This window comes from Anabrus simplex, chromosome 2, assembly GCF_040414725.1.
Source record: "Anabrus simplex isolate iqAnaSimp1 chromosome 2, ASM4041472v1, whole genome shotgun sequence".
Lineage (NCBI taxonomy): Eukaryota > Metazoa > Arthropoda > Insecta > Orthoptera > Tettigoniidae > Anabrus > Anabrus simplex.
Genome location: NC_090266.1, coordinates 1,050,796,617 through 1,051,084,974, shown reverse-complemented (window position 1 = coordinate 1,051,084,974; position 288,358 = coordinate 1,050,796,617). Strand labels below are relative to the sequence as shown.

General features: G+C 40.3%; 1 protein-coding gene and 1 pseudogene across 1 annotated transcript; both read right to left on the bottom strand.

The window, feature by feature from the left end:
• The window catches only part of LOC136863272 (B-cell receptor-associated protein 31 pseudogene), a 1,424-nt pseudogene extending 265 nt beyond the window's left edge, over window positions 1–1,159 (bottom strand).
• A 92,161-nt stretch (window positions 1,160–93,320) lies between these two features.
• On the bottom strand, window positions 93,321–215,490 carry Past1 (putative achaete scute target 1). Its single transcript, XM_067141976.2, has 6 exons — window positions 214,562–215,490; window positions 214,362–214,470; window positions 191,877–192,041; window positions 176,953–177,106; window positions 138,872–139,042; window positions 93,321–98,237 (listed from the first exon to the last, which is right to left on the bottom strand). The coding sequence occupies exons 1-6, from the start codon at window positions 215,362–215,364 to the stop codon at window positions 98,032–98,034; spliced, it is 1,608 nt and encodes a 535-aa protein (XP_066998077.1). The 5' UTR covers window positions 215,365–215,490; the 3' UTR covers window positions 93,321–98,031.
• Window positions 215,491–288,358: the final 72,868 nt, after the last annotated feature.

Here is a 288,358-nt window from a genome sequence, read left to right as displayed (position 1 = left end):
AAAATAAATATATACCATGCCATCATTACCTTAGCGTAATATAGTAGACAATCTGGAGATGGTTTAAAGGGGTTTAAAATGGTTAATATTAGTTCCAATGGAAATGTCATGAGCTTGATGTGCTCTCCATGTATAAAGATTCAAAGTCTCTAATAGCCCCCCCACATAAAACTAAGGATACACAGGAGTTGAAGCCTACTTCAAGCATCCTTCTTCACATCACTTGAAGCAGCAGCTTCCTTCTTCACAAACTCACTAGCAAGCCTGTCATATTCCTTGGCAACAGATTCAGCTTGAGTCTTCATTGCAATGCGATCTTTCATCTCTCGCTCAAGAGCTTTTTCCAACTTAGCCACTTCCTCTTTAAGACGTGTAATTTCTCTGTCATGAGCTTCATTTGTATCATTCTGAGCTGCACTAGTCTGATTTTGAGCCATCAAACTACGGGCAGTAGTAGATGCCGACTGAGCTTGCTTCAGAGCAGCTTCACTTTGAGCTAGAAGTGTGGCTTGTGATGATATCAAAGTAACAAGACGACGGATTACAAGAGACAGAAATAAAGCAAATCCTGATATGTAAAAGTTTCTTTGTGCTCTGAATAGCCTCATATTACCTTGCATTTCGGCATCCAAATGCTGATGAGCACCCTCTTCTGGATGAGAGTACTTCTTCATCTCCCTTATAGCGTCCAGGAAAAAGAGCACGAGAACAGCTAAAAGAACTATAAAATAAATGGACGCCTGGTTCCTCAAACTATTCAAAAAACGCGATTTAAAAATCGACTGCCATCTCTGGGGTGACGCAACAGGTAAGACAAGCAGAAGAACTAATACAATTTCCGCATACAGGAACGTAGCAATTATGGTCCACTGAAGACTCATTTTGAATATCTGAAAGTAAGCAGAAAAGAAGAAATAAACGGTCACTTCGGCTACGGTGTATTAAAACTGCCAAAACGTTAAGTCATTCAACCCGTAAAAGGTTTTAATATTACTTAACGTCTTATTTTCACTTACTTGATACAGTTAACACAACCACAACTTCCACAATATATTTTCGAATGTACGTCCACACCTTTAACACACAAGTACTAATAAAATATTACTGATTCACCACGATCAACAAAGTGCAATCCGGTTCACTCCCCACTCCTACACAAAGATCATGCCAAAGAGAATCGAACCAGCAAGAAAAAAAAAAAAGGAATAAAAGAATAAGAAAGATATGCACAACCGGCTCGTAACGATTCCAGCGCTAAATTCATCTTTACGTCATGTAACGATTCCAGCGCTAAATTCATCTTTACGTCATTGGACACTGCGAAAGTCCTATTTCACCAGAAAATATTCTTCATAACAGAATAGGGTACAATAACTTAATTTTAATTAATAACAAGCTAATATAACTGATTCGATATGTATATGTAAACAATTGAATGTCTGACTGCCAGGGATGACATACGGATGGATTGCCACAGAAATATCCTATCTTTCAGGGTTACGATTTCTATCCAGCCGGATTTTCGAAAAAAGGAGATAAAGTTTTGTTTCTTATCCCATCCAGTTAATTATCACTAATATCAAGGACTAATGATCATTTAACTTGAATAAATTGCTTTAAATTTCATCTACATTGACTATAACGCCCATGCGCTCCGTATGTTTTCGAAGGTCCAATTCCTTATGGCTAGTCCGCACCAAAGTGAACAATGTTAAAAAAACAAAGTTAATAAACAACGTTCGTGAAAACATTCCTCAACATAGTTAATAGAATTTGTTAACGAACTTCTTCAATATTATGTCCGCACCAAAATATGTTTGTGAGGTTACAATGCTTAGGGTCAGGAAAATACTGACCGGTATAGCTGCCAGCTTTCATTATTTTAGTGAGCAGAAGCAAAGTGTAGAAAATAAAAAGGCGTTTAGAAGAGGGATGTATTGAAACATACTGATAGATGCCTACGAGAGGTAGACGTTAACGAGCTAGAATATAATACATAGAGTAGATAAAGCAGCTCGATTAGCGCCCATGGGGGAGGCATGCAACATTACGGCCGCCATGATATACAAAGCCAGCTAACGACAACAGCTGTCTGGAGCTATTTGAGTAATCTTGACGTTCATCGTCGCTCCTCATATTCAAATATTGCATTGTTGGCTACAGTCGTAAACAAAGGGTGTAGTGTAGTCAAGTAAATATAAATAAAAATCAGCTGACCTTGTATTCCATTCATTTGTACTTCTGAGTAGGTAGTTAGTATCCGTAATTTATATTTCGCTCCCTCGATCTTTCAGTATTTATGAGCGGTTAGCTAATAATAATAAAGTTCATATATCCCAGTAATTGCAGTTCAAGTCCCTGGAGTAATAGTAGTAGTAGTTTTGATAGAAATATTTGAGAAATTATTGTAGACAACCTCGTATTTTTCAGTAGGCCTAATTTAGGACATTTTTTTCTCCGTCCCGTGGAGTAGGGAAAATAATAGTAATCCACCAGCTGTAATAATCACATAACCACATTTCAGTAGAATTGTAGTGAAGATAAGGTATAATATATTAGATAGTATCTTGCCAGTTATATTCGTGTTTTTTCTTCGTGTACGGCAATCCTTTTGATACTTAAGCTTTTAACCAAACGCAGTGTAGTGTAGTGTAGATACATTGTAGTATAGATACAGTACATTTAGATAGTGCCGTATCTTGCGTGCTATATTCGTGTGTTATCTTTCGTGTATATCTATTAGACCGTAATACTAATAATAATTTGTCTAACCATTTAGCTTCGTTGGTAATCTTTGAGTACAGTAGTTCTTGCAAATTTCATTTCTGTTGTGCTTAGTAGTGACATACGGTACGGTACCGGTATCGTAATTACGATACGTCTGAAAGTAGTTTAAAAATTACTGTAGTGTACTGTACAGTAGTATACGAGTAATATCCTATTAGAATTTAGTGTGCTTATTTTATTATTGTAAAATATTTGTGTAGTACTGGTGTGGTAGAGGTATCCGTAGAAACTCTTACTAAAATATTGTTGAAATTAGGATAGGCTTAATTGCAGTTTGGAATTGTGTAGTTCTTGTGTATTACTTTCGATATTCAGTAATTAACAGCAGCTTTTATCCTGTTAGGGGTTGTAGGATAAAAAAAATAAAAAATAAAAAAATAATAGAGCACGACTAAGTAGTATTGTAGTGTAGTCGTATATTAATTACCTTATTGTTGTGTACTATCCCAGACAATATATCCCTCTGTTCATTTACTTTTTGCAAATAAGTTATTTTATTTTTTTAATTTAAAATTTTCCCCCCCGTAAAGAATGGCTAAGGAGCGCGAGTGTACTTATTGTGGGTGTGGTGAGGCATTGAGGGGTATGAGGGAGGAGTTGGAAAGTTTGAGGGAGATAATTAGGATTCTCACAGAAGACGGGAAGGAAGATAGGACTCCCTCAAACAATGTACAGGTTACAGTAGGTGTACAAGAGGGAGGGGAAGGAGAGGGAGGAGTTGTAGAAGACAGGTGGTCTAATGTTCTAAGGGGAAGGAGATTGCAGGCCAAGGGGTCTATTCAGGATCAGAATTCAGGACAGGTGTCAGTGCGATATCGGTACGAGTCACTCCAGGTAGAACAACAGAGGGAAGATGAGGGACAGGGAACTGTTGCTGAGATGCGTGGAAGTAGGAGGAAGGGAAAAGGTAGGAAAGGGAAATGTAGAGTAGATGATAGGAAAAGACAGGTGGAACAGGGTCATGGGAAGGAGAAAAGGGAGGAGGAAGTAGCTTCTGCAGCTATCAGGAAAGATAGGGCTGACCAGGAGGGGAGGGGATCAAATGAGGTGGGTAGGGTTGAGGCTCTGGTCATGGGGGATTCCATCGTTAGACACGTGGGGAAAGTGTGTGGAGGAAAGGGAACCAGGGTAGAATGTTATCCAGGAATTAGGTTGAGGCAGATGTTGAGGAAAGTAGAAGAGAGGGAGGAGGGGAAGGAGAAGGTGGTACTGTTTCACGTTGGTACCAACAACGTAAGGCAAGCTGATATAAGTACCAACATAGTTGGAGATGTGTGGGATCTGGTAAATGCAGCACGGGTGAAGTTTAAGAAAGCGGAGATTGTTATTAGTGGAATACTGTGTAGGAGGGATACTGACTGGAGGGTGATTGGGGATTTAAATGAGACTATGGAGTGGGTATGTGGGAAACTGGGAGTGAAATTTCTAGATCCTAATGGGTGGGTAGGAGAAAGGGATCTGCGCTCGGATGGCCTTCATTTAAACCGCAGTGGTACGTATAAGTTAGGAAATTTGTTTGGAAGGGTAATAGGGAGGTACATTCAGGGAAACGGGATGGCCTAGGGAGCGGTGATAAGGGAACAGGGAACTGGAAATCAAGTAGGGATGACATAAAATTGTTAGTGTTGAACTGTAGAAGTATTGTAAAGAAAGGAATAGAATTAAGTAATTTAATAGATATATATTTACCAGATATTGTAATAGGAGTTGAATCATGGCTGATAAATGATATAATGGATGCAGAAATTTTCTCACGGCACTGGAGTGTGTATCGTAGAGATAGGATAGGAAAGGTGGGAGGGGGAGTTTTCATTCTGGTGAAAGAAGAATTTGTAAGCTACGAAAAAGTTAAAGATGAGACACATGAAATTCTAGGTGTAAGGCTCATTTCTAAAGATAATAGGCAACTTGATATATTTGGAGTGTACAGATCGGGAAAGGGTAGCACTGATGCGGATTCGGAATTATTTGATAGGATAGTCAGCTATGTGGGAAACGACATGGAAAGAAATGTGATTGTAGCGGGAGATCTGAATTTGCCAGATGTCAATTGGGAAGGAAATGCGAACGACAGGAAGCATGACCAACAAATGGCAAATAAGTTAATATGGGAAGGACAGCTGATTCAGAAAGTGATGGAACCAACCAGAGGGAAAAATATTTTGGATGTGGTGCTGATAAAACCAGATGAGCTCTATAGGGAAACTGAAGTAATAGATGGTATTAGTGATCATGAAGCTGTTTTTGTGGTAGTTAAAAATAAATGTGATAGAAAGGAAGGTCTTAAAAGTAGGACTGTTAGGCAGTACCATATGGCTGATAAAGCAGGTATGAGGCAGTTTCTAAAAAGTAACTATGATCGGTGGAAAACGGTAAATAAAAATGTAAACAGACTCTGGGATGGGTTTAAAGAAATTGTTGAGGAATGCGAAAACAGGTTTGTACCTTTAAGGGTGGTAAGGAATGGTAAAGACCCACCTTATTATAATAGAGAAATAAAGAGACTAAGAAGGAGGTGCAGACTGGAAAGAAATAGAGTTAGAAATAGCTGTGGAAGTAAGGAGAAATTGAAGGAACTTACTAGAAAATTGAATCTAGCAAAGAAGGCAGCTAAGGATAACATGATGGCAAGCATAATTGGCAGTCATACAAATTTTAGTGAAAAATGGAAGGGTATGTATAGGTATTTTAAGGCAGAAACAGGTTCCAAGAAGGACATTCCAGGAATAATTAATGAACAAGGGGAGTGTGTATGTGAGGATCTTCAAAAGGCAGAAGTATTCAGTCAGCAGTATGTAAAGATTGTTGGTTACAAGGATAATGTCGAGATAGAGGAAGAGACTAAGGCCAAAGAAGTAATAAAATTTACGTATGATAACAATGCCATTTACAATAAGATACAAAAGTTGAAAACTAGAAAAGCGGCTGGAATTGATCAGATTTCTGGGGATATACTAAAGACAATGGGTTGGGATATAGTACCATATCTGAAGTACTTATTTGATTATTGTTTGGCCGAAGGAGCTATACCAGATGAATGGAGAGTTGCTATAGTAGCCCCTGTGTATAAAGGAAAGGGTGATAGACATAAAGCTGAAAATTACAGGCCAGTAAGTTTGACATGCATTGTATGTAAGCTTTGGGAAGGCATTCTTTCTGATTATATTAGAGATGTTTGTGAAATTAATAACTGGTTCGATAGAAGGCAATTCGGTTTTAGGAAAAGTTATTCCACTGAAGCTCAACTTGTAGGATTCCAGCAAGATATAGCAGATATCTTGGATTCTGGAGGTCAAATGGACTGTATCGCGATTGACATGTCTAAAGCATTTGATAGGGTGGATCATGGGAGACTACTGGCAAAAATGAGTGCAATTGGACTAGACAAAACAGTGACTGAATGGGTTGTTATATTTCTAGAAAATAGATCTCAGAGAGTTAGAGTAGGTGAAGCTTTGTCTGACCCTGTAATAGTTGAGAGGGGAGTTCCTCAGGGCAGTGTTATCGGACCTTTATGTTTTCTTATATATATAAATGATATGAGTAAAGGAGTGGAATCGGAGCTAAGGCTTTTTGCGGTTGATGTTATTCTCTATAGAGTGATAAATAAGTTACAAGATTGTGAGCAACTGCAACGTGACCTCGAAAATATTGTGAGATGGACAGCAGGCAATGGTATGTTGATAAATGGGGCTAAAAGTCAGGTTGTGAGTTTTACAAATAGGAAAAGTCCTCTCAGTTTTAATTACTGCGTTGATGGGGTGAAAGTTCCTTTTGGGGATCATTGTAAGTATCTAGGTGTTAATATAAGGAAAGATCTTCACTGGGGTAATCACATAAATGGGATTGTAAATAAAGGGTACCGATCTCTGCACGTGGTTATGAGGGTGTTTAGGGGTTGTAGTAAGGGTGTAAAGGAGAGTGCATATAAGTCTCTGGTAAGACCCCAACTAGAGTATGGTTCCAGTGTATGGGACCCTCACCAGGATTACCTGATTCAAGAACTGGAAAAAATCCAAAGAAAAGCAGCTCGATTTGTTCTGGGTGATTTCCGACAAAAGAGTAGCGTTACAAAAATGTTGCAATGTTTGGGTTGGGAAGAATTGAGAGAAAGAAGAAGAGCTGCTCGACTAAGTGGTATGTTCCGAGCTGTCAGCGGAGAGATGGCGTGGAATGACATTAGTAGACGAATAGGTTTGAATGGCGTCTATATAAGTAGGAAAGATCACAATATGAAGATAAAGTTGGAATTCAAGAGGACAAACTGGGGCAAATATTCATTTATAGGAAGGGGAGTTAGGGATTGGAATAACTTACCAAGGGAGATGTTCAATAAATTTCCAATTTCTTTGAAATCATTTCGGAAAAGGCTAGGAAAGCAACAGATAGGGAATCTGCCACCTGGGCGACTGCCCTAAATGCAGATCAGTATTGATTGATTGATTGAAATTATTTTGAAGTTTGGTTTTATTAATTGTAGCGTGAAAATGCCTACATTCTGTCTCCCATGCTTTGTTCGAGCAAAATAAACAATGTATCTTATGTCAAGTCATTTCTTTTCTTAAGGCCGGTCTCCACTGATTAACATTTAACACCAATATGTTAAATTTAACATGTTACAATTGCAATGTATATTGTGATTGTCTATTCCAATTGACTTTGCATGTTAACTCAGAATGTTGGGGTTAACACTTTTAACATGTTGGCGTGTTTTCCGCTCCATGTGGAAAACATGTCAAGTCAATTCGTTGTTCACGAATTTTTTTTCCTTCTTTCTTCTTGTATGTTAATGGGCTTTGTTTAACTCCGTACCCAGAAACCACACCGTTGTGTAATGCATATGTTTGCGTTGATTTAATATCCGTAGGTTGGCTATGTTGGGAAGTGAAAGTCTTGGAATTTGGGTTTTCGTGGGTAAGGATGAATCAGAGGAGTATGCTTGTGCTGGTAAAGGATGATTAAAGTATTAATTTAACCCTATATGAGGTTGTAATAAAAAGTTCATTTTCACCTATATGGGATATCAATGATAGATATGAAAGTTCTTCTATAATCGGTGAGCTGAGGTTAGTACTGTTGTTAATCATGTACAGGTTAAAAGAATAGCCTTGTTCAAGAGATGTTGGCACAGCTTCGGCAACTTCTTCTCCTTGAATGGTGTGGTTGGACACGTTTGTTATCGTCCAGACACGAAACCAGATTAACAGCACTGACACATATATCACTCGTAGCAAACGTTAAAAGGGACATTTTTATCATCTATCACAACCTGTCATTCCTCCTAAACCGTGGTTTTATTATGGCACGTACTCTCGGCGCCACATCACATCTATTATTCGTCTACGTTTTAATCATGCTCTTGGGTACTCCCCAATATAAAAATCCTTTTCACCTTTCTCCTCCAACTTCCTGTATTTGTGGCTTGCCTGATACCGACAGTAATCAGTAATCACCTTCTGTTACAGCTTTTCCTATCCTCTTTGCTCAACATGGACATCACCTTCCCCACAAGTATTTCGTGTTTACTATCCTCTCTAACTCCTACTCTTGTTAACAGCATAAATCAGTTTCTTGATGGTACACATATTGTATTATAATCCTTCAACAGCCTCTTTGCTCTCACTCTTCCATTGGAAAATGTTTGTCATAATTATGGTGGGATATAAATCACCTTAATCTGTGTCTTATATGAGGTCATCATGTTATGTGTGAGTCCTATGGTGTTTTATTTCTTATCAACTATACTTTTTAACGTTCACTTCGGCAACTTCCTTGCCGTTTCCATGTCAACAGATAGCCGAACGACGCAAACGACGTGCCTCTCGTGAAGTAGGATTATAGTTACAACACTCATTCTCTTTGTTATAAGCTACAAATACAGTACCGGTACGCGAAAGCGTGTTGGTCTCTCTGCACTACACTAAAATTTATAGTCAGAAGTGGAGTGGAGCAAGATTAATTTCGACTTAATTAATGACAGTATAGAAAGGCCTTGTTTGTGGGATGTCTCATTAAAGGAATACAGAGATAAAGCGAAGAAAGCCGACAGTTTCCAGGAACTCTAAATTATCTATAATTATTTATAATTATTTCCGCGATTGCATCGAAAGAAAAACTAACGTCCCTCCGCTCACAGTAGAGTCGAATATTGCAAAAAAAAAAAAAAATCAGAAAAGTCGGAAGTCGGGGGGCGGAAGAGGAGGAAGTTTATACTTCAAAGATGTTTGCTTTTGAAGCAATGAGTAGGATAAGGGGAGGATATGTGTCTAATAACACTGCATTTCTAAATCATAACAAGAAGCAACAGTGGCAATAAAAAAGGTAAAAATCCTGTTCATCTGAATCCATTGTCCTTTTTTGAAAATACCAGACACCACCAAAATGTATTACCGCAAACTGATATGATGAACTACCTATATATAAACAAAGAAAGTCAAATTTAACATGTTTATTAAGCGTGGACACAATGTTAAATGAAACATTATACAACATCTAACATTTAACATGTTGATGGTGTCACCAGTTAACATTTAACTTTTTTAACATTTAACATGATTTTGCTAAATGTTAATCAGTGGAGACCGGCCTTAAAGGACAGTACGTATATTGAAATATCACCTCAATTTTTGCCACTGTAAAGCACAAATTCTCGTACTTAGCAGGACAGTGCGTGACCACATGTTGCTGCTCGAACACGTGCCTTCTTGTTGTCACAGGATGTCAGACGGTTGCCTTGGCCCGCCCGATCACCGGACTTGTAGCCAATAGAAAATGTGTGGGATATGGCGAAACGACGGGTGCGGCGCTGTGACCCAATGCCAACCACCAAAGATGAACTGTGGAACTAGATGAATGCATCATGTATGGCTATACCCCGGGACGCCAGTTGCATCTTATACGCGTCGATGGCATCACGAATGGAACAAGTTATCTGTACCCATGGAGGACCTAGTGGCTCTAAGGCAACAGGACACATGCTGAACCTAGGTGACTGAAATGTTAATAGTTTCTGCAGAACATACTAGTGAACATGTCCTGTGAATATGAACTTCCTATCTCTAGTCTTTCAAGGTGTTCTCTTCTTTATGAACATGAGTAATTTTTGAGTAGCTTGTATTCAATATTTGGCACCTTCCTCTCTCTAAGGAGCTTGAGCATTATAAAGCGGCCAATTCTTTCATTTTGGTATGTCTTATTTGTTCCTTCCATCTCTCATTCGGCGTTATTATAATTCCTAAATATTCTAATTTATTGACAATTTCTAATTCTACACCTTCTAACCACCAGTGCCTCTTATTTTTCTTTATTTCATTTCATCTTTTATATACCATTACTTTTGTTTTCTTGATATGATTTGAAATTCCATGTTCTGCAATATTCAGCAGTTTTCTTAAGACGGTTTTGCACACCAAATATTATTAGTGAGAGGATATCGTCTGCTAGGAATGTCTTTGTTTTTTAAGCAGTGTCTTGTCCTATCCTCCTTCCTTCGGCAGTCCATTACATCATTAATAAAAATGATAAACATTGGTGATAATTTCAATATTCGAATCAGTCCTGTCTACCACTGAATCTTCCCTTATTTTAATCAAGCATATCACATCTGCACGTAGTTCTTCTAAGGATTTTCTAATTTTATTTGACATCCCTATCCTAGCCAGCTTCGAAACAACAGCCTGCCTGCTCACGGAATTGAAAGCTTTTTGAATATTTTTGCTGCAACATATAATCCAACTTCTTTTCGCTTTATATTTTTATTTATAATTGTTTTAAATATAACTAAATGAACTGTGGTTCTCAATCCTTTCCAAAACCCTGACTGGTACTCTGCGAGTCTAGAGAAATCTTCTGTGTGTTACAATTCAGAATATATTTCATCGGTGTTCACAATGTGTTAAAAACAAACCTTTAACTTGCACCATGAGCACTGAATGAAAAATGACGCGCCACAGTAGTAACAAATGTTAGCGCCAGGAAGATCAAAGGCGAAAGCCTTGGGAGTTATAAATCTTTCAGGATGATTAGGTAGGTACCCAATCTTCCAGAATGCATCGATAATAATCACATTCATATAACGTGGTGCAACAAAATTGTTACGTTTACGATCTTATCGGACTCATTCAGTCCATAACATACTGCCTACAGATTTCAATGCAAGAATACGATTTTGCAATTGGCTAATAAATAGTGTCCACGACGATATTGTGGATCCGAACTTTCTTTTTATGAGCGACGTAGCCTGGTTTCATTTGAGTGGATATGTAAATTCACAGAACAATAGAATCTGGGATACAGACAACCCGCACATTTTACAGCCGAGACCTCTGCACGATGTGAAGGTGGGTGTGTGGTGCGCTATCGGTCCGATATTTTTTCAGGACACGATTACTTCTGACCTTATATTCACAACAGTCTGGAACCATTTTTTGCTGAACTGACTGAAGAAGAGAAAAGGTACGGCTATTTCCAGCTGGATAGTGCAGCGGTCCATACGGCGCGTAGCTCTATTCGACGGTTACGGGAAATGTTCGATGATGATCAGATCATCAGTAAAGGCCCCCTCGTTCGCCTGATTTAAGCACATGTGATTTTTATCTGTGGAGAAATCTTAAAGGAAAAGTTTACAGGAATAATCCTCGAACTGCAGAAGAATTAAAAACTGAAATTAGGAACATTGTGCGTTCTATCGCTGTGCATGAACTACAAACTGTGTTTCGAAATCTCATTACAAGATGTGAGGCTTGCATCTTAGCTGAAGGAGATCACTTTCAGCATCGTCTGTAAATACTGGTGAGTTCAGTTTAATTTCCTAGTTGATTTATTTATTTGTTTATTCATTCACTTATTTGTCCAGAGCATTTATGTAGACGGCGAGTTCAGTTTCGTTTAGTTTCTATAGGCGTAATCATGCCGCTTCTTTGAGCCAACTATGCCTGCTTGCCATGGCGCGCACTGCGCTCGCTGTCTTCGCTTCCCAGCGCGCCTAATCCTCGGCACTCCGCTCTGTACTTTCAAATTAATCACCCTGTATTATGTAATGAGGATAATTTAAGTAGTTTTACTGTTACACCGACGGCTGAACTGATGATATGGGGCAGGAAAGTTAAGATTTTGTTGGACTCTGGAAGTGAGAAGTCATGCGTAAATTCCAAGCTGTATGAGGAAGTTTTGAGAGAGAAGCATGAGGTAGCGGAGATTCCAGTGAGGAATACGTTCATCGTAACAGCTGTTGGAAACAAGTCTCAAAGGGTGAATGAACAAATTGCTGTCCCCATTATCATAAGTGGAGGATGTATTTTCCAACCATGTTTAGTTGTACCCAATTTAGTTTATGCCGTTATTTTAGGTACCGACTAGTTAACATGTTACAAGGCTAAATTAAATTTTGATCTGTGTAATGTCAGTCTGATTTGGCGAAATATTAGCAGGGAAGTCAGGTTACCATATGATGATGTGTCAGAAATTAGTGCGAACAAAGTGTGTTCTAGTAACGAAGGGTCTAATGAAGTTCCTAATATGAGGAAAAATATTGATGTCTGCCAAGTGTCTATACAGAGAGATTCTAGAGATGAATTGTATGAGACAGTGGAGAAATGTAAATTAGCGGAAAGTCAGAAGGACGAATTGTGTGAATTGTTGATATCACATCATGACGTTTTTAGTGACCGGCCCGGTAGAACACATCTTTACGAACACAAATTTAATCTTCATGATAACTCAACTTTTGTAGGACCGAAATATCCCATTCCGTGGAAATACGCTAGCGTTGTTGAAGAGCAGATTGACATTATGCTAGATTATAATATAATTGAACCATCATGTAGTCCTAATTTAAATCCACTTGTAATTATACCAAAGAAAGGTAACACGGTAAGACTTTGCATTGATGCCAGATTAATGAATATGCGAATTGAAGCTGATCAGCAAAGGGCGGAGACGGTAGAGGATCTTATTCAACGTTTTGAAGGTAGAAAATGGTTTTCTACATTTGATTTGTCGTCATCTTTCTGGCAGATTCCACTTAGAGAAAGCGACCATCCACTTCCTGCTTTTGCGTACAAGAATTGCTTGTATCAGTTCGCCAGGGTGCCTTTTGGGACCCGTACTTCATCCTCAGCGTTAATTAGGGCCATGACTAAAGTATTAGGGAGGGACAGGGATAGTTTTGTGACCATGTTCATAGACGACATTGTAATTGCATCCCACGCGTTTGAGGAACAAATGAAACACTTAAAGATCTTTCTACATAAAATCAGGGAAGGGGGATTTACATTAAAACTGGGTAAATCAGCATTGTGTTCACAACAGATCACATTTTTTGGACACACCGTATCAGAACAGGGGGTAAAACCGGAACAGACGAGATTAGACAAGATAATCAACTCTCCTACTCCACGTAATGTAAAACAATTGAAATATTTTCTGGGCATGTGTAATTACTTTCGACGTTTTGTGGGTAAATATTCTGCGCTGTTAGAGCCGTTTCGTGAGCTATTGAAAGGAGGTGTGAAGTGGAAGTGGAGGAAAGAACATGATGAGGCTTTCCAGAAGTTGAAGGACCGATTTAATGAAGGAGTTATGTTGAGATATCCAGTGCCAGATCGTGAATTTATTCTCATGACTGATGGTTCAGAGAAGGGAGTTGCTGGATATTTATGTCAGAGAGATGATAACGGCAATTTAGGCATCGTTTCCTTGGCAAGTCGTGGGCTCAGTATGGCAGAAAAGAGATATACGATTACTGAGACTGGATTTCTTGCAATCATGTGTTCATTAAGTAAGTTTAGAATATATGTTTTAGGTAATAAATTCGAGATATTGACTGACCGTCAGGCCTTGGTGTCCTTAAATACTTGCAAACTAACTAGTAATCGTATGACTCGTTGGATTTTAGTCATAAGTAAATATGATTTTAAGATACGTCATATTAAAGGGAAATATAATGTTATGGCTGACTTTCACAGCAGGCATCTCCCTAAAGAGGAAAATGCTGTCTGTTTAGAGGTGAAAGAAGGTATTTTGATTTGTGTTGGCTCGGTGACTGATAATACAGCAGAAAGAGATAGACTTCGTTATCGTCTGGCCGAGCAGGAAAGAGAAGAAGAGTTGCCGGGACTGTTGACCTCGCTTAGAAATAAAGGAACCAGGTACTGTTCTAGAGAACGGAAAACTTACGTATACATTATGTAATGGTTTTGTCACTAGGAAATGTTATTCCGGGCAGTTTAAAGTCTGTGTACCCAAAGCCCTGCAGGAGGACATGATTTGGTTTTATCGTAAGGAGCTGGGTCATTTTGGAGAAAATAAGGTCTTATATGCTATTTAGGGTAACTTTGTGTGGAGAAATATGGGAAGGCACGTGAGGAAAATACTCGCTACGTGTGATCTCTGCCAACGCTCTAAGCACCTGACTAGACTTCTAGAGGGGCCTAGGCAGGCTGTTATTGCTGACAGACCCGGGAAGCTTGTTAGTGGTGATATGTTCGGAACTTTAGTTAAATCCAGATATGGTTACCAATTTGTATTTGTCTTGATTGATGCCTTCAGCAAATATGTCAAGATGTACACATTGAGGAAAGCTACAGGGAGGGATTGTCTCAAACAGGTCGTGGACAGATATATTCCTGAGTTCGGATGTCCCCTCAGAATATTATCTGATCATGGCAGCCAGTTTATTTCGAAGATCTGGAATCCCAAACTAAATGAATTGGGGATCAAAGCTATATTTTCATCGGTACGTTGCCCGCAAAGCAATATGGTTGAAAGAACGATGCGTGAAATAGGATGTATATTTAGAGCATATGTGCATGCATGACAAACACAACTCTTGGTTTTCACAGTTGAGTAATGTCGAACGTTGCACGAGTCCACTGGATTTACGCCCTATGAAATTCATCACGGCAGGAAACTTACTGATTAAATTGCGAGTATGTTAGGCTTTGACTTGGGACAAGAGAAAATTAAGGATTTTTATATCCAGCTAGCCATGTAGAATTTAAAGAAAGCAGGAGATAAACGAATTCGCCAGCAGAAGAAGACTATATTGGATGAATTTGAGCTTGGTGACAAGGTTTTATTCAGAGTGCGACTCCCGTCATCAGCAGAAGCTGGTCAATTTTCTAAGTTTTTCTTGTTATATCAGGGATACTTCACCGTAGTGAAACGGATTGGAAAATGTGCTTATTCATCAAAAGACAAAGAAGGAAAGATCGTAGGCACGTACAATATAAGAAATCTTAAGAAATATATCATGTGAGTTTGTTGATTATTTCTCATTACTATGTTAATTCACCATGTTTTATGAAGCTGGCATTGCGAAAAGGACTTCAGTGAAATTAGCGTGTGTTGTGTTATTAAGTGAAGCACGGTAGTGCAATAAACTCCAGTGTTAGGAGAAAGTGTGTATAATGTAATGTAATGTAATATTTTTGGACACTAAATGAACGTTTGGAACGACCGAAGTGAAAAAGGAATGTAATCTCTATATGTAAATAATATTGTATAATCAAAGTGAAAATGATATTTGGTCTATGTTTTATATGTGTAAAACTGAACATCCATATGGATGATACTATGTATCCAATTTGTAAAGGGCATTTTGATACACGTATCCATAGTGTACCCGATTTCAGGTGATAATGTTAATATTTGATTAATCAATCGAATCATTTAATCGATTATTTCATGAGGGAGGCGTTCTGTAAACGTACAACAGGGTTACAGATTTCATTCAGTATTTATTATTATTATTATTATTATTAATTAAGCCGATTCATTAGATTTTATATTCTGTTTTTCATCATTTAGACTGTAATAATTAGGTATCACGCATATTATATTATTTAATCATAGGTTAAGTGAATTTTGTTTGTAATTATTCTGTATATTAATAAGTGAAATTTGTTGGTCTCAAATAGTCATGCTGTGGCTTGTAACTCTGGCCAGATGAGCTGGCATATTATTTTGCAATCGAGGCTATGTTTAACCGAGACTGTATTGAGCAAGTAGATTTTCCGCTGACACATGCAGGGTTGTCATCGGTAGTCCGCGTGGGCAAGCTTATAAGACACATGACTGATGACATCAGTGCGTGGGCCAAGTGTCTGTATTCGCCAGCTTCCGTATGTTGAGGTGGAAGGGATGACCAGAGAGTAGGGAGATGAGTGGTCATCACGAGGTTATAAAACTCGATGCAACAGTGGTGAGAAGATGGAAGAGTATTGGTCAGTGATCTAAGAGTGGTGGTGAGAGCTAAGAAGTGAAGGAAGAAGTGCTAAGAGGTGTTTTCACGAGGTCGTAGAATCGTCGAAGATGTCTACGAGTGGTGGTTGGATCTGAGTATGACTGGTACTGTACTGATAGTGAAGCATCATCTACTTGTGAGGACGGACTTCACAATGTGTTTCAAAAATATTTTCCAATTTCTTACAATCTATTGAGTGGACGTAACCACATTGAAAGTCACTACACTCGGGAAGGAAATGTAGATCAACTCCAGGTTACATAATGAGGTAATATTACAGCAGACTACTTCTGACTTCAACTCAGTGGTTCTTCCAGGAATTTCTAGTTCAACAGTGGTGTGTGCATCCATCAGGTAATTACGGCATCCGACATGTAACGCTTTAATAACATTAAGAAGAATGTAATCAGCGGCGATATCATGTTTTACTTCAAGTTCATACCAATAGTTTTTTTTAATTTAGATTAAATTTTCTGCTTCTGTAACAGCAAATCTCATAAAGTATATATTTTTAATGTTAAATTAAAGTACGGCACTGCTAGTTCATTGTAACGTAAATTATAGTCATAAACTCAGTTTTATTTTAATTATAATAAGTGATTCTATTTCCAAGTACAATCCTCAATTGTGGAAATGCAACCGTAATATACCATTGTCCTGATCCATATTCCTGTATATTGCCAGATGAGTGAGTTTATCACCTCGCGCCTTGAGATAATTGAGATAAGAGGCAAGCTCTCAGAATTTTGTTGTATCTTGCAACAAATGGCGCTCAACAAATGTAATGCATATTGTGTGAAGGAGATTAAGGTGTTAGAGTAGTGGTAGGAGTAGTCACAATATTCTGACTCCAACTGAATATATATATGTCTCAAGGCAATTCTTTTATTCGTGTGCTCAATGAATATTTTTTTGTTCGCGTCTGCAAAGTGTGATTGTCACAGTTCTTTCTGAAGCGATCAATAATTTGTTTCAAATGCAGAAAGCATTGCATGATGTATTTGCTTTGTGCTAGGGATATATTTATTCACTTAAATAATGGCCTGCAATGATGAAACCTGTTACGTCTCGATATAATTCTCATATCTCATTTCTGTACTCGTAATATAATGTCAAGATTTGTTTTATAGCAATCCCAGAGGCCAATAGCTTAAGAGATGACTGATTACAAATATACAAAATTTGCTATTCTAACAGATTCATAACTACATCTATTGAATATTTAAGGGAAAACAAACAGAACTCAGAGGTTTCCCTATTTTGAGAGTGGTAATTCCATCATAAATTTCATCTATATGGACACCTAAAATTTAGTGGTCAGCGTCTTTTCAGTTGCATTAGCGTTTCGTGTAAGGTTGTAATTTTTTTCAGTCTTGTCGTGGTAGTTTGAAGGCTTGAATTCCATGTGTTGGGTCTTTTCGCAATTCAATGTTAATCTGTTTTAATGAACCATGACTCTAATTTGAACAGGACTGTATATGCTGTAATTTATGAAGACGTATGATCAGGATTATTAACAATTATGTTTGTGTCTTCAACATACAGAACTGTAGTTTCTACTTGGATATTGTGAAGAAGTTCAATCACATAGATTAAGAAAAGAATAGGTCCCAAAGACCACCCTGCGGATTACCTAAGGCTATGTTTTTTCATCTTAGGTTTGATAAATTTCGTTATGTCCTTTACTGTTACAATGAGAAATTTCAAAAATTGGGATCGTTTATCCAGGTATGATATGAACCAGTCATTAACAATTCCTATAACCCCAATCCGATAAATTTGTGCAATAACATTTCGTAATCAAGAGAATTAAATATTTTTGTAAGGTCTAGAAATGGACCCAACACTGTTTCATCTTTATCAAGAACATTTACAACTTACTGAGTAAAATGTGATAAAGCAGATAAAGTACTTCTGCCAGTTCTGAACCCCTGCTGTGCATTACTTAGAAAATTGTATTTGATTAAAAATTTAGTAAGCCGATCTTCCAAGGTACATTCAAATACATTTGAAATAACAGTAATATTGATATTGGTCTGTAATTATGTAAATGATATACGTTTCCACTTTTAAAGACTAGGATATCTTTATATATTTTTAAGAAATTATGGAACTTACTACTAAAAATGATTCACTGATAAGATAAACTAATGACAGAATCAAATAAGGAGGAATTTTAAATGGATTTCATAAGAATTTCATCTACAGCCATGGAAGATTTAGTTTACAAAGCTTGTATGATTTTAATAATTTCCAATTCGGTTACTGGAGTTAATTGCCTTGAATTATGGATAAGGTTTGGAAGTTTTGGTAATATACCTGACCTATATGCATTTTAATTTTGTATGGTAACGATATAAAGCAATAATTTATATAATTGTCCAAGTGATGCGGGCCAATCTTTTGCATTCCCTGATCATTTTTATGCTAACAGCTTTATTTCTAATTGAATATCTGTTGGTTTCTTCCTTGATTACATTTCACATGGTTCGTGATTTGTTGTACGATTTTTTAATTTTCTAGTTACTGTGCATTATCATAGCGGCTCTAAGGACTCTTCAATAGACTGGTTTGTAATTTTTAACATACTCGCAACATTCTTGCTCACAACTCTTCTCCGCTAAACTAATAACATTTTTGGCTTGAAATCTTTGTAAACTTCCTGATCCATGGCTTTTTGGTGTTTTCATTAATTACTGTAAGTTTTTGGAAAATGTAATTCGAAATGGGTTAAAAATACTTTAAAATATTCTTATTGTTAATATTATGACAAAATATTAATGCAGCCCAGGTCTGATATTTAAAACTTTCAATGAAGCTGCTGCATGCAGCTGCGGAGAAAATACTGTGAATATCGTCAGCTTAATTTTGGTTGGATGCTTGGCAGCATAAACACTTGTGCTTTTCTAATAAAGCTCCATTCCACTTCAATATTTACTCTAAAAGGCTATTTTCTTAAGCTCTAAAAGAAAACAAGTGGACATTGTTATTAATGGGACCACAATAAAAAATCTGTGATATGCAGATGATACTGTTCTGCTTGTAACAAGTACTGAAGATCTGCAGACACTACTAAACTGTGTGGTTGAACACAGTGCTGCAGAAGGTCTGAGTCTAAACACAGAAAAGACCAAAGTAGTAGTCATAAGCAAACATGTCATTCAACATGTTACCTTGAGAGTAGCTGGCACATCACTGGAGCAAGTCCAACGTTCTAACTATCTCGGCAGCGTACTTCATCACAGCTGGAACAATGCTGTTGAAATTAGGTCCCGTTTTGAACAGGCAAAGACTGCATTCAAGTGAATGAGCCATCTTCTCTCTACCAGGGATTTTAAGATCAATTTCCGTTTCCGTTTACTTCGATATCATATATTTTTTGTCTTATTTTTTGGTGCAGAGACTTGGACCGTAACAGGGAACACCAACAAAAAACTTCAACCTTTTGAGATGTGGTGTTACCGACGCCTGTTCAGAATATCGTGGGTTGACAGAATACGTAACCAAAAAACTTCAACCTTTTGAGATGTGGTGTTACCGACGCCTGTTCAGAATATCATGGGTTGACAGAATACGTAACACTGAAGTACTCCAACGCCTGAAGGAAGAGCTAAAAGTTATGAAAACCATCATTAAGAAGAAACTCGAGTACTTTGGCCATGCCATTCGAAATGACAAATACCAGTATAGACTCCTTCAGCTTATCTTACAAGGTAAAACTGAAGGAAGGAGAGGTAGGGGATGAATGAGAACATCTTGGCTACGGAATCTATACCCCCACACTTTTCCGAGTGGCTGAGAACAAGAACTAGATCTCCCTGATGACAGCCGGCATCCATTGAGGGTATGGTAGGAGAAGAAGAAGAAGAAGAAGAAGAAGAAGAAGAAGATGATGATGATGATGATGATGATGATGATGATGATGATGATGATGATGATGATGATGATGATGATGATGATGATACTTGTTTACGTTCAAGTTCTAGTTGCAGAATTTGTGCATGATCTGATGATCCCAAATTTATATTGAACGCTTGCATTTTAGAACAATAGAAATGAATGTAGTTGTTGTCTCTCGTTGTTGCTGAGTTAGCAGTTACCCGAGTAGGTATAAAAATTAAGTGTTGACGGGTTTTCTTTAACGGAGACTATGTTGAAATCACAGCAAAATATTAAGGTACTCCTGTGCTGCTATTCCAACTGAAAATGATAGTAAGAACTTTATCTAATTTTCCTGAGGAAGCCACAACATCAGAATCCGGTGAATTATACATTGTTAGCAGAATTATAGTTTATTACCACAACGAAGCTTAAATTCTAAAGATGGTAGTTCAAATTATAGTTCAGAGTTATGCATTGCAAACCGCTTCGTTTCTTCGCAATCAATTCCTGACCTAGAGAAGGAACAAGCACCTCCATGCTCTGTACAAACTAAATTACTGTTATCTAACATGGAGACCTTCCAGCTTCAAATTCCCTTACATTAATACACAAATGAAATAATAATAATAATAATAATAATAATAATAATAATAATAATAATAATAATAATAATAATAATAATAAGTTGTAATTTATACTATGTGAGGTTCTGATATGTTCCATTACAATACACCCCCTTGTTAAATCAATAACTTCAGATGTCATGATTCAACAAAATACATATCTACACTAATAAGCCTAACACAACCTGACTAAACACGTCAGGTGCGTGTCGGTGCGACGTAAAGCAACATCTAAAAAAATATTTTAAATTACTGTGTGATAAAGATATATACATTGCGATTACTGCATTGTATTCACACACGTGCATACAATTCGTCCACATAATAATAATAATAATAATAATAATAATAATAATAATAATAATAATAATAATAATAATAATAATAATAATTGTTACCGTGGTTTAGTGGATCGGCAGAGGTGAAATAAGGTACGGGGGTGAATGGGTCTAACTACTTTGTCAAGAAAGAATTTAAACAGAAATGGAAGGTTATATTTTTTTGAAAAGCAACAAGTTAACAAACTTTCACTTCGTAAGATAACAATTACATAGCAAATTTAAAACAAGATTCAGAAAAGAGGAAAAAAATTAAGATATTAAATCTTTAACACATTTCGGTTACCAGCCCTTAGTTTTACATTTTTTTGTGTGCTAGCTCAAAAACCCAGATTTGTTCAAAGGGGCAGAAAACCCCTACCGCATGGAGCACTTGCTCCCAACTTTTAACCTCAAGTCTCCCAGAGGACTTCTTACAACTCTAGAAAAGAGCTGACACGCTCTCAGTTTTTCAAGCCTCTTTAAGGCCATACCATACTTTGCAATCACTTGCCATCAAGGCACAAATTACACCACTGACACGGGGGTATCTTGTACCCAATCTACTGAGCCTTAGCAGAAAAAGAACAGTTTAAGTGAATGACCCGCAGTACCGAAGGAATGGAGGCGACTACTTGCACTCCTAAATACACATTCTAAAACCTAAAAGGCACTAGGCCGAAGAAACAGGGGCTATTCCCAAACTATGGAGGCGACTCGTATACTGAATAAATTTAACAAATTAATGAAGAGTAGAAAATCGGTTACGAAAACGTAGTCACCTCAAATCAAAATGAAGGGGAGCTCGAGAGGGTAAAGCACTCTCTATCCCCGATTTACAGCTAAAGATGTATGAAGTTTTTCATAAACTGGAAGATCTTGGATTCTGGAGGTCAAATGGACTGTATCGCGATTGACCTGTCTAAAGCATTTGATAGGGTGGATCATGGGAGACTACTGGCAAAAATGAGTGCAATTGGACTAGACAAAAGAGTGACTGAATGGGTTGCTATATTTCTAGAAAATAGATCTCAGAGAATTAGAGTAGGTGAAGCTTTATCTGACCCTGTAATAATTAAGAGGGGAATTCCTCAAGGCAGTATTATCGGACCTTTATGTTTTCTTATATATATAAATGATATGAGTAAAGGAGTGGAATCGGAGCTAAGGCTTTTTGCGGATGATGTTATTCTCTATAGAGTGATAAATAAGTTACAAGATTGTGAGCAACTGCAACGTGACCTCGAAAATATTGTGAGATGGACAGCAGGCAATGGTATGTTGATAAACGGGGTTAAAAGTCAGGTTGTGAGTTTTACAAGTAGGAAAAGTCCTCTCAGTTTTAATTACTGCGTTGGTGGGGTGAAAGTTCCTTTTGGGGATCATTGTAAGTATCTAGGTGTTAATATAAGGAAAGATCTTCATTGGGGTAATCACATAAATGGGATTGTAAATAAAGGGTACAGATCTCTGCACATGGTTATGAGAGTGTTTAGGGGTTGTAGTAAGGATGTAAAGGAGAGGGCATATAAGTCTCTGGTAAGATCCCAACTAGAGTATGGTTCCAGTGTATGGGACCCTCACCAGGATTACCTGATTCAAGAACTGGAAGAAATCCAAAGAAAAGCAGCTCGATTTGTTCTGGGTGATTTCCGACAAAAGAGTAGCGTTACAAAAATGTTGCAATGTTTGGGTTGGGAAGAATTGAGAGAAAGAAGAAGAGCTGCTCGACTAAGTGGTATGTTCCGGGCTGTCAGCGGAGAGATGGCGTGGAATGACATTAGTAGACGAATAAGTTTGAATGGCGTTTATAAAAGTAGGAAAGATCACAATATGAAGATAAAGTTGGAATTCAAGAGGACAAACTGGGGCAAATATTCATTTATAGGAAGGGGAGTTAGGGATTGGAATAACTTACCAAGAGAGATGTTCAATAAATTTCCAATTTCTTTGAAATCATTTAGGAAAAGGCTAGGAAAACAACAAATAGGGAATCTGCCACCTGGGCGACTGCCCTAAATGCAGATCAGTATTGATTGATTGATTGATTGATTGATTGAACTTTACATGTTTATAGAGATATGTTACATGGTAAAGGTTTCGGACCTTCCCTGCGGGTTAAACCGCTGAGCTAGCAAGAAATAAAGATGTTAAGCGGCCATTACCTTACTGAAGAACTGCTGCCTGAAGAAAGAGGCGCTTCCCGCCTCCTGCTATACGTCCATACACTAAGTTAGATGTTGATTAATTGGCCGAGAGACAAGAAAATCAGCAGTTTTAATTCCCTCGGGGAAGATTCGAGACCTTTCATGAATAATTAAGACACACCAACAGGCTTTTATTGGTTACAGTACACAGTTACACACAAAATCGAAGAAGAAACCTGTGATTGGTGGGAAATTAATTACAGAAAATAATTGATTGGATAACTTCCAAACTGGCGGAAAGAAAAGTTTAATATTGCCAACCCACCAATGAAAGAACGAAATTTAGTAATAAGAAAACTTATGAGTACCAAATATCTTCAAGAAAGTTCCCTCACTTCGCACCAGGGTGCGTGATCGTAGTTTTTTAGTAGAGACATCCATGAGAGAATGTCCAAACTTCTTGATAAATAAAAAACAAAAACAATCGAAATTCACACAGTGACATCTTCAGAGCTAAAGTTTAAGTAGATCCAGTTTAAAGTTCACGGTTTCTCCTGTAGAGGAGTACTTAAAGTTGGAAAATTCAAATGTGCGGCGTAGAGGTGTACCAGCCGGTACAATAATAATAACAAAATCTCAACTAATGCGATCAACTCGGTTCGTTTCAGGCTCAGTTCATCATGATCCCTTCTTACAACTCAATAAAAATACTAGCACAAAAATGATAATATTGACATCCAAGGTGCAGATCCTATCCCTATTTCTGCGAAGACTATAGATATTATAATTCCCAAGCATCTTGTCGTCAGAAGTTAGAAGCCCATAAGCACACTTGCCAATTCTACCTTCCACAGTATAGGGACCCTCTGACTTTAAATTCTGAAGCATTTAAACTTTATTATACCATCTAAGGTATGCTTATTAAGTTTCAACAAATCTTTTACCAAGAGATACAAATCAAGTGTGCTATTTACGACAAATGATATTTTAAGATTTTATAAGCAAAACTGGTATTTTCCAAGAACATCAACAACAGAAGTATGGACAATTTAACTGTTTTATCTGTCTTATGACTTACAATTTTAACACAATTTCGAAGATCTTATTTTAAATGTCAAAAATATTAAGGTGTCTTTCCAATTTTAATATTTATTTCTGATATATTAATGTTTATTTATTATTAGCTGATGATGTCCCTTAGGGGACGAAACATGTCCTAGATCTAATACATTATATATTGTATTGGATAGGCGGACCGCTTAATTATAATATTTAAGTTTATCTTGAATATTCATTGATTGTGTTCACGTTCTATAAATAGCGAAATCTCACTGGTTCGGCTGGAGCATTGTGGACTGAAAAATTATTATTATTATTATTATTATTATTATTATTATTATTATTATTATTATTATTATTATTATTATTATTATTATTTTGCGGTAGTAAACATCACTCTATCCTTTAATGTGCATCTCGTTTCTCTCTCTACGAAACTATGTCGCTGTCTATGTGCGGAGTTCACGTTCCCACGGGAACGAGATAGAGAAATTCTACTTGCCGGCGACCGAGCATTACACCGTAAGTTGTATTATTTTACGACAACAACAACTCGTGTCTTTAAGCGAGTTCAAGGTATCAGCATAATCCAAGGGGTGGTATCAGCTCTCCAAGTAGAAATGTACATCCGAGAATTCATTTTTTTTTTTTTTTTTTGCTATTTGCTTTACGTCGCACCGACACAGATAGGTCTTATGGCGACGATGGTACAGGAAAGGTCTAGGAATGGGAAGGAAGCGGCCGTGGCCTTAATTAAGGTACAGCCCCGGCATTTGCCTGGTGTGAAAATGGGAAACCACGGAAAACCATCTTCAGGGCTGCCGACAGTGCGGCTCGAACCCACTATCTCCCGATTACTGGATACTGGCCGCACTTAAGCGACTCCGAGAATTCATACTACACAATGAATTCATATATGAATGTCATAAAATTTATTATTTTACCCTATGCTAATCGCCATATGGGTACATTGTTCACCATTGTCATTTCTTTACATTTGATCTAGCGGTCTTGGATCCGTACACCCCCTCTCCCGTTCCCCGCTTATTACTTCGCTTATTAGAGTGTCTGTCTCCCTTTCAGTAATTACCACACTAATTCCCTTGCCTAGAGTGATTAAAGCTCTGATTATACACCTCCGCCAATCAACCCGTAGATGCTATTGAGAACATTGATAACTCGCCAGATTCAAGTGATGACGAAAGCACTACAAGTGGAGTAAAATATTGGTGGGGTGATTTCTGACAAAAGAGTAGCGTTACAAAATGTTGCAACGTTTCGATTGGAAAGAGCTTTTAGAAAGGAGACGAGTTACTCGACTAACAAGGAACCCTCACGAGTGCAATGTCGCAGGTGCGATGTCTAGTAAGGAGCATTTGAAACTCCTGTATAGAGCGTTCCAACCTTAAATTGCAGTACAGCAGTAATGGGATAATTCCGTCTCTTTCCTTCTCCCATGTTTTGCGGGTAGCGCTGTCCTACTCTAAGGCAGCGGGTTTGCCAAATATCCGTGAATCAGAATGTTATCGGTTAAAATGGGTGAATATCGTGTTATGTACAGAATTTCAAGGCGCATTAGATGCCGTTAACAAAAAAATGTAAAAAAAATAATGTAGTGTAAAAATGGTAATATAATGGAAAGTTTCGCCAAATGCAAAATCTTCATTGCATAGAACTTATCATGCCATAACTCCTATTTTATATTAATTATTTTCCTAATTTTTTCACTGCTGGTAAATAAACATTTCAGCTCGATGTAAATAAGTTTATTTTTAAATTTAAATGATAACAAAATGCAGTATATGCGTTTATTTTCAGTCATGTTCAGGGAATTTTATGTGTAGGCACGAAAAAGTCAGTCGCTGGCCAGCGTCTTTCCTATTAAATTTGCATGGGGGGTCAAAGCGAGGCAAATGGTCTTCAGATATGGAAGTTATTTTTAAAACAATCCCGAAGTTCCTATATTGCTTAGTTATTAATTTGTGACAGGAAGAATATCTCCTTGAATTTTGCTTTCGCGCGTGACTCGGCTGGCTGTCTGTCTGGCTGGCTGAAGTACCGATAGTGATCTCCCAAACATGCGCTTTTAACATTTCCAGACAGTCGCATGCAGTGCAGTGCTCATTTCGTCAGTAGTATTTATAATAGTGATTAAATACATATCAGTGACGTATGTACAATTCTTGAGGGAAAGTGTATTTCGTTTGTGTGGTTGGTGAGTTCGCGCTCGTGCGTGGGGATCTAATTTCGAAGGAAATGTGCAGAAGGATCATGGCGTGGTTAAAGCAAAGCAAACGTTCTTCGAATATGGAAGTTACTTTTAAATCATACCTCGAGTCCCTATCTCGTTATCTCTAATTTATGGCAGGGAGAACGTCTCGTTTGTTTACGTTTCACGAGTGACTCGGCTGGCTGAGCTTTTCAATATACTGACAGCCGTGTGCAGTGGTGTTCATTTAATCAGTATTATAAGATTGATTAAATAAAGATCAGTGATATACAGTATATAATATTTAATGGCCTGTGGCCTCCGAAGAGGCCGAGTGCAGGTCTTTCCAGTGTTGACGCCGCATAGGCGACCTGCGCGTCTATAAGTATGGGGCCCTACCTTGTGATGAATAATAATGCTGAAGACGGCACACACACACACCCAGCCTCCGAGCCATTGGAATTAACCAATGAAGGTCAAAATCCCCCACCCGGCCGGGAATCAAACCCGGGGCCCTCTGGACCAAAGGCCAGCCCGCTAACCATTTAGCCATGGAGCCGGACAAGATCAGTGATAAATGTATAGTTCTTGAGGACAAGTGGACTGTGTTTGTTGTGTTTGTGTAGTCTGTGTAGTTGTCAGTTCGTGCTCGTGCTCGTGCGGGGGGGTTCTTAGTTCGAAGAAAAAGTGCAGAAGGATGTATAATGGATCGTCAAATTAAAAAGATACGTTCCGTAGGTAAACTCAGGGGAAAAGAACGCAATATTATAATGAGTGTCCTCGATTATTTTTTAAAGACTATGAATATGAGCAGCGCAGTCAGTGAAACAGCTAAAGCTGCAGGTTGTTCCGAAAGAACAATCTATGCTATAAAGGAAGGAACACACACATGGTCCTTTGCGAACTCTCGCAAAAAATAAAAAATAAAAATAAAAAAAAGAGAAGGACGACAGAAAAATTAAATATGATGAAATTGTTAGAAGTGGAGTGCGTCGGGTAGTTCACTCTCTTTTATTTGCTAAATACCACCGACATTGAACGTGATTTTGAGTCGCGTAAATGGAGAAGATTCTTTGCCACGATTTTCCAAAGCTACGTTGTATCGCTTCTTACATAATATAGGCTTCCGTTATTTAAGACGGGGTAATAAAGCAGCTTTCAATGAAACCGATGAAATTATTAATTGGAGACACAAATATCTCAGGGAGATAAAACGTTTGAGGGCACAAAATAAAGCTATAATTTACACAGATGAATCGTGGGTAAATATTGGGCAGACAGTGACAAAAGAATGGAAGGATACGACAGTGAAAAGTGCACGGCAGACCGCCATTGAAGGGGTGAATTCGGGACTTAGGCCACCGAAAAGCCGAGGACCGTGATATGCCTTAGTCCACGCGGGTAATGAACATGGTTTTGTTCCAAATGCTGAACTAAAATTTTTATGCCATAAAAACATAAGACAATTGGGGAAATTACGTGAACGAAGTAAAGAAAAATGAAAGAGTTTTGTGGAAAGCAGACGAATTACAGGACGATGTCGACGATGACAAGTTTTTAATACGACTTTCTTCATCGTCCGGATCATCCTCAAGTTCATCTCCCGAACCTGTTTCATCCAAAGCGGGAACATCAGGCCTTGCAGATATGTTAGAATGTGTACGTCCAATGTCTGAGAGCAACGTCAGTGATAAAGGTATGTTGTATTTATTTTACCATCCTACAAATATTAATTTATGAATGAATGAACGAACTTAAAATTACAAAATTACAAACGAAAAATGTGGAACTGTGACGCCCTGTTTGAGTCACACTCGAGCGTGATCTTCATGAGTCGATTTCGCAACAGCGCGCTCCATCTACGCTGTACTGCAATTTAAGGTTGGAACGCTCTATAGTCGCTCGCATAAATATTCTTCCATCTGTCCTTTTCATATATCGAACACCAAAAATTCATTGCAAGGCTTCGGGTACGTTCAGAAACAAATACGCAGTGAATATGCAATATATACGTACAATAATACCGGAGAATATAACTCTTGCACGTCAATATTGTTTAATAAAAGATAATGAGTGTGGTTGGGCTAGGAAATGGCAACGTAAAAATATTTGTCCACCTTGTTCACAGGCTTGTTTAACGAACACAGCATTGAGGAAGTCAGACACATCACCAAGCTTAGTCCATCAGTGATACGGACAGTGTCCATGAGTCAACATCTTGTGCATGCCTTGAGTATAATGGGTAAAATAAGGGAACGAACTGTTGTTGAACGCCAAGGAATTATCCAACTCCACCAAACTGGTAATTCGCAACGAGTAATTACTGAGAAAACCGGAATACCGCGAACTACAGTCGCAAGTATCATTCAGCGATATAAGACCAGTGCAGCTGTACTCAACAGAGCAAGAATTGGGCGGCCAACGAAGCTAATAGCACGCGAAGAGCGAAGCATTATACGCATCGTCCAGAATAATCCCTATGTGTCTGGACCTGTGCTTCGAACGGAAGTATAAACCTCCACTGGGAAGAACAACAGTACCGACACCGTACGACGTGTGTTACACAGAGCCTGTTTGCAGGGGCGTACAAGTCGGGAGAAGACCTGGATAAGTGAGGTGAACCGTAAGAAGAGGCTAGTGTTTGCCAAACAGTACGTTATGAAGCCACCAGCATTTTCGAAACGCGTGTTAGTTACGGACGAGAGCAAATTCTGTTTATTTAATTGCTCTGGAAAGCGACGTGTATGGAGAAAGAAGAACGCCGAGCTCCAAAATCAAAATCTGCAACCAACCGTAAAATATGGAGGAGGTTCCATAATGGTATGGGGGTGTATGACGGCGGCTGGGGAAGGCAACTGCTATATAATACCTGAACGGATGGATAAGATGATGTATTTGAATATATTAAAGCAACGCTTAACACCCAGCGTAGCAAAATTAGGTCTTGGTAGTGGGGACTTCTTCCAGCAAGTTAATGACCCTAAGCACACTGCTCGGGTTGTTAGGGAATGGCTACTCTACAATACACCTCATGTGCTGCAGACACCACCCCAGTCCCCAGACTCAAACCCCATAGAGCATTTATGGGCGGAATTAAAGTGTAAACTGAGCAGGCAGCGTATTCCCAATAAAGAAGCTCTGAAGCAATACTTCATGGAAGAATGGCACAAAATGGGCCCGGAAGTGACAGAAAAACTTGTGACATCCGTGTCGAAACGCCTACAAGCCGTGATTGATTCCAAAGAACGTTCGACGCGGTACTGATACTTAGGAAATGACTGAACATTCCTTGAGTTCTTATAGTGGACGAATACTTTTGCAACGTGACTTTCCTGCAAGCAGTGCGATTGTGATTTATTTGTTCCAAATGCCAGTGCTTAGGGTGCTATAAATGATGTCTTCAGCTGCTCAGATGGCAAATAAAACATACTATTACTTGTTTACATTTAACTTCTTTATTGTATTGGTGCTGTTTGGTATTGTTCTCACATGACGAGCGCGGACGAATATTTTCGCGAGAGGCTGTATTTGTCACCGGGCTGTGCACTGGTAACTATATTTTCGAAAACTTTCTTCAGCTTTTCCCGGTCATCCACAATATTACACTCAATAATTTTGAGTTCGAGCTCCAGCGGACAGGAGTCACGATTGGAATGCGTGTCCCCGATACAGCAGAAATGGCGTAAGTTCTCTTCGCCGGGTGATGGAAAAAGGATGGTATTCCAGAAATTGATGAAAATATATACGACACTTTCGTATTGTTTTACAACTCTGTTGTAAGACCAAATTTAATCGGTGCGCCAAACAGTGTACAAATACTGCAAGAGGAGCGTTCTCGTTCATCTTTCTTTGGAGTCCAGTTAAATAGCCAGACATCACGCTTGCACCATCGTAACACTGTCCTACTAATTTGCGCTCGTAATCGAATGGTCCCAAAATTTTGTCCAGTAAAGCAAACAAAGCATCTGAGGATCTGCCAACACTTACATCATGGAAACCTAAGAAACGTTCCACTATAGCCCCGTCAGCATTAACTTCTTCTTCTTCTTTTCCTGCCGCTTTTCCCACACCTGTGGGGTCGCGGGTGCGAACTGTGTCGCATATGTGGATTTGGCCCTGTTTTACGGCCGGATGCCCTTCCTGACGCCAACCCTCTATGGAGGGATGTAAGCACTATTGCGTGTTTCTGTGGTGGTTGGTTAGTGTAGTGTGTTGTCTGAATATGATGAGGAGAGTGTTGGGACGGACATATACACCCAGTCCCCGAGCCAGAAGAATTAATCAGAAGCGATTAAAATCCCCGGCCCGGCCGGGAATCGAACCCTGGACCCTCTGAACCGCAGGCCAGTACGCTGACCATTCAGCCAACGAGTCGGACCCCCGTCAGCATTAACAAACCTCATAATTACAGAACACTGAGACACCTGTCGTATCGTCCACCTGAACAGGAAAAAATCAGCACTCGTCAATTCTGTTTTTACGAAATCATCGATGTATTCTGAAATGCAGTAGCGGCGATTGGGAATTGAAAGTGTGGGGGGGGGGGGCGAAACAAAAAGTACCCGGGTTATTGGGATATAGCGGGCGACGGGGAACGTGTAAACTGGAAGAAAAGCTACAACGTGGTACACTCTCTGGGCGAATTTCCACAGAGAGGTGAAGGTTTTACCAATTTAAGTGCGGTATTAACAGTTTTTGAGATGTTGATTCAATACTAGACGACAGAATAAAACTTTCACCAAAGGAATACTATGCATATGCATTACAACTAAATAGAAGTGCGGCGTGGTTATACAATTAAAAATCATTTAGTATTTGACTACACACAAAGAAATTAACAGACAAAAAAGAGACTGCCTGCCGGGCTGAGTGGCTCAGACGGTTGAGGCGCTGGCCTTCTGACCCCAATTTGGCAGGTTCGATCCTGGCTCAGTCTGGTGGTATTTAAAGGTGCTCAATTACGTCAGCCTCGTGTCGGTAGATATACTGGCACCTAAAAGAAGTCCTGCGGGGCAAAATTCCGGCACCTCGGCGTCTCCGGAAACCGTCAAAGTAGTTAGTGGGACGTAAAGCAAATAACATTATTATTATTATTATAAGAGACTGCCAGCGGGATGTTTGCGCGCGACAATCGGTGAATCATACCTCAGTGTTCTTGATCTCTGAAAAAAGACATACCCCTGCTACCCCCTTTCATAGCACACTACATAATGATGCGCTATGTAAATCGGTTAGCAGCGACGAACGACATTTTGTACGTATTCCCGCTAATAATTAAAGAAAATAAACTAAAGAGCTAGCTGGTAAGATAACGGGGCTCGTACAATTTTTTTAACAATTCCAATAATTCCTAGTTCAGCCGGCTAAAACGGAATAAAAATGTAATTTTTTCTCCACTCTTTAATTCGCCACAAAACACACTTTTTATCTTAGAATACTGGTTTTGTATTTCTGCAGGACTCCTTGATAACAGTAATGTTAACTATTCCTTAAATTTACCACAATTCACTGAATTTAATGTTTCGTCATGACCACGAAGAGCTAGTTCTTGCTTACTTAAATAGAGCACTGCATCAATTACCAACTGAAGGAAAAGCCTATTTAAACGTACATTTTCATTGAACTGTACAATATACAGTAGAGTCTAGCATTTTCCTTCAGTGTATCAGGGATCGTATTTTGGTTTCCTTCCAAAGACTTCAAATCTAGCTGGCATTTTATATGTTCTGCAGAGTCTGAGTGCTTATGTAAAGAACGTGTTATGTTCAAAAGGGCTGAAAATCCTTCTTTATTCCAAACGTTATTTGTATTGCTAAAAAGCAAGCAGGGCTAACAAAACATCTTCTGTAGAGCTGGAGCGGGCACAACCATGGGAATTCCTTAAACAACGATCGTTTGAAACTAAGATTGTAAAATTTACCCGAATGTTTCACTTCTTTTGTAGCACAAATTTGCAGTGATTCAGTAGGGCGACCAAAACGTAGGACTTCATTCCGATCTTCGTGTCTCCAACGTAAAAATGGTGTTTCTAATAAAATACACACTGTCATAAACAGGATACATGTTTAAATAAAACAGCAGAACACTACAAATGAAACACGAGGCGTAAGTACTCGTACTTCACACAGGATGACCCAGGGAAGACGAAACATTCCGATCTTCCTGCAACTTCACTCGCACATTCCGCTATGTGGAAATTACGCGGGTGACGTCACGGTTGTCATGGCAACCGCCAAGGCCAAGCGGTACGAGGAAGCACTTGGGAGGGAGAGGCAGCTGCGGAATCTCTCGTCTTCACTCAAAATCAATCTCACGCGCCGTACTGTGGGCGACAGCCGGCGCTTTCGTGAGTTCCCCTGGTTCTCATCAAGTGATGCGAGCTCTTGGTGCTCTAAACGCCGTACAAAAATACATTTTCTTTCCGAAAAAATAACAAATGTCATAAGAAAAATAAATTTTAAAATGTCATTTTCTGGTAAAAATAAATGGTGAAGTAGCACTTCACCCTCTTCACCTGAAAAGCCGCCCCTGTTGCACTGCGAGAAGTTGGAAGTTAACTGCCTCCAGCGATTCTGTCGCATGTCAGAGACCTAGCCAGGGCAGTAAGGTGTGTTTACGTCATAGCTTTTGGCCCATAGCTGTTGCTTGACTCCTGGTCTGAATATAAAAATTATACTCTGTTAAAAAAATCCATCCTGGAAAGTGCGTGACATTGCTATTCATACCACCTGGAACCACAGGGACAAATTCAACCCTTGGATGTCTGATTTCTTCGTGTCTACAAAACATACTAACACACCATCTGCAACTACGCCATAAAGGATAGTACGTTTCACAATAAACTGCATGTTAGACTGGCTCGCATTCGGTTGCAAGCATAACTTTCCATCAGTTCTCGTCACCACATTTTATCAGTATGATTATCCATGCGTTATGTAAGAGTGGGTACCTAGCTTACCGTTCTGAACGATTTATAACTCCCAAGGCGTTCGCCTTTGATCTGCCTTGCACTAACTTTTTGATCACTGTGGTGCGTCATTTTTCATTCGGTGCTCATGGCGCAAGACGAAAAGTTTGTTTTCAACATTTTGTGGACGTCGATGAAATCCATTTTTTGAAGTGTAACACATACATTCCATAGAAGGTTGATCTCTTCACCGCCCGGAGACTTATTTGCTGTCGCCCCTTATTCACATGGTGCGTCATTAGCAGCTAATATTGTTCCCTGTCTCAATTGTTACTATAGAGCGTTCCAACCTTAAATTGCAGTACAGCGTAGATGGAGCGCGCTGTTGCGAAATCGACTCATGAAGATCACGCTCGAGTGTGACTCAAACAGGGCGTCACAGTTCCACATTTTTCGTTTGTAATTTTGTAATTTTAAGTTCGTTCATTCATTCATAAATTAATATTTGTAGGATGGTAAAATAAATACAACATACCTTTATCACTGACGTTGCTCTCAGACATTGGACGTACACATTCTAACATATCTGCAAGGCCTGATGTTCCCGCTTTGGATGAAACAGGTTCGGGAGATGAACTTGAGGATGATCCGGACGATGAAGAAAGTCGTATTAAAAACTTGTCATCGTCGACATCGTCCTGTAATTCGTCTGCTTTCCACAAAACTCTTTCATTTTTCTTTACTTCGTTCACGTAATTTCCCCAATTGTCTTATGTTTTTATGGCATAAAAATTTTAGTTCAGCATTTGGAACAAAACCATGTTCATTACCCGCGTGGACTAAGGCATATCACGGTCCTCGGCTTTTCGGTGGCCTAAGTCCCGAATTCACCCCTTCAATGGCGGTCTGCCGTGCACTTTTCACTGTCGTATCCTTCCATTCTTTTGTCACTGTCTGCCCAATATTTACCCACGATTCATCTGTGTAAATTATAGCTTTATTTTGTGCCCTCAAACGTTTTATCTCCTTGAGATATTTGTGCCTCCAATTAATAATTTCATCGGTTTCATTGAAAGCTGCTTTATTACCCCGTCTTAAATAACGGAAGCCTATATTATGTAAGAAGCGATACAACGTAGCTTTGGAAAATCGTGGCAAAGAATCTTCTCCATTTACGCGACTCAAAATCACGTTCAATGTCGGTGGTATTTAGCAAATAAAAGAGAGTGAACTACCCGACGCACTCCACTTCTAACAATTTCATCATATTTAATTTTTCTGTCGTCCTTCTCTTTTTTTTTTTTTTTTTTTTTTTTTTTGCGAGAGTTCGCAAAGGACCATGTGTGTGTTCCTTCCTTTATAGCATAGATTGTTCTTTCGGAACAACCTGCAGCTTTAGCTGTTTCACTGACTGCGCTGCTCATATTCATAGTCTTTAAAAAATAATCGAGGACACTCATTATAATATTGCGTTCTTTTCCCCTGAGTTTACCTACGGAACGTATCTTTTTAATTTGACGATCCATTATACATCCTTCTGCACTTTTTCTTCGAACTAAGAACCCCCCCGCACGAGCACGAGCACGAACTGACAACTACACAGACTACACAAACACAACAAACACAGTCCACTTGTCCTCAAGAACTATACATTTATCACTGACCTTGTCCGGCTCCATGGCTAAATGGTTAGCGGGCTGGCCTTTGGTCCAGAGGGCCCCGGGTTTGATTCCCGGCCGGGTGTGGGATTTTGACCTTCATTGGTTAATTCCAATGGCTCGGAGGCTGGGTGTGTGTGTGTGCCGTCTTCAGCATTATTATTCATCACAAGGTAGGGCCCCATACTTATAGACGCGCAGGTCGCCTATGCGGCGTCAACACTGGAAAGACCTGCACTCGGCCTCTTCGGAGGCCACAGGCCATTAAATATTATATACTGTATATCACTGATCTTTATTTAATCAATCTTATAATACTGATTAAATGAACACCACTGCACACGGCTGTCAGTATATTGAAAAGCACAGCCAGCCGAGTCACTCGTGAAACGTAAACAAACGAGACGTTCTCCCTGCCATAAATTAGAGATAACGAGATAGGGACTCGAGGTATGATTTAAAAGTAACTTCCATATTCGAAGAGCGTTTGCTTTGCTTTAACCACGCCATGATCCTTCTGCACATTTCCTTCGAAATTAGATCCCCACGCACGAGCGCGAACTCACCAACCACACAAACGAAATACACTTTCCCTCAAGAATTGTACATACGTCACTGATATGTATTTAATCACTATTATAAATACTACTGACGAAATGAGCACTGCACTGCATGCGACTGTCTGGAAATGTTAAAAGCGCATGTTTGGGAGATCACTATCGGTACTTCAGCCAGCCAGACAGACAGCCAGCCGAGTCACGCGCGAAAGCAAAATTCAAGGAGATATTCTTCCTGTCACAAATTAATAACTAAGCAATATAGGAACTTCGGGATTGTTTTAAAAATAACTTCCATATCTGAAGACCATTCGCCTCGCTTTGACCCCCCATGCAAATTTAATAGGAAAGACGCTGGCCAGCGACTGACTTTTTCGTGCCTACACATAAAATTCCCTGAACATGACTGAAAATAAACGCATATACTGCATTTTGTTATCATTTAAATTTAAAAATAAACTTATTTACATCGAGCTGAAATGTTTATTTACCAGCAGTGAAAAAATTAGGAAAATAATTAATATAAAATAGGAGTTATGGCATGATAAGTTCTATGCAATGAAGATTTTGCATTTGGCGAAACTTTCCATTATATTACCATTTTTACACTACATTATTTTTTTTACATTTTTTTTGTTAACGGCATCTAATGCGCCTTGAAATTCTGTACATAACACGATATTCACCCATTTTAACCGATAACATTCTGATTCACGGATATTTGGCAAACCCGCTGCCTTAGAGTAGGACAGCGCTACCCGCAAAACATGGGAGAAGGAAAGAGACGGAATTATCCCATTACTGCTGTACTGCAATTTAAGGTTGGAACGCTCTATATATACCGTATTCTACTTGCCAGAGACTTTCTTCACGACATGAACAGTTTTGAATACACTTTTCTGGCAGCAGGGTTTCATGACATTTTTTGTTTTACTGATATTCTTTATGATATTTTGCAAAAGAAGTCATTGGATGTGAACTATTGTATATAAAAAATAAGAACAACATGTGATCTTCTAAGAAACAAGAAGACCGATGAGTATTTTCTAATTATATTTGAAGAGGCCAGCAAAATGACGGATGTGCGCCAAACCCGAGAGTATAGCACCCTTACTCAGGACGAATGTGTTCGGATGTATCGAGTTTTACATTTTGGAATTGTGGATTACATTTTGATTGAAACTGATGAGAGATTTCGCGACTATGAAAAAATTAGATTTATTTGCTTAGCCGATAACACAAATGTTGAAGAATACAACAGGTGATTTCCTTCTAGCGCTCTTGAAAACGTGCAAAATTTCTTTGGATCTGTGTTTCCCAAGATGCGAACTCTCTATTTTGTACGCCGATGAAAAGAACAGACATGTTTCTACTGAAAAGATGATCCAAATGCTTCACGAAGATAAAGGCATTTTTACGGACGCTTATAAATTGTTCTCCCTTATTCTGTCCATCTCATCTACTACTGCGCCAGTGGAAAGAAGCTTTCCTTGCCTAAAACGTATAAAAACATACCGTAGAAATGCAATTTCAGAAGGGAGACTTTCTTATTTGGGAATATTACTATTCAGAAAGAATGGAAAATTCTAAAATCCCATGGAGGGAACAAGATATTTTTCACCAATAGAGCATGTCAAAAACATATCAGATGTAATGCTTTTCAGGCGTTTGCTCTATTAACCAGCGTTTCGTCTTAGGTCTGACACTAGACTCGTCAGAGTAGGATGTATCAGACCCTACCCACTGACGCTGGGTGTATGCAGGTGAACTTATCAGAAGCCTATTTAAGAGGCACAGTCTGATAACTGCATACTGAAGATAAATCTCCACAATGGAATTATTGCCCGCCTAGCAATTCCGAATGGAAAATTCTAAATTCCCATGGAGGGAACTAGATACTTTTCACCTAAGACGAAACGCTGGTTAATAGAGCAAACGCCGGAAAACCCTTACTTCTGATATGTTTTTGACATGCTCTATTGGTGAAAAATATCTAGTTCCCTCCATGGGAATTTAGAATTTTCCATTCGGAATTGTTAGGCGGGCAATAATTCCATTGTGGAGATTCATCTCCCGTATGCAGTTATCAGACTGTGCCTCTTATATAGGCTTCTGATAAGTTCACCTGCATACACCCAGCGTCAGTGAGTAGGGTCTGACACATCCCACTCTGACGAGTCTAGTGTCAGACCTAAGACGAAATGCTGGTTAATAGAGCAAACGCCTGAAAAGCCTTACATCTGATATGTTTTTGACATGTTCTATTGGTGAAAAATATCTAGTTCCCTCCATGGGAATTTAGAATTTTCCATTCGGAATTACTAGGCGGGCAATAATTCCATTGTGGAGATTATCTCCCGTTATGCAGTTATCAGACTGTGCCTCTTATATAGGAGTCTGATAAGTTCACCTGCGAAGAAGCTCAGCAGAGGGAAAACGCATAACACACGCCCGAACTTTTTCGGCTGGGTGGCCATCACCTTTAATCGCCCACTCAGTCGGCCCAATATAAACACAAACGGGCAGACGCCTAGTTGGCAGTCGCCTACCCTCATCATGACCTACTGCCTCATCCCTGGCGTGGAACTCAACATTCCCGAAGACCATATATATGAAGACCTCCAAGCAGACAACGTTCCAGTTCTCAACGCCTTCAGACTACAGGACGGCCAGACCGCAGCAGCATCTACTCACGTTTTAGTCCAACTAGAAGGAGAAGAAGCCCAATGCCGCCTGTTCACCACCGGAGCAAACATCCATAATAAAACCTACGCAGTGGTGCCAACCCCCCATACATCCTGAACCAAATAAAAGCCGCCCCTTACCACATCCCCATCATCCAGGTGCCCCCATCGCCGCTACCAACCTTACCCACAACAACAACAACAACAACAACAACAACAACTACCTTCACAACCATAACTCCGTCAACTTGTACCCCCTCCCCAGACATATTCACCACCGTCACAACTTCCCACCCATCCCCAGTAATGTCATCATCCTGCCTGATATCATCATCCCAGCAGACCCCAGCCACCCCTCCACTGCAATTTCCGCCGGACGCCGCAGTCTCACCACCCGCAAACCAACAACAGACGCCCCCACCAGCCGTCTTCAGCTGCGTACTACGTGGGATATCTCCAGAAGTCACCGAGCATGACTTAATACAAGAACTGCGGAAAACTGGAGTCAATGTACTTAGAGCCATAAGAATTCACAACAGCCATGGACCTACATTCATGATGCGCCTCCAGATGCCCAGTAAAGAAGACGCCCAGCACCTCATCAGTACCGGCGCACAAGTCTATGGTCGCCGCCATCGAGTAGAGCCCTCCCAATCCCCACACCTACCCCCACGAAACCGCCTACCATCGAACAATTCGCACCACCGCCCCCAGCCAATCCTCCCCTGTGTTCCCCCATATCCACAACAAACTCCAATCCCTCTCTCAACTGGACCCATCCCTCTACCTCTCCAAACATATGACCTTCTTCGCCTCCTCATTCTGTCTCTCCATAACATCACCACCACCCTCCAGTTCCTAACCTCCCATAGCTACCCCGGACCCTACGTCCGACCGACTTAGGCACATCATACTCATCCTTAAGAATTGTATCACCTCATCCATCAGTCTGAATTGTAAAACTCACTAAAATATCAATAAAGTCTTATATACAAGCATTTAGACAAGACGCAAATCCTCTCCCATCTCCTACTTCTTCAAGTCCTTATCCACCTCCTTCTTCCCTCACATCTACCCAACCCGCCTGCATCTCTTGGCCAGAGAGAGGGCGACACCCTCTAGGTGGCCCGCCCCACCCCTTCAGGGTGGGGAATGAAAGCATTTGATAGATAGATAGATATAGTTCACCTGCATCACATCATCCTTCGCCGTCCGACTGTTTGCAACACCGAAAGCAGCCACGGAGGTTTATTGCTTCTTAAAAATTGTGGACTAGCCAGGTGGACGAACGCAAACCAGTGAGGTCTCACCTCAGGACGTGCCCATCGGTAGCACTGCACAATAGGAGAATCGTCAGCAGCTTAGCCCTGATCCGAGTCTACCAAGGCTGTATTTACGCCGCTCCGGGGTCTGAAGCAAATCACAACCATGTACCCCTACAAGCCATATTCTCCTGCTAATACCACAGCTGCCACCTGCACCACCACCTCCAGCTTCCGACCACTCTCCGTAGACACCGCCGCCGTAGCCTTCCACACGACTCTTCTGTCCAGTTATGCAACTCCGAATCACGCCGCACGCTTTCTGCCAGCAAATCCAACTACGCATCCGGACAACCCGCGGACTCAGTACCAGAGGATGACGCATCAATCGGCCCCCAAGGGAGCGCGTGCTCCGCATTACCTGACGGTAGACTCGGCACCTGCCCCACGGACTTCTACAGCAGCCGCTACATCTCTTCCAATGGACATCACCATACCGCATATATATCCCCATCTACTACCATCACTACACCCACCTCTTCTCGACTCGAATATTCCCCCACGTCTGGCACTAGACGACCCATCAACCATCTCCGATTTCTCCAGCAAACCCCTTCCGGCACACATGCATTTCTCCTCCTTAACCCTTCTCCAGAATTTCGGACACCTCAAGCCATCTTCTGCACGCTTCTTCGCTACAACATGTGCCGAGAGGACATCGCTGATATCAGGAAGACTTCAAAAGGAATCATCATTCAAATCAACGGGGAAGTAGCAGCACATCAACTCGCCACCACAATAGGATCAACTCCGTTCGGATCAACTATCCCTCTTCAACTCCTCTCACCACTACCCACTCGACCACCACCTCCACCATCACGTTATAATCTACTAAGTTGCGTCAATGTGGTGTGGATCTTTCACTTACAGAAGAGACGATTCTTACCGAGCTCAGTGCGGAGGGAGTGCCTGCTCGGAAGGCCTTTCGCATCCGGAATGCGGAGGATCCAACATTCCTGGTGCGGATTCTTCTGCCAACACCAGCTGATGTGGACAGACTGCTTGCCAGTGGTGTATCGATACATCGACACCATCACAAAATCGAACCTTCTCGTGCTCCACCTCCACAGTCAATCAGATGTGAAAGATGCCTCCTCTATAACAATCACACAACGGCTCAGTGCAAAGCAAATCATCCAATCTGTGGTCATTGCACTCAGCATCATGTCACTACCAAGTGCCCCAACACCCTACACCCCACCCGCTGTAACACTTGCGGGGGGCAGCCATCCAGTCTATTCTCGCCGCTGTCGAGGACGTCCGACAACTCCCTCAAATCACCCAGAATTCATAGCCCCGATTCGCACTATTGACCCACCAACCACGCCCACCCGTTCACTTTTTCCCCATCCTACAATTGAAGATTTTGTCAGATTTGTTACACTTTCATTGTTAAATATCCATCCATACAATAGACCCCTGGTTCTCGCACACCTTCAGGCTGCAGCTAATCAGACCCTCAATCTCCATTTTCTCACTACCCATTCAGGCTTAAATACTCATTTTAACTTCACACCCTTAGAAACTCTCGTATAAATCCCCTCAACCTCTTCTCAGCATCAAGAAACGCACAGTAGCATCATATCTTAATGACGCATTGTAATGCACAAGATCCAGAATCACTTCAGAACGGCATGCTATTAGAACCACCGAATTCTTGTATTGCAAACGTCCTTCTTCTTAGATGTATTTATAGCATAATATTTTGTATAGCATCAGGCGAAGGATGAAAAAAGAAAAAAACACCCCTTAAACCCTTTAAAATTATCTAATAATGAAAAATATTGTTTATGTTTATAAATTCTTCTCTGTAACTTTTGGAAAATCACATTCAATAAAGCTCAATAAAGAGGCCCAACCCACTATCATCCCCTCTATTTCTCACATCCTCCTACCCACCTCCCTCATCCATCAAACCTCCCCAACCTGCCCGCAACTCTTGGCCAGAGCGAGGGCGTCACCCTCTAGGTGGCCCGCCCCACCCCTTCAGGGTGGGGAATGAAAACGAGTAAAGTAAGTAAGTTCACCTGCAGCCCTCAACACACCTGCTCTGGTTGGAGAGGGGAAAACGCATTACACACGCCCGACATTTTTCGGATGGGTGGCCACCACCTTTAATCGCCCGCTCAGTCGGCCCAATTTAAACACAAACAGGCAGACGCCTAGTTGGCAGTCGCCTACCCTCATCATGACCTACTGCCTCATCCCTGGCGTGGAACTCAACATTCCCGAAGACCACATATATGAAGACCTCCAAGCAGCCACTATTCCAGTTCTTAACGCATTCAGACTACCGGACGGCCAGACCACAGCACCATTTACTCACGTTTTAGTCCACCTAGAAGGAGAAGAAGCCCAGCGCCGCCTGTTCACCACCGGAGCAAACATCCATAATAAAACCTACGCAGTGGTGCCAACCCCCCATACATCCTGAACCAAATAAAAGCCGACCCTTATCACATCCCTATCATCCAGGTGCCCCCATCGCCCCTACCAACCTTACCCACCTTCGCAACAACAACAACAACAACAACTACAACTACCCTCACAACCATAACTCCGTCAACATGTACCCCCTCCCCAGACATAGTCACCACCGTCACAACTTACCACCTATCCCCAGTAATGTCATCATCCTGCCTGATATCATCATCCCAGCAGACCCCAGCCACCCCACCACCGCTACTTCCGCCGGACGCCGCAGTCTCACCACCAGCAAACCAACAACAGACGCCCTCACCAGCCGTCTTCAGCTGCGTACTACGTGGGATATCTCCAGAAGTCACCGAGCAAGACATAATCGAAGAACTACGGAAAACTGGAGTCAATGTACTTAGAGCCATAAGAATTCACAACAGCCATGGACCTACAATCATGATGCGCCTCCAGATGCCCAGCAAAGAAGACGCCCAGCACCTCATCAACACCGGCGTACAAGTCTATGGTCACCGCCATCGAGTAGAGCCTTCCCACTCCCCACCCCTATCCCCACCCAACCGCTAACTATCAAACAATTCACATCGCCGCCCCCAGCCAACCCTCCCCTGTGTTCCCCCATATCCACAACAAACTCCGTTCCCTCTCCCAACTGGACCCATCCCCCTACCTCTCCAAACATACGATCTTCTTCGCCCCCTCATTCTATCTCTCCATAACATCACCACCACCCTCCAGTTCCTAACCTCCCACAGCTACCCCGGACCCTACTTCCGACCGACTTAGGCAAATCATACTCATCATTAAGAATTGTATCACCGCATCCATCACTCTGAATTGTAAAATTCACTAAAATCTCAATAAAGTCTTATAATATACAAAGCACTTAGGCAAGACGCAAATCCTCTCCCATCTCCTACTTCTTCACATCCTTATCCACCTCCTTCTTCCCTCACATCTCCCCAACCCGCCCGCATCACTTGGCCAGAGAGAGGGCGACATCCTCTAGGTGGCCCGCCCCACGCCTTCAGGTTGGGGAATGAAAGCATTTGATAGATAGATAGTTCACATGCATACACCCAGCGTCAGTGGGTAGAGTCTGACACATCCCACTCTGACGAGTCTAGTGTCAGACCTAAGACGAAACGCTGGTTAATAGAGCAAACGCCTGAAAAACCTTACATCTGATATGTTTTTGACATGCTCTATTGGTGAAAAATATCTAGTTCCCTCCATGGGAATTTAGAATTTTCCATTCGGAATTGTTAGGCGGGCAATAATTTTATTGTTGAGATTTATCTCCCGTATGCAGTTATCAGACTGTGCCTCATATAGGCTTCTGATACGTTCACCTGCATGGGGGGAAAAACGCTCGTCTTTCGCCAGCATCTCTATATAGGAGGACTTAATTTCCACGATATACCCTATTTTTGATCGGCCGGGGTGACGCTACAACTATAACTCCGCACCTCGCCGAGCCAATTCAGCATAACGGCTGGCACCAAGTTGGAAGCCGGCCCCCCGAACAATAACGTATACCTGCCTTATTCCCGGTGTGGATCCCGCCCTTTCTGAAGAAGACATTCTCACCGATCTTCGCACAGCCGGCGTCCCAGCACATGATGTTTTCAGGCTCTTGGATGACTCTACTTCCTTACCGTCAACGCAGATTCTGGTCTATCTACGCAGCGCGGACGAAATGCTAAGCCTCCAAGCCGTCGGCGCGACTCTTCACCACAGATTCTACGACGTGGTGCATACTCCTTCGTACATCCTCGATCAGCTCTTCGCACACCCATCTTCTCTTCCAACCGTCAACGAATCTAAGCCGCCATCGCCTTCCCTCTCCACTTACCTCACAACTACTTTGACCACCACCACGGCCATTACCACGTCCGCCTATACCTCATCCCGTATTCCCGTCACTACTACCAAAACTTGCCACCCTTCGTCCATCATGTCATTATCACTCATAATTTCCTCGATTTACGCACAACTTAGTCCCCAACAACTCCCTACCACCCCCTTGGATTCGACCACCGCAGCATCGCCATCACCATCTTCACAAGAAGACACCGTAGTAGCCGCCGCCACACATTCATCGCCCCCAGCAGCCTCCACCGTCATTCCATGCCATGCCATGCCATGCCATGTCAAGTTGTGTTCTCCGTGGCATCGAACCTGCCATCTCCGAAAGGGACATCATACGCGAACTTCAAGCAGCAGGCGTCCCCACCCGTCGCGCGTTTCGAATTCACAACGCCCACGGACCTACGTGTATGGTGCGGCTACACCTTCCTACTGAAGAAGATGTCCAACACTTGATTAGCACCGGCGCTCGTATCTACAGTCATCACTACAGAGTGGAGCCTTCTCGTTCTCCACCCCCAACTATTCGCTCTCAACGCAACAGTTCCTACCGTCGCCCCCGGCCAAACCCTCCACCTGTTCCACCCCCTCAACCCGTTCGTCCACCCCCTCCGCAAACTAGCTTCTTCCTCCCACCACTTCTGTCATTAGACCTCCTTCGCTTTCTCACCAGTTCCCTACCTAACATCACAGCTACACTTCATCTCCTCACATTGCATCTCCACCCTGGAACTTTCTTCTAACCTACACACCTCGCACACATCATTCCTTTAATCCCATCTACGTAGCCACGAGGCCCCATCCGTTATCATTCCACACTCCTTCTTTTACCCATCTTTCTCCTTCATCACACCTCTCTCTCTGTGCACATCTCACGGCCCGAGAGAGTGCGTAACTCTCTAGGGGGCTCGCCCCGCCCTATGGACGGGGAATGAAAACTTTCTCAGACAGACAGACGGTCACCTGCATATACCCAGCGTCAGTGGGTATGGTCTGACACATCCCACTCTGACGAGTCTAGTGTCAGACCTAAGACGAAACGCTGGTTAATAGAGCAAACGCCTGAAAAGCCTTACATCTGATATGTTTTTGACATGCTCTATTGGTGAAAAATATCTAGTTCCCTCCATGGGAATTTAGAATTTTCCATTCGGAATTGTTTGGCGGGCAATAATTCCATTGTGGAGATTTATCTCCCGTATGCAGTTATCAGACTGTGCCTCATATAGGCTTCTGATGAGTTCACCTGCATCATAACAGCTCTGGTTTCATCCCAGATTAACCCTTCAAAACGACCGTGTGGAAGGTTAGGTGTGGAAGGAGGACGCCGAAGAGCTACTTTGGCAGGAACACCTCATCACAATATCTACTCCCAGAATTTTTTCGGCCGGGCAGCCTTCACCTTTAATCGCAGCTCAGCCGACCGCAACAAAGCATAAACAGGCAGACGCCTCGTTGGCTGTCGCCTCCCCCATCCACCATGCCCTACGTATTCATCCCAGGAATAGACCTTACAATCTCAGAAAGTGACATTTACCAAGAGCTCAATGCAGCAGACCCTCAGGTGGTTAATGTATTCAGACCAGACGATTACCGCACCAGGATGCCTACAGCGCACATCATAATACAAACCAGCGGAGAAGAAGCAGAGCGCCGCCTGTTCACCTCCGGAGCAACATTCCGAGGCAAGAACTATTCTGTGATACCACCTCCCCAATCAATACTGAACCAGCTACAGAACGATCCTGGCCTCGTACCCCTTCTCCATGAGCCCCCACCCCCGATAACAACAACCACTACCACCACCACAATTACTACCTCTCCCTGCAATCTGGCATCAACCGTGATCACTACCAGCGTAACCTGCCACCCCTCCCCAGTCATGTCATCATCTCTCCCGAATCCCACGTCACGCTCACCCCTGCAATCCCCCATCACTACGCAGGAACTACCTCCGCCATCGCCGTCAGTCAACACTTCGAACATTCCAACATCGATCCAACAGTCACCATCGCCCCAGCCCAGGCCCAGCTGCGTGCTACGTGGAATCTCTCCGAATATCGCCGAGCCGGAAATACTCCACGAACTCCGAACTGCAGGCATCCCCGCACAACGGGCCATAAGGATACGCAACAACCACGGACCCACTTACATGGTCCGACTACAGCTGCCATCCGAACTACACGTCCAGCAACTCATCAGCTCAGGAGCTCAAGTATTTGGCCAACATCATAGAGTGGAACCTTCCTATTCCCCGCCCAACCACCGTACCCGACCACCTCCCACTCCAATCCCAGCATATCCAACAGTCTACCTCACCCCTCCCAACATAGCATACATCACCCCGCGACCTCCCACACCTGACCTTCGCATCCTCATCACCTCTCTCCAACAATGCACAACTACTCTCCACCTCCTAACCTCATACCTAATTCCAGGCATATCAACCCATCTATGCTAGAGTCACTGCACCTACCCTTCCCCGCTCCATTTCACCAACATATAACCCTCCTAATCCATATGAATGTACAATAGCTTTAAGATAACATCAATGTAAACACTCAAACTATGATATAATAAAGCACCTCGCACTCTCCTACACATTCACATCCTTTACCCACCTCCTTCTTCCGTCACATCTCCCCAACCTGCCCGCATCTCTTGGCCAGAGAGAGGGCGACACCCTCTAGGTGGCCCGCCCCACCCCTTCAGGGTGGGGAATGAAAGCATTTGAACAACAACAACACCTGCATCATCCACCAATACTACGTCCCGCCTCACTATTTTTGCGGCTGGGTGGCCCTCTTCTCGTCGCTGTCTCAGCCGGCCCAAACAATAATAATCAGGCAGACGCCTAGTTGGCTGTCGCCTTCCCACCCCACCCCAACATGTTTACCTGTATGATTGAGGGCGTGGACCTCGCCTATAGTGACCCATACCTTGCAGCGGCTCTCTCCAGCTATGGAATCTTCAAGTTTATCCGCCTTCAGACCTCGACCCCATGATCCACCCGCCAAGCAGGTTTTGGTCTTCCTTCCAGATGCTCAATCTACAGCTGGCTTCATCAATCACGGCCTGGCCATCGACGGTAAACTGCACAAAGTGGTTCCTACTCCGAAAAGTCTCCTCGAATCGTCACTCATGGATCCTAACCCTGTTACTGTTTATCCATCTCGTAAATCCCGTCTCTCCGCACCTACAACTACTATCCCTGTATCCCCTACTACTAATGCCCTCTCTATTACTTATCCTACCCCTCCTACTACTTCCACTACTACTTCCACCTTTACTTCTTCTCTCACCAGTTCTCCGTCTACCATGGCCTTATCTACCACGGTTAGCCACCCCTCCACCATTATGTCCACAACTCCAGTTTCATCTGCACCCTCCCCCTCTCTGGCTTCCTGCACGGCTAATACCAGCTCTGTTCAGTCATCCTCCACTGGCCGAACATCGGTACGGACGACCCAACAGCAATCTCCGACTCTTAGTTGTGTGGTACGTGGCATTGACCCGGCCGTCCCAGAACAGACTATCCTTCAAGAACTTCAACTGGCTGGTGTCCCGGCCCAGAGAGCCATCCGTATCTTCAATGACTACGGCCCAACGTTTATGATACGTCTCCAACTCCAGCCTCATGCCGACGTAGACCAGCTCATTACCACAGGCATCCGTTTTCGCAGCAGAACTCATCGAGTGGAACACTCTCGTTCACCGCCCCGTCCTGTTCGCTCTTCTACCACCACTCTTCCCTCTAACCCACCTCTCGCCCCGCCACCCACCCCACCCCCGCCATCAACTCCTATCTCTGTTTCACATCCAATTTTTACCTTACGGCCTTTCCCGATATTGGATCTCCTACGTTTAATTGCCACATCCGTTACCAACTTGTCTACAACTCTTTACTACTTCCTCTTACAATACTATCCCGCTTCTTCCTCCTATGTTTCCATGCACTCGTCTCTTCCTACGGCTCAATATCTGTAATATACTTTTGTAATATTATGTACCATCTTATTCATATACGCGCCCGGGATAATTTCAAATAAATACCTTCCTTGTGTCATTCTCTTTGGTGTTCGCGGGGATTTTCTTAGTGCGGGGTGCTTTGCGGGTCTCCCCTGGGTCCTGCCTTGTCGTCCCGGTTCCCTTGCGCCACTTCTATCATAATCTCATCTTCGGTATGTACAATACATACTTTCTTTAATGACGTCTTTCTCTACTTCCTTTCTTTTCCCACTGGCCAAAGAGCCCCTTAGTTGAGCTGGTGGCCCGCCCCCTCCTCTATCGAGGAGAGGGAATGAACCAACTTTCTGATGAGGATGATGATCACCTGCGTCATCACATTCCAGCTACTTGTGTACTGTATAGCAACAACTACGAACGGCAACACCTGTATAGCAGCAGCAGATCAACAGAGAGCATCATTCGTCGAAGATTTACCACCTGCGGGTAAAGCAACATTCATGGCGTCCGGAAGTACTACACCACCACCACGATGACAACAAACCGTGATGGACGAAGAAACAATAAAACAAGCAAGGAGTCTTGAATCCAACGATTCTCCGAGTCCCACTCATCGTAAGAAGATCGCCATTGCTCCTGAGGATGACAGGCAGTACTTATACAACACTGTCAGCCAATCCCGAAGCGTCTCCAAGCGGCATATCACTTCTCAACATCAAAGAGAGCGATATTATAGCACCGTTCCATTTACCACCTGGGAACCAGTCTCTGGAATTTATGCCATCAAATATTAGAAGCTATGCAGAGGCAGCAAAAAATCCTGCACTGCCCTACCAAGTACGACAGCGCTGTGGCACAGCAAAAAAACACCGGTCTACCTGCCCCATTCTACATTGTGAAGTTGAGGCATCTGAACCCGGACATCAACCATCCAAAAGCAATCTACCATATTATCACCAAGTTTCTGCCCAACGCCATACATGAATATAATCTAGAAATTCAATTGAGCAAAGACGGCTACAATATCAAAACTTCTAGACCATTCTACCCAGTCCTAGTCAACTCTATATGACTGGCGCACTTTGGAACGCACGCTGCAGCACAGAACCTGGCTCAACAACCACGGCGAAACCAGCCACCTTCGCGTCCAGCCCCCACCTTGTCAGTGGTGGCATACGGGGTCGATCGCAGTTATATTGGGGACGAGGTCGCTGCCCAACTTCAGCAGCAGGGACATCAAATCTTCCGGGTCATTCGTATCCGGAATGCCAACGGATCGACCTCGCTGATGCGTATCCTGTCCCGGGATACTGCAACATTGGACCAGCTACTGAGGGATGGTGTGCTGATCTACGCGAAGCGACATCGTGTGGAGGCCTCCCGCTCATCTCCACCACAGCGCAGGCGCTGCGATCGCTGTCAATCCTACGATCATCCCACTAGTGCACCGTGCTTTCTCGATCAGGTATGTGCGATTTGTAGTGGTCAACACGCCTCACATGCTTGCATGAATAAGGGATCACCCAAATGCAGCACCTGCGGCGAAGCTCATCCAACATTTTCAGTTAAATGCAAGGGTAAACCTCAACCTTCCCCCACTCAACCAGAAACCGTGCTACCTATCACTCCCATTGACCTTCCTACCCCGCCTTCCTCTTCCACTCTTCCCCCTCCCTCCACTGAGAACATTCTGCGATTCATCACTATGGTGCTCCAGAATGTTCTCCCCTTCCAACGTCCTGATATTCTGTATCAGGTCCAGTTAGCGGCACGATTGATCTTTCAGACTCACTTGGACGCAACGTTCTCTGGGACAAGAATGCACTGTGCATTCTTTCCCCTTGATCCTAGTCCACTATTGTAGTAAATGAAAATTTATTACGATAATGTATGTTCTCTGAGAGCCAAGCGCCCGCTGCTGGATCTGCAGATAGATCAACACAAACCGGATATCATAATTTTTAATGAAACATTTTTAACAAGGAAACAAAGTCCAAAATTTAAAAATCATACTTTCTACCACTCCGATCGCCCCACTAGAGGCCACGGAGGGGTAGCTATTAGTATTCATCAATCCATTCCCTCCCAACAACATTATCATTATCTAAATGAATATCCATCTGAAAACTTAATTATAGAAACCACGATTGGAAATCAAATAATAGCTCTAGCAACAATTTATATACCTCCAAGCTCTTCCCCACCAACCAAATTTGTGGAATACATCGATCGTAAATACAGTACGTACATTATCATCGCAGATTTTAACATTACGTCATATACGCAACAACAACACACCATCTAGACCAACTATTACATGATATTCGGGGTGTTGACTTACCCTTCCCCTCCCCCACCCGCCCTATATCACAAACAACCCCTGACATTGTAATCCTCACCCCTAACCTTGCAACGAACTGTGACATCACTATGCTACCTTCAATCGGCAGTGACCATGCCCCTGCCCTATTAACCGTAACCAATGTACTAACCAGTCCATATCAACATACCCAACGTCCTCCACCAGTCAGACAGTATAATCGAACCGACTGGGTAGCATACAGGCAAACAATAACAGACAAAATACGCAATACCGACCCACCTACATCACAGCATGAATTACATGACGTAATTAAGACATTAGAATTCGCACTAATTACTGCCGACAGACTGCATATTCCTCGCCATACCTCCCATCTCTCCAAACCTCCCCTCCCACCTAAAGCACTCCAGCTATTAAAATATTCCCACGACCTTTACAAGGCATACCTCCGCACCCGTGACCCAAATACCCTCCGCGAACATAGAACTACCCTTAGACATGCTCGTTCATTCATCAAGGCTATGAAACGAAAAGCCTGGGCAAATACTTGTACTGAATTATCCAACACGACTGATACTCGCAAATATTGGACCAAATTAAAACAACTGACACACATAAAGAAATCCTACCCCCATTATCCAATAATACATAACAAATCCGCACCCAGTGATCCTAAAGTAAAGGCCGACATTTTCGCAGATCATTGTAGAGTAATTTTCTCGCCGCCTTCCGACCCCCATTTCTACCATCCTGACCACGCTGTAATAACCGAATATGCGGATATCACTCAACCTCCTCTTCGACCTAGTTTTGAACCTCCTTTCGCCCCTGATTCCCAACATCCCTTAAATGCTCCTATTACCGTACAAGATATAAAAGACGTACTCAGGACCAAAAAAAACACAGCCCCTGGTCTAGATCAGATTACTTACCGACACATCAAAGAAGCTCCACATCCCTTCCTACACCTCCTAAGTGCAGTATATACTATCATTCTCCATACTGGATTCTTTCCTGCCCATTGGGGACATGCTACTATTTTGTAATTTTAAAAATCTGAAAAACTACCATCCCTCCTAAATTCATATCGTCTTATTAGCCTTCTAACAGTGTATTCTAAAATCTTCGAAACCATCCTCGCACGCCTTATATATTCCTATCTCAATTCCCTACATCTCATACCACAATCGCAAGCCGCTTTCCGCCCTCAGCACTCCACACATGACCACCTCTTTCATATCTCTGCATCCCTCACAAAATATTTACCTCCCAAAAACCGCGCAGCCCTTATCAGTCTAGACGTTGAGAAAGCCTTTGACAAGGTATGGATCGACGGACTGATATTTAAACTTCGTCACCTCCCGCTACCTATGACGATCATCCGTTTCCTCGCCAACTTTCTTAAATCCCACACAGCCCAAATCAATATTCATAATACATTTTCCTACCCCTTTCCTATTAAAGCAGGAGTCCAACAAGGTAGTCCATTGTCACCGCTTTTGTATTCTTGTTTTGTATCGATATTCCCCAACCTCTTCCTCCACTCAGATTATATCAATTCGCTGATGACAGCAATACTGGCTCTAGGAACTAATAACCGATCCCTGCAATCCCGATTACAAACCTACTTAAATGAGCTCGAACAATGGCTGAATCGTTGGCACATCAAAATCAATGTAAGTAAAACACAATTTATAATTTTCTGCAATTGTAAACGTAGATGCCGTCCTACTAACCAAATTTACCTATCCTTACATGATCAACCCCTTACCGAAACCACCACTCTTACCTACCTAGGCATCACTTTTCAAAATAATTTGAAATGGAATATACATTTGGACCAGATTTACAAAAAGGCATCCCGCAGGTTTCACCACCTCCGCTGGTTGTTAGGTCAAACCTGGGGATTAAAAGCAACACAGATTATTAATACGTACAAAGCTTTTGTTCGGCCTGTTATCACGTACGCCTCCGATACCTCGACATATTAAAACTAGACCGTCACGCTATTCGACTGGCTTATCGCCTCAGACCAGATACAAGACTTGAAGTAGTAAATAACCTTTATACATTCCCAACAATTCTTTCCCATATCCATTCTATTCGTCTTCGTTATTTACAGAATGCTGTTTCCCGCAGCTCACCTGAACCTTTAGAAGCAATTAACCTTTCTCCTCTCGCCACCGCCATCCTTACCAACCAATCAACACCTTTAATCAAACACCTCTTTCCACCATCGACCTCAGCCCACAATTAAAGCTAAACGCACATAAAGTTATGGACCACTACAGATCGCACAATTCTGACTGAGGTTCTTATTCCGGTTATTTTTCCATTGCCACCTTACACATTTAGTGGAATTAAAGGCGATACCACCGCCATCTCCGGTTACATTTGTGTTCAGTGTATGTGTGACCTCTCAGAACTTATGACGACTTGGCTTTTTCACTTGGACAAGAATTGGTTAATAATTTTATGTCATTGCTTGCACATATACATTCCGATCTTGTTTATCATTTCATTCCATATACTTTCTCTTCAAGAAAACAATGTTTACTGTTCTTATGTTAAGTTTGTAGTGATTCGTACTTCAAGAAACAGACTTTTATTTTTGTTGATGTGTTCTACAAAGGAAGATTTTTTTAACTTTCGTAAAACGTGTGTTATCAGCACACACTCATATAACACATTTTACAACACATTCTTGTACATGTAATCGGCCAAAGAGTCCCTTTGTTGGACTGGTAGCCCGCTCCCCTCACGGGGAGAATGAAACAACTATTTGAATAAAAAAGAATAAAAATCACCTGCATGCACCCAGCGTCAGTGACACATTCCACTCTGACGAGTCTAGTGTCAGACCTAAGACGAAACGCTGGTTAATAGAGCAAACGCCTGAAAACCCTTACATCTGATATGTTTTTGACATGCTCTATTGGTGAAAAATATCTAGTTCCCTCCATGGGAATTTAGAATTTTCCATTCGGAATTGCTAGGCGGGCAATAATTCCATTGTGGAAATTTATCTCCCGTATGCAGTTATCAGACTGTGTCTCTTATATAGGATTCTGATAAGTTCACCTGCGGGGGGATATATACACATCTCAGGATACGAGCCACACAAGGTTTTATCTCCGTCTGTACAGTGGACTGTGTACTCTTTACCTCATCCCAAATTATTTTTGATTCGGCCGGGTGACGTCGCAACTCTAACATCGCACACAGCCGACCCAATAAAGCATATCGGCCAGACACCAAGTGGGAAGTCGGCCTCCCCAACATCATGGATAACTGTGTGATCCGTGACGTTGACCCTGCTCTCCAAGACCACGCCATCCTAACACAACTCCAACGGAAAGGCATCGCAGCTGACAGCGTCTCCCGAATACTACAAGACAACGTTCCCACACGTCGAGTTTTTGTTCAACTCTACAGGCCAGGCCACCTTCAACACATCCTCGCCAACGGCCAGCACCACCGAGTGGAACCAATTCTTTCGGATGTTGACGACGCAACAACCACACCACAGCAATCACAACAACCGTTACTGTTCCCGTTCTCCCCTCCTCCCATCACCGCCACCACCACCATCACCACTGCCGTTACTACGACCACCACAATATCCACCCATTTTTCTTCCTCTGTTCCAATTACAACTGTTGCCACCTCCCATCCTTCCCCACTCATGAGTTCTTCCCTCTATCTCTCCCCCATTTCTGAACAACCCCTGCATCAATACCTACCAGCTGAATCATCAGGGTCTACAACAGCAGCACCGCCTTTATTATCTCCACCTGCCGATGAACTAGCAGCCTCCGCACCACCATCGCTGACGCAACCTCATTTAACTCGTCACACTATGTCCAGCTGTGTGATCCACGGTGTGGATCCTGCCCTCTCAGAATGAGCCATTCTCTGTCACCTCCAAGCTGAAGGCGTCCCAGTCCGTCGCGTCTTCCGAATTAAGAACGCATCTGGCCCAACCTATATGGTTCGTCTACACGTCCCGAGCACCGCCGATATCCAGCACCTAATTAACAATGGAGTTTACATCTATCGCCATCGCCATAAAGTGGAACCCTCCATCTCTCCACCCCAACCTGTTCGCCATCCCAACAACAATTCTCATCGTCGCACCCGGCCAGCCACTTCTTTTCGACCTCACCAATTCGTCAGTCCACACCTTCCCCCACCTAGTTACATCCGCTATGCACCTTCGATGCTTGAAATCCTACGATCCTTAACATCTTCCATCCTCAATATCACACCGTCGCTGCATCTCTTAACCCTCCATTTTCATCCTGGTACCCCGCTCTAAAACTTCACTCCCAAGCAAACCCTCTCCTCTTCCTGTCACTGCAGTCATTCCCCCCTCATTCAATCTGTCAAATCGATTACCCACCTTCTTCATTTACCACATCACTCAGTTATCTTCACCTCTCTTGGCCCGAGAGATCGTGTAACGATCTAGGGGGCCCACCCCGCCCTTCGGGTGGGGAATGAAAACATTTTCGTCGTCGTCGTTCACCTGCATACACCCAGCGTCAGTGGGTAGGGTCTGACACATCCTACTCTGACGAGTCTAGTGTCAGACCTAAGCCGAAATGCAGGTTAATAGAGCAAACGCCTGAAAACCCTTACATCTGATATGTTTTTGACATGCTCTATTGGTGAAAAATATCTAGTTCCCTCCATGGGAATTTAGAATTTTCCATTCGGAATTGCTAGGCGGGCAATAATTCCATTGTGGAGATTTATCTTCGGTATGCAGTTATCAGACTGTGCCTCTTATATAGGCTTCTGATGAGTTCACCTGCATACACCCAGCGTCAGTGGGTCACATCCTACATCCCACTCTGACGAGTCTAGTGTCAGACCTAAGACGAAACGCTGGTTAATAGAGCAAACGCCTGAAAAGCCTTACATCTGATATATTCAGAAAGAGCTACTTCTGCAGTTAATGAACTACCAACCATTCTATGAAGACATTACTGACAAGTTTTCAGCTTTAAAGGACCGGAGGATCGACTTGATGTTAAAAAAATAAGCGAGTTCAATTATTAAGAAAACAATTAATGTAAGTATATATATTTTCTTTACTACTATAACATTTTCGGTTCCTAGCGTTCGTAATCAGCTGTGCGTCGTAAATGAAAACACGACAATATGTCCAGCTCTTCCTGAGGGTGCCGCGCTTCCATAATTGTTAGTCTCCCGGTCAGATCTTATATCTACTTTGCATTGTAGAGGAAAGGCAGCCACATGGTTGCCGCGCTGTGACGTTACACAGCGTTCCGGTCTGTATACATTTTTGGTCACGTGCTGGACCCTCCGCCAGTCACTGGTACGAGGTACGAGTACAAAACAACCAAAAACAACACGTAGTTTCTAAATCTGTCACTCGAAACCGAACGGGTTATAACTCATCACCATACTTTACAGCCACGAGCCGCCACTGCAGCACAATAAATAACTTCCCAGCCAATGTGCCATCCAGACTAACAGTAGGCATAATTGTATACGAATACGTTAGGGCATTGATATTCATTGCTCGTGCTATAATTCTCTTGGTAGCTCTAACTGCCAGGGTGCCTTTTGTATGCATTTCTTCGTCAAATCCCGATTGGCCGGTGTTGAAAACGAATTCTGCACTAAACGATGGCATAAGGTTGTTTGCCTCATCTAAAAATGCTCGAGCCCATTCTGCAGTTTGCTGTGCATCGTCAAGTTGTAGCTTTTATTAGCATCTCTATATTTTGTTCCATCCAATGCTGTAGCTCCGTTTGAAGTTGTGTAACCATCCACTACAAACCTTTAAGTCACTGTAACCTATGTCCTGCACAATTTGATGCCCATAACGGCACAACAGTAGGTCACTATCATGCACATCATGCAAGCGTCCTTGATTCGCACAAGCAACAATCTTCTTAAGAGGTTCACTCAGTTGATGTACCATAGTTTTTCTTATCCACCACACGGTCATATTGCTTCGGACTTATTCGAAATCGATTAGTAATTATGTTTTGCTATAATGTGGATGGTCATTCATGTACGTAATTATGTCTGGTATCCGCTTGCTCGACAACGATTGTTCTTTACTAGCTTCACTATTTATTTATTTATTTATTTATTTATTTATTTATTTATTTATTTATTTATTTATTTATTTATCACACTCCAGGACTTATTGTCCCAATTACAGTGACTACTACATTGTATGGACAAAACCAGTAAACAAATAAAATGAACAAGCATTTTTAAAGAGGTAGAGTATACCCTAAATAATACTAAGTATTTGGCATTTGCGATTAGTCGCAAGACTGCTCACAACATAACGAAATTTAGAAATAATAAGAGTAATAGCTCCCGCCAGTGGTGTTAACTGCTGGCGTGAGGAGATCCACTATACTTAGGGACAAAATGGAATAACTAATATGCTAAAAGTGGAAATCATTAATCAGGAGGCTACTCCCTATTCTGAAAGAGTGAGCAAACTAAAGGTGGAATAAGTAGCACAGCATTATGCAGACTTATGACTGTTGCTTGCTCATCTGTTTAGTGCGCGGTGCCAACCGACATAGTATTGTGATGTACCACTGTCGCTTGGCTCCGATAGCACGTCACCTTGTGCTGAGTGCACAAGCCCCTTTTTTTCTTTTTGCTGACTCTGCTCTACCTCCTAACCATTTAAACACCGATTTGTTTGTTCACTTGCATCATCACTATTTACAACTACGCAATATTCTCAATACACTTTCTTTTCACACAGATATCTCACGGCACTTAGATATTTTTTTCAAATAGTTTTCACTATTCCACTCCTTAATTAACCAAGCAGTAACTCGTGGAATATCCTTTTGCTTGCACAACACTATTTGTTTCTCATTTAAGACTTCTTTCTCAAAACCTCCGTTTTATCACATTCCCAAATCAGATTTAGATCGTCCATCTTCTTTTCACACAGAATATATACTGAAGTGTCTTTTCTCTTGATCCTACCCTTATTCTTATGCAGGCCCATTATCCACCGAATCAACCCCACTTTCCGCCTATTATTTCCAAATTTTATACTATTCCTAGAGACTTGGAGTACTTTGTAAAATAAACTCACAGAAGGTCTCTTGCCTCATTCCTCTAACAATCCTTGCGTTTTGAAGTCCTTAATCCTGGCTATCATTGCTCTCTGCCCCTGCTCCCTTTACCCTTCCATGTCTCCGTCCAGATATAACCTAACTCTATCCTCTCCACATAGGTTTTAATTAACATCAACCATCAACCAACTCTCTGTGTACATACACTTTTCCTGCTGCTTAAAGGCTTCCTGGACCACTGCGCCACCCTGTCCTCTCCTCAGTCTCATCAGATAGTTGAGAACCCTCCGAGCGCAATCTACTTCCATGTATTCTCCACATAACAATGCCACCTCCACGTTCGCGGTGCATTGAGATAACCTCATACATATTTTACTAAACTTATATGTGACTTGGCCCGTAGGCCTCAGGTTCGATTCCCGGCCAGGTCAGGTATTTTTCTCTCGACCTGAAGGCTGGTTCGAGGTCCACTCAGCCTACGTGATTAGAATTGAGGAGCTATCTGACGGTGAGATGGCGGCCCCGGTCTCGAAAGCCCAGAATAACGGACGAGTGGATGCCTCGTGCTGACCACACGACCCCTCGTAATCTGAAGGCCTTCGGGCTGAGCAGCGGTCGCTGGGCAGGCCAAAGCCCTTTCAAGGGCGTTAAGTGCAATGGGGGAGATATGTGACTTGGTTTAGCAAATCCCTTTTATTCCAACCCCCAAATTTCTGCCCCATACAATACTCTACACATCACTATCGTCTTGTACACGAGTCTCAATATCCTATAGCTTATCCCCGGGAATTTTGAAATTCAGATTTTGACCATAGAAAATGCTGCCAGCCCTGTCCACCTTTCCTTTTTGATATGATCATCCCCCCTTCTGTTTAGTATCACACCTAAGTATCCTATCTTGTCTACTTCTTCTATGTATTCTCCCGTAGCTTCCATTTCCTTTTCACATTTCGCCTCTTGACTTTACTTATAGTTAATACCTTAGATTGGTTGCAGTTAACTCTTAATGCCCCACTTCTTTGCGTATTCCGACAGCTCGTCCAAACTCCTTTGGAGACCGCCCCATGTCAAAGCCATTAATATGACATCTGCAAAAATCAAGCGCGGTATCTCTAGATTGTTCATGACCGGCACTGCCAATTTTTCTCTACCATGCCCTTCCAAAATGTCATTAATGAACAGTAAGAATAGCAGCGACGAAAGTTTACAGCCTTGTTTCAGCCCCTTCTTACAGTCTATGGGCTGACTGATTAAATTCTCTTTTACCTTGACGCAGCAATGGACTTTCCTATATAACGCTTCTATCGCTCGTATCATTTTCCTTCAGACCCCTAACCAGCCTATTTTTCTACCAGTGCTCTTCTGCTAACCGTATCGAAGGCTTTTTCAAAGTGAATGGCCGCTAGGTACACGTGTCCTCTTTCTCTACTTAAATATTTATCCAGTATCATCCTGACTGTCATAATATTGTCTACGGTTGTCTTCTTTTTCGGATTCTTCCTTGGAATATTGATATTATTGATTGGATTTCTACCCAGCTCGATAAGTCAAAAGCACTATTCTTGAGATTACGTGGAGTGACTCAGAATGGAGATGTTAAATTTTATGGATAGTTAGGGGAAGTTAGAACAGTTTAATATATCATGGATATCGGGATATGGTAGCAGTCGGTAGCAGTCGTCGTGAAGTTTGAATAATATTTAGTATACCTGATCGGAAGGTTGTATATGTGGAAGATACCTCATTAGGTAAGAACACGTGTTCGATTCCCACAAGCGGCATAATAAGGAAATTTGGGGTATGGCAACTAATTGGTTGGCGCCCGGGATAGTCATGACAGACAGTGTTTGCGAGAATAATTCAGATGATAGTATGAAATGGCAACAGGAGGAACTTATGTAAATTAGTGGAATAGCTGTCAGCTTTGCAGGACCTAGCGTTGAAAGGTTGTTTGGCATTAGAATAATTGATAGTGAAGATATAAATTTCATATTGCAAAATTTAAATAAGCTGAACAGGAAAGTGCACGAACATAAGCCATATTTGATCACTTAAATAATATAATCGAGGAGGTCATCGAACCGAAAGTGTAAGGTAAATCCAGTTTTTATTAAATAAAATGGCAACATTGGAAGAGATCAGGAAGTTAATAGGACAATTTCAGGATCAGATTAAGTTGCAAATAGACAAAGTAACGAGTGTATGCGACGAAGGTAGGAAGGACGTAAAGGAACAGATCGATAAATGTCGCGAGGAAATGCGCATAGAACGAAGTGAAACGCGAGCTGATGTTAAGAAAATGAGCGACAGTATAGGAACTTTGCGTGTCAAATTCAGTAAAGGATGAGGTTGACAATCTTAAGAAAGAGGTACAGGATTCACGCACGGCAATAATGAATGAGGTGACGGAGCATATTAGTCACGTAAAGTCGGAATTTACAGAGAACTTGGAGAGAGCTCAGAGTGAAAACACCGAACAGAGGGAGAAAATAAAGGCGGATTTACACCCCGAACTGATAAAACGGGACGAGGTCAGACAGAAGAATAGACTAGAAATCTGCGAAATCATCACGGAAGAGGTAAAGGTAGGAAAGACCGAAGTACGTAGCGAAATAGACATCCTTCATAAGGAGTTAATAGATAAGATAGACTCGAGAAACGAAGAAAGAAATAAGAACGGTCACGAGTTGGCAGAGGAGGTATCGAATTGGGTAGACCGGTACCAGAAAATGGAAAACCGAGTCGAAGTCCAGGGGACACAGGTTCAAGAAGTAAAGAGTGATTTAGGGACGCAAGCTAATTTGATTCTGAACCTGCAACGGGAAATCAGTCCATTAAGAGTAGGGGACGAAAGGTCGATTATGTACTCCAAGCCACAAACACATCAGACCTGTTTCCTAGCACCCGAGCCTAGAAATGACACATGCAAGACAGGAATAAGTACTGACGAGACGCTACCTGACCATATCAGTATACACAGTAATGGAGAAGGTATAAACCCAGGACGGAGTGCGCAGATGTCGACGCCAATAGTAAATATTATCCGGACAAGCGATGATAGGGCACGGAAGTTCACAGGAAACGACTCATGGACGCCAAAATCTTTCATACATGAAGTTGAGGATTACATGGTTGAAAATCGAATTCCCATAGAACGGAGACTCAAAACAGTGGAGAAATTGCTAGACGGAGGAGCGAGCCAATGGTTTAACGCTTTCCGTTATAGTTTTGAAAATGATGAGGAGTTTAAAACAGCTTTTTTGAAGCGGTATTGGAGCACAGCGACACAACAGTCTCTTCGCTTAGAATTATACTCACGCAAGTACTCCACAAAGCCGATATGCAGATTTTTTCGTGGCTCAGTTACAGCGATTAAAGGAGTTAGACAACGCACCGTTAGAGGAAGAGCTCATAAGTGCTATAGAAAAGCAATCACCCGCGGAAGTCCAGCGGATAATGGTGGCCGCAAATATCCGATCGTTAGTCGAGGCAGAGAATATTCTGAGGCAATTGGAGCAGACTACGAGCTATTTGCCGCAGAGAGTAGTGAGACACCCAGAACACCAAGTAAACACGATCGAGGCGATGGAACAGGATAAGAAGCCTGAGGCGCGCGAACCAGGTACTAATACGTATCGGGAGGAAAGGAGAAACTGGAGGCCCCGATATCAGCCAATGTACCAGAGCCGAACGATATATGAAAGACCGCAGAGAAGATGGGAAGGACACCGGGGTCAAGCGCACGGAAAATCTCAAGACCGTGGGAGAAATGAAAGAAGGCAAACGGATAGAAGATATCCATATCCAACCCAGAGGTACCCGACAAGTAGAATGCAGCACCGAGAGAGGCGAGAAGAATGTGAGCCGCAGAATTACCGTGAGAACATGGAGGAAAGATACCAAGAGTCAGAGAGATATCTCGACGAATTGGAAAGAAAATAACGGGAACATGAGAAGTGGAAAGGCGCGATTTGCGGGTCGAATAATGACGGAAACGAAGAAGGGGCAGAGAGTCTAGAAAGACACAGAGAGAGAGAGAGAGAGAGAGAGAGACGACAAACTCGAGAAAGGGAGGTAAATCCGAATGCGAGGGGATTCGAACCTCAGCCACTAAATAAAAAATCACTAGAGAGACGGGTGCACATAGGCTGTGAACGGCAGATGTCAGGGAGAGAAGACAGCTGGATTGTTGCGCAGATAAAATCGTGGATAGTGACACCAGAGGACTTAGTAAATGATTGTACAAATGAAAGAAAGGTAATAAGTCGGGACTTACCTGTAATTTGTGCCCAAATGAACGGAAATGTTGTATACTGTTTAACTTATACTGGCGCGTCTATCAGCGTGGTATTGCAGGGATTAATAAGCAAATTAAAAACTCAATATAAAGTTCCAATTATCCCTACCTCCAACGTTAAAGTCAAACGCTACTTTCAGTCACACATTTATAATAATGCCTGGCATCAGTTATGAGTGCATATTGGGTGCAGATTTTATGCGTGAGTTTAACGTGACAATAGAAATGCATACAAACCCAATAAAATTGAGAAAGGACAGTACAGAAGTAGCAATGGCCATGAATGGGGCGCAAGGTCGAACGAGACAGCCCGAGATGACGTGTTTACAACTTGTGTCTGAGAGCCAGACAGACGGGGAAGACCGGCCGGAATGGATGGCGGAAAGAATAGTTACATTGAGTGAAAGTGAAGGACTTATTTCTAGTCTAGACAGGAAACCGGAGATTCCATTCTTAACAGCAGTGGACGAAAAGGTAATGGCTGCCAAATGTGATCTTAACGGAAACGAAAAGTTACGCTTTATTATATTGAGCAATCAGACGGTATTTGATTCCAAACCAGGGAAGATCAAGAATTTTAAATAAACATTAAACATAAATGACTGGAGACCGTACCAAAAACGTCCGCATCCCGTCGCGGAAAAGCATTTCTCAGAAGTAAAATATGTTATTAAAGTGAAAGGGAAGACGAAAGACCTGGGGAGACAGATGAAACGGAAAAAGAAGGTGAAATCTGCGTGATGAACAAGCTGATGGATAGCATTCGTGAAGGGAAGAACATCGCAACGGTAGATACGAACCGAAGAGCCCTACAAAATATCACCCAAGATAAAGAACAGCTACCCCACACACAAGGAGATTACGGAGAACGGAAGTTGTTACTGAAAAGGAGGAAGGCATTACTAGTGTTAGAGCTGAGGGAGAATGCAAGGCTGAGGCAAGAACGTCGCCATCTGTTGTTGGCAAAGGAATTCTTAAGAAAGAAGAAAGAATCACTGGAAAGAAAGGGTGAAGAGGAGGATGATATTGTTTAAAATACCATTCTATTTCATGTCACGGTATTTTAAAAACAAATTACGCGGTAGATAAGCCCATGCTGGCGCTCATGAAAAGATAAATTTATAGATATTGAAGAATGTGAGTAGAATAATTGCAAAAGATACGTGCTGTAACTGAGAGTAATGCGACCCAATGACTTAGAAGGACCAGGCTAGTGAGGGTCAACAGTAGAAAGTTGAAGCTTTGTTGGACATTGACAATGTCGCTATAAGACTTGAGGGTCAGTGCAAGACTTCTTTAGAAAACGTCGAGACAATGGAAATACAGGGTCCACTCGAGAAGATAAGACCATGTTTTAGAAATCCAAAGAAAAAAAGGGAGTTCTTGAAAGGAGTGTTGTATCAGGAAGGGGTTCTTTAAGAAATTTAAGATGGGCCGGATAAAGATTGTAAAACTGCACTATGAGGAAAATTGAGCTATCTGACACACACAACCCATGACAGAATGGAGGTGGTAAATCAACAACGGGGGTGGAAAATATATGGTACAAGCGGAACGAATGTGGAGAGTTGAACTCGACAATGGATGGGGATACCATCGCCAGAGTAATCAACCAATAAGATGGGAGGTATGGAGGACAGTCATTCATTCGTGTTCGTGTGAGAAGAGACTTTCAGTTCGTATTGGCAGAGAGATTCAGTTCGTATCAGTGGAAACGTTCTGTTAGTATTCTGAGACATTCTAAATGTAGTCACATAGAAATTCTGATTGTCAATCTCATTTTCTTAAGAGTTGCAGTGTTAATTCATGCGTGCGTAACGCCCGCCGAAGACAGTTACTGACTCAGCCTTAATCGAGTTTTGAACTCATTATCGAACTTAATTTCAGAAGCAAACTTAGAATTATTTTATGCTGTACGGAGAATGTCTTTCGGAAGTCAATTAAATATGAAAATAATATTAAAGTATACGCACAGCTCGTGTAGAGGTAATTCAAAAGGGACACGGTGTAATTGCGAGGTATTAGAAGCAGTAAACTTTTGTGGAGGGTATATCAGCATGATTGACATGAGTGAGGCATATTACGTGTGCGCCCGAGTATCGAAGACCGTCGCTTTACAGAAACGAAACTGAAGTTCAGGAGTTTCTGACGGGCATCCGCGAACGGGATTCGCTAGTGAAGAAAAACATTAGAAAGACAGTAGGAAATAGTGGTAGAAACACAATCCACCAAGATAAAATAGATCACTATAGCCATTCTTAATGATTAATAACTCCTTTAGTCAAAGGATAAATAATAAATGAGGTCCGAGTGATTTTACAGGCTGTCACGAGGTTACCAGCTGTTCGTGCCACCAGTACGTGTCCAGTCATATCAGCGAGGGACAACAGCAGTAGCAGTGTCGTATCCAGAACAGGCGACGTCATGATCCAGCCCAGCATCCAAGGAGCAGTTGAACCAATGGGACCCAGCGATTGCATCATGAGGGAGTAGAAGCAGTAGGGAATGATACCCTACGCTGGAGGAGAGATGACAGCCGAAGGATGAGTTCAACAAACTCTTAGCCTGTAAAAAAAATACTCACGTAGATGTTTTAGAGGAAACGTTTTATTTTGTAAATATTAGACACTAGGAATTTGTTATAAAGATTTGAAAACCGTAGTTTACGGTACAGTAAATGATAGGAATTTGTAAAGAAAGGTAAACTGTGTGGTTTCGTTTCATTTCATTTCATCTTGTGTTATGACGGGTGGTTTAGTTAAAATGCATGGGGACCACTTGAGATAAATTATACATGTAAATAACCGGGCGAGTTGGCCGTGCGCGTAGAGGCGCGCGGCTGTGAGCTTGCATCCGGGAGATAGTATGGTAGATTAGGTTTTTTTTTGCTAGGGGCTTTACGTCGCACCGACACAGATAGGTCTTATGGCGACGATGGGATAGGAAAGGCCTAGGAGTTGGAAGGAAGCGGCCGTGGCCTTAATTAAGGTACAGCCCCAGCATTTGCCTGGTGTGAAAATGGGAAACCACGGAAAACCATCTTCAGGGCTGCCGATAGTGGGATTCGAACCTACTATCTCCCGGATGCAAGCTCACAGCCGCGCGCCTCTACGCGCACGGCCAACTCGCCCGGTGGTAGATTAGGTTAAATTGTAGTGTTCTCCTAAAACATCTGCGCGAGGTGGATAGGGACTAAACGAGGATAGGCACATCGTGATGAGAAATAAGCAAATCCTTCGGCCAAGTGATCAAATGTTCGACGGTTAATTATGTTCGTAGTTTTGAGTGCACACATATATTGAATTCCAGACATTTGGGAGATTAATTTGAGTGCAATTCTATTCGCTTTATGTCATGAGTTTTGGTCGCAATTATAGTATGTTTTTGTCTAATTAATTGCTTTGATTTTCTTTTGAATATATTAGAATAAATTTACCAAATGTTGCCATTATTTTAGCATAGCACCAACCTTATTTATGTCTGTCAGTGGAAGTATATGTTCCCCGAAATCTTAGCCTAGTACAATTAGTTGACGTTCGCGAGAGGGCGTGAACCGGTCACCCCCGAGATACTTAGCAAAAGTCGGAGCAAAACCAGGTTTTGGTGGCATATGGGGACAATTATTGATTGGATTTCTGCCCAGCTCGATAACCTATCAGCCAAAACCCCTGCATAGATCTTACTTAGAGAGTCTAGTAACGTTATTCCTCGATAGTTACTTGGTGTGAACGTGTTTCCTTTCTTTTTGTAAATTGGACAGATGATTCCGCCTTCCCATTCTTTTGGAATGGTGCCTCTATCAAGGTAAGGTAAGGGTTATTCTGCCCGAAGGCAGGTCCGAACCTCTGCAGAGGTGTTCCTGAGCCGGAGTTTACGTGCGGTAGAATGGCCACTTCCTTTCCGCTCCTCCATTCCTTGACCCCCACCAACAGCGCGTGGCAACCCATCCAACTCCTGACCACGCCCAATGTTGCCTAACTTTGGAGATCTCACGGGTTTCGGTGTTTCAACACGGCTACGGCCGTTGCCGCTATCAAAGATCCTGTTAAATAATTTAACTATTCCCTCCCTAATTTGCCAGTAATTCCACACATTTTTCCAGCATAAATGATTTATTCCATCTCTACCCCCCGCCGATTTGTTCTTAAGTTTACCTAATACCTCTTGTATTTCTTCTAAATAGATCTCTTTATCTAGTTCGTATTTACTAATTTCTAAATTACTCCAAGTGTTCGTCATCCCGTCTATCCCTGGCGCCTAACAATCCCTTGAAGTAGGTTACCCATTGGTCATAGCCGATTACAGTTTTCTCAACCCTTTTCCCTCCTCTGTTATTTCTGTTTATACTTTCCCATACTCTCTCTGCTTGGTTTAACTTGCATTCCCTGCTGATCGCCTCTGTTTTTTTCTGTAATCCATGACTCCTTTCTCTCATCAATTTTCTTTTTGTATTCTTTCCTTAATCTACAGAAAGCTTCTCTATCCTCCCTATCTTCACTTAGCCTATATTTTTAAAGCCTATAGAACTTGCACCCTTAGTGTCTTGCAATCTTTATCGTACCACTCATCCATTCCATTCTTCCTCCCAACCCTTCTTTTCTGCATCCGTGCCGCCCTCCTTATAGGATAGTCCATTAGGTCTAAGGCCCTATCTATATTATTTTCCTCTAACACCGCTTCCCACCCACATTTTATTAGCTGCATCTCCTGCTTCAAAAAGTCCTCTAAATTTATATGTGACACCTCAGTCTATATATACTTAGAATAGCTTCTGCCCCTCTCTTCCACAATATTTTTAAGCCCTGTCCTTTCTTCCCATATATTCCTTTCTAGCCATACCCCTATCCAGTCTGCAATTTCAATCTTTCTAATTATCCTTAGTAAATCTCCCGAACACAACACTAAGTCAATTACACTTCCCCGTTTAGCAGTTATATATGTCTCTTTCCTTTCCTTGTCCCCCTCCCAAAAGCCATTTAGAATATAGAATTTTCCTGCCTCACAGAACTCAAGTAGCAACCCTCCATAGCTGTTTGTTTCCTTACCTTTGCTGCTTCTTTCTACCCTTAAATCCACTTCCTCTTCTTTGTCAAACCGTGGGAATAGTTCCCCTATCCTGGCGTTCCAGTCACTCAGCAGTAATATCCCATCTTCTTCGAACTTCTCCCTGATCATACTAACTTCCAAGAGTAGCTCCACCAGCAGTTTATCATTCGCGTACGGAGATCCCTTGGGGTGACAATATACACACGCTATACATATCTTTCTTTCTTTTCCCTCCTCTCTGCCTACATTACATCTTAACCATAACACTTCATCTAGATCATTCACAATTTACTCCACCAACTTGTTAATTTCTTTCTTAATTAACACTACTATTCCCCCTAGGCGCTCGTCCCCTCTCCTTATGTTTTTCTTTCTTTACTTTTAACTGTGAACACCCCCCCTCAAGTTATCCCCGTAACCGGTTGTATCCAAGTCTCCAGTCGTGCTACAATGCCATAACTTTCAACTACCGGTACCTTTATCACCTCTTTATTGTTTTTTTTTCCTAGCAGACCTTCTATATTTATGAATCCTACTTTCCATTCTAGTTATAGCTTACTCCCAATTCCTCCCCCATTGCTTTCCTTATTCTTACTTCTCGTCATCATTAGCCTCTCACCCTCTGCATTTCACCCTTCACATCTTGACGATTTAGGGCGCTCTTTCTTAACTATATTCTCTGTACCCTTGTTTTTCTTACCCCACAGATCTTTTTAACTCCTGCTTCTTCCCTTCGACAGCATGTCTCTCCCGTTTTTATCTTCCTTCGATCCGTTTCCTTCGTTCATATGCCTCTGCCCCCTTTGTTCTGAATTAGGAGTTTTTTATTAGTGTCTTCTGCCGCCCCTACCACATGTGAACATGTCATTAGTTTCATGCTACACTGCACACTTACTCCTTCGTTGGATTCACTTCTTGTCTCGCTCCCATGCTCCTCTTGATCAGCCTTCTGTCTTGTCTTGAACCCAGGTCCTCTTCTTGCGGGTCTCTTCCATAACTTTCAGCTCTGGTATGGTCCAGGAACGCCTCCAATTTCTGTCGGACACCCACAGCCGTTATCCACTGTGCCCATTCACACGTCCGCGACAGCTTTCAAAATGGCGCCGACTGAAGGTATGGGCCATGTAATATATAGGAAGCAAAGAATAGACACCAGTTGCGATGACACAGAAGGCCATACACGTCATGGAACGGTCAAGTATTCAGGGTGAAACGGACAGTGGACTGTCTACTGTATTGTTTTACAAAAAAAAGTAGAAAACTTGATTGTTAAGAAAACTCCATCTTAAATTTTCTCAACGGAGAGTGAGGACGGAATTACCGCCGCGGTATAATTCTTTTAGGAATAACAAAGGATCTAAAGATGTATTAAAGGAAAAAGCATCGGAAACGAGAAGAAACAAGTCAAATCACCGAAAAATAGCATAGTTGACTCGAGATATTAAGAAGGAATCACCTACAAGAGTTAAGAGATACGCGTGGGTGGATACTCAGCGCAGTGATCTATAGTCTGCAAAGGGAGACCAAGCCAACATAAAAAGGATCACAAACAAGAAGAGAAACATCTCCAATGATTGAATCAGAATAAAAATAAGTTTTCCTCAAGATCTACAAGAAGGGCAGACAGAGAATAGATGCACTGAAATCATTACCAACGAAATCGAGGATACGTCGGAGAGCCACGAAAGAAATAATAAAATTAAGGATTACGGACGTCAAAAAAGAATTGTATAATGGCTGTACACTGCACTATAATCATTAATTTAGATGCTGACAAGAGGACCATGAGGATGATGTGCTAAGTACACATGATGGACCAAGCTGGGGACCAGTACATCTTGCTATACGACCGAGCCATGGTGAGGAAGACGACGGGAAATCATCCGACCGAGCCATGATGAGGAAGGCGACGGGAAACCATCCGACCGAGCCATGATGAGGAAGGTGACGGGAATCCAGACAGCACTTCCGTGATGAAGAAGCGGATGATGTACCAGATGTCCCACCCATGACCTAACCGAAGACCCAACTACATCCATTTGGGAGCAGAACAGCTGGACCAGGGACAACCATGAGCGAGCTTAGTCATTTACAATATTTAATCGCATAATTTTGTTTGCCTACACATATACCTTAGGTTTGTGCCGATGGGCCAATTAGAGACCGATACATAAGAAATGCAAGTGAATGTTACCAACAAATTGTGAGATATTTAAGTCCGTAGTTACATGATCTAGCAATATAGCAGTAGTTTCTGATGTAATGGATATATACGTCATCGTATATCGGTCAAAATACACGTATGTAGCGTGAGGTTTGAAAAAGAAGTTTGGAAACAGCTGATCATAATGACATACTGGCAGATTACAGAGATTTCATAGTGGTAAAGCTACAAGTCGACGTCACGATTGGTTGCGCGCGGTGTAAAAATAAACAGATGGAATCACACATTGTTTTGCTTCACAATAAGGGCATTGAACTCAATCATAGGTTATGAGATATAGCAACTTTTAAATGTTGTTTTAAGAAACAGTGTGGTACTTTGACATGGTCGTGTGTTTGGGAACGCGACGAGTTATTATTGAGGCTACGATGTTAATATATTATATGGATGTTGAAATAAGGTTACGATTGTGCTAACTGGAGGAAAGGTATGAGTTATATAGTGATATGAGAAGTTTTATTCGCACTACGCAGGGGCCATTGAGTGCCTGCAGTTTAAGATATGCCACACTACATTTTTTTTAGATTCGTATACGTAAGATTGCCCACACCGCTGGAGCGACCTAAGCCAAGGTATGAACAGAATTTACTATTGTAGAAGTATGCTTGTGACGGAATCGTATGTCAAGTTTAGATGTGTTGTAATGAATATCGGAATACAACGATACGTTTGATAGCTGTATTTGACCAAATGCATTCACGACACCGATATATATGAGAGTATGTTTCTGAACACCGCGGCATAGCGCTTGCATAGTAACTGCGTATGAATAAAGTAGCTTGCATTGAAGTAGAATGTTATGGAATATAACGAAGGAAAGGGACATTGAACCTAAAAGGACATGTGTATGACAGCCAAAGATTATGTTGAAATTAGTTAGATAGCTAAATAGATTAACATATTCTCTGTTTGAACTTACATTTTCTCAACGAACTACAGCTAGGGAAAGGCTAGAATAGGAGCCGTATTTAACAGGCACTAGGAACGAATGCCTTAGTTCGTAAGAAGTTATCCATGCACAACGAGAACGTAGCAATAAAACATGAGTTCGGATTTACTCAGATTTATTCAGATTTATTCAGATTTATTCACATGGAATTATGCATTTAATTTCACTCATATGGATTCATCCAATTAAATTTACGCATCTAGATTTACTTATTTCAGTTTGCTTATATGAATGTACTTATTAGTGACTCGTCATTGACTGAGTATTAGCTACAATTTACCATGTGATGTTCTCAACGCTCAATTCTAATTGGATCGGCGAGTAAATATATCCGTGATATACAGTTCAGTCCTCCGATTTAAAAATGATGTTTTGGTTCAATTTAAAGTTGAACTTATTAGTGGACTTGAGATACACTTTGGCTTAACATTGTGTCTAAGTGAGACTTGTTTAATTAGTCTTAAAGCAAATGAGCTATCGTAACAAGTTGATTGTGTTGGTATTACACCTATGTCTCAACTGCAGTATGGACCTTAGATGTCCAGTGATCGATTGTAAATATGTACATACTCAATTTTTACTTCACGAAGGAACTGATCTTCATAGTTTAATACTGGACATTATTTTCATTTCTACGAGCCAGCGCTGACTCACTATCCATACTTGTTTTTACGCAATTCCAAATAATGACTCGCAAAAAATGCCAATTTAATAATCCAATATTTTATCAATAAATATCTTATTTATTTTCTACAATTGTATGTGTCATGAATTCTTCCATTACAGCCTAGTTCATAAGTGATTTGCTAGCTAAGAGAAGTATTGAGTAATTAAGTATTCCATTTAATCATGACCAGTTCTCACGTAGTCAAATATTCAGATAAAATTTGTCGACGGTTACTACTATTACGTCGTGAGTTTCTATAGGCGTCACCCGTGAGTTGCTAATCTCTTCGTACTCACGTTAAGCTTATCTTGTAGTAAGACTACATGTCTTACTTGCCGTTAGAAAACCCTGAGGTATCCGCTGAGTGACCCCATTTCGTCTGACTAGGCTGCCCAACGACAAGTTGAAATGGAGGTATCGGGTAAAGAATGTAACGTTCGAACAGACGCAATTGCTTACACCACTAATATACGCTTGCGGTCCCTGCGCTCTTGCCCTTCCTTGATGTCTCCTCTAAATTCTTATGATTTCATTGCCCTCTCTCCCCATGTCTCTCTTAATCCAAATTTTCTTTCCTTGCAGGTTGCTAGCGTTTCTTAATATTATGTCCGCCATTTGGTAGATATCAGTTGCACTTTTATTGGCCTCCTTCCCTTCACTTTTCCTACTCTCGCCACGTCGTCGATATCCACCGCACTGAAGTTAATTTTCATAACGTTTTGCATAATGTCCACGACTTTGTATATTGTCTTTATCTTCGCCTCTGACTCCTCTTCTTGCACTCCATATGTGAAAACACACTTCTTATTCCTCTCCTGATTTATGCCCTCTACCTCTCTCTTCAGTAGTACATCATCTTCTTCCAGACTTGTGATTTTCTTTTTAGCCCCTGGATATCTTTCTCGTTTCTTCCTGCGTTCGCCTCCACTTCTGCCTTGGTGCTTTTCATCCATTCTGAGTTCCTCTTGCTTCTTACTCATAACCTCCAACTTCTCCATTACCTTTTCCATCTCTCTTTTCATCACCTCTCGAATCTTCTCTATATCTTCCCAATTCAGGCTGCCGTTCGTTCCGGGGTTCTATTCCACCCCCCGCCCTATCACCAGTAGCACTGCTATCACCGCCGATAACATTCGTGCCTCACCAAACTTCCCTTTTCCATCCTTAATGGCCGACTTCCCCGTAGCTGTCATACATCTTACCAGCCAGCTCCCTATAGCCGCTCGATATTGCTCTACTCCCACCATGTTTCACCGCACTCTTCTCTCCACACGACTGCACTCGTTGCTGGTTGACATAAGACTGTGTTCTAGCTTCACTAGAGCCGAGAGTTGTGGCTCCGACATGGACGACGAACTACATGTCTGGACATCTATTTTTATATTAATTTCACCCATATCCTCATCAGTGCTATCCGCATGTGCAGTGTCCACATAGTCGAGAGTATACGACGCTACACATTGCACTGACTCATCTAGCAAAAACGCTAATATGTCATCTGCCACTTCCTTCTCAATGTGCGAAATGTCTTACATTCCTTTCTGACCGAACGTCGATGTCCGCAAATGTCGCTGTAGATATAAGGATATGTTTGCTTTGTTTATGGTTGTCATCGCACTGATTTATATCACTACTACGAGCAGCATGCAACTTGTGATATACTTGTCGAATGTACCGTTTAATTGCGTCTCATAGCCTCACGCTCTATTCACTATCGGATACCTACAATTTTGCCCCCTCTTGCCATTAGCAGCAAATACTGCGTATGTGGGCTAGATGATAGACGAGGCTTCGAATGCACTGAATACCATTGGCCGATCGCGACCTGGAACTCGTGAGGTTTCCTTGTAAGAGGTGTGTTCCGAGCTGTCATTGGAGAGATGGCGTGAGTCCGGTTTGAGTTGTGGCAGAGAGCAGTTCGCTGTACTCTGCATTCATTGCCTGTGACGTTAGTGCGTTAATATTTTCCAGTAAAATACAGTAATGTGACAATGGCAACCAATAGCATTAGGAGGAATACAAAAAAAATGTGGGTTTACCGACAAGACAAATAAACCGGGGCCAGCTGAAATTCATGAGTGGAATCAGCAAACCTTAAAACATACAGTGGATCAACTGGAAGCCATTCAAATCGACAATCTGGAAACCGCTGTTTACATCAAGCTAATCAGTAAACTACTGATGGAGAAGATATTAATAACTACAAACGGAAAATCACAGGAACGAAAATTTAATGGTTCCTTCTCTGATGTTGTTATTGCATGTGCAGATGTTGATAGTAAGTTGGTCCGAATAATGAACCTACCAATAGAAATGCCGAACGAGAAAATGTCATTTTTAACAAGCATGGGAAAGTCAGGGAAATTAGAAATGAAGGATGGTCTTCAACTTACATCTATAACATTTACAGTGGTATCAGAGCTATGCGAATAGAACTTAAAACTGCCATACCACCCATCGTGACCATAGAGGGATATAAAGCGTACGTAATATATGAAGAGCAACCTAAATCTTGCTTTTACTGCAACGCTACGGATCACTTTAGACAAGATTGCCCCATACGGCGAGGTGAGAACGACAACAAAACAGGGCCAAGATTACTCAGTGATATAGCTGCGAACAGGGAACATCACACTAATTCACCTGCTGTATTAGAGATGGATACTATACCCATAAGCATACCTCAAGCTGCCTCTGTGGATCAGTGGTAGAGTGTCGGTCTCCGGATCTCAAGATAGCGGGTTCAAACCCTGCAGAGGTAGACGGATTTTTGAAGGGCGGAAAAAGTCCATTCGACACTCCATGTCGTACGATGTCGGCATGTAAAAGATGTGATGTGATGTGCGCGAGTGATGCCTGGAATCGCGGTACTCGACTCTTTCGAGTCCAGGCTCGGGCTCGTTTCGCTTGCGAAGACTCGATGACAGCATGACGTCACACGTTCGCTCTCTCGCCCGCTGTTGGATGGATGGAGCATAATGTACAAGTGGTCGCCGAGGTTTTATGGGATTGCGATAGACCGGTACGATATAAATATTCTTAATGAGTGAGCAAAATAAATAATCTGAATTTGACGATGACTTGCGAAAGATAATACTACAACTACATACGCATAATAAAGTATGAAAATATCCGTTCACGGCGTCTCTTACCCACTCCACCGAATATGCCATCTATTCTAATAATGATAGCATAGTTATCTGGACTTCTGAGCCCAACTTGGCAGGTTCGATACTGATTTAGTCCGATGATATTTGAAGGTGCTCAGATACGTCAGCCTCGTGTCGGTAGAATTGCTGGCACATGAAAGAACTCCTGGGTGACTAAATTCCGGCACCTCGGCATCTCCGAAAACCATAAAAATGTACGTAGTTGGACGTAAAACTCATAACATTATTATTATTTAAAATTACTGTCACGGTGTCCTGCTCCATAGCTAAATGGTTAGAGTGTTGGCCTTTGGTCACAGGGTCCCGGGTTCGATTCCCGGCAGGGTAGGGAATTTTAACCAGCATTGGTTAATTTCCCTGGCACGGGGCTGGGTGTATGTGTTGCTTCATCATCATTTCATCCTCATCACGACGCGCAGGTCGCCTACGGGAGTCAAATCAAAAGACCTGCACCTGGCGAGCCGAACCCCTCCTGGGATCTCCCGACACTAAAAGCCATACGCCATTTCATTTTTTTCACTGTCACGGTATGCCTACAATCGTCCGAGGGGACAAGTGAATAGTTTATACTTACATCATACTTTCGGCAGATATAATGTAGGGTATTAAGATTAGGCGTCCGGAATGTGATGCATGTACACGAAGCAAATCATCAGAAAGAACGTCGTTCTGTTCTAGCTGAACAATGAAAGTAATGAACAAAATACACCCTCCGTTTTAACGTTTATCATTGCAACATATGACTGTGCAAAGGAACAAAACCGAGTGTAGTCTTAAGAAGTTGAGAGAAGGTCGAAGAATAGCGGCGGGATGTTAGCAGTACTTTTTTTCCCTTGCTATTTGCTTTACGTCGCAGCGACACAGATAGGTCTTACGGCGACGATGGGATAGGAAAGGTCTAGGAAGTGGAAGGATGCGGCTGTCAACAGTGGGATTCGAATCCACAATCTCGTGGATGCAAGCTCAAAGCCGCGCGCCCCTAACCGAACTTTGTGTTTCTGTGGTAATTTGCAGTGTAGTGTGTTGTGTGAATATGAAGAGGAGAGTGTTGGGACGGACAAAATACCCAGTCCCCGAGCTAGGAGAATTAATCAGAAGCGATTAAAATCCCCGAACCGCCCGGGACCCTCTGATCCGAAGGCTAGTACTCTGACCATTCAGCCAACGAGTTGGACAACAACAATAAGTGATACTACAGCACATGTATGTTTCTGAACGCCCTATACATGTATCTTTGCAATAAATTCTCTGGCAGTAATAATGTCATTATTTCGCACAATATTATTACACGTTTTCCTACAAGGGCGTCGCGGGAATAATATTTCATAGCTATCAACAAATCCCTGGTGGCTACTTCCAGGCTGCACAGTAATAAAAGTAATAATAATAATAACAATAATAATAGAACGCTGCCGTTATCGACATTAGAAAAGGTCCCCACCACAGTGTGGAAATTGTCCCCGTCCTACGCTTATCTTCGGTCCTACGTGTCTATCTTTCAAGTTGATGGTTTGTTAGTAAGTCATAAATATTTTGCCTATGATGATAATTATCGTAACAATCAAATTATTGACGACCGATGACTCAATAAAACCAATCATCAGCAGCAAACATATTGCAATCCACATCACAAAAATATTCTGTGGGTGACCCTGAATGCCGTGCAATCCAGTACAATAGATTATAGTTCTAAGATATGTCCACAGATAGCGACACTAGTATGCTTGGACCACTGCCTGCTCGATCTGCATCCGATAGCTGCTTATACTGCCTGCTCATTACAACATTTTAACATGGCACAAAATGAAACACTCCGTTTTCAAATATCCACAGTAGGTGGCAGCACCAACCGGCTCCAGACCTGTCGTAATGAAATAGCGGAAAATAGGATAGACTATACTTGTTTTCAGTGAAAATGGTGTACTGCTGCGTGTCTTTCGGCAAATCAAAGAAAGGGAAACCAGAATGCTGTGATATTTCATTCCATGATATACCTTCAAGTACAGAATTGCGTCGAAAGTGGTTAAGTATTATATCCCGGGGAGGCAACAGCAAGGGAAGTCAATGGATTCCTTCTGATTATTCCGTGGTTTGCAGTCTCCATTTCGTAAATGCCGATTTCAAAGTGACCAGCAAAACGCGAAAATTAAAAACAGGATCTGTACCCAGCCCTTTCCCTGATTATCCAGCTTATAAACAACCGCTAATTTCAGCGATGATTAAGAGAAGGGATTCAAGCACAGAGACGTCTAACAAGAGCTCTTCAAACACCATTGCAGAAAATGGTAAGCGTAAGGTTTGAAGTATTACATACCGTACTAAGTAATATAATTTCTGGGGACATTGTACTGTTAATGTGAAGGTACAAAACAGAATAATATGCTGTCATAGATTCCATTGTCCGCCTCTGTGGTGTAGTGGTTAGTGTGATTAGCTGCCAACCCCGGAGGCCCGGGTTCGATTCCCGGCTCTGCCACGAGGGCTGGAACGGGGGTCACTCAGCCTCGGGAGGTCAACTGAATAGAGATGGGTTCGATTCCCACCTCAGCCATCCTGGAAGTCGTTTTCCGTCGTTTCCCACTTCTCCTGCAGGCAAATGCCGGGAGCTTCCTTCCCCCTTCCTTGTCTATCCCTTCCAATCTTCCCATCCCCTGCAAGGCCCCCGTTCAGCATAGCAGATGAGGCCGCCTGGGCGAGGTAATGGTCATCCTCCCCAGTTGTATCCCCCGACCCACAGTCTGAAGCTCCAGAACACTGCCCTTGAGGCGGTAGAGGTGGGATCCCTCGCTGAATCCGAGGGAAAAGCCAACCCTTTAGGGTAAGCAGATTACGATTCCATTACGAGTCTTTTGCTAGCAGTATAAAATTGTGTCAATATACTGCTCTTTTTATTACTATTATTATTTACGCAACGGCCAATTTAGTTAATTGTTTAGTTCCAGTTGCTCGGGGACTGGGTGTGTGTGGCATCTTCAGCATTAGAAATCATCCTAGGTAGGGCCTTCATCTTCACAGACATGCAAGTCGCCTAATAGGCCGTCTATTATTATTATTCCCTGAGTATGTACTTGATTTACTGGATGATTTTCGTGAGCACCCTGAGTCAGTGTGTGTCACTTTGGAAACTGATTACCAGGGATTAGTGTGTGGTTATTTAGTGCGTGTAATCGAAGAAAAAACAGAATGCAGCACGTGCTTGAATAACGTTTCTACCGGTACCTCATTTAATGCATCCCCATTGATAGCTGCGCTATCCCTAGCAACGATTTATTGGCCTAATTATGGGGCTACAGAAAAATGTTGAGGCAGCTCTACCGTACTGCAAGAATTCTGCAAGTCTGCTCCAGACTATAAAAAAACTATGTTCTACCTTCTTTGTGCCAATGTAAGTTTTTAAAGAGTTTTAGTAACAAGCACCAGGAACTTGTGTCAGAAACTGTGGCGGCCAAATTCGTGAAACCTCTACTTAGTAATGTAGGGAAGTACTGTACCATACAGACAAAGTTTCCAGGTTTTCTTGTTCGTCGAAACCTCTTTCTTGAAAAGTGCTGAAGCTATAACTCTCTAGAGCACCACTTTATACGTAAAATTCTTTAATTTTTCTCTTACTTTCAGATTTTAAATTTTTCAGGTATGCTTATCTAGTTGTATTCACGCGATAACTAGGTACGTCTGGTGCTGCCATCTAGCGGCAGATTGTTTGTAAGGCGTGTTACACGTTTGAGTATGGAATGAGCAGGCAGTATAAGCAGCCATCGGATGCAGATCGAGCAGGCAGTGGCTTGGACTCGAGTCTGGAGTCGAGTATACCGATTCTAAGAGCACATTACTCGATTCTACTCGATTCCGTCGCTAGCCCATCACTAGATCTCTGGTGACACATGTGGTGTTTACCCGACAAAATTCATTGTATCTCAGCCAAAGACGCCCAAGAGAGTTTCGGTTTACTCGGTCTGCCATCTAGCGGGCCTAGAGTAAAACGGAACGTCAAAATTGACGAGCAGACAGCCAAATGGCGTCAAATTGAAATGCCCGCACACGGTAGCTGAGGCCATGCGATTATTATTATTATTATTATTATTATTATTATTATTATTATTATTATTATTAGCATACCTCACACGGACAAACCTGCCCCTGTACAAACACAGGCTGCACAACAACACGCAGTTGATGAATCAGTTACTCACTCCAATGCTTTATCGCCAACACAAGTCAGCCAGGCAGCCTCACCGGACGACATATCCACACAGCAAAAATACAGCTATCACCACAAGGCGAACACGAGCAACAACAAACATCCGTAAGTAGTCAACACAAAAATGAAGGTCATGTTGGAACAGAACTTTCTCTAATACACAACCACGAAATTGTAAACACACCTGTCAACACGGAAGCGGAAAATACAATAAATGCTAGGACACTAGATAAACCAGGAGAGAGAGACATACGTATTCAACCACTGAACAAGAGTGTTTTTTTCAAGACACTACGACTAATAGCATGCAATTGGCCAATGAGATAGAAGCGGAAACCTCGAATCTTATGGAAATACAAGAGACGAGGTCAGGGAATCAAGACAGCTTGAAGACAAATGAAACACCAACCCAAGAAGTTGCAATTTCGAAAAGCAAAACAAAAGTAAAAACACATAGACCCTCGATTGAGGAAACACAGAAGCCATACAACAGCAGAGACTCGCGGTTACAGGGTAGTAGACTAGGAGATAGACGATAGAGTCCCTCCCCCATCCCTGTTGAATTTATTAGCAGAAGGAACATGTATATTTTCACGATTAGGCTGTTACATACACACTGATGACACTAAATATAAATTGTATTCTAACTGCAAGTAAACATTCGCTTCTTAAACAGCTTATTCGTGACCAGTTATGTTGCAAGAAGTGGCAACCGAAGACGTTGCTCCCATTCCTGGATACGATGAAATTATGTTAACGAGCACAAACGCGGTACAGCCATATACATTAAGGACAATATACCGTACTCGGACACAGCACTCCTGCCAAATTCTCAAGGAATTAGCATACGTATTCGGGACTTACTAATTGTAAACATTCATGCTCCATCCGGCTCACAAGCAAGGACGCAAAGACGGCTGTTCTATACCACAGACATCCTTCCACTTATTCACAGACATAGAGACAATATGATCCTTGGAGGTGATTTTAACGCAGTATTATCACCCAAAGACCAAACGGGACAGTTCCAGGGATGTCCCGCGCTATCTGATTTAAAAAAAGGGCTACGTATAAAATATACATGGGAAGTGAAGCAACAGATGTCAGCTGGATATACGTATTATTACCAAGGTGGCGCTTCTCGACTAGATAGAATATATGTCTGCGGGGGACTGAAAGAACAAGTGAGGGAAACAGATGTCTGTCCAGTGGGATTTTCAAACTATTGTGCGTTTATCTGTAAGATCCGACAATCTGAGTGGGGACCAAGACGCGGACGAGGAATTTGGAGGTTAAATGAATTTATTTTGAAGAACATGGATTTAAAAGAAAGATTTTTCGCTGAATGGCAAAAATGGAAAACATACATACCCCGATATAGAGATACCTATACCGATCTCGATAGCTGCAGTCGCTTAAGTGCGGCCAGTATCCAGTATTCGGGAGATAGTAGGTTCGAACCCCACTATCGGCAGCCCTGAAAATGGTTTCCGTGGTTTCCCATTTTCACACCAGGCAAATGCTGGGGCTGTACCTTAATTAAAGCCACGGCAGCTTCCTTCCCACTCCTAGCCCTGTCCTCTCCCATCGTCGCCATAAGACCTAACTGTGTCGGTGCGACGTAAAGCAAGTAGAAAAAAAGAGATACCTACTCTTGATTGGTGGCTGTTATACGCTAAACCTCGCACGATCTGGCTGTTGAAGTCATACAGTGCCGAGAGGAGAAGGCAATTAAACCAAACGACAGAATTGTATTATAAATGCTTAAGACAGCGATATAAGGAGGATCCTACCAACCCTGATACCTGTCAAAGAATAAACAACAAGAGCGCGGCTGCTAACGATACAGCGAGGAGAAATGGAAGGCTTGAAAATTCAAGCGCAAGATCATCAAATTCTTGGCAACAAGTCTCCTCCCAGTAACAACCTTACAAGAAGTTGCAAGAAAGGACGTCAAAAATACATCCTTGACATCGAAGCCACTAATGGACAAATAACGAATAGCCTCCAAATAATAAAAGGAATGGCGGAGAGCTTTTTCCAGTCCTTGTATAACGAAGAATCGCCCACCATCATAAAACACCAACACCCATTCTTTGATTATATAAGAGGAAGAATTCAGCAAAGTGAACAAGAAAGTTTGACCCAAGACATCACCTTAGTAGAAATCCAGCCGGCAATACCACAAAGCGCACCGAACAAATCTCCTGGTCCCGATGGTCTAGGAAGAGCCTTTTACATGACATACTGGTCCATCATTAGAGACGAACTTGTTCCAGCAATGAATGATGCCTATAATCCAGAAAGGAACATCGAGAAGGTGAAAGAAGGCCTTGTGGTTCTTCTTCCCAAGATGACAAATCCAACAAAGTTATCTGACTTTCGGCCCATAACGCTCTTAAATATTGACTATAAGCTATTAACTAAATGTGTGAAAAGGAGACTAACTGCGTTTATGGAGGACGCCATATCCGAACACCTGTCTGGCGCGATACCAAGAAGATGTGTAATACATTCTCTGTGTCATTCGGGATATTATAAGCGAGTAATTGGTCAACAATAAAACGAAACTGCTAATATCACTAGATTTTGAGCGCGCATTTGACAGGGTAAACCACAAATATATAATTGAAACACTAAATGCCCTTGGCTTTGACAATCGATTCCCAACTCTCACGGGAAAAATTCTTAATGGAGGCTCTTCAAAGATTAACATAAATGGTTATTTAACAAGGCCAATCCACATCCACAGAGAAGTAGGGCAAGGGTGTCCGCTGTCTACGTTGTTCTTCGTTCTCTCCCTAGAACCTCTCCTCAGCAATCTACAGCAAACTTTCAGTCCTAGTAATCTAGATATTGTCGTACTCGCAGATGACGTTACTCTAATATTCGATCAAACCATTGATATCCAGCATTTGTTCAAGGTAATCGAGGATTACGGTAGATATTCCGGGGCTGAGCTGAACCCAAGAAACACAAAGGCGATGTGGATTTGGAAAATGGGCCGTGCCCAATGGGCACTTCCAGAGCGTGTAACATTAACACAAGAAATTAAAATTCTGGGAATAATCTGCTTTAACCGTGTGCACAAGATGATCAAAAAGAACTGGGCCGATGCTTTGCATTTAGTCAGGGGCATATTGCAACAGGTTAGGTATCGATCTTTCCTCTTGCAACAAAGAATAGTGTATGTGAATATGTACTGCTTAAGCAAAATATGATATCTGAGCCAAATTCTTCCCATGCCAAGGAAGATTGGTAAACGTATAATTTCGGTTGTTGTTTGGTTCATTTGGCAAGGATCATTAATATGACTTACCAGAAGTACACTCACCTAAATCCCAGGGTGGGCTGGGACTAATTGAAGTCTAAGAGAAAGCAAATATCTTGTTTCTAACAAGAAACTTAAAGCTCTTTCACAAAGCAGGGGATCATAAACAGAAGAATTTCCTCATGAGATGGTGCAGTCCTCAACAATGCATTAACCCACCAGCTTATGACATCCATCATCATGCACCTCATGCAAGGTATCTGAGAGTCGAGTTAAGTTATATGCCAAAGGACGTCGTCACATCTCCAGATGTCTCAACGAAAATGGTTTATAGCTGTATACTGTCTCAACACTATTTATCCCCTAACATAACGAAAGCAGCTATGATGATCAACTGGAATCGAGTATGGAAGAATAACTCTAAACGCATACTTCCAGACGCAGTAAAATAAAGTTGGTATAAAGTAATCCATGACATACCGACATACAGCAGACATCACATTCATATGATGGAGACGGATTTGTGCCACTTCTGTCAACACAAAGATACAATCCAACACCAACTTACAACTTGTACGCAGATTCGTCCGACATGGAATAAATTTAAATAGAAGCTGAAGAGTATCATGGGACGTCCGAATACACACATCATACCTGAATGTGTGATCCGCCCTGTATTTAGTTTACAGCCTCCGCAACTGAACAGTGCTGTCGTGGTACTGTTAGATTGTTATGTCGACTGTGTGCTGAAATCTTCTGAGCCTTACAGTGAACTCGAAAGAATGTCCGAGATAAGTGACTATGTTTTAATGTGCATTCAGTACCCGCAAAGGAAGCTATGGTTGGGAGAATATGTAGAGCAGCTAAGTAGTGTTCTGTAACAGTGAAGTGCTGGAAGTGCCAAGGGTAAATTGAAATAAATCAAAATGGACTGTATAAAATGTGATATACCTTTGTGTGATTGATTCGTTTGTTATTTGTTAATTCTTGTCAAGTACAGATGGGCATTATTGTGATATTCTGAGACTTCAAAGAATTAATGAACATTAGGCAATAAGAAGTTGTAATGACGGTTCCTGTTGTGTTTTCTCTAATTGTGTGTGCATTTGTTAAAAAGTTGAAATAATTTTCTGTATTACCTAATATATGTAAATAAATCAGATGTAAAAAAAAACACACAAAAAAGTGACGATACTGCCTGCAATGGAAATTCCCGGTACAGAAGATGAACCTTGGATACCCGAAATACGTCGAAGTTTAGTCCACACTTGCGATGGAGTATGTGACGTCATAGACTACACATATCTCTACCACGAAGCTTCCTTACTTTGGCGAATAAGAACTCGAGCCTTAGCGTGGAGTTGTTTAAATGTTATCAAGTTGGCCACAGTAGGCTGCCTACGATAACATTGATGAGCGCGACGGCGTTCTTTGATAGCTGCTCCAATTTCTTCGTTCCACCAAGGAACGCGTTTTCGGCGAGGAGTCCCTGAGAAGGAGGGAATGGACTCCTCAACAGCAGCAAGAATAACTTGTGTTAAACAAGTTATATCGCCATCTACAGTCCGCCTGGTCTTGTCGTTAAAGATAGCGAGTGATCTGAACTTTGGCCAATCAGCATGTTTAAGAACCCATCGAGGAAAATCCTCGAAGGATTTCTCTTTCAACAATGTAAGTATAATGGGAAAATGGTCACTGTCACAGAGATTATCGTGTGTATTCCACCGAAACAGCGGAACCAACGCTCGGCTGCATAGACTGAATTCTATGCGAGAGTATGTGCCGTAACGTACACTGAAATGAGTTGGTTCCCCTGTGTTCAATATATATAAATCGAGCTCTGTTACTCATGTTTCCAACTCCCGTCCCCTGGGGCAAGGCGTTTCAGAACCCCATATGGGGTTATGAGCGTTAAAATCACCTAATAAAAGTGAGGTGGAAGGTGATCTATAAGATCAGTGACATCATTTATGTTAAGAGGCTGGCCTGGTGGAAAATAAACGTTACACACTGTTGTTACGACAGGCAGCGGTTTCCGCATCGCAACAGCTTCCAGTGGGGTTCTTAGAGGAACCTCTTCGCTATAGGTATCAGAACGAACAAAAATACCCATGCCAGCGGACGCCCAGTGAGCATAATATCGTTCTGTCGAGTATGGTCTGAAATTTTTCAAGACCGTATGATGACCTGGTCTGAAGTTTGTCTCCTGAATACAGACTATACTCGCCGCGAACTGACTAACGAGCTGACGGAGCTCAGCAAGATGCCTGTCATAACCGTTACAATTCCACTGTAACAATGCTGTAGTGTGGACTATAAAAAGAGTTAAGTTGTGAGCGACAAGATGCTCGTGAACCTAAACACTATCAACATCTACATCCGTAGATGTCGATGACGGGATGGACGTCGAGCTGTCATCGACAGACGGTGGGGTTGACGCTCAGAACTTCGAAGCTTTCTGGGGCCGAGTAGTTCCCCTACGAGGGGAGCACGCAGGTTTTGGAGCAGAAGTACCTGCTGTTGCAGACTCATACCCTTCAGATAGAGGGCATGTTTTCCCTTTCGCAGGGGAAGTGCGGGAGCGCCCGGTAGGGGCGTTATTATTCGCAGCCTTCTTTTCGAGTTTAGACGGGGTGGGAGATGATTTCCCAGCTCTGGTCGAAGATGCTGCCTCCGCCGCCTGGGGCACAGCTCTCGCCGACCTTGGTGGGGTATGATTTAGCCTTCCCCCTTGCTGTGCCGGCTTAGAACTGCCAGCCCCGGCACAGACTTCTGGGTGGTCGAAGGTGGGTGGTCGCCCCTTCGAGCTTTTACTCTTTGCGACTTTGTTCTGAGGAGCAACAGTCGCCTTGGGCGCAGTGATAATCACGGGTAACGATGTGAAATACGAACCTGGAAGACTCTGAGCTATCAAGCTGTAGTCGAGTGTACGGGCAGGTGTATTCGTGGAATTAAACTTACGGCGCGCTTCCTAGTAGGAAAGACCATCCAGGGTCTTGATATCCTGGATCTTCTTCTCACTCAGGTATGTCTGACAGTTCATATCCCGAGGAGAATGAAGACCAGAGAAGTTAGTGCACTTGTATGTAGTTGTGCATTCCTCCGCGCCGTGAGCTACTCGTCCAAATGTACCACACACAGACTGATTCGAACAATGAGATACCATATGTCCGAATCTCTGTCATTGACAGCATCGCATAGGAGGCGGGATGTACGGCCTCACATCGCAACGATAAGTTGTCACCTTGACTTTCTCTGCTAACACTGACAACTTGAAAGAGACAATGAAGGCATCAGTGGCAACGTCTTCACCGTTGACCTTGCGCGTAATGCGTCGGACGTGTGTCACGCCACGGTTCTTCATGTCTTCCATCAACTCGTCGTCAGCGTTCAAAATAAGGTCGCGGTGAAAGATTACTCCGCGAACCAGATTCAGGGATTTGTGCTCCTGCACCTTGACGGGGATTTCCCCAAAGTGGTCGCACTTAAGCAACTGATCGGCTTGCAGTGCTGTACGAGTCTTCAAAAGCAAACTGCCGTTGCGCATTTTCTTGAGATCCTCAAGTTCGCCGTAGACGCCTTCAATGTGTCTACTAAAAAGGATCGATATTACCAGCTTAAAATCATGCCCATCGGTTCTGGTAGCAACCAGAAACCTAGGGTAGCTTGATCCCATTCTTTCATGCTGTGCATGTTCCCAGGGAGTTGAACCTCTCAAGGAAGCAAAAGTTAGAGACTTTGGTGGGGGACCACCTTGGGATGGGCGACTTCGTTTCGAAGCCATGCCCAAAATTATCCTCTCCGAATGCCAGCCACTCCGATCAGGGGTCTCTGTAGCTGAACCAAGCTGCCAAGGCAATACCCACCTGGTCATAGCCGGGCCCGCGGTCCGATGTTGGACGATGCCTAATACGGGATGACTGAGGCAACGAACACTAAGACTCTCTTCCTCCAGTCACCCGCAATAGCATGTACCCCGTAGCGTGTACGGAACACTAAATATAGAGAAAAATAATAAAGTATTAATAATATGTCTTTCTGGCATTCGGCTGTGCAGGGACATGTGTTGTCACGCGGATACTACTGCAAGGGTACATGACTCTCCCACCCGCAAGATCCCTGGGAGGTCAAATGCAGGCTTTTGGGCGCAACCGCACACTTAAGAGGCCCATCTCCGAGCAGAACGCACATCAAACATTTTGAAATGGTCTACAATCCACCCTAAAAAGTCAATAAAAAATAAAGAGGGGACCATGACACATGACCCTTTTAGTCGCCTTCTATGACAGGCAGGGATTACCTGTGAAAGTATTCAGCCCCTCCCATCCACACTAGGTCCAACACATTGTACCAAACCGCAATCCATGTCCGCGACTAGGTCGCCTCTTACGACAGGCATGGGGATACCGTGGGTGTATTCTACATGTGCGTCCCCCACCCGCAGAGGTCGACAATTTTGCTGTTGATAGTGTTTAACAGTCGAGTGAATGAGTTTCGCGTCACTTTCCTTAATTTGATAGATTAAAATACAACAAGAATCATATCGCGCTATGTATGTTGACTTCTTCGTTAATGAAAATTGAATTCAGCGTTGCATCAAGATTTTGTTACTAAGGTAAGTAGGTCCTATCACGGTCGCCAGTTTTGTTACATATGCTCAGTGGCATATCGGGTTGGATAAAAGTGACTGTTGTATTTGGACTATTCCAATATACCTTTAATTCTAGGTTTATCTTTAATTAATATAAAAATCTTAAGTCTTTTCTCAGCCCCAAGTATGAAGACATCTCCGTTAATATTACTACAAAGAAAAAAACAAAGGAAACATGAAACAAAAGAAAAAGAGCAAGGATGAACCGTCAGTTACCATTCTTGACGTCAGCGCATCATAATTTCAATTCTCAACAATTATGTTCTCTCTTTCACTAGCATGTCGTATGTCAGTAGTATACTGCAATATGTATCGCAGGTGGCAAAACTGTTGAGAAGCCTTTTCATTATTCTGTTTAAATGCATAGATCGGTGGCTTATTATCCGTTAAGATGGAGAAAAGTCTTGCTTCCAACAGATGTCTAAACTTCTTCACAGCCAAATATATCAATAGTAGCTCTGTCGTACGTGCTGTAGGATCTCTGTGCTGGTCTCAGTTCCGTAGAATAAATTGATGTGTGTTTCCATCCAGTGCCTTCCTTTTGTTGGAGTACTGCGCCGATTGCTTGATATGATGCATCTGTGAGCAGTCCAAGGCCAGAATTGATTATTACGAAAAGGAAGCAAGGTGCATCTGCTAGATTCTCTGGCATTCTTCGGACTAGGTTTTAGCCTCTTCTGTCTACTTGATCTTCGATCATTTCTCTTGGCTCCTCTCAGGTAATCATGGACGATTGCTTGTACATACTGGCAGTAGAAATTCTTAACACATAGAAAAGTGCAAAGTTCACAAACTGTTTCCAGTAGCTTAAAATCTCTTCTAGCCTTAACTTTCTCTGGAATTGTTCTAGAGACTTCAGGTATTATGAGGTAACACAAAAATTGAAGTTTCTGAATACCAATTATAGACTTTGCAACATTTATTCTCAAACCAAGTTTAGCTAGTCTGTCCAACAAGTTTCAGATTTTCAAAATGTTCTTCCTCAGACTTTGATGCAACAAGAATATTGTCAAGATAGAGGAACACGAATTCCAAACCTTTCTGCACTTCATTAATGAAGTGCTGAAACGTTTATGCCTGGGGCATTATGTAACCCAAAATTCACATTGAATTAAAAAAAACCGAATAGGTTAATCATGGCAGTTTTTGGTTTATTTTCTTCAGCCACTGGGATCTTTAAGAATGCCTTGAATAAGTCAATTCTAGAAAATTTTGCACCTCTTAGAATCTGTTGCAAGTCTTCTATCCTAGGAATAGGGTATCTGTCTGGAACGGTCCTGTTATTCAAGTGTCTAATCCCCACCAGGTCTTAAGGAGCTATCCTTTTTTGTGACCATATGGAGTGGGCTTGCCCATTCTGATTTTGATGGTCAAATGACTCTTAACATGAATTGGAATTCCTATCTGTCCCTAGATGTTGTGGAACTGCCTCTGTCTCCAATAAACAGGCGGTCCTTTTGTTGCAATGTAGTACTTCATATTTTGTGTCACTTTGTTGGGCACTAAGATTGGTTTTTTAATGTCAGGATGCCGCTGAAACAACTCTGAAAATTTAATGCTTCCACAGAATCTTTGATAAAGTCGTTTTCCCTTCACCTAAGGTACCAATTTTGGTCAAAATATCAACTAATCATTTCTTGATGTCGACCAATAAATTGAATTAATTTAAAAAAATCAGCTCCCAGTATTCCTTTCTTTACATCAGAAACAATAAATGGCCATCAAAACTGTCTGGATAAGCAAAGGTCCAGTTGAAATTTGAGTTTCAATCACAGCATATAATTTAAAACTGTTGTCTAACTTATCACCTTTGGATGCTGGAATCGCAGAAAAATCTGCTCCACTGTCAACAAGAAACCACAACCCTGGCTTTTTATATTGCAAGAATAGGCAGCGTTTGCAGCTGCTGTTCCGATATTGAGCAGCAGAACTGGCCGCTACGTTTGCTGTCTTAGATTTCCTGTGCATCCCATTGGGAAGGCTGCTTGTGTTTTACAGGCATTCATTTCCTTTCAAATTTAAAATTGTAATAGCAGAACTTGCCGTTAGGGTCAAATTTTCTTCTATTAGCTGCAGCCCCCGCTTGAAGATCTGGAGTATGAGCTTCTGTTTTGGCTGCATCATCTTCCTGTTGACAATGTTGCTATTTGTTGCTTTAACTGATATTTTAGTAACTAATTCATTAACTGACGCACCTTTCATTCTCCGCTGACTCAAAGCTATGAGGATTCATTTCTAGTATTTTGTCTACCATAACGGCAACTCTGTCAAGGCATTCCTCACTTACGAGGATGCTTTCTATTGGGTTAGAAAGTTTCTCTTGTCAAAGAGTGCGAAAAGCTTTTGTCAGAGACATATCTTCCTGAAAAAGACATCATTTTCCTTAGTAACTGGCTTGGCTTATAATCTCCTAGCTCTATACCAGTAACTAACATCAATTCTTCTATCTTCACTTTCTTTAAAAATATCAATAAGTCGTGATTTTGCAGCAGAATACTCATTTACCTCATTTGCGGTTATGTCTCAGATATTCTCCGCATACTTCGATTCTAGTTTGACTATTAGGTAATTTAATTTCTTCTTTAGTTATCTTATTTATGGCGCCTCCACCTAATAGAACCATACATCTGGTTTCTCTGACCAGGATGGGGAATCTTTATACCGATTTTACTAATATCACACGTTTTGCCTTCAAGCTCACTTTCATTTCCTTCTCGCATTGGGGTTATGTTCCACCATTGTATAATTACGCATTACCAGTATGCTCTAAACTGAGAGATGGCAGAATTATGCCTGGAGCATCACGTCAGGGTCACCACTTAATGAGTTTGATTTTTAAATATATAGTAGAAGCCCACTGTAACGAGTACGGCATATGAGAACCCTGTTATAACGACAGTTTTTGTCTGTCCCTTCGAAATTCCTATATTAAACTGTATTATCCTTCGGTTACAGCAAGAGCCCTATCGCTGACGCATCCGTTATTACGAGCGATTAAGCGTGCAAGATTTTTTCCATTACCGACAATCATGCACCCAGCAATTATATTGCATGCGATCGATCATCTTCGGTATCATTTCCTCGCTGCGAGCTCTAGACGTTCCAAGGCGATGTCTGAATCGATCAGTAATACCAGACAACTGCTGTTCTGTAAAGAAAATTAGAAATGAAAAAAGATAATTTTGTAACAAATACGTAAACAATATGGTTCATAGCCGTTGTTAACTCGTTAGAAATGAAGGCAAAGTAAACAATCACTTAATTTTAACCCGATGAGTGCTACGCCTGCCTATAGACTGGTTGACGCGGCCGGTCCAGCACTGCTACGCCCGTCTATAGGCGGTGCGCGAGAATGTTCATTTTTTTTTGAGTGTCCTGGTTCACTTTCGAGTGCCAATTTGATCTCTGACATGTTCTGTCATCTGTTGGGCATTATGTAGAACTAATTGATCAGAGATTATAGCTTCAGAAAGAGTTTTTTGTAGATGTCTGATGTAAACAAACATGGCGGAACAACAATCTAGTTGCTCTTACAGCGATGTTGCTTCGGATCACAATCCTTCAGTTCAGTTATTAACCACAGCGGAAAGTGATGGAGATGATTTTAATGAATTATTAAGCGATTTTGAAAGTGAGAGTGATGGACTGCCGAAAATATTGTACGTGAGAGAGAAACAGAGCCGCCTCCTAAACGAAAGAAGAAAAACACGGCGAGTACAAAAGCAATTTTATCAATATTTTCGTGGCTGACGGATTACTTTTCTTCACCAAACTTTCAAGTAGCTGTGACAGGCTCCGAGGGCCAAGTAGTGTTTGATGACAACCCGAAAATCATTGAATTAAAAAAAAAACTTTTGTGCCAGTGGAGTTGGTGCAGATAGTTTAACAAATCGGCATCACAAACAACCAGTAGAAAACATTTAACTATCACCACATTCCCGGTTTAGAAACTATTTTAAAATATCAACTTATATACTTCTAAGAAGTTACATGTATTAGTTGCCTACAGATTTTACGAAATATTATTTTGGGATCGTTACTTAGTATGAAGATAATGCACGCACGGGCACATAAGTGTAATTTTGTTTTCTCTCAAATAATATTGAACACAAGTGTAGGATTTTCCATTTTCATTTAGATTTATAAAGAACCAACATTCATAAACATTTTAAGCTAATCACGCCACTGATAAGTTAAAAATTGAGGCTTCTATACATTTTTTACATACGAATGAAAAACTCAGCATTGAGGTACAAAAAAGTCAACTGGTAACTCAGCATTTAAAAGGTTAATACTCTACACTGAAATTACGAATGCAATACATCTCAAGATATGGCAGAGCGCATCACTAGTTTCAAGTGTTAGGCTAGTTGATATTTTCTCAATTCTGGTTAAATTTCGGAGAGGCTATTCCCATGTAAATTTATAGCGAAAGTGTTATTTCTCTACTGACGCTTTGAATATGTTTTCATAATACATATAATACGGTTAAGTTACGCGAATCTGTTTGAATAGGGAAACAAACATTTGCCAAAAAATGCGATCGGTCATCTTCGATACGTTATCGTTTTCTCGCTATGTACACATGCGAGTTCTCTCATCGACATTTGAAGGCAACGTCCGAGTCTGTTAGTAATGCCCGTTTATAACATTTATGTAATAAATTCATAAATACCGTGGCCAACAGCAGTTGTTGACTCGTTAGAAATAAAGGTTGAAGTAAACGACCGCTTAATTTTTATTATTATATAATGAAATTAGGTAGGAATGGGATATACCTCAAGATATGGCAGAGTACATCACCAATTCAGAGGATAGTTTATATTTCCTCACGTCTAGTTAAATTCTGTTTCCATGTAAATTTTCAGTGAGGAGGATATCATTTCTCTACATGTGCTTGAAATAAGTTTTCATGACACATATACGGTTAGGTGACTGTTTAAAGAGGAAAACTGGAACGTTTGCCACGGAAGCCTCTGAAGTGATACAATTTTTTCAGAATGAAATTATACTTTTTAGTATCAGATTTAGAAAAATAAGGAATGAGCAAGCCATAGTGTGGATATCATCCGTGAAAACGCAGGTTTTTAACAAGCTGATTGCCGTTTCGCACCTGACTTTTACAAAAAAATCACAATCTGTTATGGCGAGTAAATGTTTCGCCTTTATAAATTCTCGCTGTAACGGACTTCTACTGCATTTATAACTAAATATAACCAATGTTAAAATACACAAACATTTTTATTGAAGGATATACATGCGTGCTCTCATGTTTGTTTTTACCTTTTTTTTTTTCTTTTTTCTTTTTTTTTTTTTTTTTTTTTTACTGAATGCCTCCTTTATCTCTCGAAATGATTAGTCCTACGAGTTCCTATAATTTCTTTCACAGGGCTTGGACACTACTGCCCTTTTAGAATGAAGCCACAGATATATCCTACAAACATTGTACACACCTTTACAGCAATTTTAATGGACTAAAGGAATACTGTCAGAACGCCAGCAATGAAGCACTGTGAAGTACATTTTGTTCTATATTAGGGAAGTGGTAACAGAAAGAAGAAAAAGCACTATCTAACCAAGATAAATATTTATTTGAAGTATAAAATTAAGTTAACCAATTTGTTACACTGTTTACAATTCTTTGGCATATTTCTATTTAACATGGAACAACTGAAAATAGGTTTAATTACATCATTCTTATAGTAAGAGACCAACTGGAGCTGTAAATTCCAGTCAAAGATACACCTGACAACTTTCTGCCTATCAGACTTAGAATATTTGACGTTTAATTCAAAATGGTCTCAAATTTCCATTAACAATCTTATGATTACATACCATATATTACAAATTAATCTATTTATAATACAGTATCTTTACAAATATATCTCCATAGAAGATTTAAGGTAGTCTTTCATATGAAAAACAGAAGCAGGACTGAAGGAAGTTCCCACTTCAAAAAGACCTCAAAAATAAAGAAATACCGTACTTAATTTTTAAGTGTATTCTTAAATAATGAGATAGTCTCAAACTACAACAAACATTGCAGGATAGCTTCAGTTTTCTAGGTATTAAAATACAATAAGACTCGGACCAGAAAGCAACCAGGTAAAAGTTCCTTACACGAAGACTACGACAAATTTGAAGACAAATTAAGAGGAAAGATCCCTGAAACTACAAGAAAGCGTGTAGAACAAATATATTGTGCTGCAATTCTGATCATTCAAACATAGGTAATACATTCACTAATACTAAATATATAACCATCTTGAAAACAAACTAAATGAGCAAAATAAGATTGAGCTAAAAGTTACACACAATCTTGAAGTTGTTTCCCCTCTCCCTCATCAACTCGATCAGAAGTTTTACTTCATTAATAAAGTGAATTATTTGGTCTGGCAAGCATTAACAATTTAACCATCCAGGCCTCAACACACACTTGACTCAGACTTCACCTACTTGCACATCACTGAATGCTATCTGCTGGATCCAGAGGAAGAAAAATATAATACCTGCTTAAGAAAAAAAAAAAAAAAAAAAAAAAAAAAAAAAAAAAAAAAAAAAACACAAGTTTTGTTTACTTAAGACCAGGTTAAGTGTTCCGATCACAATCGAATGCTGACGAGTTTAGTTTCTGCATGTTACCGACTACAATAACTAATGTCATAATGGTCCACCTTTTCAATACTATATTATGCAATGCTCACATTACATTTTTTATCTAGGAACTAGTTTTGGCCTTGGCTGGCCATTGTCAGCCTTAACACAAAACTGTACAAACACATCTAGTGACTAAAATGTATAAACATACACAAATGATGTTAAAAGGTATTAAAAGCATCTGGGATGAACTATGTGCACAACACAAGATGAAAATAAAGTAAGGCTGTAAAATCCTTACATACGTTGCATTCTGTTAAAATGCTTCATTAGTGCTGCTTGTTAAAATAGCATGAAAAACACTGAAAAGTTCCTCTGTTGGAAATTGTCACTGGTCGAATCAATGACGGCACACGAAGATACGATTAAATGGCTGGCATGGTCTTAGACTGCAACTGGTAGAGATTGGCAATTCAATGCAGTGACAACTTTTCAGTGTTTTCCATGATATTTTAACAAGAAGCACTAATTAAATATTAAATTAAATCTAAGGATTTTAGAGACTTATTTTAATTTCATCATATATTTTACGTGTCTTGCACAGAGTTCATCCCAGATGTTTTTAACACCTTTTAATGTCATTTGTGTATGTTTATACATTTGTTTCAGTCATTAGATGTGTTTGCACAGTTTTGTATTAAGGCTCATTATGGCCAGCCAAGGCCAAAACTAGTTCCCACATTAAAAATTGAATGTAAACCTTGCATAATATAATATTGAAAAGGTGGACCATTACGACATAAGTCGAGTTATTATTGCAATCACAATTCAACACAAATCAAAACCATGAAGTTTATATCCTATGATATTGCTGACTAGTTTTAGTTACTGTATATTTCATTTAACTGAATTATTTTAAGGCATTCTATATTGCTCCTCCCCACCTAGAGCTAATTATGCTTCAACCAATGGCTCTGTACCCATACATTTTAATTAATTACATCAGAATTCCAAATATATCTCTGATTGGGAAAATACTTCGCAATTCATATATTTAATTTCTGAAAATCTGTAATGCAATATTGTGCAGAGGTTGTACCAGTTTACCAATGAAAAGGTTACTGGCAATTTTTCTCACTAATTCTAGCATGTAATTTATGTACACACGGAGCTGTACAACAGATCCATGGTATGTTAATAAATTTGCAGTGGTTCAACATTTTGAAGGACAAACTATGGCTATAATCCAGTCACAGGTGGCTGTTTAATTCTGTATGAAGGAAATTATTAGTTACTTATTCATCCACCCTTAAATCCACATCCAAGGCACTGGTGTAACGTTCTACATACAGTAGGGTAGAGGGTACAATCCAAATGTACACTTTTTTTTTCTGTAAAATTTTATCATAACAAAAGTCTTTAAGATGCTGAAATGAACTGATGACTAAAATAAAAGCACGTAATAAGATTCCCTTTACGTGATCTGAAGAAAAATGCACAAGGATACACATTTTATTTTATTTCTGTGTAATTTAAATTTACACTGCTTTATCTGTCAAGAGTATGAAAGTTGCATAATTCTCATAAAAGATGTCAAAACATTAAAATTTCCTTCTCACTCATAATGCAAGTTTATGCACTAAAATATTCCCAAATGACACTGAGTTTAACAAGTTTGCTCCACTTTTTTCAATCATCCAGTAGAAAAAAACTTTGTTGAAAATACCTTTAGGTCAATTTCTAAATGGAGGCCTTCTATATTCACTGATCAACTGAATTGGAGATGGCAGCCATTTTGGAATAATAAAAAGTTTTAACCAGAAGCATTATCCAACCATTATAGCATTGATGACATAAGCATCAATCAAATTGAAAACACTTTGCACAATTTATATTAATTCCATAAAGGCAAATATTTCAAAAAATATTCACAAATAACTGAGCACCCAACATTACATTTAAACCTGTCTGAATTACTTAACAGTGATGCAACTAACTTGGCCAAATTAAGTAGGCCTAATTATACATTTTTGTTAAATTATTAATAGAGTGAAACTCAGTGAAAAAAATATTAAATCACTTCCCAGTCCTTGAGACGTCCATCTAAGCTGCAATTCACTAGCATTAGACTATAGAGAACTTTCAACAACAAACAATTCTGGAACAGACAACATACAATATTGAAGTAAGATAATAGCCCAAAAATCTTTAACTTCTGATGAGGGAGGCTTCACATGCCATTCGAGTTATAAAACTGTTGAGATATGCAAGTGATTAACGCAAGATATATAAAAAGTACATTAAGCAAGGAGCAAAAAATGACTAATTGTACCTTCACCTAGTTTGGAGAGTATTTACTTCAGTAGACTATGAATACTCGGCCGAAGAATAAGAAACCTTTTCTGTAAACTTACTTCAAAATATGGTATACTAGAATCAAAATTAAATGAACATGCAAGAAAGCACATGAGTCTGTGGAGAACTGATGCCCCTAAAGTGACATAGGAAATTACCTAGTGTGGACTATGAAGGACTTGGTAATACCGAATGGTGAGAGGAAAAGGAAACCTGTAGCTTGAGAGATTAGTTGAATGAATATTGTAAGCAATCTATTTCGTTGAGGATATACTAAAGTTAGTATCAAGAAACTACCACAATGGTATTGGTAATTTATATCGATGTTCATCCTCCAATGTAGTCATTCAAACAACTGACTTTCGTACAAAATTCTGAGGGACCTACAAAAGTTGAAAACAGCTGATTACATACACGTAACTTGAGAAGACTATCTCCAGGATGATAAATATCAAGTAGTGCATTGTGTATTGAGTAAACTGTACCATCATGATATACATGCAGTGTTAAGCTTGTATGGTGATCAGATCAGCGATGTTAGTGAGCAAGCTGCGGCTATCCTCATAGGGAACATCCATAATGTATCGGCACGTATTCACTGTATCTTAGAAGTGTTGAAAGCTGATCCCATCCCCTGGAGCAACACGGTGACATTGCTTGCGGAGCAAGTATTGCAACTTACCCATACCCTTGTGGCAGAAATAAGAACACAGCAACATTTGATTGCAGCTAAAATTGTGTTCAAGAAATATAATTTTGACCTGCGATACTTGAACTCCAGCTCGTTCAAGACCTCGTTATTACTTATTCGCAGAATAATAAAGCAAGGAGAGAAAGAAGGAAGCTCTGCTTATTGCAGACAAGTCTGTGCATCTTTGTGAGGAAGCTTACATTCTCTGCATTGATAGCTATATTGAAAGGGATGAGGAAATGAAAGCTCCTGAAATAGTGCACAGTTTGGAGCCAGATCTTTTCGAGAAATATCGCGAGCGGATTAAATGCAGAATTCTTGCTGAAGACCAGTCCGATGTGGGTTACAAGTACATGAACCTGCTTTGTTCCACTTCCATAAATTTTAGCAAGACAAAAGTTGACATTGATTATGTACCTCTTTTAAAGAAGTGAAAAATATTTACAGGCTCAAGTCAGATTTTGAAACACAAACAACACTTAGTAAATATTCCTGCAAAAATCATTGTTTGAAAATTGTTACAATATATTGGCAATATAACTAATTAATTCCAGCAAAGCCATCTGAGAAGCTCTTAACATCTGCACTAAAGGAAGGAGGATTGCCCAGCTCTCTCCAGATGATGGTTTAATTGAAGCATATCAACAAGTACTAGAGTCTATGAAAGAGTAAAACTGGATGCTAACTGGTGAGAGGAAAAGGAAATCTGTAACTCAAAAGAGTCAAATAAAGATTGTGTATGCATTGCTTATTATGGATGACGGTCTAATGTAGTTCTACTGTACATATAGCCTCATAAAACATTTAACGTGGATACAAAAGGAACTGCGGTGCGCTTGTTGCAAGCATTTCCATTTATAGGGCGAATATACATAGTCTACAATTCTAAACATTTCTCGATGTAGTCAGTTTACTAGGATTTTAACTGAACTATTTTTCTGTGTTACAAAATAAACCACACCATAATACTCAGTGAATTCTGTACCAAAAATATCTTCATGTAACAGAAGGAATGTTTCAAATAAAATATTACAACAGAATTGGAAACTAGAACATCATCTAGCTAGAGAAGAAAATCAAGATACTTGTCAAGGCAAGAAAGTATTTTTAATTTTTTTATTACAGAGTCAAAAAATGAACTAGAATATTCTGATGCTACAGTTCATAATGAACATGTTAAAATACCAAATACTTCCCATATGTTTATCACATATAGCCCCAGGAATATTCTCTTTCTCTTTTTCCAGCTTTGGAATGTTCCAAACAGAATTAAGAAGCTAAACCTTCTAAAAATTAATTGCAATGATTCATGCAGTGAACATGCAAAGTAGACTGAAGGCATTAATTAGTTTGGTACAATCACTTCTTCAGAAATAACCTGGAATTATCCACATTAAGTTAACCAGTCTTCTTTCTTAAAGACATCTTAAAAATAACACTTCAAATACTGCAAAAGAAACAAACTTAAATTAAAGGATACAATTGAAGTCTGGAAACTATACATTTGGAACCATTTTTTTCATACTATTGATAAATATGTTCACATTTATAAACCTATAAAATTTTCCAACCATTTTATTCAATATATAATGCTCCAAGAGAGATTACGTACACACAGTACATAATGAAGGGGAGTTGTCACACAATCCATTTGCCAATAAAATCCTTCCAGCAATGAAAATGCAGAAAGAAAAAGCAACATGTAATCAAATCACACGGATTGTTTTTCAAACTTGCCCATATACTAAGCACTCTCACACATGCATACAGGTACTACCTAGAGATATGCAAATTTCTTAAATTTAAGTTTATATTTCTTAGTAATAATAAAATAACTGGTTTATTAATATACTCTGAAGGTATTTTTGACAGTAATTTTGATTCCTATAATAAACTAAGATAATCTTCAATATCATATAAATTTATAATTGCATATTTCTAATTAAGAGTAGCACACCCATTTACACAAAGTATCCATGAACAGAATTTGTCCATATAAAAGATTTGCACTATATATTGCTTAAAATAATTACAGTTCAGCCTTTTCAATGATATATATTAGATTAGTTAAATGTTACAAAATAGTTCTTTATCTGTAGTTTATTTCAGGTTCTATGGAGAAAATTTCAACCTTAATTCAAGGTTTAAATCAGACCATCTCTAAACGATTAACCACGTACAAAGGTGACCTTTATTTCCAAAAACATTTTTCCATTACAACTCTTAAGTGAATGCGATTTCAATAAATACTAACTGCCAGAGCTACATAATGAACCTGCTTGACTATGCCTCAGAAACAGAACGTATGTCCAGTTATTTCAGTCTTGAACAAGCCTGAAATGACATTGAAAGGACATACGTGTACAATATTTCGGAAACTGGTAATTAGGCACAAATATATAACATTCATACAATTCACAATTATCCTTTCAGTTCTAAAAAAAAAAAAAACAGTTCAGAATACAGAACAGAGAAACTAACAATATTACTCATTCGCATTTAATGAATTATTTATTCCATTAAGACACTAAATGGTAAAGACTCCCCCCAATATTTCTTTTAGCATGCACTTGTAATTGAATATCCAAGTTTTTCCAAAGTAAGAACACAATACAGTTCCAAAAATACTGAAGCATAAACAGTAGTGATTCCACATTTTGGAATAAATCAGCAATACAATAATGCAAAGCCATAAAAGGTCAGTTCAGTTGTACTTTTAAAGACTACAGATTGCAAGATTTACTGATAAAGTCAGTTATGTATTTGCACTTGTGCTTTTACATAAATATCTCTCTTCATATAATTTAACTATAAATCTACTACATTACCAATATGTTAGAAGTTTCTTTTAGATGGTGGAATAAGATGGTCTGGCAGCTCAGCTGGCAGATCATGACCATCAAGTTTCACACCAATTAGATGCATTGCAAGGGCAAATTCATCAGCATCTAGCAGTCCATCCTTGTCAATATCAGAAAGTTTCCATATTTTCCCCAACACAGAATTAGGGAGTTTAGATTTCACCATTTCACTCTTAGCAGCTGCAATAAAAAAATTTAAAAAAATCTTCAATTCCACAGAAATACATATACATCACATTTTTTCTAAGGTAAAACCATTATTCTGTTCCCTTTGGATGCTACTAGGACAATTTCCAAACCACCTACCCTTCTGGAGGTAAACAGATTCAATTAAGAACTTTTGAACTGCATTTACTACTCACTCATGAGTATACAATGACAGACATGGAAATGTAAGTACCCACCACACCCCCACAATGCAAATGATGTGATAGCTGAGCACTTGGCATAAAATATACCACTTACTACAGCTCAGAAGCTGCAGTAAGCCTGGTAACACAAGCAAAATTGGCATGTTCTGCAAACTCTGCCAGCAACATCACTTGTGATTAGGCAACTGGTCTGGCAGGAAAATAAATTAACCTCCTAAGATACCACTGTCACATTGATGAGGACAAGAGTTTTAAGAGACCTGAAGTATAAGCTTATTGACAATGAATATATGGATATATCTGCTTTTGCAGAAAATTATGCACCTGCTCTTCTAGATAAGGTGCAGGGAACAATTCAGAAGCCCAATCTACACCATCACAGCTTATTACAGAAATACTGAAACCTGTGTAATTATTTTATTTTATTCATTTATTTATTCATTAGTACCTTATTCAGTGACAAAGTCAGGGCTTGAGGCCCACTCTTACACTTAACCACATTTTGATCATGGGCTGATGATCTAGATGTTAGGCCCTGTTAAACAACAAGCATCATCAAGCATTTTGATTACAAGCTAAAAAATACTAAAATAATTGAAATAGTTAAAACTGCTTACATCAATCTCTCTTTATATAATTTAACAATAAATGTACTATATTACCAATAAGGTAAAAGTAATATTTTCTTTGTTATAGTATAAGAATGCCCTTGGCATGATACTTCAGTACCTATCAGTTCCAAGGCCATCTAATAATGTTTATCTACATTCAGATAACTCTTAATCATGCTTATTACTTTCCTCATAAGTCTGCAGCACAGTATAAAAACTTCTTTTGGTTAACCTCTGCTTTCCATCAAAGCAAAATTGTATTTCTTTGACCCCTCACACTGCAAAGGACCATATGATGGTATGAAATGAAATGGCGTATGGCTTTTAGTGCCGGGAGTGTCCAAGGACATGTTCGGCTCGCCAGGTTCAGGTCTTTTGATTTGACTCCCGTAGGAGATCTGTGTGTCATGATGAGGATGAAATGATGATGAAGACAACACATACACCCAGCCCCCGTGCCGGCGAAATTAACCAATCAAGGTTAAAATTCCCGACCCTGCCGGGAATCGAACCCGGGACCCCTGTGGCCAAAGGCCAGCATGCTAACCATTTAGCCATGGAGCTGGACACCATATGATGGTATATAGCAGGTACCATCAAGAGACATTCTGTCTCTGCCAGTGCCAGTTTGCAATGATGATACAACTCTCAGATCATGAAGCCTAAATAATTAGACTGGTGTTCAGAAAACATTACAATATGTAACTTTTGTTGTACCACTAACAAGGAATATGATGAAGAGAATTCCTTCCTTCATAAGCATTTCGAAAAAATGCTCACAATTCCAGGTACACGAAAGCTACATTGTGTTATACCAGCTGGCCTTAATACCAATGATGTAAAAAATTCTTTTCAAATTCTGATGAAGTAAAAGTAGAATTGCCAACAAAATGAACTAGAGCTCACTAATATAACACTGTTTGTTGCATACTTGCAAAATGGTCACTAGTGGTAGGTTGTGTTCTAAACGTGGATGAAAGTACAGACAACATTAAAATAAACTTTCTACATCCTTGTGGAACTTCACCTTCATTTCTGTATCCTGAAACTCCTGATATATTGAGTGTGGAAAAATCAGCCATCCTAATAATAGGCAGTACTGAGGTAGAGTTTTTAAAAAAAAATGATGTACCAACATCAAGAACAAACACGATTCTGTGAATAATTTGTAAAATGTTGTACAATACTGTGTAGTACAATACCAAGAAGTCTTCGGAAGATTATGGTAATAACCTGTAAAAGCTATGTGAAGCAACAGGGAAACCTTTCTGGATGGTAGTAAAGTATCTTAGGAAAGGAGGGAAAAAAGAAATGAATAGTGTTTTCTGTATATCAGGTTAACTCTCAATAGATCCCAGGAAATCACTGGAGAGGTGGAAGGAATATTGTGAAAATCTTCACAATGTAAAATGAAATAATCTTGGTGAAGTCACAACCAAGTTCATGGGGAGGAGGAAAATGGTGAAATTACACTTTAAGTGGAAAGGATGGTAAACTCCATTGTCATAAAACAGCAAGAATAGATGAAATTAGACCTGAAATGATGAAGTGCAGTTTGAAGGCAGGGCTGAAATGGCTTCATAGAGTAATAAGATTAGCATGGAATGTTAGCAAGGTACCTTCAGATTGGACAAAAACACAGTAGAGAGAATACGAGACACTCAGAGATATCAAGGGACAGCTATTAGAGCTCTCTCTAGCAGATTGATCTGAGAACTACTGATTCTGTCTTAAGGGCACGTGTATTTGTGTGTGAAGTTTTTGGTGTTATTTATGTGTTTTCAGTGAGCTGATATAATTAAACAGTAGCATGTGTCATTCCTTGATATTTCCTCTCAACATGAGGGGAAAAGTATGTGCTGTGTTTGGCGGCAGTAACTATGAAGTAGAGAAGAATGTGCGGTCTTTCTTCCGTTTCCCTCGTGACAAGAAAATGTAAGTAATAGTGTGTTTGCATATATATTCTTCCAGTGACAGATTTTTATAGTACTTCATAATTTTCTGATCTGCTCGACCCATATTTTAACTGGCTTAAAATATAATACGCATATTTTATTGTTTAGTGCAGCAGTTAACCTTCAATACTGATGTGGTGTTGTAGGTGTGATCTGTGGGTTTGATTTAATTCAGGAAAATACATACGCATATGTGTGTGGCTGGTTGTGTTCCAAGTTACCCCATTTGGTGCTGTAATGCATTGTCAAGCACTGAAGAAAATATGGGCGATTTAAGAAATGTACATATTTTGTTGAAACAATATGATGCAAATTTGCTTATCCTTATGTAATGGCATTATGGCAAGTATTGCTTATAGGGAAAGTTTGAATGTTTTTGAGGCTAAATTTATAGATTTTCTATTAGTAGGTTTCAAGTTAAGAGGAAAATTGTTCAACTCTTAAATGTAAATTCATTGAATCGTGTGTAAGGAATGTGCTGATATTTTTGTTGACAAGTGTTTTAATATGATGATACAATGCTTTCAAGTGATAAAAAAGAAAAATCTAGCCGTGAACGTTCAGGCAGGAATTCTAAAGCTAAAAAAGTAATGCATAAATGAAAGATCAAGCCTTTTCACAGCAGTCCATTTCACATCTTGATTATATGTCTAATTTCAGTCTAAATAATAACCTGTTAAATAATTCTTCATTTATCCAGAATTGCTTTAGCAACTTTGAAGTTAATATCTTAGTAACACTTTCTTTCTAGACGTAATTTATTTATCCATTTCCGTATATACATTTCCATTGATATTTGAATTTAGCGCGAATTTTCAGGTCAAGCCACTAGGAGCACCACTTGCGACTAGTCTCCCATTTTAGCAAGGCTAAATCCGTAAGTGTCGCGTATTGTCTCTACTGTATTTGGACAAAAGCAGCAATATAAGCAAGGGAACAAGAAGGATTGCAACAACTATCGAAGTATGTCACATATCAGTCTCTTCTTTTCCTACAGCTTTTTCCCCACACTTGTCGGGTCGCGGGTGCCAACTGCGTCGCACATGTGGATTTGGCCTGGTTTTAAGGCCAGATGCCCCTTTTGACGCCAACCCTATATGGAGGGATGTAAGCACTATGGCGTGTTTCTGTGGTGGTTGGTAGTGTGGTATGTTGTCTGAATGACTAGGAGAGTGTTGGGCCGGACACATTCACCCAGTCCCAAAGCCAGAAGAATTAATCAGAAGCGATTAAAATCCCCGACTCAGCTGGGAATCGAACCTGGGACACACTGAACCAAAGGCTAGTAAGATGACCATTCAGCCGAGTCGGACGTATCTCCTATTACCAGGCAATGTGTTCACTCGCATCTTGGAAGGGAAGGTGGATGAAACTGATTTCAAACCACACAGGGGCTGACAGGATCAGATTTTCAGTACACGCCAGGTAACTGAAAAATGCTACGAGAGGAATAGACAGTTACGTTTATGTTTAGCAGATCTAGAGAAGATATATGACAGAGTATTGAGGGAAAAGATGCTCGCCATACTGGGGGACTATGGGATTAAGGTTAGATTATTGAAATCAAAGGCATTTATGTTGACAATTGGGCTGCAGTGAGAATTGATAGAATGAGTTTTAGGTTCGAGGTACTTACAGGGGTTAGACAAAAATGTAATCTTCGTTTTGTACATAGTTTACATGGATCATCTGCTGGCACGGAGCGATTCAGTTAGGTGGAAATTTAATAAGCAGTCTGGTCTATGGCGACAACTTAGTCGTAATGGCAGATTGTGCTGAAAGCCTGCAGTCTAATATCTCGTAACTTGAAAATAGGTGCAATGAGTATGGTATGAAAATCAGCCTTTCTAAGATTAAATTGACAACCCTGACACCAATAGGTAAGAAATCCAAGAGAACTGAACTGTCAGATTGAGGATACAAACCCAGAACATTAATTTCCAATATTTAAGATACGTATCCTCCCAGGATGGTTGTATAGTGCGAGAAATTGAATCAAAGTGTGGTAAAGCTAATGCAGTAAGCTCAGTTGCAATAACAGTATTCTGGAAGAAGGAAGTCAGCTCCCATACGAAACTATCTTTTACATCAGTCTGTTTTCAGACCAACTTTGCTTTACAGGAGTGAAAGCTGGGTGGAATAAAGATCTCATTCGTAAGCTAGAAGTAACGGTCGTGAACATAGCGAGAATGATTGCTCGTACAAACAGGTGGGGACAATGGCAGGAGGATCCTCTGAGGAAATATAGGCTAAGTTAGGAATGAACTCGAAGGATGAAGCTGTACGCGTAATCCGGCTACGGTGGTGGGATCATGCGAGATGGATGGAGGAGGATAGGTTATCTAGAAGTATAATGGGACTTGTGGAGGGTCATCTGACTATGGTTGCACTCTGTTTCTAATGATTTAAAAGATAAGAGATATACAACTAAATTAGGTCAAAGAACTAGTTACATATAGAGGATTGTGGTGGCAATTAGTAAATTCACAGAGGCTTACAGACTTAACATTATAAGGCATAACTGTCTATAATGAAGATGTATGTGTATGAACTGTTTAATGTCTCCATTTTATATAAAAAAATATTGATCTTATTTATGTTTTCTGTTCCAGATTGACATTCTGACTAATGAGCTAAGCTACGATTATATTGCATAACTAGCAATTACCCGCAGCTTCGCTTGCAATGATTTCATAATTTGATCAAAGTAATCTTTCCTCGGCATTGTACCAAGACATTAAAACTCACCCAAACATTGAGTTTTATTTACCCCAGAAGTTCTTTGTAAACCATATTTGTGGTATTAATTTTTGGTGTTACGACGACCATGCGACATAGAACTGTACATGTGAGAAACAGTCTTCTCTCAAGTCGAAAAAATAAATGCATGTTCCTTTATTTGTGAAGGAGATTCCAAATACATATTCCCATATCTGTAGCATCTTCAGTTTTTGAGATATACATAAGAATCCCCATAAAAAATTCAACCCCTTGATCAATCCTTACCCCACCCTCACCCCCATTTAAGTGTATTTTCCAAAAACAAAAATAAATGTATGTTTATTTTTAAAGGAGATACCAAATACCACTTTTCATGTCTAATATCTTCAGTTTTTAAGATATAAGTATCCTCATAAAAATAATTAAACTATTTTTCACTTTTTTTCACCCCCTGTTAAGTGCCTTCTCCGAAAGCAAAAAGGTACAGGTTCCTGTATTTTTAAAGGACTTTCCAAATACCAAGTTTCTTGCCTATAACATGTTAAGTTTTTGACACATAATGTAGATATACCGGTACTCATTTTAGAAATTCATCCACTTTTCCAATTCTTTTCAGCCCTTTAACTGGATTTTCCGAAAACAAAAAAATAAGTTTTTCATTATTTTTCAAAGGAGACTCCAAATACCAGTTTTCATGCCTGTACGTCTAACACCTTCAGTTTTTGAGATAAATGCCTACTCATAATTCTTCTTCTTCACTTCTTTCCACCCCTCTCGCGCCTTAAGTGGACTTTCCGAAAACAAAATGTTTTTCCTTATTTTGTAAGGAAATTCAAAATACCAACTTTCACGTCTGTAACAGCTTCAGTTTTTAAGACAAACATATTTGAACTCATTTACTTATTTTCAACCCCACAGCCCTTACGTAGATTTTCCGCAAAAAAAAAAAAAAAAAAAAACAACAAATGAGTGCTTCATTTTTAAAGGAGATTACAAATACTAATTTTCACGTCTGTAACATCTTTAGCTTTTGAGATATAAGTATCCTGATACAAAGTATTCACTAATTTATCAATTAATTCACCCCCTTAAGTGGATCTTCCAAAGACAAAAGATTACGTGCTTCTTTACTTTGAAATAAAATTCCAAATACAATTTTTTATGTCTAACATCTTCAGTTCGAGATATAGGTATCCTCATGAAAAGAATTCAACTCCTTTTTCACTCCACCATTGCCCATTAAGTTGGTCCCCCCCATGCAAAAAATGGGTGTATTTTTAAAGGGGATTCCAAATACCAATTTTCATGTCCGCAACATATTTTTTGAGATATACTGTAGATACACTAATTTTAAAAATTCACCCCCCTTTTTCAGTTTCCCTTAAGTGGATTTTCTGAAAAAAAATATTTATGTTGCTTTACATTTACAGGAAATCCCAAATACCAGTTTTCAAATAAGTAATATGTTACGTGTCTGAGATAATTTGCAGATATAGTCTTTAAAAATTCACCCCGTTTGTCCCTCCTGTTCACCCCCTATTCATCGGAATATTAAAACACACAAAAATACGTGTTTCTTTATTTTCATAGGAGATTCCAATTTTCATGCCTGTAACATTCAGTTTTTGAGATATAAGTCTCCTCATAAAAGGTGTTCAACCCATTTTCCCCTTTAATGGGATTTTCCGATATCAAAAATACGTATTTCTTTATTTTTAAAGGAAATTCGAAATACCAATTTTTACGTCTGTAAACTTAAGTTTTTGAGATATAGATATCCTCATTTTAAAAATTCACCCCCTTAGCGAGCACCTACATGTTCATATGAATGTATCCCCAAAATTTCATTTCTTTATGTTCAGTAGTTTTGGGTCGGCGATGATGAATCAGTCGGGACAAGTTATTTTATATATATATATATATATATATATATATAGATTTTGAGAATAGTTTCTTTTGTGTAATTCAAGGAAATCATGTCACCTTGAAATCTGAAAACTTGCTAACATAGCTGTGTTACATGTCAAATGAAAAGCAGTCTTGCCAACTTTTGACTGATACCACTTAACTAAGTTTATAACTGACTAGTTATGCCAAGAAACAAGATAGTTTGTGTAAAATATCTATTTTTTACAAATTATTAAATCCTTAAAATATTATAACTAGGTACCTGTAATTTGTTGTGAATGCTTCCTTCCATAAAATCTGTGTGCCTAATTTCATTGCAATCGGAGCATGTAAGGATGTGGACCGAGTCATTTGGCAAAGAGGGTTCCTCCAGTTTATAAAACACTGCAAGCCTTTGCCAAAAGTGTCATCGCTCTCAACAATCTGACCTTTTAATTCTATATAAAACATTACTGTGTATTCAGATTCATCTCTTGCTACAATCAATATCTCAAATTTAAATGCAGAAGCCTGGCATTTTTGCACATCTTAAATATGTAAAATTCTGGGGAATACTTCCATGTAATGCTGAGTTGGCAAAAGTTCCATAATAAATAGTAGTTTTGTAAATTATTAAAATTTTGCTTTTGTGTGCTCACTTCATTGTCTATACACTGGGTATTTGTTCAGAGTAGAATGCTTTTTTGCACTAATAGCAGGCTATGCGAGACAGTACTACAGGTGTGGGCTAGGTCAATCCTCTCACAAGTGAACTTATTCAGTTGAGGACATGTTTCCATATCAGAAATATAGAGGCTTGGTTGTTAACCTTGTAAGTATTGTTAAGCAATCTTGATTCAATACATGTCGACTTGGATGATGAGATTTATCCAGGTTGCCTTGAGAGCTACCCTCTATACACTACTACCTGAATTACCAAATAGCTTACATCAATATTACAGAGAAACTTACCTTCACTCCAAAGACACCTGGAAGCACATTTTTGTCATGGCCCAACCTCAGCTTCTACACAAGTTTTCACAACAAAAACATCAACCTAATCTTCTGTACAACTACTTTCACTGTAAAACTTGTGTGCTTCTTCACTCTCTATGCTAGCAAACAATTCATTTAAGTCACCGAAGGCCACATTAATTGCCAGTTTTCTTATGAAAGATGAACCGCTGCTACTACTACTACTACTACTCCTCCTCTTGTGATCAGCCATTGTAACACCAAAGAAAACTGTTTTAGTCACTTCTCTGTAGCAGAGAATAATTATGAGATATTCCAACTAGTTTTGAGGATTCACAGGAGATGGTAAACAATTTTTTTTTTCTAGTTTCATGTCCATCAATTTTCCACAATAGGTTTACCACAAAATCAATTTCAAAAATGTGTATGCACACGGGTGTGGATCGCGTATTCGCATGCACAGTACATAAAAATTTAGATCATGGAGTAGTTTTAATGGTAGAGTACTGCTTGGATCAGCCAATATTATAATCTAAACTGAACTGAGCATAATCCTTCGTATTCTAACACATTTTGTCCTGGTTTTCCAAGAAACCATGGTGAATTCACTGGATCAACTTGAAGTCCATATTTTCAATCTGGATGGCAAGATAGGATTCTATAGTCTTAACTTGATAACTGGATTGTAGGCAGTTTTCGTAAGGTAATGATCTCATCCTAACTAAACTTCGGGTGGGTTGTCGAATTGTTATACTCTCCTTACAAATGTAACCTTTGTTTAACATCCAGATGATTATTCCCTCCCCGCTTTCCTTCAGCATATTAGAAGAAATATCCATCCATTTTGAAAACAGAAAATGCACATCTCAGGATTTTTCCCTTCTTGTTGCAAGGCCTAGCAATACTCGAGTGCACCGAAAGACTAATGCACCCTTTACCAGCAACAAACTCCTTGGTGAAGGTCAATCAATAAACAAAATACACACCTAAAATGGAAATTAGCATTAAGAAAGAATTTATCATTTGAAGAATAGCAGGGCAAAGTGATCAAGTGCCAGAAAGTGTAAAAATGGGAATTTTCTAGCTACATGATCTATGTGACAGCGCCAATGCACAGCAGAGATGTATGTCAAAATGCGCTTTCCTTGTAGGTCATAAGTGCTCTAGTACCTGGTGCTGCCTTTATGTCCATGGCCTCCTGTATACCTACATGATCTATGTGCTGCGCATCATTACAGCGGGATTCATTGTTTTATTATTATTATTATTATTATTATTGAATTTCCCATTACAAACCCTATTTTACAAGTAGTATATTAGGGTTATAGATAGTGAGACTAAGTTAATACATGACAATTCAATTAAAATAGAGATGACTTATAAATTAGATGGAGAAATTTAACAAACACTTTATAACAACATCATCTCTGAAATACCATAGTGAGAGGTGCTTGGTATTCTACATTACACATGTTTAAATGCATTAATAATTCATATCTACTCCTGTTAAAAATCGGACACTCAAATAAGAGATGAGGAACAGTTTGTTGCATTTCACAGGTACAAGTGTAGGGCTTCTGAACACTGATTCCAAACCTCTCGAGGTATGATCCAAACTTTCCATGTCCTGTCACAAACTGAGTTTTAATATGTTCATGTTGCAAAAACCTACTTTGTAATCTGTCTTGGATATTTGGAAAGAACAACTCTCATGTTAGCCGGCCATTATTGCTGGGGATCCATTGGTTGTTCCACATATCTTGTGTATACTCCCTCAGTTCCTTTTTTACATGAGACAAAGGAGACTTTTCATATATCAACAAGACTTCAGAAGAAGTAGTAGCTGCTTTGGCAAGTTCATCAGCTCTCTCATTTCCTTCTACCCCGTCATGACCTCTGACCCATTTCATGCAGATATGGTTACTGTATCCTAATATGTGTGATCTTATATTAACAGCTACCGGATGAAAGTTGTATTTTTCTTGGATTGCTCTCAAAGCTGCCTGAGAGTCACTCAATATTTGTGTTTTTTAATCCACATAACTGCCTGTTGTATAGCGCACAATTCAGCTTGAAAGACTGAACATGAGGGAGATAGCCTAAGTTTTTCAGCATGCACCTCACTGTTATTCTGTAGCACTACAAAAGCACATCCTACAAGCCAGCCATCTTTTTCTTTGCTAATCCGGGATCCATCCGTATAAATATTGTAATTATGTTGTGTGTTGCACACTTCTTGCAAAAGAATATTGGCAAATTGACTTGGGTGACCTGCTGTCAATGCATTATTGTTTAGAGACCATCTTAGTCAACACAGTACATGCTTTTCATCGTGTACGAATTAAAATGGATGAGAAAGCCTTTGGAATTAATAGTAATAGTGTAAGAAAACATAGAAGAATAGTGGAAAGTGAAATCTCCCAAACCTCTGCCAGAAAATGTGGTTAATATGAAATTTGTTATTGATCATATTTCACTATTTTATCCTCATTACAGACTATAGTTTATTATGTTACCTAGTAGATCTTACACTGACATTTGTATTCAGGTGACCTGTAAATGTAAGAAGTGTAGGGATGCAACTGTCTGAAACCTTCTACAAACTAGGAAAATATGAGCTGGGACTTATGGAAGAGTTACCTGTACACAGACGTCGTCATGGCACATAAAATGAGAATACAATACAGAGAGTTGTATGCAGTGCACCATATGTTTTACTGTACCGGATGGACAGGGACGCCTGAAGAAAGTATTTACAAATACATTCATGCAAATATTTGACATTAGTCCACAAAAGATGACTACACTTGTAGGGAGGAAGAAAGCTGGCTTTTCAACATACAAAGACGAGTGTGGTGGGGTCAGAAAATTTAAATATGCTCTTCATGACAGAAATATGGTAAGAGAACTTCTCAATAGGTTTCCAGTGGAGCAAAACCAGTAAACACAAGCTAGGTCAGAAAAAGGAGTAACACGAACAGGCATTTTCAAGCATTCAAGAATATGCATCCTCATACAAACCTGATGTACAAATTTTACAGATCTGTTTTTATGAAGCCCGGTCTTGAAAGCCAAGAATAATGGCCAAGAGGACTCGTCATGCGCACGACGCCTCAATCTGCAGGCCTTCCGGCTGAGCAGTGGTCGCTTGGTAGGCCATGAACCTTGGGGGCTGTTGTGCCATTTGGGGGGGGGGGGGGGTGTATGAAGAATTTTTCTAAACTCTCCTTTCAGACAGTAAGAACTGACACAAAACTAGCAAATCCCTCAAAATAAAGTTTAAAAGTACAGACAGCAGTCTTGCAAAAGAAGCCAAAACTGAACTTGGGGTGCACTAGTGAAAAGTAGAAAGGGTGTTTGAGGTTATGAAAGACAATGTTATAAATAGCACTTTGAGAGGGAAGTGATTCATGCAATATTAATATAGATCTTCAGAAAGATTTTTCACTTCTAAAACTCACACATAGTATGTATCATAGTCCACAATTGTAATAATGAATAATTTCATTTGCTTTACATCTCACTATTTACTTCACGGTTTTCGGAGACGCGGAGGTGCCAGAATTTAGTTCTGCAGAAGTTTTTACGTGCCAATAAATCTTCAGACATGAGGCCGGCATATTTGAGCACCTTGAAATACAACCGGACTAAGCCAGAATCAAACACGCCAAGTTGGGGTCAGAAGGCCAGTGCCTAAACTGTCTAAGCCACTCAGCCTGACAAGTCTGCAACTGTCATGCTGTATATAACTTTGGCATACATATGACAAGCACTTCAGATGGAATTATGCGTTTGTGGAATGAAGGCCAGTCAGGCACAGGTGAAAATCAGATGGCTTCCTGCCTCCTGCAAGCTCTTAATCCAATCGCTTCAGGTTTAATGGTCCCATGGGCTTGCTTAAAAATCAGATTTAAATTGTCAACACGAGTAAGCCACACAGTCAGAACTACTGTGCACTGCTCCCAAATATCATACATGGAAGAGCAACCAGAATTTTCACGCACATTTTTCAGTGAAGCATTCAAAATAATTGTACTCTACAACAATGATACTAGAACGAAGATTTTGTACGGCAAATCTTGAAACATTTGGGTATATGTATAGGCATTTCACACTACTCATTATCTCGAAAAATTGGAGTCTCGATACATTTGTCTTTGCTCCAACATAATTGGATGCGAGGTTTACGAACCTGGGACATCAGAATGCAGAGGGTAAAGTAGGCCTTAATTTCATCCTCAGTGTTAAACTACTTTTCACCATCTTTTTCCATGCAGATCCAATAATTGTTCCGTAGCGTAAATATTTCTACCACTGAAGACCTTGTGAAGTGCTGAATAACTGGTTGGTTATATCTTCCTAATCCACACCCAGTCACTGTTTACGTTTTGCACGTGGGGCTTTAGGTACGATTTCACTTTCACTTCGAATCTCTTCTTCAACGTTATAATCACTATCATTGTCCTCCGAATCCAAAACAATTCAATAGGGATGTATTATGCAAAACTTGTCCGTTAGGCAGCGTAATGGTAATACACTGTATGCGCTTTCTGCTTCTCGATTGTTTTACAGGACACTTGTATGGAGCATTTCTTTATTTATGATAATGAAACCTAACTGTTACTTTAAATGCATGAAAATGAAATTACCATATTCTACCGATGAACCCCATCTAGCGGCAAGGATAGGAATTGTGCCGGCTACTAAAGCCTGTCGCACTCCTCTGGGGCAAATATTAATGGCTGATCAATGAAATGAAATTGGAGAGTTTTGCCAGAATGAATGACAGCGAAAACCAGAGTACCCGGGAAAAACCTGTCCCGCCTCCGCATTTTACACCACGAATCTCTCACTGAGTGACCGGAATTTGAACCACGGAACCCAGCAGTGAGAGGCTGGCGTGCAGCCGCATAAGCCATAGAAGCTAACTGGATGATATTATTATTATTATTATTATTAATAATAATAATAATTTTTATGTCCTACTTAATACTTTTACGGTTTTCGGAGACGCCGAGGTGCCAGGATGTTGTTCTGCAGGAGTTCTTTTACGTGCTAGTAAATCTAACGGCACAAGGCAGACGTATTTGAGCACCCTCAAAGACCACCTCACTGAGCCAGGATCAAACCTGCCAAGTTAGTCTTAGAAGGCCAGCGCTCTGCCATCTGAGCTAGTCAGCCCAGCTAAAATTATTGAAATAGGTCATTAACTAACCAGAATGTCACTATCTTACTGAAAATGAATTCTCATTCACTTGTTTCAGTAATGACAAAATCTTCAACTGCATAATGCATTGAGCAGTCAGTGACGAAGTGCATGCAACCACTTTTTACGGAAGGATCCTCCTTAGGAAATTTACTGTACGAGTACGATTTACCTTGATTTGGAACACTGGAATGGCGCAATAGTAAGGCAAAACAGTTTTGTTTTTTTGTCTGCCATTGCAATATATTAAAACTAACTTCATCAAAAAATCAGGCATCTTCCATTAAAAATATACAGGAACAAAGGATCGACAAGCACATACCGCGTAAAACTCCCGAGACATCTATTGGCAGTGTTTCAGTACATCCCTATTAACACAGCAACAGCATTGCTGTCACTTGCTTCTACTACGCCTGGAGTCATGACAAGGACAATGATGACACCTGATGAAATGTTTGTGCTTTCAGAGGCAATAAATAACTGCAAGTACTCAGGAGAGCTGTAGACAAGCCACTTTCCTGTTCTATTCATAGACTCTCACAAAAGGGAAACCCTTCCACAGTGATCAAAATATATACTAGTACATATGACTCGGTGCAGTGCGTGAATGTGTCCTCATTTGAGTTTAAGGCCTGGCCAATGCACGCGTGAACGTCGCATCAAATGAGTCTAGTGAGTTAATACTGGACTACTCAATACCTACAAATAAGTTGTGTGTGGAGTGGCAATTGCACTAGCCAGCTGAAAAATTGTTATTGCTTGAGTTATCAGTCCATACACTGGTTTGATGCAGCTCTCCATGCCCCCCTATCCTGTGCTAACCTTTTCATTTCTACAACTATTGCATCCTACATCTGCTCTAATCTGCTTATCATATTCATACCTTGGTCTACCCCTACCGTTCTTACCACCTATACTTCCTTCAAAAACCAAGTGAAGTAATCCTGGATGTCTAGATGTGTGCTATCATTCTACCTCTTCTTGCCAAGTTTAGCCAAATCAATCTCCTCTCAATTCGATTCCGTATCTCTTCATTCGTGATTCGATCTATCCATCTCACCTTCAACATTCTTCTGTAACACCACATTTCAAAAGTTTCTATTTTCTTTCTTTCTGAGCTAGTTATTGTCCATGATTCACTTCCATACAATGCCACGCTCCACACGAAAGTCTTCAAAAACATCTTTCTAATTATTATATCAATGTTTGAAGTAAGCAAATTTATTTTCTTAAGAAAGCTCTTCCTTGCTTGTGCTAGTCTGCATTTTATGTCCTCCTTACTTCTGCCATCGTTGTTTTACTACCCACTAACAATATTCGTCTACTTCCTTTAAGACTACATTTCCTAATCTAATATTTCCTGCATCACCTGCCTTTGTTCGACTGCACTCCATTACTTTTGTTTCGGACTTATTAATTTTCATATTGTACTCCTTACCCAAGACTTCGTCCATACCATTCAGCAGCTTCTCTAGATCTTCTGCAGTCTCAGATAAAATAACAATATCAGCAAATCTCAAGGTTTTGATTTCCTCTCCTTGGAGTGTGATTCCCTTTCCAAATCCCTCTTTGATTTCCTTTACTGCCTGTTCTATGTAAACATTGAAAAGGAGGGGGGACAAACTGCAGCCTTGCCTCATCCCTTTCTGAATTGCTGCTTCTTTTTCAAAGCCCTCGATTCTTATCAATACAGACCGACTTTTATACAGATTGTAGATAATTTTTCGTTCTCAGTATATGATCCCAATCATCTTCAGAATCTTAAATAGCTTGGTTCACATTATCGAATGCTTTTTCTAGATATACGAATGCGATGTACATGGGCTTGTCCTCCTTGATTCGATCCTCTAAGATCAGACGTAAAGTCAGGATTGCTTCACGTGTTCCTACATTTCTTCTGAAGCCAAACTGATCTTCTCCCAACTCAGCTTCCACTTGTTTTTCCATTCTTCTGTAAATAATACGTGTTAACATTTTGTAGGCATGAGATACTAAACTAATGGTGCGGTAGATTTCGCACTTGTCAGCGCCGGCTTTCTTGGGAATAGGTATAACAATATTCTGCCGAAAATCGGATGGGACTTCTCCTGTCTCATAAATCTTACACACTAAATGGAATAACCTTGCCATGCTGGTTTCTCCGAAGGCAGTCAGTAATTCAGAGGGAATGTCATCAATTCCAGGTGCCTTATTCCTATTTAGGTCACTCACAGCTCTGTCAAACTCTGACCTCAAAATTGGTCTCCCATTTCATCAGCATCAACAGCCTCTTCATGTTCCAGAACCAAATTATCTACACCTTTACCTTGATACAACTCTTGGATATGCTCCTGGCACCTTTCTGCTTTGTCTTTTTTCCCTAGAGGTGGCTTTCCATCTGAGCTCTTAATATTCATACACCTAGATTTCCTTTCTCCAAACGTTTCCTTGATTTTCCTGTATGCAGCATCTACTATTCCCAGGACAATACAACCTTTGACATTCTTGCACTTCTCCTTCAGCCATTCTTCCTTAGCTACCTTGCACTTTCTATCCACTTCATTCTTTAATCGCCTGTATTCTTTTATGCCCTCTTCATTTCTAGCATTCTTGTATTTTCGTCGTTCATCAATCAGGTCTAGTATCTCCTGAGTTATCCACTGATTCTTTGCTGATCTTTTCTTCCTTCATAACATTTCTTCTGCAGCCCTACTGACTTCATTTTTATATGACTATCCACTCTTCCTCTATTGTGTTTCCTTCAGCCTTTTCATTTAGCCCTTGTGCAGCATGTTCCTTGAAACAATCCCTCACACTCTTTTCTTTCAACTTGTCTAGATCCCATCTTTTTGCATTCTTTCCTTTCTTCAATTTCTTTAACTTCAGAGGGCATTTCATGACCAACAAGTTGTGGTCAGAGTCCACGTCTGCTCCTGGGAAAGTTTTGCAATTTAACACCTGGTTTCTGAATCTCCTCCTAATCATAATGAAGTCTATTTGATACCTTCTAGTGCCGCCAGGTCTCATCCAGGTATACAGCCATCGTTTGTGGTGTTTGAACCAAGTATTGGCAAGGACTAAATTATGATCAGTGGCAGAATTCAACCAGCTGACTTCCTCTATCGTTCCTTTGACCCAATCCAAATTCTCCTACTGTAATACCTTCTCTTCCTTGGCCTACCACTGCATTCCAGTCTCCCAACACAATTATATTCTCGTCAACTTTTACATATTGTATTAAATCTTATATCTCTTCATATATTCTTTCGATTTCCTCATCATCCGCTGAACTAGTAGGCATATAGACCTGCACTATTGTGGTGGGCATTGGTTTGGTGTCTATCTTGACGACAATAATTCTTTCACTATGCTGGTCGTAGTAGCTTACCCGCTGCCCTATTTTCTTATTATTAAACCAAATCCTGCATTTCCCCTGACTGATTTTGTGTTGATAATTTGGTAGTCGCCTGACCAAAAATCCTGTTCTTCCTGCCAACGTACTTATTCAAACTACATCTAACTTTAGTCTATCCATCTCCCTTTTCAGATTCTCTAACCTACCACAACGATTCAAACTTCTAACATTCCACGCTCCGAGTCGCAGAATGTCAGTATCCATCTTCTTGATGATTGCCCCCTCTTGTGTAGTCCCCACCTGGAGATCCGAACGGGGGACTAGTTTACCTCCAGAATATTTTACCCAGGAGGAAGCCATCATCAGTATATCATTCATATAGAGAGAGCTGCATGTCCTCGGGAGTTAGTTACGGTTGTAATTTCCCGCTGCTTTCAGCCGTGTAGCAGTATCAACACAGCTAATCCATGTTGAGTATTATTACAAGGCCGTACCAGTCAATCTTCTACCAGTCAATCTTCTAGACTCCCGCCCTTGCAACTACCGAAAGGCTGCTACCACCCTTTCGATGAACCATTCCTTAGTCTGGTCTCTCAACAGATACCCATCCGACATGGTTGCACCTGTGGCTCGGCTATCTGCTTCATTGGGACACGCAAGCCTCCCCACCATGGCAAGGTCACATGGTTTGCAGGGGAGGAGCTGAAAAATAGGGTGCTGTTATTCCTATCACTGGCACAGCATATCTGCATATGTGTACCGCTTGAAGGAGCTTGAATGGAAGGGAAGCACTTAGCATTGTGATGCGCAGGGATATTCCCCTGTAGAAGTCTCAGAATTGGGAATATAACTGCGTGTTGACAAATGTCAAAAGATGAGAAAAGCAATTAGCAAGTGATTACTCTGTAGGGGGCCGGAACGTGACCACCAAGATAAAGGGGCCATGTCCAGAAACAGTTGCAAGCTTACAACATCGTTCAGCTTTTGTATAAACTCTGTTCCTGGAAACAATGTCACGTGGTCGCGATTGTCGGATTGTACCGTGCTTGAGTGATGGGCTGTATTTAACTTGCAGTGTTAGGAAGACTGACGGGATTGTAAGCTGCACATTAGTTCATTCTGTGCCATATTAAGGATATTTTTGGAGATGTACGGGTTTGTCATAAAGGAGACAAAATTACATACATCCTCGGTAAGTTATGAAAAAAGTATTGTATTCTAACAGCAGCACTAGCAAGACATGATCGCAGATGTGTGCGTAAGTTCTATAGGTAGGCCTGTCTGTTTTGTGAGATGCCCGGGGACTGATTGGAACTTCAAATAGCACCATCAATAGTGCGGGTCACTATTTTGTAATCGGCGGGCCTGATAGCTTAGTTTCAATGGTTCTATGTTCTCATCAAGATGGCCAAGGTGTGAATCGCAGTCGATGCATGCAAAATTTTTTAAATGGGAAGTCACATTTTGTTGATCTGGAGTCTACTTAAAACCGTAAATCCTGTCGCTAATGATTATAAGATTTAAAATCCCACGAGCCCTAAGCTTGCTTACTTTTTTTTTTAGTACCTTTAAATCATTACAACATCATTTATGGTGGTGTATTTTGAGTATCCAACCATTCTTCAGGCTTACCTTGTATCTTAAATTGTGAGTGGATTCAGTGGCGTACTCAGTGGGTGGGGTATGAGTCCAGGCCAGTAGCGTGGATACGACTACCTTGAGAGGGGGACGTGAAAAGAAAGCCGGTCCGGCCAAGTGTGGTGACTGGTCTTCAATAAATATTGGTGGTTTTAATCGTTACGATGTAATTATATTAAAAAATTAAAATAATAGGTTCTGTACTGTAAACATGAAGTGGCTGCATTATTGATACTGTTCGTAAAATTAATATTCTTCTTTTGTGAGGAAGTAGAATATTCATTTAATTTGTGTTTTCAAAAAGGAACCACTTTGGTCTACGCCCCGTGAAGGTGAAGTGTGCCATAGATATTTCGATTACAGGAGACTCAAGGCCAACTCTATTGCACCCAGAAACAAGGCTGTATCTTCCCCACCCCATTCCTTAACTCTGCAGTGCCGGGAACTGAATGCAGGATGCCTTAAGCCAGGCATCGTCAACCGAGAGCAGAATGCCTTCGGAGCCAGTTTGCTCCCCGCTTTCAAGGAACAAGAGGAGCTTAGCGAGCAAGTAGGGGAAGTTCATGACTTAATGCGTACTGAAGGCCAGTGGCGCAAAGGTATAGCACATCTTTCTTGACGGGTTAGATTCAGACACGATACGGGTGAACTCATGCGAGGTGATATTCCGTATTATACGAACGTGCACTGGTTAAGTAGAGGAAAAGTTTTACATCGCTTCTATGCTCTGAGGAAAGAAAAAAACTCTTTATGGAAATGCACAGTGAACCACTGGGAGAACTGAACAATGGAACATAGATGTGGCATTTCTAGTACTGTAGATCTCACCAGCCACCTTAATGATCTTAATTCCTCCCTACAAGGTAACGATCTTATTCACCTCTTTGATCGTGTTAAAGCTTTTACTTTTATTTTTGGTATTTGCTTTACGTCGCGCCAACAAAGATAGGTCTTACGGCGACGATGATGGGATAGGAAAGGCCTAGGAGTGGGAAGGAAGCGGCCGTGGCCTTAAGGTACAGGCCCAGCATTTGCCTGGTGTGAAATTGGGAAACCATGGAAAACCATCCTTCAGGGCTGCCAACAGAGGGGTTCGAACCCACTATCTCCCGGATGCAATGTTAAAGATTTTAAGCGAAAAGTACTACTGTGGGGAAAGCCAGTTCGTGAATAAAGGCAATGCATTTTCCAACTGACTGCTGAGTTGTGTCTAGCTCCAAACTATTCCGGTAAAACATTAGAAGAATATAAAGAGGTTTTAATGTCACTATATGATGAATTTGAAAGTAGGTTTCACGATATTCAGGCATTAGAAAATGATCTACAGGTGTTCGCTACGCCATTTTCAGTGGATGTGCAAACTGTTAGACCAGAACTGCAGCTAGAGCTGATTGACTTACAGTGCGATACTCAAATGAAAGGTAAGTTTGCAAACACAAACAGTTTGACTGAATTTTTAGTTCATTTTCCATGGGAGGGATTTCCTACATTGCACAAATTTAATGCACATATTTTAAGTATATTCATATCAACTTTTTTTATGTCAAAAGATGTTTTCATTAATGCAGATTTATAAATCTAGACACAGAAGTCTGCTACCCTATGAAAACTTGAAATGTGCTTTGCGAGTTGCCAGTTTGCAAATGATAGTGCCAGACATTGATACAATACTATCTAAAAGAGTCCAAAAGGTCCCATGAAGGAGGAGTACACCAGCGATATGTTTTAGTTCGTGTTAATTTCTTGTCAGTCATAAATGCCGTACAATTATTGAAATATATGTTAATGAGAGTACAAGAATGTACACAAATCACACAAATTGTATTTTCTTTCGGTAAATGTATGTGTAATACCAAGGCAAAACGCTGGCAACCAAGAATGAGCTAGCTGGAAAATTTATGATGTCCAATAACGGACCATTTATATTGGTATTATAAATTTGCTCATTCAGGACAAATATTTCAGATTCCCTATGGGAATCAACATCTATATCATCTGATGGCCAAGCAGGCATCAATTTTTAGTGATGAGACAAAGTCTCTTAGTGCATTGGCACTGCCGGTGGCTCCAGTTAGCCTACGCAGTGGCCTCCACGGTATGCACTAGCCAGCGTATTGGTAGGTGTGCTAGGTACCAACTGATGAGCCCACCCTAGCACACGAGGGCGAAACGCTGGCAACCAAGAATGAGCTAGCTGGAAAATTTATGATGTCCAATAACGGACCATTTATATTGGTATTATAAATTTGCTCATTCAGGACAAATATTTCAGATTCCCTATGGGAATCAACATCTATATCAAATGTATGTGTCCCAAAGCTTCAGTTAATCATGAAAATGTATTTATTCAGGGCATACTGCACACTGCTGTATCCTTTGTCAATGAATAATTTTCTTGTTCCGCTATACTCTAATCTGTGTCCTGTTCGTATCACATGATACATGGGGGCCGATGACCTTCGATGTTAGGCCCCTTAAAACAAGCAACATCATCGCATTATACATGCTCCAAATTATTATTATTATTATTATTATTATTATTATTATTATTATTATAGCAGTTGTTCACATGGTAACATTCCCAACCAGGCGAGTTGGCCGTGCGGTTAGGGTTGCACAGCTGTGAGCTTGCATCCCGGAGGTAGTGGGTTCTAACCCCACTGTCAGCAGCCTTGAAGATGGTTTTCCGTGGTTTCCCATTTTCATACCAGGCAAATGCTGGGGTTTTACCTTAATTAAGGCCACGGCCGCTTCCTTCCCACTCCTAGGCCTTTCCTGTCACATCGTCGCCATAAGACCTATCTGTGTCGGTGCGACGTAAAGCAGATAGCAAGTAGGTAACATTTCCGAGCGGGAAGTACAGTACGGCCACGGTATGCATCCCGCCTGAGTGTTGCTCTCGTCACGTGACAGCCGTGCAGAGTAGAGCAAGTAACACCCGCTCCCTAGAGCAACTACGTGATGACGTCTGCTTTAAGTCACATCCCTACAAGGCTCCTTAGCTTCTAGCTAATTCTTCCATCTGGTCTCGTGCATTTAGGACAGTTGGAAAATGTAAGTCTTAATAAATGCTCGTCATAAAACCTTTGTAAAAGTAATAACTGTACCTATTTATAACAATTGCAAACAAATCCTTTTCATGTGGCTCAGTTGGTTGAGTCGCTGTCGTTTTGAGTTCGAGTTCGCAGGTTCAAATGCAGGCTAGGGTCGGTGGTGCTTAAAAGGGAGTTGTAACTGCAACAGCTCCGTGTCATTGGCTTCTGGCACGTAAAAATTTCCCCTGCGGGATTAACTTCCGACGCTCCGGTGTCGGATAAGAACTAGTATTTAGGATGAACTTTACACAAATAAAAGTACTATCCCCCATATACACACCACAGGCTACCATATACTAGCACTGGCTCCAGGGTTACAAACCATAGAACGAGACTAATCTTGAGGGTTACACACCCACAGGGAATCTGTCTACCAAGCAGTCGCTCTACGTGTTAAAACTTTAATCGGTTTGGAATATCTATTGCCAACATATGCCGTTAAGAAAGATTTTGGCGACATTGTTAAGGCGATTGAATCTTACGAAAGCGATCTTGAAAGTGCAAACAGACACTCTGGAGGCAGAGTGGCATTTGTGGAAGCTGAAATGCAGAATTTCATCAGAAAATCAAAGACTGCGATTGAAGTTCTAAAAGAAATCGACAAGCTCTCTTTTCCAAACATTGCTACTCTTCTTACAATTCTGGCTGATGCTTCTCCACCCTGAAGAGGCTAAATACATGAGAAAAACCGGTGAGGAAAGGCCGACGGTTCTTGCACTCATGGCAGTACATAGAGGTATCAATATGGATATTGGTGAGGTTGTGAAACATTATATGCTCTAAGACTACCTCTTTCTTAGAGGCAAACTGCTTGGTATTAATGTACTGATATACAGGGTGTAAGGGTATGAGTATATATATTTAATGTAGCAGTCAAGAACGAAGTTACAAACCAATATACAATCCTATTTTTTGTAACATGCAAAAGTTATTTTCAGGAGCAAAGGAATACAGTTTTGGGAGAAGGCAATAGTTTGACTGAGATAGTAAACGGGTTCAGTGCCCCCTCACTACCTGCACTCCCCTTCTGTTGTGTAACACGTAATTTCAAGACAAAAAGATGGATAGACACAATCCCCAAGTGAGAAAGTCATCAGGCGGGGGCAGGGCGGATAATCATAAATTTGAAATTATATACCTGATAAATGAGCACCCGGAAGCTGCAATATCGACACTGTTTGCCATTGATCATGCCTAAGTAATTAATAAAGGACAAAACAAAAATTGCACATACGTATATTAGCGTCACAAAACTGTAATTTTATACTACTATATTCTGTATCCCAGCCTTGCGAGAGAAAGAAGTAAGATGAGGTAAACCCTACCTAGCATACGTTGCGACATTTTTCTTTACCAAGTAACAAAATATCTATACCCATACTCCTTCCATTCTATATATGTATAGTGTGTGCGTGTTTCTTCGCCGCATTCTTTGTATAAAATGTTACTTCTTTGTAGCTTACCACATCAGCATTATTACAATAAAATTATCGTATTTATTCTAGACCAGAATATTGCATCTTGACTCAGACAATTTATTCGTGCATTCATTTCACTTGTATTCGGAGTATATGAAATGCTACAGTTATGTTTGGAAGGGAATAATAGATGAAGACAAGGGCGTATCCAAAGGTGGGGAGGGGGAGAGTGTCTAAAGAGTCCAGATACCCCACAAGTTATAACAAATGTATCTTTACTAAGCAAGTATATTATTATAGTAATCGCCACGTAAGGTAATACCCCAGAAAGTAAATATCGCCACCCGATTCTCTTCTTTTCTCTTTTTTTGTAATGGCTGATCACTGCTGCCAACCTGCCTGGTTACATATTAAAATCACCAGACAGAATCATAACAAACTAACCTCAATGTAAACACCAATAATGAATGTTTCCCTACCCTAGTAAATGATAAAAGTTAAGATAAAATAAATCAAGATATTCATAATTAAGTCTATTTCCACGCTCAATGAGCTCAATTAAGGAAATAAACACACTTGCACACTCAAATTAATGTCACATATATCTGTCTTTATTTTGATATACAGTAGGCGAACTTTAACCATATTCTTGAAAAGAGGGGCGTGTTAAACGATGTAATTTATTTAATAAGTCTTTGCAGTGCGATTTTCGAAAGTTCCAGACATCCAATGACTTACCATTCTTTTGCGCAAACATTTCCTTCTCTCTTCAATATGGTACCGGTAACCAGTAAGGAGAGAGATTATTGAGCATATTTTCAGCCTGCAGGCTGGTTATATCTTCAAGCTTATCAGGAAACATATAGGTATACTAATGTGCCAAGCTCCGTAAACGGAAATTAGGTCAGCTTTCAAGTTCACCGCGGATTTGAAAATAATAATGTTATAAGTTCTACTGCCAAAATGTCGTCCCGCAAGAGTTACTCGTATTTCATGTACCGGTAGATCTAGACATGAGACTGGCGTATTTGAACACTTTCATAATTTCACACAAACTATGTTATTAAATGCATTATCCGAACATGCCACAATTTTACTTACCTGGTATTAGCCAAATAGATTTACAATCACACAGAAAAAGAAAATATGCTTTAAATATTCTCGCAAATGTATCACTAGTGACTTTAACGGCAATGCGGTGGCAACACGCAATTCACGCTAGAACAGTGATTGAACGTTGCCAACGTGCCAGATTAACGGTAAATGTAAGACGTCATATCGGCAAGTAGGGTCCCTAAACTGTATGGTTACCGACACTGAAAAAGACCCAACAGCAAGAAAAGTAACTATAAATCGATACCTTAATATTACAGGGGAGAAAGGGTAAGGTTGCACCCTTAGGGTACGTCCTTACACGGAGAGTACTATAGTTTCTGCAATTCGCACAAATCCACCAGTCCTACTAGGAACCAAGGACACTCATTTCCTCATAAGGTATTCCATACAACCTAAACTCTCCAGAAGTTTGGACACTCACCAAAATAAAATTCTAGCAAATGTAGAGGATGTAAAGAAAACTATCAGAACAGAAACCTTCACGACCATACAAGGTCGTTGATTTGGGAAAGGGTACATTTTCTAACTTTGATAGTACCTCATCACAGTATATCGATACTTCCAAACTTGGGAGTTAGAAAGGCTTCATTTCTACGAGTCACTAAAGAGTATCCTGATACGGCTTTTTACAAGACAGCTGTCAGCGACTAGCAACTTGGGCAAGGCAGAACATACTTAAACGAGGAATCACCATCAACCATTTGAAGACAGCAACACTCAGTTTTACAGGAGATTGTACCCTTGTCTGCTGCTGAAAAAGGTGATTTATGTGCTATGCTTGAATTTTTGAGCGAGTTCTTTCTGGACATTGTAGCGTCCAATATTAAGTAAACAGCCAACATTTGGATCACATTCTTGACATCAATATCTTGGACTTAGATCCTTAGATGACAGACCATATGGACTTTGATCATTTCTAGAAAAATAATGTTTAACATTTTGTATTTGATATCTTTTCTCTACTTTCTGCCTTTGGTTTTCAGGACTGTAAACATGGTAGAAATAAAAAATTGTTTAAATAGTTCCCTTGCTGACTATTTTCCCTATAAACATTCCTCTGGCACTTAGATCATTTTACCCCACTGCTCTTCATTTACATTAATTTTGAAGATATAGAAAAATTAAATGGCTGCCTATTAGGTTAATGAGCACTCCCCTCATGATTCATAGGACTCTAAAGAATTAAGGCCATGATCTCCCCCCCCCCCCCCCCAGTCTTAGCCATGACCTAGCCCATCGTCATAAGACCTGTTCCTAATAAAACCAATAAATAACCCACACACAAACTCCCTTGTGATTTATCATGTGCAAGCCACTTCCAGCATGCAGAGAACAGTACAGCTTAATTTACTTTCTGTCAGAACTGAAGTTGTCCCATTATACATATCTTGACAAAAGAGGACCATGTTAGCAACAACCACCACAGATTTGAAGGGCTTGTGATTACTGGTCTGTATTAGTGGTTTACTTTTAAGGATTCTTGCTCCATTTGTTGTCTGACATTCATATATGGTACAACATGTGTGGCAGCATTGACCGTATAACAATGCTTATAGACTGGCCCTGCACATAATGCAACGTGCATGTTGAGTCCTTGGCCTGAAGATTAGTTGGATCCCAACAGATCTATCAGCTGTTTCAGATTAGCCTTACACCCAGAATTTCATGTTTCTAATCTTTAACTTTTTCATAGCCTAAAAATTCTTCTTTCACCAGCATGAACACACTCCCTAATTTTGATTGTATTCTATCTACAATAAACACTCCAGTTCTGTGAAGTTTTCTGCACCCATAATATCACTTCTCAGCTATGATTCAACACCTACTGGAATTTCTGGTAAATATAAGGGGCAGTGAAATGAACACCAGCCGTAACATTCTGCATGAAAGGCAGCAATATGTATGTATCAATATTGCCATCGCTGTGGTAAGAACTACACAGTGACAACTCACAGGTGCATGCAGTTGTTGGGTTATGTCTTTCTTGGCGTGCAGATTAGTCTAGTGTGTTCGTGCAGCTGTAGAAATGAAGGCAAGCAAAGACAAGCAGAGAGGTGTGGTTCATTTTCTGGTGGCTAAGGGGACTGGAGTATGCAAAACTCGTCGCATGTCTGCTATGTATGGCAAACACTACATGTCCAAGACTAGCGTGCACAAATGGCACAGGAGATTCTGAGAAGGGCGCAGATCACTGCAGAACGATGCATGCCCAGGACAGGCCCAGTGAGCCATTACTCCTGATGTGATAGGGCAGATTGATGGTCTTATCTGGGAAAACCAACGAATCATGGAGGAAGAAATTTGGTAATTTTAATGAATCATATCATGTGGATGTCATCTGTACAGAGCCATGACCGAATGGGAATGTAAATAGTAGCGAAGTAATGCAGGGTGATTTCATTATATATAGAAGGGACAGAGTCTAGAGGCGACTACGTATTCATGCGTGTGCGAAAGAACATGGGTAGTTGTTTAAAATGGGTTGATGAGGATCACGAAATTCTATGTGTACAAATCACTGATCAATGGAATGCCAACTTCATTAAAATAATAGGAATGTATAGGGCGCCTGGTAACAACTTCTCAGTACTCGATAGGCTGCATGATACGTGTACAGGCAACAATATACAAAAAAAAGTTTTATAACTGCAGGTTACCTAAATCTTCTGGACAAATTGCTCTGGCAAGGCTATGGAAAGAGGCTACAGTCAGGTCGTGGTAAAGAACTACTACTTTCCCACTAGAGGAAACAACATTTTAGATGTTTATCTTGTAAGACCCGATGACTTACACATTAGCTGTATGGCAGTACCTTGAATTAGCGACCACTCTGCTGCAGAAGTAAATATTAGATATCCCTTAAACACTGAACTAGATGAGGAGAAAATGAAGTATACCAGTATAGTAAAGCTGACCCCTTTAAATTCAAATATATTCAAATATTTCCCAGCTGGGCATCACAAAGCAAAATGTGGGGAAATTTTGTTAATAGGGCTATTGAGCAGTATGTGCTCCTTAAATTACTAAAACAGAACCCAGACCCAGAATACTACAATAAGATATTAAAGGATCCTTAAAAGGAAAGTAAGGAAAGCGTACAACAAAAGGTAGTTCAGTTCAGAGCACATCAATATATATATATACACACACACACACAGTGTTCTCCCCAGGACCTTTTTAATGGGCGCACCGCCCGGCTGTTTTTACAGACCACCTGGCTAACATAACCTAGATGTGTGCTAGTTGCATTATTTGAACACATAGTTTAGTCACTGGTTGTTTCGAATTAAAATACTGTGAAACTGCTTATTTAAATTATAAAAATTCATTGTTGTCAGCATAATTACATTGGAGTTTAAATGTTTTGGTTCACTATAACGTTGTGTTGTGCGTGAGCGGCTCTTGGATCAGCGCAGAATCGCTTGCGAGCACTCATCTCGATTCCGTATGACGTCACAAACCCGCACGGCACTCCACAGCAACAGAGTGGCCAAGCACGGCGACACACGATTATGAACGAGCGGTAGAACACCAGAAGTTCAAAATTCTCTGTCAATACTTGAATTAATAACGATTATAACAAATTCCATGCAATACATATGGAAGAAATACACCGTATAATAATGGCCAGGATCGTTAGAGACCATTATAAGAATGAGATGGTGATTGTGATATATTAGTAGCGTTCTAAAACACAAAATTCTAACTACATTCTCTCAATATAGAAATACATTTGCGAATCAATTGGGGAGGATTATCTGTTGCAGCAGCATTATTTAAATCATGCATCCCAATGTGATGCTTGGTACCGGCATCCACCCAGTCAGCTGGTTTCAGTTTGCCAAGAAGAACGTGGGCATCACTAAAATGGTTTCGCACTACTTGTGGAAGATCTGCATGAGAATACATATATCTAATAAATCTAAAGTTGTTACAGACGTGAAAATTGGTATTTGGCTCTCCTTTAAAAACAAAGAAAAACACGCTTTGGGGGGGAAACCATCTTGGGGGGCAGGAGTGAAAAGTAATTGAACTCCTTTCATGAGGACACATAAATCAAAAACTGAAGAAGTTAGTCGTGATAATTGGTATTTAGAAGATCCTTTACTATTAAAGAAACAAGTATTTTTTGCCGGAAATTACACTTGGGGGGGGGGGGGTGAAAGGAAGCGAACAAAAGTGAATTATTTTAATGGGGATACTTATATCTCAAAATGAAGGTAATATACGTGAACAATGGCGTTTGGAATCTCCTTTAAACATAAAGAAACACGCCTTCATTTAATTTTTTCGGGGGGGGGGGTTAAATAAACTTAACGGCGGTGGGGTGTAAAAGGAGGCGAGACCAATTGATTTTACTCTTCATAATGTACTTATGGGGAGCCTCCGTTGCTCAGACGGCAGCGCGCCAGCCTCTTACAGCTGGGTCCGTGGTTCAAATCCCGGTCACTCCATGTGACTTTCGTGTTGGACAAAACTGAGGCGGAACAGGTTTTTCTCCGGATACTCCGGTTTTCCCGGTCATCATTCATTCCAACAACACTGTCCAATATTTCATTTCATTTGTCATTCATTGATCATTGCCCCAGAGGAGTGCTTCGGCAGCCGGCACAATTCCTATTGTCGCCGCTAGATGGGACTTTATTCATTCCATTCCTGACCCTGTCGAACGACTGGAAACAGGCTGTAGATTTTCGATGTACTTATTCTGATCATAACTGATCATTTTTAATCTTTCCTGGGTTCGTTTTCAACAGCCATCTTTTCCTTCGGAGAACGTTCTTAGATTACTGTAGACTCTCCTCGCATATAAATAAAAATTTAAACACATTTGAAATGAACGATAGGAATGAGATTGACCGTCAAATTGTTCACCTCTATAATAAGGTCAATAATGCACGGAAGTATGTCATTCGTACTGCCGGAAATCCCGCACATTTGACTACGCGCAACAATGGTGCCGGTCACATTGTCAACAATGACAATGGCAGCAGATGTAATTTACTGCCAAGTAGTGGTTTTATATCTTCTTGTGGGGTCCAGAACATCTATAATAATAATAATAATAATAATAATAATAATAATGTTCTGGACCGTCGTCAAATGTGCGGACCGCGCTGGAAACGGGTCCGGGACGGGCAATGACTAAGAAAGCAGTCCGACCGCGGGTTGAGTACCGCCAAGGCACCCAAGAAGACACCACGCCAGATCTCCTGAAGTATTTCATCTATGTTAAAAATGCTTATAGGAAAAAATGGCAAAGATTTGGGGACCCAGCTGACCGGGTAGAATACCTGGACATAGCCCGGGAAGTACGAAATCGATTGCTGGAAAGAAAGATTGAAAAATGGGAGGAAACTTGCCGTAATCTATTAGAATACGAATTTTGGCGTATTCTCTCAGAAAACTAGTCAGATCGTAAATTTCGGCGGATTTTATATAAAACAATAAGCATTCAATTATAAATTTCAGTATAATACCGTAGCGAAGCACAGGTATCTTGCTAGTATATATATAAAATAACTTGTCCTGACTGACTCATCATTGCCGAGCCGGAACTACGTAGGAGAAATGAAATTTTGGGGATACATTCATATTAACATGTAGGTGCTCGCTAAGGGAGAATTTTTGGATATTCCTTCGCCAAGGGGGTGAAAAGGGAGGTTAATTTTTAAAATGAGAATATCTATATCTCAAAAACTTAAAGGTTTAGAGTAATAAACATTGGCATTTGGTATCTCCTTAAAAAATAAACACGAATGTTTTTGTTTTCGGAAAATCACATGAAGGGGCGGGGGAGTGAAAAGGGGGGGGGGGGGGAGAGTGGTAAACACCTCTTATGAGGAGACTTATATCTCAAAAACTGAAGATGTTATAGTTATAATTTAAATTCGGAACCTCCTTTAAAAATCAAGAAACACGTATGTTTTTGGTTTTGGAAAATCCCAATAGGAGGGGTGAAAAATGGCTGAATGCCTTTAATAAGGATCTTTATCTCTCAGAAACTGAAGATGTTACAGACTTGAAAATCTGTATTTGGGATCTCCTTTATAAGTAAAGAAACATGTATTTTTTGCTTTTAAAAATCCAAATGGGGGGGGGGGGAGGTGAACCTGGGGGTGTATTTTAAAAATTAGTGCATCTCAATACTTCAAAAATTTGCAGATGTAAAAATTGATATTTAGAATCTCCTTTAAAATAAAACACTTATTTTTTTGTTTTCTGTAAATCCCAATAGGAGGGGTGAAAAGTGTGAATAAGGGGTTGAATGTCTAATGAGGATACTTATATCTCAGAAACTGAAGATATTACAGACCAGACAGTTAGTACATGGAATATCCTTTAAAAATACAGGAACATTTATTTTTTTGTTTTTTGAAAATCTAATGAATGGGGGTTAAACTGGAGCGACAAATTGGGATGAATTTTTAGAAAGACTATCTACAGTATATATATATATATATATATATATATATATATATATATATATCAGAAATGTAAAATGTTACAGACGTAAAAACTGGTATTTGGAATCTCCTGTTCAAGTAAAGAAACGGGTATTCTAGGAAAATGCAATGAAGGGAAGGGAAGGGGGGGGGGGGGTGAAAAATTGAAAAATTAATTGAATTCATTGTATGAGGATACTTACACCTAATAAAAACTAAAGTTGTTACAGACGTGAAAATTGGTATTTAGGTCTTCTCTAAAAATAAAACTACACGTTTTGGTGGTGGTGGGGGGCAGGAAGCATCTTTGGGGGCGGGTGTAAAAAGGAGTTGAATTCGTTTCATGAGGACACATCTCAAAAACTGAAGATAATCGGTATTTAGAAGATCCTTTACTATTAAAGAAACAAATATTTTTTGCTGGAAAATTCAATTGGGGGGGGTGGAGTGTGAAAGAAGTGAAAAAAAGTGAATTTTTTATGGGAATACTTATATCTCAAAACTGAAGCTAACACACGTGAACATTGGTATTTGGAATCTCCTTTAAACATAGGTCCAAGTATTCCACCCGGTCAGTTGGGTCCCTAAATCTTTGCCCTCTTTTCCTATAAGCATTTTTAATATGGATCAAATCCTTGAGGAGATCCGGCGTGGTGTCATCTTGGGTGCCTTGGCGGTACTAAACCCACGGCCGGAATGTATTCATAGTCATTACCCAGCCAGGACCAGTTTCCAGCGTGGTCCGTGCATTTAGACGACGGTCCACAACAATATTATTGTTATTATTATTATTATTATTATTATTATTAATAATAATGTTCAGGACCCCACAGCAAGATGCAAGACCGCTACTTGGCGGTAAATTACAGTACATTTGCTGCCATTTCCATTGCTGACTGTGTGACCAGCACCATTGTCGCGTGTATGCAATGCGCGGGATTTCTGGCGATACGAATGATACACTTCCGTGCGTTATTGACCTTATTATAGAGGTGAACAATTGCTCCGTCAATATCATTCCTATATATTATTTCAAATGTGTTTAAATTTTTATTTATATGTCAGGAGAATCTACTGTAATCTAGGAACGTTCTCCAAAGCAAAAGATGGCTCTTGAAAACGAACCCAGAGAAGATTAAAAATGTTCAGTTTATGATCAGAATAAGTACATTGAGAATCCACAGCCTGTTTCCAATCATTCGACCGCGTCAGAAATGGAATGAATGAAGCCCCTATCTAGCGGCGAGGATAGGAATTGTGTCGGCTGCCAAAGCCTGTCGCACTCCTCTGGGGCAATGATTAATGAATGACAAATGAAATGAAATGATATTGGAGTGTGTTGCTGGAATGAATGATGACAGGGAAAACCGGTGTACCCGGAGAAAAACCTGTTCCGTCTCCGCTTTGTCCAGCACAAATCTCACATGGAGAGACCGGGATTTGAACCACGGAACCCAGCGGCGAGAGGCCGGCGTGCTGCTGCCTAAGCCACAGAGGCTCATATTAAGTACATTATGAACAGTAAAATCAATTGGTCTCAACTCCTTTTTCACCCCACCGCCGTTAAGTTGATTTACCTCCCCCCTCCCAAAAATTAAGGAGTGTTTCTTTATGTTTAAAGGAGATTCCAAATATCAATGTTCACGTCTGTTACCTTCAGTTCTGAGATGTAAGTACCCCATAAAAATAATTCCCTTTTTTCACTTCTTTTCACAATCCCCCACCCCCAAAGTGAATTTTTCGGCAAAAAATTCTTGTTTCTTTAATAGTAAAGGATCTACTAAATACCAATTATCACGACTCTAGCATCTTCAATTTTTTGAGATATGTGACCTCATAAAAAGGAATTCAACTCCTTTTCACTCCCGTCCCCCCCCAAAGATAATTTCCGCCCCCGCCCCCCTACCTCGAAACCCTTTCTTCTTTGTTTTTAAAGGAGATCCAAATGCCAATGTTCACGCCTGTAGCAAATTTAGTTTTTATTAGATGTAAGTATCCTCATACAATTAATTCAATGAATGTTTCAATTATTTCACCTCCTGCCCCCCCCCCCCCCTCCAACCTTCATTCGATTTTCCAAGAATACGTTTCTTTTCTTTTGAAGCAGATTCCAAATACCAAATCTGTAACATCTTCAGTTTTTGAGAAATCAGCATCCTAATTAAAAGAAGTCAACCCCAATTTCAGTCACTTTTACCCCCACCCACCCAAGTGGTTTTACCGAAAAAAAAAATAACATTTCTTTATTTTTAATGGAGATAAAAATACCATTTTTCACTTCTGTAACATGTTAAGTTTTTGAGATATACTGTAGAAATTCTCATTTTAAAATTTCACCCCCATTTTTAGTTCCCCTTAAGTGAATTTTGCAAAAATAAATCACCTATGGTCCTTTACTTTTACAGGAGATTCCAAATACCAATTTTTACGCCTGTAATATTTTACGTTTATGAGATATACTGTAGATATAGTCTTTCTAAAAATTCACCCCAATTTGTCACTCCTGTTTAACCCCATTAATTGGATTTTCCAAAAACAAAATACGTGTTTCTTTATTTTTAAAGGAGATCCCAGATACCAATTTTCAGGTCTGTAAGGTCTTCAGTTTCTGAGATATAAGTATCCTCATTAAAGATATTCAACCCCTTTTTCACCCTTTTCTAACCCCTCCTATTGATTTTCCGAAAACAAAAAAATATGCGTTTCCTTATTTTTAAGGAAGATTCTAAATACCAATTTTTAGATCTGTAAACTTTTAAACTTTTGAGATATAGATACACTCATTTTAAAATTTCACCCCCCTTTTCACCCCCTTAGCGATGGAATATCCAAAAATCCTCTCTTAGCGAGCACTTACATGTTAATATGAATGCTTCCCTAAAATGTCATTTCTTTATGTCCAGTAGTTTTGGTTCGGCGATGATGAATCAGTCAGTCAGTCAGTCAGTCAGTCAGGACAAGTTACTTTATATATACAGATATATATGTCATTTGTCATTGGAAAATCCACTTAAAGGGGGTGAATTAATTAAAAAATTAGTTTAATTCTTTGTATGAGGATACTTATATCTCAAAAACTAAAGATGTTACAGACGTGAAAATTAGTATTTGGAATCTTCTTTAAAAATAAAGAAACACGCATTTGTTTTATTGGAAAATCGACGTAAGGGGTGTTGGGTTGAAAATAAATAAGGAGTTGAAATATGTTTATGAGGATAATTTATCTTATAAACTGAAGCTTTTGCAGACGGGAAAGTTGGTATTTCGAATTTCCTTTCAATATAAAGAAACACGTATTTCTTGTTTTTGTAACGTCCGCTTAAGGCGGGAGAGGAGTGGAAAGAAGTGAAGAAGTAGAATTATTTTTATGAGTACATTTATCTCAAAAACAGGTGTTATAATAGATGTACAGACATGAAAACGGGTATTTGGAATCTCCTTAAAAGTAATGAAACACGTATTTTTTGTTTTCGCAAAATCCAGTTAAGGGGCTGGAAAGGATTGGAAGAGCAGGTGAATTTTTAAAATGAGTACTGGTATATCTACATTATATGTCAAAAACTTAACATGTTAGAGACAAGAAAATTGGTATTTGGAATGTCCTTTAAAAAATACAGGAACATGTACCATTTTGTTTTCGGCGAAGGCACATGGTGGGGGGCTGAAAAGAAGTGAAAAATAGTTGAATTATTTGTATAAGGATAATTATCTTAAACACTGAAGATGTTACAGACGTGAACAATCTTATTTTAAATCTCCTTTAAAAATAAAGAAACATGTATTCATTTTTTTGACTTGAGAGAATACTGTTTGTCACATGTACAGTTCTGTCGCATGGTCGTCTTAGCCCCAAAAGGTAATACCAAAAAGATAGTTTACAGTGACTTCCTGGGGTAAATGAAATTAACTTTTTGGGCGAGTTTTTATACTTTACGAATTTTCAGATAATGTCTTAGTACAATGCCGAGGAATGATTACATTAATCAAACTATGAAATCCACGCGAGTGAAGCCGCGGGCAATTGCTAGTGTATATATATATATATATATATATATATTTTTTTTTAAATCGGCACCATTTGCGACGGGGGCCGGGCTCGCTACTGGGGGCACTGCTGACGTCAGCCCAGCTGCCGACGGGCTGCGCTAATGTTAGCCTTGCTCACAGATAGATTTCAGTTTTACTATAAGGTAGGGGAAAATGGGCAGAGTTAAAAGGACGCTTCTGGAAAGCTTTCTTACATAATTTAAGGAGTATAAATACCCTGCATAGGTATATAAGGACATCAGACTCTCCTCAGCTTCATTATGTCTGCATTAACAACACCTTCGATCTGGCTCGTTCAAAGTGCCGACTTAGCAAAGCTGTCGATTGACCTCTCCATTCTTCTGCGAGGTATTTTTCATCAACCAAACTGCAAGTTCGACCTGCAGGGAGACGATACCATATTTTTGCACCTTCCGTACTCTACAAAGTTTGAGTCTATTTACCATAAATTTGGGGAATGGGCTGAGTTCGTCAGAGTGGTGCCATAATCGATCGATCTTCAAAAGAAAGACTCTCGGCGGTTCCTGGAGCTGACCCGGAAGAGGAGAATTACATCACCTGAAACACCCCTGGACAACTATCACCCTGGACCGTCACAGCGAGCTGGGAGTACTTCGCCATCAAAAAGGTTCAAACAATATTCTTGAGTCACTAATTAGGAAGTACAAGGCTATCTCGCACAGTTTATTATACGATTTATACACACCGGACAAATGGACACTCCTAACTGGACATAATTCCCAGGGGTTTGCTAGGGAAATTCAAAGTAAAATTTCCTGTTATATTAAAGAAAAACTGTTCTGAAAGGAAAAATAGATTTCAACATCTGTTAAACTGTGCAGCTGATGGCACCAGCTTTAGTAGAGAAACAACATCTGAATTCTTTTATAGAAATAATATTGTTCCTATTGATTTTGTCTGCAACCTTAAGAAAATTCTTGATGAGGAACAACTCAAGATTAACTCGCTCTTTCTCTATGAACCAAGTAACACAGCAAAGAGTTTTGTAGTGCAGAGCATTACCGCACACTTCGTGACTGGGTATGCCTCTAATGTAGGTTCACTGTCAGAGTTTGCATTTGAAAATTTTCTTAATAAATCTGTCATTGTAATCGAAGAACCATTTTTGGTGGAATCTACTTGTGAGGATATGAAATCTGTTCTTGCTGGTGCTCACATTCAGATTTCCAAAAAGTATTCAACAAAACAGGATTTGCTTCATACACCTGTGCTAATATCAGGCAATTCCGAATTTCTGGGTAAAGGTTACTTAGGTAAATGCGACGCGCAAGCCTTGGCTAATCGCACGGTGAAATACAATTTACATGTGCCTTTTTCATGTGTGAAACAAATTACACCAAACCAATTTGCTGATTGGGTCGTTTATATCCTCAGGACCTCACAATGTTAAAATCGGGTGGAACTTTGGCTCGGAAACGATCAATCAACGACGGCAACGCCGAGTATGATACAGATGTTGATTCCCATAGGGAATCAAAAATATTTGTTCCGAATGAGTAAATTTATAATACCAATATAAATGGTCCATTGTTGGACATTATAAATTTTCCAGCGAACTCATTCGTGGTTGCCAGCGTTTTGCCCCCGTGTGCTAGCATGGGCTCATCAGTTGGTACCTAGCACACCTACCAAGACGCATGGAGACAGTCTCTCACTGCCGGTGGCTACAATTAGCTTACGCAGTGGCCTCCACGGTGTGCACTAGCCATGCGTCTTGGTAGGTGTGCTAGGTACCAACTGACGAGTCCACCCTAGCACACGGGGGCTAAACGCTGGCAACCAGGAATGAGTTAGCTGGAAAATTTATAATGTCCAATAACAGACCATTTATATTGGTATTATAAATTTACTCATCTGGAACAAATATTTCAGATTCCCTATGGGAATCAACATCTGTATCATCTGATGGAGGAACTTGTGATGGTACAGCAAAGGCAGCAAGATTCAGGCCAAACAATTTCAATCCTAGAAGTAGTGTGACAAGTATGATAGAAAAACTTGGACGGGAGACATTGGGGACTAGAAGGAAACTTAACACTGTTATGTGCCTTTTTTTGATAATGCCCACACGAATAAGCCAGTTTGGGGAGAGTTGAACAGTTGACTACAAAAACTGTGTTACATAAGTAGGACAGATCATCCGCATAAAGTAAAAGGTAGAGCTATGGTAAATATTCATTTGTAAATCGGGGAATTGATAATTGGAATGCATTACCTACAGGTGTCTTAGAGCCTTTTCCAAAAATGTAAGATTCTTCAAGAACAGACCCCACCATTCTGTAAATTGTGTGTAAATTTCTATGTGATGGTGTTATTTTAATGCAGCACTTATCCCATGTAAATTGTAGTATTAAGGTATTTGAATTATTTAAGCTGTGTGTGAATTTGTATATGAATGTGCTGTATTTACCATGCTAAGATAATAGTACCTGGACCACTATCTACTTACTGTAAGTCATAGTGTAAAATTTTGAAATACTTAAGGTACATATTGTAAGCCATAGTGTTAAGCACTGAAAATTTGTGAATTTGCATATGATTCTGGATTTAGAATGTTAAACCAGTAGTATTTCTTGTAATATTTTCTTTCCATGGAATCGCTTGTTGTACTCTTTTTTTTTTGTACTTCTGTTTTAACTTTTTCGTGATTATTTCCCAATTGCAATGCATTTGTTAATAATAATAATAATAATAATAATAATAATAATAATAATAATAATTGTATTCAGGTCAGCATTAGCCATGGCTCAATGCATGATCAAAGATAACTTCTAGTTTATTGTGCATGTTTTGCCATATGATAGTGCATGAATGCACGCATATTTTGAGATTTGATAGTGCATGGAAATCCGGGCTCTATAGATGAATCTTGTATTCGAGATTGGAGAAAGAAGATAGATTTTATTTTAAACAGTAGTGGTGATCGTACAGCTTTCCACAGCCAGAGTGCACAGTTTCCTGAAAATGAAAGGATTCTGTACAAATACATAACAGAAAGGCAGGAATTGGATACCGCGGTCACAACAGAAGCTGTGAAGAAGTAAACCAAGGACTCAAAAACCGATCTAGCAATCACTCCGGGCGGACTGATGTCTATGTTACAACCGTTGGACGCCTGTGTAAACCATCGTTCAAAGCAGCTTTGTAACAGCTGTATACCGTGTGGGTAGCGGATGATAATCATGCACCCATACCAACTGGTCGTATTAAGCGTCTGGAAGTTCAACTGCTTTGTTCATGGGTAAAGATGGCATGGGATTGTATCTCTGGTGACCTCGTCCAGGAAAGTTTCTGGAAGTGGAGTATTTCTAATGCTATGGATGGTAGCGAAGACGATTACGATAATTTATCGGGTATAAATTAAAGGACACTTAAAAACTGTCAAACCATTTTCAATTCGTGAAATATATGTAGTGAAATGACATTCCTGTTCTGTAGCAAATATTGTAAATAAATTTGAAACATTTTTTAAAACATTTTGTCCCTTAAAATATATGGTGCAGGTGGTACTTAGGATTATACGGTTTTCACATTTTTTCCAAAATGCTTACAAACGTATTTCTCAACATATTCAATTTTAGTTATACAACAGAAGTTACATATTGGAATTTTTTCTGAATACCACTCAAATAATTGTTCAGGCTTTATAAGCTGAGAGTTGTATGTTCACTGCAAACTGGCACTGGCAGCAAGTCTCTCAACAGTACCTGCTAGACCATCACGGGGTCCTTTGCAGTGTGAGGTGTCAAATGCCATTCTGCTGATACAATGAAACATTTGATGGAAACAAGGTTAAAAAAAAAGAAAATTGTTTTTATACTGTGCTGCAGACTTATGAGAAAAGTAATAAGTATTATTAGGAGTTATCCTGAAATAAGATGAACGTTATTAAATGGCCATGGAACAGATACATACTGACAGTATCATACCAAGGACATTCTCATGCTATAACAAGGGAAATGGCATCTATCGTGCAGGTTTCATAATTTCTGTAATAAGTTATAAAAGGGTGGACCGTGGCTTGTGCATTGTTCCAATGCACCTCATCCAGAACTGGTGCATAGTTTTCTGCAAAAGCACAAGATATGTTCACTGTCAATAAGTTAATTTTTCAATTCTGTTAAAAAATGAGACTGCTGGGCTGCTATGCACGAAATTGACACGCATCGGCACTCGCAAGGGTGGGGGTGGGGCAACTGCCCCTCCCTGGAATTCTAAAAAGGTTGATGTTCAATTGTTTAATATCACACCAGATTATTTCATAAACTGAACTTACTGACAGTCATCTAGCATCTGTTATAACCAGAAATTTCTGTAAATAATTTATTGTTGCCGACATTATATTGGTTTTTATAACCAAGAAAATTGTTAATGCCCCCCCCCCGAAAAGATCCTGCGGGCGCCCATGGCGACACGAGACGATTCCTCAACGATTTCAAAAAATTCTTGTGAAGTATTCTGTCCGTAGATGTCTATATTTTGTAAGTTCTCATCAATTCAATTTGTATCAAATATTTCAGCTATATGTTTCACTAAAGTAGATTTATCACGACAGCTCTCACATCATGAGTAGTTAACACCTTGGATGAGGTGGATTACAAATGATTTGAGGAAGTCTTTAACTTATTTAATCTATAAGCTTCCAACACAGCTTAACATTCTGTTATATACTGCAAATGCACACACTCTGGATACCACTTGTACATGTTAGGATACAGTTCTTCAATTGCAATTCATAGAACTTTGATAGTCCTATTTTCAACTCTGGATTAGCATCTTTAAATGTTTTACACACTTACACCAAACACTGCTACTGAACCCTAATACCATTTATCTTCAGACAAAATCATTTCTCCCACACAAAAAGGGACTTATGTCACCATTGCTACAGAATTATGTCACACTAACCAGTGTCCTCAATCATGATTAGCTCAGGATTTTTTTTTCCTTTTTATACATTTGCTCTGCATTGCACCGATATGAAGTACTATGGCAATGATGCGATAGGAAAGGGCTAGGAGTGTGAAGGAAGCAACCGTAGCCTTTATGAAAGTACAGCCTCAGCATTTGCCCAGTGTGAAAATGGGAAATCACAGAGGCATCTTCAGGGCTACCAACAGTAGGGTTCGAACACTATCTTCGGAACAATTCAGAAGCGGATGGTATGAAGCAGTTCCTTCACAAGTCATTGCCACTCCAAAAATGATCAGTAATATAGTACATTCACCGTCTGTCCTTGGGATATATGGTATGCGTTACGACTAGATAATTCTATCACAGTTGTACATCAAAATCACCAACACCTTCCCACTGCTGGGGTTCCATCGCACTTTACTTTCGTGGGAACATATGATTGATTTCGGTTTGGGTTTGTACAACTGGGCCCCATCTTATCCATCATTATATGGCGTAGGAAAAAAGTCCCTATCTTGGATACTAACTGCTCGATCGGTCTCTTGCAGACAATGCTATTCTCTGAAGCACTGTGCATGCACAGAACGCTGGACGACCAAGTCCATGTACTATGAGGTAGGTTGGGTATCATCCCAATGTGTACACTGAGAAACACTCCATTTCCTGGAGTATGTACAACAGTGTTGCCACTAATAAACAGTCCTCATACTTATCAGTGAACAATGAATGGGTGGTAGATACTGTTGGGTAATAACTTGGTGATCATTTTTATTGCCCATTTTAATTACAGTATGTACTTTCAGTTTGCATCCTGACAAAGCATTCCTCTCTCCAGCTGCAATTAGCAAAGCTTCTAGGAAGAGTTCTTACAAAATTGCTGTAACACATTAAGCTTCAGAATAGTGCTCTTTACAAGTTTGTAAGATTGTAAGATTTTAGAGGTCATTGAAGTCCCTTTTCTGAAGTTACTTTCACCTAGGATATTCAAGGAATCAAGAAAATATATGTGCAATCTTTGGAAAATAAGGCAGTTTAAAAGTAAAACACAACAAGACTTACCTGCACCAGTAACTTTGCCATCCACAGGTCCAAGGGCTTCAAACATCACGTCATATTTACAACGCTCCTTATTGACAATCCACTCAGGTTCACCATGGCCAGCATCAATTCCTTCACCACGTTTATAACCAAAAGGACTGACTTTGTCTTCCACACCCTCAAATGCACCACCTACAAATTTAATGATAACATTCTGTATTAACTAAATTATTACATACTCAGAAAATCAATTCCAGAATCAAGCTTTCTCGTTACAACCTTCACACTGCATAGACATACAATTAAAATGGCAGATGTAAATTCTGAAGGAAAGCCAAGTAATCACTAGTGCCAGCTTCCAAGTTGTTTTACCACTTTGAACCTTCAATGTTTACTGACCTTCAGAGTGATGAGACCACTTGTCTCGAAGATGCCAGCCACTCTTGCTGCGGAAAAGTCTGTTAACATTGAAAATTCAACATGCTACAATAACCCAGAAGCCACTCTACAGAAGAAAGGGGAGTTAAGATTTTTCTTTTCATTATAGGAGAAATTTGCAGGCATACAAGGTAATAAGTCACAGGAAACTTATTCTTACATGACAAAGTTTGAAGTTTCCACCAGGACTTCGGCAATTTGATATGCAGCGAGTAAGGAAAATACGTAGTCCTATTTCTCTAAGTTATAGGTGCCAAAACGTAGCATATGAGGATTCACCATTTGCAGTGAGGCTAATTTAAAAATAGCATTTTGCTTAAATTATAAAAATTCCAACAGCTTTTCAAGTCTTCACTTCATCCCCTTACCCATCAAAGTTCTCTTCATTAGAATTCAATGCACTCCTCTCTTAATGTACATTAAGGAACCAGTGAACTACTTGCACCTAACTTACCTAAAACTGCACACTCTACACACTATTCTAAATAATATCAGTCCTTCGTACCATGAAATCTGAGTCTTTTTGAATGGTCTAAGCTTCCACCCTTTCAGGAAACCTGCAACAATTTTATTATAAACTTCTAATTTAAGATGATATCTGTTCAAACTGTAAGTCTACAGTTGTAGACATTTCTCAAAAGGCATATCTGTTGGCACTTCTGGTAACATATTTGCATATTCTGCAAATTCCCACTTCTCGAATCTGTGTTAGCCCTCTTTTGGTGTCCTGTTATTATCATTCTGAGTTGTGCTATAGCTCTGAAGTAAGGGTCTATATTGACTGCAAAGATTATTTCCCAGAGTTATTACAAGTAACTAATCTCATGTTTGTTCCATATTAAAGATAATAATTAAGATTCTATGAGAATAACATTTATTGTAGCCATCTATTCAATACAATTCACCGTTTGTGGTGATTAAATTCTAAGTGATTTGTATACACTACATAGGTACATGTTTCACTCTGTTTCTGGGCATCTTCAGTCTATTGTCAATCTTAAGGTCAAGACCCAGGTCTTCTCTATGTTAAACATTTGGAACCAATATATACAAATATGACCTTATTTAAGAATCTTCCTATTTTTACAAATAAAAAGGGGCCTTACTCTAGGTGATATGTACAAACATGACAAAAATGTGAAAATTCAATTTAAAAAAAATTTGTTACATGAATACATTTAAATTATCTAACAATTTACAAACTGCACAAAGCAACAATTGGATCTCTTCATCATTGGATGAACCGTTAGGTTGGTAGTTTGTAGAAAGTATGTTCGTCCAAGGTTCTTTTTGTTCACCTATGTCATTCGTTTGGCAGCAACAAAATATGAATCAGTTTGTTGCAGGAACGACAAAACGGCGTCTGCGGTCATTTACTGTGCGTGAGAAACAAAGTTGTAAGCAAAGCCTAAATATACGGAAATCGTGCCATTGGCAGAAGGTACGATATTGATGAATCGTGTATTCGTGATTGGTGGAAGAAGGAAAAACTTTAAAAAATAAAGGCGATCGCAGAGCATTCTGCGGGCAGAGTGCAGTGTTTCCAGAAATTGAACAACTCCACAAATTTGTGATAGAAAAACGTGAGTTAGGATATGGTGTTTCTAGTGAAATTTGTCAATTGAAAGCACTAGAGATCTCAAAAGAACTCTAAATTCAGGCTTTTACTGCAAGCCGTGGATAGATCCGAAACTTTTACCGGAGAAAGGGATTGTGCATTCAGAGACGTCTATTTCACAACGTCTCCCTGGGGCACATGAAGAAAAATTAACAGACTTTCAGCGTCACGTTATTCATTTGAGGAAGCAAAATTCTTATTTGCTGTTGCAAATTGGGAATGCTGACAAGACACCTGTCTATTTTGAAATGCCGTTGGAAAATACAGTGGATACGAAGGGTTCTAAAAGTGTAACCATCAGAACAGGTGGTAATGAAAAGCAACGATGCACGGTAATGTTGTGCGTATTAGCGGATGGAACCAAACTCCCTCCATATGTGGTTCTGAAAAGGAAAACACTTCTGAAAGGAAACTTGCCGTCTGGTGTTAGAACACAGGAGTCCAGCTGGATGGACAGTGCGTTAGTTGAGGATTGGGTGAAGTGCGTTTGGCAACGTCGCCCGGGAACTTTGTTACAAAAACTAAACATGTTTGTGTTGGACAGTTACCGAGGACATACAACTAACGCCGTAAAAGATATGAGGAAAGGAAAAACCGATCTTACGATAATTTCCGGAGGACTCACTTCTATTCTACAGCCGTTTTTATGTGTGCATGAACCAGCCTTTCAAAACTGCAATGAAACAGTTGTACAACGATTGGATGTCTGATGGTGATCACGCATTACCACCAACCGGACGAGTGAAGAGGCCTGAAGTGGGACTAATATGCAGCTGGATCAAGACCGCGACCTATCTAGTGTCCAAAAGCTTTAAGAAATGTGGAATTTCAAATTCAGTGGACGGTAGTGAGGACGACTATTTGTGGAAAGATGCTAGCGACGAAAGTTCCTATGGTGAAACTTCAGATGACGACTGAATTGTGAATGATCTGAGTATTGGACCGATTTTATTTATGATTTTTGTGATGATTTTATTAATTGTAAGCTATATGAATTTATATTTGTGGTATATTTGAAGAAAATTAAATAGGTATGCAAGTTCTTTGATTTTTTAAAATTCTTTTCCGTATTTTGCCGTCTCAAATTTAGGGTGCGGGTCTTATTTGGTGGCGGGTGATATTCGGGATTATACGGCAAATGTGGGGGAAACAATAACCAAAGTCTTGTGTGCTAAATATTATAGAGAAGTCTTAATAAAGAACTCTACAAAAACACTACATGACACCATTCCTTCATGAATTGGATCGTTGTTCACACAATTCATTATATAAATTTCATTGAGAATGCAAAATTGAATAGACTGAGGTAATGTGAATATACAAAGGCAGGGATTTGACTAAAACATCAATGTCCCTGGTCTTTTTCCAGACAAGAATCAAATTCATCAAGGGACTGTCTCATATCAGTGTATTTGAGAAGTTCTTTATGAAGACTTCACTGTAATATTTACCACAGAAGACAATATTGTTTCCCCCCCAGACTGAAGTACCTAATGTCAACATTTTTTAATGATTACCTGGATATTGTAATCCATCAAAGAACACTATTGTAGATTCAATTTAGTAACATTAACTTAAAGGGTCATTTTGCACGATATCTAACACAGAGGGCATCAAATTTCCCCTCTTTCAATTATAGAAGATCTTTAAACAACAAGTAGCTGAAGATGTCCAATATTTAGGACATAACATTTATTACTTTAATTGCCAATTATTTGGTAGTGAATTTTTGTGTCAATGCACAGGGAGAAATGTAACATAGGGATACAGCAGAGATTGGAAGCCGGGACTGAGTTGGAAATGGAATAAGAGATAAAATGCCTCTGTGAACTAGTATATTAACAGGCTAAGTATGAGTTTATAAGCAACGATAATATGAAAGCCGTGAAGGCAGATTAAAGGTATATTTGTGAACGAAGTATATGAGTCAGAGTTGCTAATGGAGAGATTTAAAGATGTGTGTCTGCTACCTGACTTGAGCAGCTATATATTTGTGTGACAGGGGCATGCCCACAAGAGGGACCCCTGCAAAAGCGAGAGTGAAAGAGAATTTTTTGTGCGAGGTGAAACATAGCCAGGTTTGTTGAGATTTGGGCCCCGTTTCCAAGACATGCAATTTGTGTGTTTATGCGACTCATTAAGAAGGTTACCCTTTTGTTATAGTACTTTGATCAGAGATAGACTCAATGAGGTAGTGTAATGCAGCCATTTTTGACTGAATATGATAGTTAGGGTTTTCAGTGCCCATCTGCGTAGTCCAGTGATCACTTGTTCGAACCTTGCACCGTGGAGATCAGTGTTTAGTACGTGTTATTTTAAACGAGTTTATTATTATTTTTTTGTACAAGTTAGATCTAGGTTAGGCTTCACTCAGACTTGTGTTGAAGTTATGTAAATATACTCCAGTATTAATGGGGATAGTTTGAGCGATTTTATTTGCTCGTTCCGTATATGAGAGATCATAATGGTTTTCTCATGGGTGTACTTCGTCTCGTCTCCATACTAAATTGAAACAATCTTCAACATGTTAGCTGCAAAATTTGTAATTATTCGTGCATATTCAACATGGTTTTTGTGCATCAGATTCCACAATCCGGAGGATAATAAACTCTTTGTTTTTAATATTTTAAAATATTGTTTTTCATTCGATTTTAGTTATAGGACACCCGTATTCTCCTACCCTTTATGCCGCTAAGTTATTCTTATATATTTATTATGCCCACTTTATTTTATTAACCCAGAAAACGACCCTGTAGATTCATCACCGGGAACCCAAGGGGTAGGGGGCGGGTGAAGTATTTAGGCTCTGTACACACTCATTTGATGTTAATGTGTTATTACTAAATTAACGTAACAAAGGGCTATTATTTTATGAGGGAACATCCTTTATTGCTATTCTTATTTTTGTATATGAATGCAGGTTGAAGAAAAGTGGATGCCTGCAATGAAAAAAAATGAAGCTAAGTGTGCAATAGTGATATTCTAAAATAAATTGGCTAGTATTTGACCATATTTACACCAGTATTCGGGAGATAGTGGGTTAGAAACCCACTGTCTGTAGCCCTGATGGTTTTCCGTGGTTTCCCATTTTCACACTAGGCAAACGCTAGGGTGGTACCTTAAGGCCACGGCTGCTTCCTTCCCACTCCTAGCCCTTTCCCGTCCCATCGTCGCCATAAGACCTATCTGTGTCAGTGAGACGTAAATCCAATAGAAAAAAAACTTACACCCCTCTGCCCGTGTTGACCTGTTGTCAGAAGAGATGTTGAATGTGAACTGTTTATTCTCCTCTCTGCAAGGCTTATTGCTGTGTAGATTCAAAGGAAGAGTGGAGCAAGGAGTAGGGGTGATGTCTGGGCATGGTAGTGGGAAGGAGGGGATATGGAGGTCTGACAACAGGTCAACACGAGCCAAGGAGAGCATCCACCTTTCTTTAACCTGCATTCATACAATAGTCATTCAACACTCCCTGATCTAGGAATTTCTACGCAGCCATCAATATACAAAAAATAAGCAATAGCAGTAAAGGATGTACCCTCCCATAATAATAGCCCTGTGTAATGTTAATTTAATAATAACACATTTAACATCAAATAAGAGTGTGTACAGAACCTAAACACAGAATTTATTTTCCAAGAAACAATCAAAGGACTTTATAATAGATTTTATGTTAGTAAGCATTAAATACCCATTCATTAACTTTTTCACAATATATTCTTAACATCAGCTTCAATAGATTTTAGGTTTTTAAGAACACTACTCGACCAACAAACAGTATTAAAAGAGACAGACATGTTTTACAGATGTAAATTTTAGAGTAAATATTTTCACAACATGATGAACAATTGCAAGAAACACGTTATGGACACAGATTAATATTTTTGTCAAGTATTCGGTATTTATGACTGAATGAAATTTTAGTGAAGTGTGAATTTTTAAAGAATTTTAAACAATGGTTATGTTTTTTGTATGTATTCTATTTAAGTTTTTTTATCTTGTGTATGATAGCTGGAGATTATCCTACATAGGGACCAAAACTAGCCCTGAAACAATAAAACTGGCTATTTAATATAACTGATGTGTTGGATAGGCAAAACATCCTTTAAGAGACCCTCACTGAAATTTAGCCCATCCATCCTTCAAAAATTCAATTCAGTATCTCTCCATTCGTAATTCGATCTATCGATCTCACATTCAGCATTCTTCTGTAACACACACTTTCCTTCTGAACTAGTTATCCATGTTTCACTTCCATACAATGTCACACTCTCAACAAGTCTTCAAAAACATCTTTCTAGCTCCTATACCAATGTTTGAAGTGAGCAAATTTCTTTTCTTAAGAAACACCTTCCTTGCTTGTGCTAATCTGCATTTTATGTCCTACCATCGTTAGTTTACTACCCAAGTAATAATGTTCATCTACTACCTTTAAGACTTCATATCCTAATCAGATATCTGCATCACCTGACTTAGTTCAACTGCCCTCCATTACTTTTGTTTTGGACTTAATTTTCACCTTTTTACTCCTTACGATTCAGCAATTTCTCCAAATCTGCAGTCTCAGATAAAATAATATTGGCAAATCTCAAGGTTTTGATTGCTCTCCTTGGATTGTGATTCCCTCTCAATTCCTCTTTGATTTCCTTTACTGCCTGTTCTATATAAATACTGGAAAGGAGCTGTGACAAACTGCAGCCTTGCCTCACTTTCTGGATTGCTGCTGCCTTTTCAAAGCCCTCGATTCTTATCACTGCAGACATTTTTATATAAATTATAGATAAATCTTCGGTCTCCGTATCTAATCCCGATCACCTTCAGAATCTCAAATAGCTTTATCCAATCAACATTATCGATGCTTTCGCTAGATCTACGAATATCGTGTAAGTGGGCTTGTCCTTAATTGCTTCACATGTTCCTACATTTCTTCTGAAGCCAAATTTATCTCCTAACTAAGTTTCAACTATACTTTCCATCCTTCTGTAAATAATACATGCTAAAATTTTGCAGGCATGAGATAATGAACTAATGGCGTGATAGTTTTCACACTTTCCAGCATGGCTTTCTTGGGAATAGGTACAACATTCTGCCAACAATTGGATGGCACTTCTGTCATCTTACACACTAAATGGAATAACCTTGCAATGCTGGTTTCTCCTGAGGCAGTCAGCAATTCAGAGGGAATGTTATCAATTCCAGGTGCCTTGTTCCTATTTAGGTTTCTCTAAGACCTGTCGAATTCTGACCTCAAAATTGGGTCTCTCCATTTCATCAGCATCAACAGCCTCTTGTTCCAGAACAGTATCATCTATGCCTATCTTGATAGGACTGTTGGATATGTTCCTGCTATTGCTGTGCCGTGTCTTTCCCTAAAAGTGTTCTCGAAGCTCTCCATGTTCATACACCTAGTTTTCCTTTCTCCACAAGTGTCCCTGATATTCCTGTACGCAGCATCTGCCCTTCATAGGACAATGCAACCATCAACAACCTTGCAAATCTTCAATCATTCTTCCTTAACTCTCCTGCACTTACTATCCACTTCATTCTTTAATTGCCTGTATTCTTTTCTGCCCTCTTAATTTCTTGGATTCTTATATTTTCGTCGTTCATCAATTCTTAGTTTATTTTCCTTTCTTCACAACATTTCTTCAGCAACACTACTAACCTCATTCTTCGTGGGTCCATTCTTCCTATATCGGGTTTCCTTCAGCCTTTCCATTTAGTCCTTGTGTAACGAGTTCCTTGAAATAATCCCTGACACACTTCTTTCAACATGTCTAGATCCCATCTCCTTGCATTCCTTTCTTTCAATTTCTTGAACTGCAGATGGCATTTCATGACCAACAAGTTGTCGTCAGAGACCACATCCACTCCTGGGGAAGTTTTGCAATCCAATACCTGGTTTCTGAATCTCTGCTTTATCATGATGAAGCCTATTTGATACCGTCTAGTGTCTCCAGGTCTTTTCCACCTATACAGCCATCGTTTGTGGTGTTTGAACCATGTATTAGCAAGGACTAAATTATCAGTGTAGAATTCAACCAGCCTACTTCCTCTTTCATTCCTTTGTCCAATTCTGAATTCACCTACTGTATTAACTTCTCTTTCTTGACCTACCACTGAATTCCAGTCTCCCATCACATTAGATTCTAGTCCCCTCTTGCATATTCTATTAAATACCTGCTGAACTAGTAGGCATATAGACCTGCACTATTGTGGCGGGCATTGGTTGGGTGTATCTTCACAACAATAATCCTTTCAACATGCTGGTTGTAGTAGCTTACCCTTTTCAGATTCTCTAACCTACCACAACGATTCAAACTGCTAACATTCCACGCTCTGACTCTTAGAATGTCGCTACGCATCGTCTTGATTGTGCCCTCTCATCTAGTCAACCCGAAGATCCAAATGGGGGATTATTTTACCTCCAGAATAGTTTACCCAGGAGGAAGTCATCAGTACATCATAAGGACATAATGTAATATGCTTTGTCTTCATGGGCAGCCTCCATATGGGGGAATGTTACATATAGCACATTTGAAATTACTTACAGATAAAAGGAAACAGAACCATCAATTAAATATGTATAGAAGGAAGCCAGAGGTGGCTATAAAATGACTACAAATTTCACTAGCCAACAAGGAGAATACATCCACCATCCCACTAACTTCATTCAGTGATCTTAGGGCCTGCAGGAATTGATGATGATGCTTGTTTAAAGGGGGCCTGACATCAAGGTCATCGGCCCCTAATGGTATGAAATGAGACAAAATGAAATGACATGTTAAAAGCCCCAAACAGCCACTGACCACAATTCAAAGCACAAGGACGAAGAATGAACGAATGGATATGAATTTAAATCTATCAGTGGAACCGACCCACAGTGCCTCACATGTACATGCATGTCATGTTGCAGTACTAATCAAGAGTAGCGTAGACTCGCAGTATTCCACACATTTTGGTACTACTCACAGGCAATGAAATTCGCACATGTATTACAGATCTATGCTATTTCGCACATTGCAGCGCCATTTAGAGGCAACGCAAACCTATGGTGTTCATCACATAAGGGTACTAACCACAGGAACTCCTACTATCCCGTGGTGTTCCTCATATAGTGGATACTAAACATAGGCAAGCCAGAACCATGGGTTCCTTCATCCCATGGTGTCTCTCATATAGTGCTACTAATCACAGGTACTGTAAAAGCCGTTGAGCCCTCGTTTGCTACTAATCACAAACCTATCTGGTACCCAACGTAGTGGTACTAATCACAAGTAGTTTCGGTTCTAATTTGATCATCCCTTGGTCTCCCTTTTTAGTCTCCTCTTACGACAGGCAGAGGAGACCGTGGGTGAATTCTTCGTCTACCTCCCCCACCCACAGGGGTTGTGTGTTTGGTCCGCGACGGGTATTTTATTTCCCTCAAGTCCGCCGGCAAGCCGGTTAGGACCTCCCTATCCGCCACCTGGGACGCGCCAAGTGGGAGTATCACCTCTCCCCCTGCTACATCAGCGTAGCAGGATCGTGACCTGCAGGAATTAGCGAGTTCCTGGATGTTTCAGCTAAGTTATTCATATGGAACAGCAATGTCGTCTTGGTATCTTAACGTGATCAATTATATTAGTGCTATCTGTGAACTGATTTACTCTACACAAACAACTTGCACCAGTAGTTCCATTACTCTATGGGCACTGGCAGTGCAACATTCCTGCATGTAATGCCTAGTGTATGCTCAATTTCTATGTTATAATTTATGGAATTTTTTTCAGTGTTCTTTTACTGGTGTTCTAGTAACAATGTAATCCTTTTAATGTGTGAGTAAATGAAGTGATTCTTTAAACTTTATTGGCCGGGCTGAGTGGCTCAGACGGTTAAGGCGCTGGCCTTTTGACCCCAACTTGGCAGGTTTGATCCTGGCTCAGTCCGGTGGTATTTGCAGGTGCTCAAATACGTCAGCCTCGTGTCGGTAGATTTACTGGCACGTAAAAAGAACTCCTGCGGAACTAAATTCCGGCACCTCGGCGTCTTCGAAAACCGTAAAAGAGTAGTTAGTGGGACGTCAAACAAATAACATTATTATTAACCTTTATTGTGTAATTTCTGGATTAATATTACATTGTTGGCAAGTTTGGTTTGGTTTTTTACTATCTTCTTTAAAGGAGCACAGGTTTTAACTAAACGCTTTCATTAAATTTATCCATTATTCTCTATTACTCTGCCTGAAGATTTAGACAGTCTCAAAATTCTTCCAGGTCACATCCTTGTTGAGAAACCTGGCAAGGTAAATTTTTACATCCAACAAACAGAATTTTTTTTTTACTTTAAGAGAGTAAGAGATGACAACACAGATGGTAGATGGACAGTATTAGGAGTGAGGCAAAGAATCTCAAGGAAAGTGCAATAACTTCTGCATGGTGATTACAAATTTGTGCAGCCCTGTAATATCGTGGAAGATCACTTTCATTCTGGTGCCATTATAGGTTGCTTCAGGGCAAGAGTTTCCTTCATACCGTCGAGCTGTTTATAGTACTTGACCGAAGTGATTGTCTGGTTATGCAGCAGCTTGAAAGATCAAACCCATGTAATCTGACAAAATGCACATCAATTTCTTGGGATGGAGATCAGTTTTCGAGGATGTCTAGGTGCGACTGCTTTGTTTACACCAATACCTCTGGCACATAATGTTACAGTAAACAATTCCCTTTTTAGCTCGAACACCCTTGTTAAAGAGAATATTGTTTTCTGTTTAATTCTTTTTTTTTTTTTACAATATGCTTTACATCACACCAACACACATAGGTCTTATGGCAACGACAAGATAGGAAAGGGCTAAGAGGAATTGAAGTGGCTGTGGTCTTAAGGTGCAGCCCTAGCAATTGCCTGGTGCAAAAATGGCAAACCATGGAAAACTACATATTTCCTTAATTGGGCTTAACTTCATACAAATATACGGTATGCTACGTGATGTTTGTTAAGATGCCTTTCAACATTCAGCTGGCAACCATGTCAATTAACTATACATACCCATACATCCTATTTGTAATCAACTCTTTGGCCTCATTTATTTCTACACTTATTTATAAATTTATTAAAAACAGAGTAACCAACATCTGTCTCCCTCTATTTCTCCTACCCACCTACAAATGAAAACAAAAAAAAGCTGCATATGTAATTATTGGCATTAGGTTCATAAGAAAGCTGACACGCTCAGTGCCAAGCCGAATACAGCACACACTTCCACTGGTGCCAAAGCAATTGTACAAATGTAGGCTGTTTATAGTCGTGGAAGATATTTACATGATTTACTAAGTAAACCGTATTGCATCACATCAAGGTCATGTGCGACACCTTATGGTATCACACCACTTTTTGCAAGACATAAAATATACAGGTAGCATGACGCCACTCGGGTGACGCTGAATTTTTTGTTGCATTTGTAAAACGATGGAATGTACAACAGAAATTCCAATTATATTCTTCTACCGTTTTTCCTGCACCCTGGTGGAGCTGCTGGTGCAATCTGTATGGCACATGTGGACAGAGCCCTGTTTTGTTGCCAGATGGCCTTCCTGACACCAACACTATGTACAGGGATGTATTCATTATTGTGTGGTGCTGCGGTGGTCGGTAATGTGATGTGATGCAAGTGTTTATGAAGAGGAGAATGTTAGGACAAAGAACACCCAGTCTGAGGGTCAGAGGGATTAACCACAATGGATTAAAATCCCCGACCCCAACTGGAAATCAAACTTTGAACCCTCTGTACCGGAGGCCTTGACTGTGATTCTGCAAAGGAATTCTGAATGAAAACTTTTAAAATTCTTGGACAATTTCTGTGGCCTTAGCAGACAAGTTGTCAGGAATATTAGCCATCCCTCTAAGTAAGTAATGATTCATCATGCTGATTTCACCCACTATCTGGGTCTTCAATTCCTTCATACTGATGCACAAATATATCTATAACATGGCAATTTAGATAGAACAAGGAATCTACAATGTTTGAGAGGTTCACCAGATGGTGTCACGCCAATTCAGACTTCAAGAACTGTGTGCTGCCATACGGTGAAGCGCCATCTCAGATTTGAAAAATCAGTGCGACATCATATGGCAGTTACATTACAGAACCCGTTGAATGGACATCATTTCAAGCACATATTACTAATAAATTAAAACGACATTCTGCTAAGGAAACAATACATTAGATAAATGGAATAATCTTGTAGGCTTATCAAACAAAAATATTAAAATTCCACCTAATATAACTTAGAGTCCCATTTACCAGTTGAAGAATCTGAGCAAAGTCAACCATAATGGGGAAGACCTTTAACTATTGAGTAAGGGACACAAGTGTAATATGTATAATCCTTCAGAGCATGAAAACCTAATCACTACCCTGGCAGAATCAGAACTAGCTATCAGTAAGTTACCCCTAGAAAAACTAGAAGAAATGAGATATGAAATAAACTATTAGCAAATTGGAAACAAAATGAAGAACCATTCCACCAACCGGAAAATTAAAAACTTTAAGAAGAATATTAAAAATAATGATCTGACAGTAACTAAAGCAGATAAAAGCAATACAATCAATCACAGAGAGAGAGAGAGGATTATGTTAAGCAAACATTTTCTTTACAGAGAACAATTTCAATATAATTAAGGACCCAACAAATAAAATACAAAGAGAGCTAAAATGAATAATCAAGAATAGCACCCTCCTATTTAACGACATAGAAAAAACGAAATTAACAACTACAAACAAAAAAATTACTGATAGCTAAAGCAATGTCTAAAATCCGTAAAATCAATATCTCTGCAAGACCTATTATTAATTTTACAAGATATCTCAGTTCATCCAAAAATTCCTGCGGGCACACTATCATTTTCAAGCAGATACAACTATAAAGAACTCTATAGAATTATGTAATAAAATCAAAATACCTAAAAATACCAAAACATCACACACTTCACTCACTGGACATCACTAATCTGTATATCAACCTCTCCATTAACACTATAAAACTAGTAAAGCAATCTACTGAGCTCGATAGCTGCAGTCGCTTAAGTGCGGCCAGTAGTATCCAGTATTCGGGAGACAATAGGTTCGAACCCCCACTGTCTACAGTCCTGAAGATGGTTTTCCGTGGTTTCCCATTATCACACCAGGCAAATGCTGGGACTGTATCTTAAGGCCACAGCCGCTTCCCTCCCACTCCTAGCCATTTCCTATCCCATCGTCGCTGCAAGACCTATCTGTGTCAGTGCGACTTAAAACCAATTGTAAAAAAAAAAAAAAAAAAAACCCAACTAATTCAATATAGTAAATTAAGTACGGAAGAGATGGAAGGTCAATCCCCCCCCCCCCCTTCCAACTACTATGAAACAAGCAATTGCAAAATAATGATTTCACCTATAACATATGCCACATTTCAATGTTTCTCTATAAATTTACTTTTAGAATATACTGAAAACATGAATGGAAATTTTTAATTTTGGTAAGATGTATGGATTGTTTTGAATGTTAATAAATTTTGCACTATCATTCAATTATTTTCACTCCATACCAAGTTATTCAATCTAAAATGATTTGCCAGAGCATTTCATTCGAGTCTTACAAATACAGAAACCTGAAAACATGAAGTCTATTGTCCTCGTAAGTATTGGAAAGGAGAAAAGTGTCGAATCAAGTTGCCGGGCTGAGTGGCTCAGACTGTTTAAGCACTGGCCTTCTGACCCCAACTTGGCAGGTTTGATCCTGAAGGTGCTGAAATAAGTCTGCCTCATGTCTGGATTTACTGGCACAAAAAGAACTCCCGGGGAACAAAATTCCGGCACCTCTGCGTCTCCAAAAACCGTCAAAAGTAATTATAGAATTATTATTAAATAATTCAAATTGGTCATGTACAGGAGATAATGAAACAAGGAACAGACAATACAGTCCCGCAAAAATTAATCGGAACAATGTAATTTTTCATTATTTTCCCCAATGGTTAATGAGCGTTTGCTACAAATTACTTATTCTTGGTTCCTAACCGGGTCTAGAATGCTAAGAATAACGGCTTTCAGGCTGAGCAGCGGTCGCTTGATAGGCCAAGGTCCTTCAAGGGCTGTAGTGCCATGGGGTTTGGTTTTTTTCCCTAGTTCTCGAGCTCTCTACACGTTATTTGCACCGTTATTCGGTGTTTAATTTGTGTGGTGATTGTTCTGGATAAAAGGGGTATTTATTTTGAAGTGATTTGCTCTGGAGAATTTTTGAGGTGATAGTAATACCGGTACCTATTTCTTCAATGGATAAGACTCCCAGGAAGTATAGTGCAATTATAGCATCTCAAAATACTTCTATTACACAAAAAGAGTTAGCCACCAAATTTGTTGTCAGTGTAAGCACTATAAATAGATTTATTCAGCAGTACAAACAAATTGGACCAATTTCACTGAAAAAAATGGGGAACTATGGCAGGATAAAGAAAAAGACTCCAAACAATGACTAGACATTTCAGCAACTTGGGAATAATAGCAAGAAGAACAATTTTTTTTTTTTTTGCTAGAGGCTTTACGTCACACCGACACAGATAGGTCTTATGGCGACAAAAACAATAATTTAAGCTAATTCAGATGTATAATGTCAAGCAGACAATGGCAACAAAACAGTATTAGTGGACAAACAAGATTACATTCATAAAAGAACTGAATTCCTAACAGAGAATATAAACAAGGACCCCACCAACCTACCACATTTCTCCAAATCCAAGACAACCCCCACTTTTCCTTTCAGAAAAATTAAATTAGGCTTAAAAAGTGCTTTGTAAAATCATATGGATGCCTTTCTTGTACAGTACACAATTTTAGACCGTCTTCAAGCCAAAGCCAAACACTGGCTTTAGCGATGTAATTTTTTTGCAGCTGCACAATTATTCTTTATTTCCGCAGGTTAAATAACCATTAACTTCGGCATCATAATACCAAAGAGAACCCGTTGAAAATTTGCCAGCCATACCGGTTCCACCTATCTTTACAATACGACGATTAATCATGAAAATATTACTGCTGTCTATAAAGCATAATTTTACTAAGCGTCAGATACAGTAGACTAGTTGTAACTGCCTCCAGTTGCCTTTTAGAGGCTAATTGAATGTCATTCTCTCTTCACTATTTCCCGAGATCCAGCGACGCTACACAGAGGCACTGCACAACCGGCTGCCTAGCTAGCGATGTATAATGAAGAGGCGGACGTTGATTGTCAACTAGTTGTGTGACCGTACGAGCGGTGTGTGTGTGTGTGCGCGAGTGAAAAGCGGCATGGTTACCGTGGTGACTGCCAGTGGTTTTCATTACTGTTATGTCAAGAATGCAAAATGACCCTTGATTTTTCACAAGAGATTCTCAGAAATTTTTTTATTGAATTCGGAGAAATACGGTAATACAAAATTAATTTTTAGAAAAATATTTACCAATACAAACTTCTTGCTAGACTAAGGATATCAAATGCCTAATTAATATGAACCCAGGGCTACCCACTTTAAGGGCATTTCGTTCAACTGCACCTCATTACTTTTGTTTTAGATTAATTTACTTTCATCTTTTATTCCTTCTTCAAGACTATCCATACCATTCAATTTCGAGATCTTATGCCGACTCAGATAAAATGATATCATTGACAAATCTCAGTTTTGATTTCCTCTCCTTGGATTGAGAGTCCCTTTCCAAATTCCTATTTGATATACTTGACCACTTGTTCTATATGAACATTGCAAAGGAGAGCGGACAAACTACAGCCTTGCCTATCTCTTTCCTCGGTTGCCGCTTCTTTTTTATAGCCCTTGATTCTGATCGCTGCAGACTGTTTTTTTTTTTTTTTTTACAAATGGTAGATAATTCTTTCTCGTATCTTATTCCAATCATCTTCAGAATCTCAAATAGCTTGGTCTAATCAATATTACCAATGCCTTTTCTAGATCTACAAATGCCACTTACGATCAGACGTAAAGTCAGGATTACCGGACGAGTTGGCCGTGCGCGTAGAGGCGTGCGGCTGTGAGCTTGCATCCGGGAGATAGTAGGTTCGAATCCCACTATCAGCAGCCCTGAAAATGGTTTTCCGTGGTTTCCCATTTTCACACCAGGCAAATGCTGGGGCTGTACCTTAATTAAGGCCACGGCCGCTTCCTTCCAACTCCTAGGCCTTTCCTATCCCATCGTCGCCATAAGACCTATCTGTGTCGGTGCGACATAAAGCCCCTAGCAAAAAAAAAAAGTCAGGATTGCTTGAAGTGTTACCAGATTTCTTCTGAAGCCAAACTGATCTAATTCAACTTAAACTTTTCTTTCCATTCTTCTGTAAATAATACCTGTTAAAATTTTGCAAGACTGAGATAATTAATGATGCAGTAGTTTTCCCATGGGTCAGCACCTGCTCTTGGGAATAGGTGTAACATTTCCTAAAACTGGATGGCACTTCTGTGTCATACATCTAACACACTAAATGCGTAATCTCACTATACCGGTTTCTCCTACAGCAGTCTAATTCTGAGGAGTCATCAATTCCAGTTGCATTGTTCCTATGTAGGTCTCCAAGCTCTCTTGAATTCTGAACTCTGTCTCATGTTATCCTCGTCAACAGACTTGTTCACGAACCTTATCTACTTTCTCTCGATACAATTGTTGGGTAGGTTTCTGCCATCTTTCTGCCCTGTCTTTCCCCAAAAGTGGTTTTCCATATGTACCCTGCGAACCATGTGACGTTGCCATGGTGGGGAGGCTTGAGTGTCCCATTGAATCAGATAGCTGAGCCGCAGCTGCAACCTTACTGGATGGGTATCTGTCTAGAGACCAGGCTAATGAATGGTTCTTTGAAGGGGCAGGATAGCAGCCTTTCGGAAGTTGCATAGACTGCAGTCTGGATGATTGATTGATTGGTATAGCCTTGTAACAATACTCAACATGGCTTAGCTGTGTTGGTACTGCTACATGTCTGAAAGCAACGGAAAACTACAGCCGTAACTAACTCCCGAGGACATGCAGCTCTCTCTGTATGAGCGATGTACTGAGAATGGCTTCCTCCCGGGTAGAATATTCCGGAGGTAAAATAGTACCCCATTCGGATATCTGGGTGGGCACTACACGAGAGGGGGCAATCAGGAAGATGGATACCGACATTAGAGTTGGAATGTGGAATGTTCGAAGTTTGAATCGTGGTAGGTTAGAGAATCTGAAAAGGGGGATAGGTAGCATAAAGTTAGATACAGTTTGTATAAATGAAGTACGTTGGCAGGAAGAACAGGATTTTTGGTCAGGCGACTACCGAATTATCAACACAAAATCAAAGGGGAAATGCAGGAGTTGGTTTAACAATGAATAAGAAAATAGGGCAGCTGGTAAGCTACTACGACCAGCATAGTGAAAGAATTATTGTCGTCAAAATAGACACCAAACCAATGCCCATCGCAATAGCAAAGGTCTATATGCCTACTAGCTCAGCGGATGATGTGGAAATCGAAAGAACATATGAGGAGATATAAGATTTGATACAATATGTAAAACGTGACGAGAATCTAATTGTGATGGGAGACTGGAATGCAGTGGTAGGCCAAGGAAGAGAAGGTAATACAGTAGGAGAATTCGAATTGGGACAAAGGAACGAAAGAGGAAGTCGGCTGGTTGAATTCTGCACTGATCATAATTTAGTCCTTGTCAATACTTGGTTCAAACACCACAAACAATGGCTGTATACGTGGACGAGACCTAAAGACATTGGAAGGTATCAAATAGACTTCATTATGATTAGGCAGAGATTCAGAAACCAGGTGTTGGATTGCAAAACTTTCCCAGGAGCAGACGTGACTAACCACAATTTGTTGGTCATGAAATGCCATCTGAAGCCGGAGAAATTGAAGAAAGGAAAGAATGCAAAAAGATGGGATCTAGACATGTTGAAAGAAAATAGTGTGAGAGATTGTTTTAAGGAGCGTGTTGCAAAAGGACTAAATGAAAAGGCTGAAGGAAACGCAATAGAGGAAGAGTGGATAGTCATGAAAAATGAAGTCAGTGAGGCTGCTGAAGAAATGTTAGTAAGGAAGAAAAGATCAACTAAGAATCAGTGGATAACTCAGGAGATACTAGACCTGATTGACGAACAACGAAAATACAAGAATGCTAGAAATGAAGAGGGCAAAAAAGAATACAGGCGATTAAATAATTTATTTAACGCGCACAATGTGCAAAGAATTACTATATAGAACATTAGTCTTCGTTGCAAAATTTCACCAGTGATTCTGATCGCTGTTTACAATTTAAAACATGGTACCTAGTACAGTGTGCACCACATCTTAAACATACACAGTTCAAACCTGGTTCATGATAACGCTTAATGTTACAGTTTATAATGGAACCCATGAACGGAGAACCTTGTCAGCAGGTGTCGCAGTTCATATCCACCTTGAACCCACTTGCGATTTAGCATGGCATCGGTAGAGTAGAAATCTTCCCAGATGTCAGCCTTCTTCGATCGTAGGTCTCGAAGCAGATGTATATAGGGTGTTGTTGCTGGAAGTAACAACTGTAACCTTAGCTCTTCCACATAAAATCCCTCTCTGGATAGCTCATACACGAGCCGGGAAGGAGAATATTTGGAGAGGCACAGAGCCCGTTTCAAGTAGATTGCCTTCAACTTCTCGATTTTATCTAACTGTTTCATACTCAAATGTTCCCAAATGTTTTCCAAGCCATATGTTGCTATAGGGCTGATTTTTAGATTTAAGAGTTTTATGGCCGTTTCTAAAGACAAGTTTCTCAGGTGCTTAATGTCAGATATTGCTTTCATAGATGCATTTAGACTGAGATGGAGGGTGAAAACATTACCTTGGGTTTGAAAAATTATCCCAAGTATTTAAAATGCTTTACGGACTTAAGTTCTTGGTCTTCACAATAGAAGATTCCATGAGGTCCCCCTCTTCTAAACGTCATGGACACGGTTTTTTCTACATTCAGTTTGAGCTCATTTTTCTTTATCCAGCCTATTATTTGGTTGAATGATTCCTGGAGTTCCTTCTCTGACGATGTTAAGACCATATCGTCAGCGTACATTAATAGTTTGACGCTTTCCTGGTTTACCAAATCTACTATGTCTGCTGTCGCAATGATGAATAATAATGGACTTAACGGGTCTCCCTGTAATACCCCGGTTGTTTGTTCCAAAATAATAGATTTGGTAATGCCATCATCTACTTCTATTGAATTGTTGAGCAGTAAGTTCCTAATCAGCGGTATAAGGTAGTTCGTACTACCAATGAAACTCTCCAATTTTTCTAACAGTATGGTTCTGCTTATGGTGTCAAAAGCTTTCGAATAATCTATAAAGATGGCATGCAATTTACCCCCTGGTTTCTTTAAGGCTTCTTCTATGTCATTCTGGAGACAGCGGATAGCTAAAGTCGTTGATTTCCCTTTTCTAAATCCGAATTGCGACTCCGGTAGGTTATTTTCCACCAGTTTAATGAGACGTTTACCCACTAATGAAGTTAAAGTCTTTAGTAGAGTACACTCTAGCGCTATTCCTCTATATGAGTTGGGATCTGCGGTATCACCTTTGCCTTTATATAGCATTTTAATAGTAGATTTTCTCCAGTTGTCTGGTATCCTACCTTGCCGCAAGCATTCATTCATTAGGTGAGTGATGGATTCACCCAATTTTGGGAGAGCAGCTTTAAGATGTTCATTAAAAATGAAATCTGGGCCACATGCCTTGTTATCTTTAGATGCTGTAATAGTTGATACAACCTCATTAATTGAAAATTCGTCAATTTCAGGGATTATTTGAAAAACTGGCACGAAATAATTAGTAGGTTGTGTGTCTCTTTCTTGAAGCACTGCACTCAAGTGCTTTTCCCAAACTTCCATTGGTAAGTTCCTGGAGAACTTCGGTTGTCTAGGCTTCAGAGCCAGGAAAGGATCTAGACTGGCACATTCTATAAGTTTCTTTTCTTCTTCCTCTCTATAATGATTTTTGGCTTCTTTTAGTAGTAGTTTGTACGTTCTCCTTTTACTGGCATATATTTCAAGGAATTCTTTTGTTTTCTCTCTTCGGGCTGTATGTAATGCTTCCAGTACATCTCTACGACATTTATAGCATTCATTGGCGATTAAAGAATCAAGTGGATAGAAAGTGCAAGGTAGCTAAGGAAGACTGGCTGGAGAAGTGCAAAGTTGTCGAAGGTTGTATGGTTCTAGGGAAGGTAGATGCTGCATACAGAAAAATCAAGGAAACGTTTGGAGAAAGGAAATCTAGGTGTATGAATATTAAGAGCTCAGATAGAAAGCCACCTCTAGGGAAAAAAGACAAAGCAGAAAGATGGCAGGAACATATCCAACAGTTGTATCAAGGTGAAGATTTAGATAATTTGGTTCTGGAACAAGAAGAGTTTGTTGATGCTGATGAAATGGGAGACAATTTTGAGGCCAGAGTTTGACAGAGCTGTGAGTGTCGTAAATAGGAACAAGGCACCTGAAATTGATGACATTCCCTCTGAATTACTGACTGCCTTAGGAGAAACCAGGATGGCAAGGTTATTCCATTTACCGTCTTACTAATAAAAAGTCCTTATACAGTTGTTTAACGCTTGTTTAGTTATACAGTGAATAAACCCTGTATAAGCCTTTTACATTTTTCTCACTAATAAACGAGGTATACGCATTGTATTACTATACAGCATGTATACACTCGTTCCAAGGCATAGGAATCTCTCTCCGCAGTTCACTGGTGTATTTCGCACGTTCACCGCCTTTATGATCGCGCCTGCTGGTTATCTACGAGCAAAACTTTCCGCAAAGTCGCACAGTAGCACGGCATATCAAAAAGGCAGTGGCAACACTAAGTGAGACAGCTGGAAATTGGCTTATACTGATATCAACATTTCTTCAGCTTGCTTGTGTAATGAATGCCAAAAAAGGAAATGGAAAAGCTTAAAAAAAAGATCAGTAGTTCCTAACTGGGAGAGTATGGAAAAAGTAAGCAATTGTAATTGAATCGGCGAGTTGAAAAGGGCACACATTCCAAAATCCTTACTTTTCAGGAGAAAGGAAAACCTGTTTTGTTGCTAAACGAAATGTTTGATCAAAACAGTTTCTATTAGGCATTTATACATCATATTTCTGCGTATTCGACTACAAAGTATGGAAATCATATTACGTATGGTTTTCAAGTTATGCCATTTTTTTTATCTCGAGGAATATGTCCCGTTTTATAGGTACTCAAATGTGACAAAGATCTTTGTAGGGGCAGATAATGTATAATAAACTCGCAATTTCAAAAGTCTATTAAGCAGTAACACATTACACAAAAATACGCCCGACCATCATTTCTTTTATAGTTATTCATTGTCATTCCGTCTGTTTAAAGTGTTTTACTTTACAAAGATGTCTAGCGTCCATAACCTCTGAATGGTGTAGGTCTTCTATGTTTAAAATATCGTGAAGATCAACGTTATCGTCCATTCTTTCAATGTGAAATGGATAAGTCGAATATTTCACCACGATTATATTACTGTAGACAATAAATACCACGAAAATAAACTGCTCACTCGTTTCTTTTTCCGCTACTCGCTGCTATACAACGCTTATACAAGGGCCCTGGTCTGTATAAGCAATCCAATTAATAACTATAACAGATGTATACACAGGAGGCTTATACACGGTTTATTAGTAACGAATTTCACATAAACGGTGTATAAACCTTGTATCAAAGTTATACACCGTTTATTAGCAAGACTGTTAGTGTGTAAGATGTATGAGACAGAAGTCCCATCCAATTTTCGGCAGAATGATGTTATACCTATTCCCAAGAAAGCCGGTGCTGACAGGTGTAAAAACTATTGCACCATTAGTTTAGTATCTCATGCCTGCTGCAGGTGCAACCATATCGGATGGGTATCTGTTGAGAGACCAGACTAACGAATGGTTCATCGAAAGGCGGGTAGCAGCCTTTCGGAAGTTGCAAGGGCGCCAGTCTAGATGATTGACTGATATGGCCTTGTAGTAATACTCAACATGGCTTAGCTGTGTTTATACTGCTACACAGCTGAAAGCAATGGGAAACAACATCCGTAACTAATTTCCAAGGACATGCAGCTCTCTCTGTATGAATGATGTACTGATGATGGCTCCCTCCTGGGTAAAATATTCTGGAGGTAAAATAGTCCCCCATTCAGATATCTGGGTGGGGACTACACGAGAGGGGGCAATCAGGAAGATGGATACCGACATTCGAGTTGGAATGTGGAATGTTCGAAGTTTGAATTATTGTGGTAGGTTAGAGAATCTGAAAAGGGGGATAGGTAGCCTAAAGTTAGATATAGTTTGTATAAGTGAAGTACGCTGGCAGGAAGAGCAGGATTGTTTGTCAGGTGACTACAAAACTATCAACAAAGTCAAACGGGAAATGCAGGGTCTGGTTTAATAATGCACAAGGAAATACGGCTGCGGGTAAGCTACAACGACCAGCATAGTGAAAGGATTACTGTTAAGACAGACACCAAACTAATGCCCACCACAATAGTGCAGGTCTATATGCCTGCTAGTTCAGCAGATGAAGAAATTTAAAGAATATTAGGAAGAGATAGAAGATTTAATGCAATATGTAAAAGGTGACTAGAATCTAATTGTGCTCGGAGGCTGGCATGCAGTGGTAGGCCAAGGAAGAGATAGTAATACAGCAGAACAATTCATATTGTGACAAAGGAATGAAAGAGGAAGTCAGCTGGTTGATTTCTGCACCGCTCATAATTTAGTCCTTGCTAATACTTGGTTCAAACACAGCAAACAATTGTATATGTGGACAAGACCTGGAGACACTGGAAAGTATCAAATAGACTTCATTATGATTAGGCAGAGATTCAGGAACCAGGTATTGGATTGCAAAACTTTCTCAGGTCATGAAATGCCATCAGAAATTAAAGAAATGAAGGAATGCAAGAAGATGGGATCTAGACAAGTTGAAAGAAAAGAGTGAGAGGGACTGTTTCAAGGAACATGTTGCACGAAAACTAAATGAAAAGGCTGAAGGAAACAATGGAGGAAGAAAGGACAGTTGTGAAGAATGAGATCTCTAGGGCTGCTGAAAAAATGTTAGGAAGAAAGGTAAGCTCAACTAAGAATCAATGGATAACTCAAGAGATGTTAAGATCTCATTGATGAATGACTAAATTACACAAATGCAAAAAATTAAGAGGGCAGAAAGGAATACAGGCGATTAAAGAATGAAATGGATGGGAAGTGCAGGACAGCTAAGGAAGAATGGCTGAGGGAGAAACTCAAGGATGTTGAAGGTTGTATGGTCCTAGGAGAGGTAGATCCTGCATACAGGAAAATCAAGGAAACCTATGGAGAAATGATGATGATGCTGCTGCTTGTTTTACGGGAGCTAACATCGAAGGTCATCGGCCCCGAATGGAATGAGATGGACGACATGATAAGTGATGGTTTAAATTTTAAAAAGTATCCCCCGACTACAATTTTAAAAAAATGGTTATGAAGAAAAATGAGTATGAGATTAAAAACAATCAGTGGATCTAATTTGCAATGCCTTGTTTTCTAATAAAATATAAGAAAATACAGGAAACAAAGGAATAAGGCATGCCTGGTAGTAGAGATACATACATATAATTCACGTTAGACATTAAAATAACACGTTAAAATACGTAACACAAACTAAAATGAAGTCTATGAGATAAAAGCGCAATTGACACAAATATACTAGCACAAAGGACATCATTACACACGATAAAACAAACCACTTTCCCTCATAAAGCGGATGATGAGGTCTGCTGACTGCTCGTCATCTCGCAAGATAAGGGAAATTGTATTCGGGAGGTTAAGACTACGGCGCAGATCGACCAGTTCCACACACTCCGTAAGGATGTGTACCACGGTAAGATGATTGCCGCAAGTACACACCGGAGGGGGTTCTCCTTTCAATAGATGGGAGCGAGTCAGGATTCTGTGGCCGATCCGAAGACGACATAATGCCACCGCTTCCCTCCGAGAGACCCGAAGGGAAGTCCTCCATACCTTCGTAGTACCTTTAACCGCTCTCAGCATATTTGGACGAGGAGTGGCCTGCCACTCCATCTCCCAATGGGATATAACCGGATGTCTCAGCTGAGAGCGAATATCACTGGCTAGAACCTTGAAAAGGCAACAGGGGCAGTGTAACTGCCTCCTTGGCAGCCTTATCTGCTAACTCGTTTCCCCTCTACACCCATGTGGCTTGGGAGCCACAGAAACGTGGTTCTGGTGCCGCATCCGAACACCTGGCCAGCATGTCCTGGATCCGCTGCACCAGAGGGTGCTGAGGGAAACGGGTATCAATAGACTGTAGCGAACTCAAGGAGTCAGTACACACAAGAAACTGTCAGCGCTCATCGGACAGTGCATACCGCAGAGCTTCACAGATAGCATAGAGCTCTGCTGTGTACACATTACAGGTTTCTGGGAGAGCAAAAAGAAATCTATCATTGTCGACAACGAACGCACAGCCCACCTTAGTTTCTGTCCTTGAACCATCCGTGTAGGTGACGACTGAACCTGGACATCGGCCAACAACGGACAGGAAGAGCCTCCGATAAATCGAAGGGTCCGTGTTTTCCTTCGGGCCAGTGTGCATATCCAGGATTATTTCAGGATGTCCCACTACACATGGAGGTACCCCACTTGGTTGTCTGACAAGGCAAGGAACCGAAAGTACGTGAAACAATTTAACTGCTATCCAGGCGTATACAACCGGCCGCGTTGCTTGAGGACAAGCAGCGTACAGTAGATGTCCATTGTTAAATACGCAAGGATAGCTTGGGTGAAATGGCATCTGTCGCAAATTTGCAGCATACGACAAAAGGAGGTGCCGGCGCCTCAAGTGTAAAGGTGGCACACCAGATTTAGCGAGCAGGCTAGCCACGGGGCTTGTACAAAAAGCTCCCGTTGCCAACCTAACCCCGCCGTGGTGGATGCTATTCAGCTTTGCAAGGACGCTTGGTCTTGCTGAGCCATATGCTGCACTGCCTTAATCTAACCTGGATAAAATGTGTGCCCTATAGAATCGTAGGAGCTCCGCGCGGTCAGCTCCCCAATTAGTGCTACTAAGAAACTTCAAGAGATTAAACCTCTTGGTGCATTGCACTTTTAGCTCCCGCACGTGTGGTTCCCACAATAATTTACTACCAAAAAGGAGCCCAAGAAATCTGTCAACTACGGGAAGAGCGACATTTCCTAGATAAAGTTCAGGATATGGGTGAAGAGTACGTTGATGACAGAAGTGGACAGAGGTCTTTGCGGTAGAAAACCGAAAGCCATGTTCTAAGGTCCACTGCTCCACTCCCCTAATGGCTTGCTGTAATTGTCGCTCTGACTGCCATACTACGCGAGTTATAGTGCAGAGCGAAATCGTCCACATGTAGCGACTGTATTACTGTTGAACCAGCAGCAGCGACAATACCGCTTATGGCAATCGCGAACAGAGTGACACTAAGAACCGATCCCTATGGGACTCCATTTTCTTGAACGTAGTATTGCGAATATATCCTCCCTACTCGGACACGGAATAAACGGAGGGACAAAACATTTGCAATAAATACCGGTAAGTTAGCTCGATATCTCCATTGATGCAGGACTGCAAGGATACCATATTCTCATGTGGTGTCGTAGGCCTTCTCTAAGTCAAAGAAAACCGCTACCAAATGCTGTTTGCGGAGAAATGCATCCTGGATAGAGCTCTCTAGGCGTACTAAGTGGTCAGTGGTCGAGCGAGCGGCTCGAAAACCACACTGGTACTCTGACAAGAGTCCTTGTTTCTCCAGACACCACACAAGTCGGCGATTTATCATCCTCTCAAATAGCTTACACAGGCAGTTTGCAAGACAAATCTGTCTGTAACTTCCTGCATACTTAGGATCTTTGCCAGGCTTGAGGACAGGAATGATTATGCCCTCTCGTACTGAGACTGGAAATCACCCTCTATCCAGATTTGGTTGACAGACGAAGGAGATATCTTAGACTATCATCACCTTAGGTGTTTCAACGTCTGGTTATGGATGTTGTCTGATCCACCAGACGTGTCCTTGCAAAGCGCCAAAGCACTGCAGAGTTCCCACTCCGTACAGGGCACGTTACAGTCCTCTGAAGCTTGAGTGGCAAAACTAAGGTGATGACGTTCTGCTTCCTGCTTCAGAGCGAGGAAATCACAATGGTAATTCCCGGAGCCAGATACATCCGTGAAATAACCAGCTAGATGGTTAGCAATCAAGAGGGGTTCAGTGACGACACTGCCTGCAATAGAAATTCCTGGTACTGAAGATGATACTTGGATACCCGAAATACGTCAAAGTTTATCCACAGTCGAGATGGAGTATGCGGCGACGTAGACGACGCATATCTCTCCCACGAAGCTTTCTTATTTTGGCGAATAAGAATTAGCGCCTTAGCATGGAGTTTTTTTAAATGTTACCAAGTTGGCCACAGTAGGCTGCCTACGATAACGTTTATGGGCACGACTGCGTTCTTTCATTGCTGCTGCAATTTCTTCGTACCACCAAGGAACTTGTGTTATTTAAGTTACTTCGCCATCTACGGTCCGCTTGGTATCGATGTTAAAGGCAGCTAGGGTTGTGAACTTTGGCCAATTGGCATGTTTAAGAATCCATCGAGGGAGAGCCTCGACGAATTTTTGTTTCATCAAAGTAAGGATGATGGGAAAATGGTCACTGTCACAAAGATCGTTGTGTGTATTCCACCGAAACAGCGGAACGAATGCTCGGCTGCATAGACTTACGTCTATATGAGAATATGTGCTGTAACGTACACTAAAATGAGTTGGTTCCCTTGTGTTTAAAATACATAAATCCAGGTCTGTTACTAAGGTTTCCAGTTCTCTTCCCTGGGGGAATGCGTCTCAGAGCCCCATATGGGGCGTTAAAATCACCCAATAAGAGGAAGGGAGGTGGAAGCTGATCTATAAGATCAGTGACAACATTTATGTTAAGAGGCTGGCCTGGTGGAAAATAAACATTACACACTGTTGCTATGACAGGCAGCGGAACACAAACAGCTACAGCTTCCAGCAGGGTTCTTAATGGAACCACTTCGCTGTAGGTATCAGAATGAACAAAAATACCAATGCCACCAGAAACCCAGTGAGCATAATGTCGTTCTGTCGAGTATAGTCGAAAATTTCTCAAGACTGTATGATGACCTGGTCTGAAATTTGTTTCCTGAATACAGATTATACTCGCCAAAAATTCGCTAATGAGCTGGCGCAGCTCAGCAAGATGCTTATTATAACTGTTACAATTCCACTGTAACAGTGCCATATTGTGCGTGTGAACTTCTGAGGTTTAGGTTAGGATGAGCGTAATGCTACCTAACCTAACCTACACTCACATTCCCATCCGAAGATGGAGATTCATGCTCCATATGCAGCATCCTGTCACTAGACGAGGTGATGCATGCCTTGAATTTCTTCGTCGTAGTCCGGGGGCGGGTTTCTTTGCATGAGGGGAGCACGCAGGTTTTCCAGGAGGAAGACCCGCTGGCGCAGAATCAGGCCCTCCAGGTGGAGGGCATAAGGCCCCATTTGTAGGAGATGTAGAAGAATATCTGGTAAGGGTGCTCTTCTCCATCGTCGATTCTTGTTTACATGGGCTGGGAGGCGATTTCCCAGCCCTGGTCGACGATGCCGCCTCCGCCGGCTTAGGCGCGGCTTTCGCTGACCTCATGGGGGAAGGAGAAGTAGTCTTCCCCTGCTGTGCCGGCGTAGGTTTCTGAGCCGGCACAGGCTTTTTGGTGGTCGAAGGCCGGGATGGACCTGCCTTCAAGCTTGTTCTCTTTGCGGTGTTGCTCACAAGAGCAACTACCGCCTTGAGCACAGCAGTCTTCTGGGAAGGTGTTGCAATGAAAAATGATGAACCTGGGAGAGACTGTGCTATCATGCTGAAGTCTAGTGTCTTGGCCAGTGCATTCAGAGAACTAAACATACGGCATGCTTCCTGGTAGGAAAGACCACCCAGGGTCTTGATCTCCTGGATCTTCTTCTCACTCAGATAGGTCGGACAGTTCCGATCCCGAGGAGAACGAAGACCAGAGCAGTTAGTGCACTTGTATGGAGGTGTGCACTCCTCCACGCTGTGACTACTTTCCCCACATGTACCACACACAGACCGATTCGAACAACGAGACACCATGTGTCCGAATCTCCGACAATGATAGCACTGCACAGGAGGCAGGATGTACGACCTCACATTGCAACGATAGGTTGTTACCTCGACTTTCTCTGGCAACATTGACAATTTGAAGGAGACTATGAACGCACCCGTGGCAACGTCTTCACTGTTGACTTTGCGCGTAATGCGCCGGACATGTGTCACGCCACGGTGCTGCATGTCTTCCATCAATTCATCGTCGGTGTTCAGAATAAGATCACGGTGGAAAATACCTCCACGAACCAGATTTAAGGTTTTGTGCTCTTCCACTTTGACGGAGATGTCGCCAAAGTGGTCGCACTTAAGCAACCGATCTGCTTGGAGCACAGTGCTCTTCTTCAGAGGCAAACCACCATTGCACATTTTCTTAAGGTCCTCATGTTCACCGTATACACCTTCAATGTGTTAACTGAATAGAATCTAATTCACCAGCTTGAAATCGTGCCCATCGGTTCTGGTAGCAACCAGGAACCTAGGGAAGCTGGAACCCAGACTGATATGCTGCACTTGTTCCCAAGGGGTTGACACATGTAGGGAATCAAAAGTTAAAGACTTGGGTAACTAACTACCTGAGGTGGCAGGCGGAAGTGGTTTCGACGCCATGCCTGAAATCATCCTCCCCGAATGCCACCCACTCAGATCAGGGGTCTCTAGCCGAAACAAGCAGCCAAAGCAATACCCGCATGGTCTTAGCCGGTATTGCCCGGGGCCCGATATTGGACAATGCCTAATACGGGAGGACTGAGGCAATGAGCACAAGGACTCCCTCCAGTCACCCGCAATAGCATGTATCCCATAAAGTGTACAGAGCACTAAATATAGGGAAAAGGAATTAAAAATAATAAGAATATGTCCTTCTGACATTCGGCTGTGCAGGGACCTGTGTTGTCAGGTGGATACTACTGCCCGGGTACATGACACTCCCACCCGCCGCTTCCTAGGTGGTTACCGACACGGGCTTAGTAGCACACGTAGGAGTTCCATCGCTGAGCAGCACGCACATCAAAAATGTTGAAATAGTTACAAGTGACCCTCGGAAAAAACAATAAAAAATAAAGAGGGGACCATGGCCACATGACCCTTTTAGTCGCCTTCTACGACAGGCAGGGATTGCCTGTGGATGTATTCAGCCTCTCCCATCCACAGGAGGTGCAACACATTATACCAAACCGCAATCCATGTCCGCGGCTAGGTCGCCCTTTTTGTCACCTCTTATGACAGGCAGGGGATACCGCGGGTGTATTCTACATATGCGGCCTCCACCCGCAGGGGGTATCGTGTTTGGTCCACGAGAGGTATTTTACTTCCCTCAAGTCCACCGGCAAGCCGGTTAGGACCCCCCTATCCGCCACCTGGGACGCGCCACGTGCAAGTATCACTTCTCCCCATGCTACGCCAGCGTAGCACGTTCGTGGCCTATGGAGAAAGGAAAACTAGGTATGAATATCAAGAGCTCAGTTAGAAAACCACTCCTAGTGAAAGATGACTAGGCAGAAAGATGGCAGGAACATATCCAACAGTTTTATCTAGGTAAAGACTTAGATGATATGTTTCTGGAACAAGTAGAGGCTATTGATGCTGATGAAATGGGAGACTCAATTTTGTGATCAGAATTTGAAAAGCTTTCAGAGACTTAAATAGGAACAAGGCACCTGGAACAGATTATATTCCCTCTGAATTAAAGACTGCTTTAATAGATACCAGTGTGGCAAGATTATTCCATTTAGTGTGCAAGATGTATGAGACACGAGAAGTGCCATCCGATTTTCGGCAGAAAGTTGTTATACCTATTCCCGAGAAAGCCAGTGCTGACAAGTCTGAAAACTGCTGCACCACTAGTTTAGTACCTCACACCTGCAAATTTGCAACACTCATTTACAGAAAAATGGAAACAAGTTAAAACTGAGTTGGGAGAATATCAATTTGGCTTCAAAAATATAGGAACTTTTTTTTTTTCCTGGTGGCTTTACATCACACCGACACAGGCAAGTCTTGTGGTGACGAGGGGATAGAAAAGGCCTAGGAGTTGGAAGAAAGCAGTTGTGGCCTTAAGTAAATTACAGCCCCAGCATTTGCCTGGTGTGGAAATGGGAAACCACAGAAAGCCATCTTCAGGGCTGCCGATAGTGGGATTCAAATCCACTATCTCCTGGATGCAAGCTCTCAGCCGTGCGTCCCTATCCGCACAGCCAACTCTTTGGGTAAATGTAGGAACATGTGAAGCAATCTTGACTTTACATCTGATCTTACAGGTTTGAATTAAGGATAACCTCACATACATAACATTCGTAGATCTTGAAAAGGCATTTGATAATGTTGATTGGACCAAGCAATTTGAGATTCTGAAGGTGATTGAGATCAAATACCGAGAACGAAGAATTATCTACAATCTGTATAAAAATCAGACTGCAGTGATAAGAATCAAGGGCTTTGAAAAAGAACAATCCAGAAAGGAGTGAGGCAAGGTTGCAGTTCATCCCTCCTACTTTCCAATGTTTATATAGAACAGGCAGTAAAGGAAATCAAAGAGGAATTTGGGAAGGGAATCACAATCCAAGGTGAGGAAATCGAAACCCTGAGATTTACTGATATTTTATCTGAGACTGCAGAATATCTGGAAAAACTGCTGAATGGTATGGACAGAGTCTTGAGTAACGAGTGAAAATGAAAACCTACAACCTGTTTTCCAGTCAGTACTGGGTCAGGGATGGAATGAATGAAGCCCCCATCTTGCGGCGAGGATAGTAGTTGTGCTGGCTGCCGAAGCCTGTCGCACTCCTCTGGGGCAATGATTAATAACCGACAGATGAAATGAAATGATAGTGGAAAGAGTTGCTGGACTGAAGGCTGACAGGGGAAACCGGAGTACCCGGAGAGAATCCTGTCCCACCTCCACCTTGTCCAGCACAAATCTCACATGGAGAGACTGGGATTTGAACCATGGAACCCAGTGGTGAGAGGCCGACGCGCTGCCACCTGACTCACGGAGGCTACACTGGGTAAGGAGTACAAGATGAAAATAAATAAGTCCAAAACAAAAGTAATGGAGTGCAGTCGAATGAGGTCAGGTGATGCAGGCAATATTAAATTAGGAAATGAAGTCTTAAAGGAAGTAGATGAATATTGTTACTTGGAGAGCAAAATAACGATGGCAGAAGTAAAGACGACATAAAATGCAGACTAGCACAAGCAAAGAAGGCCTTAAGGAAAGAAATCTGCTCACTTTGGACATTGATATAGGAGTTTGAAAGATGTTTTTAAAGACACTCGTCTAGAGCATGGCATTGTATGGAAGTGAAACCTGGACTATAGCTTAGAAAGAAAGGATAGAAGCTTTTGAAATGTGTTGCATGAGAATACTGAAGGTGAGATGTATAGATCGAATCGCTAATCAAGAGATGCTGAATTGAACTGGTGAGATATCAATATGGCTAAATCTGACCACACGGACACATCCTGAGACACCCAGGACTTGTGCAGTTGGTTTATGAGGGAAGTGTAGGTTGTAAGAGCAGTAGGGGTAGACCAAGGTGTGAATATGACAAGCAGATTAGAGCAGATGTAGGATGCAGCAGTTATGTAGAAATGAAAAGGTTAGCACAAGATAGGATGGCATGGAGAGCTGCATCAAACCAGTCTATGGACTGATGACTCAACAACAACAACCCACTAATATCCATCAGCAAAGCACAAGTGTCTAGAGTGATTGTGTGATCACTTTAGAAGTTGTTGGCGGCGAATACATGGCATTTTAGAAAACCATCGTATAGCACTTCTCTCAGCAAAATATTTTCAATGGCCTACAACATAAAGGCGTTCGGTTTGAGAAGAATGTATCAATTTCTCTAGCACCAAAACGTTCATAATTAAAAATTTGGATTACATGAACTACGTTCATACTTGTCTCAGCCACAAATTGAACCATCTTTCAATAAAGATCCAATAATCTTCATAAATTCAGTAAGTGACAAGTTAGTTTTCACCTTAATCATTCTTTTGAAATTCTAAAAAACATTCCTATCCAACAGCTAAAGCTCAATTTTGAGGGGCTTTGTTTCTTACAGTAGACGTGTTGTATACTATCAGAAAATCATTCAGAAATGAATCTATGGTAATGAACAAGAACCAATGAAAGTATAAAAATGGCTCGCATCCAAAGGTAAAATAGACAAAATTATATTTAGAGTTCTTACAAAATTTAATATTATGGTATAGCCACAGTACCCTGTAATTTTATGTAGAATCCAAACAGGGACATGATCAACCCGTAAATCCCAGCTACAAAGTCCAGATTCAAACCATGGCTCCCTCTGTTAGAAGCCAGCGAGAAAAGTTGCCCACCTATGCCCCCAGAAAGCAGATAACCTAAATAATGGTGAGAAATAAATCATTAATTTGCTAGAAGTCAAGTTATTTATAACCTTAAGAAGTCAATCAAGCATTAAAAAATCCAGCTTTCTGTGAAAATTCATTTTTTCGAAGGTCAACTACAATACAGGACTCAATGTAATATTCCTGTAAATTAGTTATTTTTATGACCTTGCGAACCAATTTTGCGAAGAGTTCTGCCTTGCTGGATGGTTAGCAACCATCGATGGATCTGTGACAATACTGGCTGCAATGGAAATTCGCGATAATCAGGACGATCCTCCTACACTCTAAACAAGTGAGAAGTTTAATCCCCACCTGAGAGGACTATGCAATGTCAGACGACCCATATCTGTCCCATGAAGCCTTCTTACTCTCTCGAAGAACTCATGCCTTAGCGCAAAGTTTTTAAATGTTACCAAGTTGGCCACAATAGGCTGCTTATGAAAGCATTTATGAGCGTGACGTTCTTTAATAGCTGCTGCAATTTCTTCGTACCACCAATGAACGAGTTTTCGTCAAGGAGTCTCGCAAAAAGATGGAATGGACTGCTCAGCAGCAGCAAGAATAATTTGTGTGGTGTTAAGTTACATAGTCATCTACACTCCAGCTAATCACATCATTAAAGACAGCTAGTAATGTGAACTTTAGCCAATCAGCACATTTAAGTACCCACTGGGGAGGAGCCTCGATGGATTTCTGTTTCAACAAAGTAAGAATAATGAGGAAAGTGCCACTATCACAGAGGTCATCGTGTACATCTCACTGAAACAGGAGAATGAGCACACGGCTGCACAGACTAACGTCAATGTGGGAGATGGTACCGTGCGCTACGCCGAAATGCGTTTGTTCCCTGTATTCAAAATGCATAAATCCAGCTCTCCTATTACCTTTTCCAACTCCCTTCCTCTGCGGCAATGCATGTCACTAATGGATAAAATTGTGAAGGAGTCAAATGAAGCATCTGGTGAAAAATATTAAGGTAATGCAATTCGCTAATATTCCCGAGTGGGGAACAGATACTAAGTACAAGAATAAGTTTACACATGGAGTGAGAAAATGTTGAAATATGGTATGAAATTCAGTGTGGAGAAGAGCAAGATGATAGTGATAAGGTGACAGAGTATGAAAAGGAATCTTAAATATCAGAGGTCAGAACCTTCAAATACCTAGTAAGCAAACTACTACAAAATGCATGGCTGGATAAAGAGATTAGCCAAAAGGGTGCAACAGACAAATGCATTCTACTAGAATGCACAGAATATAGTTTAGAAGGAGGTACAAAGGAAGTGATGTACAAGATGTACACTCATATTTACACACGTAGCAGAGACCTGGGCAGTGACATGAAGAAAGAAGTAAAATTCAAACCAGAGATATAAAATTCTGAAGTGTACAGAATAGTGAAGAAACTGGAGAAAAGAAAGAGTGAAGAAACCGGAGAAGAAATGACAAGTGAGAAGAACAGACTAAGGCAAAATTTGAGGGAAAGAGAGGAAGAGGGGAAATCCAGAGCAAGAAGGATAGACTTGATCAAAACCAACAAAGAACCTGGAAGGGAATAATTATACTGTAGAACAAGAATAGTGGAAGGAGAGAGGAAGGTGGAAGAGTACCATAAATGTCCCAATCCAGCTGGATAAGAGGAAATTATGTTTTATAATATTTTTTATGTTGCAATGGGTTAGAGAGGTCTTATGGCAAAAAAGGGATAGGGCAGGACTAGAAGTGGGAAGGAAGCAAGTGTGGCCTTAATAAAAGTACACCCCCTGCATTTGCCTGGGGTGAAATTGGGAAAACCATCTTCAAGGTTGCTGACAGTGGGGTTCGAACCCATCATCTCCCAAATTTAAGCTTTCAGCTACACACCTCAGACCGCGTAGCCAACTCTCTTGATATACTGTATGTTTTTTCTGCACATACATGTAGAATATTCTGATGAAGTAAACACTCACCCTGTAAACTGTCAAGAGTAATTTACCTACGAGTCTGACAGAAACAAGCAATGGAGCACTAATTACTTCCACAATATATTTAGAAATTATCCCATAAAACATGTATGAAGAAGCATGAATGAAGAGCTTTGTGGAAAGCACCAAAAGCAATGTAATATTTTATTTTTACTTTATTATTTTCGGGAAGAGCACTGGTTGACACAATATTCACTAAAAGATTTATATACAATACAATGTATGCAAATGTTAAAAATAAAATTAAAAAGCAATTAAATGTCTAATTCATCAATGAGTTAAGCAAGTAAACTGTAAACAAGACAAAAACTTTGAGGTATCACAATGTTCGATACCATAGGTCCACGAAAAAGTCTGGGAAATTAATATAATGACATCTCACTCCATTTACAGGCTATGTTCACCAGCTGTGCATACCTGAATCGGTGCAATGTTTTTTAAACATCCAAACTAACATAGTCTGAATTATGATTTCAATTTTATCCTGCAGTTCTTTAATGCGCTGAAAGCCAATTATACAGAACTGTCCCAATTAAACACCCTTACATACCATCAATCTCCCCTGAGTTCAAGACTGCTGTCTTGGGAGTAAAACGTCAATGATTAAACAACTGTACCACTAAGATTAATGCCATCCTGGTGCTAATCCAATGTATGCAATATAGTTTTGTCTAGAATTAGGAAAGGATCCATAGAACTAAACAAATTAAGTATTTCAGAGTTTGACTGGAATGAGAATCTCAGAACGTTAAGAATCGTCACTGTCTTGACGCACAAGTGTAGGAGGGGGTGAAAAACGCATAAATGTAAGAACAGTCCAAGATGAAGGTCTCCCTAGAAGGTCACTTCTTCCTCAATGTGTGGATGTCCACCGTCCAGATGTACTGGGGACGTATTAAGCAGTGGAACCTCGTTAATGCATTAATCATTAAGACTTATGTAAATATACTTCACTAATCAAGTCAATTTTTCACTATTACCACCAAATTTTTCCCCATCCTTGAAAATTTTCTTTGTTATCCCCAGTGTATGGAATGAGATTTCCAAGACAGACAAGAGCCCTCACTATTGTGTCTCTGGTATACATGTTTTAGTTCTCATAATCTGTTTAATTTTTATTTAGCTGAAGATGGCCACTAAATGGCTGAAACTAGTCCCAAGACTGATTTAGTTATTTACTCAATATATTGTATTGAAAAGGTGGACCCCACTCGTCAATTTATTTCTTCTACTATTATTGGATGCAGGTCGGGGAAAGTTGTGATAAATGGAAAAGACCTTAAATTCTTGAAATTTGCAGTGTAAATTGCACCTTCGGGGAGCAAGCTTTTAGCTTCAGGGAAGTTGTTTTACTTGCTGGTTAGCAGTGACAATATTGACTCAGTGAGCCTCTTTGTGTTTGTATTTTTCATTCTAGTCAAATTTATTGTGCTGAGTGTACAGTGAATGGTAGTGAATATTAGTCTTATGATAGCCTAGAGAAAGATTAGGAACATAATTGTGAATTCCAGTAGCGTGGAACATATCTGCCTTGCGATAGCCTAGTCATGGTTAAGAAAAATGTTGTGAAATTGCTCACAAATGAAAACAAAATTAAAGTCCTTCAGGAAGAGGTTAAGCACTTGTAGGCATCTGCATCTTAAACATGTCGAGTTGGCCCAAATGTTAAATCATATTCGAATCTGAACACTTCATAAAAAAAACATTGCGTATTTGCTAAGTGTTGCAGGGGTGAAGATAGCAGCCGAAGTCTTTGTCTCGCATGTGAATGTAACCTCCGAGTAATTCATGGTCGAAGAAGGCTGTACAATGAAAAAGTGACAAAACACTGGTCTGAAACAAGGCTTAAACTTACAGTTCAACATTTACACATTTGTTTTAGAAAGAAATTAAAAATACTGGTATATTGTTACTTTTATGAGCCCCAGCACTGAAGGTTTTCATATTTGTACTATTATTTTTCACACCTTTGATACCAGTCAGTTTCTTACTATTATAGGTCCCAATGGTAATGTTACTAATATTTGTAATGTTTATCACGCCCTTTAACCCTCTTGCACCCAGCATGCCGATAGATCGGCGCGAGTAGTTATGGAGGGAACGCTCATGGCACCGATTTGGCTCTGTCCTATTTAGGGATTTCACTCATTTGTGTGGCTGTTAAATGATAACAGATGATTGTGACACTAACAATCCACTGAATTTACATGTTACTCAACAGATATATCCACCAGCCCTATGAAATATTTTTATTTTCAACGAATGTAATCTGTTGACCATGAATGTTTATGTTGTGATTGAAGTTGGTGTGGATCTGTTTTTGGATGGCTTATGAATACAACAATTTGATATTGCTATCAGTTTAGTTTAGAGTTTGGTTTCTTTGGTATATCGTGTGTTCATTGTACTTCCAGAACTATAATTACACTTTTTTCTCATTGCTTCGTTGTTGTACATACTTGAGTCATTTTATTCTCGTAATGGCTGGGCCACGTTCAAGGCTGAACGATTCCTATATCCTTGAATTTTCAGATGATTTAGACAGTAATAGTGACTTTGTCAAAAGTGATTCCCATTATGTGGGAAGTGACTATTTTACCCCTGAAGATCTTCACACAGTCACAGCTGCTCACCATGCATCGGACTGTGAAAAACCTGACATTGATGATGGTTATGGGTATAGTGAATAACTTGTGCCGTTCTTCACGAGTGAATTGCAGCACACACATCATATTCATATCAAATTATTCAGAATTAAATGTTCTTTCTTTTAGGTTAAAAGTAAAGAAAAAAGACGCAATAATGTCTGATCTTTGTCACTGAAAACCATTATTTTTCAAAATTTAATAATTTTTTTCCTGGCTTTACCAACAATACTGTACATACAAGGTATATTCATTTCTGAAATGCTTATAGTTTCCCACATTAATGTGATTTCCTTTATTTCAATGTGTATTAAACTGTTTAAGTGTTGATTTTTTGTAATTTGGCTGCAAAAAACACAAAAATTAGTTTGAGCTGCTTTGAGTAAACCCTTGCATATAAGCTGAGTGCAAGAGGGTTAATACTCTTCTCATCTTCAAAAATCATAGGTACAGCTTTTTACTTTACATACACAAAGTAAATTGCACGCATGTCTGAAGAAAGTGTGAAGTGGTTCCATATTCCTGTTGGATAGTTTTTAATTAGATATTCACTAGTATGTATTCTCCTTTAAGACATTCTCTTACTTTATACCCTGAAGGAACCACATTAAGACTGTTTACTGTAGCTTGTCAGGGGCCAAGAAGAAATATCTTGGAAAGGACCAATCTCTGAACATGTAGCATTTGTCCTTGTTCTTTTATTTTTTTTGTATTTACCATCATCTCTTTCCTGTTGCCTCCTCTACCCACAATGACCTGTTACTGTATTGAACCTTATATCATTTGGCTTGCCATCTTTGAAAAAATATTTCAAATACATTTCACTAACCTTTGACATGAGGTTCCACTGTAGTAGATATTTCTTCATGTGGAATCATTGCCATCAGACGAGCAATATCTTCAGCTAGCATCTTGTCTACCACTTCCAATAGACGGGGCTTCAGAATATTGAACTTGCTGAAGTCATGATGCACTAAACACTCCTAGAAGAATCAATAATTTTTACATTTAAAAAAAAAAAAAAAAAAAAAAAAAAAAAAAAAATTAATAGATAAAAACATGCCTTAACTGTTCAAAGGCAGCCACCTTAAATTGACCATTTGTTAATATTCTAGTATGCAAGTTATTGAACTATTACAAGCAGTTTCCTAAACATAACTGTCGGTTGGTCAGAGAATAAGCCTGCTGTTAGAACAAACAGAACAAGACTCAAACGAACAAGCCTGGACAGACTAATGAGACTAACTGCTGCTTGATCAAACAAGGCAATATTTGGAAAGTGAGCTGTGTGGAGTCAACTTAAACTTGATCACATGCTTGTGATACCAATACACACTGATGTTTAGTTACTCTGTGGGTGATCAGGATTGTCATGCTTGAAGTGTGGCCATTATGAGTGTTAAAATACAGTGATGGTGCAAAGAAGAAGGCTGTACAATGAAGTGCCAATATGGCAACAGTATACTAATGAGCAAATTCCAAGTTTCCGAGCTGCTCGATCTGCCCACTTGTTTCTGCTCATTGAGATCATACCGTACGGACAGCATAAACTTTTTTGTTCAGTAAAGTTTAGTCTTTTCAAGATTGCTTCTTTCAAACACTAATTGACCCAAAAGCTCTAGTTCTGAAATATTCTGTAGTCCCCTCCATGTAAGAGAGTACACTAGGGGTACAACCTTACTCCTCCCCTATTAACACTGAAGGTAGTGATTTATAGTTATTTTGCAACTGTCAGGTTTGATTCAGTGTGCCTAACCATACAGTTTATGGACCCTACTCACTGATAAGAAGACTTACAGTTACCATTCATCTGGCATGTTGGCACTAAGTAGTCAATTTTATCGTGACTTACATTTGTGAGAATAAATAATGCACATTTTCTTTTTCTGTAGGATTGTAACCCAATTTGGAAAACACCAGGCAAGTAGAATTGTGGCATGTTCAAATAATGCATTCAATAACTTGGTATGAAACGAATGCACAAACTTATTAGTAACTATCTTATTTCATCCAGTTCCTGTGTAGAATTTAATGATTCTTGAAAAGCAAGCAAAATCTGCAAGAACTTCACCGAGAAGGGAACAGATTTAGTCTCCTCTACAAAGCTCCCCTCAGAAGCCTATCATAAATATCTACGAGGAATTGAAAAAGGAAGACATAGCAAACATTTACCAGTGATATGGCAATGATAACAAGAACTACAACATTAGTGGAGGTAGGAATGCATTTTAATCTTGTTTCTATGATAAGTTTCTGACAATGAGAATCGGTTGAAATGGAAGGAAATTTTATTATCAACCTATCATAACCTAACCTAGTATTGATTTCATGGTGTTATTGCTTGTAGACTTAGCCTTTGTGTATTCATATTGACTGTGTGTGTACTTTGATATGTACTTTTACAGTGCAATTTCACTTCAGTCCAAAGAATAATAAATTTCAAGAAGGGTACTCCCAGAATAAAGCACAGAAATCTGGATATGATGTTGAGTGATTTATCAACCTACTTCCAAGGGAGGATGATTAGTTACTGTACATGCTGGAATGAAAGGGGGCTTTGTACCTGGCATGTTTACTTCATTTTTCTGTTATTTTGAACAAATTGACTAGCATGATATTTTGCTGGGTTCTCTCAGTGGTTCTTGGTCATTCCAAAGATCTATAGGTATTCACTTTAGGCCAAAGATTAACTTTAGAGAGGTACTTCACTTAGAACTTCTCCACGTAATATTACAGAATATTTGTGTCAGCAAATTAGTTTGGTTCTGTATTTGACAATCTCCATCCGAGTTAATGATTGCTGGCTGTCCGATAACTTAACCCTCTACTGCCCAATGTGACTTTGAAGTCACACATCATTCTGTACACATTTTCTACCGTTAGAATGCAATTGAGCCACTACTTCCCAGTGTAGCTTTCAAGTTACAGTATGGCTGTGTGATTTTCAACTGTTTATAGTTTAATAGTTATATGCATAAGCCACCAGGAAGCGCCAAATGTATGGTTGGGAGCATTTCCCAGGCACATGGCGGATAGCTAGTTTTACAATTATGTTTTGTGTTATTACTAACAAATTATATGCATAAAAAAATATAGACACCAAAGGTAAGCATCTTGAATATTTTATGAGACTTATTTTATAAATTAGTCAATTTTCACATATCAGAACATTACTGCCCAGTGTGACCTGGAAGTCACAAACCTAATTTTTGAAAATCAAAAATGAAAATTAAATAAAAACTGCATTTATGTGTAGTTTACAACATATTTACTTAGTATATGGCAGAGAAAATTTTTTAAAACACAACAAAATAATTTGGGCAGTAGAGGGTTAATAACCCTGAAGGTGATATATTTTTAGGGAGTACATTTTTAGAACAAATTCACACAAACTCAGAATTCTTGCATATGCAGATTTAATATTTACAAAAAATTGAAGAGAATCAGGACTACCGTGCCGCTATCAAGAGCAAAAAAATTCAGATGTATGTGGAAACATGATTGAGAAATATAGCACCCTGTGTCATTGTGATGGATGGATAATGCAGCATATCACTAAGCTTGTGGAGCATCAACTAACAAAATGGAGGAAGGATGTTAGTGGTAATTATACTATATTGAATATTTTCTTCTAGTGAATGATATTTATTGACATTCCAGAATTTAATTTTAATTTTTCCTTTAATTTGTAGTCATAACTGAAGCAGAATAGACTGTGCCCACCAGAAAATGCAATAAAAGACTAGCTTCATATGTGTTATATGAATCAAAGTAACTTAAAGAGGTATAGTAGTATCTAAACATGTGTTCAGCTAATGTTTACTTACATGTATGCATAACTTTTTTCTTTTTCCCCTTTTAATCAGGCAAGTTCTTGAGATACTGCACAATGAAGGTCATTCTGCCCTACAACATCCTCCATATCGCTCATTTTTCAATGCCATCAAATTACTATGGTCTGTGGTAAAGCAGTATAACAACAAAACAGTAGATTCAAGACCAGGCCATGATGGACTGGACAGAGATAGAGCTTTATGGAAAGGATCTCTTGATCAGGTAGGCAGAGTGGAAATATTTTTTGGATATAAGCATGCGGACTTTATCATATACTTGTCAGATTGTGATACTTAAATATATCCTACAGGTTACAGCAGATTGCATGTTATTTGTAAAGGTTACAGCAGAGATATGGAGAAATGAAGTGAAACATTCTGATAAGAAGATTGTGAAGTTTCTACAATAATGTGATGACGTTCTACAATAATGAGGTGAGAAGTGGTAATGAAATGGAAGAACTTTTCATTAATCATAGCAGCAGTGAATCGGAGGAGGAAGAACAGAAGAAGCGGAGGAATTAGATGTACCATTGTAAGGGCAATTCCATGAGATAAAGGGTATTCAAACTTTGCTGGGAAGTAATATACAGCTGGAAAAGAAATATGCAAACATTCTCAAGGAATGTGTTCAGTCGCACCAGGGAATATGTGCATACTGAGGGGTCGTCGTGTTAGCAATTTGCAACAGACATCAGCGATCGGATGGCACTCTGGAGGCCTGTCCATGCACACTGTTTTGACACAACAGGCAGTAACTGTGCTGAGATTAGAGATGAACAGAGTTTTCAACATTCATTCTACGGTACAACCATGCCCTGCCAACGAATAAGTGCTCCCGAACAACTGCAGCCATTTGAACGGCGTCGCATTGTGTGCCTGCCGGAATCTGGATCGACATCTCTGCAGATTGCTGCACATGTTGGGCACAATGTATCGATGGCGTGTCGTTGCTTTCAGCAGTGGTCTATGGAACATTCCCACACCCGTAGACCAGGCCTCGGACGTCCATGTAGTACAGACACACGTCCAGATTGATGCACTGTGCGAGCAGCGGTGGCTGACCAATCATTCAGGAATGAAATCCGGTCACATATTGCACCTGCTGCGTCACCAAGGACCATTGGATCAGTCTGCTTGCAGCAGGATTATGATCATGTGTGCCTCTGACCAAGCTACCACCGACATCACGACACCGCCAAGCACGGTTACTCTGGTGTTGTGAAAGTCTTCTGGAGAGGGAAATGGTGCTCTGTTGTCTTCAGTGACAAGTAGGTACTGTATGTACGCAAGTGATGGACGTACATGTGTACGGCGTAGACCTGGTGAGCGGCCTATTCCAGAGCACATTTGCCCACAGGCTTCATGGTGTCAGGGGGCCATAAGTTACAAATCGCAGTCACAGTTGGTGTTTCTGCAGAGTGACGTTACCAGTGACCGCTACGTTGCACAGGTTGTTGTCCCCGTGCTATTGCCATTTCTTCAGCAGGACGGTGATGTGCTCTTTCAGCAGAACAATCCACGTCCACCTACCTGCTGTAACGCAACGTGCTCTATGTGAAGTACAACAGTTGCCCTGGCCAGCAAGACCACCGGATCTCTCGCCAACTGAACACGTCTGGGATATGATGGAGCAGGAACTTATGAGTTCTTCAGAGCCTGCAAGAACCATTGCCGAATTGCATCAAAAGGTACAAGATGCTTGGGACATTATCACAGGATGCCATTCGGCACCTTTATGATCGTTTGCATGCACGAATACACGCCTGCATTGCCGCCAGAGGGGGTACACTGTATTGATGAAACTGTTTGGGTACCTTTAACTGTGACTTGTGTTTCATTTGGTCTGAATTTGTAATCATACTCCTGCAATGATGAACTACGTGTCACATTTCTTGTGAATAAAAATATGTTGTCCTTGAGGATGTTTCTTGTTTTTCTCCAGCAGTGTACATTTTTAAATACCTTGTAGTTTCTTATACAAAAATTTACATTTGAAAATTACAGGGAAATGCTACCTTTTTATTAAACAGCTATTTTATGCAGGTACTGCGGTTTAGGTGTAGCGAGCCTGGTTCTTACTGGGAGGATCCAGATTCAATTTCCAGGCAGGTTGGGGATTTTAACCGGAATGTGGGGCAAGGTTCTAGGTCCAGGCAGCCTACATGAGAACTGAGGAGCCATTGAATGGAGATATTGGTCCTGGTCTAGAAGGTGAAGAATAACTGCCGAGGGTCGTTGCGTTGACAACATTCCACCTCAATCTGCAGGTCTTGATGCTGAGCAGTGGTCACTTTGTAGACAAAGACCATACAAGGCTGCAGCACCATGGGAGGGACGGGATGGGGGTGTCATGAAAGAGTTCTTATGCCAAGTTTATGAGCTCTAATTAGGAGTCTTCTCAGCCCAAGTAGTATGTACTCCATTTGGTAAGAATAAGAAGTTCTTCTTACATGTAGTAGACACTCGAGCGAACCACCATGTGGGTCAAATTTCCTCTAGTTACAATTTCCAAATAAGGTACAACTTTTATTATTTAATGTAAGTTAATAACATTACTACCTGAAATGAAGACTTACAATGGTATCCAGACATTTACTGTATCTTACTAAAGTGGGTTCTTAAAAAGAAAGTGCTTCATCCCCTCAACCCCCCCCCTCCCTCCCTAAGGAATTTATTGTTCATGCCATGCAACTGATATTTTTGGGAAAATTATATTATTTTGTAGTTCTTTATTTTAGCCTTAGGTATTTAAAGGAGTATGCCGACTTTCATTGTCGTAGTTCTTATGGTTCCAGAGGAAACTTTACCTAAAAATTGAAAATTTTTTTTTCAGTAACACAAACTTTCTACAATATTAAAAGTCACCCTTCACAGCTTCAAAATTTCTCAGGTCCATATTCATCATAATCCTTACTTTCCTAGTCATCTTTTTCTTCTTTGCACCAGTTTTCTCCACTCTGGCATCCTTATGCGTCTCTTGCGCATGAATTTCAGCTTCTAATACTTTCTGTCTTTCCATGCAAATAATTCTGTCTTCATATGTGAACCACTTTTAAACCTAGCCATTCACATTACGTTAACTCTACTGGATGTCCCATCACTGAAACAGATGACAGCATACATCTATGCACGTTTTAGAGCCTGATAGCCAACAAACTGTTTTGAAACATGTTTTTGGAACTTGTTAGGATTTTGTATCTTACCATGTCAGCACTTAGAAAATGACATTGGCAGGTAGTTCATGGTCTGGAGAACCTCATAGGAAAGAGATCGTTTGTGCCTGTACTGCTTTGCAGTGGCCACAACGTTTTGGTATATGATGAACTATTTAGTTTGAAATGTTAAATGAAAGTGAGAGGGAGTGGAAACTTACTCCTGAGGACAAGCCAGCCAGGTATCACTTATTCAACTGCTCATTAGTACAAGTGTCAAATGGAGAAGATACTCCTCTTTAGTCATACCACTACAACTGGGAATCTATTCAGACTATTCAAAATGTCCATTTATGCTACAATACCTCCACAACTTATAACCCTTTCAGACATGAAAGAAAACTGGAGGTGTGAATTTTTGTTTGTACGTCAAGAACTGACTAAAATGCTCCTCAATACACATATTAATAGTTTATTTTACAAAATAAAAACTAACATCCGAAAAACAGGACCCACACAATTGTGCGTATCAAAATTCAAAACCTCGTATCACGTACGATTGTGTAGCTTCAAAATTTACGTTTACTAACCAATGTACACACTTCATTGAATATATTCCGGTATTCAGTAAAGCTTCTAGATTAATATAAACGCAGTAAATAAATACTTACTTTCGGCACTACTGCTTCCTGCCATCTCGCCGATCAACTGTGCTTTTTAAACTCTTCTTCCTTCGCCCTGGCGGTCAAGCGCATACTAAAATCAATTGAAATACACGCCACGTGTCCTGCACAATCACTGCAGTCCGGTGTAGCGCCGAAAAAACATCAAATACGGTCAGGGATAACTAAAATACGAACCCGCACAATTGTGCGTACTCGGTCTGAAAGGGATATGCTCAGCTGAAGGTTACTTTTTAAGGAACTTAATTCTTATGATAGAGAATTTGCTCAGAAAAGTTTAGTATAATTAATTATAGTAAATTCTCCTGTTAGAGGCTTCTTGGCCAAAGCAGTAAAGGAGTGCTTTGTTCGCCCATCTGGAAGGATTGTTTTTTTGTGTTCCCATTGTCATCCTCATTTAAATTGTTTTGTAATCTATATAGGGGTTCTTAACAGGCATCTGAGAGCTGCCTAATTTATATAAATGTGGTAATTTTCCATTATGTCAACACTTTCGGAACAGTAGGCTACTTTCAGTTTTATTATTATTATTATTATTATTATTATTATTATTATTATTATTATTATTATTATATTTTAAAATCTGGTGTGGGAGTTTAGTTTTGTTTGGCCTATTTATGTGGATTTGCAGTGTGTAACTAGACATTTGAGTTCATTAAAATTAAGCTACCATTTTCAAGTAGTGAGAATGATTGCAGGTGTAAAAAGGTGGGAACAATGGCAGGAGGGTATTGTGAATAAGGAGTTAAGGGCTAAGTTAGGAATAAACTATGGATGAAGCTGTGAGCACAGAGGCTTCGGTGGTGGGATCATGAGGTGAATGGAGGAGGATAGGTTACCTATGGTTCATTCCACGTTAAGAAAACAGTATTGCTCTTATGACAACAGGGTTGCCATATCGAACGGCTCTGCGCAAGACAATCATGGAGAAACAGCGGCGCATAAATCTATGAAATTCAATATTTAACTTCAAGATAATAAGCGGAATATACTAAGCTACACATTATTTGTATGAACTAAAGGGGACAGGGAGGTTACAGGGGCTATTTTTGGTTTGTACAGAATCAGAGGTAAACTACGGCACATAAAAAACCTCAGCATTGAAGTGTAAGGTAAATCGGCGGAGTAGCAAATATTTTTATGGGCTCGAAGGGCAAAGGATGCATTTAATTGCATTTGAATAAATTTCTCCAGATGGGCTGAGTGACTCAGACTGTTGAGGCGCTGGCCTTCTGGCCCGAACTTGGCAGGTTCGATCCTGGCTCAGTCCTGTGATATATGAAGGTGCTCAAATATTTCAGCATCGTGTTGGTAGATTTACTGGCACGTAAAAACTCCCGCGGGACTAAATCCGTAAAAGTAGTTAATAGGATGTAAAGCAATTATTATTATTATTATTATTATTATTATTATTATTATTATTATTATTATTATTATTAAATTTTCCAGGCAACGTGGTGTACAACTGTGCTGTCGTATCGCTTAACAAAACACAATAGTAAAAATTAAATGCGGTCTTAAAGAAAACAGCGGTAATTAAAATGCGCTCAAGAAAGTACAGGTAAATAACAAAACCAACAGTGTGCCCTGTGTTAACCCATGACTCATCACTGTAAAAGATGTTCATTCCCTCGTCTCTACATTTCTTAACTGTCGACAGATACTTGTGATGCCAAGATATGTCCTTTCTTTCCGTCAAACGAGCTGAATTCACTTTCTTTTCGTACTGGAAACTCATGTCTCTCAACAAACGATACAAAGTTGTTCTTTTGAAATCGGGAAGGTCTTTATCATTATTCACAGACTGTAGGACTTGCTGCAAGCTTGGAGGTTGGTTTTTAAGGAAAAATGAGTGCACTTGACACCACTGCAAACAAAATCATTGAACTTGACTGACCTGCTGTCTTTCTGTGGTTCTTTACATTATCTTGTTTCAATCGGAGAAGTCAAAGGACCCGTAGTGGCTGTTGATCGCACTTTATAAACAGTCCTCTAAGAAATGCATGTTGCTTCAGCAGTTTCTTTAACCACCCAGCTGAGACTTATCTGGATTCTTTCGAGAAAGGTAATTAAGTACGTTAAGCACAATTTGCTTTTGTTTCTTCCTAAGTATCTCTCCCTGCTTATTTTTATGTACTTCTCACTCATAATGCAAATAAATTGCTATTAATATTAAAAGAAAAATCACACATATGCTAATCACATAACACTCACTCAACAGAGTACTATTAAGCCTCTGCACTGATATAAAGGCTGAAAAACACACGCAACAAATAAATACCGTAAACGACATCTCTACAAAATAAATCACGGTATTAATATTAAAAGAAAGAAATCACACAAGTAGGCTAATTAATCACATAACTATCACTCAACACAAGACAAGTACACACTGATTTACAGCCTAAAACACACATGCACTAAAGAAACATTGTACGTGACTTCACTACAGAAGTGAGCTGCCCGCGGTTCACAGATGCTTGTACCAGAGCAACATACAAGCAAATGAAGCAAGGCAACGAAGCGATGGCTGTTCCCGCCATTGTACTTCCTCCCTACGAATGTGTTTATGAAAAATAAAATTTTTATAGTTATTTTAATATCTCACAGGCAAAAATGCCTCATCCTTTTTATCTATCTTTCATAATACATTACAAAGTACAGTACAATATCCCTTAATCACGAGGAATTATGGGTGTCTCAGAGGGGGTATGTTCACTCGTAGGTCCGTAAGAGCAATACTGTTATCTTAACGTGGAATGAGCCATAGGTGAATAATGGACACGTATGGAGGGTTAAGGGCTGCAGAGACAAAGAAAACAATGGTTACACTCAATTCCTAACCATTTAAAGGTAAGATGTATAGAACTAAATGAGGTCACATAACTAGTTATAAATAGAGGATTGTGGCAGTGTTTAGCAAATTTCCGTAGGCCATAGGCTTGCAGACTGAATGCTGAAAGTCACAATGATCTATAATGAAGATGTTTCATTGTTATTATATTATCGTAATTTAATTTCTTTTCAAAAGCTACTTAGGGGTTTCTAATGAGCTTAATTTTCACTTAATTTTCTGTTATGTCATTTTCACAATGGTACTCTTTGAATTTTATTCCTAATACTACTAAATAATTATAATGTTATGTATTTGGGATTAAATTTATATCAGTGTAGGCCTGTGTACTGCCTTTACTGAACCAATTACAATATGGGATGGAAGATACAAGGCCGTTGGCAGTTACAGGCAGAATGTTAGCGCCAGGTTAGTAGGGTGTGGCACCCAACATGGCCGCAATGCATGCCCTTATGCAGTTCAGAATGGTGTCAAACAGCCTTTCAATACTCTCCTGATTAAAGTTTGTCCACAGTTGTAGCAGCTATCCCTCCAGATCTCACAGGTTGATACTGTGACGAGTCCCCTTCCAATGTCATTCCACACTTGTTCAATGATGGAGAGGTCTGGGGAAAATTCTGACCACGGGAGGACCTCAACGTGCTCTAGGCAGTCCATAGACACGCGTGCTGTGTGTGGACATACATTATCTTGTTGGAACACTGTCCCAGGGTGCTGTGCCATAAGGGCTAGGACGTGCGGACACAGAATGTCTGACGTATCGCTGTGCCGTCAAAGTCTGCCGAAGCACTATCAGAGGTGACCTGAACGTATATCCTATGGCTCCCCACACTATGATGTCAGGGATAACGCCTGTGTCTTACCACAACATGGGCAGGATCTGCCTTCAACGCTGCCAAACCGGCAACTGATGGTCATGGGAGATTACGGAGAAGCAGGACTCATCAATGAACATGATGAGACGCCAGTCATCCTCTGTGCATGCCTCGCAGGCGTTTGTGTTCTGGTGTCAATGGCAACTGACGCATGGGGCGGTAGGACCCCAATCCGACAGATGCGAGTCGTCTAGACACTGTGCGGGAACTCGCAGGATGTGATGTAGATTTTGATTCCCATAGGGAACCTAGAATATTTGTCCTGAATGAGTAAATTTATAATACCAATATAATGGTCCGTTATTGGACATTATAAATTTTCCAGCTAACTCATTCTTGGTTGCCTGCGTTTCGCCCTAGTGTGCTAAGTTAGGCTCGTCAGTTGGGACTTAGCACACCACCCAAGACGCAAGGCTAGTGCATACCGTGGAGGCCACTGCATAGGCTATTTGAAGCCATCAGCAGTGCCAATGCACTATGAGAGCTATGTCACATTTCCAAAAATAGATGCCTGCCTGGCCATCAAATGATGTAGATGTTGATTCCCATAGGAAACCTAGAATATTTGTCCTGGATGAGTACACTGCATTGGCACTTCCGTATATAGCTTTCAGAAATACTGCCATTCTGCAGATCATTTTTGTCCACAGTCGCACAGCTATTCACTGCTTTTACGTTTATGCGACTACTACTTGTTACGTTATGTTATTTTATGTTGTTTTTCACTTCACCGAAAGACTGTTGCACTAGACACCAATCCATGACAAAAGCAGGCAACAGAAGTAAAAACATAACTGGAGGCAACTCATTATTAAACCAGAGGTAACAGAATAGAAGTTTAGAACATATGTTGGGAATTTTTGTTCAGCTATGAATGTTATGCTCATGAGCATAGAAAAACATCGCTATCCCAATATTTTCAAGAACTATTTTCTAAGAGCGAATCTCAAACGTACGGTATTACTTTTTATTATCTGCAGGAGAAATCAAGAATTTATTAAGAGCCTTCTGAATTTGTGAAATCCAAAGTAAGTGCTGTTTTTGTATTGCTGTAGAATATGCGAGAAAACTGTAGACACTACAGAAAATTCATAGTTTCCATTTCTGTACAAGGATTACATGACAAAGCAAGCAGGATATTAATAAAATAACTACACTATAACTCTACATAGGTGTATCCTACTTTTTAATAAGAGTAACAGGTTAAACTATAGAAAATGTAGTTAAAAATTAGATTTTTACTTTTTCCACTATGCATGACAACTGCACTGATAAGCTGGAATATTGCCTGTTCAAGGCGAGATCAGTAAGGTCAACTGAGACTACAGAAATGTAGTTTAAAATAAGACATTCTTATAATACTATGCGCTAACAAAAAACTGCCATTAAATGTATGAGAAAATGATTTAATCAGGATAGCACAAAAATAAAGCAAACAAGACACTAATAAAATAACCACTACAATTCTGCACTTAGGTGTATCCTTATTGTAATATGTTAACTGAAAAAATAGTAATGTATTTGAGACTAAATAGTAAAGATTCAGCTGATGGTATACAAAAAAGCTAGGTTAGAAGTCCAACATGATGCAGCTTGGATGCCAGAATTTAATAAACAAGGCAGCCAATGTTGGGGCATTAAACTACAGTGTAAGAGAAGGCTGTGAGCCCTAACTTCGCCACACACAAAGACATAAAATATATATTGCACAGCAGCATTTTCTAGATTTGAGTGGACAAAAGTTTAATTATGCAAGCAAAGCAGTGCGTGGACATAAGCCCCCAGGTTAGAGCCATGAAGCAACCTACAGGCCTCTAGTATCCCCTGCACAACAGCATAGGTCTGCAATTTCAAAATGGGCACTTCTTATTTTGACCAGATGTGGCCGCCCTGAGGCCATTCTTCACAACTGGACAACAGCAATGCATGAAATGGTTGCATTTGGCACATTTATAAAGTCTTATTTTAGTCTATTTAAGAAGAAATACTTCTAGGGTCAGACTGGTGGGTTGGCAAGCATAAAGAATCTCTTCACTGCTATGCCAGGTATCTCTTTGCATCGTTTTTATATTCTAGGACCGATTCCACAATTTAATTGCTACTGATCAAATACTAATTTGTTTTTACCATATAGTAACAAATTTAAACTGCCCTAAATGGTGAAACATCTCAAGTACAAAGGAAGACTTCTAATACAAATACTGAATTTATCTCGAAACTATGCCAGAGACTAACTACAAGTAACAACAAAGGAAGTGGACGATTAAATTTTTAAAGTCTACTGTACGCCAACAGTAGAATATTTTAATACGAAGGGTAACAATCACCGACAGTGCAAGGACCGTTCATTATATTGCCAGTGATTGTATATCACTTCGAACTCTTCATAAAGCAAAATTCACACGACCATTGTATTATTTTATTATTCTGTATTATGTATTTTTATTTATTGTATTATTCAGTTATAAGCATCATGATAGTTGCAACGGATCTCAAAGTGTTCTACATGTATCTGCAAAAACTGTAAAAATGCAGTTAGTGGAATGTAAACTTATTATTATTATTATTATTATTATTAACGCGCTATACGAATTAGTGCATGTAGTACCAAGGCCTGTATGAACGTAAAAGATGTGGAATTGCGATTGGCATTTAAGTGGGAAGAGTTACGATGTAAAAATGTAAACTTATGTACTCGTCGCAAGGTAGCTCTTTTCAGGTACACCCAACAGAAGTAAACTGGATGTAGCTATTTAACCACATACAAGCTCTCCTGCCAATCGTAAATTTCTGTTAGTACTGGGAACTGAACCCAGCTCCCCCGCACCGACAATGCCAGCAAACAGCGCTAACCGTTACATTATAAATGTTGACAAGTCTATGTACTGTAGTAATGTCTTGTGAAGTGTTCTACCAAAAAAATGGACATTTAAATAGAAAAGAATATTGTTTTCTATTTCCCCCAACTCAATATCTAAGCAAAGTAAATATAACCTCTAACCTACAGCACCAACCAAACCCCAAGAGAACTGCTCAATGTAAAAATAAGAAACCTCAATATCATTGTTACTTCTACAATCGCCAAACACTAAATGAGCCACTTTCATAAAAATCAGTTTTACTACTTCATAACTAATTTATTACTACAAAAAGACTATGCACGTTCAAAGCTGGCCATTCACAAGCACGCCCAACAACAGACCATCATAGTATTCATAGGACCAAGAGAAATCTTGAGTAATTGAAAGGTTTTGTCTACAGGAAAAGTATGTGGATACTAGATGCAGTCCAAATATAGAAAATAGGACAATTGTCGGAAGATAATGGGAACAAGGCTTTTGTAAAATACCGATTAAATTCTTTTTTCATTTTCCCCGTATTCAACGAGTGCGTTATCAGTTTTAAACATCAATTTCCCTACCTTGGTGGCTCGGTCATAAACCTTCAGATCACAACATAACAGGTTATATCTCTGCTGAAGTCAGTGGCATTTAAGGAAGTTTACTTGCAAATCCATTTAGAAACTACTGAATCAAATGTGCCTGAAATTTATTTCTTTAACATTTTCAAACCAGACTTATGTATATTCCACTACCAGCACAACCATATAATTAAACAACTGCTAATTTCTCATGCAGCCTCCAAGTACAAACTTGCAGCTGACTTGACAAAGGACCTATCTTATGACAAAATTGTCTCAACACAGTTTCAAAAAGGGGTTTAGAAAGAATGTTTAGATTCATTGTTTAAGGTTCACTAACCTTGTTGTCACAACAGAAACTTGTAATCTGAAATAGATTAAACTTTACTACCAAGGGTGCAAAAGAGAGGTTAGGAATACTACACACGATGCAGCTAGCACAACGTAATAACATGCTACACAAGGCTGCCAACTTAGGTGTGGCTAGTGACAACACTATTGGTTGCATTTCCCAGACTGACAGCCTCAGTTTTAATTTCTGTACATAAATAAGAATACTTCTAGGGGTACGCGTTTGGTTTCCTGCCAAGTGTAAAGAAAGGATCTCTTCTCTGCTACTTAAGGTATCGTTTCATCATTTTTGCAAAATTTTCTTCTTCCTAAACATGCATCCCTGCTAGCAAAGTGCTGTTGAAATATACTTTTAAAACTATTCTAAATATATACATAAAACAGCTACTTTTCAGTCTTGTTGGAAGGAAGCAAACCATTAAATTATAACCAGACTGCAACAAGGAATGTGGTCAAGTATTAAACCACTCAGCACAGAATAACTTGGGAGAATTAAAGAGGAAATTATGATCCAATATTAGACTAAACACAATATGATGTACTTTACAGATATACATGTAGACTTCTATGCAATAGCTTACCTGCATCTTCTTGAGGTCTGGAAAATCACCTGGAGAAATCTGATGTTCTCTTTGCAGCTGATCATAGATTTGACCCAAGTTCTTGATCAGGTCTTTCTTCTTCCCCTCCTTCCCAAACATTGAGGGCATATCTTTCCTTAAAGCACTAATGATATACGCATGGACCTAAAAAGAGAATCGTGGTCTTGGAAAACAAACATTCAACTAATTCACAGAATGATCAATAAAAGTAGGATAAAAGTTAAAAATTATTAGGCAGAAAAATTGGCATATAGACAACTATATAGGAGAGGCATACAAGAAAAATCAATGGAAGCAGTGAATCTATATAGTGGCAGAAGTATGTAAACTGAACAGTAAGAGGGTTTTTCACTGTTTCAACAGACTACAAGCAAGATTAAAATTTAGGCTGAATTACAATAATTATACAAGTAAACGCATGGAATAGGCTTTGACACATTCAGCCGGACTGGACAACCGCAGAGTTCCCAAAATTCTGACGTCCGCTGTCCTTTTATGAAACCTAGTGGCGCACAATGCAATTCGAGATACATGTGTCTTTATATTGCAGTGCGCATTTTGTGCAAGGAAACAGTAATGCTTCAGCTTTATTAGGATTGTATACACTGTGTACCACAAAAATTGGTGCACAGAAAGCTTGTAAATAACAGTCATCAATAACTTCCTTTAATTACAAAAACATAGAATTTATCTACTTAACCATATTGCAAGATTACAAAATTGCATATGACTTAGTTATAATAATGTTGATTAATTCAATGCCAATACAAACTGTCAGAATAAGAAGACACAGGTTTCACAAACAATAAAATGTTTAAGAAAGAAAGCAGTTTCAAATCAAGGTCTGGTAATCTTATGAACGTTAAAAGAAACAATTAGGCCTAACCGAAAACCATATCTCTCCGCAAACAATATACAGGGAATGAATGAAATAGTGTATTAGAACAAGCTAAACACATTGTTGGTGTATCAATTGCGTAATTTTCACTACGTGGAGACCCGCTTTGTCAACTGGTGTGCTGTCGTGGCACCTTGTTTCAATTCTTGATAACAGAAAATGAACCTTTCTCTGGTTAGCCAAACATTTCCTCCTTTCTTGAAGCTGGTGATTTTGCTTATGTGGGGATTGCCTTCCAGCTTCTGGTATTTGACCATCATTGGTGTTTACGTTTGATCCAAACTTCTTAACAGTTGAGCAATGACTTCTTCTGTGGAGTGGAGTATGTCACAATTTTTATTCTATCCTCCAAACTGTATGTACAACCAATACATTTAAAATTCAGGTTCCAAGGAGAAGCTCTAGAGCGACTTTCTTGTACCACGCTAATGTTTTTCTTAGCGAAATGTAGTACACCAACACCTGGTCAGAATAATTAACACCCTTCTTTGCACCATTGTAAGCCATTACAGAATTAGGAGTCATGAAAATCACCTTTTTTGTAAGTTTTCCAGAATTTACCAGACGATGCTAATCATCTAGGCATGTTGAAATCATTAATACGGCTCTTATCCACCCACTTTGTTACTTTTATGCTCCTATTTCCTTTAGACAAAATCTGACCTTTTGATAGTTTTTGACTAGTTACCTTTTTTGGGTTTCCTTTATGTTCAGGCCACCGAGTCCAACAAAGGTTTTATTGACGAGTAGAACCTCAGCCAGTTTTACAGAGTTATAAAAATTGTCTGCTTGAAGGATAAGGCCTTCATTCAAATAGCTCTCCATGAAATCCATGACAATTTTCACAGCATGACCTTCATTTGCAGTCACATATGTCTTGCCTTTTACTTTGAAAGTGCGCTACGGCAGCTGCAGTATGAGAGGCACACGCACAGTTCTTGACCTTGGAAGCAGCCTGCATGTGTTCGACCTAGCAAGCATGAGTCGCCCGTCAATCTCAGCTCTTAACATGGCGAGACAGTTATCATTGCAACACAGTGTTTTCACATGTGAAAGTTATTTTAAGAACAAGTCGGCTCGACGTGTACACGGTGCATTTGTTCAGCAATTTCCTGGTGGAAGTGCCACCTTCACAAGCACAGATTCACGTAATTGTAAATAAACTTTAAACTACTGGCTCAGTGTTCAATAAAAAACATGCACACGCACACACAGTTTGAACAGATGAAAAGCTACTCACTCGTGTCAGCCAGAATGTGGTTACCAGATACAATGCCTCTAATCCAGGAAGGACAACACTTCCAGCATCTTTTGTAACGTAAGATTTCATATAAGATCGTATACTCGCTTAAAGCAGGGCAGCCGCGTGCTGAGGCAGCTGCCATAGCGCAAAGTACAAACACCAAGTTTCCATGGGGAGTGAAATAAATTTCAATACACTTTTCGTACTCAATACGTTACCTTTTCCCATGTAAGATTTTATCCGTAATCGGCTCGATTAGAATACGATAGTTTTGATACTCTTAGATTAAGGCCGTACAAGAATAATCTGACATATAGCGCTTGACAGCAATGGCCAACCCTAACCAAAGTAGAGTAAATGAAGAAGTCCTTTTGCATTATTACCAAAGGAATTTCAAGTCCATGATACACTTTTTTTATGTACAGCCTATAGCCCGTGCAATCACCTAAAGCAATAGGAGTTGCTAAAGCTGTGGTATTGTGCCTAATAGTGTATCACATTTTGCAAGTTTAATCCATTCATTTGAGAGATGGGAGAATGAACGATTGGAGCGACGGAGGGAAACTATTCTTCCTGCAGCAGTTGCAGGCACAGAATAAGGTTTTTTTTTCCAGTCAAAGCTAAGCAAAATGAAGCATATGAAAAAAAGGTGGTACTGGGTAAAAGAAAGGAGTAAGGACTGGTGGGAGTACAAAGTTATTCCACATAAGATGATTGGTTAGACAACTTCAGGAAGAGTTCCTTGACATAAGTTCATATGTCTGCATCTTACTGTGAACCACACCTCAAATCAAACAATTTTTTTGTGAGCAAACGAATGTCTGTTGAGAAAAAATTGCAATCGCTTTGCATATACTAGTTTCATGTGCCGAATATAAATTGTTGCAAATCAGTTTCCGTCTAAGAGCTTGTGTATTTCCTTTTCTCGTATTATTTCCAATAACGTTATACTCTCCTCTGGCATCCACAGATTCTACTAATACTACACATGGTAAAATATATGAGCTGAAATCAACTGAACTGGAACAAAATCTCAGGAAGCACATGATAAACTACAATCGAGCATCCGTAGCATTTTCAAATTGAATTCAATATGTTCTGCTTTTCCATGATACTATATTCGTATGGAGAACGATTCGATCCCACTTTCTAGTAGGATCGACTCAGACTCAATACGAACCGAGTCCCTGTTTTCATGAGTTATTCAATACAGAAAGTGCATTCAAATAGATTTTAATTCCCCATGGAAAAGTGTTACCTGTGCGTTCGGTCTGGGTTTATACGAGAGACCCTGTATATCCATTAGTGGAGCATACCTTGTAAACGTTTACTCCATATTTAAGGGACCTTTCAGGGAGATATAGCCTAAGTAGCAGACGTCCCCTACATGGCACCATCAACTCATCAATAACTAGTGACTCAACAGGCACAAGAATCTTTGAACTTTGCATTCAGTAGTGTAATCAAGATTTTGATTTTTGCTAGGCGTGATTCAACAATAGTTGGTTCCTCGTTATTATGGAAATTCAAGCATTTCAACAGGGTGTCAAATTAGTCCCATGTTGCAGTTTTCTTTATAACCTCATTTCCATACATAGGATTGTTAGACCAGTACTTTTTCCTCCAAGCAGCAGTTTCACTTTTTCTTTCATGCAGTCATTCCATTTAGCCATCAGTGAGGGTCTATTTACTCTTCTAGAGGCAGCATATTGCCTTTCACATCTGTTAGTTTCTAAAACAAACTTAGATTTAATCACCTAAAAATTGCTTATATACTGTAAAAGGGTCTGTTACATCCAAATTATACTGCAGCCCTGGCTGCCCTGAAAAAGGATATTACCCATAAGTAGCTTTCAAAATATTTTTTACAGGATTATGGATAACTCTTGCTACCATTTGTACTGGATCACAGCCACTCCTTTCTGCATCACTTTGTTATTCCTCACTTTCTTCTACCACACTTATAAGATCATTATCACTAAGTACCTGATGGTAAATATTCATTTCCAGACACATGTCACGAAGTTCAGACATACATATGCTTATTTAATATTTCTTCAATCTTGTCAGGATCCATAATAAATATTTAGGCCTACCACAAATTAAAATAGGAATGTGGATTTACTCTTTCAAAAACAGTGCCAGCACAAAGTACCGTTTTGTGCTGTAGGCCTACGAAAATTATTGATAACATGAACAATGAACTGTAAATTATTTCAATATTTTTCAAACGTGTGAGGTTTACCGATACACTGAAAGAGTGCGCTAAAGTGCATAAAATTTTATTAAAACTGTTATAATACGCAACCTGCCCACTGATCATGGGGTTTCATGTGAAAAACAATGTTTGTATAAAAACTCAAATGTCGTCTTAAGGAATGGAATGCTAAACACAAAGCAATTTTTGAGAGGTAAAACTTTTTAATAATGTACCACCGGTGGTGCACGTCAGGATGAACGTGTTAAGAAGTGCTAACAGCCAAATAATAACCAAAACTCCAGAATAAAAAATTACAAGTAGTGCTTACAGAAATCTTTCCTATTTTTGCTATTTGTTTTAAGTCACACCGACACAGATAGGTCTTATGGTGACGATGGGAGAGGAAACCTAGGAATAGGAAGGAAGCAGCCGTGGCCTTAATTAAGGTACAGCCCCAGCATTTGCCTGGTGAGAAAATGGGAAACCATCTTCAGGGCTGCCGACAGTGGGGTTTGAACCCACTATCTCCCGGATGAGAGCTCACAGCTGCGCGCTCCTAACCGCATGGCAATCTATTTCCTAAACAAGTCTTATTTGCTGGAGCATAGTGAATACAGAATAGCCACCCCATCAGTTATCTTGAACGAAGGTAAGAAGATGTGGTTGAAGAATCAACGACCTTAACACATTTGAGGAATTTGCATAGGGTAAAGAAATACTTTCCTATGCAGAGAATGGATCAACAACCAAAAATTTTCCTGTAACCTTGATATTAAAAGAGCTTCAAATTCAATTTTCAGATATTTACAAATTCAATTTTCAGATATTTTCTTAGAACATTATGGCCACCTACCTACTAACAATACAAACCCATCCAGGTGATAGCGTCACCCGACTAGGAATGACTGCTAGTCACATGCACAGTGCATATAGTAACAGGGAGCATGCTGTCCGTGTGTAGGATGGGGAAGGCATGCGATCCATCTGAATTTGACGGGGGGCAGATTGCGATGGCCTGGAGGCTCAGCACGAGCATTTCAGAAACTGCATAACTTGTCGGGTGTTCGAGGAGTGCTGTGGCGAGTGTCCTCAACAAGTGGCAAAACCAAGATGAAAGTCCAAACGTCGGGGGAGGGGGCCACCCCTCATTACAGATGTCTGACGTCGTAGGCTGTGCAGATTGGTAATACAGGACAGGCGGTGAACTGTGGCGGAACTAACATCAGACTTTAATGCTGGGTAGAGTACAAGTATGTGAACACACAGTGCACCGAACACTCCTACGCATGAACGCCCGCAGCTGCCGACCCAGGCATGTGCCAATGTTAACACCACGACACCAACAACTATGATTGAAATGGGCACATGACCATTGTCACTGGACGTTGGCACAGTGGCTGAGCTTTGCATGGTCTGATGAATCCCGTTACCCCCTCCATCATGCCGATGGGAGGATGTGAATCCGTCTTCCAGGGGAACAGCTCCTTGACACCTGTACTACGGGACGGAGACAAACTGGCAACGGCTCAATTAAGCTCTGGGGAACATTGACGTGGGCGTCCATGGGTCCAGTCGAGCTCATGTAAGGTGCCATGACTACCAAAAAGTATCATACAATGGTTGCAAACCACGTACACTTATTTATGACTATCATGTTTCCCAATGGCAGTGGCATTTTTTAACAAGATAATGCACCATGTCACAAGGCCAGGAGTGTGATGGAGTGGTTGGAGGAACACAGTGGTGAGTTGTAACTGATGCGCTGGCCAACCAACTTGCCAGATTTTAACCCGACCGAACTAATCTCGAATGTGATTGAAAGTGGCGTCAGAGCTCATCCCCCACCCCCTCCCCAAAATTTACAGAAATTAGGCGACTTGTGTTTGCAGATGTGCCAACTCCTTCCAGCGACTTACCAAGGCCTTATTGCTTCATACCAAGACACATCGCCGCTGTTATCCATGACAAAGGTGGACATACACTGGCTATTAGGCAGGTAGTCAATGTGTTGGCTGAACAGTGTATATCCTTTTCCTTCTGAAACTCTTAGTAATGTTATTTGCTTTATGTCCCACTAACTATATTTTTAAGGTTTTCTGAGATGCCAAGGTGCCGGAATTTAGTCCTGCATTAGTTATTTCACATGCCAGTAAATCTACCGACATGAGGCCGACTTGTTTGAACACCTTCAAACATTACCGGACTGAGCCAGGATCGAACCTGCCAAGTTGGGGTCAGAAGGCCAGCGCCTCAACCATCTGAGTCACTCAGCCTGGCCCTGAAATTCTTGTTAGACGTAAAACTTCTATGATATATATGATTAGACAAGTAACCAAAGTTATACTACTATGAAAACCCCAAGTGATAAAACAGGTTGAATTTTCAGTATACTTAGATAGCACATCTCTATTCACATCTACTTAGAAAATTTAACATTCAACAAGGATGATTTAAATAATAAAGGGACATTCCCATCTCGTAAGCAAACACTGCATAGTTACTAGCTTCACATAACTGGCACTGAATGTCGGCTGTAACAAGTGCCCTTATTTTCTTGGAGCAAGTGGAAAGCCATACTATACGTAGTTGCTGAGTATCTGCATAGCCCAAGATCAAACCACTGAACAGACTTCTTGGTCAGATTAACAGACAACAGCATATGCAGGCATTCCAAGGGTGCACAAATTCCTTGGTTTAAGTTCCCAGAAGAAGGATAAAGAACAAATTTGAAGAAAATTATTCTACTAATGTCATTCTATGCCATCTCAGCATGGAACATACCACTTAGCTGAGGAGCTCTTACTTTCCTGCAAATCTTCCTAGTCCAAACTTAGCAACATTTTTGCCATGCTATTTTTTTTTTTTTTTTTTTTTGTCAAATCACCCAGAAAAAATCTAGCTACTTTTCTTTGGATGTTTCCAGTTCTGAAATCAAGTAATCTGGTGGGGGTCCCATACACTGGAAATATATCTTAATTGCGCTTTTACCAGACTTACATGCCCTCTCCCTTAGATGATTACAACACCTAAATATCCTCGACTATATGAAGAGATCTGTAACCTTTATTTACAATCATGTTTGTGCGATTACCCCAAAGAAAATCTTTCCTCATTAACACCTAGGTACTTACAATGATCCCATGAGGAACTTTCACCCCATCAAGGCAATCATTAAAACAGGGGATTTTTCCTCTGCGATTCGCATCCCGACTTCACCCTGTTTACCATCATATCACTGCCTGCTATCCATCTTGTAACACTGTCAAGATATTTTTGCAGTCACTCATGGGCCCTCAAAAATTGCACTCACCCACGTGCCAGTGGCAAGTTAGTTTTTAGCGAAAATTGTCACCAATCTATTTGTAACAAGTTGAGCGGAAGCACAGTTCATTACTTGAAGTGCCACATTCTGAATTTCTTGTGCCTGCCTCGAGATAACACCCTAACAGCATTTTATGGCAATGAGGAAATTGCTCAATTTATGCATTTTATTTATGGTGACATAAATAAGGACTTTTTTGCTATCAGAATGGCTTCAGCTAGAGAACAGGTGAAAAGAAAGGCAAATATCTTCAAAGGTATTAGGCAAGCTATTAAAAACTCTTTACACAAGTTTCCCGAGTGATTGAGTGTGCCTAAGAAAGTGTTTCACAGATTCAATACAGTATAACAACATCTGCAAAAAAGCCTTCTCAGACTCCAGTTTATTACTTCTATCAGGTCATCAGCCCAGGAGCAGGTTGGATCCTCAAATAGCACCACCAAAGGCTATGCAGTTATTGGGGAAACTGCAACAACTGATGGCAGCACCAAAATGAGGCATACTAGGCAAGATGAAGTATGAGGTAGTTTGCCACCGCTTTCTTCAGTGGGCCAGAAAGTGTTATTGCAGCATAACTGACCGTATGAGCAACACCTTTCATAATAATCAGAAGCACTGTCGTGCTCTGAATGTCATTACTCAGCACTACCCCTACCCCAGCAGCTTCCGTATTGTCACAATCATTGATGAGACAGACTTTGGTGGAAGCTACATTTTGCTCTGGCCTGTGCCAAGAGAAAGATCAAAAGTACTGCATCCATCAAGAAATTGCTGCAGGCAGCATCATATCTTATATAAATAAGAAGGTCCAGTAATAGTGTCTTGAATTCCCCTCTTAATGATTATAGGATCAGGTAATACTTCACCTATATGCTTTTATTCTCAGTTCTATTTTCTAGAAATATCACCCATTCACTTTTGTCTAGTCAAATTGCACTAATTTTTGTCGGTCGTTTCCCAGGATCCACCCTATCAAAAACCTTTGATAGGTCAACTGTGACAGTCCATTTGACCTCAAGAATCTAAAATATCTGCTATATCTTGCAGGAATCCTACAAGTTGAGCTTCAGTTGAATAACCCTTCCTAAATACAAACTGCCTTCTATCAATCCAGTTAATAATTTTGTAAACGTCTAATATAATCAGAAAGAATGCTTTCCGAAAGCTTTTGAAACACGTCGAGCTGACTGGCCTGTAATTATCAGCCTTTTGTTTTATCACCCTTCCTTTATACACTGGGGCTTCTACAGCAACTCTCCATTTATTTGATATAGCTCAACGACCTAGAATGACAGGCACAAGCACTGCCTGGCTGAAGCTAACTGAACGAACGTCCGCCACGTTGTCAGTGGTCACATAAGCAAAGGGGACGTGGCCGTCGAATGACTAAAAATGTTGAAAATTCGGATTATAGTATCACTAGTGCAAAATTAAAGACCATTAGCTGAAAGCTTAGAGCATTAATAATCACAGAATGGGAATGGCGCCACTTCATCCGCATTGTGGCACGAGGCAAACATCATGATCAGCTTGATTGTAGGGTAGTTTGAAAAGGATATAAGGAGAATTGTCATACAATGACATACAAACAGGCTACAAATTCGGAACACGAGCGTAACCCTGCTTGGCTACTGCTGTTAAGCGTAAATTACAATTAAAACCGTGGACATAAATGAATACTTTATGAAAGTCCTTAAACTAAAGTGACCTACGATACCTTATAACCTCATTCTGATCGTATTTTTAAACTTAACTGCTTCCCCGTGAGTACCACTGTAATTGTTTAATGTATTTTTATTTACTTCTTTATTTACTTATTTATTTATGCTACTTGTTTAACATCACACTAAAACCTCAAAGGCTTTGGAGACTGAAGGATGGGAAAGGGCTAGGATTGGGAAGGTAGTGGCCGTGGCCTTAAGGTTCAGACCCAGCATTAGCCTGGTGTGAAAAAGGAATACCATCTTCAGGGCTGCCAACGGTGGGATTTAAACCCACTAACCCCCGAATCAAAGCTCACAGATGCGTGACACTAACCGTACGGCCAACTGGCTTGGTAAAAATATTTATTATAATGTAGGGGCCTTTTTATTTTACCTTTTACCTTATACTGGGATTACTAGCTGAAAGGTAACCTTGAAAGTTGTCTATTATGAAGAGTAGCCTAAATTTAAATATGACGCATCAACAATAAACACTTCATAAATTTCATAAACACCAGTAAAATACTGTATTTACCATGCTTTGTTTATGTTTGACTGAAATAAGCCTACATCAAACCAATGCTCAAGCACAAGACAGTGACACACAGTCTTCAGGATCGTTATGGAGAGAAAACAAGAAAGAACCTGCATATCAAACTTCAATGAATTATACACCAACACCAGATGGCAACAAAAATTAACTCAAGGGCAAAGATAAACAGGTACCAAGAAATTATCACTTATGATAAGTCTGCAAAAGGGAACATTATCAATCACCACACTCTGATTAGTACAGCCGTATGCGTGAGCATCTTGAATGAGATAATAACTTTTCATTTCTTAAAACTTAGGTTGTTCAGTCACCACACAATATCCATGTCACCTGATCACATGTTCTCGCGCCAACTCTGTTTTGACAACTCAAAACATGGCTGTCCTTTAGGAACTTTCCTCTGAAAGAAGCACTGATGTCAGGCATACAGTCCCTCTATGTTATTCTAGCTGGTTGGTATAGCTCCTTCGTGCAAGCAGTAACCAGTTAAGTACTTCAGAAATGGAACTATATCCCAAATCACTGCCTTTAGTATTCGCAGAAATTTTTTTCAATTCCAGCTGCTTTTCTACTTTTTAACTTTTGTATCTTATTGTAAAAGTCTTATTGTCTGTAAATTTCAATACTTCACCTCTACCAAGATGTCATCCTTGTAACCAACAATCTTTACATACTGCTGACTGAATACTTCAGTCTACTGTAAATTGCAAAAAAATCACCACCCCTACGCATAACCCAGGTATTGTCCAACAAGAATAACAGCATTTGATAAGAAGGTTCATTTATATCCAACAAAATTAAGGAAGATTTGATGCATACAGCAAGTTTTATATACCATATCTGCAGCGTAATTGACACTTTTCCTTTGAAAAGAGATCTCAAAACAAAAGGTTCGTCACATGCCAAACTTGTTTTCATTACCTTCATTTCTGGAAATTCTCAGTTCTGAACATTTGTTTTCCTGTTTCCTTGCAGTGTGCGAGTGCACATTTACAGACAATGATAACAGCTGTGTTCCTTTAAGCTTTCCAATTAGTGAGAACAACTTAATAGAATTAAATTCCTCTTGTTGAATTTCCTTAAATCCACTAACATGGTATGGCTCAAATATAGCATTGATATGCAATAACTTAGCATACAAGTTTTGTGAAAGTACTTAACCTAAGGGCTATAGAGGACTATTTCAGAACACCCACAATTGAAAAAATTTATAATTTGGCAGAATCAGGAAGAACAAAAAATTTTTTAAGAAAGCAACTTGCAATAAACATAAGCAATGTAGTGGAATTTTGAAGTGGCCAGAACTTGTGGCAGAGCTGGATATCGGATTTTAAATAAGGGAAACTTCTAGAGTTCACAAAAATTATTATTCATCAAGCGAAAACAGCAGCGACAGATCGCCAATTTTACTCTATAAACATCACAAAGTTGAGAATTCATGAAGAGAACCCAGCATCATACATTTCTTCATTATAGACTTATGCTTTTCAGTGTTAAGTCTGCAAACATCTGAATTAACTAAATGCTGCCACAATCCTCTATTTGTAACTGGCTCTGTGGCTTCGCTTAGTTCTATACCTCATCTGTAAATCATTACAAACGAAGTCTAATCATCTTCATGGTGCCCCTCTACTTTTCTTACCCTCCATGGCAGAGTCCATTATTATACCAACTAACCTATCCTCCATTTGACTCGCATGACCCCACCACAGAAGCTGGTTTATGCATACTGCTTCATCAATCTGGTTAGTTTCTAACTTAGCCTGTACTTCCTCATTCCAAGCACCTATTGTCATTGTTCCCACCTGCTTATACCAGTGGCTAAATGGTTAGCGTGCTGGCCTTTGGCCACCGGGGTCCCGCGTTCGATTCCCGGCAGGGTCGGGAATTCTAACCATAATTGGTTAATTTTGCTGACACGGGGGCTGGATGTATGTGTTGTCTTCATCATTTCACCCTCATCACAACGCGCAGGTCACCTACGGGTGTCAAACCAAAAGATCTGCATCTGGCGAGCCGAACTTTTCTTCGGACACTCCCGGCACTAAAAGCCATACGCCATTTCATTCTCATTACTTTCCAGTCTTATTTCTAACTTACGAATAAGATATCAAATCCACCCAGCTTTCACTCCTGTAAAGCTATGTTGGTCAGAAAACAGACCAGTGTAATAACAGTTTCATCTGGGAGCCGACTTCTTTCTTACAGAATACCACTGATAGCAAATGTGAGCTCATGACATTAGCTTTGCTACAACTTCATTCAATCTAGGTTACTACACTACCATCCTGGAAGAATAAACATCCTAAATACTTTAAATGACCTACCTGTTCCAGTTTTGCATTCCAACCCAACATTCAATTCTCTTAGGTTTCTTACCTACTGACATCACTTTATTCTTGGAAAGGCTAATTGTAATATCACACTCATTGCACTTATTGTCATTTTCCAAGATATTAGACTAGGCCTTTAGTACAATCTGCCATTTAGACCAAATCATTGGCATAGGCCAAACTGCTTACATTTCCACCTAACTGAATCCCTCCCTGCCATTTTATACCTTTCAGTCTAGGATCCATTAAACTATGAACAAATGTGAAAGATTACAGCCTCATTCTACCGTCAATTCTCACTGCAGCCCAACTGTCAATATAAATATCCGACTGCTTTTAATAATCTACCCGAAATGCGCAGTCCCCCAGTACTGGCAACATCTTTTCACTTGGTACTCTGTCATGTGGCTTCCCTAGATAAACATAACTGTCTATTCCTCTTAGCATTAATGATCTGGTCTATACTGAAGATCTGATCCTGACAGCCCCGTTCTGGTCAGAAACCACACTGGTTTTCATGCAACTTGCTCTCCACCACCGATCGCACCCTCGTTTCCAAATACGAGCTAAAACCTTGCCTGGTATATCGATGAATGAAATACCTCTATAGTTGTTGCAATCCTTCCCTTGTTTATAATGAAATTACTGCTTTTGTCCAATCAGATGGTACCTTACTAACATTCCAAGCTAATCTAATTACTCTATAAAGCCATTTCATCCCTGCCTTCAGGTCTATTTTAATCTATTCCTGCTGCTTTACGACAACAAAGTTTACCACTTCAAGCGTTCCGTAATTTCACCACTAGTTCAGTTGATCGCCAACGTCACCAGGAAGATTTCCTTCTACACTGGTAATATTTTCATAAAATTCCTTCCACCTATCCAGTGATTCCTAGGGATTTAATGAGTTCACCTGACTTACAAAAAAACGCTCAATTTCCTCCCCTCCCCACCTCTAGGTTTATTACTGTCCAGAAAGATTTCTCTGTTCTTGATCTGGCCTTTCTGTTATTACAGAAATCTTTCTAAAATGACTTCTTGGACTCAACAATTATTTGTTTTACTCTGTTTCTTTCATCTACGTACAATTCTTTATCTGTATCAGTCCTTGTTTTGAGCCACTTCTGATTCGCCTTCATTTTATGTTTGCAAGCATCATTTCATCAAGATGTTCACTTTTTCCCCATCTTTGCACACAGTTGTTCCTAGGCATTCTTTTTCTACTACAGCACCCTTTTATGCCACCCATTCCTTTTCTGTCTTGTTTGAAACTTTTTCACTAACCATATCCATGTACTTCAGTCTCATTTCCCGATCCTGGAGATTTTCTACCTTTATTGGTCTACAGCACCATATGTGGACTAAAAATATCACACTGGATGTCAAATGATATGGAAAAGAAAACTATTGAATTTAATGGATTTGTCGTTAGTGCAAGATTTATTCTGAAATTATGCATATAACAAACAAATAGGTTCCTCTGATCTTTGAACTGCCCTTAAAAAACTTAATTTCAAAAGCACAAAATGTGCTCAGTTTTAATATTTGAAAGTGTCAAACTATTTAAGGGATTCATGAAAGAGAAGTGGACCAACTAGCTGCCAGTATTCAGACTTTGAAGTTACACAATCAGGAGAAGGATTTTTTTTTTTTGCTAGGGGCTTTACGTCGACATAGATAGGTCTTATGGCAACGATGGGATAGGCAAGGCCTAGGAGTTGGAAGGAAGCGGCCGTGGCCTTAAGGTACAGCCCCAGCATTTGCCTGGTGTGAAAATGGGAAACCACGGAAAACCATCTTCAGGGCTGCCGATAGTGGGATTCGAACCTACTATCTCCCGGATGCAAGCTCACAGCTGCACGCCTCTACGCGCACGGCCAACTCGCCCGGTGGTATATATATATATATATATATATATGTTATCTATAGCTATTGTGTATTGGAAAGGTGGTTTTATTAATGTAATAACTTCTTATTCTGAAATCCAATATGGTTTTACAATGAGATTTATAACTTGTAATACAGATAGGTCTTACGGCGACGATGGGACAGGAAAGGGCTAGGAGTGGGAAGGAAGCGGCCGTGGCCTTAATTAAGGTACAACCCCATGCCTGGTGTGAAAATGTGAAACCACGGAAAACCATTTTCAGGGCTACCGACAGTGGGGTTCGAACCTACTATCTCCCGAATACTGGATACTGGCCACACTTAAGCGACTGCAGCTATCGAGCTTGGTAGGAGACTGAATTGGCCTAGCATTTTACAAGTATCTGAAAGGATCAAAGCTTCACAAGATTCTGTGAGAAATGTCATACTGGTTAAATCATTTAAGATGTATGGGATTAGTAACTGTCCAATTCTAATTTACAAGAGATTTAACATGACCATTTAGCTTGGGGTTTTGAAAAGACTGGAAGTTATTCTTCTCTGGTCAGATTAGATAGGATTCTACCAGTCTCATAGGATTCTACCAGTGTCATAAGACTTCTGTAGTGTGACTTGAACAATAGTGTAGAGAAAGGGGCAATGTTTGACACTTTGCAGAACCATGGTCTGTGTTGTGCTAGTCGTTTAACATCGCACTAACCCACAGAAGATTTTTGGCGACGTAAGGATAGAAAAGGGTTAGTAATGGGAAGGAAGCGGTCATAGCCTTAATTAAGGCATATCTTACCAACCTGTGCTCATCGAGCCAGAGGCCAGAGCACTGAATCGGCCCAGTACTCAGCTTATAGTCCCCACCAGCTGACTAGCGCACCCCCCCCCCCCTCTCTACTTCTCTCTTTGGACCGTTTGCATGCAGAGTTTGAAAGGCAATTCAAAGAAATGGAGGAAATGCAAAGTAAATTAACAATTTTCCATCCTGCCTGAAGATGCCGCAGACAACTACCACGGAGTTGATCAGGTTACAGTACCATACAATCCTTGAAGGATCAGTACTATTCTACAAGAGATCTACGATTCTATGAACATTTGTCACAGCAAGAGTTCCCACAGCTACATGCACAGGCATGCCAGTTTGCAGCAATGTTTGGCTCAACAATTATTTATTTACTTATTTTTTTCCTTATTTTGCACAGAATAAGTAACATGTATCACAGTTATGTCAAGTGGAACACAGCTGTGTTTAAACAAATATACACACAATGAGTAAACTTGAGATGGTACAATTTCATTTTAATTTCTTATTAATGTGAATGGCAACACCAGTCCAATATGACTACAAGTCTATGTTCCAGTGAAGAAACTGCTTCAAAGCAAAAAGAGAAATTCAAGTACATCTGGAAAATATATTTTTGAAAAAACATATTTCTGAAGTTCCCAGCAGTAACCTGTGACAGGACACTGTACTTTGACCACCATCTCACAAACATTGCTGCAAATTATTATTATTATTATTATTATTATTTTTTTTTTTTTTTGCAAGTTGCTTTACGTCGCACCGACACAGATAGGATTATAATTTTACCTTCCGCAGCCCAGCACTTGCTACATTCAGCTGCGTGCTGCACGACTGTTTGAACGCTCCGATAGAATGTTGTCGAGAGGCGATCAGGGCTGCCAACCTCTGTACTTAAGAACTAATAAGTGGTACTTACTGTTACTGGTGGTGATTATTGTTTAGGATTCTTGCCATGGACAAGACCATTGGTCTGGACGGTTAGAAGCCGCGAAGCGGCCTTAGGCACCTAGTTTCGTGAGGAAACACGATTGGTCTGGACGGTTAGGATTCTTGCCGTGGACAAGACCATTGGTCTGAACAGTGTATTTCACATTGTTTCCTTTACATGGTGTTTTTTCTTTGTGCTTTTATTCAGCCAGGGTTGGTAACAATGTACCTATCAGCATTGATGGCAATGACGTCACATTCCGTTCACGTTCACCAATGAGAATGCGAGTAGTTACGCTAGCCATGGCCGACGGCGGCTGCTGCTGCTCTTATTAGGTTATAAAAGTAAATGTACTTCTAGGAGCGGGATGGTGGGTTCCTAGACATTGCAATGAACACATCTCTCCTCTACAAGGTATTCCAAGTAAGATTTGCATTATTTTAGCTTCCTTATAATGTTATAAGCTCTGGGCTGTGGAAGGAAAAATTTTGTCCAGATAGGTCTTATGCCGACGATGGACAGGAAAGGGCTAGGAGTGGGAAGGAAGTGGCCTTAAGGTACAGCCCCAGCATTTGCCTGGTGTGGAAATGGGAAACCACGGAAAACCATCTTCAGGACTGCCGACAGTGGGATTCGAACCCACTATCTCCCGAATACTGGATACTGGCCGCAATTAAGCGACTGCCGCTATCGAGCTCGGTGCTGTAAAATTAAACACTTGCAATTACATCATTCACAAACTATGTGGTAAGAAGTATCAATGAGGAATCGGTATGAGTTACTGCAGGTAGAACAGCAAATGGAATACTGAAAAAAGATATAGTGTGGTGGACTGATGGCTCAAAGACTGGATGACACAGGAGAAGGGATCAACAGGGGAAGACCTGAGAGATCAATCCAGATGAGCCTGGCCAGACACACTACAGTCTTTTAAGCTGAAATGATAGCTATCACAACATGTCTTGAAGAAAATCTGAAAATGAACAATAGGAATAAGAACATTTTCATTTTTATGGACAGCCAAGCGGCCATTAAGGCACTAGAGGCAGTCCCGATAATATTCAGAACTGTCTGGTATTGCCACTCGCTTCTCCTGAAGCTCTCGAAGTACAACATTGTCAAAATAATATGGGTACCAGGGCATTCAGGTATAGAAGGAAATGAAAAGGTAGATAAACTGGCTAGGAAAGGGGCTGAAACATATTTTGTAGTCCCAGAACCTGTATGTGGGATTTCCTATGGACAAGCCCGACACTACATAGGAAAATGGGTACAAAAGAAACAAATGGAGAACTGGAAAAATACTCCAGGGTACAGAATTGCAAAGGAACTGATAAAAGGACCAAACAAGAAGCATACTAAAGGACTGTTGAAACTCAGAGAAAATATAAGATGGGTAGTAGGACTGTTGATAGGACACTGTCAGCTGAAAAAACACCTAGGCCTACATAGAATTAGAGTAATAAGAGACAATATATGTAGGAAATGCAATGAAGCAGAGGAATCAGCTGAACACATACTTTTCGAATGTGAGGCGCTGGGTAGAATCAGACTCTCCACTCTAGGACTACCAGGTGAAGAGAAAAAAATCCAAGAAGCAATAAGAACAACCTGCAGCTTTGTGAAGGGAGCAGGTATATCTGGGTGGGAATGAAGGAAAAAGATGGTAGCAAAAGATCTTAGAGGTCGACGCTAATTAGGAACTAATATTTAGAGGCCCCATGAAGAAGAGGAAGAAGAACTGGTTTGGTAGAAGGCAGTTCGGGTTTAGGAAGGGTTATTCCAGTGAGGTTCAACTTATAGGATTTTAACAAGATATAGCAGATATTTTAGATTCAGGAATGGAACTCTCAGAATTAGAGTAGGTGAAGTATTATCCGATCTCCTGTAATCATTAAGAGGGTGGGTCCTGCAGGGCAGTATTATTGGACCTTTATTTTCCTTATATATGAGTAAAGAAATGGAATCAGAAATAAGGTTATGTGCACATGTTATACTATATAGAGTACTAAATGAGTTACAGGATTGCAAGTGATTGCAAGGGGACATAGCCTAAGATAAGATATAGACAGCAGATAATTTGATGTTAAAAGGGATGAAAACTTGCAAGTTTCACCAAGAGGAAAAGTCCTCTCAGTTTTAATTGATGTGTTGATAGGGTGATAGTACATCATGGAACACTGTAAATACCCAGGTGTTAATATAAGGAATAATCTTCATTGGGGTAATCATTAACGAGGTTAAGAAAAGTTACGAGGTTATTTTAGGGGTTGCAGCAAGGACGTAATGGAGAGGGCGTACAAGTCTCTGGTAAGACCCCCAATTAGAGCATGGTTCCAGTTTATGGGACCCACACCAGGACTACTTTATATGAGAACCTGAGGATCTAAAGGAAAGCAGCACGATTCGTTCCGAGCGATTTCCGACGAAGTAGTGTTACGAATATTTTGCAAGCTTTGGGGTGGGAAAACTTTGGAGTAAGGAGGCGCGATTCTCGACTACGTGGTATGTTCGGAGCTGTCAGGGGAGAGATGGCACGGAATGACATTAGCGGACGAATAAGCTTGAGCGGAACTTTAAAAAGTGGAAATTATCATAATATGAATATAAAGTTGGAATTTAAGATAATAAATTGGAGCAAATGTTAATTTATAGGATGAAGAGTACAGGACTGGAATAAATTATCAAGAGATTTGTTAGACAAATTTAGAAATTCTTTGACAATGTTTACGAAAAGACTAGGTACACAGTCTATACGGAATCTGCCACCTGGGTGACCGTCCAATACTCAGATCACTGATGTTGGATTGATTGAACATGGAGCTTTAATTACTGCTACCCTTCAATGTTCCAACATAGGTCTTGTCTTCTATGGTTCTGAATACTGTGCATCTATGTCTCCACAGTCTTCATTCCCAGAAAATAGTCTTTCAGCTGAACAACACGTGAAGGCTGATTTTGAGTGATAATTCTGAGATTTCCTGCTCAATGTAACATCTAGTACCACAAGATCTGTAGAAATTGGCATCTACAAATTAACAATAACCTTTTAGACTTAGGCTATCAGGCTCCCATCAACAGACTCATCTTAGCACAACCCATCAGCTAGTAGTTGAAAACTTCTGCTTGATAAGGTAGTGGTCATCACTGGAGGTTGTTTGTTCCCTCAAAATCCTGTGACATGCCACCTATCTCCATGAAGTTACCCAGGTTTGATCCGCTCAAAGGTATATGGTAGTGATCAATCAATCAATCAATCAATCAATCAATACCGATCTGCATTTAGGGCAGTCGCCCAGGTGGCAGATTCCCTATCTGTTGCTTTCCTACCCTTTTCCTAAATGATTTCAAAGAAATTGGAAATTTATTGAACATCTCCCTTGGTAAGTTATTTCAATCCCTAACTCCCCTTCCTATAAATGAATATTTGCCCCACTTTGTCCTCTTGAATTCCAACTTTATCTTCATACTGTGATCTTTACTACATTTATAAATGCCATTCAAACTTATTCGTCTACTAATGTCATTCTACGCCATCTCTCCGCTGACAGCTCGGATGGACAATGCTCTCGCTCGAGACTGACGTCTCAGATCTCAAGACTCTCACGAGAATCTCGAGACGGATCCTCCTGTAGCGCAAGCTGTGGGACGTACCAGTAACTACGACTGTAAACTTGATAGTATATCATTGGCAGTTATTGCGTGAAATAACGCTCTCTTATGAAAAGCCTGGAAAAGTACTGCATGTTCAACTATGAACCCCTTAATACCATTAAGGAAAGTGGAAACAGAATGTCAGTATCTTAAACTGTTCACGACTTATTTGGGATGGACATGTTAGGTGAATAACAGTGCATAATATGTGAATAACTGTACACCTACTTGGATACTAGAGGCGTGCATTATTCGAACCCGATACGGGAGAAGATGTGCTTTGCTACATGCGCAACCCCCATTACACGAGCAGAACGTGTAATCTGAAATGCCTGACTTTGCTCCAGTTCTTTCAGCAGGGGTGATGGGCAACGCTCTCGAGACTGATTCTCGTGTGCTGTGAGCTCTGCGACGTCCCAGTAACTACGAGTGTAAGCTTGATAGTTATCAGCAGTTCTTACATGGAAACGTGTGTGACGATAAATTTTGTCAAAATCCTAGGATAGCACTGCATGTTGAACTATGGGCTCCTTACCATTAACTAAAGTGAATACAGAATGCCAGTATCTTAAAGTGTTCACGAGTTATGTCAGGTGGACTTCTTAGCTGAATAACCCGTATAATTTGTTAATGATTTTTATTAGGATGTAAACCTACCTGGATGCCTCACAATCATTGTCGGCAGGGTAGTTTCTTGTGATTCAGACCGGGCCGGAGGTGTTCTGTGACGATTCCTCTTCTTTCATATTATGCGTTTGTAAGTGCCGAATCATCCCAGAAGTATTTCTGCCGATGTATTTTACTTCTTTTGAATAAGCAACACAGTGGGCTGTGCTATGTGATATCTCTTAAAAATAACCGACATCCACGACTTACGTTGCGTTTCGGACATCGTCTTCGAGTTGTCGCGTACAATTAGACACAGTTCACATTGCACAGTCATATTTCGAAGTACCTACCTAATTATGACGCGAATACTCTATAGCATTGTAAGTAATTGTTTCCTTCATCACCAAAATATCGGTAAACACAAGCAGTGGTCATATGTTATTGAATGCGGGGACTGATAACTATGTACACCTGCCTGTCGGAAGAATTGGAGCAAACTGAAGCAATTTAGATTGCACATTTCACTCGTGCGTAATGGTGGTTGCATATGCAGTAAGGCGCATCTTGCCTCGTCTCAAGTTCGAATAATACACGCCTCTATTCAGTTACGTGTACGTACAGTAGCCGTCAGGTTCTGTACTTAAACCACACATTCGTGTACCTACCAGTGCGTACAATGCCCGAATGCGTATCCTTTATAATTATGTTATACTGCGTCAAAATATACCTCGGTAGAAATGAACACCCGAGTCGCTTGTTGACACGTATTTACGAAAATGAGAAGGCCCGCGGTTGGCTATTTGAATATTCGGAACAAACAACATTCAGCTCCGACTAATTGTAGGCCTACGACACGCTGCACAATATGGGGACAACGCTCTCGAGATTTCTCTAAATTTCTCGCGAGAAATAATGCCTGCGCTAGTCTCGAGAAATCCAGAGAAATCTCAAGACCTTGTCTCAGACTGCCCATCACTAGTATATGGTTTGAGCTGAACAGAATACCGACTAGCCATGGTGTATGTGTTGACTAGATGTACAAATGGAAAAAAAACTCCTCTCCTCATTGTGACAACGGTGCTGATAGACAAAGCACGCTGTGCGAGTGTCGACAGAAAAAGTGAGGATTTTTTCATGCAACACCTGACGTAATGGCCTAATACAAAGAACTGAACATTAACTGCAGGTTTTATATTCTGACGTGACATTTTGTTCCATATGAATAACAATTTTAATAAAAATTATTTTAATAAGTTAGATTTTGAGGAGAAATTAACAGTTTTGGAGTCTTCATTTACCTACAGTTGTTTGATGCCATGTGTGAGCAAGTGTCCCCAGATGTTAAATTCAGTAACATCCCAGCAGGAGTCTGGAGTTTGTGTAAAATAAGATTAGAAAAGAGGAATTCAGAATGTTAGCTTAAGTTGCTGTGGTCCTCCAGGATTGATTCACCTTGGCTTAACAGTCATCTTTAAGAGCACATCTCAGCATGCATCATAACAGTGGAAGATTAGTTTATAGATCAGAACAGAACGAGAATAGTTGAGTAGGTAAAGCTTTACTAACGGGGGTGCAAAAGAGTGGTTATGTAATCCAACATGCTGTAACTCGCATGATGTTATAACAAGCCACACAAGGCTGCCAACTTAGGTATGGCTAATGACAAGAGCATTGGTCTGTTGGTTAGAGTATTGGCTAGTGACAAGACCATTGGTCTGAGGGCAAGCAAAGGGGCCCTAACACTAGAGTATACCCTGCAACAGTATTAGCTAGTGCCAAAATCACTGGTCTGTGGTTAGGCAATTGGCAAGTCTAGCTTGAAAAAATCTGAACCTCACTCCTGTACTTAATATATCACTATTGTAATACATTCACCACACGCTACGAGACACAAAATGAGTAGTTTTGTTAGTTTCACAGAAAGTGAAAGTCCGACTGCACATGATGCGAGCTCTATTGGAAACAATAGCCAACTCCTCTAACCAATAGGGAGACAAAAGTGGACACAATTCCAAGGCTGACACAGCCTCAGTTGTAATTTTTCTATGTATGACAAGATACTTCTAGGGGCCAGCTAGTGGTACCCTGGCATGCATAAAAGGATATCTCAGCCCTGCTACTTTAAGTATCATTTCACATCATTTTTGCACGATTTTCTCCTTCTTAAACATACATCCTTGCCAGTAAAGCGTAACCATTATTAGAATGTACAAAACTGATCCTATGAAAACCATTCTAGTTGTAATTGATCCAAGTATACATCAAATAAGCTCACAGCATTTTCTTGTAATATTTAAAGGCAAACTAGCAGAAGTATTTTGAGGCAAAACACACATACCTTTGCCAAACGCGCCCTCTTAATGAGATCATTTAGCTTTCTCAGAGCTGCATTTCTGGGAAGTGACTGCATATCACGGAATAGATCTTGCTCTTCATCTTCAAATAACCTAATGAAATGCACAAGGAAGACCAATAATAAGAAAAATACCCATCAGCAATAAGAACTTGTGTCAGAAATTAACCATTCCAATTACTTGCCTTCTATTGACATCATATCTCAAAGGCTGATCCCAGAATGAACCAATGTACACTCTTGCAACTTCTGGAGTTTGCAGAACTTTCCCTAGAGACCACATTAGAGCACCATAAACACGCATGAGTTGCTGATGATCAACCATGTCAGCTTTATTCAATACAATACGAATTTTGTCATCGTGTCCACGAAGTGCTTCAATCGATCTTCTAAATTCATCGGAAATATCAAGTTTATGAGCATCAAATAACAGAATAATTCTATCGACTCGCTCAGCAAACCATTCCAAAACACCAGTGAAATCATAACCTCTATCTACACGTTGTTTCTCACCAGACAAGATTCCAGGCGTGTCCACAATTGATATGCCTTTAAGTACAGGCGTATTAACTAGAGAACACTGAAATCTGTTAAGAAATGCGTTACCAAACTTCGTAAGGGGCCTGAACTGTTTTTTAGGATCCACTACTAATGCATTTCCTGGTATCACACCCTCCTTATCAGCGTACATGACAGCTATAAATCGGTCTGTAGTTGGTTCTGGTCCTATACGAATTCCTGGGAAATCTTGTTCCAGTAGATATCTAATAAACGTTGTCTTGCCCGTAGAATATTGACCTACTAGTAAAATCATTGGCTTCGCATCAAAATCTGGATCGTCCAGCATTGGTGAATGAAAATCATGAAACAGATAATGCTGCTCAAGTGGTAGCAATTTATTTTTATATATTTTCTTCAATCCTTCCACAACATTTTCAAACAGTTCTGGCGACTTTCTGTTCTCATCCTTGCTTAGCCAACTGAACATCTTCACACACAATGGATAGAAACACTCGTTAACAAAACCACTCGACGAATGCGTACAACGAATTTAACCTGAAACTAACATCCAGCCAACAGAACTGACAGCCTGAGAGAAACGCCTCTACTTAGTTTTCTCCTGCCTTGGTGGAGGTTATGACGTTTAATCAAAGACTTCAATATGGGTTGAGTCACGTCAAAGAGAAAACAAATCCCAAGCAGATGGAGTAATTGAATTAATTCTATGAATTTATTTTTCTGGCCACAAAAAAAGAAAATACACTATTAAATTGTACTTGGGGAATCATCACCGGTCACATTATAGAACGCAATCAATATTTCTCCAAAGGATTGCTAGTTCTGTTTGATACAGTGTGAGCACTGGTCTTGGGAGTTTATTATCTTTGATCGCATGACGTGTAACTCAATGTAATTCATGTTTATCGATACCAGGGGTAATCGTAAGCATGTTACGACCTAGTTGAAGTTGATTAGTCGAATGTTTGTTTAAAACAACGAGACATGTGAACAATTTAGTTTACTCATTCTCTTTGATTTAGTTGTTCATCATAATCGGATGCATCATTCATTGAGTGGAAATACCTTCGTTTTGAAGGTTTTTTAATGCTTTCTGGATGCAACAGTACCATCTCTGTTTCCTGTAATTGAAAGCCGTGGGATCTTTCGTGCGGTATTCGAAGAGAATTAGGACACCGCCGACGAGGTTTTTTTTGGTAAAGTCCAGTAAAAAGAGCTTTCTAAATTAATCCGTAGTTTGGACATCCCTGACTAGCCCACTTGTTCCACTCGATTCCAAATGGACCATGAAGGTCGTACATGTTCTGTATGAGTGATTAGTTTTCTGATCATTTTCGTGTTAGAAGGTTTAACATTTTACGGCTGGTTTTAATTGGAGTTCAGCAACCACCCAATAACAAGTAAAAATGAAAAAGAAACTCGATTGGTGGAAACCCAGTCATCTTTCATAACATTCGAAATTCTTCCTGGTTGCTGTTATTATAGTGGTATATCGAGATGCTACATGCATTTTTATTACCATACTCTGTCACTTGGCTTTATGCCCGGACCATGCCCTCAAACCTTCAAGTTAATCATTGATATCCTCCCGTTAAATGGAGTCATTCGAATGACCTACTGCGTTGTGAATTATTTAGGAATATTTGTTTAAAATATCTGACTGAACCAGTGTATTCACCTATTTCTGTTCATTGTAGATACCTAGGTAGACCCTACCGTAATGTGTTATAACTTTCTATTTTATGTTATGGACCATGAAGGTCGTACATGTTCTGTATGAGTGAGTGAGTGAGTGAGTGAGTGATTGATTGTTATAAATTTATTGGACCCGATGTTTTACGACAACTCCGCCCCTTCCTCCCCCACCCTTACTCTGCTTTGGTGAAGTAAATAGGCTACTGTATAGCCTTCCTGTATTCTCCATATTTATCCATGTGGGACTTCAAATAAACGGATTGCACTCCTGTGATTCTACTTTTTTTTTTAAATAGCCCATTGGTCAGGCTGTTTTTTCTTGTAACTCGCTGACAATCGGGCTGATAATTTGCTAGAATGGGTTATTTTCGAACTAAGTAGAAAATATATTGATATGACTCCCCACTAATTCCATATTCATATTAGCGACTTATCTGCCATTAGATTTTTAAATTTATCAATGATTTTAATCCTGGTGGATTGTCAAAAATGATTACAGTATCTGTAGGGTTCTTTAGTAGAAAGTTTTCTCAAATTGATACTGATCAAATCACTGCATTTAACCTTAACAGTGCACATCATTGTTGATTTCTGTATTAGAGGTAACATACTTCTTAATTGTTATAGGCCAGAGCCCACATATCGGTACTTCTCAAATTGGCAACCGTAAGATTAACTGGTATATCGGGAGGCTTATGTAATGCATTTTTGTTACCCTATTGTAAAAGCGTTCCAACTTTAGTATGCATGATTTTAAAACTCGTCTCTGTACTAAGTATGGGCATGACCAGTCAAGGGCGCTCGTACACGGGGGCAAGGTGGGGCCACGCCCCCCCACCCAGCTCTTGAGGAAAGGCAAAAGTCTAATGTAATCAGGTGCTTTCCTTTCAAGAAAATGATTTAAAAGTCACTATTACGTAGAAATGGTAGTACCGTCTCCCACCAAAAGGCAGGGTATACCATGGATTATTCTACCGCAGTATACAAGTCGCCATTTATCTTCCAAAATATTAAAAATACTACGTACACTCAGGTCTAGCCCCCCCCCCCTACAAACTGTCATATGGCGCCCATGTGACCAGTATAAAATGTGTTGTGACAAAGATGTACTGCACTGGAAATCTATATCTTCCCTAATCTTGAAATTTTCCAACCTTTGGTTTTTATATATTTATGCCTGCTTACACCTGTTTGGTATTATTTTGCTTGGCTTATTCTATTTTGTTCCCCTTGGAAGAAATGAGAATAGCTGATTTTGATAAAGTACGGTAGCTTAAGTACTGATAATGTATGGTTTGGGAGTAAAAAATAGTAGAGGTGTTTCTCTCAGGCTTTCGGTTCTGATGGCTGGGTGTAAATCATGTATAGAAAGATAGGAACTTGAATAGGATAAATACAATGACAGGTGAGCATTGTAAGAGGGAGTTACAGTAACTGACTACTTTTACTTCAGTATATCTGTTGGATTAATGTTTTATGGGTTGCATTCTTTAAAGATCTGCTACTGTGATATAAATGATATCCTTTTTCTTGATAATATTTGAGGAAATGTTTTTCATGGACATTTTTATCCATAATGTATTTGTTTTATTGTGTGCTGAGTGAGTGGAAGTATCTGGGCAATTTTATGAACCATTGTTTGATCAGTGCTAATTAGAAAAGACACCACATAGTAAAAAATAATAATAGGTGTTCAATATTCATCTATCAATTGCTAAGTTACTGGTATAGATTCTAAGAGATGCCAGTGTGAGAAGTTTACTGTTGAGTCTTCTACAATATTTGACACAGTATATTTATAAGGCCAAATGAATCTTGGTTTTAGTTCAAGTTTCTTCTTGAATGGAGATTAAAGTTAAGCAAACCTGCTATATTTTTAAAACTCTATAAATTAACGTTAAAAACAGGAAGCAGGATAGGAATATGTCCAGCTTTCTTGTTATCCTATGCATTCCACATTAAAAGTTAATATTAATTGCTCCTGTAAGAGTATAGGTGCCTGTCTCTGTAACGAAGCTGGGAAGCTGACCTTGTCAACGGCTTAGATGAAAGAGATCATGAAGAACTTGGGTTGATGAGGCAAGGGACCATGCATAAAGGTAACAGGTAATGTAGAGGTAATGTCCTTGTTCTTCTGTGTTTTTGGGTTTACCTTAGGCCTGTTTTCTCTTCTTATTTTCTTGTCTTGCCTACGCACACTAGCGTTTCGTATTCATTCTGTGGATGAATTCATATGTTGCTTCCTGTCTTTGATGTTTTTTCACATAACAAATTAGCTCTTTTTAATTCGGGAAAAATAAATCTCCATTCCAATTTTAATAAACACTGATACACAAGGTACAATATTAATTTACTTTCCTAAAAATTAATTTTCAACCTTTTCAAATTTTCCTTCACAGTACTACTACACTATAAATAAATAAATTTGTTCTATTCTTTATTCCTGTTTCATTTTATACACATGTGTATGGGCCCATATGTTTATATTGCAAATGATTCAATGCTGTTGAGTTTGACAGTGACGGTTGCTGCGTTTTTAATTTTTTTACTTTTATTCAGACTTGAAATTCCTGTAAATTCTAAATATAACCACATACTTGACATAGCCTAGCTTGGCTACAGGCAACATTCTAACCGCCCCCTAGATATTTGAATATTATGCTTGAGATGGTGAGTTTTAGTGATCTCCCGTTTTCTTTGTTGATGCAGCCAAAATGTGCATCCACATCATTTCAGAAGTTAAGGTCCTCACTGGTCTACTCACTTTACTTGCAGATGACTGCTTTATTTCAAAGAGGAATTATTTCATTCTTTACTGGAGTCATTGTAATATTTATTCTCTGCTAGTTGCATGATGATATTCATTTAGTCTTTCATATTTAGATTGATGCTTTCATGGCCTGTAATTGTTGTGAAACATAAAGAATTTCATCTTGTTTTCTGACATGGCAAAAGCCCAAAAACTTATGTCTACATTTAACTTAATCTTTCATTTATCATTTTATGTGAAGGAACTGTCTGGATTTTACGGAACCCAGCAGCTCTACCTCTGTCCTCGGGCATAAACTAATCATTTTTAAAGTTTGTTCTTGTGAAGACGGGATAGGAAAATAATTGTATTTTATATGATGCTGAAAGATATTTTTAAATTGTGATAGGAGAACACAAATGACAGAACAGCATATTCTGGTATGTTCTATGATTTCCTTCAGCAGAGTCACTGATTCATGAGCATGACTTAAGATTATTTTTTATTCTGATTTTGCATCAATATCAACTTGGTTTTATCTGTTATGCTTAGGCCAGTATCGATTTAAAATAAATTTACAATTTTATTTTACTTAAGATGTATTTTTATTTTACTCTTAGCTCATGCTAATGCGATTTTAATTTTACATTACCGTAATATTTTTCAAGAGATGTTACTTAGACCTATTTATCAGAAATAACTCATTGTTTTTTCTTTTTTCAAAATGCTAAGTTACAAATGTATAAATACTACAAAATGTTAAATCTACAAGTTTAAATGCCAAATTTATGATTTCAAAATGCTAAAATTCACTGCCTAAAAAAATAGTAGCCTATAGTTATTTGTGGGACTAGGAATTGAGTATGTGCCCCAGGACTTTGTGCTGGTTCATCATTTGCAAGTGCCAGGATCAAATGAGAGACTTATGTGAAAGGAGGATTTCAGAATTACCACGTGCGAGTTGCTGAATTAGGTCTTAAAGAAGCATATCATATTATATTATTCAGATGAACACTTTGCTAATTAATAAAAGGTAGGAATAGTTTAGTACCATGTCTGGTTCCTGAACATTGGCAGTTTGATTAATCTCCACCTCAACTACCCCAAGCAGTCATTGAAGAAGCTAGACTTTACTTGAAGTTGGATGGCCCTTTTGTTTTTCAACTTTTAAACATGGTGACAACAGATACCTGAATCCGGGGCAACAAACATGCTTTCTGCTCTTCGAACAGTTGGAAGCACATCCAATCCAGTTACTGACACCGCTAACAGCCATTTGGCTATATAGAGATCTTAATATCTTCTCTGTAACTGTAGGTTACCTACTGATTCAAGGGGTGTAATAGCCAAGAGACATAGTCACAGACTTCTGATCAAGGTGGTTACTGTTCGAATCCCAGCCAATGCATGTGGGATTTAAAAATGAATAGTCAAGTTACTAGTTCTGAGCACATGAAAAACTGGATGTCCTGTAACTGATCACATCAGTTGTCATGTAAAATTTCACGCTGGCTCAGCCACTGGCTCAAAAGCAAAGTTAGAGTATAGCCGCTGTCAACTTTGAAGGTATCTCTACCTCTCAAAAGAATAGATGCCAGAGGCAATGATATATGAGTATAACAATGATTCAAATCAGATTAGAAAGCTGGGAACAAGAATAAGAACATATTTGTGGATAAATATGTTTCTGAGCATTACCCCAAGCACTCGCTGAAGAAGCTAGACTTTACTGGAAGTAAAGTCGGACCGACACAGATGGGTCTTATGGCCACGATGGGATAGGAAAGGGCTGGGAGTTGGAAGTGGCCTTGGCCTTAAGTAAGGTACAGCCCCAGCATTTGCCTGGTGTGAAAATGGGAAACCACGGAAAACCATCTTTATCATAATTATCATCCTGTTTTCAGACACATCTTGAACGTCTTGCAGTATATTCTTACAAGTTTTAAATAAGTAAAAAGAATAATCAGGATATTTTGTGTGAATGATATTGCATTCATTTCTGTAGTTGTCATTCCTGCAGAAATATTGTCGAAAGGCTTTGGGATGTAGTAAAAGGAAAGCAAATAATAATGATGATAATTGTAATGTTCTTTATATTTCATGCAATAGTTGATAGATTTAATAACTTCAGTGTCATTGGTTTTAAATCCCACTAACTACTTTTATGGGCTGATTTTTATAAGAAACATTAGAGTGGTATATGAATATTTAGGTGACCATTTAATTATAGGTGTGGGAGTTCAGTGTGCAACTTTAGAAAAATAAGAATGAAGCTGTCCATTGCCTTTTCTCATTTGTGGGTGGGTTGTTTCCGTAGCTTGATTGGCTTGGGCACTGAGCCAATGTGGATCAAATAGGAGCATTGTATTGCTTATTCAAGGCCAGTCTAAATTGCTGCCAATGGCTATTATGCTTGTGTACAATGTTTCTTTGTATAAAACTGGTACCAATAGTAGGATACTGCTAAAAAGGTCCTAATGCTTGAAACTTCACTGCTTCATTTTAAGCTTGTTTGAAACAGCCTAAAAACATCTTGTAAGAAGAAAACCTTTTAAGAAGGCTTTTTTGGTAATATCTGAATTCATCTCTTTTCAGTTTTGACTGAGTTAGGTTCTTCATTCTGCCAAAACTAATTTTGAGTAAAAATTAAACACAAAATAAACTACCTGAAAAAAGAGACACACATGTTTACTTTCTCAAGTATAATACTGTTATTGAGCATAGTGTTTCTTGTACAGGTAGTTTATAAATTTATTACTCAAAATTAGTTTTGGCAGACTGAAGAACCAAACAGTTAAAAAGAAACTTAAAAAAAAAACTTTTATGAAGTAACTTACTGAAACGAATATATAAACATTTGTTACAGATGTGTTTTAATTTTTCAAGGATATACCTTTCTATTGGAGGAAGTTTAAAAAAAATATTTTATTGCATGAATATTCTGGATTTATTTGCATAGCATGTAGATGCATATGGTACATTGATAAATGTAAGATATGCATTCTTAACAATGGTCATTCAGTTATTGGATCTTTGGCAGTTTTGTTTAAGGAAAAAGGGAAAGCTATATTTGTTCATAGCATGTTTAATAGAATAGTAGTAATGTGAATGGAAAACATTTTAATTTTTGATGAAACAAGATTAAATGCAGTCATCATTGAAGTGTTACATAGATAATTTAATACAAGACAGATGACTGGGTAATAGTTTTTTTAATTTGCTTTTAGAAATAATATAGGAAAATTATTATATTTAATATTGACAATTACTTTAGCATAACGGCTAAACCAAAAATGAATATTCCTCACAGAGAGCTGTCATTCGGGAGATGGTGGCTTCAAATCCCATAGTCGGCAGTCCCAAAAAGGGTTTTCCACGATTTCCCATTTTCAGAGCAGGCAATTGCTGGGGCTGTACCTTTCTATTTTTTTTCCTAGTGGCTTTACGTCGGACCGACACAGATAGGTCTTATGGCAATGATGGGATAAGAAAGGGCTAGGAGTTGGAAGGAGGCCGGCTTGGCCTTAAGTACGGTATAGCCCCAGCATTTGCCTGGTGTGAAAATGGGAAACCACGGAAAACCATCTTCAGGGCTGCCGACAGTGGGATTCAAACCCACTATCTCCCGGATGCAAGCTCACAGCTGCACGCTCCTAACTGCACGGCCAACTTGCCTGGTGGGCTGTAGGTCCCTACCTTAAGCCCATGGCTACTATCTTCCCACTCCTAGCACTGTCCCATCCTTATGTCGCCGAAAACATTTGGTGTTTTAGTGAGACATTGAACCACTACCAAAAAAGTAAATAAATAAATTATTCCCCACATAAACACTAAAATTTTTAATTATATTCCATGTTTCTAAAATAAATCAGCAGCACCTACATGAGAAGATTTCTGGGTATTCAGAGAAGGGAAGTATATATTTGATTTTAAAATAATGCATGGAAGGAAACTTTGTTCAATTTATTTATCACATGAAAGTGGAATAGTTGGCAGAATTGACAATGATACAGATGATGATGTGTAAACTAGCATTTCTGTGTCCAGGAGTGATTTCATTATATGTATACCATTGGAAAACATTTCAGTTAAATATTTTTAAGAAGAACTGTGGTCCGGCTCTTTGGCTGAATGGGCAGCATACTGGTCTTCAGTTTAGAGGGGCCTGCGTTTGATTCCCAGTCAGTTCGGGATTTTTAACTGTGTGTGGTTAATTCGTCTGATTCAGGGACTGGATGTTTGTCTTGGTATGCATCTTCATCTATGCACAACAAACCTCCATAGAAACATACAATAGTGAATGCATCCCTTGTGAGCTTGCATTCGGGAGATGGTGGGTTCAAATCCCACCGGCAGCCCTGAAGATAGTTTTCCGTGGTTTCCCATTTTCACACCAAGTAAATGTTGGGCCTGTAGCTTGATTAAGGCCATGGACACTACCTTCCCAATCCTAGCCCTTTTGCTCTTTGATATCCTTGCATTGTCGAAATCCTTCTAATGTGTTGGTGCGACATTAAACCACTAGCAAAAAAAAAAAATTTAAATAATGCATACCTTCACATAGGTATAAAATAGGGAAGAGCATCCAGCTGTAAAACTGGGCTGATTGCATTTCTTTCTTTCTTTCTTTCTTTCTTTCTTTCTTTCTTTCTTTCTTTCTTTTTCTCTATAAAGGTCCCAAAGAGCCTAAGACTCAAGGTAGGGACAGTCTTAACATATTTACATATGGAGAGACACATTAAGTAGCACAGCATTAGTGAGTAGGGTTCAATTTTAGTATTTTGTTTGTCTCGATATCTCGTCTTTTGTTTGGAACAAGTGGAATGGCAGGAATACAACATGAACTTTTAGGTACAGGAATCTTATTTCTTACAATATTTTACAATGCAGATCAATTTCAACTGATTACGACTAATATGTCTTTCATATTAGTAATTTTACAGAATTCTTAAACTTGTACACATTAGTTACTGTTTTTATATCAATAGGTAGATTATCACGTTGATACCCCAAGTTAATAGTGTTTTAGACCTTTTTTTTTTTTTTGTACTGATAGATTGGACATGGAAATTATAATCCTATCTGATAGTAAGATGATTAATATTACACTTTAGAGGCAGAATGGTGATTATGATTTTCCACTCCTTACCTTTCGGAGTTGCAGAATGGTTTGAATTGTCTAGAAAATTCTGAAACTTCTCTAGTTGGAAATTAAACAAATTATGTGCATTTAAGGAACATCTTTGTCAAAATGAATAAATAAAGCAGAATTATTAACATCAGTTTTGTGAATGGACAAAGATGGAATAACATAGATATCAGCAAAATAATAGGCAGTTGTTTCTTGGTATCAGTTCGTATGGATAACAATATAATACCAATATAAATGGTCCATTATTTGACATTATAAATTTTCCAGCTAATTTTCCATTTTAATTCTAGACTTCGGTACTGTGTGTTGAGTTGGAGAATATATAGCAACTGTAGGTTCGAAACACTAAGGATAGTGGAAAATTCACTTGTGCTGGCAAGTGACTGTTCTTCAAGCGTGGTGCATAAAACCTCCTTTTCTTTAAGTGAAGATTGTTCTCAGTAACATTTGTCTTCAGAGTTGGTTTCCTGAACCCATTTGATATTGTTCTAATTTTAATCACCTGTTCACCTTCTACCTCGCTTTTACTTTATTTTCCATGTACTGGCTTTACTTTCAAATTTTTTCTTAACTTAAAAGCTTTTAGTCTGTCGGACATACAAGTTCAAGATACAATATACACCGAATGGTCAAAAGTCATGGGAAGACACTGAATGTGATGTTAATAACGAGTTGCTCCTCCGCGAGCCCTCAAAATACAGCAATATGGCGAGGCATTGACTCTACAAGGTGTTGGAATCATTCTGGAGAGATCTGGACCCACACATCTTGCATTGCTATCCACAATCAGTCTTATGTAATTGGTGCGGGCTTCATGGAGCGTAAACCAGCATCGATAGCATCCCATAAATGCTCGATTTAAGATCGGGGGATGTGGAAGGTCAGTCTATGGTCATAACTTCACTGGAGTGCTCCTCCAACCACCTGCATGGCATCATAGAGCAGTGACATGGTGCATTGCCATGTTTCAACATGACATCTCCATCAGGGTACTCTACGGCCAGAAAGGGATGGAGATTGTCGGAAAGAATGTCCACATAACGTGCACCTGTCAGCACTCCCTGCAGCTGGACAACGGGACCTAATTGTGACCATGAGAATACCACCCAGACCAGAACTGACCCACCTCCTGCCTGGACACAACCTTGTTGACTTGCTGGATCCATAGCTTAATGGGGTATACGCCACACTCTCACGCGCCCATCAGCTTGATACAACTGGAACCAGGATACATCGGATCATAACACGCTGCCACTGTTCCATGGTCCATTGCCGATGTTCGCGGGCTCATGCACGTCATTGAGCTCTATAGGAACACGAGTTGGTCGTCGGCTGGTGAAGCTTATACGCCCAGTATGGTTCTGCGGAGACAACGTGATGTCAGTTTGTTAAACAACTGTCGTCTTCCCATGCGGCAGTTTACGCGGGTGGTAATATTCTCTCTGAGATATTGAAAAGCCACCCTCGACACTGTTGACCTCGGAAACCTGAATTCGCGTGTAATCTCGGCAATGCTATGACCCATGTGCCGTGCGCCGATGGTCATCCCACGTTCAGAGTCGGTTAACTTGCAACGTGTTGCCATCTTCATGACACTGGTCTCTGTGACAGACTGTTCAGCTAAGCCGCAGTGCTCATGGGTCGTACACGGCACTTCTGTCCACTCAGTGTATACTGTAACACTATAACATCCCTGTAAAAGAATACAATATTAAACAAAGAATGACATGTTTCGTTCTACAAGAACATCCTCAGATTCTATCAAATGTTCTTAAATCATGCACATAATACAATATTGTTTACGTTGCATAAACTATTACATGTTATGAGTCTCATTATGATAGCCGTATTGGAGTACAGAATGGAAAAGTTTCAAACAAATTTATTAAAAAACCACCATTCCGGTACTTTACAGTAAAGTATTCTGGAGAGATCTGGACCCACACATCTTGCATTGCAACCCACAATCAGTCTTATGTAATTGGTGCGGGCCTCATGGAGCGTACACCAGCATCGACAGCATCCCATAAATGCTTGGTTTGATTAAGCCAACGTAATGAATTATTATCCCGGCAGCCTCACTCAAGTACACAGGAAACTGAACTAAAACATTGAGATTAATTAGAGTCTGTAATACAATCAGTAGTTTACAATACTTTACAGTAAAGTATTGGAATGGTGGTTTCTTAATAAATTTGTTTGAAACTTTTTACATTGCATAAACTAGTCGGTGATTATGAATTGGTGATGCTATGAACAAATAATGAATGTATTGGTCCTCTACTGTTGCTATAATAAATTATGGACCGAGCTCGATAGCTGCAGTCACTTAAGTGCGGCCAGTATCCAGTATTCGGGTAGGTTCGAACCCCACTGTCGGCAGCCCTGAAAATGGTTTTCCGTGGTTTCCCATTTTCATACCAGGCAAATGCTGGGGCTGTACCTTAATTAAGGCCACGGTCGCTTCCTTCCCACTCCTAGCCCTTTCCTGTCCCATCGTTGCCATAAGACCTATCTGTGCCGGTGCGACATAAAGCAACTAGCAAAAAAAAAGGAAATTTTCCTGTAATTACCTTAGCTGCTGTCATCTGTTACCTTCAGCTGCTGTGTCTGGACTGACGCCAGTTGTTTATTTCCGGTCTTGGTCTTTGTAGCTAAGTAGAGGAGGTGAAGAGAAATTTTGTAGGCCATAACTCTGTCTTGTGGAGAGGAAAGGGGGAAGTAGGTGGGGCAGTGGGAATGTGTGCGTACTGGTCCTTTATAATAGGTAGGGGAGGGAGTGTGCTGCTGCTTCATCTTATAATGTATTTTTGTGTATTTGGTAGTAAATGTATGTTAATGATTTTCATTAAATAAAGTATGGAAATGAATTAAATGTAACATATAAGACCTTACTTTTAGTGATAAATAATAACCTATCAAAACGTCATGAAGTTGGCAGTGTGGTTAGGGGCGCACAGCTGTGAGCTTGCATTCGGGAGATAGTGGGTTTGAACCCCACTGTCAGCAGCCCTGAAGATTGTTTTCTGTGGTTTCCCATTTTCACACCGGGCAAATGCTGGGGCTGTACCTTAAGGCCACAGCCACTTTATTCCCACCAAAACCAATCACCACTCCTGTATTTAGCAATGCAAACTTCCCACCAAAACATCAGGAAATGTTTCTCTTTCCCATGGTTAGGGTTCAGTTTTAATATTTTGCTTGCCCCAATATCTCGTTTTCTATTTGGTATAGGTGGTAGACAACCTTTGTTTTTTATTGTTTGTGTTTTGGCCAAAATTCTGACACATGTGTTTGTGAATTTTTAGTGCAAATGAATGTGGGAGATTATTTAGAATTACTTATAAATACACAGTTCAAAAAAATTAGGGGAACATGTTTTGTAACATCTGGTATGTAAACATTAATTTGGTAGATGGGGTTCCAGTGGTCATACAGTATACCTTGAGATCTTAGCTACTCAGGGTATGACAAATAGAAATTATACACCATCTGTAGGCATAGCCATGCCTTAAACTGTCAGGTGACCCTTCAAAACAAAGTGAGTAGCGGTGCGTCTGTGTGTTGTTGTGAGGTACACAGACTGCTGTGCTCATTTGAGCATGTTGTACGTAAACCAGCATATCCCACGAGACATCTTAACGAGGTTCAAGTCGCAAGGCCATCACATTGATCCAGGAAGGGTGGACTTTTCATCGTGTTGCTGTGGATCTCAATGCCTCTCCCATCAGTTATTCAGTGCTTGTGGAATTGCTACAGTGAGACAGGCCAGTCCACAAGGAGGGTTGGACAAGTTCGTGGACGCATGACAACCCCACAGGATGACAGATATCTGATCATCTGTGCGTTGCGGTGTCGTTCAGCAACTGCCAGAGAACTGCAAACAGACCTCAGGAGGGTCACTGGAGTCATGGTGTCTGACCAGACAGTAAGGGACAGATTAAGAGAAGTGTTCTTACAATCCAGACATCCGGTTCGAGTGCCCTGTTTAACGCAGCAACACCGCGCAGCTCGCCTTCTGTTTGCCCGTACCCACGTCAACTGGCAACTTTGCCAATGAAGACCTGTGTTCACAGACGAGTCCAGATGTCCCCTGACATAGCATAATGGATGTCAACGTGTATGGAGATGCCGTGGTGAGTAGTACGTGCCAAATATTGTCCACGAAGGCGACAGATTCGGACAAGGTTCTGTGATGTGGGGAGGCATCAGTATTGATGGCCGTACAGATCTTGTCGTCCGTGGTAATCTTACCGCTGCGGGGTACATCTAGCAAATACTGCTACAGCATGAGTTGGTTGCTGCATACAGTGTTGGCTCTGAATTCGTACTTATGCACAACAATGCCAGGGCTCATGTAGCGCGCATCACCAGAGCTGTCTTGCGAGAACTGGACATTCAAGGGATGGAATGGCCAGCAGTAGTGATGGGCAGTCTGAGACGAGGTCTCGAGATTTCTCGAGACTAGCGCAGGCATTATTTCTCGCGAGAAATTTCGAGAAATCTCGAGAGCGTTGTCCCCACAATGTGCGACGAGCAGCGTGTCGTAGGCCTGCAGGTAGTCGGAGCTGAATGTTATTTATTCCCAATATGCGAATAGCCAACCACGGACCTTCTCATTTTCGTAAATACGTGTCAAGAAGCGACTAGGACGTTCATTTATACCGAGGTCTATTTTAACGAAGTATAATATAATTATAAAGGATACGCATTCGGGCATTCTATGCTCTGATAGGTACACGAATGAGTGGTTTAAGTACAGAACCTGACGGCTACTGTAGGTATACGTAACGGGATACTAGAGGCGTGCATTATTCGAACTCGAGACGAGACAAGATTCACCTCGCTGTATGTACAATCACCATTACGCATGAGTGGGATGTGCAATCTAAATTGCTATAGAGTATTCGCGTCATAATTAGGTAGGTACTTCGATATATGACGGTGCAATGTGAACTGTGTCGAACTGTACGCGACAACTTGGAAGACAATGTCCGAAACGCAACGTAAGTCGTGGATGTCGGTTATTTTTAAGAGATGTCACATAACACAGCCCACTGTGTTGCTTATTCAAAAGAAGTAAAATACATCGGCAGGAAAACTTCTGGTATGATCCGGCACTTACAAACGCATAATATCAATGAAGAGGAATCGTCACAGAACACCTCCGGCCCGGTCTGAATCACAAGAAACTACCCTGCCGACAACGATTGTGAGGCATTCAGGTAGGGTTACATCCTAATAACAATTATTAACAAATTATACGGGTTATTCAGCTAAGAAGTCCACCTGACATAACTCGTGAACAGTTTAAGATACTGGCATTCAGTATTCAATTTCGTTAATGGTAAGGAGCTCATAGTTCAACATGCAGTGCTTTCATAGGATTTTGACAAAATTTATCGTCACACACGTTTCCATGTGTGAACTCCTGATGATAACTATCAAGCTTACACTCGTAGTTACAGGGACGTCGCACAGCTCGCAGCACACGAGAATCGGTCTCGAGAGCGTTGCCCATCACCCCTGTTACACGTTCCACTCATGTATAATGGGGGTTGCGTACAACAGCAAAGCACATCTTCCCCGTCTCAGGTTCGAATAATGCACGCCTCTAGTATCCAAGTAGGTGTACATTCTATCTACAGTTATTCACAAATTATGCATTGTTATTCACCTAAGATGTCCACCCCAAATAAGTCGTGAACAGTTTAAGATACTGACATTCTGTTTCCACTTTAGTTAACGGTATTAAGGGGTTCATAGTTGAACATGCAGTACTTTTCCAGGCTTTTGACAAAATGTATTGGCTCACAGGTTTGCATAAGAGAACGTTATTCACGCAATAACTACCAATGATATACTATCAAGTTTACAGTCGTAGTTACTGGTACGTCGCACAGCTTGCGCTACAGGAGGATCGGTCTCGAGATTCTCGCGAGAGTCTCGAGATCGGCGACGTCAGTCTCGAGCGAGAGCGTTGCCCATCACTAGCCAGCAGTAAGTCCCGACCTTAATCCCATCGGGCATGTATGGGATAGGCTTGACAGAAGTGTTCGTGGGCGTCCTGTTCCACCACACTCTCCAAAACCTCAAACAGGCTCTCATTGAAGAATGGGACCTGATACTGCAACGTGACCTCCGTCGACTTATACGGAGCATGCTAAGCAGTAATAAATGCTTGTGAAGCACATACACCATACTAAAGCTCTCCAACTGTGATAAAAATCCACCTTGGAGGACTGTTATCACTTTGTTTTCACCCGTATTTGGACATTTCCATTTGTGTTCTGAAAATGAACACGAATCCATCGGTTCTTTTGTATACTTCAACGGTAAAGAATAACGGGTTAGTTGGTAATATACCTGCGGTGTTCTCCACAGAAATGTTTGTCAACCGGGTGGCGGAAAACCATCTTCAGGGCTGCCGACAGTAGGGTTCGAATCCGCAATCTTCCGGATGCAAGCTCACAGCTGCCTGCCCCTAACCGCATGGGCAACTTGCCCGGTTTTTAGTGTTGTAATCACACAGGCATAACAGAGTACTATGAACTTCTAGTGTTCTACTGCACTATCATAATCATAACACCAGGGCATACCACTGTGTTTCTGTGGAGTGCCATCAAATACATTATGGTGCCATACAGGTTTGTGCTCTCATGCGATTCCACGCTAATCCAGACACCGCTCACGTACGACATTACGTGATAGTGAAGGTAAACATTTAAACTCATGTAATGAATACAATTGTGCCGACAATAATAAAAATGTATCATTTAATTAAACAGTTTTACGGTATTCACATTTTAATTTGGAGTTTCCAATGATTCAAATAGGTATTAATATTATGTAACTAGCACATATCTAGGTTATGTTAGCCGGGTGGTGTGTAAACAAGGAAGGGCGGTGCGACCGTTAAGAAAGTCCTAGGGAGAACACTGACCTGGGTGTGAGGTATTGTTTTCTGGAGCATGGCATAGGCTACGTTCAAAAACATGTTCCCCTACATTTTTCAATACGGCTGACATCCAACGTGTGATCAGTTACTCAGTTCAATTGTTTTCAAGTGTCAATATTATGAACTTTTGACGTGTGATTCAACGAGGTGTTTGAGTCAAAGATGCAAGTGTCAATTTCACTAACACTTCACGCATCCCACTTATAATGAATGAATGCAGTATTTAAAGCAAAAAAATAATTTTTGTCGCCATAAGACCTACCTGTGTCGATGCGACGTAAAGCAACTAGCAAAAAAAAAAAAAAAAATTACTCGACAGTGGACTTGTGTGCTCGTCACGCCTCGCCTCTCAGTATTGTCGTGCAAGATCGAACCCCGCAACGTGTGCACCTAGAAATTCGAGAACTTCGCATTAAGTACGGACGTGATCCCTGTCCAGGCAGAGCCCAGTAATCATCCCTGAGTCGGGAGATTCCAGCCTGCTACAACGCATCAACTCAACTTGTATAAAAGGCGATATGAATTTGTTTCAGTTGAACAATAAAACCACATTTTCAAAAGAATATAAATCCAATGAACTAATACCCCTCTCTGTACCAACTCCAATGCTTACGTTCCACCCCTTAGAAATGTTCCATGCTGTTCAAGCTAGTATCAGCGGCCAAAAACATTTTCCCTGGTACTATATACACTGGCTTAGCAAATGTCATGGGATAGTCACCCAATAGCGTGTGGGGCCTCCTCTGCCCCTGCGAACTGCAGTGAGACGCCGTGGAAGTGAGTCGACAAGTCCTTGGTAGTCCTCTGAACGCAGCTGACACCAAATCGTTTGCAGAGCTACGTTGCTTTTCGGACATCGTTTTCAAGTTGTCGCGTACAACTAGACACACTTGCACATTGCACTGTCATATACCGAAGTACCTAATTATTATTATTATTATTATTATTATTAACAAATACATCGCAAATGGGAAATATCCCGGTGGAAACGGTCACTTACAGTAGTGTAATAATAACCAGCATACTGATATGGGCAAGTTTTCCTTCGTAAACAGGACCATAAGGGATTGGGATAAATTACCTGCAGCAGTCTTTGATAGATTCTCTTCAGGTATCAAATCGTTTTTGCCTGCTGCCATTTCTTGATGGATAAAGTACTTTTGTATCCATCTCTTGGCACAGGCCAGAGTAAAGTGTAGCTTCCACCGAAGTCCCAGTCTCAGCCATGGCTGTGACAATATGGAAGCTGCTGGGGTATGGGTGGTGCTGAGTAATGACATTCAGAGAACGACTATTGCATCTGAGTGTTATGAAAGGTGTTGCTTATAGGGTCAGTCGTGCTGCAATAGCACTTTCTGACCCAATGAGGAAAGCAATGACAAAATACCTCACTCCTCGTCTTGCCTAGTACGCCTCATTTTGGTGCTGCCATTGGTTTTTGCGGTTTCCTTATAACCGCATAACCTTTGGTGGTGCTATTTGAGGATCCAACCAGCCTCTGGGCTGATGACCTAACAGACAGACATCAAATCGTTTAAGATGATGATTAGTGCAAAGTGAAAAGTAAAAGCTCTAAACGACGGACACTGAATTTGTGATTTTCTGCTGGATTTAGAATGTTAAACTAGTAGTATTTCTTCTAATATTTTCTCTTCATGAAATTGCTTGTTGTACTCATGTTGTTGTAGTTGTTGGGTAGTTATGGTTTAACTTTAATATCACTTGTAGTGTTAAGCTAGTAATAAGTTCAACCTGTCTTATAGTATTGTAAGCCATAGTGTTAAGTAATGGAATTAAGTTGTGTGTGAATTTGTATATAATGATGCTGGATTTAGAAAGTTAAACTAGTAGCATTTCTTGTCATATATTCTTTCGTTGTTGTCGTTATAGTTGTAGGGTAATGATGGTTTAACTTCACTTTATTATCACTTGTAATGTTGAGCCAGCAGAAAGCTGCACCTATAGTAGCCTATTGTAAGTGGCAGTGTTAAGCACTGGAAATACTCAATTTGTTTATGATGCTGGAATTAGAATGTTAAATTAGTAGTACTTGTAATATTTCCTTTCCATGGAATTGCTTGTTGTACTCCTGTTGTTGTTGGGTAATTATGCTAACTTTACATATGACGCGAATACTCTATAACATTGTAAGGAATTATTTATCTCGTCACCAAAATATCAGTTAATACAAGCAGTGGTCATATGTTATTGAATGTGGGGTCTGATAACGATGTACACCTATCTGTCGAAAGAATTGGAGCAAACTCTTTTAGATTACACATTCCACTCATGCGTAATGGTGGTTGCATATGCAGCAAGGTGGATCTTGCCTCGTCTCGAGTTAGAATAATGCACGCCTCCAGCATCCGGGCACATGTACCTACAGTAGCCGTCAGGTTCTGTACTTAAACTACTCATTCGTGTACCTACCAGTGCATACAATGCCAGAATGCGTATCCTTTATAATTATGTTATACTGCGTCAAAATAGACCTGGGTAGAAATGAACGCCCTAGTCGCTTGTTGACACGTACTTACAAAATTGAGAAGGCCCGTGGTTGGCTATTCGCATACTCGGCACAAACAACATTCAGCTCCGACTACCTGTAAGCTTACGACACGCTGCTCGCCACACAATACGGGGACAACGCTCTCAATATCTCTCGAAATTTCTCGCAAGAAATAGTGCCTGCGCTAATCTCGAGAAATCTCGAGACCTAGTCTCAGACTGCCCATCACTAGACAACACCTTCGAGGCAGGCGGGATCCATCGCCCTATGTGGTCTACGCCATACACGGTGTCTCCCATCGGCATGGTGCAGTTGAAATCGTGCTTCCTCCGACCATATCCCGTTACGCCATTGTTCCAATGTCCATCCCTGGTGACTGGCGACAAATGAGCGTCGTTGTGCCCGGTGGTACCCGTGTGCGGCGCCGGCTTACATACCCTATAGAACCCATGTTCCTACGGATTGTCCTCTGGGAGACGTGTCTAGCAAGGCCTGTGTTGAATTGAGCCGTGATTTGTTGCACGGTTGCTCGTCTGTCACTATTGACAATCCGTCTCAGATGTCGCCGGTCATGGTCATCGATGGTGGTTGGACGGCCGGTCGTTCGTCTGTTGTGGACGGTGACACCCGCATTCAACCATTCACGATACACCCTGGACACGATTGATCGTGTGAAGCCGAATTCCCGCACCACTTCCGAAATCGCACTTCCCATCCGTCGGGCACAGACCACCATACCCCGTCCGAACGGTGTCAGCTCACGACGACGTTCCATGTTCCACAAGGTCTCCTATACAACTGCCGCTTGCACAGGGGGCGTGTGGTGCGCAGCCAACACACCTGCGCATCAGTGCTCCGCTATCCCATGACATTTGCTCAGTCAGTGTATATATGTTGAAACCTTTTGGTCCATACTGAAGGATACCTACCTTTCTTACCTATCAGCAAAGTTCATGAGATCTGTCTCTTGGGTCGTATCGGGTTCTTTGTCACTTGCTGAGGTAAAGGTAGGGTTCAGTAATTCTAATCTATCTACTCAAATGAAAGGTTTGTTTAAAAAATGTTCCTATTTATTCAAGTATTTCATGTAGCATTTCTGCTTTATCAACGGTATCATTTAACTCAATTGTGTCCACTGGACACCACAATTAATTTAACATAGAGGGTCAGAACACTGGTGTGAGCCTTTGACGTAACTGCCTGATGGGCATCCTTACTAGAAACCATTGTCTCAATTATTAATTAAAAAAGGAAAGTCTGGAAATCCTTCAATTCGGCTTCCATGTGAGACTACATGTACCATCATAGTGATTCTTTATGGTTCAGATCTCGTAACACGAACTCTGAACTCTGGCTATAATTAAGGCAGTCCAATTGGTGTGTGCCACACAGTGGTTATACGGCATGGACCCTTAGTTGAATCGATGTGACCTGCTACTATGTCATGGACCGACATCTAAACTTCTAAGTTACTTTAAAGTCATTGTGGATGATGACCGCAAGGAAAATTATGCTACAGTGGCATAAGGCCCTAATCTAAGTCACTGAGGTTGATGACCCCCCTGATCATCCAAGTTTCTAAGCTGAAGGCTAAACACTTAAGTTACATCGGTTGATGACCAAAGTTTCCACTTTACTATCCCCAGCACATTCACTGCTCCATCAATCAAAGTTAAATAATACAACAATAGCAATGCTCACAATACTTTGTGGCAGCAAAATCCGTTACCTTCGGATATGTCCCCTTAATCGTTACGTTAACATTTACACATTCCCCAGAAAGCAAACTAAGATTTCCAGAATGCATCTCCAAGTTATTCGCTTGATTTAAATTTATTTCAAAATTCGGTTTTCACTGCATTTAATAATTAAATAAATTTAAATGATTTAATGAAATCTTCATGAACTTCAAATTCTATCTCCGCGGACTAATGGTTTCTTCACAAATTCCTACGCAATCGTGACGTAAAATTTTTAATCCTGTGATGTTTATCTGTTGATTCCGATAGCTGAAAAAGAACTATTACATCATTCATGTCCAATTTATATCTTGTTTCATGACCTCACACTTTAAATCTAATCTAACCCTAGCCATCATTAACACTTGGATAACCCTAATAATCTACGTACGAACCAAAGTAATTCACCGTATAATGTAAGCCAATTACGATATCATATCTCGTCATAACATTCCATAAAGTTTGCGCACCCCTCACAGACTGAACAATCACCACTACCATCGCTCTATGTTTTGGACAACCCTGAATTTGGCTAATCTTGCTCATTATACTGTAAGTTCGTGGTCTCAAATGCACATTACGTTCTCAACTAAACAAATTTACAGTATCAAATAACACATACGTTATTCCCGGATGAAAATTTCAACTAAATCCAACATTTAACGTTAACCCCTGCCGAGAAATGCAATCTCAGTTCAATGCGTAACACGCTCTGCCTGTCCCGTTATCCGATCGGCGAACCCCTATCAGCTGACGGCATTTCGCCCCAACCCCGCTTGGCAGTGATATGAGACATCTGGTCGTTCTACCTGACTGGCCTCTCAGAATGCAACCTTTAAACTCTGCCGACATAATTACACAAATACGATATTCTAACCAACAAAATGCACATAGATTATACTTCAAAATGCCCATAATAATTATACACATCGCAAATTAATACCGCCACGGATTCGCTACTTCTACTTTTCATCCCCAAACATTATACAAAATCGTCCTTGGGCTTCCAGAATTCCCGGCTTCATTGACAAGTCTCCAACACCTGATTCAAAAATCTCATCTCGACTCACACGACAAAACTAACCTCTGTTCCCCAAACTCACGACTATCACTGACAAAAGAACTGGAATAATCCTCACTAGAATCCACGACGTCTAATAACGCACAGTGCTTTAATAATGAACAACTTTGCATAAAATGATATCGTATTTTAATAACTGGATTTTCACGCAAATGACTGTAAAATTCTACTAAATCTTTTTTATTGTCAGTCAGACACAGTTTAAATGGGCCTAGAAAAACGTTTCACTCCGTGACCAAATTCATCACACTATACTCTCACCCGATAGCGCGCTTCCACTCGATTGAAAATGGGTAACTATGGATTGCTTATATTATTTACGTCAAAAATTCAGACAGAAAAATTTTACGTCTTAATTTTACGTCACAAAATATAGGCACTAAACACATGGATATGACGATCTACATTGGACGTGATATCACTTCGAAACCCTATAAAAATGCCCATTCTGATATTTACAAAAACCACATAGGGACGACCAACTGCGTCGTATATACTCCCTTCAATTACACACATTTTAGACATCATGAAACAAGATATAATAGGTGGTAAGATGGTAAGTCACATACCTTAAGTTACGCCATCGTTCATCATTGGGCTCACCTGTGACCCTGGCATTTTTATTTAGCCATTTTTACATTTTTGGCTGTACAGATCTTTTTATTCTTCCGGTTTCCTGGAAATAAAGCATTAAAAAAAGAAAATGCCCTTCACTTGTTCTTGTTGAGCGCACGCGATGGATTGTAATTATTTCCGCACACGAATTACTTTTTTATCACATACTAATTTATTCGGTACTTTGACCGTCCTATTTGGTACAATTATTTCCACTCAAGAAAAACTATCTCCACATGGAGTCAAGATCCCAGCTACAACGGCTAAAATCTGTTGGTTGGACTTAGTCTACTTTTGTCGTTCAATTTTACAGAGCAGCTCAACCCTCTGTCTTCAGCCTCGTGATACAAAATACAGGGGCTTCATCACGGCGTCACTTCTTATTTATAGAAACTTCCCCCTCTCTCCGGGCATCTCCCCTTGCCGCCAAGAAAATTTCTGTAACTTTTCTGACTTAACTAAATTGTAATTACACGAGTTTTGAAGGTGACTACATACTTGCTACATTTCCGGCGGTAGTGTTCATGGACATTTAAAATTTATACATATTCAATTAGCTGGATAAATGACCTCATTTGATAGGCCCTATATTTTGTCGACTTGGCTTGGGGCACGCCATACACACGCGCTCTTCCGAAATAGTTCACAAAATGACTTAAGATTCTTCCGCCGATGACACGTGCGAATTACGTCACGTATCCCAGAGCGTGGGACAGAAGGCAGCCACCCCATCGCCACGTGTCAATTCCGTGCTATCAAGAACCGAACTACTTATCCAGTTGACAATTTAATACATAATATTCTTAGGGCACAATGGTCATGGGATCAATATATATATACTAGCAATTACCCGCGCCTTTGCTCGCGTGGATTTCGTAATTTGATCAAATTAATCGTTCCTTGGCACTGTACTGAGACATTATCTGAGAATTCCTAAAGTATAAAAACTGACCCAAAAATTGGGTTTCATTTACCCCAGAAATTCTTTGTAAACCATGTTTGTGGTGTTACCTTTTGGGTCTAAGACGACCATGCGACATAGAACTGTACATGTGAGAAACAGTCTTCTCACGAGTCGAAGAAATAAATACACGTTTCTTTATTTTAAAAGAGATTCCAGATACCTATTCCGACATCTGTAACATCTTCAGTTTTTGAGATATACGTACGTATCCCCACAAAAAGATTTCAACCCCTTGATCAGTCCTTCCCCACCCTCACCCCAGCTAAGTGTATGTTCCGAAAACAAAAATTCATGTTTCATTAATTTTAAAGGAGATTTCAAATACCAATTTTCACGTCTGTAAAATGTTTAGTTTCTAAGATATAAGTATCCTCTTAAAAATAATTCAACTATGTTTCACTTCCTTTCACCCCATGTTAAGTGCCTTCTCCGAAAACAAAATGTACAGGTTTCTGTATTTTTAAAGGCCTTTCCAAATACCAAGTTTCTTATCTCTAACATGTTAAGTTTTGACATATAATGTAGATATCCCGGTACTCGTTTATAAAAAACCGCTTTTCCAATTCTTTTCAGCACCTCAACGGGATTTTCCGAAAACAAAGAAAATGTATTTCGTTATTTTTAAAGGAGATTCCAAATACCAGTTTTCATACCTGTATGTAACACCTTCAGTTTTTGAGATAAATGTATACTCATAAGAATAATTCAACTTCTTCTTCACTTTTTTCCGCCCCGCCTTAATTGGACTTCCCGAAAACGAAAAATACGTGTTTCTTTATTTTGAAAGGAAATTCAAAGTACCAACTTTCACGTCTGGAGCAGCTTCAGTTTTTGAGATAAAGTATCCTCATAAATATATTTCAACTCCTTACTTCCTTATTTTCAACCCCACACCCCTTACGTTGATTTTCCGAAAAAACAAATGCGTGTTTCTTAATTTTTAACGCAGATTGTAAATACTAATTTTCACGTCTGTAACATCTTTAGTTTTTGAGATATATGTATCCTCATACAAAATATTCAACAAATTTTTCAATTAAAGGTTATGTGTATCTTTACTTTGAATGAAAATTCCATATACAAATTTTCATGTCTGTAATGTCTTCAGTTTTTGAGATATAAGTATCCTCATGAAAAGAATTCAACTCCTTTATCACTCCACCCCCGTCCGTTAAGTTGTTTCCCCCACCCAAAAAATACGTCTTTCTTTATTTTGAAAGGAGATTCCAAATACCAATTTCCACGTCTGTAATCTTCAATTTTGAGATAAAAGTTTCTCCAGAAAAAGAATTCATTTTTTTTTAACTTCCTTTCACATTCCCCACTCAAGTGAATTTTCCAAAAACTAAAAGTGTCCGTTTCTTTAAAAGAGCTACCAAATACGAATTATCTCGACTGCAACATCTTCAGTTTTGAGATATATGTATTTCTCGAAAAAGGAATTCATCTACGTTTTCATTCCCCCCCCCCCTCCGCCACCTACCAAAGTTGATACCCCCACCAAATGCCTGTTTACTTTTAAAGGATATTCCAAACGCCAGTTTTCACGTTTGTAACATCCTTAGAATTTTGGTATATACACATTCTCATAGAAATTATCAACTAATTTTTCTATTCTTTCACCCCCCCCCCCCCCCGTTTTTCCGAAAAGCAATGAATACATGTTTCCTTATTTTTAAAGGAGATTCCAAATAACAATTTTCACGTCTGCAACATGTTAAGTTATTGAGATATACTGTAGATACACTAATTTTTAAAATTCGCCCCCTTTGTCAGTTCCCCTTAAATGGATTTTCCGAAAAATATATTGTACCAGGAAAAGTTGACTGTTAATGGCATGAGGTCTTTCTAAGGGGTACTGAGTCCTTAGGAGATGGTACAGAGAGAGGATGGTAAGGCGAAATAAGAAATATTACGTCTTTCATTCCTTTATTTCATTCTTTGGAATGCCCTCCTATTGTGCCGCCAAATAATGAATATTTAATTGAAAATAAATCCTCATTCTCCCTCTTTTAACAACAGAACATCGAAATTAATTCAAATGAAATTTAACTGAATAATATTTCCCAATTTGATATGTCGATCATATTCTTCATGTCATAAATCAAGAATGTTGTAAATAAATGAGAAATCCTAAAGTCTCTCTCTCTAGGGGTATTTGCGATTTCATATTTACACTTCCTACATAAACTGAGTAAAGCAAATTTCTTCTCGAGAACACGTTAAACTTGAAATCAAATCTAGTCTTTTAAAGTTCTGAGCACACGTTATGAAAAATATGGCAAATTTGGAGTTTATGTTATACTTTCACCACGAATAATGATGCACTTGATACCTCAAAGTTCTAATAAATGGGAGTATACGGGAGCACTTTGTTGTTGAAAGTCTTTCTTGACTTGGAAAACGTTAATACTGTTCAAGTAGAATATTAAGTAAACTCTTTAAAGTTCTTTGTCCGTAATGACTTAGTTCATAAAGGTCCTGCTTAAAGTCAGAATTTAATGGAAAAGCACTGACATCACCTGATATACGCCTTCTCGAACAGTGGAAAACCACTCTGCGAACAGCAATCTGGGATTCGGCTGTCAGCAGGTCCAAGCTGCTCCATGGTACCACGCCCCTGGAACCATTCCCGCGTAGTACCAAATCTCCATCGATCTCCGCCGTTCTACGTCGAAAACGTGCACTATTTGATTTTGCACAGTTATCACTGGTGACAGTTTCACAATTTATTACCATTCACTTCGATTAGAAATACGTCGGAGCGAGTCTTTTATCGTCTATCACGATCATGAGAAATATCGTTCACGGCACAGTTCATCTAACCACTTATTGCTCACTGTTCGTAGGGTTAAATTAACTTACATTTGGAACACAGTTTGTAATTGCTCAACTTCACAGCAAAATAAATAAGCGACTCTCTTGTAATACCTCAATTATTCAAGTATAAGTCCTATATTTCACGATAACACTTCTTGTAATACCTCAATTATTCAAGTATAAGTCCTATACTTCACGATAACACTGGATACACAGTTAGTCCACATGCATTAATTTCAAATAGCACAGCCTGTTGTGATGACGCGCGAACAGTTCTTCTACACTAATGACAGTGTTCTAGGCTCCCAAGACAATCAAAGTGTTACAACCTACACTCATGAAATTCAAAGTTCAAATAGTCCAAGATCATTACCATGCGAAGTATTTATGTTAACCCGAAGTTGGTTACGGTTATTCACACGTCAACTAAGATATTTACTAAGTGTCAAATACCACTGTTGCTGAATACTATAAGAATACTATACTGAAATTACACATGTTCATTTTCTAAGTCTGAAAATCAGACTAATTACAAGTCCCACAATGTATAGGTTACTCACTGGTATCGCAGAGACTAAGTATCAATTAGCCATCGAAACTTTCTAAGTAGTGCGAGGTCCGGTCGCAGGAATACTTCGTTCGACGCGCGCGGCGTGATATACTAGCCAGCTATGAACGAATGTAGACTTGACGCGAACTCGATGTGAAATTGGTGCGAACTCGACGTGAACTTGGTGCGAACTTGGTGCGAACTCGACGTGAATTGCTGTGGCCTGGCTCTCTGCTTATATTCAGTACGGCTCAAGGCTGCTTGCTACGTCACAGAGATGAAATTGGCTTATATCTTTAGAATGCCTTAACGGAATTTACTGAAATTAATATATGTTTGCATTTGGAAAATGCGCTACATGATGATACATGTCTCATGTCCGAAACATAAGCGGCTGAAAAGTTAGGCCTTTTCTTTCTAGTACCTTCGATGGAGAGGCATGTAACATGTGATATTGACGTCACCTGCAGACTCGTTGCTCGTGACGTGTCCAGCTCGCCACAAGGAGCTTCGCCTTGCGCCAGCGCAAGATGTCGGACGCACGAACAGATATTATTGCCGTCCCTTTTTCATATGTTTCGGCAAAAATAAAACAATTTTCAATTTCTCTCCTCTCTTTAGGTGGATTTCCGAAAACAAAAAATACGTATTCCTTTATATTTAAAGGAAATTCCAAATACCAAATTTCATGTCCGTAACATCTTCAGCTTTTGAGATATCAGTATCCTAATTAAAAGAATTCAACCCTATTTTCAGTCACTTTTACCCCTCCACCCAAGTGGCTTTTCAGGTAACAAAAAATACATGTTTCTTTATTTTCAATAGAGATAAAAATACTATTTTTCACTTCGGCAATATGTTAAGGTTTTGAGATATACAGTACTGTAGAAATGCTCATCTAAAATGTCACCCCCTTCTTAGTTCCCCTTAAGTGGAGTTACCAAAAACTAATCACCTATGTTTCTTTACTTTTACAGGAGATTCCAAATACCAAATTTTACGTCTGTAACATTTTACGTTTCTGCGATATACTGTAGAAATTTTTTTCTAAAAATTCACCCCAATTTGCCACTCCTGTTTAACCCCCATTAATTAGATTTTCCAAGAAAAAGATATGTGTTCCTTTATTTTCAAAGGTGATTCCAAATACCAATTTTCAGGTCTGTAATATCTTCTGTCTCTGAGATATAAGTATCCTCATTTAAGGCATTCAACCCATTTTCACCCTTTTTCATCCCTCCTATTGGGATTTCCGAAGACAAAAAATATGTGTTCCTTTATTTTTAAAGGGGATTCTAAATACCAATTTTTACATCTGTACACTTTAAATGTTTTGAGATATATATACATTCATTTTAAAAATTTCACCCCCTTTTCACCCCCCCCCTTTAATTGGATTTTCCAAAAACAAAAAATGTACGTTTCTTTATTTTAAAGGAGATCCCAAACACCATTTTCAGGTCTGTAATATCTTCAGTTTCTGAGATAGTATCCTCATTAAAGACATTCAACCCATTTTCACCCCTCCTATTGGGAATTTCCGAAAACAAAAGAATACGTGTTTCTTTATTTTAATGAAGTATCTAAATACCAATTTTTACATCTGTAAACTTTCAAAGATTTTAGATATACACTCATTTTAAAATTTCACCCCCCTTTTTCACCCCCTTAGCGACGGAATATCCAAAAATCCTCTCTTAGCGAGCACCTACATCTTAATATGAACGTATCTCCAGAATTTCATTTATTTACGTCCAGTAGTTTCGGCTCGGCGATGATGAATCCGTCAGTCAGACAGCCAGGACAAGTTATTTTATGATTCTGTAATAGATTTTTTTAATATTTTGACTGATATTTTCTTATTTTCTTCATTCTTTCCTTGTTTTCGTTTCATTTTCTGCTTAAGGATGTCACACACACCCAGTACCCGAGCCAGCGGAAATAACCAATTAAGGTTAAAATCCCCGACCGGCCGGAATCGAACCCGGGGCTCCTTGAACCAAACACCAGCACGCTAACCATTCAGCCATGGAGCCGGATATAGTCGGTAGTGTTGTGTGTAACGTGTGTATAAAAGTGGACACAAACATCCAATCCCCGATCGATAGGAATGTACCATACTAAGTTAACATCCTAGGCCCGGCCAAGAGTCGAACCCAGTGCACTTGGAACCGAAGGCCACTACGCTGATCATTCGCGTAAGGCAGCCTCAAGTTTTGTTTCTTCCTGTTACCGTAATGTCCATGTTTCATATTCGTACAGTAGCACACTCCAAGGAATGATCTTGAGAAATAATTTTCTGGTCTCCAAACTGAGATGGTTGTTCAGCAATTAGTGTTTCTTATTTTGGAAGGCTTGTTTTGCTACCACTATTCTTTCCTTGATTTGTGAAAGGGACCTGTTATAAGAGGTAATTACACTAACCAAATAGGAGAATACTGTGACTTGTTTTATCGGTTTGTTATTTATGTTTAAGTGTTTTCTACTTGTAGGCTTCTTTTTGTCTATCATGAATTTTGTTTCCTTGATATTTCTCTTTAGTTTAAATTTTTCTTATGATTTGTTGAATATTCAATTCAAACATGTATTTGCTTAAAGTTTTTCTTTATATTTTGCCAACCTTAATCCTAGCAAAATGTGCTTTCTTTTATTCTTCTCAGTTTCAAAAGCTTGTAAGACAGATACATAATAATTGGTAAGCATCTATTTGAAACTTTACTGGTAACACGTACTAGGCTTTTGGTAGATCAAAACCAGTTCTCTCTCTCTCACTTTCCACTTCCAGTTGACTTGCTGTTAATGTTCATTACTGTCTGCAATCTGTTAATCAAGTTAAAGTGTTCTACTTCAGAATAGCACCTTACAGACACTGCTCTAATTGTCTCATTACAAAAAATATTACAAGCAAGAACCTCATTCTGCTTCCTCTATAAATGATAGAAACACTGACTTATAATTAAGTCTATAGACTAGTGACGAGCAGTCTGAGGCGAGGTCTCGAGATTTCTCGAGACTAGCGCAGGCACTATTTATCGCGAGAAATTTCGAGAGATCTCGAGAGCGTTGTCACCGCATTGTGCGACGAGCAGCGTGTCGTAGGCCTAGAGGTAGTCGGAGCTGAATGTTGATTGTGCCGAGTATGCGAATAGCTAACCACGGGCCTTCTCAATTTTGTAAGTACGTGTCAACAAGCGACTAGGGCGTTCATTTCTACCCAGGTCTATTTTGACGCAGTATAACATAATTATAAAGGATACGCATTCTGGCATTGTATGCACTGGTAGGTACGCGAATGAGTGGTTTAAGTACAGAACCTGACGGCTACTGTAGGTACACGTACCTGGATATTAGAGGCGTGCATTATTCGAACTCGAGACGAGGCAAGGTGAGCCTTGCTACGCATGAGTGGAAGGTGTAATCTAAAATGCTTCAGTTTGCTCCAATTCTTTCAACAGGTAGGTGTACATCGTTATCAGACTCCACATTCAATAACATATGACCACTGCTTGCGTTTACCGATATTGTGATGACGAACGAAACAATTCCTTACAATGTTATAGAGTATTCGCGGCATAATTAGATATCTCGATATATGACGGTGCAATGTGAAATTGTGTCTAACTGTACGCGATAACTTGAAGACTATGTCCGAAACGCAACGTAAGTCGATGTCGGTTATTTCGAAGATGTCACATAGAACAGCCTGCTGTGTTGCTTATTCAAAACAAGTAAAATACGTCGGCAGAAATACTTCTGGGATGATCCGGCACTTACAAACGCATAGTATTAATGAAGAGGAATAGTCACAGAACACCTCCGGCTCGGTCTGAATCACAAGAAGCTACCCTGCCGACAACGATTGTGAGGCATCTAGGTAGGTTTACATCCTAATAACAGTTATTAACAAATTATACGGGTTATTCAGCTAAGACGTCCACCTTACATAAACTCGAGAACAGTTTTAAGATACTGGCATTCAGTCTTCACTTAATGGTATTAAGGAGCTCATAGTTCAACATGCAGTGCTTTCCTAGGATTTTGTCAAAATTAATCGTCACACACGTTTCCATATGATAACTGCTGATGATAACTATCAAGCTTACACTCGTAGTTACAGGGACGTCGCACAGCTCGCAGCACACGAGAATCGGTCTCGTGAGCGTTGCACATCACACCTGCAGAAAGAATTGGAGCAAAGTTGGGCATTTTAGATTACACGTTCACTCATCTGTAATGGGGGTTGCATATGTAGCAAAGCACATTTTCTCCGTCTCGAGTTCGAATAATGCACGTCTCTATTATCCAAGTAGGTGTACGTCCTATCTACAGGTATTCACAAATTATGCATGGTTATTCAGCTAAGATGTCAACCACAAATAAGTCGTGGACAGTTTAAGATACTGACATTCTGTTTTCACTTTCGTTAATGGTATTAAGGGGTTCATAGTTGAACGTGCAGTACTTTTCAAGGCTTTTGACAAAATATATTGGCTCATACGTTTTCATATGAGAACGTTATATCGCGCAATAACTGCCAATGATATACTGTCAAGTTTACAGTCGTAGTTACAGGTACGTCGCACAGCTTGCACTACAGGAGGATCGGTCTCGAGATTCTCGCGAGAGTCTCGAGATATGCGACGTCAGTCTCGAGCGAGAACGTTGCCCATCACTACTATAGGTGCACCGAAAAAATCCTGTGGTGCGGGAAGCAGAAGAATAAACCCACGGTATCCCCTGCCTGTCGAAAGGGGCGACCAAGGGATGATTGAATTGGAACTATGAAACTACTTGTGATTATTATCATCACGCGAGACAAGCCATGGGTCGCCTTTACTTGCGAGTAGTACCACTATGTTAGGTACACAATAGGTTTGTGATTATTAGCAGCAGAGAAAGTTTCACTGTGCGTTTCCGGTACATGTGACTAATACACTATTTGCGGGCTTACTTTGCCTGTGATTTGTACCATCATGTGTGAAACACCACGGGTCTGGGCGTTGCCTGTGATTAGTACCACTATATGAGCGACACTGTTGGTGTGTGTTGCCTGTGATTTGTACCCACTATGTGAGGAACACCAGGGATAGTACGAGTCCCTGTGATTAGTAGTATAAGTCAGGGATTCTGCGACCACCGCCACCGCGGGCCCCATCGCAGGGGCCTCCACCGCCACCGCCACAGCTGGCTCTCGGGAGAAAGCTCCTCCGCCACCGCAGGTCCCTCCGCAAAGGCCTCCGCCGCATTGACTGCGCTGGCTAAGAGAGCGAGCCTAACCTCACATCCGCCATCTTTGAGGGGCTTAACCTAACTTTTAACGCGTAAGAGAGCTAGCCTAACCTCATGCTATCCTCAGTTTTGCAGCTGGATGCCCTTCATGACGCCTAAGAGAACGAGCCTAACCTCACATCCGCTATCTTGGAGGGGTTTAACTTAACTTTTGACGCGAAAGACAGCAAGCCTAACCTCATGGAGGAGCCTACCGTTAGTTTTACGGCCGGATGCCCTTCCCGACGCCAATTGCACAAAATGGTGGCTATACACGGCTCCTTATGAGGCGACTTAAGGGTGCTTGCGCAAGATGGTGGTCGGAAAATGGCTGCTATACATAGACTCTTATGAGACTCCCTAGGGACGCTTGAGCAAGATGGCGGCTATCTAATTCTACAAGGTGGCGACTATACAGAGCTTCTTATAAGACGGCCTAGGGGTGCTCACACAAGATGGCTGCTACTCTTATGAGACTCCCTCGGGACGCTTGCGCAAGATGGCGGCTATACATTGGCTCTTATGAAGAAAGCTAGCTTAGAAGCTACTGCACAATATGGCGGCTGCTGTTTTGCATGCGGTGGAGGGCAAATTGAAATTCCACGTGCTCTTCTAAGCCACATGCTTTTTGACAGCGGCCATCTTTAATCAACAGAACATCGTGCTGTCATCTTTAGCTACTACCTTTGAAATGTGGTGTCGGCAATTTCTACGCGCTTTTTTGACAGATGCCATATTTAATCAACAGAGCACCGTGCTGCCATCTTTAGCTACTACCTTTGAAACGTGGTGGCGGGCAATTTCCACGTGCTTTTTTGACAGCTGTCAGCCACCATCTTTAACTACATGCGCATGGCTTACTACTACTATCTTGACAGAAGTAAACTTTATAGCGTGGAATTTAACAGGACAAGCAAGCAAGCTACCCTTCTTGCGATCATAGATATAAAGCAAGCTGCCCTTCTCAACATACTTACCCAGCTGCCCTTCTCAACATACTATTATCTTAGTTTTTAAACCAAGATGATAATAGAGATGCCGGCTATGGGTGATTGCACAAGGTGGTGGCGACGGCCTAGGGAGTGGTTGAGCAAGATGGCGGCTATACACAGGCTCTTATGGAGAAAGCTAGCTTAGAGGCTACTGCACAAGATGGCGGCTGCTGTTATGAAGAATGTTAGCTTAGAAGCTACTGCACAAGATGGGCGGCTATACATAGTCTGTTATGGCCCCCTCCTCTGTTAAGGCATATCTCTATCGAACAAGTTTAAACATGCATCGCGAAGGCAAGAGTGAGCACGTGTTTTTAACCTGCAGCGATGACGTCATCATAGTTGTGCATGTTTAGACTTGATCGTTGACTGAAAGCTTTAGTCTTCGAGATACAGTGATAGAGAGTAGAGCGCAAACATGACGAGAACATTAATAGTTTATGTACAAGGCTTTAAAGTAAACGGCAATAAATTTGTGTTTAAAGAGGTGGCTGTGTTAGTGTGTTGTGGGGACCAAAACTTGTAAGTTTAATATTTAATCCACCTTTCTCTTACTGTTTGCAAACAGATGAAGATAAAAAGCAGACTCAGTGGGTTAAAAATTAGGTTTGCAGTGGGAAGAAAAGGGAATACGTTATCGTTTTCTATCTTTAATGATGAACACACATTTTCAAGAGCAGATCTTGTTTTTAAAGGGTTGTGAAAAGAATGGTTTCGTGAGTGTCTACAAGCATCGTCTGAAATTATCGACATGCATGAATTAGGGTGTCCATCATTTGAAAACTCTTCCGAAGGAGCATAGTAGGGAAACAAGTAAACAGTCTTTACAACATGTGTGCATGCTCTTTGATTGGTTGTGTTGCAGTGCATGCCGGGAGGTAAACAACATATGTAAACTGCAGTGTCGAAATAACGTTAGTGTGAATGAAATATTCGTAGAGCAAGGACATCATGTAATTTTTTTTGCTAGGGGCTTTACGTCGCACCGACACAGATAGGTCTTATGGCGACGATGGGATAGGAAAGGCCTAGGAGTTGGAAGGAAGCGGCCGTGGCCTTAATTAAGGTACAGCCCCAGCATTTGCCTGGTGTGAAAATGGGAAACCACGGAAAACCATCTTAGGGCTGCCGATAGTGGGATTCGAACCTACTATCTCCCGGATGCAAGCTCACAGCCGCGCGCCTCTACGCGCACGGCCAACTCGCGGTCATGTAATTTCTAAGAGATACTAAGTGTAACGCAGTTTAAAAGAGCAATCGTAAAGTTTTTTTGCATGCAAGAAAGAAACAACACTTTTACTGAAGAAGAGTTAAATGCATTACCAAAGGCATTTTTGGTTAATGTAGCTGCGAATGCTGTAAAGAAGATTTGGGATAACTTGCCTCGTGAGTGGACTCAAGATCCTGTTTTGTCAGAGCTTCAAACGTGTAGTTTACATCATGAACACATGAGTTTAGGTAGGAGACCTTCTGTAAGGCAGTGTTGTACATTTTAACTGATTAAAATATATCATGGACCTAAAAACTAACGAGTTGTCTTCGCTTATAAACACTTATGATTGATCTTCTTCCCTTCGAGCTTCATCTTCCTAGTTACGAGTACTGCGGCCCTAGAACACGACTTGACGTTCGCCTTGCACGTGGTGTTCCTAGTATTAATATCTTAGGTGCTGCCTGCAAAGAGCATGACCTTGTTTATCGACAAAACAATCCTAAACTAAGACGTGTAGCTGATGAAAATCTGCTTCGTAAAGCTATGCTGCGTGTGTCATCACCTAGTGCTTCAGTTGCTGAGAAGATAGCAGCACTTGTTGTTGTTGGTGCAATAAAAAGAAAACTGTTACTAGGTGTGGTAAAGACAGTAAAATAAAGAAAGGATAAAAACAGGTTTACTTGAAGAAAAAATGTATATATATATATATATATATATATATACATATATATATATATTCTGAAATAAATATGAATTGTTAAAACATATTACTGGTGTTTCCAATATTAATCCTACAGCATGTCCTAGTAATAATGTTAACTTAGAAGAAAGGAGATGTAGAGGATCGAGAATTAAAAAAGCAAGATTTAAAGTACATCCTGTTTATTAATCCATGAATTAAAGCTGTTACTAAAACCAAGCCATTTAACATACAGTTTATTCCCACGACGTATAATAACACGTTCAATAAAATAGTGAACAGGATATTTTGTTTTCTGCAATTCTTCGATGTAGAATCCTCCTTCAATAGGCTGTCTTCTGAGATCGCGAAGTAAATACGTAACTGGATTAATGAGCTTAACACTCCTGATTTGAAAAATTTCAGTGCTCCAGTTAGGTGTGTGTCCTTTTGCAAAGACAGACTTGTGTTTGCTGATGCGAACAAAATCACATTCTTTAAAGCGATAGCGGCGTGGATCCGCTGTTTTAGTTACAAGACGACTAGCATCTAGGCGAGGTGTATTTCTTGTACCAAGACGTGGCTTTGTTCCGATAGTGCGGTGAGGTGTATCGTTGTAGGTAGATACAAGTCTAGGTGGCAGATCGATCCAACGATATGAACCTTGTGCTGTAAATTCTCGCTACATCATTGTTTTGAGTGTACTATTAAAGCGTTCTACAACATTTGCCTTGAGATCGCTGAACGTAGAGTAGTGTTGAATGCCAAATAACTTGAGGTAAGAAGAAAAATCCTTGTTGTAAAACTCTAACTTGATCAGTTTGAAGAAGTCTTGGGCAGCGTTTCGATTCTTCAACAATATGTTCAAATGCGTCTTTGCTTTGAGCTGCTGCTTTAGAACGCACAGGTTGTGCAAAAGCAAACTTCGAGTACACATCGATAACTGTAAATAGATACTTATACCCCTTATTACTAGAGGCATATGGAATCATTTCTACTAAGTCTGCTTGCCAGAGATCATCTTTTCATCTTGTAATAACGCGTCTGTGACAGTAGGTGCGACGTGCTGGTTTATGTAACTCATGTGCGATGTTTTCCTTTACAGGTGGGGTCTTCTCTTGACGAGCCATTACAAAATATTACTGGCATGTCGTAATTCTCTCCCTATTTCTGGAATTTCTGATTCGTGACCTGTGTGACCAGCATCTTGCGATGATCTTAGAAGTTGTAATCGTTCAACGAGTAAGTTTGGGTTCTCCAGTATCTTACGTCTACATACGGCAACAAATTCTTGTAGACAACATCAAGACCACGTGCAGTCGGAAACAGCTTAGAAATAAACTCCCGATACTTGTAACTCTTATTTGCATTTACAGTTTCTGTTCTCTTGTAATTACGTCGTGTTGCGTCAGTAGCAAAAATTATTGCTTTATATTTTTTAAGATCATCTTATAAAATTATATCTTTGTCAGGTATTCGTGAGAAAATAAGTTCTAAGAGTCCTTTCGTAGGTTTATAATTAACCCCTTTTACAATAAGTGTGTTGTTATTAATATTAACATTTGAATTTCCTATCCTGAAACAGTCGTCTTCGTAGCGAATACCGTACGTAGTGTCAGTTTGTCCTGTAAAAGTTTTTCTATATAAGGCGCAAAGAGAGATCCATAGGTATCTTGAATAAAAGTTCTGAACTGATTACGATACTCTGGCGTGATCATAACTTCAGACAAAGATGGTAGATCTTGCGTCGATGTAGTAGGCGATTCAGCAATAAAATCTGTAGTTAAAAACTCAATACGTTTAGATGGTGATGTATCGTTAAGATCTTCTTCCTTATCCCCCTCTTCTTGATCTACATCTTGCTTCTTCTCTTCCTTATCTTGCTTCTCTTGTTTATGCTTCTGTTCTTCTTCTTCTTCATGCTTCTCTGTATCATATGATGTTTGCGTAGAAGCGAAACTTGAAGTAGACTGTGGCAATGAAGTAGAATTAAAATTTCTTTGAGTGGTGTACTTAGTCGTGTTTTTAAAAATAAATCCGTGTCTGCTTGAATATGTTTAAGCTCTTTAAATTTCCGTCGAATATTGTTTCGAGCTTGGATGATATGTTTTGTAATCTCCTTGCTAGATATTAACATGATGACGGTTTTTTATTAATTAATTACTGTAATTCTGTGTTGATGCATATAATATGATCGAAACCCATGCGATATCGTCCATGCTTATCATCACTTTCTTTATCAATAACTAAAATGCTGTAACGATTTGATGACCAACATGTAGCACACATACGTTTAAAGTCACTGAATGCCATATCAGTGTTAACATGATCGTCATACACATGTCGCAAATTGCGTTCGTCTTGTCGAAAAAGCACAATAACATTTGCGTTGTCGCATATCAACTGCTTAGGCACACAAGCATAGGTTTGACATAAATAGATGCAATCAACATATATATGTCGTCACATACTAAAGAATGCACGAATAACGTTTCGCTGTTTTGTTACGACATCGTCGAAAATCATAAGAGAATTAGGAAGCACATCGTCCGGTGATGGTACTTGCTCATGTGAGTTAAATTTAAAATATGTTATTCCATCTTTAACCAGATCGTGCATTAGAGTTTGTAGGATAGTATATAGCGGTTGACAGAGTGACTTTGCGAAAACGCAAATTTTATCGAAGCTTATACCATTTAAAGCAGTGATAAGTGTAAGTAAAATATTTGTTTTCCCGCATCCCGATGGACCTGATATAATACATCGAACAGTAAAAGGAAATAACGTTCCATGATTTTTCTTGTAGTTGTACTAGAAGTAGGTAAGAGATGTGGCACAATGTCGCTAACAGGTAGTGTGTCCTGCTGCTTTATAATCTTCATGATAACTGATTCATGAAGTAGGCAATAGTAATATATATATTAAACGAAACAACAGGTAACAGTTAGTTTATAATTTGCTCTTGACGAGTAAAGTCATGTACAGAATGTTGAAACAATGATATACAAACGATATGAAGAAGAAGAAGAAACCAAAAACTGTCGGATGGAAAGATGTTATAAAGGCTGCACAAAAGGCTATTCGAGGGGAATACAATCCTCGTGTCGCTACTATTAAGGCGCTACGCGCAGCAAGAGCGAGAATTTTTCCAAAGTGCAGAGCAATGTTTAGTAAACGTGCAAGAATTATTCCTGTACCAAAACGAGGAGGAATTCTTCCTGCGCTGTTCGCTGGCCTAGCAGCTTTAGGGTCATTGCTGGGCGGTGTTAGTGCTGTAGCAAGAACTGTTAAGGTTTTAGAAGAAGCGAAACAACAGTTGACAAAGAGTGAACTTCATAACAAGACGATGGAGGCAAATGCATTACGAGGCAAACGTGTACACATGAAGCTGGCACCATACAAAAAAGGGCTTGGCATCTACATTCCTCCAAAAAATCATCTGCTGAATGCACTTCCACATTGAGCTCTGACGCATGAAGGAGTTTTTACGTTTGATAAACAACTAGGAATTCGTTATTTTCGAGGTGTGTATATGCGCGATCAACTACCAGCGTGCCCACGTGAGCGTGAAAGTGCCGTAATTAACTTGGACATCAGTCGCGGACCTGGAACTCATTACATTGCTTACGTAAAACGTAAATCTAAAGTGTAGTATTTTGATAGCTATGGAGTCTTACCTCCTCCCTTTGCGCTCATACGTTATTTCGGAAGCAGTGCAGACATAGTTTACAATAAAACCGTGTGCAAAAATGTAATACACGCGTGTGCGGACGATCATGTCTTATGTTCTTATATCAAACTCAGTCAGTAGAGAAAGAGAATTACTCTGCGCGTGATGACTAGCAGTGAAAGAACGTTTGCTGTAGGTGGAGAAGGGCCTGACACAACCGGCTATTTTAATCCGCCGAACAAACTTGGCTATCAGCTACCTAGTCTTGGACTAGTATCGTTTGAAAGCTACAATAAAATCTATAATGTGCGTGATGGTGTAAACAAGTTCTATTACGATGAGTATGTGCTAACGCTACGTTCAGGCAGTTATTCAGTATACGATATTCATGACTATATTGAAAGTACGTTAATTGACCAGTTTGGAAAAAAGAGTTTTAGTAATCATAATTACAAGTTCTTAATTACTGTAAGCAACATTACACATAAATGTGTTATTGAATCATCATTTAAGATTGACTTCAAATCACAACCTGATTCGATTGGACCATTGCTTGGATTTTCATCAAGGGAGCTCCTACCGAACGTACGTTACGAGTCTGATCAACCAATAACACTCTTCGATGATTATCATACGAACATTACTTGTAATATTATTACAGGCTTGAATAGTAATCCACAACCTTCGCACGTCCTGCATGACTTTATTATTACAGAGGAACGTGGATATACTATTCGTGAGAAACCGGCAGTAGTTCTTTATCATCCTGTGTCTGTAAAACACATTAGCATCCGCCATCTTGTGCAGTAGCTTCTAAGCTAGCTTTCTTCATAAGAGCCCATGTATAGCCGCCATCTTGCGCAAGCGTCCCGAGGGATACTCATAAGAGCAGCAGCCATCTTGTGTGAGCACCCCTAGGCCGTCTCATAAGAAGCTATGTATAGTCGCCATCTTGTAGAATTAGATAGCCGCCATCTTGCTCAAGCGTCCCTACGGCGTCTCATAAGAGCAGCAGCCATCTTGTGCAAGCGCTCTTAAGCCGTCTCATAAGAAGCTATGTATAGCCGCCATCTTGTAGGATTAGTTAGCCGCCATCTTGCGCAAGCATCCCTAGAGCTTCTCATTAGAGCCTATGTATAGCAGCCAGCTTGTGTAAGCGCCCTTGACCGTCTCCTAAGAGCAGCCGCCATCTTGCGCAAGCACCCTTAAGCCGTCTCATAAGAGCAGCCGCCATCTTGTGCAATTGGCGTCAGGAAGGGCATCCGGCTGTAAAACTGAGGTTAAGCCCCTCCATGAGGTTAGGCTACCTCTTTTACGCGTAAAAAGTTATGTTAAGTCCATCCAAGATGGCGGATGTGAGGTTAGACTCGCTCTCTTAGCCAGCATAGCAATGCGGTGGAGGCCTCTGCGGAGGGACCTGCGGCGGCGGTGGCCGCAGAATCCCTGACTTATACTACTTGTGAGGTGCACCATGAGTTTGTGTTGCCTATGAGTGCCGCTATTATTTGAGAAACACCATGGGTCTGCGTTACCTGTAGGAAGTACAATACTTGTGAGTATTACTATAATGTTTGGAACACCGTGAGTTTACGCTACCTTTGATTAGTACCGCAAATTGAGAAATGCCATGGTTCTACTTTACTAGCGATAAGTGCCATTATGAGGGACCATTGACCTTTAGACAACAAGAATCATCGACTCAGGATTGTGCTTTGGAACCCCCAGTGGGTGGAGGACGCAGACGAAGAATACACCCATGGTATCCCCGCCTGTCGTATGAAGCGACTAAAAGGGGTGACCTTGGCGCGGACATTGATTATGGCTTGATATGTGTTGGACCTCCTGTGGATGGGAGGGGATGAATACATTCACAGGTAACCCTGCCTGTCGTAGAAGGCGACTAATAGGTTATTGTGGCCATGGTACCTCTTTATTTTTTACTGTTTTTTGAGGGTTAGTTGTAGACTGATTCAAAATTCTTGATGTGCATGCTGCTCAGAAATGGGCCTCTTACGTGTGCGATTACTGGGAGATACCACGGAAATCCCAGCGCCAGTTCCAAGCCTGGATAAAGGAGGAGGGTCAATGGCTGGTAGATGAGTCTCAGTGTGGGTACACATGCCGAGTGGGTGCCCATGGGAAATACTGAGAAACGCTCAAGTTGGTGGTTTTGTTGCCTACGGTACCAGCAAATCCTACTCCTGTGGGAGATGGATGAGGGCGAATATCCAGTGCCTTAAAACGGGATACCCTCGGCTATGGCATGGTAACCCAGACAGAAGGGTCCCTGGTCCTCCAGGCTGGGGATGAGCATGGGGCTAACAACTCCATCTCGTGATAACTTGTTTCGGAACTCGAAAGGAATAGCCGGACTGATAAACGACGACAAAATAGGCTTGGAAAAGGTACTCGCAAACGGAAACATGACATTTCAATTGCAACCTGGAATGTAAGGACATTGAAGAAACCAGGCGCCTTACAATCCCTGAAGGAAGAAATGGATAGGTACAAAATAAACATTGTGGCCATACAAGAAGTGAGATGGAAAGGGAGTGGTTCCTTTCAGAGTGGAAGATACACACTGATGTATAGTGGAAGTAATATTGGTACGGGTGGGGGCACAGGCTTTTTTATTGATATCAGATTTAGACCTATGGTGATGGATTTTAAACCAATAGATGAGAGAATGAGCAGCTTGAGGATGGAAGGCAGGTTCTTCAATACAACACTTGTATGTGTATATGCTCCGACTGAGGAAGCGGACGAAGAAAATAAGGAGGAATTCTTAGCCAACTGGAGCAGGTAATAGATGGGATACCAAAACATGACATTAAGGTTGTTTTAGGAGATCTTGATGCTAATGGTGGACGTGAAGAAGCCTTTAGAGGGACAATTGGGAAAGAGAGCCTTCATGAGCACCCCAATGATAATGGATTGAGGTTGATAGATTTTGCCATAAGTAATGAAATGATGGTTAGGAGTACCTCGCTACAACGGAAGGATGTGAAGAAGGGTACTTGGCGTTCACCAGATGGTATCACACAGAATCAGATAGATCATGTGCTGATTGACAGAAGACATGCTTCAGATATAATGCAGGTGGAACGCTGCGGAGAAGCAGAATGTGAACCAGACCATTATATGATACAGATAAAGTGTAGGCAGAGAATAGCTCCCTGTAGAAGAACACAGGTAGACAAAATCCAGAAGAGGTATGACAGTAGAAAATTTACAGCGGATGAAATAGTGAAAGAGAGATATAAGTCAAAGATAACTGAACAATTTCAAGGTAAGGAAACAGAGTGGCAAAAAGAAAATATTGAACGGAAATGGAAGATTATAAAAGAGGTATTGCATAATACAGCAGAACAAATACTACGTGAAGAGAAGAAGACTCGGAGACCAGGTTGGTTTGACGAGGAGTGTAGAAATAAAGTAATGGAGAGAAACTAAGCGCGAAAGAGAATGCTCAACAGGAACACTAAAGCTAAATACAGAGGAATACAGACAGAAGAGTGTAGAAGCAAGTAGGATATGTAGGATATCTATAATAAGATGGATAATGGAACTTGAGGAACAAGAGAAAAACAGGGATATAAGGAATTTCTATGCACAAGCGAAGGTGGAACGGAAAGGCTTTTAGCCCAGGGCAGTGTTCTGTAAGGATGAACAAGGAAATCTGATTGGAGGAACAAAAGAAATATTGGATAGATGGGCTGAATACTTTATGGAATTACTTAATCCCAATGAAGAACATGAAAACCAAGACTGGTGGTGGGGAAAAGATGAAAGGGAGGAACCTTCAGAGTCGAGGAAAGAAACGATCGTAGCATCACCAAATAGGGAGGAAGTGTATAAGGCCATAAAAGCCTTAAAGAACAATAAATCCCCCGGGATTGATAATATTACTGCCGAAATGCTTAAGAATGGAGGAGACCAAGTCACAAATCACTTACATCAGCTAATCTGTGAGATTTGGGAACAAGAGGAGATGCCTAAACAGTGGAATCTTGTAATAATCTGCCCTATACATAAAAAGAATGACAAAACGTGTTGTAACAACTATAGAGGGATAACACTATTGAGTATGGTCTATAAAGTGTTCACCAAGATACTGGCTGGGAGAGTAGCACCACTTAAAAAAGAAATAATAGGGGATCATCAATGCGTTTTTAGACCAAATAGATCCACGACGGACCAAATATTTGTGGTACGTCAGTTAATGGAGAAATGTTATGAATACAACGTAGATATCCGCCAATTATTTGTGGAATTTAAACAGGCATATGATTGTATAATAAGGGGAAAGCTGTATGAACAAGAATAGCAGCAGGCAACCGAAGCTATTTTTCATTAGTCAAGGTTTTTAGAACAAGAACACTTAGTAGGAATTTGAAGATTAATGTGTATAGAACCGTAGTTAAACCAGTGGTGACTTGTGGGTCAGAGACATGAACTCTTACTGGCACAGATGAAGAACTCCTCCGGAGATGGGAACGAAGGATATTAAGGAGAGTATATGGACCCGTATATGATAATGGGGTATGGAGGATAAGGAGGAATGAGGAAAAAAAGATATTGTATGGGGAACCAGATATTGTGACGGATATCAAGCGTAGTAGACTGAAATGGCTAGGACATGTGGAACGGATGCCTGAAGAGAGAGCAGTTAAGAAAGTATATCAGGGTAAACCAGGCGGGAGACGATTGAAAGGAAGACCAAGAAAGAGATGGCTGGATGATATGGAGGAAGACCTCATGAAGATGGGTGTAAGAAGATGGAGAAGCAAGGCGACCGACCGAGAGGAGTGGGCTACGATAGTTCGAGAGACCAAGGCTCCCCACGGGCTGTAGCGTCCTTGAGTAAGTACGTGTGCGATTACGCCCGAAAGCCCGCGCAGTGACCACCCAGGGATCGGCGGGTGGGAGTGTCATGTACCCTTGCAGTAGTATCCGTCTGACAACACAGGTCCCCGCACAGCCGAATGCCAGATGGGCATACTATTATTGTACCGGGTGGTACACCTCAACTCCGCAGATTCAAAATAAGCGCCTTAATGAACTCCTCTATCGCCCAAAATGTGAAATTGCTACTACATAAAGTTGATACTTTAATTAGAAGATCTCACCACTAAAGTATTAAGTAATGGTGTTATTCTGAAGTTGCCTAAACTGACTGGTTTTATTTGCTGTGTGTATGTTTACATCAAGAAGTTTGGACGTTTTTCCACAGATTTCACTACCAAAACACTATAGTCATGCACTCTGGTGCAAGGTAAAAGAAGTGTTATTGAAATAAATTTTGTGTTAATAGGTTTTCTCAACTTTCATTTGTTTTTATATAATTCTAGGTTTGCAACACTTGTGTCTCATTCCGCCAGTTGTGAATCTGGCCAATGAACATTTTCTGTAATTAATTTTCAGCCTATCACACGGTTCTTGTTCGGTTTTGAGTGTAACTTTTGGGTTCAGCCAATAAAAATGAGAGGGTGTGTCCGGATTAGTTCTGAATTCTCTCGAACCTTCCCTGATGGTATGTAAGTTGCGGTTTTCGAGTTTCCTTGTCTATTGATCGTCGTCTTTCTGAGTGTGTGTGTTAAGGCAGGAGGCGGGACGCCTCATTCGTCGGCAGGCAGTACATCAGCCAGGTAATGGCCACATAAATTCAATCTTCCTTGCTGTTTCCGCATACTTATACGTGGAGAAGTTCCGAATTTTTAACTATGTAACCGTTTTAATGTAAACGTCTTCTTTTTCATGTAAAATTTCATAAAGTCTTTAACTGTAAATCGGGGATAGAGAGTGAGTTACACTCTCGAGCTCCCCTTCATCTTGGTTTGAGTTGACTACGTTTTCGTAACTGTTTTCTTTCCTGTAATATATTAAAGTTATTTCCATGCCAGCCACCTCAGTAGCTTGGGACTAGCCCCAGTTTTATCTGCCGAGAGCCCTGTAGGTTTTTAATATTTCATTATCTGGGAGCGCAGTGTACGCCTCCATTCAGTTTGTGTTCGGGCCATTTATTTAACCTGTTCTTTTCCGCAAAGGCCCGGTAGGTTGGGTACTAGATACCCATGTGTAAAATTATTTCCATTCGTAATTCGTGCCTTGTGAGGCCAGAGAGTGTAAGATTTTGACGTAATGTTGCCTTGAGTGGGCTGTAAGAAATCGAGAGCATGTAAACTCTTTTCAAAGTTTTGTTATAGTGTGATGTGCCTCTGGAAGGTTAAAAATTGTAAATTTTGGAGAAAGTGCTCTTGAATTGGGGGATTTCTGCCCTTGACTTAATTATTCCTCATTTTGAATTGTAAATTTTGTTAACTTGATCGTGTAGCTCGGATCTTGTAAATCGAGGGCTTGAAGCCCAAAATTGTTAAATTCCCTATTCTGGGGTGTTCCACCCTTGTTTGGCATTTTACCTGAGATATCATTGTTATTTTCACTAAGTGAAAAATTATTTTGTTGTTTTGAAGAAATACAACCTTCAGTTCAAATGTTAAATTAATTTGAGTATTGTAGATAGACCCATTCACCCCAGCACCTTTCTATAGCACACTTATTTTATCCAGGTTAGACTACGGCAGTGCAGCATATGGCTCAGCAAGGCCAAGCGTCCTTGTGCAACTGAACAGCATCCACCACAGCGGGGTTAGGTTGGCGACGGGAGCTTTTCGAACTAGCCTGCTCGCTGAATCTGGTGTGCCGCTTTTACACCTGAGGTGCCGGCAAATTATTCTGTCGTATGCAGCAAATTTGCGACAGATGCCAGTTCATCCAAGCTATCCTTGCGTATTCAACAATGGAAACCGTCGGTTGTACGCTGCTTGTCCTCGAGCAACGCGGCCGGTTGGAATACGCTTGGATAACAGTCACAGATGGTTTGATGTACATTCGGTTCCTTGCCTTGTCAGACAAGCAAGTGGGGTACCTCCGTGGATAATACGACGACCTGAAAAAATCCTGGATCTGCACACTGGCCCGAAGTAAAACGCGGACACTTCGATTTATCGGAGGCTCGTCCTGTCAGTTGTTGCCCCGTACCTAGGTTCAGTCGTATATACGCATGGTTCGAGGACAGAAACGAAGGTGGCCTGTGCGTTCGTTGTCGACAATGATCGGTTTCTTTTTGCTCTCCCGGAAAACTGTAGTGTGTACACATCAGGGCTCCATGCTATCTGTGAATCTCTGCGCTATGCACTGTCCGATGTGCGCCGAAACTTTCTTCTATGTATTGAATCCTTGAGCTCGCTACAGTCTATTGATACCTGCTTCCCTTTGCACCCTCTGGTGCAACTGATCCAGGATCTGCTGACCGGGTGTTCGGATGCTGGCACCAGAATCACGTTTATGTGGCTCCCAAGCCACATGGGTGTAGGGGGTAACGAGTTAGCAGATAAGGCTGCCAAGGAGACAGTAACACTACCCCTGTTGCCTTATAAGGTTCCAGCAAGTGATATTCGCTCTCAGCTAAGACAATTTGGTTATGTCCCATTGGAAGATGGAGTGGCAGGCCAATCCACTTCCAAATAACCTGAGAGCGATAAAAGGTACAACGAAGGTATGGAGGACTTCCCTTTGGGCTTCTCGGAGGGAAGCAGTGGTATTAAGTCGTCTTCGGATCGGCCACGGTATACTAACGCACTCCCATTTACTGATAGGAGAACCCCCTCCGGTGTGTAATTGCGGTGATCATCTTACCGTGGTACACGTCCTTACGGAGTGCGTGGACCTGGTCGATCTGCGCCGTAGGCTAGAACTGTCGAGTACCACCTCCTTCATCCTGCGAGATGACGAGCAGTCAGCAGACCTCGTCATCCGTTTCATGAGGGATAGTGGTCTTTTTTATCGTGTGTAATAATGTCCTTTGCCTTAGTGTATCTGTGTTAACTGCGCTTTTATGCCATTGACTCTATTTTAGTTCGTGTTTGCATACCGGTATTTAATGTGTTATTTATACGTCTAACTTGAATTATATACATATATATCTGTACCGGTACTTCCAGACAGTGTCCTATTCCATTGTCACCAACATGTTATATCATTTTAATAAGAAATAAGGCATTGCGAATTAGATCCACTGATCGTTTTAATTTCATATTCATTTTTCATCACCATGTATTTTAAACTCTTGTCAGTGTATATACTTTAAAATGGTAATCATCAAATATCATGAACATCTCGTACCATTAGGGGCCGATGACCTTAAATGTTAGTCCCCTTTAAACAACAAGCATCATCATCATCATGTGCTTTGGAAGCAGTCCCTTGGTCAGTAATATTGTTTCTGGGAAGGTGAGGCATTGCGGGTTGGATCCACTGGTTGTTTTAAATTCAAATTCATCTATTCATTCTTCATCATCATGTTTTGAATTCTGGTCAGTGGATGAATTTTGTACTTGTAATTGTTATTACATTTCGTCTCACTTCGTTCCATTAGGGGCCGATGACCTGGATGTTAGGCCCCTTTATACAACATGCATCATCCTCATCCTCACACTTCGAAAAATTGTTGGATTCCTACAATTCACTCGACAATGATAACTGATCAATCGTGACCAACAATAGGATAAGAAAAGACTATCTTCATCACACACATTTATCCACTTATTTCTCCATAGATTTAAGAAGATAAACAGTATCAAATAAAAATTGAATAAAAAATCACACTTTGGGTTGGCCATTTAATAATTTAACCCCCCCCCCCCCCCTTGAAGAGAAAACATGCTGTGACATACTATTATTAGAAAGAATGCTAAGCACGGTGAAATCGCAATTTTGAACAGTATAATATTTATGACGTAATTTGTCAAGTTAAATAAGTCATCACCTGTTATAATTTTTACTGGCACTGCAGCAGAAGCACTTTCAAAAACAGAAGTTATCATAAAGGCCTGAATGATTCTAGCAAGACAATTGCAACTCTTATTTATTTATTTATTTATTTATTTATTTATTTATTTACTTATTGATTGATTGATTGATTGATTGATTGATTGATTGATTGATTGATTGATTGATTGATTGATTGATTGATTGATTGATTGATTGAAGAGCTTACATTTGTAAACAAGTCGCGCAGTTCCACCAAACTGTGGCGATGCAGATGCCGGCGTTTTACCCGCTGTTCCAACATGTCCTACAGATTTTCAATGGGGTACAAGTCAGGTGATTTTGCATGCCAATCGAGATGTAATAGGGTGGGGAGTATTCATAAAACCAGTCACATATGCGTCCAGCCCGATAAACTTTGCTATTGTAATCTTGAAAACTCGGGGTATTAATAGCATACTCATCATGAAGATTTTAACTGAAAGGTAACACCCGATCATCCAGAATGTTTAAGTAAACATGCTGGTTCACGTTGGTGGTCACCTCAGTGAGCTGGCCCAATCCTCGATACGATAAACACCCCCCAAAACATCACAGACCCACCTCCGGCTTGAACCTGACCTTGCACACATCCAGGATGAAATGCTTTCTTTGGCCTTTGGTGCACTCGACGACGTGTGTCGTTGGAATACAGGCAAGAACGTGATTCGTCAGGCTACATTCCATTCCGCTACTGTCCACGTTCGACGATTTCTAGGCCATTGAAGACGCGCAGCTTTATGTGCCTATTTGAGCAATGGTCTATTGCAAGGTGACGTACTCCAAATGTCCATTGCATGCAGTTCCCGTCGCAATGTGTTCTCGCAGACAGGTTGGGATGGACCTTCATTCCCAACAGCAATTTCTGTCGGGTTTGGAAGCGATTTTGTTTCACAAGCCGTGATTGGCGTGTCCGGTCCCTTTCAATCAGGATAATTTTTCGACCACAATTCTGACGTCGTGTTTCGTGGCCACGTGTAGTACACCACTACTTGTAGACACGTTGACCAGTCCGCTGCGAAACACCAACAAATCCAGCAACTTCACTCACCGCATGGCTATAGGCACGGCCAAACACGATTGCCTCTTTTTGCCACTCTGTTACATTCTTACATCTACCCATGTTGATGTACACTGTCCTCTTGAAACATCAATTTCTCATTGATCGCTAATGCTCATGTACAAGCAGTGCGGTTGAGCACGGGATTCGTTCTTTGCGCTTTCTGTACAGGCTTAACGATCCACCTGTGCGTGCACACTAGGGTGACTATTTTTTTCCGTTGAGCTTATAACCGACCTAACATTTATCTTCTCACGTGCATTAACATCCACAATGACATCCACATTCTGACGCATATTACGAAAACATTCTTCACTCGCTAAACAATTTTCATCACCCTCACGAAAAACTTCCCTTTCATTTTCCGTAAACCGAGCTCGATAGCTGCAGTCGCTTAAGTGCGGCCAGTGTCCAGTATTCAGGAGATAGTAGGTTCGAACCCCACTGTCGGCAGCCCTGAAAATGGTTTTCCGTGGTTTCCCATTTTCACACCAGGCAAATGCTGGGGCTGTACCTTAATTAAGGCCACGGCAGCTTCCTTCCCACTCCTAGCCCTTCCCTGTCCCATCGTCGCCATAAGACCTATCTGTGTCGGTGCGACGTAAAACAACTACCATTTTCCGTAACGTCGACAAGAGTATTATATAGTCATCACTAGGCCTCGGACTTTTAGCTGCTTATAAATTGAAAAAATAGGTTCAACTTCGCAGGATGTTAGCCTTGCATACTTGTAACACGCAATGTCATTGACACGGAGATGTTCCGTCTGTTCAAAGTTTTCCAAATTCTTTCCCATTAAAGTATCTGAAATTTTTCTAATCGTGTGTATCCCTATATTCTTATTTAGTAATGAAAGAAATGTATCTTTAATTTTATTTGCTTTTGAACCACAGACTTCATTAAGTTCATTTTCAATTTTCTTGATTTTTAAATGATTCTGTCAACAGTAGACTTGTTTTGTTTTTTTCAATTTAGTACTGCAGTGCGAGAGAAAACAGAAATTTGCACTAATGAAGGCTAAATCACTTTTAAATGCGGTTAATTCACTCGGAGAAGTATGTTCTGCAGTATTTCAGTTGAAGATGCATCTTCTCTATCAAGTTTCTATAATCACATACCGGTAATAAACCTGTTCAAAATTCATTGCATAATACTTAACAGCTTCTACCCGTGTACCCCAATGGGTAAGTTATGATTTATTTATGTATTGTACCAGTAACGCTGGTCCAAGCTAAAGTCCTCGCATTTCGGACTCGAATTCCGCGTTGCGCGCCGGCTCAACAGCGAGCGATAGCATTCATTTCGTATGTGACATGGAGCGAGTGACGTAACAGCTACCCCTCCTTGTGGCCGAGAGATTGCATCAGCCAGAGAACATTCGAATGTTCTACTCTTAATAACTTTTTCAGAAGAATAATTCGATTATGGGAATAATAACATCGTGTTGCCCGATTTTTTAAATTTCCAATTCTACCAAGTTTGATGTGAATCCAACGTAAATCCATGGAGACATTCAATGTAATGCAATTGCTGTTCTCTTCAAGATTTGAGTACCGTATATAAGGAGGACAATTTCTCGAGATAGAACACAGTGTCTTCTGTACCACGGTCGAACGCGGTCGGTCGGATTGTGGGGATCGCGATATTACGCTAAGTGATAAGTCATATGTCGTCTGTTTTCGGACTTTAACTCCGTAGTGTCGAGAGCGGACTTATAAAATTTTCTTCAACTTGTGAGTGATAGAATTCTGCTCCAACTAGGAGCGATCCAAACTGTGCTTCATCAAACTCTAATAATTTTCAAGTGATTGTTTATTCGGAATGAATATCTAAGACTCGCGATTATTTTTTCCAAGTGCTCATAATTTAAAGTTAACGTTGAGAACAGTGATATGATTTTGAAAAGTGTTTACTCCTTACCAAGTGATTGAATATTTCGAGAATTCTCACTGATATAACTATGCATTAAACTTAGAATTTCTCGAGTGGCAAACATTAATAAGTGATTGAGTACAGAATTAACTTATACTTACAATTTCCGTGTGTAGATGATTCTCGAAAACTGTGTAAATATTCTTGTAGATGATAGACTGTAGATTGTGTATTTGAACTGTGCATTTTCAACTCTGCGAATATTCGAACTAAGGACTGTTGATAAATGGTCAATTTCATTTTATTTTTTCATTAATATGCGTGAACAAGATTGACCTCACGAGTGGAAGATTCTTATTTCATTTCAATCCAAGTGATTACATTCAAAATGTGTTAAGACTTAGAAACATTTCGTGTGGAATAACTTTAGAATATGCCAAGTATCACAAACTTTAAGTGGCTGTTTATTAGGTCGATTTCATTAATATTCGACGACACAAGCTTCAAGTGGCTATTAATTTTATGAGTTGACTTCATTAACATTCAACTCAGCTTGTTTAATTTCCAAGTGTTGAAACTAATGTGCGTGTTCGATTTTATTGACATTTGGCCGCATAGAATTCATTTCAAATGATTAATAATAGAACATGGGATAGATTTCAGTGACATTCTACCGTGTGATAACTCTTCAATTATACAGTTCTTATGTGTTATAAACCTTATTAAAACCATTACTATATATATTTTTCTCGTCTGTGCAGAAGCCGCTTTCCGCATTAACACGTCCAAGGCTTAACTGTGTACGTTCACGTTTATCATTTACGTGACCTGTTTCGACACCCTTACTTCTGCACCGCACGGTTCTTCTAGACATCGTATGGATCTTCGAGAAAATGTAGATCTTCAAGAACTTCCACCGAGGGAGGAATCGTGGTTCCATGGTGCAGAGAGGAGAGGAGCAGCCGGAGTTCAAGAACATCACCAACCCTACGACGAGGAAAGAACACTTCCCAGTATTTCTTCTGTACAGATGTGATATTAAATTTGAACATTTGTTAATAAATTCAGTCTTTTTTGAATCGAACTTTATTTCGATAAACCTCTTTCCCTCTGTAAGCACTCCAGTTCAGTACCGTACACGCCGTGCGTTGAACCTTATGCTCTGCTAGCCCAAGTACGGCATTTAGACGTTATAATAGAAGTGGAAATGGCACGTTCATTCGTCACCAGATGGCTCCCCGGACGCGGTGCAGCACTATCGTTCGAAGCGAAAGCTGACGAAACCATAGAAATCAGTCTGAGAGAGTCGCATAACATAACAGGTGTACGCACATATGAAGGTATGACATTGACACAAGCCTAGAATACACTTTGCTTTACGTCGCTCCGACACAGGTCTTATGGTGACGACAGCGCAAGAATTGGCTAGGAGTGGGAATGAATCGACCGTGGCCTTGATTAAAGTACAGCCCCAGCATTTGCCTGGTTGAAAACTGGGAAACCACGGAAAACCATATGTAGTGCTGCCGACAGTAGGGATCGAATTCATCATCTCCCGAATGCAATATAACAGCTACGTGACCCAAACAGCGCAGCCACTAGCTCGATGTATGAAGCTATGCCTATAAGCTTCGGTGATGGTATTATGCGATGCGAATGGAGGAAGATAATTCACCCAGGGGAATAATGAACTCGCCTATGAAGGGTAAGAGAAGCAGAGTGAGACCAAGGCAACGATTGTTAGCCTCAGTTTTACATTTTTAAAAAGGAAGTGTGGGAATAAACGAGGCCACAGACTGAGTTGCAAATAGAAGATTGTGGAGGCGTTTCATTAATTCACAGAGACTTGCAAAGTGGACGCTAAAAACCATAACAGTCTTTATGAATAGACATGATATAGACTTTTGGGCTTATACCGTGTCAAGAAAATAAGGTGAAATTCTTTACGTTTCGCACAGAACTTTTCTCTGCGTCATCAGAAGAACATCTCGACTGTCCACGAGAAAGGCTTCTCAAAAAATGAGGTTTGAATTTAGATGTTATAATAAAAGTGGAAATGGCACGTTCATTCGTCACCGGATGGCTCCCCGGACGCGGTGCAGCACTATCGTTCGAAGCGGAAGCTGACGGAACCATAGAAATCAGTCTGAGCGGGTCGCATAACATAACAGGTGTACGCACATAATGAAGGTATGACATTGACAAGCCTAGAATGAAACATCTGGCGATGAGGAATGTTCGAATTTGGAAAACACCGAAACGAAATAACAATAGTGAAGGGACATGGAAGGGAACTACCTACGTAAATCCTTAATGGCTGGCAACCAGCTATTGCTTAATTGATAGCCAGTGTCCCAGTTGAAATTGTTAGAATTTCTATGTATTTCCACACCTTCCCGCGAGCTCTTACCCACACTAGACACTACAGGTACAGGATTATAGGGAAACTGTGGAAATACGTAGAAATCCTAACAATTTCTTAGCTATCATTCTGTCCAATTTACAAACCTTTTTCTTGCTAGCTAGTTTAATGTCCCAGTGTTCCTCCCAGTTGAGCATCACATATGCTACCGAACAGCTACCCCCTCTGTGGGTTGGGGACTCAGACGAAGAATGCATCCACGGTATCCCCTGCCTGTCGTAAGAGGCGTCCAAGGGGGTGATCGAATTAGAACCATGAGACTACTTGTAATTAGTACCACCATGCGGGGAACACCATGAGTTGCTTTTACTTGTGCGTAGTACCACTATATTAGGTACAAAATAGGTTTGTGATTTGTAGCAACAGAGTGTGCTGTCGGCTTTTACAGTACCACTATATGAGCGACACCATGGTTCTGGCTTGCCTATGATTAGTACCCACTATATGAGGAACACCACGGGATAGTACGAGTCTCTGTGGTTAGTACACTTATGTGATGAACACGCAATAGGTTTGCGTTGCCTGTGAATGGCGTCGCAGTGTGCGAAACACCATAGGTCTGTGTTATATGTGCGAATTTCATTACCTGTGAGTAGTACCATAGTGTGTGGAATACCGCGAGTCTACGCTACTTTTTATTAGTACCGCAACATGACAAATACCATGGTTCTACTTTCCTAGCGATAAGTACCAATATGAGGGGCCGAAGACTTGGATTTTGGACCCCTTTAGAATACAAGTATCATCGATTCAGTATTGTGCTATAGAAGCAGTCCCTTGGTCAGTAATACTATTGTTTTACGTCAGTTTCTGTGAATGTGAGGCATTGCGGGTCGGATCCACTGATTGTTTCAAATTGATATCCATCCATCCATCCATCCATCCATCCATCCATCCATCCATCCATCCATCCATCCATCCATCCATCCATCCATCCATCCATTCATTCTTCGTCCTCACGTTTTGAATTCTGAACAGTGGAGGATTTTGGACTTTTGTCATTACATTTCGTCTCATTTCGTACCATTAGGGGCCGATGACCTATATGTTAGGCCCCTTTAAACAACACGCATCATCATCATCATCATCATCATCATCACAATCGAACAGCTATCAGCTCATTGGCCGTACTGCCCAGCAAGTGACGCAGCTGTGAGCTTGCATTCGGGAGATAGTGGGTTCGAACCCCACTATCGGTAGCTCTGAAGATGGTTTTCCTTGGTTTCCTATTTTCACACCAGGAAAATGCTGGACTGTATCTTAATTAAGGCCACGGCTGCTCCCTCCCCACTCCTGGCCATCTCCTATCCCTTCGTCGTCATAAGACTTATCTTTGTGCGACGTAAAGAAAATAATATTTGACCGTACCAACTACTCCATCCGCAGATAGTATTGTCGCAGTGTAGTTGGTTCAAGATTATGGAATCGAATCCTTGCCCAAATCGACTGGCATTTTAGAGTGCAGAAACGAGAGACCATGCTGGTAGATTTACTGACACGTAAAGGAATCCGTTTTCAGGGTAAAATTCTGACATTCCAGTGTATCTTAAAATCTACAGCAATTGAAGTAACGTTAAATTCAAAGCTTTAAATAATTGTAATATTAAACCAAAAAAATTTGAAAGCATTTTCAATCGTAATATAACCAGCGTTTTACCGCCGTAAATTTGCAGTACTTCACATTACTACAGCCGGAGGGCCAGGAAAATGGGCGATGTGACTAAAACTGCGGACTGAAGTTCGTAATCTCTGCACTATATGGTTTCAAGTTGATTTGTGATTGGTCTTTAGTTGGCAGAAGTTAAGTAAGAGAGATGATTTGTTTAAGATATTAAAAGCATTAAATGATCAAGAATAGTAATTGGCCTTGCGAACAACTGAAACAGTAAGCAGCTGACGATATGTTATGCCCATAGGAACACATCACAAGATGTTGCGTATTTATTAATTTACGAGTTACGATAGCCGGTTGACAGCGTGACTAGCTCCTCACTAAGACGGTCGTGGTCGGAATCCAGCCCATTATGTGTGGAATTTTTGAAATTAAAAAATGCACCCGTGGTTCTGAATCCGCGTGAAACTGGAATTTCCAGTAGCTGTGATCACGATATCAACAGTCACGTAAAATTACAAGCTTAAGTATTACTCTTTACTTGTTACTTAAATGTTAAACTATCTCGAACACAGGGAAAACAGTATATTTATTTATGAATGTATGCATGTATGCTTGCTGTAGTTGCTTAACGTCACGCTAACCGAGGTAGGTCTTTGGCAACGATAGGGTTAGAAATGGCTTGGACTAGAAAGGGCAGCAGTCATGACCTTAATGAAGATACAATCCCGTCATTTACCTGGTGTGCAAACGGGAAACCACGGCAAACCTTCTTCAAAAATTTTAGCCGGTGGGATTAGAACTTACCTCTTTCGAATGTTAGCTCACAGCTATATCATGCCTACCACGAAGTCAAGTAGCTCGGTACGGATGATTTAATTTGAGTAGGCATACAAAGTTGGAACGAATATTGACCTTGCTCTCTGAAAGTACATTTCCAAATAAAGGTGATTTATAGATGGAATCGGATTTGACGGGTAAAAAACAATAGTAAGAAGAACCGACTAGACATTTAGACGGGACTACTCTTAACATAGTACAGCAGGAGGTATTGACCGTGCTTTCAGATGAGACTGTTCTAAACACAATTATATTAGGAGGTGCATTTGGAATAGAGCAGCATAAACAGATAATAATGCGTATAATTTCGACTTTCCCTCTATTTGCTTTTCCTACAGAGTTTTTGATAACGCATCCATGAAATTATATGAAATTATCTTAACATTACACTGGGTGTTAAAATTACTCAAAATAAATTGTAACATATCTTCTGTGTGTTGATAGTTCTCATGTAATACAGCGAGCAATGTTTGTTCGCGGCGTTACGTTTTGTCATGACAATACCCGACCACTCATTGCCTCAAGAACTCAAGGACTCATTAAGACATTTAGCTGGCAACAGGCAGCTTCATGGCGTAGGAGAAGCGTCTCTGCCTCTTACCTGGAGGTTTGTCCGACTCGTTGGCTGAATGGTCAGCGTACTGGCCTTCGGTTCAGAGGGTCCCGGGTTCGATTCCCGGCCGGGTCGGGGATTTTAACCTTCATTGGTTAATTCCAATGGCCCAGGGGCTGGGTGTTTGTGCTGTCCCCAACATCCCTGCAACTCACACACCACACATAACACTATCCTCCACCACAATAACACGCAGTTGCCTACACATGGCAGATGCCACCCACCCTCATCTTACAAGGGCTGCACTCGGCTAGAAATAGCCACACGAAATTAAATTAACCTGGAGGCTCACGGCTTTATTCCCTGCTCCTTCAAGAATTTAAATCCCGGTCTGAGGGTTAGAACAATATTGACTCCAATTCACTCAGCCTAACAAGAGCTAATGAGGAGCGTGTGTAGGGGCCTAGCCAGGGGGGACAGGGGGTTATTGGGGGCTAGAACCCCCCAATAGAATTTTTACAAAAAAACTGACAAACAATAAAACTAAACAAACATTCGGAGACATAAGGTCTGTTGAATGTATTTTCTAAGAAGCCTCAAATATTGTATGTTTGATTGTAAACTGTACATACAATTCGCTGTAAAACTGTTGACCTTGATCATATTGTTCTTGTAATGTATTTCATTGTAAGATTTTGAAGTGTACTGCAAATTGAATATCAACGTAATTCATTTGTATCAGTGTCCTTATAATGACAAGTCATGCATGCGCGCACCACACACGCACATGCATTATGTTCTATCGCCATTTTGTTAACTATAACCCCGCACCGCCATCGGCCGATCATGATTACGCTCCTGAGCCTGTCTGATATTGGAGACAGGGAGCCGAGTAATGCCCAGTGAAATGAAGGAGGAAATTGCCTTGATGACCACTTGGCACCTCCAGTATCGGGCAGGGTTGCTGTTGTCTTGGTAGATCAAAGGCCTTTCAAGGACTTTAAGAGCAACGAATGATCTTACGATACCGGTATTCTCTACATTCCAAAGTTAACCCTAACAAGGGGGCATTCCCTACTCGTCACCACCGATTTCGCTCAAATTTATAGAACATGCAGGGCTTGGCTAGAAATGAAAGTGCCCGGAGTGGGAACTCCAGATGGCCAAGCGAATGGAAAATAAAAATAAACATAAAAATGTTGACGCGGCTCTCGCATCGTATAAACCACTTTCGTTAGTGCTTACGCCGAGCAGCTGTTGGCGTAGTGGAAAGAGCTTGGACTAGTAATTCGATGGTCGTGGGTTCGTCTCCTCGTGTGGAGATTACTTTTCTCAATTTTTATATTATTCATTTAATTTATTTTATTTATTTTTATGAAAAAGGCATATAGGACGTCATTTTTTGTAATGAGCGCACAATTGTAGAAAATTTGGAGTTGCGAACTTTCCAGACGTGTTCAATAGAAATTCTTCTATTTTCTCCTTTACTGGCTATTTCCCCTCCTTGGGGAATGTGCCATAAACGTGAATAGTCGTTTCGCTGTAAGATCCGGTTTCACCTGACAAGTGAAGGTTGCTCTTGGCGGCTGTACACAAACAATAGATTCTTGGCACAAGTAGAAAAAAGTCTGACAATTAAATCCCAATTTTTTTACCTTTTTTATGCCTTTTGCGTATAAATAAATAAATAAATAAATCATCATCATCATCTGTTTACCCTCCAGGATCGGCTTTTCCCTCGGACACAGCCAGGGATCCCACCTCTACCGCCTCAAGGGCAGTGTCCTGGAGCTTCAGACTCTTGGTCGGGGATACAACTGGGGAGAATGACCAGTACCTCGCCTAGGCGGCCTCACCTGCTATGCTGAATAGGGGCCTTGTGGAGGGATGGGAAGATTGGAAGGGATAGGCAAGGAAGAGGGAAGGAAGCGGCCGTGGCCTTATGTTAGGTACCATCCCGGCATTCGCCTGGAGGAGAAGTGGGAAACCACGGAAAACCACTTCCAGGATGGCTGAGGTGGGAATCGAACCCACCTCTACTCAGTTGACCTCCCGAGGATGAGTGGACCCCGTTCCATCCCTCGTACCACTTTTTCAAATTTCGTGGCAGAGCCGGGAATCGAACCCGGGCCTCCGGGGGTGGCAGCTAATCACGCTAACCACTACACCACAGAGCGGACATAAATAAATAAATAAATAAAGAAAATGAATCATTCACCTCTTTGCGTAACTGGAAAATGAATAATATAAAAGTTGACAGAAAAAACAGACTCCGCACGGGGAGTCGAACCCACGACTATCGCATTACCAGTCCGAGCTCTTACCACTACGCCAACAACTGCTCGGCGTAAGCGCTGACGCAAGTGGTTTATACGATGCGAGAGCCGAGTCAACATTTTTATTTTTATTTCTATTTTCTATACGCTTGGCCATCTGGAGTTCCCACTTCGGGTACTTTCATTTCTAGCCAAGCCCTGCATGTTCTATAAATTTGAGCGAAATCGGTGATGACGAGTAGGGAATGCCCCCTTGTAAGATATGTTCATGCGTTCTTCTTCTTCTTCTCCTTCTTCTTCTTATTATTATTAGTATTATTTAAGTTTCACAGTGGTCACTGCTCTCACAAGTACGACGTTGAGTAAAAGCTGTGAACATGCGGTTGTCATCAATTCTCCGAGGCAGGTTTGCAAATACCGGTGCCCTCTGTTGACAAGCCTCTTAAGGCTGTGAACATGCGGTTGTCATCAATTCTCGGAGGCAGGGTTACTAATACCGGTGCCCTCTGTTGACAAGCCTCTTAAGGCTGTACGGTCAAAAAATGAAATGTTGTTATAATTTTTATCCTTACTCTCCAGTATAGGACTTTATGACATTTTATATGCTTCAAAGTGGCTATTTTGAGGGTTAAAGGTACATACACCATACATAAGGTATCGAAATTTCTGTACAACAACCCCCGTAATAGTACCTTCAATTAGCAACAATTCTTATATCATCATCATCTGTTTACCCTCCAGGGTCGGCTTTTCCCTCGGACACAGAGAGGGATCCCACCTCTACCGCCTCAAGGGCAGTGTCCTGGAGCTTCAGACTCTTGTTCGGGGATACAACTGGGGAGAATGACCAGTACCTCGCCCAGGCGGCCTCACCTGCTATGCTGAACAGGGGCCTTGTGGAGGGATGGGAAGATTGGAAGGGATAGGCAAGGAAGAGGGAAGGAAGCGGCCGTGGCCTTATGTTAGGTACCATCCCGGCATTCGCCTGGAGGAGAAGTGGGAAACCACGGAAAACCACTTCCAGGATGGCTGAGGTGGGAATCGAACCCACCTCTACTCAGTTGACCTCCCGAGGCTGAGTGGACCCCGTTCCAGACCTCATACCACTTTTCAAATTTCGTGGCAGAGCCGGGAATCGAACCCGGGCCTCCGGAGGTGGCAGCTAATCACGCTAACCACTACACCACAGAGGCGGACTAACAATTCTTATATACAAATTCAAATTTTGTGTTAACCTTTTCTGATTTGAATAGCGTTTTTAGTGAGAAGAATACTGTTACATTAACTTCAAAGTTATTGCCATTTGAAGCGGCTCTTATTCTGAGCAGTAAGAAGGTTTGGTACACACTACGAAGAAATGTATGCATTTACTGGCGAGACCTAGGGTTTACAATGCACTATGTCACGGGCGTAACGAATGCGATACGGGCCCGCCTACCGAAATAAAAATTCGGGCCCCCTCAAATGAAATGTAAAACCTATGAATAACTAATATACGTAATTACAGCAGGTAGCAATAACGCGATAAACTGTCACATTATACGAAGCAAGGGAGTATTCATTATTGTAAGATTATTAAAAAATTATGTTTTAATAGGTTTTATTTGACTGCCTCCGTGGTTTAACGGCTAAGCTGCTGAGCTACTAACGCAACTGTACACCACTTAGACCAGGGGTTCCCAACCTGGGGGGCGCGCCCCCCCCCAGGGGGGCGTGGGGCTTTATCAGGGGGGCGTGATGTGATTTCCGAATTAATTTTTTAACTCGAAAATTACAATTTTGTGTAATAAACATTTTTCGAATCTCTCCAAGTGATTGTCGCGCCAAGTCAATCGTTCAAAAGCACTGGTAATTGCCTACTGTCGACACAAACCTCTGCGGAGCCGCGAGGTTGGAGGTGAAATAAGGAATTTGCTGTGTTGTGAGGAGCAAAATGAAGCCTGAGAGCAGGTGCGGGAACAAGACCAATCAACGCACGTTTAATTGCACACTTTGTGGACCTATTTGCGTGAAAGTAAACTATGACCAGACGCGACATGTTTCTAGTCATCAACGATGTAGTAGTTGCTTTCATTTTCCAGTATTATTGTTACATACTGTACAAGGGTTTTCTCATAAACAAAATATACTACTTGAAGGAGGTACTTGTATAAATGTCGGTATTATATCAAATTGATCTAGTGGCGAGAACAACAGGAGATAAGGTAACAATAGTAGGCTAAATTATAATAAATGTATTTAATATAAGATGTTAGGCTTTCACGGCTAGCGTGAAATTCTATGTAGGCCTACTGTTATTTTGGGCTACAACTAATTAATGTTTAACCACAGCAATTAATGAAACAGTCACATTTTCTCACCAAAGATCTTAACTGGCAATAAGTTACTACAGTCAGGAGTCGACATTAACTCTGAAGAACAAAGAATATCGGAGTTTCAGAAGCAACAAATGAAGTGGAAGTTCCTCCTTCCCTCTCACTCTGCGGCATATAGACTCGTTTCGTGGGTAGCTCGTCCTTGAATGCTCTGTTCCCACCCCTATATATTCTTATTCTTCCCTTGCAGTCAAATTGGCGAGAGCTACATAGTACAACTGTACCATCAGAGATGGCGGAGTAATGGCCATGACAACACATCGCCGATAGACCATCAGTGGCCAAGCCCTTCGACTGTTGGTTCTGTGCCTCATATACTTTCGCAGTGGACGTGTCTGTCAAGTTTATTGTGACTGTTGTGTATGCTTCGCTGTAACAGCGCGACTGTGTGAATTGTGTTATTTAATATAGTGACTTAAAAAAATTGAAAACGATGTCCAAGGAGAGACTGTACAATGATGACTACATTAAATAAGGCTTCACAGTCGTTGAACGGAACGGAATACAACAGCCTCAATGCGTAATCTGCTTCTGCGTTCTGCGTAACGATGCGATGAGGCCTGTGCGTTTGGAGAGACATTTAAACACGAAGCATTCAGGCTTAAAAGACAAACTCACATAATTTTTTGCAACTAAGCTCAACTCACTAAAACGTATGAAATTAGATTCATCGGGTACTTTTAACCATGAAAATGAGAAAGCAGTGGAAGCATCATATGAACTAGCTCTTCTGATTGCCAAAGACGAAAAAGCATATACATTTGGGGAAACATTAATAAAGCCATGTATGTTATTAGCCGTAAATATAGTTTTGGATGAAGGGAGTCGGCAGAAATTGTCTAAAATTTCTCTTTTTGATAACACAGTGAAGTGCAGACTTCAAGAACTGTCAGAAGACATTAAAATGCAAATTTTGCAGGTGAAAGAATCTCCAGTGTTTTCAAATCAGTGTGATGAAACAACCGATGTGGCCCGTTGTGTCAACTGATTGTATATTGTCGATTAGTCCACAATGGAATTTTAAGAGAAGAAATGTTCTTCTACCATTGTTTGAAAACAACAACGAAAGCTTGTGATGTGTTTTCTGCCATCGATAGTTTTTTCCAAGAACGTGGACTTTCCTGGGAAAATGCAGTGGGTGTATGTACGGATGGTGCACCTGCTATGATTGGGTCACGTTCTGGGTTTCTCAAATTGGCGAAGGATAAAAGCCCAAACATCATGGGAACCCACTGTATAATTCACAGGCAGGCTTTGGCGGCCAAAACCTTGCCCCAAGATTTTAATAACACTCTAAAAGTCGCTATAAGAATTGTGAACTCTGTGAAGAATAGTTCTTTACAGACAAGATTGTTTGAAGCCCTTTGTGTTGACCTTCAAGCCGATCACAAAACTCTCCTTTTTCTGGCTATCAAAAGGGAACATGTTGGCTCGGCTGTTTGAATTAAAGTCTGAAGTTGAAATTTTTCTTCTTGGTGGAGGTAAGAACGATCTGTATGAAGTGTTTACTGATGCCAATTTTATCGTCTCATTGGCATATCTTTGCGATTTTTTGAAGCTTTGAACAGTTCGAACTTAAAGCTCCAAGGCAAAAACTCCAATATTATGCTTGCTTATGATGCCATCAGAGCTTTCCTGGAAAAAAAATACGGTCATGGAAACGCCGGCTTCAGTTGAACAACTTCTCATCCTTTCACCACCTCCAATGAAATTTTGCCGTAAAATGAACGTGATCGTAATAAACTTAAGGTGCAAATTCAGTCACATTTGGATTACCTGGCACAATAATTCAATTTCTACTTTCCTGATACCTCGTCAGATGAATGGTCCTGGATGTTAACAAGAAGTCCGTTTGCCATTGATATTGAAGCACTGCCAGCACAACTTCAAGAAGAGCCATAGATTTGAAGTGTGATTCAAAGCTAAAAGATGATTACTAAATATTAGGACTGGCCGACGTTTGGGTAAACTGTCTTGCAATGTATCCTGAAATGGCCAAAGAAGCATTGCGTGCCATTGTCCCATTTTCAACGATATATTTATGCGAGTCAGGATTTTCAACGCTGAGTGTCATAAAAACAAAGCAACGCTGTCGGCTTGATGTTGCAAGTGATCTCCTCTGTGCTCTGCCAAATATCAAATCAAACATACCGAATCTTACCAAGAGAAACCAGTGTCAACCCTCTCACTGACATTTGTTGACTAATTTAAGGATTTATTGTAAAAGTGTGTTCTTTGTATTGTGCTCAAATGAAGTTAGTATGTCATAGATATAAAGCTCGTACTTCATATTATTTTTTCGTAAATAATTGAATAACGGAATAATTCATTACGTAGTGTCATTAGGTTAGGTCTATATCCTCCAGGTCAGTTTATCGGAGAGGTTATAGAAATGACGGGGGGGGGGCGATGACCACCCGTACCTGAAAAGGGGGGCGTCAGCTGGAAAAGGTTGGGAACCACTGACTTAGACATTCGTACTTAAGAACTATACTTTGTAACCAATACTGAAGTGTTTAGTCCTCAGCCCGAAGGCTGGTTGGATCCTCAACAGTTCAGCCATCAGCTGTCATAGATGGCCTAGGCATCACTGAAGAGGCGTACTAGGGAAATTAGGAGTGAGGTAGTTTCCCGTTGCTTTCCTCACCGAGCCAGAAGTTGCTATTACACATCAGTCTGCCAAGCCCACTGAAATGCATGCACCAACTGACCCTATGAGCAATATTTTCACACCATTCATAGCAGGGACTGGCTGCATAAGCAATGGTATTACTAGCATCACTCATACCTCAGTCATTTTCATTTTGTCAAAGCCAAGGATAAAGTTGAGACAGATCAATAAAAGGAACAAAATTGCTCTAGCCCATACCAGAAGACATAGTGCACTGTAAACACTAGGTCCCGCCGGCAAAGGCACCAATACTGAAGTAACAGTTATAACAATTTGTTCGATGACAACCCAGAAAAATATACGAACAATATTAAATCGAAAACTGCTCAAATAAAGTTTGAAAATGATCAAACCGCACAACTGATAAGCCTATTATTGCCCATGGCGTAGGAACATCATATTATTACCGTCGCGCAAAGAGAATTCGTTCGAAATTGAGTTGACTCATTGTTACTACACTGCCTGAGCAAATGTCATGGGATAGCGGAGCACTGATGCACAGGCGTGTTGTCTGCGTACCACAAGCCCCCTGTGCAAGCGGTAGTTGTATAGGAGACCTTGTGAGCAGTGGCTGTGCATGTGACAGGTGTAACATGAAACGTCGTCGTGAGCTGACACCGTTCGAACAAAGTATGGTGGTCGGTGCCCGACGGATGGGAAGTGCGATTTCGGAAGTGGTGAGGGAATTCGGCTTCACACGATAAACCGTGTCCAGGGTGTATCGTGAATGGTTGAATGCGGGTGTAACCGTCCACAACAGACGAACGATCGGCCGTCCAGCCACCCTCGATGACCGTGACCGGCGACATCTGAGACGGATTGTCAATAGTGACAGACGGGCAATCGTGTAACAAATCACGGCTCAATTCAACACAGGCCGTGCTAGACACGTCTCCCAGTGGACAATCCGTAGGAACATGGGTTCTATGGGGTATGTAAGCCGGCGCCGCACACGAGTGCCACTGTTAACCCAACGTCATCGGGCACAACGACGCGCATTTGTCGCCAGTCACTAGGGATGGACAATGGAACAATGGCGTAACGTGATATGGTCGGAGGAATCACGATTTCAACTGCACCTTGCCAATGGGAGGCACCGTGTATGGCGTAGACCACATGAAGCGATGGATCCCGCCTGTCTCGAAGGTGTGGTCCAGGGCGCTGGTGTCTCTGTTATGGTCTGGGGTGCATTTTCCTGGTATGGAATGGGCCCCCTAGTTGTTCTGGAAGAAACTTTGAATGGTACGCGGTATGTTGAGCTGCTCGGAGACCATCCCAACCCATTTTTGGCCTTCCAGCGCCTAAACGGTTCTGCGGTGTTTTAAGATGATAACGCGCCGCCACATCGCTCCCACGTCGCCCGGGAATGATTCCAGGAACATGCAGCGGAGGTCCAACGACTGCCATGGCCACCCAGCAGCCCCAATATGAACCCTGTCGAGCATATCTGGGATGTCCTGGAAAGCAGCTCCGTGCCATGGATCCTGCACCCACAAACAGACCAGCATTGGCGGCCGCTCTGCAAACGATTTGGTGTCAGCTGCGTCCAGAGGACTACCAGGGACTTGTCGACTCACTTACACGGCGTCTCACTGCAGTTCGCAGGGCCAGAGGAGGCCTCATACGCTATTAGGTGACTATCCCATGACATTTGCTAAGTCAGTGTACATCAAGCTATTGTTGGTATTATACATTTTTGTCGAATAAATGTGTGGAGAAAGTATGAAAAGCGAATATTGCGCATAATACGATCTCGGGTATACTACACTTAAAGAACATATCATTTTCTAACTAAAATATGATACTTTGGTTTTCCATTTCCATTGCTGTATTTATTCTTGAATAATTTCGTGCAAGTCTTTCGTGAGGAGCATGTCGCCGTGTTATGAGAGACGGCAAGAGCAGCCAATAATTACGGCTGTACTGTGTTACATTCAACAGAGTTACGATAACTGTTGCAAGATGCAAGCGAATGGCAATTCCTCTACGTACAAATTGTAAAAACAAACTATTTCGTCGTGATCACATCTTCTGACCATTTCCGTGCAGAGTGACATTAGGCTAGATATATTTTATTTTTATGCTTTTTGCGTGGAGTCTGCGGATCCTCTTGCCCGCCTGCATTACAGGCCCTAGGGGCCCTAAAGTTACGCCCCTGTACTAAGTCTTCTGTTATGGACTAGATCATGTTTAATGTTTTTTTTACTGTCATTGATCTGTCTCAGTCACATCCATGTATTTGACGATATGAAAGTGACAGGTATGAACGACGCTAGTAGCCTTATCCAGTCAGTTTCTGTTATGAATGTTGTGAAGATGTCTATATAGGGTAGGTTGATGCGTGCAATTTCAGTGAGCTTGGCGAACTGATATGTAATAATTTCTTTCTCAGTGAGGAAAACAACGGGAAACTATATCACTATTCATTTCCCTTGCTTGCCTCTTCATTGACGCCTATGACATCTATAACAGCTGATGGCAGAGTTGTTGAGGACCAAACTAGCCTTCGGGCTGAATACTCAACATACAACATACGAAGAAACGTAGCTTAAAAGTATGAATAATCCCGTGTGTAACATATATTTCGAAAGTAGACTATAGTATAATTTGTAACTAATTAACGCTTTTTTTGCTATTTTGCTTTAGGTCACACCGACACATGTAGGTCTTATGGCGACGATGGGACAGGAAAGGCCTAGGAAGGGGAAGGAAGTGGCCGTGGCCTTAATTAAGGTACAGCCCCAACATTTGCCTGGTGTGAAAATGAGAAACCACGGAAAACCATCTTCAGGGCTGCCGACAGTGGGGTTCGAACCCACTAGCTCGTCGATGCGAGCTCACAGCTGCGCGCTCCTAACCGCTCGGCCAACTCGCCCGGTATTAGCGCTTATTTATCACCACTAACTCATTAAGTGTTGTCTATACAACAACAGCAACAACAACTACTACTACTGCTATTATTATTATTATTATTATTATTATTATTATTATTATCCGGTTCCATGGCTGAGCGATCAGCGTCGAGTCCTTCGATTCAGAGCGTTCCAGGTTCAATTCCCGGTTGTTCGGGAGTTTTATCTGCCTCTAGTTAATTCCTTTGACATGGAGACTGGATATTTGTGCTTGTTCCAATACACTCCTCTTCGTATGCACATAACACCACGCTGCCAACCATCACAGAAGCACGCAGTATTGAATGCATCCATTCACATAGGGTTGGCGTCAGGAAGGGCATCCGGGTGTAAAACTGGGCCAAATCCACATCACTTGCCAACCGCATAAATTGGGGAAAAGTTAGAAAGGAGAAGATAAACTAACCTGGTAAGCATAAATATACATGGCAGTAACCACACCGGATAAATAATTAATTTATGCAGTTGGTAGTTGAGTAAATTATATGTTCAGTCTTCCAGATAACATTGTCGGAGGCATTAAGGACACCACGTTAATTGGAAATGTAATTTCCTTCCAGGCGTGCTTAATCATGTTATTTAATATATTAGACTGCTGAACTGATTATAGATAAGCATATGAAGGTTGATGGATAGTATTACGACTCTGAAGGTCGATATCAATATCAAATTCACTGAGAAAAGCGTTTGCTAAACAGTACATCAAAAGTTGCACTAAATGGAATGGTCAGTTTTTGCAATTATCCAGAATTGCAAACAGGTTTTGTTGATGGAGTGAAAATAAATGAAGAAAGCACAGCATTTCATTTCAGCCAGTGTTGGTTTAAGAGATCCGCAGCACCCGCAGCTGGGGGTGGGGTGGGGGCTCCTAGCTTTAGGGGCCCCATCGTCACCCTCCTATAAATGCGTTGAAAGTAAAAATTAGCTTCGATTTCCTGCTGAAACTGTCTTCCTAAAAAAATCCCATAATCTCCCGGTTGAATTATCAGTGTTTTTCGATCACTAAAATCTCAAAACAGTCTCACACCACTGCAATTCTTGTTCAATTGTCCTTATATATCGATTACGAATTTCCAGCTCACATAGTTCCTGTTCCTGTCTGGTTAGCATGCTAGTTGATTGTGTGCTAGAGGGGGAAGTTCATGCTTTGTCCCTCTTGTTCATCATAACGTACGGTAATATAAACTGGATTGAAAATGCTTATCAGCTTCTCATTAGCGAAAGCTAGAGGCGGAAAAATATCGATAGTGCTATCGATAGTTATCGATAGCCATCACTATCGTCTGGTATTGATAGTCAGTTGCCTACTATCGATAGTCAACGATAGTTTTCTTTCCTCATTGGCCTATTTCTCGCGCTAACAGAAATTGTGCAGCTGTTTGCAGTTAACTGGTGAGGAGTTTGTTCCAATTCATAGGTGTGCATTTAAGAATCTCTGTGTACCTAGTGCCGGCAGAAATACTATTTAGCACTTTGGAAGGTGGGATTCTCTATTCAACCTAACCTTAGTTGAGTTGATGCCAAAACGGGACAAAAAGTAAGATTTATATCTTGTCAGAGATCGTATGTAGGCGAGAGAAGATAAGGCACATTTTAGGTCAAAGACATCATGAAAGCAACTGAAAACACTCCTGTCATCTGTTGAGATTCCTGTAAAACATTTTTCCAAATATATTACAATACCTGAGAAAATGTCGGGCGATCGCAAAATGAACTGCAACAGAACGAGAATTTCTCGGGCGGTCACGTTATGGGCAAGCGCATGCAGCCTGAGAATGTCTCGGACGTATCACTGGAGATATTTATGAGTGACTAGCGAATGTACCCGTGCTTCGCTACGGTATTCTACATTGTATTCGAATATCGACGTAAATAGTGTACATGCAGTAAATAAGATTGTTTTAAAATTGCATGTCTCCTAGCGTTATCCGAGAAAGAGCATGGGGAGGTCCCCGTACGTTGTTTCCAATGTAAAAAGTTTGTTATGTATTTGTGATATAACGGCAGGCTCACTTGTCTACTGCCATTCACAATCGAGTTGGGAAGTTTACATTATAATTGCAGGCCCCATTGCCTACTACGCGGACAGAATCGATTTGGGGAGTATCGTTAAAATGGCAGCCCCCTTTCCTACTTCCAGACAGATTACAGTTGAGGAGTTTTTATTATAATGGCAGGCAATTACCCTACTATCACTCGAAGTTGAGTTGTGCAGTTATCATTATAATGCCAGGTCCATTTTCCTACTTCCAGCTACCTTACTGCCAGTCACACCAAGTTGGTGAGTTTCCATCAAAATAGCGGGCCACTAAGCCTAATGCCAGTCACATTTTAGATGAGGACATTTCTTTATAATGGCGGGCACCCTTGCCTACTGCCAAACACAATCGGGTAGGGGAGTTTTCAACAAAACTGCTTGCTCACTTGCTTTCTGCAAGTCAAATCGAGAAGGGAACTATTCATTACTATTGTAGGCCTTCCTTACTAATGACAGTTACACAGGAGTTGGAGAAGGAACCCTTTCATACTGCCAGTCAAAGTGCGTGTGGGGAGTACTGATTACAATAGCAGACCCACCCTTTCTCGATCGCTACAAATCGACACCAGTGAATATATATAGATCGACATACGAAAGTATATGCGTGTTTACAATACTGAAGACCTTCATTTACAGATTAACTGCTACTAAACGTACGTCATATCGACAAAGGATTATACCATAAGACACGCCGGATTTAGTGGCCTAAATGGCTGGTCCTATGATATGTCATCTATTCTTGGGTCAGACTGAGTTAGAAACGTGGAACAGGGTAACGTTTTTGTAAGATTATCTCACATTATATTACTTTTCGGATAATTATGTGACAGCTACATACATAGCATTTGGCTCACATATGGCTACTGGGTGGGCCAATTTTCTTGAAGAGTTTGATGATTCTGTATTTCATATGAGTAATCGAAAGTATGAATTATGCTGTGAAAATTCCAAATTGACTTAACATCGATTAATAGAGAAAAATCAAACGTAAAATGTATACAGATACGGCAAAAAGTCATAAGACCAAGGTTGTAGATCATTCCAAATTGAACGGAGATAGTGCAATCTGTTATGTGATAGGAATTTCCGAAAGTCTGCACCATCATAAAAATTGCCTGCATATTTCGATATTCTTCGGGGATAAAAAGTGAAAAATTTAATGATCTTGGATGTTTTCCGTTCGTTACAGGCTAAAACGTATAATTTTGTCAATTTTCAATTATCTTCTTTTTCTTCTGGCAAATTATGCCGCAATCTGGATTTTGGGCGAGGCGGGTAAAAATTAGGACTTTCAGGAAACTAAATCAAAAATTATGGAGGTGGTCATTATTACCCCTTAAACGGAAAGCTGTACGAAAATTTAGCCAAAATAGTCAGTGTAGAGGTACACAGTCGTTACGATTTGATTTATATTGATAAGGAATCTGCTCCATGTAAAACACCTTTTGGGCTATGTCCGCTGGACTTAACCTGCAAAACTGACCATTCATGATATCTCCCTTATTAATCCTCCTGACGAAAAAATGCACATGAAAAAAGGTTTAGAGGTGGAATTCCATCACGTTTGGTCGATTTCCAGTCAGGTTGGTCTTGTTCTGTATATATTGTGGAAGAGTAAAATCACCATTTCGGTTCCCTATAGACCGCCAGTCCATCCCGGAACATGAAATCTTATTTACGTTTAAAACCTACCTTTGGACAGGTGGATGCTAAATATAAATTTTGGTTTGAATGTCTTCAGTAGTTTTCAAGTTGTAAGGAATACGCTTTACACGCACCCGCTCGTGAGTTAAGTCCGATGGGACTTGTACAGAAAAACGGTCCGTTAATGATATCTCCGTTATTAATCCTCATATCGAAATGATGCACATGAGAAAAAAGGTTTAGAAATTAATTTCTACCAAGGCATGTAGATTTAAATTAACTTTGGTTGTGTGTATTTTGTGGAAGTGCAAAATCACTGTTTCGGTTTCGTATAAACCTCCAGTCAGTTCAGGGATTTAGAAACAATATTTGCCCTAAAACCTATCAAGGACGGGTGTATATTCTAAATATGAGTCTTGGTGGAAATACATCCAGTAGTTTGTAGCACTCGCGTACATACGTCGTAATTAAGGAAGAAAATAATACAGTTAAGAAAGTTGAAAGTAATAGAAAATGGATTATAACTGAGGACACCCGGATAACGACAAATATGTAAATGCCAAGTGAATGTATTGGAAAATCAAATGCCCCTCAATAAATTATGCTAGTGTGAGTTATGGATATAATAAAGCGGTAACAGAGGAGAAATTTAGGTCCACTGATTCCTAGGTAAACAAATTATAAGATGACTGATGGTGTTATTACTTAATCTATTCGAGGGCGGTTATAACATCCAACGATATTCCGCCAATATCCCTCGGATAGGCCGATTGACGCCTCTCTTGCCTTCTACCCAAGGAACAACCACGAATGTAAAAGCATAATGAGGAAAATGTCAATACGTTACTTCCCTGCTGGCATGCAGTCAGAGACGTTGCCATGGTAACCTGTAGGTTCGTTGTCGGTCTGTCGGTCACTCAATGCAGAGCATGATACCAGCGGAAAACTGTAAATTTCTCCGTCATGTGAAGAGTAAGGTAAATTATGAACATAACGAAAGTTGTTTATAATGAAGAGACGTTTCACGTACGGTAAACGAAGTTTACAGAAAATCAATAGTATAAGAGAAAATGGAGGAAAACCATTCTGGTTTTCCTATAAACCCCCGTCTATTCAAAGATTTTAAAATAATATGCATATTGAAACCTTCCCCAGTATGAGTATACTCTAAATATGAAGTTTGGTTGAGATCTATCCAGCCGTTTCGAAGTGATGGTGGAAAAACCATTCTGGTTTTCCTATAAACCCCCCGTGTATTCAAATATTTTAAAATGATATGCATGTCAAAACCTTCCCCTGGATACGTATACTCTAAATATTAAGTTTGGTTGAGATCTCTCCGGCCGTTTCGACGTGATGGTGGAAAAACCATTCTGGTTTTCCTATAAACCCCCGTGTATTCAAATATTTTAAAATGATATGCATGTCAAAACCTTCCCCGGGATAAGTATACTCTAAATATGAAGTTTGGTTGAGATCTATCTAGCCGTTTCGACGTGATGGTGGAACAGACAAACAGACAGACAAACAGACAAACAAACAGCGGACCCCATACAATTTTATTTATATAGATTCCGATTTGAATTTCAGAAATTACATAGCAATGAAATACTTGTGCTTTCTACTGATTTTTTTGTGTACTGTGTTCAATAAATATTATATTTTCAGACATAATGATATTATTCGTTCCACTTTTTGGAAACTATCGATTACTATCGATAGTAGAGCTCATTATATCGGAAAATATCGATGGCGATTACTATCGATAGTTTGCCGCCTCTAGCGAAAGCGTACGAAGGAACTGAAGAAAGAAACATCGCGGCAGGAAGATGCGTTCAAAAATTTGATGATGTGTCTGTGGTGCCTGTAGGTGAACAATGTGATACCGATACAAGTACAGGGAACACAGCGAACAGGTGTAGAGTAATAAGAAATTCAGCACGAGTTATTGTGGTATGCCGTTTACCGGTGTTGAACATGAATGCTTCTGAAACTAAGAAAGTAGAAAAGTCGACTTCATATTCAGTGCTCTGTAATGAAAAATGATACTGTACTTCAGCTAATGTTCAGCTCCACGGAAAGGAAATGCCATCAGAAGTAACTTCGATTCAAGCGATCTAGGAAATTCGTCAGAAGTTACAGACAAAAATTTTAGAATAAAGTAAGTTAAGAAAGGCCCTATAGAAATATGTGCTAAGAACGTGGTATTTCCTACAGACAAAGAAAGTAGACGTTGTTTTAGTGCCGTCCAAATGATGAAATGGTAAAGCGTAATTGGCTTATATACTTAGTTTGATAAACTACACCTTTTCCTTCTAAGTCAATGGTGGCAAATTATGTAATAATGTGGATATCCAATACTGAGAATAGGTTCGGCTAGATTGACATGAGGTAAGCAAATGTGGGGCCTCGAAAATTCCTTCAACGGACCTTGGTTTCAGCAAGGGGAGAGAGATAATTATCCTGCAATTTATGCTTACGAGATTTATTTATCAAACCACATAAACATGTACAATTATCGCTAGAGGCAGCAAAAGGCCAGCTCCATGATGTGGGAGTAGCTTGCCTGTCTCTCACAATGAGCATTCGCGAAGTGCCTGGCTGATAATGGTATGTATGTATGTATGTATGTATGTATGTATGTATGTATGTATGTATGTATGTATGTATGTATGTATGTATGTATGTATGTATGTATGTATGTATGTATGTATGTATGTTGGGTATTCAGCTAGAAGGCTGGTTTGATCGTCTGAAGCTCTGCCAACAGCTGTCATAAACAGCCTAGGCGTCACTGAAGAGGCGTACTAGGGAAATGAGGAGCGAGGTAGTTTCCCGTTGCTTTCCTCACCGAGCCAGCCGCTGCTATTACATATCAGTCTACCAAGCCCACTGAAATGCATGCACCAACCGACCCTATGAGCGATATTTTCACACCATTCATAACAGGAACTGGCTGCATAAGCAATGGTATTACTAGCATCACTCATACCTCAGTCACTTTCATATTGTCAAAGCCAAGGATGAGACTGAGACCGGTCAATGAAAGTAACAAATTTGATATAGCCCATACCAGAAGACATAGTGCACTGTAAACACTACATCTCGCCAGCAAAGGCATCTGATAATAGTATAAAATCAAATGTGAAGGAACGTTCAGCTGTAATGAATGCTTATTGTACCAATTTTAGCTGTCCGTAGTGGTAATTATTCATGCTTATAAATCTAGATAAATAAGGGTATAATAATGAATGAGATAGGAAAATCAAATATAAATTATTATTCTACTAATTTTACCTTACGTATACTTACACATGTTTGTGCGTCTTGATGAACAAAACTGTTAAGCACAAATGTAAACGATAATAAATCACAGTTGGGAGTTGAGCAACTCGAATCTTCAGTGTGCCAGATAACATTGTCAGGCGTATCAAAGGCATCACATTCAACTGGAAATATAGCTTTCTTGTAGGCAGGCTTAATCATACTTTTGAATATGGGGCCGTGAACTGATTTTGGGTAAGCGCATGAAGGTTGATGATAGTATTACGGCTCTGGATATCACTTTTATCGAATGAAACTCTCTCACAAAAACGTTTGGCAAACTTCTTCCACTGACGAGAAAAGTACAGTATACATCAAAAGGCTGAAGAAAGGAAGTTTACA

Bases quoted from the DNA above. Each gene is read 5' to 3' on its own strand.
- Past1 (XM_067141976.2), bottom strand. From the start codon at position 215,364: ATGTTCAGTTGGCTAAGCAAGGATGAGAACAGAAAGTCGCCAGAACTG. The intron at 177,107-191,876 runs GTAAGCTATTGC...TGATTCTTCTAG, and splicing joins CAGACCTCAAGAAGATGCAG to GAGTGTTTAGTGCATCATGA. The intron at 98,238-138,871 runs GTAAGTCTTGTT...TTTTTATTGCAG, and splicing joins TGGCAAAGTTACTGGTGCAG to CTGCTAAGAGTGAAATGGTG.